The sequence below is a fragment of the Ammospiza nelsoni genome, chromosome 26 (genome assembly GCF_027579445.1).
Source record: "Ammospiza nelsoni isolate bAmmNel1 chromosome 26, bAmmNel1.pri, whole genome shotgun sequence".
Taxonomy (NCBI): Eukaryota; Metazoa; Chordata; class Aves; order Passeriformes; family Passerellidae; genus Ammospiza; species Ammospiza nelsoni.
In genome coordinates this window covers 2292983-2512875 of record NC_080658.1, presented here as the reverse complement: position 1 = coordinate 2512875, position 219893 = coordinate 2292983, and the positions used below count along the sequence as shown (strand labels likewise).

The following is a 219893-nucleotide window of genomic DNA, read 5'->3' as shown; positions in this document are numbered from 1 at the left end:
CCGGCCCCCTCCCCGCACACCGAGGCCCAGGCGCCGGCATGTGCTCAGCCCAGTGGAATGTGCCAAATCACTCCCAGATGTGCACGCCGGCCAGCCCGACCCCGCTGCGCTCCCACCGGGGCACCGGGGACCCCCCGAGCCCGGCCCGGCCCCGCCGCACCGAGCCCATCCCCGGCCGCACCCCGCCCGCTGCCGCTCCCGCGGCGTCGCCGCACCGAGGGCGGGCAGGCGGTGCCACCGGCCCCGTGTCACCGCGTCCCCCGCGTCCCCCGGGCCTCGGCCGCCGCGGGGTCGCGCGGGGTCCCGGCCCGCAGCCGCGGCCCCGGTGCCAGGCGGGAGCAGCCGGGCGGAACGGGGCTGTCAGATGGAATCTGGGTGCCGGCGGTGACGGCGCGGCGGGAGGCGGCCGTGCCCGCCACGTGGCCGCTTATGTAAGGAGAGTGCAAGGGAGGACAGCGGGGCACCGGGGACACCGGCGAGGGGACACCGAGCCCCCGCCGCGCCGAGCGCTCGGGCACGGCCCGGCCCGGCCCCGTGGGCACGGCACGTGTGTGCGTGCGGGGACAGGCGGCACGGCTGCCGGAGGAGCCCGGCGGTGCCCCGGGCTCCGCACGTCGCTGCCGGTGTCGCGGGTGTCCCCTCGCCACGCTGCTGCCACCGCGGTGACGAACGGCGCCGGCACCCACGCTCCCGCTTCCAGCTGCGCCATCGATTTTTCATCCACTGCGGCACAGCGGGGCTGGGGCTGGCACTGCCATGGCCGGCGGGGCTGTCCCCAACGCTGTCCCGCTCTCCCCATGGCCACGCACACGGCCAGGACACCCCAGGGACATTGCCAGGATTGGCAACACCCCGAGGTGCCGCTCAGATGTGGGGGTGTCCCTGTGCCACCATCACCGCGGGGGGACACGGGAGGATGGAGGGACCGGGGGACAGAGGGAGGAACTGGGGAGACACGGGGGAATGGAAGAATCGAGGGGACAGAGGGAGGAACAGGGGGGACACGGGGGAATGGAGGAACCGGGGGGACAAAGGGAGGAACAGGGGGGACAGAGGGAGGAACAGGGGGGACACGGGGGGATGGAGGAGCCGGGGGGACAGAGGGAGGAACCGAGGGGACAGAGGGGACAAGGATGCCTGCCAGCATCACCCGCGCGTCACCGCACGCTGCCAGGCGCTTCCTTCCTGGCACTGCCACCGTGTGCCGTGTCACCGTGTCCCTGGGGCAGGACGTGGCGAGCTGGGGACCCCCACGGGCAGGACGGTGCCGGTACCCGCTCAGCCCCAGCGCTGGTGACAGCGGCTGGCTCACGGTGAGGGGACAGGCAGGGACAGGGACAGGCAGGGACGTGCTGAGGGCACCGGGACACAGAGCCCGGAGCGGGCACAGCCCGGGCTGACCCCGGAGCCCGCCCGTGCCGCCGCACACGTCCGACACATGGCGGGGCCGGCTATAAATAGCGCCGGCAGCCCGGGCTGAGCCTGCTCGGGGCCCGCGGGGCTCCCCCCGTGCTCCCCCTGCCTCGGTTTCCCCACGGCCAGCAGGGACACGCGTGTCCCCAAGGTGTCCCCCAAGGTGTCCCCTAGCGCTGCACCCCGTTTGTGGCGGCATCCAGGGGGTCTCAGCAGGCTCCCCTTTGTGTCCTTGTCCTGGGGAGCCGGTGGAAATGTCCCCGTGTCCTGTGAGCTGCAGGGACGCCACAGAGGCAGAGCTGGGACATGGCAGGGCCCACAGGGAAACTGAGGCACGCTGGGGGCTCCAGTACCACATCCACCCCCACCAGCAGCGTCCCATCCCTGGGCAAGAGCTGCTGAGGGGCACCCAGGGGTGCTGGGGGACAGGGTGGGGTGGCAGAGGTGGGCTGAGATGGAGGGACATGGGGCACAAGCAGAGCCTCATCTCTTCCCGCTCCCCCCACCCCCATTTGGAGCTCCCAACACCCCTCCCATGATGAGGAAGCTGCAAAATTAGGTCAAAGCGTCCATTATTTAACAGGAACGGAGGAGCTGGGGCCAGCAGCTGAGGCTGGGGCCGCAGCCCAGGAGAGGGGATGGGGAGGACAGGGCTGGGTCCCACAGCTGGGGGGCAGGCAGGGATTGGGGGGACAGGGGTGAAACACGGGGCACAGGAGACAAAGCTGAACGAAAATGACTTTTATTTCATGGTAGAAGATAAAAGAAATCCCCCCTGTCCTCTCCCCCCCACCAAAGGGGTCCCTGCCCCTCCTGTGCCACTGCCAGCACTGGGACCCAGGGCATGGATGGCACTGGGAGGATCCTCCCTGCAGCCAGAGCGGGCAAGAAGGTTCCAGAGAACCCCAGAAGGCTCTGAAAGAGTTGGGAGCAAATATAGTCCAGGATTCATGGCAGGAGCAACATCAGACCTCCAGGGTGGCAAAGGCGACCAGGAGCACCCCACTCACCCTACAAAAAGGCTGAGGGGGACACAGAGGGGCTGGGGGCTGTCCCAGCCTCCCACCTAAGCTCCCATCATGCAGCAATTACAATAAAACATTAATAATATTATTATTACATTAAAATATTAATAAAAAGACCCCAGACTGACAGCCCCCAGGGCAGAACTTGACAAATGTCCAAAACCTTGGGAGCCACTTGTTGGCTCTTGCCACAGCAGCAAAATCCCCCTTGGGACCACGGGGAGGGGGTTGCTGGGGGGGTCAGTGCAGCCCCTGGGTGAGGATGCTGCCCACCAGCGCCGTGTCCTGCAGCCTGTGCTCCAGAGCTGCCTCCTCCAGCATCAGGGAAACCTGGGAGGGAGAAAAAGGGCGCTCAGCATTGAGATCCTGCCCTGCCCCACTGGGATACTGCATTGTATCCCAGTGCTGTCACCAGAACAGGGGTGCTCAGCACCAAGATTCTGCCCTGCCCCACCACTGGATCACATCCCAGCGCTGTCCCTGCCCCAGCACCCCACGGTACCTTGGCCAGCCGAGACTCCTTGGCCCTCTTGAGCTCGAGGACCCCGCGGGACTCCAGGAGGGTGACAAGGGACAAACACTCGGCCTGGTCCACGGCCGGGAGCTGCTGCCGCCGGCACACCTGGCTGTAGGTGTCGTGGAGCTGGGGAGGGCAGGGAGGGGGGGGGGGGGGGTTACACCACAGCAAAACCCCCGAGGGACACCCCAGGGACACCCCCCCACTGCCCTGAGAGGGTCCCAATGCCACTCACCTTCCCCAGGGTCACCTCCCGGGCGTGGGAGCGCCGGGCAAGCAGGAGCAGGGAGCAGAGCAGCACCTTCTGCTGCAGGGGAAAAGTGTCCTGGGCCCCCCGGGACGCCCCTGCCAGGCGGTCCCCAAACACCTCCGAGAGCACGCGGGAGATGTGCAGGAGCCCCACGCGCTTGGGGACAGGGGACACCGGGGAGTCACCTGTGGGACACACAAAGGATCCCAGGCAGGTGAGAACAGGGAGAGAGGTTCACAAAGGGAGCCCAATTCTCACTGAGGAGCTCCAGCAGGGTTTTGGCTCTGACTCACCCCTGGGCAGTGGCTTGAGCAGGGTCTGGCCTCGCACCTCCAGCTCCACAACCTCCACAGCGCGCCTGGGGAGAGACAGCCCTGAGTGCCAGGCATGGGCACCCCATGCATGGGCACCATGGAGACTCCCAGGGACCAGTCTGGCTGGGTTTTGGGGCACACACTGACCTACAGACATCCAGGGCCTTGCGAGCATCACCGGAGACTGCAGAGACCTTGCGGGCACAGAACTGGAGCGCAGCAGAGTCCAGGACGGGGTCACCTGCCACCTGCGGGGCACCAGGGCCATCAGTGCTGCCACCCCTGTGGGCAGAGCACCTCATGGCCCCCCCACTCTGTCCTCCCTGTGTCCCCACCTGTCCCAGCCTCTCCTGCAGGATGAGGGTGAGCTGCTCCTTGGTGTAGGGGGGGAAGTGCAGCAGCCGGGGTTTGGCAGACAGGTGGGCTCCCAGCCTGGCCAGGCTCCTGTCTGTCAGGTCCAGGGCATTGGCCAACCCTGCAGGGCGAGAGGAAGAGGAGGATGAAGGCTGTTCTCCAAGGAGGGAGCAGGAGGGAAGTCTCCATCAACGGCCTCTAAAGAGGAAGGGTGCCCAGGAGAGCAGTGCACCCTCCCACATATCCTGCACACTCACCCACGAGGACGAGCCTGGAGCTGGGCAGCTGGGGCCACTCAAAGAGGGTGTAGAGCACGTCCTGGCCTTTGCTCTCCAGCTGGTCCAGCTCATCCAGCACCAGGAGGCTGTGGGAGAGCCCAGATCAACCCCTGCTCTGTCCTGTTCCCCTCACAGCACCCCAAGCAGGGAGGGCAGAGCTGCTGCATCCAGGAGAATCCCACCCCACCCAGCAGAGACAGGGAACTCACACCATGGGCCCCTGGGCCGTCAGATGCTTCTCCAGGCTCCTGATCCGCTCCCGTCCCGTGGCCACGGGCAGCCCCAGCTGCTGTGCCAGGGCAGGGAAGACGCTCTGGGGGCTGCCCAGTGCCATGCAGTTCAGCACCACAGTCCTGCTGCCAGCCAGCTTGTCCTGCCAGGAATGGGAATGTTAGAATGTTACACCAGCCCCATCCCACTGCCCCAGAGCTGCCCCACAGCCTGGCATGGCACACACCTTGCAGTCGAGCAGGACACGGCTCAGACAGGCAGTTTTGCCAGTGCCAGGGGCTCCAGACACGTAGAGGCTGCCGGGCCGGCGCCCCAGGACGTGTTCCAGCAGGAACTGCCGCAGCTGCCCCGTCTCCTTCTCCCTGCCCTGCAGCCGCTCGGGCACGGCCGCGTGCAGCACCTGCTTGGCCTGCTGGTAGCAGCTACCTGCACGGGGAGCAGGGGGATCAGGGAGGGAGGTGGCACTGCAGGGAGCCCATCCCAGCTGGTCAGCATCCCCATCCTCATCCCTGCCTTCATGTCTATCCCTAGCTCCATAGACGCATCCCTATCCTCATAACCCCAACCCCATCCTTTGCTCCACACCTTCAACTTGACCCCTATCACCATCCCAGTCCATATTCCCAACCCCTATCCCATCCCTGCATCCTCATCCCATCCATAACCCCACAGCCAGCCCTACATCCCCATCCCATCCATAACCCCATACCCACCTTCCTGCACCCCCATCCCATCCATAACCCCACACCCACAATCCCATATCCACTTTCCTGCATCCCCACCCCACCCATCACCCCATACCCAGCCCGGCCCACACCCATCACCCCATTCCCACCTTCCTGCCTGAAGAGCTGTGTCCGTGGGTGCTGCCCCGAGCTCCGGGGTGTCTCTGGCCCCCCTCTCCGTGGGGATGGCCCCAAGCCCTTGGGCTGCTCGGGGGAGGCCGAGGGGTCCCCAAAGAGCAGGCGGCGCCCCTGGTTCTCCTTGCTGCGTTTGGCCGGGGAGCAAGATAAGGCATGGGGGACATTGCAGAGGTTGTCATCACCTGCGGGGACAACAGGCTGGTGGTGACACAGGGCCGCTCTCCCTGGGGGAGTTTATCCTTCAGCCCCCCCAAAACCCCGGGGGAGCAGCTCTTCCTCCTGAAATGAGGGTGAAGCCGCAAACGCAGCTGGACCAGAGCTGGATGAGGCTGGGTCCGTCTGTCTGTCCCAGCCCGCCCGGGATGAGAAGGGGGATGCACTCCCCACGGGGCTGGGTCCGTCTGTCTGTCCCAGCCCCCCCAGGATGAGAAGGGGGATGCACGCCCCGCCATTCCTGGGGGTGCCGGTGGAGGGACTCACCCAGGCGTTTGCGGGGGCTCAGGGGCTGCGTTTTGGGGCTCAGGGACTGCGCTGTGGCTCGGCCTGAGCGCGTGTCCGGGCTGGCCTGGCCGGAGGAGCCCGAGGCTTTGGGACGCGGCGAGGGGCGCAGAGCAGGGGCATCGGGGTCGCTCTTGGCCGAGGGGGCAGCGAGGCGTCGGGCGCTCCGCGTTCGGGGGAAGCTGATGGTGGGCTGGCTCTGCGGGCTGCTGCTGGCCATGGCGGGGCTACGGCTGGAGGAGAAAACAGCGGTCAGGTGAGAATAAACCGCCAGCCCCGCGGGTCCCGGCCACCCCCTGCCCCCTGAGTCCCGGCCCCCACCGCGCTGCCCCCCATTTATGACCCCCATGTCCCCCCAAACCCCCTTGGGTCCCCCCCGGCTCCGCGCCGCTGCCGCCCCGACCTTCTCGCGCCAAATCAGCCCCGGCTCCGCACTTCCCGCCACCAGGCCGAGCTGGCCCCGCCCCCTTCTCCCCATTGGCTGCGCCGCTGCCGCCGCCGCCAATCGCCGCGGCCGGAGGAAGGGCCGCAACAGAGCAGCCAATCAGCGAGTGCAGCCGAGGCAGGGAGGAAAGAGCCGAGCGCGGCGCGCGGAGCATGCTGGGAGCTGTAGTCCGCTTGCGGGTACCCCGCGCTCCCAGCTCCCCCAGTGCTGCCACGGCCCGCACCCCCCGACCCAGCCTTCCCCGTGCTCCCAGTGCCACCAGTTCCTCCTACATTGCTTTTCTGCTGCCGCCCAGTCTTGTCTCTCCACACTCCCAGTACTCCCCACCCTTCCTCCCAGTATTCCCCACGGCGCTTCTCCCATTGCTCCCAGTGCCCACGCGCGCCAATCCCCCTCCCCCTGCTCCCAGTACCCACAATCCTCCTTCCCAGTGGTCCCAGTGCCACCAGTAACCCCGATCCTGCCTTCCTGCTGTGCTCCCAGTACCCTCCACCCTGTCTGCCAAAGTGCCCTGCTCGCAGACCTTGGGGCATCACCTCCAAAAAAGAAAAGGGGTTCCTGGGAACCTCCCCCTTAGGCAGCGTCCTTGACATCATTACTTTATTACTTTTATTTAAATGTAATTTCCAGCTCCTCCAAATTCCTGTTCCCTTTTAAAAGGGCCCCTCACTCCAGGAGGGGCAGAACCGTATTGAACCTTTATTTAACCCAAAGGGCAGCACTGGGGGGGGCCTCATTCTCCAGAGAAACCCCCCACTCACCCCTCACCCACCTCGCTCCAGCCTCAACAGGGGAAGGTCCATCATCATAGAAAAAAAAAAATAATCCCCTGAATGAGCCCAAACCCGATTGCAGGGGTGGCCCCCTGCACCCCGTGCCCTTCCTGCTATGGTACAAAGAGATCAGTAACTACGTTAGTGTGACCCCCCCGTGGGACAGGGAGTGTAAGGCAAAACATCCCCGGCCCCCAGGGTCCCCCCACGTGCCCCCCGGTGTGCCAGACCCAGCACCAACGGCCCCCTCCCCATGTCATTAGTGTTTCCTCGTTAAAATGCTCAAGTTTGGGGGGAGTCAGCAGTGAGAGCCAGGGGAGCAGTGGTTTTGAGGGGGGCACATGGGGGTGTGCCCCCCTGTGGAGTCAGAGAAAGGGGGTCCCCACCAGCTCTTGGGGTGTCCCTGCATGGTCCCACTCATGTTCCCCCCTGCCTCCACTGGCTCCTGTGCAAAAAAGCAATGGGCTGTGCCGGGATGACAAGGTTCCACCAGGATCACGAGGCTCTGCCGGCCTGTCCCGCTCCCCCTCACTTTGGGGGGGTGTCACAGCGTGTCCATCCCCTGCCTGACCCCAGCCACCCCTCCATGAGCCCCCTGGTCCCCACAGCCAGCACACAGCTTGGCCTCAAGTCCTGTGCCTGGCTCCCAGGCAGATCCACGAGGAGCAATGAGGGATGGCCCCATCCAGGCTTGCCACGAGGTCACCGACTCCTGGGGGGTGCATAGATGAGGTGAGGCTGGCGGAGCACGCTGCGCTGGGGGGATCTGGTGTCCTGGGAGAACCAGAGAGGCTGGGAGTGTGTCATGCAGGATCCGGGGTGCTGGGAGCTGGGGGGGGTCCGGCTGAGGAAGGGGAAGGAGCTCCACGTCTCTGCTCTGGAACAATCCACCCGCACAGCCCGCTTTCACCTGGGGATGGGGGGCAGAGGGGGAGCCCCACGCGTGGCTGCAACACAAGGAAGCCTGTTGGAGCTGTGCAGAGCCGGATCCAGCACGGCTGCTCTTCCTCCCTCCCTCCTCCTCCTCCACACCCCCGCGCCAGCTGCCGCCCCCCTCCCCCGACCTCCCCGCGGAGATCTGGAGCCTGGGATTTGCGCCTGGCAGCAGCCGCTGCAGCCGCACCGAGCTCGGGGCTTTTCAAACCCGCATTAAACATTCATGGCTCTAAAAATAAACGAGCATCCCATTCTCCCCGGAGTCTCCGCCGGGATCCGCAGCGCTGACGTGCAGCACCAAGGGCACTTTGAGCTCTGCTGGGTCCGAGTGCCAGTGCTTGGGGTTTATCCTGAGGGTCTGCATCTCCCCCAGCCCCTGCCCAGCCCTGCCCTGGCTGTGGGGTCCTTTGAGATCCTCTCTGGTGGCAAAGGTGCTCAGCAAAGGCAGGAATGAGGTCTGCAGGCATACCAGGAGCAAGTGGGATAGAGCATCCATACAGCAGAAACTTCTGCCCTGCCCCACAGCACAGAGAGCTGCCTTTAAGGACCCCTAGGAATGGGGCTCAGGACCCCTGGAAATGGGGCTCAGGACCCCCAGAACCCCAGCAGGGCCGAGGGCACGGCCATTGCACCACCCACCACCCACCCTTCACAGCTTGGGCCCCCTGGGAATGCGGCTCAGGACCCCTGAGAATGGGGATCAGGATCCCCTGGGAATGGGGCTCAGCACCCCCAGAACACCAGCAGGGCCCAGGGCATGGTCACTGCACCACCCATCCCGTGCAGGGACAAACAGGACAGTGCCAGCCATGAGGGCACGAGGGAAGAGGGAATTTGGGACACCTCTTCCTCACCTCTGTTTGTTTTGCTGGGGTAGATTCTCTGGAAGTATTTATATTCCTCTGGGGCTGGGAAGTCTTCAACGGGATGAAAGGAGTATTTGGATTCAAAGTCATCTGTGAAGAAACGGCAAAAAGGAGCAGGTGAGGGAGGGGGGCTCTGGGGGAGCCTGGCCAAAGCCACCGGGCTCGGCCCTGAGGGGGATCCGTGCGGGGCGCCACTCACTCACCCAGGAATGCTCTGACGGCGGAGATGGAGTCGCGGTGCCCGTTGCGCACGGGCGGCGGCGGCGGCGGGGGGCCCGGCCGGGGTGCGGGTGGGTGGCGGCGGGGGCTTCCCCCGGCTGGGGGGCTCGGCGGGGCCGTGCAGTCTGTAGGGGGGTGGGGGCGGGGGGGCGTCGCGCCCCCCGTTCCGCAGCATCGGCGGCGGGGGCGGCGGAGCTGCGGGGACAGCGGGGTCAGCGCCGAGCGCGGCATTCCCGGGGCAAAGCCAGGGACATCCCCCGGAGCGTTCCAGGCCAGCTGCCGCGCCAGACCGCGGCCCGGGGATGCTCCTACGCGTGCCCGGAGATTTCCTGCTCGCTCCTGACATCTGCATTCCTCATCCCTCCACCAGCTGCGGTGCAGGGACCAGCCAGCCCAGCTGTCCCACGGCTCACCGTCCAGCCCCACAGTGAGCACAGTTCCCTCTGCACCAGAGGAGATCTCAGGAGCAGCTACAATCCAGAGAGTCCAAGGGCAGCAGCTCCACATGGAGCCAAGATGCTGCCTGCCAGCACTGGAAGCCACATCCGCAGTGTCACCGAGGCAGTGACAGCACCCACAGCCCCTCTGACCCACCTCTCACTCCTGCCCAGCCTCCCGCAAAGGCTCCATGGCAGTTCGTGCTCCTCATTAGCCTAATTACACTCGGGCTGACAGCGCAGATCCCCAGCTGTAGCTCTGAGGAGGGATTCTGGCAGGGCCAGAAGGACGGAGTGGCTTGGCAGGGGCCCAGGCAGGAGCTGCGGTCTGGACGGGGAGCCCAGGAGTGCACGGGGGGGCACCGGGGCACGGCCAACAGCAGTCCCAGCCACGGGGACACACTCCCAAGGGCTTCTCCCTGCTCTGCCATAGCTTTGTGCACCTTCCCAGTGACATTTAGGAAGCTCAGGGGACCTATGCTGTCCCGCATTCTCATCTCCCACCCCAGAAGAGTATGGGCAGGAGTTGCCCAGCCACAACCCAGCGCTAGCACCAGGCTTGGAAGGAGCTGGATTATCACGGGACATGACCAAGGACATGTGTTAAACATGGCACTGCTCAGTGCCCCAGCTCAGCCCATCACCACATGCAGAACACTCCCTGTGCCCAGAAGCCAACTCTTGCCACCCTGATCACCCCAGCTGCCCCCAGGCACCGTGGGTCGAGCAGCCCTTACCTGCTCCACGGCTCGGGGGGTCCCTGGCCGGCGGCGGGGGGCGGCTGCTCTGCAGGTTCGGGGAGGCAGCAGCGGGCGGCGGCGGCGCCAGACCCCGCAAGGGGCCCGGTGCCTTCCTGTGCAAGGAGTTGTGTCTCTGCGGCAGCTCCGGGGCCGACTCGCTGCCGGGGCTGGAGGGGCCGTTGGGGACACCGGGGGGCTGCCGGTACGGGGGCGGCGGGGGGGCGAGGGACTGGCCCTGAGCGCCCGAGCGGAGGCTGACGGGGGAAGGGGGGGGTTTGATGGGCGGCGGGGCGGGGGGCCCGTCCCTGCTGCCGGGCGGGCGCTGTCCCGGGGCGGGCGGCAGCGGCTTCTCCCGGTTGTAGGGCGAGGCCTTGGCGTGCGCTGCAGGGGGGGCCGGGGGGGCGGCGGCGCGGCGTCCAGGCGGCGGGGGCGGCGGGGCCGAGGAGCTGTGCTTCATGCCGGTGCCACCGGCGGCGCCGGGCCGCGACAGGTCAGGCAGGGAGGGTCTCTGCGTGCGCGGCAGTTCCGGCGGGGAGCCCCGGCTGCTGTCAGCATCGTCCTGAGGGCGGCTGTTGTTGGCCGGCACGGGGGGCCTGGGAGCAGCTGCTCGGGAGCCAGGGACTTGTAGTGTTTGTTTAGTGGAGCTGTCTGCGGGGAAGGAGAGCACGGTGAGGGGTTGGGGATGGCACGGGAGCAGTGCCCTGTCCATGCACAGAGCCACGGCCAAGGAGGGCAAGGAACGGTTTGTTGGCACACGCAGGGAGCTGGCACCGAGCACAGCCACACACGGCTCCTCTCTCACCACTCTACTCTGTGGTCATCACAGAGAACACACAGAGCTCAGCAATACACGAAACTCCTGCACCCTCCAAGAAGTCTGTGTGTGGGGCTGAGGCTCAGGGAGGGCACAGCTGGGATGTGATTTGGGGTCCTGCCTCTTAACAGCTAAAATCCCCAGGGATACACAGTGAGATCCTCAACCCCTTCCTGCTCAGGGCCCTCCCCAGGAACCCCCACGCAGACCACGGGCCGGTGGCCATTACCTGAGCTGTCCTTGACTCCCACAGGTCTGAGCTTGGGAACGCCACCTTGGAAGAGGCCGCCCTTGGGCTGGATGGCAGCTGAGCCGGAGCCGTAGCTGCTGCCGCCGCTGCCCTTGGGCTCTGAAAGGAGGGAGGCAAAGAGGTTAAGCCTGGAATTATCCGCTCCTCCAATGAGGAGCTGCTGGGAACCAGATGGGCAAGCGCCCTGCAGGGTACGGCTGTGCCCAGCGTGGGGCTGGGAGCCTCCTGGGGACTCACTTTCCAAGATGGGTGCACTCCTGTCATTGATTTGGGTCACTTTCCTGAGCTTGGTCCCTTTACAGATGTCCTGCAGGAGGGCCCCGCGGCCCCGTTGCTCCTCTCGGCTCAGCTTCGGCGGCTCCGTGTTCGCCTGGGGAGGAGCAGAGGCTCAGCACCTCCCCAGGATTCCCCCCCAGCACAGGAACAGCCCAGCTCGGCATCCCCACCTCCCAGAGCACCCCAGCCCTGCCACAGGCAGCCCTCTCCAGAGGGAAGTGGCCTCTATGGGCACAGGCGACCCCTACCTGGCTGAGGGTGGGGGGCGGCGGGGGGCCGGGGGGTGGTGGCGGGGGAGGAGGGATCGGCATCCTGGCGGCTCCGGGTCTCAGTGCTGGGGGCAGGCCTGGGCACTCATGCCTGCAGGAAGGGAGGAAACAATCAGGGAAAGCTGGAGGTGAAACACAGCCCCGGGGAATTGTGCAGAGCAGCAGCTGGAGCTGCTCTCCCAGGCTGTCCCAACACCTTGGAGCAGCAGGTGCCAGAGGTGGGAGCCAGCACATCCCCACCCCAAATCCCCAGCACATCCCCACCCCAAATCCCCAGCACATCCCCACCCCAAATCCCCAGGGCTCCCTGCAGTCAAAACCCAGGACATGTCTCACATAACCACCTTGCTCAGCAGACAAAACCTGGCCAAGCTGATCCTGCACCATCCATCAGCTCCTCCAGCTGCAGCCAGGGGCTCTGCTCACTTGGGAGGGTGACAGCAGCCCCCCAGCACTGGCATGTGGCCCCATGGCCTCTCCAGCCACTGCCAGGGCAAATTTGCCAGATGGCTCCAGCTCCAGAGCAGCAGGAAGCAGCACAGGACTGTCCTGTGGCTCCCTCCCATCCCTGAATTTCCCGACCTCTTGTCTCCTACATCAATAACCCCCCCCAGCACTGAAGGCTCTCTGCACCCCACAACTCCAAAGCCCCCTCAAAGCTGTCCAAGCAGAAACCAGCTTTTCCAGCACAGATCTGGCAATGCTCCAGCTCCTCAGAAGCCCAGAACAAACCTGTCTGGCACCACGGCTCACCTGGAACAGCTCGCGGGGCTCCGCGGGCCCGGCAGCTCCGGTCGGCACTGCAGACAGAACACAGAGGGACTGGGGACAGGAAGGGGAGCCTGAATCACTGGGAAGTCACAGGCCCTCGTGCCACTGACAGCAGTGCTCAGGTAGGGCCTTCCACAGCACCGGCTCAGGGAATAGGAATGTGGTGACTGCAGGCCTTGCTCACCACATAGAGAGTCCCAGCAGCTCAGGGCAGACCCTGAGGCAGGGGACAAATGTCCCTCTCTGGGCCACAGATGTCCTTCCCACAGGAAAACCTATTCCACAGTCACTAACGGGAAGCACACCACCAACAGGAGGGAAGGACAGGGCAGATTCACACCTGAAACTTCCCATTTCCGAGCCCTGACCTCCAGGGCAGGTGACAGAGGGCACAGTGGGAACAGCCACCACCGCAGGGAAAGTTCCTTTATGACTCAGGTTTGCACCAGGTATTAACAACCAGATCCCTTCTCCCACTCATCTCCTGCTAGATAAACTTCCTAATCCCACAGGACACAGGTCCATCCTCTGGCAGACATTCCCAGGGTGTGAGAATGGGAAGCAGGGAGCAATAGCAGCAGCTCCCCTGCCCTCGGGCAAACCACTGCCTCTGGGGTTCAGGGAAATAAATAAATACCCAAACTGCTTTTTAATTAAAATCAGCTCTTCTGCCCTGTGAGAAGTCCTCAGCTACAGCTTCATCAGGAAGACATTCTTCCCTCTATCTTATGGCATTTTCCAAGTCCCTGAGCATCCAGCTCCTCACAACGTGCTGCTCCTTCTCCCCAGCCCGAGCTCGAGGCCTCCCACCCAAGATCCAACATCCATCAACCCCTCTGGACACTCCAGTCAGGAACAACACCCAGCAAACCCATCCAGCCTCAGCCTTTCCCACTGGAGCAGGATCACAGACGGCTCTGAACGTGCTTGTCTGGGACGTGTTGGAACAGGAGCATTTTCCCTGTGCTCCTTCCCACCCGCGGTGGGATCACAGGGCCAGGGTGGCACGAGTGACTCCGGGCAGAGCCCTGCCGTGCTGGATCAGCTGCTGGAGGGAATTAGCAGGGATCCAGCTGAGGAACACACCAGGTAAGGAGACTCCTGACTGGGGCTCGTGTGTCACAGCCCTGAGCCAGCACAGGAGCGATGCCAGGGCCAGCACCTTCCGACCCACGGGAACGTCACGCGTTGTGTCCCCGCTCTGCTGCTGTGCCAGCAGGGTGACACTTCCCTCGGTGGCCCCTGTGACAGCAACTCATCTCACAGACAGACAAACAGGGATTTGTCAGCTGGCACAAACCAGCCAGTGCCACCCGTGCCAGGCCAGCACTGCTGGGGTCTCTCAGTGTGACCTGCTGACAGCCTGTGACAGGCTCCAGACAGCCCACAGGGGACAATCCACAGGGACAACCCACAGAAACCTGCAGGACAAGGGGGATATTTCTACAAACACATCACGAGTCACTATCTCCCCTCTAAGGTGCCCTTAAAGCAAAACCTGCGCTCGGATCCAGGCTCTGACCTAGAAGAGCGAGAGGAAAGGAGAGAAGAGTTTAAGCTAAAGCAGCTTGAGGATAAACTGGAGCTGAATTCCCAAGAAACAGGTCATTCCATTTCGGTGCACGGCCCCGTTCGGGCTGGGGATTAACAGCAAAGGTCACATTGAAAAACCAAAACCGAGAGGCCCCGAACTCAACTCGGCACACACGGCTGGGAAAAGCTGAGAGCTCCGGCTGGGAACGGTGCCTTTGAAATACAGCCTGGATCTTTCATGTGCAAGAAGACAGACCCAGCTGATACAGATTAGGGAGACAGCAGCTAAATCCTCCAGGAAAGGAAAAAAGGGGGGAGTTTTCCTCGCAGCACCCCTTCATGCCTGGTAGAAGTTATCCCTGTGAACAACGCTCTGACTTCTCTGCACTCTTTCTTTGTTCTTCCCTATCAGAACCCTTCCACCAAGACACATCAGAGCCTCTGAGGGCTCCGTAAGCTGTGTGGCAGCTCCCTGTGCTCGCAGGGAAAGTGGCTGGGAAGAGCTGAATCCAGAAACATCAGCGGATAAAAGCTGGGCTGAGGCAGGAGGGGCAGGTTTACACAGTGCCTTTGCTTTTCCAATCCAAACCAAACCTCAGGAAAGCTCTGAGCAAAGCAGGAGGAAAACAAGGTGTGAAAAGCTGTCCCTCGGGAGGAGGGAGACATCAGCAGATCGAGGTCACCCTGTGGAAAGCTGCTGTTGCACACGCTGGAGCCCACCATGGCCACAGACGCCTCGGCAGTGATTTGGATCAGCACTTCCCTGCCAACCCTGCAATCAAAACATTCCTAAACCCCAAGAACTTGACATTCAGCTGCCCCTCGTCCCCTAAAAGCAGCAGGATTGGGCAGATTCTGCCCAGCCTGGGAGACATGCCACGTTTTCCAGGCATTTTTCAAGTCCCTGTTTGCTGTGGAGGGAGCTGAAAGGCCCCATCCCGGGGGGGATTGCTGCTGGAGCAGGACAGGCAGCAGCAGTGACCTTCAGCCGCCTATTTCCTCGCTTTTCAGGGGGATTTGGGCTCCGGGCGGATTTGTATTTCACATTTGCAAGCCCGAGCTGCAGCGCCTCATCCTCAGGGAGGCTTTGAACTGCAGATCAAGAGGAATTTCCACCCTCTGATGTCGGTGCAGAAATGCGGCCGCACCGGTTTGGGAACGACTTCCAAGGCTGGACCTCTCCAGCACCCGCCCCCGCGCCTTTATCTTCCCTCTCTTCCCATCCAAAGCCGCAGTTCCTCGTTACCCCCTCCCAAATTCCAACCCTGGCCGTCCTCCCTCCGCAGCCCGACATTCCTGCCCGCTCCCGAGGAGCTGAGGATGCTCCATAAATAATTTATCCTGAGCGACAGCCATCGCAGGATTTAAGGTCATTCAAGCTTTTAAAATCCTATCAGCATGCTTCCCGAGCCGAGCTGCCAGCTCCATTTGGAGCATCCCGCGGAGCCGGCGCATCCCTGCGTGCAGACAGACAGACACGCTCCGGCCCCGCGGGATCCAGACGCTCCCCGTGAATTATTAACGACCCGCGGGCTCTGACGAGGCGTTTTTAACAAAAAACCCCGATCTGCGGAGTTTCTAATTCCTCAGGGATGAGCTCCACAGCCTCAGTTTCCCCATGCACCCACGGCTTCCACAACTTCAGTTTCCCTATCCATCCACAGCTTCCACATCCTCCTGTTTTCCTCTCCACAGCTCCCTTGGCCTCAGTTTCCCCATTCCCACTTCCCACAGCCTCAGTTTCCCCATTCCCACTTCCCACAGCCTCAGTTTCCCCATTCCCACTTCCCACAGCCTCAGTTTCCCATCCCCGACCACAGAACCCCCGGCTCAGTCTGTGCCTTGCCCCCATCTCAGGTCACTCAGCAGAGGAAACCTTTCATCAGGAGCAAGGCACCCCGTCCCGAAATCCCGCTGCAGCAAAAAGGAAAAGCAGGAAAAGCCCGTCCTGCCAGCCTTCCCCTGCCGCTCCCCCTTAGCCCAAGAGGCAAAAGGAAGCCGGGAAGGGAGGGAGAGGTGGCACACGAGGGGCTGGGCAGGAACCGAGGGGCTGGGCAGGAAGCGCTCAATGATTCCAGCGGGAGGAAGCGGCAGGAGACGCGGGGACTTCCCGGTTCCTTCGAGCCGGAGCTGGGAATTCCGGGTGATCCCGACACAGCGCGATCCCTCCCGGTGCACCGGGACCCTCCCTCCCATCCGTTGCACCGGGAGCAGGGAGCCCTGGATGTGTCTTGGAACATCCCAGCTTGGATGGGGCTTGCAACAGCCCCTTCCAGTGGAAAATGGGATTTTTCATCCCAGGATTCCACTGAATTCTGTGTCCATGGTCATCCCTAAGCCACCACAGGCTCCAAAAAGTCCGTCTGTCTTTCTGTAGCCCAAATAGCGTCCCCCCTATCAGGTCCCCCCTGTCACTGGGTGTCCCCCAGTGCACCCCCAGCCCTTTCTGGTTCTGGGCACCCACAGGGTGAGAGTCCAGAGGGGTCCCAGGGGTCATAGAGGGGGTCTTGGGAATCAGAGTGAGGGTCCCAGGAGTCATAGAGGGGGTCCAGGGGGGTCCTGGGAAGGATGAAGGGGTCCCAAGGGTCATGGGAAGGGTCCCAGGTAGACACAGGGGTCACATTGGGAGTCCCTGGACCCTGGTCCTGTTCTGGACAGCTCCAACGGGGTCATGGGGAGGGGACCCTGAGGTGACCCAGGAGTCAGGGGTCAATGGGGTCATGGTGGGGGTCTCAGCGGTCATGTCCCAGGGACACTCTGCGGTCAGAGTCTCCATGCTGGGGGTCCTGGGAGGGGTGGAAGGGTCAAGGGCATCAATATGGGGGTCTCAGAGGGGTGGCACTGGGGGTCCCAGGCTTCTGACAGCTCTGGAGAGCCTCAGGTTGGGGGTCCTGGGGAAGGATCCCTGAAGTGACCCAGGGGTCAGGGTGAAAGGGTCCAGGGGTCAGTGCAGGGATCTCAGGGCAGTCCCAGAGGGGTCAGGGTGGAGGTCTCAGACCCCTGGTTCCAGCCAACCCAAAGACAGGAGTCCAAGGAGGGGTAGAGAAGTCCAGGAGGTCAGTGTGGGGATCTCAGGGGTCACAGGGGGTCCCAGGCACAGCCAGGGTGGGGGCACAAGGAGGGTCATGGGGAGGGACCCCACACCAAACTCATGGGTCAGGGTGGAGGAGTCAAGGACAGCACGGGGGTCTCAGTGGAGATCCATGGGGGTCCTGGGGATGGCTCTCAGAGGAGACCTTGAGCTCAGAGTGGGGGTCTCCTTGGTGGTGGCCTCACAAGCCCCCAGACCCGCAGGTTCTGGGCACACCCCAATCTGGGGGTCCAGGGCAGTTCTGGGGAAGGGTCCCTGACGTGACCCATGAGTCGGGGAGGTGGGAGAGCTCCCTGGGGGCAGGGTGGGAGGGTGCAGGGGGTCCATGCGAGAACTCCAGCCCCCCGGCTCCTGTCACTCCACAGCCGGCCCCGCGGAGCCCTCAGCCGGGCCCGGGCACCCCCCAGACCCGCGCAGGCCTCAGCGCGCCCCCAGCCCCGCCGGTCCCGGGCTCCGCACAGGCCCCACGCGCCCACCCCAACCCACCACAGCCCACACCGGCGTCCCGCGGCCGCAGTCCCGGCCCCCCAAGCCCCGCGAGCCCCGGCCCGGCCCCGCCGATCCCCCCCGGCCCTCCCCCGCTCACCCGCGGCTCCTCCCGCCGCTCCCGGCCCCGGCCCCAGCCCCGCCGAACGAAATGGCGGTCCTGGCCCCTCTGCGCCTGCGCGGCACAGCCGGATGTGGGCGGGGCACGGCGGGGCAGCGCCGCCATGATGATGAGGTCGGGCGGCCATGAGGGACGCGCCCGTCACCGCCGTAGTGGGAAGGTCACGGCGGCTCCGTGAGCACGCAGCGCCGCCGTGTCCCGGTGACCGAAGGCAGAGCGGCACCACCGGGAAGAAATTCCCCGCTCTGTGCCGAAACGCTGCTGAAGGCCGCGACAGAGCACGGCTATACTGCCGGTCCCTCCCCGCTCCTTCCGCCATATTGAGAAGGTCAGCTGACCCCGGCAGTCGCCATATTGGGAGGGCTGACGGAAATCTTTGTCGTCGCCATGTTTGGAAGGTCAGAGATTGGCTCCGCGCTGCCACCATGTTGGGAAGGTCTTCTCCGCATACAGTGACGTCATCGACAGCGGGGCTGTGACGTCACTCCCACAATGACCTCAATCCCTAGCATGACATCACAGACAGGTGCTGGGACAGACTTTTATTGGGGCTCCCCGCCCCACCCCCAGCTTGATTTCTTTTTTTTTTTTTTTTTTTTTGCCTTTTTTTTTCCTCCTTTTTCTTAAAAAATAGATGTACAATTCCGGACAGCGGCGGTACAAAATATACACGTCTGGGGGGAGGGGAGGGGGGGGCAGGCCACACATACAAAAATAAAGGGGATGGGGGGGGGAGGAACATGACCCCTTCCCCCCCCAGGTACCCCTGTGCCCCAGCCAGGGGAGGGGGCAGGGGGAGAAGGGGATGGGCCGGGGGGTCCCCAAACCCACCCCCAAACCCCCCCCAAGGGTGGGGGCAGCACCCAAGGGCCGGGGCTGGGCAAAGTGCGTCAGTGCTGGGGGGCTCCGGGCCCCCCGGGGGGGTGCCGGGGTTTGGGGGTCCCGGGGGGGCCCCCCCTCACTGGCTGCCGGGCTCCAGCTTGTAGGAGAGCTCGAAGAGCAGGTTCTGGTTGTCGATGACGCGCAGCTGCCGCACGTAGGCCTTGGTCTGCAGCTGGGCCGGGGACGCCTCCAGCTCCAGGCCTGGGAACGGCCCCGGAACCCGGAACGGGGATGGAGGGATGGGGTGGGAGTGTGGGAATGGGATGGGAGATGGCAGTGTGGGAATGGTGATGGAGGGTTGGGGATGGAGGGATGGGAGATGGGAATGTGGGAATGGGATGGAGGGATGGGAGATGGCAGTGTGGGAATGGTGATGGAGGGTTGGGGATGGAGGGATGGGAGATGGGAATGTGGGAATGGGATGGAGGGATGGGAGATGGCAGTGTGGGAATGGTGATGGAGGGATGGGGATGGAGGGACGGGAATGGACGGACGGGGATGGGAATGTGGGAATGGGATGGAGGGATGGGAGATGGCAGTGTGGGAATGGTGATGGAGGGATGGGGATGGAGGGATGGGAGAGGGCAGTGTGGGGATGGGGAGGATGGGGATGAAGGGATGGGTTGGGAGTGTGGGAATGGGATGGAGGGATGGGGATGGAGGGATGGGAGATGGCAGTGTGGGAATGGTGATGGAGAGGATTGGGATGGAGGGATGAGGATGAGAGATGGCAGCGTGGGGATGGGGAGGATGGGGATGGAGGGATGTGTTGGGAGTGTGGGAATGGGATGGAGGGATGGGATGGCAGTGTGGGAATGGGGATGGAGGGACAGGGATGGGAATGTGGGAATGGGATGGAGGGATGGGAGATGGCAGTGTGGGGATGGGGAGGATGGGGATGGAGGGATGGGTTGGGAGTGTGGGAATGGGGATGGAGGGACGGGGATGGGAATGTGGGAATGGGATGGAAGGATGGGGATGGAGGGATGGGAGATGGCAGTGTGGGAATGGTGATGGAGAGGATTGGGATGGAGGGATGAGGATGAGAGATGGCAGCGTGGGGATGGGGAGGATGGGGATGGAGGGAAGGCAGGGATGGAAGTAGGTAGGTATGGCAAGGCAAGGGTGGGGATGTGGGGATGGAGGGATGGGGATGGGAAAATATAGTGTGGAAACGGGGTCAATGGGGATGGAAGGGATGGAGGGATGGCAGTGGGAAATGGCAGTGTGGAAATGGAGAGGATGGGGATGGAGGGATGGGGATGAGAGGTGGCAGTGTGGGAATGGGCGTGTGGTGATGGTGATGGAGAGATGGAGATGGGATGGTGATGGAAGGATGGAGGGAGAAGGATGGAAGTAGTCAGGCATGGCAAGGCAGTGGTGACAATGTGGGTATGGAGGGGTTGGAGGGGATGGAGGGGATGCAGGAAAGAAATGGGGATGGCAACATGAAAGTGGGGATTGAAGGATGGAAAAGATGCAAGGGATGCAGGTGAAGGGATGGAGATGGAATGGCCGTGTGGGAATGGGGACGTGGGGACAGGGATGAAGGGATGGGGATCCAGGGATGCAGAGTGAAGAGAGAAGGGGTGAGGATGCAGGGATTTAGGGATTTAGGGATGCAGAGACATGGACAAAGAGGTGTGAGGATGCTCTGGCCACATCCCCATCCCTCAGGGCCAGCACCACAGCTTCAGGGCCATGTGGGCATCCCCTGCAGTGCCCCCTCAGCCCCAACAGTGCCCCCTCAGCCCCAACAGTGCCTCCCCAGCTCCAGCAGTGACCCCCAGCCCCAGCAGGGCCCCCCTCAGCCCCAAGAGTGACCCCCAGCCCCAGCAGTGCCCCCCTCAGCCCCAACAGTGCCCCCAGCCCAGCTCCCCACTCACAGAGGGGGCGGCTCCGGTACTTCCTCACGGTTCTCACTTTCTCAGCGATGCAGTGCTGGGACACAGAGAGAGCCCAGAGTCAGCCCCAGCCCCCCGAGACCCCACCCCAGCCCCCCAGGGACCACTGACCCCTCCTGCGCCCCCCCAACCCTCAGGGACCCCCCTGGATCCTGTTCTGCGCCCAGGACACCCTGAATCCTCCCACCCTCCAGAGAGGGGAACCCCAAATCCTCGGGGAAGGGGGGGTTCTCCAGCTCCTCAGGGGGGTCCTCCAGCCCCTCAGGGGGTCCCCTCCCCCCTGCCCTCATCCTGGGGGTCCTTGTGCCCCATTCCCCCCTGGAACCCACCAGTTTCTCCACATTGACCAGCCCATCCACGAGGGTTTTGCTGCCTTCATGCAGGAAGGTCAGATCTGGGGGAGAGAGGGGGTGATGGGGGGGGGGGGGGGGGGTCCCATGTGGTGTCAGAGGGACCCCAACCCACCCAGGGGAAACCCCTGAGACCCCTCCTCACCTTTGAGGATGAGAGGCACGAAGGGGATGAGCGGGGGCTTCATCTTGGCCAGCACCTCCCTGTAGGTCTTGTGGTTCCTGCAGGGGTCCTGGGGGGAAATGGGGGGGTCAGGCTTTGGGGGGGCTCCCCAGGGGTGCCCTAGATCCCCCTCTCATGCTGGTGGCCATGGATATGGGGTTGGTGAGGGAGGAGAGAGGCAAGGACACCCCAGGACACCCTGGGACACCTTGGGAATGTCCCCTGCTCACCAGCACCCCAAAAACCCCCAGGAGAGACCTGGGGACCCCCCCCGCTAAACACCCACAGCAGCCCCCACACCTCTCACCCACCGTCAGGTTCTCAAACTTCCGAAAGAGATTCTTGAATTTCCCCGGGAGCTTCTGGAAGACAAAAAAAAGGGGAGAGGGTGGGCAGCATCCAGCAGGGCCAGGGAGCACCAAAGAGAGGGGCAGGAGCATCCAGGAGCTTCTGGGAGAGCCCAGGAAAGGGTCAGGGAGTGTCTGAGGGGGTCCAGAAAGGTCTGGAAGCATCCAGGGGTGGTCTGGGAGCACCCAGAGGAGTGTTGGCAGCACTGAGATGGGGGTGAGAGGTCCTGGAGGGTTCCAAGAGTGCTCAAAGTGGGGTCTGGAAAAACCCAGGAGGGGTCTGGGAGCAGCCAGATGTGGGCATGAGCATCCCAAGGGTCCTGGGAGCACCCAAGGGTGGTCTGGGAGCATCCAGGGGCAGTCCAGGAGCACCCAGAGAAGTTCCAGGAGTACTGAGAGGAAAGGGAGCTCCTGGGGGGAGTTCTGAGAACACACAAGGAAGGACTGAAAGAATCCAGGAGGGGCCTGGGAGCAGCCAGGGGTGGGCATGGGCACCCTGACGGTCCTGGGAGCACCCAGGGATGGTCTGGGAGCACCCAGGGATGGTCTGGGATCACCAAGGGATGGACAGGGAGCACCCAGGGATGGTCTGGGAGCACCCAGGGATGGTCTGGGATCACCTAGGGATGGTCAGGGATCACCCAGGGATGGTCTGGGAGCACCCAGGGATGGTCTGGGATCACCAAGGGATGGTCAGGGAGCACCCAGGGATGGTCTGGGATCACCAAGGGATGGACAGGGAGCACCCAGGGATGGTCTGGGACCACCTAGGGATGGTCAGGGATCACCCAGGGATGGTCTGGGAGCACCCAGGGATGGTCTGGGATCACCAAGGGATGGACAGGGAGCACCCAGGGATGGTCTGGGATCACCAAGGGATGGACAGGGAGCACCCAGGGATGGTCTGGTCCCAGGAAAGGGTCAGGGCATGAGGGGGGCACAAAGTTGGATGTGAAGCTGCAACCAGGAGGGCACCAGGGTGGGTGACCCCTCCAGCCCCTGGGCACCCCCCAAGGGCCACAACTCCTTGTCCTTCTTGGGAACTGACCCACAGGGACCGCCAGGGACCCCCAGGACCCAGAGGGAACCTCAGCATGAAGCAAACCTTGTCCCACAGAGACCCCAGACCCCACAGGACTCCCTTCCCTCCCCAGCACCCCCTGGGTGGGTGGGTGACCCCAGGGAAGGCTCAGGGAGCCCCTGGGGGTGCCCAGAAGGGCACAGGAGGATGTGGGAGCACGGTGGAAGTGGGGGCACCCCGTTGCTCACCTCCCAGGTGAGGCGCAGGCGGCTGATGGCGGCGTTGTTGAGGCCGATGACGATGGCGTAGAAGGAGAGCATGTCCTGGTTCTGCTTGCAGCTGGGGTGGGGACAGCGTGAGGGACACCCCAGGACCCCTGGCAGCCCCCCCTGTACCCCCCCATTGTAACCCAGGACATTGCTCTGGCTGCCACGGATGGCTCGTGCCAAGAGACACGAAGAAGAATAGTGAGAAACTATGTTGGAAATTCAGAGAGGGGCTAAATTTATGTATACAATAGAACAATATAAGTTTAATAATTAACATGAAAGTTATGTAACGATAGAGTATAAAACATGATCATTTCGGATGTATGGTCGGAGTGAGATTTGGGTTGAATATACCCCGATTCCCAGAGCTCTTAATAAAAAGCACCGCATATAATCTCCCGTGATTATGTGTTTTTGAACGCTAACAGATAAGAGAAAATAAACAACCTCGAGAACCAGAACAGAAGAGTCTTGGCTTCTTCTTCGGTTGTGGAGCTGGGAGAAAAGGACTTTAAAACACCTTTAAAGCCCCCGTGCCCCCCGGACTCACATGGCAGCGATCTTGATGAGCTTCTTGAGCAGGTGGGCACGCTTGCCCAGCGCCTCGCAGAGCAGCAGCTCCGTGCCCACCCAGTGCTGCACCTCGCTGCAGCGCTGCAGCAGCAGCTCCAGGTTCGCCGTCTCCCTGCGGCCCCGCTCCCCGTGGAACACGTAATCCACAAATTCCACCTGCCACGGGCACATATAGAGTAGCAAACGAATGATTTTAGTTATTTTTTTATTATTAAAAAATTATTTTTAATTTAAATTTATTTTTTATCTATTTTTTTAATCTAATCTCTTTTTTTTTTTTAATCGAAATTTTAATTATTTCTAAAATTGTTCTCTGATGGTGAATAGTTCTGTGACTGCAGAAGGTTGCGCAAACGTTTTATTAAGCTATACTATACTGCACTAATACTAATACTATTGCAAACTATACTAAAGAAAAATATATAAAACTATATATAAATAAATATATAAGTATATATAACTATAATATATATAACTATACTAAAATATAAAATTATAAAAAATAAATACTATATATAAAAATGTACTAAAGAAAAATAGAAAACTATATATAATATATATATAAATATGTAAATATATATATAACTATAATATATATAACTATACTAAAAATATAAAATTATAAATAAATAAATAACTACTTTAGTATATTTAGTATATAATTAGTATATACTAATTATATGTTAGTATATACTAATTATATATGTTTATATACTAAAGTACTAAATATATACTAAATATACTTTAGTATATTTAGTATATATTTAGTACTTTAGTATATAAACATACTAAAGAAAAATATAAAACTATATATAAACATATATATAAGACTATAATATATATAAAACTATACTAAAGGAAAAAATATAAAACTATATATAAATAATTAAATATATTTAAAACTATAATATATATATGAAACTATACTAAAAAATATATATATTATGATATATAATTAAATAAATATAAAACTATAATATATATAAAACCACACTAAAGAAAAATAAATACTAATAAATAAATAATATATAACTAAAATATATAAAAACTATACTAAAGAAAAAATATATAACTATATATAAATAAATGATTATATACAAAACTATAATATATATAAAAATATACTAAAGAAAAATACATATGTAAAACTACATATAAATAAACATAAAACTATAATATATATAAAACCATACTAAAGAAATAATATATATTACTATGTATAATTAAATAAATATAAAACTATAATATATATAAAACTACACTAAAGAAAAAAAATAAAATAAATATATAAAACTATAACATATTAAAAGCTATACTAAAGAAAAAATATATCAAATTATATAAAAATAAATAAATAAAAAACGATTATATATATATACACATATATATATGTATATATACACATATAAATATGTATATATATATGTGTATATATATGTATATGTATATATATGTGTGTGTGTGTGTGTGTGTATATATATATATACATATATATATATATATATATATATATATACATATATATATATATATATATATATATATATATATATATATATATATATATATATATATATATATATATAAAACTATACTAAGGAACGTCTAACATCTTTACCCAACACACACATGGCTCCAACTAGTCAAATGAAATAAAACCACCATCCCTAGAATCTAACCAACAAATCCCTTTCAGCAAACAACCTCCACAACACATTCCACACGCGCCAAACAACAAGGGCAGAAATTGAGACAAGAACTGTTTTCCATCTCTCTGTGAGCTTTCTCACAGGAAAATCCTGGGAGGGAAAATTTATTATTATTTTATTTATTATTTTTATACTCTGTTCAGAGGCTGTGTGAATCCCACACACACCCCCGCGGCCCCGCACCTCGTGGATGCAGCGGAACAGCTCCCAGTGGAACGCTGTCAGGTGGTTGGCCACATCCTCGGGCTCCGCTCGGTGGATCTCGGTGTCCCCCGGCACCACCTGGATCTCCTCGGGCAGTGGCACCTGTGAGGCGACACTCAGGGCTGGGTCCCCTCGCTCTGCGCAGGGGGTGATGGCAGTGCCAGCTGTTGGGGTGTGCCCACTCACCAGCGTGTCGAAAGTGTCCCTGGTGCAGGCGAAGAGGTGGCTGTTGATGCCCAGCGTGGTGAACACGCACTCCTCGCTGGGCTGCAGCACCGCTTTCTCTGCCGAGGGGCACAGAGAGAGGGTCAGCACCCCCTGGGACCCCCCAGCCCTGCCCGCAGCCCCCCCAGCCCCACGGGCACCTCCGGACGAGGCCATGGTGACGAGGATGAGGGCGTCCCCACGGGCGCTCTGCTCCTCCGAGTACTGCAGCTTCTCGGTGACCGAGGCCAGGATGTCCTGCACCGAGGCCGAGAGGCGGCTGCGGATGGTGACGTACGAGTGGTCGGGCATGTACACACGGCAGAAAACTGGGGAGAGGGCGGGGGGTCAGCGCCGGGCACCCCCACAGCACCCCGGCACTGCCCGCCGGGGAAACTGAGGCACGGAGAGGGCACGGAGCAGACCCGGTCCCATGGTGGGTCACAGAGGGGATCCTGGTGCCCCTCGGGCCCCCCCAAAGTCACTCACTCTCGTCAGAACCCCGGAACGCCACCCGGGTCTGCAGGCAGGAGTCGATGCGGCGGAAATGCCGGAACAGCGGCTTCACCTGCTTGTTCGGGGGGGGGGTCTCGTCCGCCACCCTGGGGGGCACAGACAGGGCTCAGACAGGACCCCCGACCCTGGGGTTGCACCCCGAGACCCCAGGGTGGGCACAGGAGGAGGGGTCCAAGGCTGTGCATGGTGAGGGCATGAGGAGGGCACAAAGTTGGATGTGAAGATGCAACCAGGAGGGCACCAGGGTGGGTGACCCCTCCAGCCCCCGGGCACCCCCCCAAGGGCCACAACTCCTTATCCTTTTTGGGAACTGACCCACAGGGACCCCCAGGACCCTCTGCCCTCCCCAGGGACCTCCTGATCCAGAGGGAACCTCAGGACCAAGCAAATCTTATCGCACAGAGACCCCAGACCCCAAAGGACTCCCTGCCCTCCTTGGGATCCCCTGACTGATGGTGATCCCTGATCCCCCCAGGACCCCCTGACCCTCTTCTCACTTGAGCTCCACAGTCTCCACGAGCTGGTGCAGCTTGATGATCTCGTCCTCCAGCTCGTGGTACAGGGACGTGTCCTTCATGATGAGCAGGTAAAGCTCCTGTGGGACAAGAGGGGTCAGGGCCGGGACTCCTGACACTGAGGGGAGGGGGACACGGGGAGGGGACACCCACCTTGATGACCTTCCCGGCGCTCTCCTCCTCCTGCAGCAGCCCCTTGTAGGTGTCGAGGAAGTGCAGCAGCACGGCCAGCACCGCCCGCTTGCGCCGCAGCCCCGAGCCCTCCTCCCAGCGCGCCGGGGGGCTGCCGGCCGCCAGCACGAAGGTGCCGCTGTCAAGGAGCCGCCACGGCAAGGAGGGACCCCCGGCCACCCCCCAGCACCGGCTGCACACTGAGGGTCGTTGTGCCCTCGCTGGTAGCACCACACTGCCCACCTCAGCCTCAAACCCCATACCCACCCTCGTGGCACCCCAATCCCCTTCTTGCTGCTCCTGTGAGCCCCCCCCATAGCACCCCGCTGCCTCCCCACATCCCCCTTCTCCCTGCAAGCCCCGTGCCCACCGTTTTGCCACCCTGGTGCCCATGTTGATGCCCTGCTGGTTGCACCTCGATGCCAACTCTTGTGCCACCACCGTGTCCCCTTCATGGCCCACCCTCCCTGCACCCCAATACCCTCCTGATGCCCAGGGCCGGACCCCTCCTCACCCAGCCCCGTGCCCCCCAGGATATTGCTGGTGCAGCTGCTGCAGGAAGCGCTCGGTGGGCAGGAACAGCGAGTGGGTGAGCACGATGTCATCCAGCAGCGACTCTGGGGGGACAGGGGGGACACACGTGGGCACACCCCCCTCCCAAATATCCCCCCGACACCCCCCATGCCCGGATGGGTGAGGGGCGCCCTGGTAATTCGCAGGGTGACACCGGGAGAGGCCGAGCCCCACGCGAACCCCCCCGCGCCGGCGCTGACTCAGGGCCCGCTCCCAGCCCCGGGGCAACCGGGCCCGGCCGAGCCGGTGTGGGGGCAGAGGCGCCGGCAGGGCGGCACCGGGGCCGCGACGCCCCGGCACACCCGGGAGAGAGCCGCGTGAGAGCCCGGCCGTGGGGCACGGCAGGACACGGCAAAGGGAAACTGAGGCACGCAGCTTGGGGACAGCGAGAGGGTGCCGCAGCCGGGATCTCTGGGCAGCGAGGGTGGCACCGCCCTGGGAAGGTGTTTTGGGTGAGCCAAGGGCTCTGTATCGCCGTCAGAGCTGGCATCAGTCACCGCCAGGACCTTTGGACGAGGCACCGCTCCCTCACTGGCACCAGCCCTGCCCTGGTGCCCCGGGGGTCCTGTGGTGGGACCCCAGAGCCCTTCCAAGGGCTGACCCACGGAGGGGCCATGCAGAACATTCACCCAGCCACTAACCCGGTCACGGAGCAGCGCCGAGCCAGGGCAGAGCATCCCCTGACGCTCCCGCGCCGGGCACAGCACCCAGGGGTCACCAGCTGCTGCCGAAAGCGGGACACGCAGTCTGGGGCACAGGGACGGCACGGGGCACTGCCAGCACGGGGGGCGCAGCTGCACGGCCCCCAGCTCCCCCAGCCCCCTCCCAGGTTCTGCCTGCGGGGCAGGAGCTGAACACTCCCCCCAGCCCTGCCTCAGTTTCCCTCTGCAGCACTCACGCTGTACCCCAGATTCACAGGGATGTTTTCCCCACGTCCGGACCCCCATGCTGGCTCCTGCCCTCTGCTCCCTGCCAGCCCGGGCACCACCAGGCCTGGCAGCGTGCTTGTGCAGGCAGCACCTGGCGCTGCCAGTCCCGGCTCGCCCCTACCCGAGGGCTCCTCTTGGTGGTTGCACCCAATCCCGGCCCTGGCATGGCTGGAGCAGGGGCTGGCACTGCCCTGGGCTCCCTGAGGGTCTCTGTTCCCGGCAGCCGAGGGGGATTGGCCGGGACAGGGATCCCCGCCGTGCGGGAAGGCTCCCACACCCACCTGCAGCCAGCCTGGCACCCGCCCAGCCCCGACATCGAAACCACCGCGACACCTGGGCACGGGCAGCCGCGGTGGGACAGCACGGGCAGGCCTGTGCCAGAGCAAAGGGGCATCCCACCGGCCCCCCCTCCACTGCAGCTCCCGTCGGGGCTAATTTTAGCACCAGGAGGATGTTAAGGACCATCCAAGCGGGAGGTGGATGCTGCAGTGACTGCCGGTGCCCGGCCACCCCCGACACTGCCACATCCCCTTGCCAGCCCCTCTGCCGAGCTGTCCTGCCCACCCCACCGATTCCTGCCCACCCCTCTGCCCCGGCGGGGACCCAGCTTTGACCTTGTCACCCCCGCCGGGCACCGCTGTGTCCTGTGCGGGGCCACCCGCCTCACCGGGCACGCGTGTCCCCGCACCCACCGCGCTGTCCCCAGCCCGGCATCCACCGGCGCATCCCCCCCGCCGGCAGCGGCCGCCCCCGGGCTCTCCCCGCTCCGCCGCATCCCCCGCGCTCCCCGCGCTCCCCACGCCGGTGCCGGCGCTCCCGCAGCCCCGTACCTGCCCCGCAGCCCCTCCCGTGCTCAGCCGCCGGCAGTCGGTCGAGGAGCGCGGCCAGGAGCCGCTCGGGGGGCGCGGGCGCGGCGGGGGGCGCAGCCGCAGCCGCAGCAGCACCGGGCGGCGGGCGGCGGCTCCGGGCTCGGCGGCTCCCGCTCCCGGTCCCGCTCGCGGTCGCAGCCCGGTGACGGGTCCTCAGGGGAGCGGAGCGGAGCCTCGGGCGGCCGTAGCTCCAGCCAGCGGCCCTCGCCCCCCGGTACCGGCCCCGCGGGCCCCGCCGGCTCCTCGGGGGAGGCGGGCGGGCGCGACAGGCTCTGCCGCCGCGGCGCCGGCACCGAGCCCGGCCCCGGCACCTGCCCCGGGGGGGCGGCGGGGCGGACGGGCAGGTGCGAGCCCGGCTTCTTCAGCAACTTCTCCAGCGGCTTCATGGCCGCCCGGGCGCGGCGGCGGCGGCGGCTCAGGGGCCCATCGGCGGCGGCGGCGGCTCCGTTCGGCTCCGCTCGGGCTCGGGCCGCGGCACCGCTCCCCGCCCGCCCCGCACCGGCTGCGCGCTGCGCCCGCCCCACACCGGCCCCGCCGCCAGCACCGCCCCGCCCTGTTACGGCCCCGCCGCCGCCGACCCCGGCACCTGCCCGCCCCTTTTCCCGCACCGCCGCCGCCCCCGGGCCCGCCAACGGCACCTGCCCGCCCCCTCCCCTCCCCGCAGCACCGCGCTCGGTACCGAACCCGCCCCGGGGCTGCGGTGGCACCGGCTCGCAGCAGGACGCGGTGCCCCCCCCGCTTCCCCGCAGCCCCGCACAGGTGATGCATTCCGCACCCCCGCACCCATCTCCCCGCATTCTCCTGCCGCATCCCCGGCTACCACCACGCTCCCCCCCGCCCCACACACCGCACAGCCTGGGGGACACAGCCTGTCACCCCTCACTGTCACACACCGTGACCGGCGGGCACAGCCCCACAGCCCCCGCTGCCTCACGCCCCCGGTTCCCCCATGCCAGCCCAGGGGCACACGGCGCCGCCCCTCCCCGGTGTCCCCTGCACGGTGGCACATCCCCAGCTGTGGGGTGACCACCCCCGGACCCCAGCCCAGCGCTCTGCACCCGCCGCAGCGTGGGAAAGGGCCGGGGGTGGGTGCGAGATCCCCCAGCCTGGCACCCCCCCGGGGCTGGGTTGCCCCGCGGGCAGGGTGGGCAGGTCGGGGTGGCTGCCAGACCCCCCCATTTCCGCCGCCTGCCAGGCTGGAACGGGCCCCGGCGTGCCGGGGCAGGTGCCGGGGCAGGTTCTGGGGCAGGGCAGGGCCAGATGTGGCGCTTGCCCGGGGCTGATCCTCCTGCCCCGCTCCTGCGGGGTGCTGAGCTCCCATCCTGCCCGTACCCACTGCCCCCAGCCCCACCGTGCACCCTCTGGGCAGGCCAGCAGGTGCCAGTCCCCTTCTCCCGGGTGCCAGTCCCCTTCTCCCGGGTGCCAGTCCCCTTCTCCCGGGTCCATCCCCCTGCAGAACCCCGGCCCTGCGGCAGCTCCGGGCTGGGATGGTGGCAGCGACTTGGGGGGACACAGCGAGTGACCCCACGGCCTTTGCTGGGCCCCACTGCCCAGGGGGCTCGGGGGGAGATGGAGGAAGGAGGGTCCCGGCAGTTCCCGCTTTGTTCCCGCCTCGCCTCCACCCGGCAGTTGCCTGGCAACTCCATCCATGCGGCTGCCGGAGAGCAGCAAAACACGGCCCCACATCCCCATCCCCGGCTGGATGGGGGGCTGTCGGGATGGCACAGCACGGCACGGCCCGGCACGTCCCTCCTCCAGTGGTCAGATCCCCCACAGCCCACCCAGCACCCCCAAAAAAATCCCACTCTGATGAGCTACTCCATCCCCTTTCCCCACTGCATCCAGACGAGTTCTCAATGTGGGTGTAAATGGTGCTGCTGGCCAGGGTCAGCCACGCAGAGAGAGGCTTCTCCTGACAGCAGGAGGGGAAACTGAGGCACAGAGAGACCCTGAGACACTGGTGGCAATGGGGATGCACTGGGCCACACGAGCAGGAGGAACCTGGAGCACTGTGCCATGCTGAGGGCAATGCTCCCCCTGGGAAAGGTGCTCCAGATCCAGCCTGTCCCATCCCCTCTCCCCGTGTCGGCAGGGATGGGGGCACTGCTGGCGCAGAGGGAACTATTGGCTTAATTAATTTGCTGTTATTTCTCCTAACGAGCTGGGATCTGGAGCGGGCGCTTCCCTGGCTTGGCAGCCAGCGCATTCCCCCGCCCCGGCAGCGAGCCGGGGGTGCGAAGCCTCCAGGCACTGCTCAAAACAGACCGTGTGTAGGAGGGAAAAATTACACCCCGGGAAAAATCCCTCCCCAAGCCAGCGCTTTAACCCACTTCCCAGCTGCAGCGCTGCGAGAAGGGACTCAGGCATTTGGGGAAGGGGAGAAGCACCACGAGATTGGAGCAGCTCCTCCATGAGGTTCCTGTGGAGGGCTGAGCCAAATCCTGGACTGTGCTCAGACTGTGCTGCCAGGGAGGGAAACTGAGGCAGTGGCACTGGGGAGGGACGGGGTAGTAAAGCAATGTGGGCAGACAGTGGGGAGACCTGAAGGGAAAAAGGGAGTAGGATACAAAGGGGGATGCTGGGGTCCCCCCTGCCCTTGCACCATGGCACAGGCAGGGCCCACCAGCATCCCTGGCTGCAGGAGGGCAGAACTCACAGTGATGCTCCATCCACAGGATCAGGGTGTAACAGGAGTGGGGTGTGAGCCCCCCAACTCTGCTTGGCGTGGGCAGGGGACTGGCAGGAGGCTGCGGAGGCAGCACGGCACCAACACGCGGGCGGCAGCTCCCACACCACCAACACAACAGTTGGTCCTTCCCCGTGAGCCAGGGAGGCTGGGGGAGAGGAGGGGGCTCACATTAGCCCCCAGACAGACAGGGAGCTCCCTCCAGCCCCCAGAGAGACAAGGGGCTCCCTCCAGCCCTGCTCCCAGGGCAGGGCTGGGCTGGGGATGGGTGGCAGCTGCTTTCAGGGATGTGGGAGTGAGGGTGGCTGGTGCCAGGCACAGCAGAGCTGCAATTTCAGTCCCACTGTGAGCTCCTGAGAAGGGCAGAGCTGTACCCAGGAAGAGCAGAGCGGCTCCTGGGAAGGGAGAATGGTGCCTAAGGAGGGAGCACTCCTGGGAGACAGCAGAGGTGGCACTGGTCCTGCCAGGGAAGCTCAGGTGGATGCTGTCCCTGTGAGTCTCAGCCCCAGGAAGGACACACAAGAGCTGTCTGCTTCCTACAACGCTGTTAAATGTGCATCCCACAGGATTAGAATCCAAATAACACCAAAACCTTGGGATGGAGGTATAAGATCCAGGATTTCAGTTGTGTAATCAATGACATCTATAAGATGAGGGGATTGGTGGCTGAAACAAGACACAAAAGGTCACGGAGTCACAACCATCACACAAAGAAGGAATTTCTGCTGGAGAGCCAGGCATGGATGAGGGACCCACACAGAGAATGAGCAGGTGGGTGCTGTCCCTTGTCCTGGCCACAGATGGGGACAGAGTGGCCGAGCCACCTCTCGCTCGGTGACGTCCCCTCAGCCGGCAGCTGGCGCGTCCCCACGGCGTCCCGGCACGTGCTCGGGAGAGCAGCAGGAACCGGCAGGAACGGGCAGGAATCAGCAGCCGGCCCTGCCAAGTTTCCTAATGCAATTTGCAAACGGCTGCGAGGACGTGGCCAAGCCCGAGCGGGGCCGGAGGGATGCAGGATGTGGGATGCGGAGCGGCAGCGCTGTGGCACACAGAGCCAGCCAGGACAGAGTGGCACAGCTGTCGTGGTGACAGTCACCCCATGGGGACAGCAATCCCACAGGGGACACAAGGCTGCTGTGGGGAAGCGAGGCAGGAGCTGGAGCAGGGCTGAGGTGCTTCCTTGTGAGGCCAAAGCCCAGCCCGGTGCGTTGGGGCGGGTTCCAACACCCTCCACAGCCCCAGCAGCAACACCCAAGTGCTGGGAGCAAACCTGGCCCTGCTGAGCTGGTTTGGGTGCTGGCTGGGCTGCTCGGGCAGCGTCGGGGTGCTGGGTGCCCACAAACCTCCCCCTCTCTCTGTGGATTTGGCAGAGGAAGGATGGAAACATCCCCTTGTGCTGCTGGGGGTGGCAGGGATGGGGGTCACCCTGTGGTCTCCCACCTGAGAGCTCACACACACCAGTTACCAACAGTTTTGTTGGGAAAAGAATCAGGAGGAGCTCCTAAGTTAAGTGGTTCTGCCCAGGCAGTGCATTCCTGACAGCTTCCCACGGCTCCATTGCCCTTCCCCTGCTCCAAAAGTGGCAGAAACCAACTTGCTAATTGAAGAGAATTGAAAAGAAGAATAAACTGAGGTAGGGGCGATGTCACTGCTGCTTACCCAAACAAATAAAAACGAGATACCCAAAAGAAACAAATCAGCTTTACTGAAGGAGCTGCTTCATTCCTTAAATAAAAACAGAGACCACGATCAAGCCAGCGGAGTTGGACATCCCAGGAGGGAGCGGGGAACATTTAGTAACGGGGAGAAGTTGGGAGAACTTGTGGCCAAGGACCGACTCAGGGGTTGGTTCTTTGGCGGCCCCAGCACGGGGGAGAAGGGGAGCGGGCAGCAGCAAGATGGATTTTGGGAAGGCACAGCTCAGGCCATGGGGGAAGTGCCTGGTCCTGAGCACAGTGCAGGTGGCTCATCCTGCTGCCTCACCTCCACGCAGGGAAGGAGCCATTCCAAGGAGCAGCTTTCCTCCTTGCCCAGGGGCTGAGTCTGGTGCTGGGATTCCTGGGGCTGTGTCCCTACGTGTTGCTCCTCTCCTTTGATTTTTCACCTTTGCTGTCCTGGGAAGGGGGAAAGAGGGAAGAGCAGCAGAGGTTTAGAGCCCCCCAAACCCCTACATGGGGGAGACAGTGCTATGGCTGGGTCTTGACAGCAACCCCCCCACCCACCTCTCTGGGCACAACCAGCCCCCCTGTGCCAACCTCTCCTCATGATTCCAGATTTTTCCATCACGAGGCCTTTCCAGGGCCTCTCCATCAGACAATTTGCTCCTTAGCCCTCCCCATGTACAGGAACCCACCAGCACATGCCTGCCCGGGTCTGGGCTTGCTTGACTGCCATACATGAAGGAGATATGGAAAGGGAAACCAAAAACACACATGGCATTCCAGCACGCTCACACATGCACAGCTCACAGCACTGGAGCAAGGAGATCATTCCCAGCACAGGGAAGCACTGGCATCCTGAAAAACTTTAAACTCTACTGCCTGAATTATCTGCTGAGTTCTCAGTGTTTATCCTTCCTGCCTCCTAGCTCCTCCAGCCAGGGCTGGATTTTTCCCTCTCAAAATCGTCCTGTTTTCTACCCTGAACAAATAAAATAAAAAAGAGTCAACTTCAGACTTACTTTTTACGTGGTTTTAGTTTTAAAGATTTAAGTAACTCAAATTAACTGGAGCCCTGCTTACCACCTGCAACGAGAAGCTGAGGTTTGGGACAGGTCAGAGATGAGACAGTTTAAGATTCCCCCTTACAAAAGAACAAGGTTATTTTTTTGGGGGGATGGGAGAGGAAACTGCAGCCCCACACACACACACACACACACCAGTGACATCTCACACACACACACAAGGAGCAAAGGTGAGGGGATGGTACCTCTGGAGGGGGTGGCTTGATGGTCACAGGCTGGGACGTCCGGCGGGGCGGGGAGGGCTTGGGCTGCACCTGCTGCTGGACAGTGTTGTAGTAGGTGACCCCCCCATAGACCTGGGACTGCGCCTGCAGGAGCAGCAGGGTCAGAGCTCCGGGCTGGGGGGCCCTGTGAGCCCCTCCTGGCACCCACTGGGGCTGGACAGCTGCCCCCAGCCAGAGCCAAGAGGGGCTGTGCCCCCCAGACATCAGCCTCCGAAGCCACTTGTGTGTGCCCACCCCTCACCAATGTCCCCCCCAACTCCAGCAGGGACAGGACCCCTGCGGTCCATGGAATCCCTGAACTTCCCAACAGCAGCTTTTCTGCCTGGACACAGCTGCCCTGCACATCCAGCCCTGCAGCCTCAGGGGAAAATGCCCTCAAAGCAAGGTGAGATCCTGCTGGGATGGGCTGGAGCAGTGGGAAGGGTAGGGATGGCTGGCAGCTCATGGAAGCATGCAGCTCTCCAGCCTTCCACAGCGTGTCAGCCCTGCTCCAGTCACAGCCTGTAGGCTCTGCTCCAACCACAGCACCAGGATCTGGTCTGCTCTGGCCTCATCTGCCTTTTCAAGGATCTGGTCTGATCTGTCTCCTGTGGGATTAGGTCCATCTGCCTCCTCAGGGATCTAATCTGCCTCCTCACAGGAATCTGACCCATGTCCCTACAGAATCTGGTCTGATCTGCCTCCTCAAGGACCCAATCCAATCTGACTCCTAAGGGATCTGATTTGATCTGCCTCCTCACAGAAACCTGATCCATGCTCCTACAGGATCTGCCTCCTCAGGGACCCAATCCAATCTGCCCCCTCACAGCCTAGCAGTGACCTTAGATACCAAGCTGGGCTATGGAGCATGAAAATCCATCCCCATGCTGCTCACACCAGCCAGTTCCCAGCCTCCATCTCCAACAGAACTGACCTCCAAAGCCATTCCCAAGGGATCCTTGGCTCAGCAGGGCCCTGGAGGGCCTGCTCCACACCCCCCAGGACAGGATTTCACCCAGTGCCTGCCACACTCAGGGAGCCATGAGAACAATCTTTTCTGGGATTCCAGCAGCCTTTGCACATCCTCTCCCAGGAACACCTCACATCCCACACCATCCCACCTGCTCCTGCCTGGGGAGGAGCCACAGCACACCCGGCTTACCTGAGTGTTGGAATAGAGATGAGGAGGGGGCGGAGGAGGCAGAGCTCCAGGGGGGTAGGGGTAGCCAGGATTGCCGAAATTCATCACTCCAGGGGCAGAGAAGTAAGTCGGAGTGAGCAGCTGCTGCGGCGGGGGCTGCCCCGGGGGCATGGACACTGCTGGGGGGTACAGGCCGGGGTTTGCCATGGCTGGGGGCGTCTGGTGGGGGTGTAAACCTGCAGGTGAGCCAAAAAAGAGCATCCCTGGGTAGCAGCAGGAAGGAGCACGCTCTGCTCCCTGCTGGGGAGGGACGCAGAGCAGCAGAGCACAGCCCCCTCCCCAGTTCCGGATTCAGCGGAACCAGAGGTGGCCCCACGGCAACTCCACTGCAGGAAACAATTTGTGTGGGCAAGCAGAGAACATGTTAGACAGCTCCCAGTTCTGCTTTTTCCTGAGCTACAGGGCCAGGGAGTGAGGAACCAGCCCAGTGCCCACGGAAGGGAGCGGCCCAGCCTGCTGAGGCCCCACAGAGACCTGCAAACATCCAGCTGGGAGCTGCCAAAGATTCAGCTCCCCTTGTCCTGCACTGCATGGAAGCTCCAGAAATATCTATTTTTTCTTTCATTAAAACTGATACTGGTTCAGCCTCACTGCAGGAGGGAGCAGGTCTCTTCCATGTTGTAGAAATTAAGGAAAATGGATTCCTCTCTGTGATGGAGGCTGTGGGAGAGCAGAGTTCTCTGTTGCCCAGGTCCAGGGGTGTCCCACTGGCTCCTCACCTGGATGAGGGAGGTGCATCTCCGGCTGCACAATCATCCCTTGGGGCGGCAGCGGGGCTGGGTTCTCACCGTGGGCGTAGATTGGTCCCTGGAATTGTACTGCAACAACACATGACAGGCTGTGAGGAAAAGCTCTGTGGAATTTCATTCCCCTGCAGCCGGGCACACACAGCCCAGCCTGCCCCGAGGGCTTCCACAGCACACAGAGGCTCCAGGGCTCACAGATGGGACATGGTCCCTGAAGAAAAGCCTCCTACTCCCTTTAGAAAGCAGGAAAATACTCGGGGAATTTCTTCTCTAACACTTTAAATGCTGGAGGGAATTCCTAATCCATCCCCAGTCCTGTTCTCCCCATGCTCAAATGTCAAAGACCTGATTTAAAGTTCAATTTTAATCCCAATTCTCAGGAAGAATTGGGACGTCCTAAGAGCCCTGGCACAGAGAGGGGGTAACACTGAGGATAATTCCATGGGTTTTAACACAACCAGGCAGGCTCCCAGCTGCCTCTGAGACACTGTATGAGAAGACACAACAAACAAAAGAGAAGATAAAGTCCCAGCCCTGAGAGAAATGGGGAGATCCTTCCTCCAATTGCTGACATGGAGCAGGGATCACAGGGAGCCACAGGAGCAGGAAGGAAACACTCACGTGGGTCATAGTAGTGCCCTTCCACGATGCTGATGTGCATGGGGGGCGCAGGCTCCGGCACGGGGGGTCTCTGTCTCTGCGATGAGTAGCGCTTCACACGCCCCCCTGGCACTGCCTGTGAGAGTGCAGGGATCAGGGGGGCTGTGGGGCACCCCTGACACCCAAACCTCCCCTGGGTCACCCCCAAACACCCCCAGAATGAGCCTGTAATTAGCACAGCCCCAAGGGAATGAGAGCCCGTGTGCAGTCACGCTCGGGGATCAGGCGTTACCATCTCCTCCATCCGGTTAAACTGCGGTGCTGGCCCAGCTCCCACGTGCACATGGTTGGGAATACCTGAGGAAGGAACACACTGCTCATTACTGGGGTTTGTGCTGGTTCCCAGGCTGGAGCTGCCTCACCCGGGGGCGTGGCTGCAGCTCAGATCCCTCTCCCATGACATGGAACCTTTGGACTTCATGGCCCCAGTGATTTGAAATATTCAGGGATAAATTAGAGGCTGTTTTGTCGCTGCACATTCATTCATTTCAGGCATTTAGCAATGTCTAAATCCTGTTTCAAAACTAAATCCACTGCTTGGAACTGCTCTGAGCTCAGTGTCTGCTGAGACACAGATCTCTTCCAGGTGGATCAAGGATCCATGTGGAATCTGAAGCTGCAGTTTAAACCTCTGCAGGGTGTAAACACTTTTATCCCAGGCTCCTTTGGATTCCAACAGCAAAATGAATCCACAGCAAAGTGAATTTGAAACCATGGCTTAAAACCACAGTGCCAAGGTGATCACAGGTGATTCCAAGGGAGGGAAAATGGATAAAACAAACACTGGAAGTGTTCATGGATCACTGACAGAGGGATATAGAATGGACAGATGGGGGCCAAATGATTCCCAGAATAACTCCTCCCTCCTCTGCAAGGGACAAAAAGGGACAGCAGAGTCATCATCCCTCTCACAGCAGAACATGATCATGTACCTGCAGCCAAGAGCTGGCCTGGGGGAAATTTGGGAAGATGCTTCATTTTTGTGCATTAAAAAAAAAATCCCTAAACCAGACAATCTCAGTACTTTTGAACTTTGGACATTTCCAGCCCATCCAGGGGTCTGTTCTCACAAACTTCACAGTGCCACCAGTACCAAATGACTTCTGGTTCCATGACCTCAACCTCACAGACATTTATGAAAGCAGCAAATCACTTCCCTCTCCTTGCTCCAGTTTTACTCCCTCGGGAAGCATTCTAACACTTCCCAGCACAGACTCTAATTCTGCAAAGGGATAATTATACCTGGATGACCTCTCTGTGGATGTGCAACTGGAACTGTCCTCAGCTGGCACCAGAGTTACTCTGTCCCATGTCTCTCCCTCCTCCCAGGCACAAAGGGATTTGCCAATCCTTGCCAGGCCTTGGCTGTTGGTAACCAAACCCCAGTGCCAGGAAATGAGCTGATAAACAGGAAGAAGTTCCTTTCTGCTCTGAGCAGGACACCACAGAGCCCAGTTATTGATCCTTATCTTGTGCTCCCCTGCAGCAGGGGTCAGTCTTGTGATTCACATCACAGTGAAAGGATCCCTTCTATCCTTCCCAGCCCTGATTCCATTCACCTACACGAAAATGTTTAATTTCCCTTTTTCTCTGCTGTTTTATCCATACTGCAGCACTTTCTCAGCAGAAACCACCACTCTGCACCCACCCTGGGACAGAGCTTGCACAGAAACAGCTCAGCTCTGACCAACTGCACAGATAGGAGGCCCTGGGCTGCTGGAAAAGCAGGAGGCTGCTCCCACTTACCCCTCAGCTCCCGGGGTGGGATGAACTGGGACTGCCCCGGGCTCCAGTTCTGCTCTGTCAGGTTCATCTGGGTCATCTCCTGCTCAAGTCCATCCACGCTGGATTCCACTGGTGACTCCCAGTTGCTCTTGGCTGCCGTGGGGGAGCTCTCAGCTGGCATGGCTTTTGGAATCACAGGAGCCAGCCCCTCAGAAGCAGGCACCTCCTCTGCCAGCTTCCCTGCCTCCCCAGCCTTGACTCTGGTCCTTCTTGCCCGGGAATAAGATTTCTTCTCCACTGGTCTGTCCGGTGGTGGCTGCACAGCGTCAGCACCCGTGGCTTGGTTTTCCAGAGCTCCCTCCTCCTTCCCAGGGCTGCCATGGACGTGTCCCACCTCCAGCTCAGGGGACGTGTCCCTCGATGGGCTCTGCTCTGCGTGCTTCCCACGGTAGCCACCCTCCTGCTTGGCTTGTTCCCCGTTCCTGTGCAGCACAGTGGCCTCTGAGGCTCGGTAGCCTGGACGTGTGTCCTTGTAGCCCCCCATCCTGGGGTAGTTCCTGGCATTGGGCATCCTGCCAGCGCTGCCAGAGCTGCGGCTGTTGTAGGAGCGTGGGGGAGCCGAGGGGCTCTTGGCACCCTGGTGCCTTGGGGGCTTGGGGGGCCTCTCATTGGACCAGTTGGGGTCTCGCTGAGGGGGACTGCCAAAGCTGAGGGAGAAAAACAGAACAACTCATTAGGAAGAAACCCCTGGGTGGGAAGAATCACTTGTGTTAGGGAACACCTTCCCAGTATGCACATCCAGAAACCCCAGGAATGTGGTTCCACGTGACAGAGCTTTCCCTCTTTGCATCCCCAGACCTGTTCCCTCTCCCCAGGACAACCCAGGCCCTGGTGTGACCCCGGGGCTCACCGTGGCTTGCGCATCCTGCGGGGTTTGATGTCATCAGGGTTGTGGGCTGAGCGGATGTCATACCCATACAGAGCAATCAGCTCCTGCCTGGTCTTGGGGGCCTGCTCATCCTCACGGAACTTGTCGTGTTCCCAGCGCCCCTCGTCCTTCCACAGCTTCCGCTGACGACCCTTGGGCCTGGAAAAGGGACACAGGGAGGAGCAAGGGGCTGTAAGGTCATGATGTGGTAGTTTTGAGCAGTTCCACACAGAGCCTGAGCATTCCTGGGGCAGGGAATGCACAGGAAGCAGCATCCCTCCTTCCTCCCACTCCTCCTGGCCAGCAGCTGCTGGTAACCCTCTGCTATTTGGGAAAAGCAGCTGCAAGAGTCACTGCTGCCTGCCACAAGGCTTTTTTGGTGGGTTTTGTGCATCTCTCCTTCAAAATAAAGATTTGAAGTGTCCTGGCAGGTAACAAGCACAGACCTTCCCAGTTCCTCCCACTCCTCCTGCCCAGCTGCTGCTGGTGACCCTCTGCTATTTGGGAAAAGCAGCTGCAAGTCACTGCTGCCTCCCACAAGGCTTTTTTTGTAGGTCTTGTGCATCTCTCCTTCAAAATAAAGATCTAAAGTGTCCTGGCAGGTAACAAGCACCGACCTTCCCACTGAAGGAAGGAGCCCTGCTGCCAAAGCTGGCCTGGAAGCTGGCCTGTCCCTCCCAGAGCCCCAGGGGGACACTCACATACCTGACCTCCTCCTCCTGCGTCTGCCCTCGGAGGTCGTGCTCAAAGAAGAGCCCCTTGCGCGGGATGTACGCCGGGTTCTTGCGATCCTCATCGTCATCCAGGTGCTTGGGAACCTTCTTCCCAACCTTCTTCTCCACAGGCTCGGTGCTCTCCTGTCAGAAGCAGGGAGCTCTCACCACTGCAGCAGTCCTGCTGCCAGCCCCCAGCCCGGAGCCGTGGGACACCCACCTGCCCGTCCCCGCTCTGCCGCTCGCCCGTCACCGCTCCCTTGGCATCCACCTTCTCACTGCCCTTCTCTCCTCTGGCTGCTGACTCGCAGGAATCGTTGCTGTCCTGCTTCAGCTCCACCTTGGAGCTTTCTTCCTCGCTGTAATCCTCTTCCTCTGCCTGGGAGACACCCAGTGACTCAAACGTGCTCCGTTACCAACAGATCTGCCAGGAATCTCCCCAAATCTGGAGTCAGATCCGGCAATAGATTGCCCAGAAATTCCCTCAGCTGTGGAGTTAGATCCCTGCTCCAGCTGTTAGACATGACTCTTCCAGAGCAGATGATTAGCTCCTAAAATTCTTCCTATCCCCATGTTTTTACAGGAAAAGCAAAGGTTAAACCCAACCTCTCTAAAGAGGGAGGATTCAAGAGGTTTACTGGAATGGAGCTGGGATCAGCTGCCCAACAAAGACGTGACATCCCACCACTACAAAAAGGCTCCTGCAGACTGGGAACACCGGTGATCTCAGGCCCTTCCCTCCACACTGAGGGCCCGGATCCAGCCAGGGCCACGTTTCCAAATTCCCTGGAGTTCCTCAGCTGACTCACTCTGCTCAGGAGCATGACCTGGTTTCACCCCCAGGAGCCTCCGGAGGCTGGAGCCCAACTAAAAATAGCTCGGGGTGATTAACCAAACCCTGCTCCATTTTCCTCTTTCAACACAGCCCTTGCACATCGCCTGCTCCCGGTGTTTACGCTGGGGAAGCCCAGGCTGGGCATTATTTTTAGGTACAGGAACAGAGTCATCCTGGCAAGGCAGTGATGCAACAACCCCGCTGCCACTGGGAGCCTCCACGCGGGATTCCAGGCTGGAAGAGCTCTGGGAGCTGCCCCAACACTTCTGCAGCATGCAGTGCTCCTTCTTTGTTAATGCCATAGATTAATTCCCAAATAAACAACTTGGATTTCCTCTGCCTGGTGGTTTGGATGGTCTCTAGCCACTGTTTCCCTCAAGATTCCCAAAACACAGATGGATTTTCCTTAGAAAGCCTTCACTGTAACTCTTAGACACCAGAACTTCTCTAAACTCCTTGTAAATCTCAAGAAAGCTTTCACTATAATTCTTAGACACCAGAACTTCTCTAAACTCCTTGTAAATCTCAAACTTTACAGAGTTCTGACCTAAAAATCCAGGGGAACCTGCAGCCCCCCAGGCACGGGTGGGATGGGATTCCTTCAGCACCCCCTAATTCCCAAAGTGCATTCCCCCTCCAGCTGCTCCCTCAGAACACAGGGAAGCCCCTGGGATGCTCCCAGCCACCACTTTGCTTTTGAATTCCAACTAATTAAAACCCAACAAGCATTCCACACTCCTCCCACGCCCTTCTTGGCCGTGGCAAATCCAGTTCCCAGTGTGAGAAGAGCCAGGAGAGTTTTTCCCTTGCACACACTGGCCCTGCACCCTCCCCAGCAGCACAGTGACACTGGTCCCAGTGCCAGGGGCTGGGAGTGGGGGAGGAAATTTCCTCAGGAGACAGAGGGAAGGGATCCAAGGGCACAAATGAAATTCCATGGGAATCAGGGGCTCAGCAGGACAGGGGTCAGCCTTACCTCCGAGTCCTCGGCGCTTTCGTAGTCAGAGAGCACGGCTGTGGGGAGGGAGAGGAGTGGGGTCAGGGCAGGGCTGGACATGGCTCCCCTGCCATGCGACCAAACCCTTCCCAAAGGGAATTTGGATGCCAGCAGCACCCTGGATCAATGCCACAGCCAGCTATGGGAGCAGGGAAGACTTTGGGACACTGTCCCTGTACCCCACACTTGCCTGCTGTTACAATATTGGGCATAGCAACAATCACAGGATTGTTTGAAAAGCTGTTTTTTGTCTGGTTTTTACTTTTTTTTGCACACAAACAACCCTGCCCAAGAGCTATCACTCACCATCTCCTTCGATGCCATCCTCACTTTCCTGCAGAGAGAGAAAAGTGAGGGGTGTTAAAGCAGGGGAGGGCAGCAGCCAGGTCCTAGCAACATGGAATCATGGATTCACAAAACCACAGAATAATGGAATTGTTTAGATTGGAAAAGATCTTTAAGACCAAGTCCAACCTTCAACAAACACCAGCCCCATGTCACCACTAAACCACATCCACACTTTTTGTACACTTCAGGGAATTGGGCAGCCTGGGCCAGTGCCTGACCACCTCTTCCATGAAGGAAAATTCCCTCAGAACATATTTTCTTAGTATCTACTACCCTAATACCTTTTCCTAACAGCTGTTCTTTTGTCCTAATGTCCATTTTTCCTAACACCCAGCATCCCATGATCCCACACATGATAACAGCAAGGTCTGACCCTGACCCTATTGCGTCCACCCATGGAAGTTCAGCTCCAGTGACCAAGAAGAAACAAACTGGAGTCTTTCTAAGGCTCCAAGAACTTTCTAGAGCAGCTACAGCAGGGAAGATGGAGAGCAAAGCACAGCCTGTTGGTGTTGGGGGTCTCCAGGGAACAGAGAGACAGTGACAGGGGAGCCAGGATCCCTCCCCTGGCAACCAAGAGCCAGGGAAAGGGCAAGAACAGGGAATAACAAACAGAGGCTCAGCTCAGGGAAGGGGCTGGAAGAAGCCAACAGGTCAGAGAAGGAAAAGTGATCAGTAAAACTGCTGCCCAGAGAAGCTGTGGCTGCCCCATCCTTGGAAGTGTCCAAGGGCAGGTTGGACAGGGCTTGGATTAAACTGGGATAGTGGAAATTGGTAGAAGGTGGAACTGGATGAGCTTTGAGGCTCCTTTCAAACCAAACCATTCCACGATTCCAGCATGAAGACAAAGATCAACCCAACTGTGCAGAAACGACAACCCCAGAGCACAAACAACCCGACCAAGGTGACAAGACAAACCCAAAACCACCAGAGAAAAACACCCAGGGAGTCAGGGGGAGCTGGAAATAACCAGCCCTGGAAGCTAAAACAGGAAAGAGCTGGAAATAACCAGCAGCAGAACCCAAACCAGGAGGGAATTGCACCTGGATGTGAACTGCAAAGCAGAACTGCACAGTGGGGGGAGAGAGCAGCACCCACCCCCCACCTGCCCTTGCTGCAGAGACCCCAAGAGCAGGGACAGCACCCCAAGAACAGGACAGGATCTCAGACTGAGGAGATCCAGCCACAGGGAGTCAGAGCAAAGTCTGCTCCTGGGGGGCTGCTCCAGCCCAGCTCTTCCCCACACATTTTGGGGGGGGGGTTCAGCCATTCCCCCAATTCCCCAGACTGGCGCTCCCCCAGCTCTCCACCCTTCACTTTGTCCCCACACCCTGCAGGTCCCAATATCAGTGCCCCCAACAGCAGAGCCCCCCAGGTCTCTCACTCCTCCCCAGGGACCTCCATGGAGACCAGAACCCCTCTCTCAGCCCCTCCCTGCACTCGGTCCTCAATGTCCCCAAACCCCCTGCCATCCCCAGGCTCCTCAATGTCCCCAAGTCCCCCGCCATCCCCAGGGTGCTCGGTGTCCCCAAGCCCCCCACCATCCCCAGGCTCCTCAATGTCCCCAAACCCCTCACCCTCCCCAGGGTGCTCGGTGTCCCCAAACCCCCAGCCATCCCCAGGCTCCTCAATGTCCCCAAACCCCCAGCCATCCCCAGGCTCCTCAATGTCCCCAAACCCCCCGCCATCCCCAGGCTCCTCAATGTCTCCAAACCCCCCGCCATCCCCAGGGTGCTCAGTGTCCCCAAGCCCCCCGCCATCTCCAAGATGCTCAGTGTCCCCAAACCCCCCACCATACCCAGGCTCCTCAGTGTCCCCAAGCCCCCCGACATCTCCAAGGTGCTCAGTGTCCCCAAGCTCCCCACTATACCCAGGCTCCTCAGTGTCCCCAAGCCCCCCGCCATCCCCCGGTCACACTCCGCCCCCCGAGCCCCCGTTCCCGAGCCCCCCCAGCCCCTCACTCACACACTCCGACTCGGCCGCGCTCTTCCCCCCGGCCCCACCGGCGCTCTCAGCCCCGCGGCCCCGCGGCCCAGCCCCGAGGGCCCCCGCGGCGCCGCGCGGCGGGCGGTGAGACAACCGGGGCGAGCCGGACCGGGAACGGGAGCGGGATCCGGATGCCGAGCGGGAGCGGGCGGAACGGGGGGAACCGGGAGCGGAGCCGGCGCTGTCGGAGGCCGCCGAGCCCTCGCTGTCCTCGCTGTCCTGCGAGGCGCGCTGCCGCCGCCGGTCCGCCATCTTGGCCGCGGGGCACCACGGGAACGGCGCGCGCGCGGCCTCCGCCGCCCCCCCCCCCCCCGCTCCGGTACCGCGCCCGCCAGGGGGCGCGCGCCGCGCGCGCCGGTGACGTCACCGGCCGCGCGGAAATGACGTCACACCCGAGGGCGGGTAAATCATCAGCACCCAGCGGCCTTTTCCTTGTTTATTGTAAAAAAAAAAAAAAAAGCCAACAAAAAAACCAACCAAAACAAAAAATATATAACCAACAACGAAAAGCAATAAAAAATAATAAAATAAAACCAGCGAGCGGGCGTGTCCGCGAGTGACCCCCACCCCCTCCCCGTAACGTTTGTTTAGAACTCGGCGGTTTTAGAACTTTATCGATTTTTTTTTTAACAATTTCCGGGTTGTTTTTTTTTTTTTTAAGTTTGTTTTTCTTGAAGTTTTTTTTTTTTGCTAATTTTTTTTTTTTCTTTTTGTAAACGAGTTTTCCGGCGTTCAACAAGCTCGGGGTTAATTATAGAGAGGGGGGCAAGGGGGGGATAAGACTGGGGGGGCACAGACTCAGTGTAGGGGGGAAAAAATGTGGAAAAAGGGAGGAAAAGTGAGGAAAAAGGGGGAGATAGGAGGAAAAAGGGGGAAATAGGAGGAAAAAGGGAGATAGGGAGAAAAAAAAGGAAAAGGGACACATGGAGCCTCCTCCCCACCCATCCAGCACCAAGAGGGTCCAGCAGCACCCAGGGGCTCGGACAGGCAATAATGGCCCCCCCTCACAGCAAACCCCTCACCCGCCTCAAAACATTTAAATTACATTTAAAAAAAAACATTAAAACCCCCCAAATTGTGCGCACAGGGTTTCTATTTCACAAAAAAAAAAAAAAAAAAAAAAAAAAAAAAAAAAAAAAAAGAAGAAGAAATTTTTGCTTTTTAACTCTCCCTTCTGCCCCCGCCAACCCCACTCCAGAGAGAGGAAAACCACCAAAGAGGGGGGAAAACCTCCCCAAAAGAGAATCCCAGGCGCTTCCCAGCTCCCAGCTGGCTCCAACACAATCCGCTGTTTATCCTGCTCTCTAACTAAACACAACATGAAGGCAGCAGCGGGTGAGTCCCGGGGGATGTGGCACCCCCAGACACGGGATCTGGTGCTGGTCATCCCCTTGTTCCCACCAGACACGGGACAGCCCCAGATCCCAAGGCCACGGGCTGTGGAGTGCAGGGGTGGCACACAGGGGACTCAAGGATGGGGCTGGGATCCACCCACTGCCCCCAGGAGAGGAGCTGCAGGCTGGTGGCACTGGGAAGGCGGTGCCAGTGCGGGGGATGAGTCCGGGAAACGTTCCAAAACCCAAACGAACAAAACTTGGGATTGCAGAAGAACGAAACCATCCGTCAGCAGCTGGTGGTGACCGCTGATGGCAGAGCTTCTGGTGCCTTAGAGGTGTTCAGAGCTCCTGAGGATGGAGCTCCTGGAGGTGGCTGGAGCTCCCAGCATCTCCCTTATTTCCGGCAGGTCCGGTGTGGTGTCTGCTTCTTCTGCACCTCCAGCCGGCAGCGGCTGCGCTCGTCCAGCCAGGGCAGCTCGAAGTTCCTGTGGGCACAGCTGGTGTCACCTCAGATCCCTCCCAACCCAAAATGGCCCCATCCAGACCCAAAATGGGCAGGGTGCTTTGTTAGGAGTGACATCAGCACTCACCAGCCCCATCCCCTCCTGTCCCCAGTACTCACTGTGGGGTCAGTTTGGGCAAGGGCCGGCCAAAGGCGACAACGGGCAGGTAAGGGGTGATGAGCAAACTTTCCACTGGGGAGAGACACCAGAGCATGTGAGACCCCCCTCACATTTACACCGCCATCCCCAACACCCCCTTCCCAAGCCTCACCATCATCTGGCTCAGGGAAAAATGAGGTAACTTCAGGTTCCGACTCCTGAATCCCTTTCCTTTTGTACATTCGGAGCTGCAGCCGCTGCAGGATTCTCTGTTCCCTGATCCGCTGGATGTCCCACCTGGAAAACAGGACGGTGGGAACGTGAGGAGCCGTGGGGCAGTGCCAGACTCCCCCAGAGACCAGAACCCCTCTCTCAGCAGAGAGGGTGATCACAGGACTGCACTGGCTGCCAGTGATGTGAGAGCATCCCTTCTCCTGCAGCATTCCTGGTGCCATCCCAGATGCACCCTGCTCCAGGTGACACCCCAGGACCCTCCCCTGTGAGACTGGAACTCCAGACCCTATTTGCTCCAACCTTTTCCTTCGTTTCTCATCCAGCTCCAGCTTTGCGTGCCGTTTGGAGAAGACGCTGTCGTCCAGGTTCTGCAATGACACCAGACAGGGATCAGTGCATCATCCCAGGGCCAGATCCCCCTCCTCAGCCTCCCAGCCACAGATGGGGGTTGTGCTGGATGAGGGGATGAGATGCCACCAGCTCTGGGAGTGGGGGACAGCCTGGAAAGCCCCTGTGGCAGCACTGATGGCTCACGTACCTCCAGGAGGTCCGAGGGGTTGGGGTCTCTCAGGGGCTCCACGACATGGTCCCTCCAAGACGGAACTGCAGGACAAGGAGAAGGGTGTTAGCCCCCAGCAGGATCCCCACAGCTCCATCCACCACCTCCACACTCCCTTCCTGCCCATCCTTCCCCTTGGAGCATGGCTCAGGACGGCCCAAACCCCCATCCTGAGCCAGCAGTGGACATCTGGCTGACAACCATGTGACAACCCCGCATCCCCAGCCAGCCACAGGGCAGCAGAGCTGATCTCCACCCCCTGAGCCACTCCCAGGGATGTGCCAGGCTCTGTCTGTGCCACAGTGCTGAGCCACCTGGCACAACCCAGTTCCCACTGCTGGCACCAACCTCGCTGGGCTCAAGGCACGACAAGCACCAGATTTGGGGACAGCAGGTGACCCTAGTGCTGTGTCACTGTGGCATGAGCCAGAGACAATTTCCCACCCACCCACAGGAAGCTGCTCCACCAGACCCCAGCCAGGAGCCCTGCCCAGAGCAGGGTGACCCCAGGATGAGATTTGGGACAGCCCAGAGCCAGCAGTGGAAGGAACCAGCAGCATGGAACCTTTCCACCACCACGGGCACTCCCTTTGGGAATATGGGAGCCCTTTCCCAGCTTCAGAATGAGGGTCCTGAGCCCTGTTCCCAGGCTGGAGCCCTTCTCTGCATCCTTACTTGCTACAGTCTCCTCCTTTTTGGGGGAAGGCTCCCGCAGCGGCGACGGCGGCGGCTGGTGCCAGCGGCACAGGTACATTTCTGTGGTGGACAGGTAGGGCAGGTCGTCGGCCTCACTGACAAAGCTTTTCTCCTTGGGGTGGGTGCCAGGACCCTTGGGTGGCGCTGATGCTCTCAGCGGGGTCTCCAGGAGCGAGCGGGTTTTTTCCGGAGTCTCTTGGCTCCGCAGTTCTCGTTTACAAACAGTTTCAGCCAAGGAGCCGCCCGACTCCTCCTTCCCCGGGGAGTGTTTCGGAGTTTTACTCTTCACTTTTGAGAATTCTGACACTAGTTTTTTCACAGGCGTCTTCCTCTCTGTGCTCCCAAATGTTGGCTTCCTGCAGGAGGAAGAAGAGCTGAGCCAGGCACATGGATCCTCACTCTGCATCAGGGATGCTGTGGGGGGCTGCTGGCACCCCCAAGCCAGGGCTGCTGCACCAGGGCCAGACTTTAGCAGTTTACAGAAGGGCTTCCTCAAGATTTTGGGACCCTGCACTCCCCTTCTTGAGGTTCTCCTTGACACAGGGATGTGTTCCTGGTGCTGGGTGGCCTCTCCAAACACCTCAAAAGTGAAGCCACAGGGAGTGTCCCCCCTCCTCCCCACACATCCCCCCATGCACTCTGTACCTTTTATGCCCCTTCCCGTTCCTGCCGTAGGGGAAGTGCTTGGGCTGCAGGCTCGGGGGAGGCTCCAGCAGCTCCTGGGGACACTCCAGAGGCAGCTTCTCACAGGCCTCTGCCTCGGGCTTCTCATCCACCTCAAAGCCCTGGAAGATGCGGTGCTTCTCCCGCTCGCTGTCCTTCTTCACCAGCTGCACCCGCCTTTCCATGCGCTCGATCCGCGCCAGGAGCTGCGAGGCAGGGGAGGGAGGGCTCACCTCGGGGTGGGGTCACCCCCTGGGCACCCCAGGGCAGCTGCCACTGGATGTCCAACAACACAAAATGGCCACTCTCTGCTTGTGCTGCTACAAGGACATCTTCCACCATCCCAGCTGTTCCAAACCCTGTCCAACCCAGCCTGGAATACTTCCAGAGATGGGGCAGCAGAAAGCAGAGGATTTGGGGGTCCCACCCTCTGTGTGTCCTCCCCAAGGATGGAGGGGGGGGGGGGTTGCAATTAGCTGTGGGTTTAAAGAGCACCTGGTGACCCCTGCCCATGGTCACTTGTCCCCAGCCATCCCCAGAACTGTTTGTGGACAGCAGAGTTGGGCACCCAGCACCTCCCAAAGGTGTGGCCCAGTTTTGGGGAGCAGAGCCCAGTGCACGCAGGGTGTGGCAGCCCCATGTCCCCAGCAGTGTCACCCCTGGGAGGCCGTGCCCCTCGAGTCCCATCACGGACTTGCCGCAGTGGCTCCTCCATGTTGGGGGACGCGGCATTGCCTGCGGTGACACCACGTGGGGGGGGTGGCCCCGTCCTTCCTGCCACCAACGGGGCCACCACTGCTGACACCGCCACTGCAGCCACCGCTGATGGTGGCACACGGCCACCGTGGGGCTGGCAGGGGGGCGACCCATGGCTGTGGGGGGGACACTCAGCATCTATGGGGTGACACAGCACCCATGGGGGGACAACGCAGGTGCGACAATGTGGGGGGGGGCACACATGGCATTTATGGGGTGACGCAGGACACACGTGGGGGGCGGGGGGAGAGCACAGCTGTGGGGACCCCACAGTGTCCCCCCCAAGCCTGGAAGCCTCTCATGGCTGTGACGGCCCCCAAATCCCCGAGCTGGCCCCAGCAGCGAGAGAGGCGACATCCCTTGTGGTGTGGCCTGGTGTGGCCGTGTCCCGCCCGGTGACGCGGCCCCTTTAAGGTTCCCCTCCCCCCCCCCCGCCCGGTCGCCACGGTAACAGGCGGCGGCCCGTTAACCCCCGCCCCGCCCCCGCCCTTTGTGCCCCCGCCGCTTTGTCGGGGGGGGGGGGGGGGGGGGGCTGCGACCCCCGGGGGCACCCGCGACTCCCGAGGGGGGGAACCCAGCCCTGCGGGTGGCAGAGACCCCCGGGGTGGGTGGGATGGGGGGGCAGAATTGTGTTTAACCCTTTGGGGAAGGGGGCATTAACCCCCCCCCCCCCCCCCCCCCCGGTACCAGATGCCCCCAATGAGGGAATTCTCAAAGAGGGGGGGATTAACCCCTGGAGTGCCATGGGGGAGAACACTAACACCCAAGGGGAAGGGGGGCATTAACCCCTGGGGTGCCATAGGGGGAGAACAGTAACACTCAAGTTGGGGGGGGGGGGGGGGCGATTAACCCCTGGGGTGCCAGGGGGGTGGTGAACCCCCACAGGGAGGCACATTAACCCCCGAGGGGCCTCCCCCACGAGGGGAGAACGTGAGGGGCATTATCAGTCAAGGCGGGGGGGGGGGGGGGATTAACCCCTGTGGTGCCATGGGGGGAGCAGGTTAACTGCCATGAGGGGCACATGAACCTCCAAGGGGGTTGGATGTTAACCCCTATGGGGGGACATTAACCCCCCCAAGAAAGGGCGGCATTAACCCTCGAGGGGAGCAGAGTTAACCCTCAAAGAGGGGGGCAATAATTGCGATGGGGTGCAGAATTAACCCCCAAAGAGAGGTGGAATTAACCCCCAAAAAGGGTTTGGGGGGGAGGCATTAACCCCAAACAGGGGCACAGAGTTAACCCTCAAAGGTGGGGGGCAATAACTGCGATGGGGTGCAGAATTAACCCCCAAAGAGGGGTGGACATTAACCCACAAGGGGATGGAATTAAGCCCCAAAGAGAGGTGGAATTAACCCCCAAAGAGGAGGGGGCATTCACCCCAAAGAATTAACCCTCAAAGGGTTAATTTGGGGGGCATTAACTCCCAATAAGGTGGTGGAATTAGCCCCCAAAGAAGGGGGCACATTAACCCCCAAAGAGGGCACTGAATTAACCCCCGTAAAAGAGGTGAAATCAAACCCCAAAAAGGGGGTATTGCCCCGGTAAGGGGGATATTAACCCAAACAAGGGGAGGGGGTAAATTAAGCATTGAGAGGACGGAATTTAAAAAAAAGAGAAGTGAAATCAACCGCCAAAGAGTGGGGTATTAACCCCTAAAGAGTGGGGTATTAATCCTCAAAAAGGGGGGTATTAACCCCCAAAAAGGGGGGCAGCATTAACCCCTTGGGTGTCAGGGGGAGTGAGAACTTTCCTGTTGGTGGGCAGAACTCCACCACAATCCCAGGGACCCCTGGGTGGTGTTGGGGAGCCATTAACCCTGTGGGGAGGGGGCATCATTCTACGGGAAGGGTGTTAAAGCCAGGGGGGGTTAAATCCAGTAGGGATCACCCCCATGGGGAGGGTTAACCCATAGGAGGGTGTTTAACCTAGGGAGGTTAACCCTAGGGTGGGGGTCACCCCATGGTGGGGGGGGTTAAACCTGAGGGAGGTTAAACCTTAGGGGGAATTAACCCTGAGGGGGCGGGGGGCTCACTCCACAGGGCAGTGGGTTCAATCTGGGGGGGGGGGGGTTGGTTAAACCCAAGGAGGAGTTAACCTTGGCGGGAGTTAACCCCTTCCACGCCGCATTCCCGCCCACCTCCCCGTTCCCCCCGGTGCCCCCCCCCCCACCCCGCTCCGTTTCCCCGCCGTACCGTGTCGCGCTCGGCCCGGAGCTCCTCGATCTGCCGCTCCTTGGCCTGCAGCTGCTGCTGCTGCTGCTCGATCAGGTCCAGCTGGAGCAGCAGGATCTGCCGCAGGCAGGCGGCCTGCCCGGGCGACCCTCCGCCGGCGCCCATCGCTGCGCGGGCCGCGGGCCGCCGCTTCCCCGGCTCCGCGGGCCCCGCTCCCGGCCCCGGCCCCGCTCCCGGCCCCGCCGCCGCCGCCTCCCCGGGCAGCCCGCCCGCATCCCCCGCCGCGGCCCTGCCCCCGCCGGCCGCCGGCCCCGCCGCGGCCCCGCTCCGCTCCCGCTCCGCCACCCCGCAGCCGCGGCCCGTGTGTGCCCCCAGCGGCGGCGGGGCCCGGGGCCGCCGGGCCGGCGGAGCGGGGCCTTCCTCCCCCTCCTCCCCCTCCTCCTCCTCCTCCTCCCCGCCCGCCCCCTCGGGCCGCCGCCGCCCGCCCCCCCGGAACGCCGTGGACCGCATGGCCGGGCCCCCTTTACCGCCCGCCGGCACCGCGGGGCGGCGGCGCGGGGGGCGCCGGGGGCATCGGCGCGGAGCGGCCCCTGGCCCGGGGATGACCCGCGCGGGGATGAGCCGCGCGGGGGGGCGGCGGGGCGGGGGTCGGTACCGGGCACGGGACCCCGGGTACCGGCGAACGGGGCTCGGCGCGCATGCGCCGGCGGCGGTGGGGGCGGTGGGATCCCCGGGGGTGAGGAGCGGGGCCGGTGCCCGCCCGGGGACCCCCGGGGCGGTGCCCACCCGCGCCGCTCCCCACGGGCCGCGCCGGGGGCCGGGGGTGGTCGCGACACGCGGACACGCGTGAGGCGGGGGTCCCGCGCCGCAGTACCGGGGGCGGCCGCTCGGGGGCCCCCGAGAGTGGCGGTAGCGGCTCCCCGCCCCACGGGGGGGGCTCGGGTCACGGGCCGGTCCCGCGGCGGGAGGGGACACGGAGGGGCGGGGGGGCCACACAAAGGGACCCCGAGCTGCGAGCCCCCCGTGCAGGGAGACCGGGCATGGGGGGGGGGGGCTGTGCTGTGATTCTGGGGCTCCGCACCTCCCCACTGGCGCGCACCCCCCCACGGGGACTGAACTGCACACACAGAGCTCTGCAGTTCCTGCTGGACGTGTGCAAGAGCGCGCGCGCGCGCACACACACACACACACACACACACACACACACACACACACACACACAGAGTCCGCAGCACCCTCTCTGCAGAGGCTGCAGCCCCAGCACACTCGTGCATGCACGGACACGCACACGCACACGCGTGTCCCCCTGCAGGGAGCGAGCGCAGCCCCCGCTGCAGCACAGGCGCAGCCCGCGGACACTGCAGCCCCTGCTCAGCAACCCCGACTGCAGTCCCGGAGCACACTCATGTATGCACACTCATGCACACGCACAGCCCGCACTGCAGGCACACGTAGGGACATGTATGTACACGTACACACACACACAAACGCACACGGAGGAGCGTTTCCCCCTCTCGCGGCTGAAACTCCGCCCCTCCCGCAGCACACGGGGCCGTGTCACCGGGGACACACAGGGGACACGCGTGGCACGTGCTGGGGACGCACAGGGGACACGTGGGGGACGTGGCTCCCTCTGCAGAGCCGCGCTCAGGGACACGCAAACACACGCGGGGGGAGATCCCCCTTCACCCAGCCCCTGGCAGCCTCAGGGTGCCCCTGCTCCTGGTGGCCGGGTCACGGCGGCGGTGCCACCCCCGCGGTGTGGCACTGGGGAAGCCCCTCCGAGGTTCCTGCTGTGCCATGGGTCACATCGAGCCCTGGCAGCAGCGTGTGCACATGGGTGGGTGCTGTTCAGACACGGCGGGCTGTGGTTGTCCCCCCCCCGTGTCACTGTGCACATGTGGCTGTGGTCACTCACAGGGGTGGCAGTGTTCAAACACCTGTGTGGGTGTGCTCAAAAACACACACACATCTGTGTTTACACACGTGTGTGGCCATTCTCATACACACACGGGGCCATGGTTGGCTGTGTTACACACATGTGTGGCTGCTCTTGTATTTATATCCTGGCTGTACACAAGTGTGGCTGTGCTGTGGTTGTACACACGTGTGGCTGTGCTCACACACACACAGATGTGGTTGTACACACGTGTGGCTGTGCTCACACACACACACTGTGCTCACACATGTACATGGCTGTGGTTGTACACCCGTGTGGCTGTGCTCACACACACACACAGATGTGGTTGTACACACGTGTGGCTGTGCTCACACACACACACTGTGCTCACACATGTACATGGCTGTGGTTGCACACACATGTCGCTGTGCTCACACAGACATGAGCGGGTTAGTACACATAGCCATGTTCACACACACAGAGCCGTGTTCACACACGTGTGACCATGCTGACACAAATACAGTCATGCTGGCATGCATGACAGTGCTCACACACACAGAGCCATGTTCACACACGTGACAGTGCTCAAACACACAGAAAGCCATGTTCACACACGTGTGACCATGCTGACACATACAGAGCCATGTTCACATGCATGACAGTGCTCAAACACACAGAACCACATTCACACACACACATGACCATGTTCAAACATATGAGAGTGCTCAAACACACAGAAAGCCATGTTCACACACACACAGAGCCATGTTCACACACACATGACCATGTTCACACACATGGCAGTGCTCAAACACACAAAGAGCCATGTTCACATACACAGTCATGTTCACACAGACACAGAGCCATGTTCACATAAAGAGCCATGTTCACACACACACACATGACCATGTTCACACACATGGCAGTGCTCAAACACACGGAGAGCCATGTTCACATAGAGAGCCATGTTCACATAGAGAGCCATGTTCACACACATGACAGTGCTCACACACACACATGACCATATTCACACACATGGCAGTGCTCAAACACACAAAGGGCCATGTTCACACACATGACAGTGCTCACACACACACAGAACCATGCTCACACACAGAGCCACGTTCACAGACATGACAGTGCTCACACACACACACAGAACCATGCTCACACACATGACAGTGCTCACACACACACACAGAACCATGCTCACACACGGAGCCACGTTCACACACATGACAGTGCTCACACACACACACAGAACCATGCTCACACACACACATGACCATGTTCACAGACATGACAGTGCTCAAACACACAAAGGGCCATGTTCACACACATGACAGTGCTCACACACACACAGAACCATGCTCACACACAGAGCCACGTTCACAGACATGACAGTGCTCACACAAATACAGAACCATGCTCACACACACACATGACCATGTTCACACACATGGCAGTGCTCAAACACACAAAGGGCCATGTTCACACACATGACAGTGCTCACACACACACAGAACCATGCTCACACACAGAGCCACGTTCACACACATGACAGTGCTCACACACATACAGAACCATGTTCACACACACACATGACCATGTTCACAGACATGACAGTGCTCACACACACAGAGCCATGTTCACACACATACAGAACCATGCTCACACACATGACAGTGCTCACACACACACACAGAACCATGCTCACACACAGAGCCACGTTCACAGACATGACAGTGCTCACACAAATACAGAACCATGCTCACACACACACATGACCATGTTCACAGACACGACAGTGCTCACACACACAGAGCCATGTTCACACACACACAGAACCATGCTCACACACACACACACACACACACACACAAATCGCTATCCGCACACACGGTGCCGTGTCCCCGCCGTGCCCGGGCCGGTGCCGGTGCCGGTGCCGGTGCCCGCTGCGGCAGGCCCACGTGCCGGCCGGCACCCGCCCGCACATGGCTCTGCAGCACGGAGGCTGCTGGGGCTAAAAATGGAGCAGGGCGCACATGCCAGCGCCACGTGACGCGCATGGAGAGGGCTCCCCGCGAGAGGAGGAGGAGGAGGAAGAGGAGGAGGAGGAGGAGGGAGCCCGCTCACATGGGCTGGCACAGATGCCAACCCGGCCGCTGGCCACGGCGCCGTGGCCTCTCTGTGACCTGTGGGTTTGGAGGGGGGGGGGGGCGTTAATGGGGTGGCCCCCTCCCCACTTGCTCACAGGTTTGACTCTTGGGAAGGTCAAACTTGGGGTGACGGCGGAAGGGGAAAGGGGAGGAGGGCTCGCAGGTGGTGGGTCTGAGGAGGGGGATGTGGAGGATGAAGGAGTTCCCGCTGCTGTCCCGCCCCCTGCCCGCCTTTGCCCCCCCTCCCGCGGGGTCCCAAGGCTGCAGAGGGAGCACAAACATCAGCACAAACATCGCTGAGATATTGGGGGGGGGGGTGGGGGCAGGTGCCAGGGCTCCTCCCCCTGGGGGTGCTCCCCAGAGCCCCCCACATGATGAACATATTGGGGTCCCCCCTACCCCCGGGGTCCCGCACCCCTTTTGCACCCCTATGTCACAGTGTCACCCCAATTTCTGGGGCCCCGAACCCTCCTGGGGTGCTGAGACCTCCAAACCATCCCAATGCACCTTTCCTGTGGCCCTGCACCCCTAAATCCTCATGGGGTCCCTACACCCCCTGATCCTGCATTCTTTGGGGTCCCTGCAACCTCCCGGGGTGCATCCATCCCTAAATCCCACACATCCACAAATCTGTGCACTCCTGCTCCCCGCAATCCTGCACTCCTGCCCCTCTTGGGGGTCGGTCCCTGTACCCCCAAACCCTGCACCCCAAATCCCTGCACTTCCTGGGGTCTCCCTGCACCCCAACCCCGCTCTGCCCCATTCCGCAGTGCCCGCACACCACGGGGTGTCCCCACCTGCCGCGGGGTGCCCCGCCCGGGGCCAGGAATGCCTTGTTTACCCGATTTTTCCCGTTCCCGGGGAGGGAGGACGAATCTGGCAGCGGGAGCTGTTGCCCCAGCCAAGAGCCAGGGGCCGAGCCAGGGCTGCTCCCTGCAGGAAAACACCCCAAAACCGCCCCAAAACACCCCAAAACCCGACCCTCCAAGCACTCTCCTGCCCCTACAGCACCACTGCGGGTCCTGCCCCACTCTTCCCCCCAATGGGGACACAAAGGGGGGGTCAGGGCTGCAGGACCCCCAAATTGGGTTGCACCCGCACCTCTGGTTGCCCCCCCCAAAGCTCAGTTACGAGTGGGGAAAGTGAGGCTCGATGAGTGTAGGGTGACACGGGGACACAGCAGGACCCGCTGTCCCCAAACCCACAGGGGAGCTGCAGCCCCACCGGTAGCTCTGGGGGTGTCCGAGTGGGGCTGGGGGTGCAGGACTGGGGGTCCTGTCCCGTGCCAGCCCCCGCTGTCCAACCCCGGGGGCCGAGGGGGGGGATAAGCAAGAACAAGCCCCCGGTGTCCCGGCGGAGACACCCCCTCCCCCTTTTCCTGGAAAAGGTTCAACAAGGTAAACAAGGCTCCAGCCCCGAGTAAAAATAAACCCTCGGCACGCAGGCGCCGGCCGGGAAGCGGGGCGAGCGTCACGCGGCACGGCCACGGCACCGGCACCGGCACCGGGCACCGGGCACCGGCACCGGGCACCGGCCCCACCGCTGCCTCCTGCCCCCGGGAGCAGTGGCGGGGAGGGAAATGCGGAGTGTTGAAATGGGGGGTGCACCTGGGGCACGGGAAGGGCAGGGGCACAGCCGGTGGCACGGACGGGGTGATGGGTGTGTGCCCCCCGACAGTCCGGGCACCCCACGGCGGGTGGGGGTACCCCGCGGCGTCCTGGCACGACCCCGGGAGGTGCAGGATGTGGGGGTGCAGGATACAGGGGGGCAGAATCTGGGCTTGCAGGATCCTCAGGAAAGTACCGGGATGCAGAGTTTAGGGGTGCAGGATGCGGGGATGCAGAGTTTGGGGGTGCAGGATGCAAGGGTGCAGAGTATGGGGGTGCAGAATGCAGTTTTGGGGTGCAGGATGCTGGGATGCAGGGTTTGGGGGTGCAGGATGCAGGAGTGCAGAGTTTGGGGGTGCAGAATGCAGGGGTGCAGGGTTAGGGGGTGCAGGATACAGGGGGTCAGGTTCTGGGCTTGCAGGATCCTCAGGAAAGTACAGAGATGCGGAGTTTGGGGGTGCAGGATGCAGAGTTTGGGGGTGCAGGATGCAGGGATGCAGGGTTTGGGGGTGCAGGATTCAGGGATGCAGAATTTATGGGTGCAGGATTCAGGGATGCAGAGTTTGGGGGTGGAGGATGCAGGGATGCAGAGTTTGGGATGCAGGGATGCAGGATTGGGGGTGCAGGATGCAGGGATGCAGGGTTTGGGGGTGCAGGATGCAGGGATGCAGAGTTTGGGATGCAGGAGTGCAGAGTTTGGGGTTTCAGGGATGCAGGATTTGGGGTGCAGGATGCAGGGATGCAGAGTTTATGGGTGCGGGATGCAGGGGTGCAGGGTTTGGGGGTGCAGGATGCAGGAATGCAGGGTTTGGGGGTGCAGGGCTGCACAGATCCGTGCAAGTGCAGGATTTAGGAGTGAATCTGGCATGTGGCGACCTCGAGGGGCGTTCAGGTGCCCCCTCCGTGCCCTGCACTGCTTGGCACGGGCGCTGCCATGTCGGGGTGCACAGGGAGTCCCCCGAGACACAGACCCGGCCTCTGGGGGCGTTCCCCGCTCACGTCAGCGGCAGAACCCCCCTGTCCCCATGGCTTTGGTGGCTCCTCTCCCTCAATCCGCTCCCCATGGGTGGTCCCAGAGGGGGGATATCCCGGAAATATCCCAGCTGTGCCCAGCGCGGGGTCCCTGCTCACAGCACCCCCACCAGGACTCCCCGTGCGGGGTTCCCACAGGGAGACCCCAAAAGATTTGTCCGGTCCCGGGGATTCCGGGGGGATCCGGGATTCAGGCGAGCATCCCCGGCGCCGTGTGCCGCAGCGCCGTGCGCGGGGATGTTTTCCCAACCCAGACGCGCGGCTGAGTCACGGATAATCCCCGGGAACGTGCCGGGAGGGGAGCGAGGAGCTGCGGGGGCCGGGGGCACTGCACGGTGCGGCCACGGGGGTCCCTTCACCCCAGGAACGGGGTGTCCCCCCCGGGTTCCCCGTTGCCGTTCCCGCCTGGCCCCACACATCCTTCCGCGGTTCTCCCGGCCGGAGGTGCCACGGCCCCGCGCACCCGCCCCGTGACTCAGGGCAAGGGCACGTCCTGTGGCGTGTCGGGGTGTTCCCCCTGCCCCAGTGCCTTGGGGAACCCCAAAATCCCGGAGCACCCCCAGCAAACCCCGGACACCGCCAGCTGAGGGGTTCCAGGGAGTGTTTGGGGTGCACAGCTCTGGTGTCCCCTCCCCGGGAACTCCGCAGGGACACCGGAGGCCTCCCCTCCTGCGGGATGAGCTCGGAGGATTTCCCGGCGCTGGCACATCCGTGTTCGGCTCCTTCTCCTCCTGGCTGGGTGCCAGGGCAGCGCCCGGCACACGGGCACCCCCAAAACCTTCCTGCAGGAGCACCCAGGGAGCCCCACGGTGCCACCGGGGCTGGGCTGGCCCCGGCCGGCTCCGCGACCCAGATCTGCCACCAATTGTGCCCTGGCACGGCGTTGCCGCAGCCCCCGCGGCAGCCAGGAGCGGGGCCAGGCTGGGATGTGGATGCCAGGCACGTGCCACAGCGGGCACCCGCGGGCACAGCGTGGGGACAGCGTGGGGACAGCGGGCAGGGGGCTGTGCCATGCACAGGCAACCTGCTGCTGCTGGAACAGGTGGGCACAGGAGACGGTGCCATGTGGGGTGACAGGGATAGCTGAGTGTCCCCAGTGCAGGGGACAGTGCCACGCGGGGTGCCTGGGTGTCCCTAGGACAACGGGCTGCGATTTGAGGGGTGACAGAGGCACCTGGGTGTCCCCAGTGTTGTGCGGGGTGGCATCGGTGCCCAGGTATCCCCAGGGGAAGGTGGCACGCAGAGTGACAGTGGATGTCCCCGCTGCAGGGGACAGCCAGCGCCGCGCTCAGGTGTTGCCAGCGCAGGTGACAGCGCTGTGCAAGGCGACAGCGCTGCCGGTGCCGTGACTGGGGGGATGGTGTCGCGCCAGGTGACAGATGTGTCAGGTGCTGCACCCAAGTGTCCGCAGTGCAGGGGACACTGCTGCGCCCGGGGGTCCCCAGCGCGCACGGGGACCGTGCTGCGCTGCCCGACGGGGCGCCCCGCGTCCCCCCGGTGCGGGTCCCGGTGCGGGTCCCGGTCCCCGCGGTCCGTCGGGCGGCCCCGGTGCGGGGGTCCCCGCCGAGCCCGGGCTCCCCAGCGGCGGCGCGGGGCCGAGGCCGCCGGCGGAAAGTGTGTCACTGGGGCACGAGGCTGTCCCCGGGAATCACATGGGGGAGGCGGCGGCGCCGCGTGCGGCCCAGTGCGCAGCCGCGGCCGGTGCGGGGGGCGGCGGGGCGGGCGGCGGGCGCACAACAGCCCGCACCGGGCGGCGGCGCGGCACGGCTCGGCGCGGCTCCGCTCCGGGAGGCTCACGGGGCCGGGACAGGATGGCGGCCCCCGAGGCCGGCAGCACAGGTCAGTGCCCCGCCGGAGCCCCCCATCCCCGGGACCACCGTGCGGGCACCGGCAGCGGCAGCGGTCCCCGGCACCGGAGCGGATCGGGGGGCAGCGCCCCGGGACCGCGGAGAGGGGCTGCGCGCTTGAGACGCGAGTTGGAGGGGTCCGGACACCGGGACCGAGGGGTCCCGCACGCCCGACCGGGCAGGATGCGCGCTGGGACCGCGTCCCGGAACGGGGCTCCGTCCTACCGGGACCGGGGGGTCCTGCGGAGCGGGGTAAGGCTCGGACAGCGGGGCCGGGGTGTCCCCGGGAGGAGGGTAGGGAGGGCTGCGCGCCGGTACCGGGCGTCTTGCACACCGGGGCGATGTCAACACCGGCACCGGGGTGCTCCGGTGATCGGGGCAGGAGGGATGGAGACCGGACTGGGCTGTCCCGAACGCCGGAGCGTGCGGGACGCGGGGGTAGGAAGGCTGAGAACGGGGAGCTGTGTTCCGGGAGGTCCCGGACAGCGGGATCGGAGGGGAGCGCGGCGGGACCCGGGTGTCCCGGAGACCGGGACCGAGGATTCCCGAACGCCGGAGAGTGCTGGACGTAGGGGTAGGAAGGGTGAGAGCGGGGATTGTTGTGTCCTGGGCAGCGGAACCGGAGGGGAGTGAAGCGGGTCCGGCTGTTGTCTCCTGGGGCAGCGGCACCGGACTGTCCAGGAACCGGGACACGGGGATCGGTGTGTACCGGGCGGCGGGACCGATCAGGGTGACCGGAGGAGACCGCGGCCACGGGACCGGGTTGTCGCTATCAGCGGCACCGCGGCCACGGGACCGGGCAGCCCGTGGACGGCCGAGGCGGCGCCGCGCGTGTCGGGGCTCCCTGCGCACCGGGAGGGGGGGACCGGAGGCGGTGCCCCCCCCTTCCCCCGTGTCCCCCCCCCGCACGTGTCCCCCTCCCCGCCGCTGCCACGTGCGGAGTTTGTTTTCCCCTCAGCCCCGCCCCGCCCCCTCCCATTGGTCGGTGCATGACATCAACGATGACGTCACGCGCGGAACTGGGGACGCCGCCGTTCATTGGAGGGGCGGCTCTGTCTCCGGGGCAACGAGAGGGGGCGGGGCGAAGTTTGGCCAATGAGAGGCGGGTGGGCGTGGTAAAGCGTGAAGGGGCGGGGTTTAGGGGGCCACGTGCGGCTGGAGCACGTGGGGCGGCGGCGTGAGGCCGCCTGAGCTCGGGGGGGGCTGCGGGGAGGCTGTTTGGGGGGGTTCCCTCTGTTTTGGGGTCAACAGAGTTTCCCTATCTCTAGGGCGAGCCTTCCTGGGGAATCCCCGCACCCTAAATCCTAAAATGGGTGTCCCGAGGCTTTTGGGGTGCGGGGATCCCCCCAATTATTTTGGTACCTTAGCAGCGGGGGGGGGGGGGGGGGGGGTCGCCAGGATCAGCTGGCCTGGAGGTGGGACCCACTGTCCCCAATTCGGTGACCCCCTTTGGAGATGGCTCAGTGAAGGGGGGATGGTGACAAGCTGGCTCTGGCGCGTGGCATCTGTGCCAGCGGCACCGTGTGCGGCGGGAGACACATGGCCCTGGTGATCCCGTGTGTCCCCGACATCACCATCCACGTGTCCCAGCCCGGAGTCGTGTCCCGGTGCTGCTGTCCCTGCCCCGTGAGTGGGGTGACAACGGCTGTGCCTTCAGCCAGGGGCCACGCGTGTGTCCCCCCTATCCTGCTCCCCATTTTCGGGGGTCTTCACACAGCTCCTCAGTCCTGCAGTGCGGACTTACCCCCCCAGTTTGGGGGGCTGCGCTGGTGCCATGGAGGGGCTGCACTGGGGGCACCCCAGTGCCGTGGGGGGCTCTGTACCGGGGGGGGCTGCGCCGTGGGACCGTCCCGGGAGCCGTGGGGCGGGAGCTGCAGGCACCGAGCCAGGAACGGCAGCAGCAACTCCGTGACCTCCTGATTTCACCTCTGCAGAGGGTTCCCAGCCCACATTCCTGCTGCAGGCAATTCCGGGGTGCCCTGCCCGTGTCCCCAGCCGGCACGTACCCGGATAAACCCGGCCGTCCCCGTCCCACGTGGGGCCGCGGCCCGTGGCTGCCGCTGGGTGCGGTGCCTGACTCAGGGTGGGCGGCACACGTGCGGCGCAGCGGGAGATCCGCGGATCCGGGATGCATCCGGGCCGCTTCCCTGGAGACCCCACCCCGCGTGGGGCTGCGATTCCCCTCTGGGGGGCTTCCCCCCCACCCCCGCGGTGCCTGGTGTAGCTCAGCGCATAATGGGCCCACAGGGATGCCCGTGGATCTGGGATGCTTCCCTATGGATCCCACCCCACCTGGGGCTGCAATCGCCCTCCGAGGGGTTTTCCCCTCCTCAGCTGGCAGAGGCTGAGCCTGGCACGGCTCAGCGCACGTGTGGCAGCGCGGGATGCCCACGGATCCTGATTGCTGATGGATTTGGGGTGCTTCCCTGGGCATCCCACCCACCTCCGTGAGGCGGGGGAGGCTGAGCCCGGCACGGCTCGGTGCATGAGTGGCTCCTTCTCTCTGCAGGTGGGGTGATCAGCTACGTGGGCTCCAGCGGCGCCTCTCCCACCCGCACCAGCCCCGTGTCCCTGTGCAGCGACAGCTCCAACGGGAGCTCCCAGTCGGGCTCGCAGCCCTTCCCCACCTATTTCCCACCATCGCCCACCGGCTCCCTCCAGGATTCCCGCGCCTATGGCGGAGCCACGCTGGCCCCTCATGAAGACGGCTCCCCTTCCTCCTCCTCGTCATCCTCTTCCTCCTCCTCCACCTCCTCTTCCTCGTTCAGCTCCTCGGTGAATTTCCCCGGGGTGCAGCCGGTCCCCGCGGACGAGCGGCGCCGCAGCTCGCCCAGCAAATCCGGCAGCACCGTCACCAGTGAGTGGGGCTCCCGGGGGGGTGGCAGGGGGCGTCTCCCCGCCCCTGGACCCCGCTGACCCCCGTCCCCCCGCAGAGCTCAACGGGATGGTGCTGCTCTGCAAAGTCTGCGGGGACGTCGCCTCCGGTTTCCACTACGGCGTGCACGCCTGCGAGGGCTGCAAGGTACCGGGATGGGGCCGGGGATGAGGCACGGAGCCCCTGTCACACTGCGGGGACCCCCAGTGATGCCCCCCGCTCGCCCCGCAGGGTTTCTTCCGCCGCAGCATCCAGCAGAACATCCAGTACAAGAAGTGCCTCAAGAACGAGAATTGCTCCATCGTCCGCATCAACCGCAACCGCTGCCAGCAATGCCGCTTCAAGAAGTGCCTGCTGGTCGGCATGTCCCGTGATGGTGAGCTCGGAGGGACCCTCGTGTGACGTCCCGAGCCGGGGATTCCCTTCGGGGGTGGGATTTCCCCGTCCCCAGCACGCTGGTCCCTTCCCGGGATGTCTCCAGGGCTGTGCCTCCCCTCTGGAGCCGCTCCCCGCCTGTGCTGGGTGCTGTGCCTGTCCCAAGGGATGTGTCCCCCTTTCCTGGCACCCCCCATACGTGGGGCTGCGTGTCTCCTCCAAGACTGAGTGCCCCTTGCCCAGAGCTGCATGTCCCCCCAATGGCCAGGGCTGACCCTCCCACACCGGGTCCCCCAACATCCAGGCTGTATTTCCCTCCCTTGGATGCATCCCCTTCTACTCAGATCTCTACATCCCCTCCTGGGATGGGTCCCCCTATGTTCAGGGCTCTGTGTCCCCTCCAGGACCGAGTGTTCCATTTCTAAAAGCTCCGTGTCCCCTCCCGGGATGGGTCCCCCTATGTTAGGTCCCCTCCAGGGCCGAGTATTCAATTTTTAAGGCTCCATGTCCCCTCCCAGGATGGGTCCCCCTATATTGGGTCCCCTCCAGGACCGAGTATTCAATTTTTAAGGCTGTGTGTCCCCTCCAAACCCAGGGCAGGGATGCAGCCCCGCTCCCATCACCCCCTCATGGTGCAGGTCTGGGGGGGCATGGGGGTGTCCCCGCCATCCGCTGATGTCCCCCTAACCCCGGTGTCCCCCCCAGCCGTGCGCTTCGGGCGCATCCCCAAGCGGGAGAAGCAGCGGATGCTGGCGGAGATGCAGAGCGCCATGGGCGGCATGGCCAGCGCCCCACCGCCGATGCCGGGGCCCGGCGAGGGTCCCGCCGCGGGCGGGGGGCACGCAGCGCCCCCCGGCCCCCCTCCGCTCGCTCCCCCCGCCTGCTTCTCGCAGTTCCCGCAGCAGCTGACGCCGCCCCGCTCGCCCAGCCCCGGCGGGGCCACCGAGGATGTGATCGCGCAGGTGGCCAAGGCGCACAAGGAGATCTTCATCTACGCGCACGACAAGCTGGGACCCCCTCCCGCCTGCGACAGCGGCCTCCTGCGCTGGGACGCGCCCCCCGCCTGGGCCCCCGGGCCCCCCGAGCCCCGGCTGTGCCCCGCCGCCTACCCCGAGCCCCCGGCCCCGCGAGGGTGCCCCTGGCCCCGCGGCCCCAAGGACGTCCTGCCGGTGAGCGCTCCCGCTCCCCTCCCCAGGCTGTTTTTAGCCGCTAATCACATCGACCCCCTCACCCGTGCCCCGCTCCCCGGTGGGGAGAGCCCGGGGGTGCCCCCGGTGCCCGCTGACCGCCGCTCCCCCGCAGGCGTGCCCCATGAACAGCCACGTGCCCGGGCGCAGCGGGCGCTCCGTGCAGGAGATCTGGGAGGATTTCTCCCTCAGCTTCACCCCCGCCGTCCGTGAGGTCGTGGAGTTCGCCAAGCACATTCCCGGCTTCCAGGCGCTCTCCCAGCACGACCAGGTCACCCTGCTCAAGGCTGGCACCTTTGAGGTACGTCCTGGGATAATGGTGAGGGCTCGATGGTGCCCCACAGACTGACAGGGTGCTCCATGGACTGGCACGGAGCCCCAAAGCATGGGAACAGTGGGCCAGAACACAGCAGGAGCCCCGTGGCATTGCAGTGCCCCACATTTGAGAGCCACGGCGCCCGTGGCATTGCCTGGTGCCTCACAGCACTGCAGTGCCCCACATTTGGGATCTGTGGCACAGAGCACGGTGTCCCTGTCATGGCACAGTGCCCTGAGGACTGGCATGGAGCCCTGCAGCACTGCAGTGCTTCACAATCAGGAGTTGTGGCATGCAGCACAGTGCTCCTGGCATTACACAGCACCCCGTGGCACTGCAGTGCCACTGTTTTGGGAGCTGTGGCACAGAGCACGATGCCCCAGGCATGGCATGGTACCCCACAACTGGGCACCACGGGCTAACATGAAGCCCCATTGTAATGCCCCACATTTGGGAGCCATGGCATTAAACACAGTGCCCATGGCATCACACAGTGCCCATGGCATGGTACCCCACATGTGGTGGTCACAATATGGATCACGGAGCCCATGGCATGGCGCAATGCCCCTGGCATTGCCTGGTGCCCCATGGCATGGCAGTGACCCACATTTGGGAGCTGTGGCATAAAACACAGTGCCCCTGGCATCACACAGTGCCCATGGCGTGGTACCCCACATTTGGTGGTCACAATATGGACCACAGAGCCCATGGCACGGCACAATGCCCCTGGCATTGCCTGGTGCCCCATGGCACGGCAGTGCCCCACATTTGGGAGCTGTAACATGGAGACCGATGTCCCTGGCATGAAGCACGGTGCCCGTAGCTCTGCCTGGTGCCCTGTCCCACATCCTGCCCCCTGCCCACAGGTGCTGATGGTTCGTTTTGCGTCGCTCTTCGACGTGAAGGAGCAGACGGTGACGTTCATGAGCCGCACGCGGTACGGGCTGGAGGAGCTGTGGGCCATGGGCATGGGAGACCTGCTGGGGGCCATGTTCGACTTCAGCGAGAAGCTCAGCGCCCTCGAGCTCAGTGACGAGGAGCTGGGGCTCTTCACTGCCGTTGTCCTGGTCTCAGCAGGTGGGCACGGGAGGATTTGGGGACATCGAGGAGGTTGGGGCTGCGATGGGAGGAGTTTGGAAAATAATCAAATTTGGGGCTGGGATTAGAGGAGTTTGGAAAAGAATCGAGGGGTTTGGTGCTGGGAGAAGAGGAGTTTGGAAAAGAATCAAGTTTGGAAAAGAATTGAGGGGTTTGGGGCTGGGATCAGAGCAGTTTGGAAAAGAATCAAGGGGTTTGGTGCTGGGAGAAGAGGAGTTTGGAAAAGAATCAAGTTTGGAAAAGAATGGAGGAGTTTGGGGCTGGGATCAGAGCAGTTTGGGAAAGAATCGAGGGGTTTGGAAAAGAATCGGGTTTGGTGCTGGGAGAAGAGGAGTTTGGAAAAGAATCAAGTTTGGAAAAGAATGGAGGAGTTTGGGGCTGGGATCAGAGCAGTTTGGGAAAGAATCGAGGGGTTTGGAAAAGAATCGAGGGGTTTGGGGCTGGGATCAGGGGGTTAGTCGAGTGTTCGGTGCATTCAGGGATGGGATTTGGGTGGCATTGAGGTGATACCGGGGGAATATCAGGGGATTCAGCGCTGGGATCAGGGTGATGCCGGGTGTGATCAGGAGGTTTTGGGGGTGGAACTGAGGTGTCCCCTCCCCTCCCCTGCCTCGTCAGACCGCTCGGGCATGGAGGACACGGCCTCGGTGGAGCAGCTGCAGGAGACGCTGCTGCGGGCCCTGCGCGCCCTCGTGCTGAAGACGCGCCCGGCCGAGACCTCGCGTTTCACCAAACTGCTGCTGAAGCTGCCGGACCTGCGCACCCTCAACAACCTCCACTCCGAGAAGCTGCTCTCCTTCCGCATCGACGCCCAGTAGTGCCCCCCCGGACCCCCCTCCCGCGCACCCCTGTACATACACCACAGCGTGGGGGGACGGACACACAGACTCCCACCCCCTCCCCCGGGGCAGCACCGACCCCGTCGGACTCGCAGGGATTCACCCCGAGGTGGGCGCCAGGATGCTGGGAACCCCCTCCCACCCCACCCCAAATCGGGCACCGCCCCCACGGCACCGCTGGCAGAGCCGGGGGGGTCCCCTCGCCCCGACACCCCCGTTCTGGCGGCCGGGGGGGGGACGCAGAGCCGTGCTGGGGAGGGTGAGGTGGGTCTAGAGAGGAGGGGAGGGGGTGGTCGGGGAGGGGGGGGGGGGGGTTTGGTTGGTTGGTTTTTTTTTTCATCATATATTTATTACATAAATATATAGTAAAATAGACCAGCAACAATTACCATAAAAATATCTTTCTTTAAAATCCTGACCAAAACACAAAAGGGTTTAAAATCGCACGTCACAGACTGTGATTGTCACGGGGGCTCCACGGCCCCCCCGGCCCGCGCCCCTACATTCAGCGACGCCGGCCGCGACCCCCCCCCCAACCCCACCCCCCCCCCCCCCTCCCCAGCACCCTGCATAGTGGGGGACCCCGCGTGGGGCGCGCCGAGCCGAGCCGGGCCGTGCTGGGCCAGGTGCTGGCCGGGCTCGACGCCCGCGGGCAGGGGCAGCTCTGGAGCCATGAGGTATGTGCTTGGGGGGGGGGACACACAGGGGGGCACGGGGACCGGGGGGGGGGACGCGGGGTGACCCGGGGGAGGTGGCGCAGGGGTGGGGGGCACCGCTGTGGCCCCCCGGGACCGAACGCTGGATGCTGGACGTGCGATGGCGACGCGAGACGGAGACGCGGGGACGGCCCGGGGGGGGCGTGGGGGGTGTAGAGGGTGGGTGGGGGGCGTGCGGGTGGGCAGCGGGTGGGGGGGGCCGGGCTGAGCCCCCCCCCCAGCCCGGGACAAGCTGCCCCAGGGCCCCGTGTGCGGGGATGGGGGGGTCACGGGGGCTGATTAAGACACGTCCCGTGTCGCGACGGGAGCGCGCGGTGTCGCGCGGAGTGTGCGCGGGAACGCGCGGGCAGCGCAGGGACACGGCAGCGGCACCGCAACGACATGGAACGGCCACGGTACCGGCACCGGAACGGCCACAGCATGGCCACGGTACCGGCACCGGAACGGCCACGGCACCGGCGTGGCATGGCCACGGTACCGGCACCGGAACGGCCACCGCCCTGGCATGGCACGGTCGTGGTGCCGGCACTGGCACAGCCACGGTACCAGTACTGGCCCGGCCACAGCTCTGGCGTGGCATGGCCACGGTACCGGCACAGCCATGGCACCGGCACCGTGCCCTCATTGCACCAACAGGAGTTGCCATGGCACTGACATGGCACGACACGCGTGGCCGCGGCACCGGCGTTGCGCCAACTGGCACCGACATGGCACAGCCACGGCACCATCACGGCCACCGCCAGGTGCGGGGGGCATCGCCCGGGTGCCGCGGCCCCGCCCGTGGCCCGAAGGCACGAGGTGGGACCGGTGCTGTGCCAAGGGTGGGGGGCGAACCCCCGAACCTGTGCCCCCCGCCCAGTGCGGGCGTTAGTGTTGGGCTCCTATTGCACCGCCCGCAGCCGGTGCTGCCGGGACCCCCAAACCGGGACCCCTCAAAGTGGGGACCCCCAAACTGGGACCCCTCAAAGTGGGGACCCCCAAAGTGGGGGTCCCAGCCAGGCCCCCGCCCGAGCCAGGCCCCTGGGTGGGGGTTTAAGACATTTTGCACCAAGGTCCAATCCGGCGCTGGTATTTGGGGCTGGGGGCAGGCGCCCCCTCACCCAGGGCACCCCACAGCCCCGCTGTGCCCCCCAACCCAGCTGCAAGGGGTCTGGCAGGGCCCCCCCAACACAACCCCAATGGCTGGGGGGGAGTCTGGGGTGTGGGGGGAGCCCAGCCCGGCCCCCTGTGCCTATGGGAGGAGGGGACGTGTCTGGTGTTGGGATTTTCTGCTTTTAAACGACCCGTAAAAAGATTTTTTTTTTAATTACAAAAATTATATATTTTATATATATTTATATATATATATATATATATATATATTAGCTTAGGTGGGCCCGGCCTGCCTTGCCGGCCCCCCCCCCGGCCCGCACCCCCCCCTCGGCCTCCGCCTGAGGTAAGAAAAAATTCACAAACCTAAATTTGGGGGGGGGGGGTGATAAAAAGGTGATAAAACCATTCCCGGGTGCCCCCTCGCAGCTGTGCCCCCCCCAACCCTCCTTAAGCCCCCTGTGGGATTCCCCCTGCCGGCCCCCGCCTCAGCCCGGCCCCCCCGGCAGCACTGGGGGGGCAGTTGGGGGGTGCAGCCCCCCCAAAGTGCTGCTGCCGGGGAGGGGGGGCCGTAGTGCAGTGGGGGGACACCCAAAGCCCCCCCAGCCGGCGCCTCCAGGGCCTTTGCAAACTCCTGACGGACACGACAAAACCCACGAGGACAAGGGGGGGAAAAACAACAACAAAAAAAAAAAGGACAACGGAAAATTGGGGGGGTTTGGGGGGGGGGGGAGTGGACCCCCCCCACCCCAGTGTCCTGCAGCGCCCACCATCCGCGGCGCTTGGCACAAAAATCGTTTCCTCTCAGCCCAAAAAAAAGACAAGAGAACCCCACCAAAACCCCAATTCTGGCCCCAAATTTGGGGATAAGGGGTGGGGGGACACAGGGGGGGGGTCACCCCAGCCGGGGCAGACCCAGTGGGCTGGGGTGGGGGGGGGTCCACCAGCCCTGCACCCCGATGGGCTGGGGTCCCCCTCGCCACTGCTGTGCCCCCCCTGTGCCCCCACCTTGCTATGGGGGGGTCCTGGCCCTCACCCCACTATAGGGGATGGGGGTCCCAGCCCCTGCCCTGCTAGGGGGGAGGGTCCTGGCCCCCACCCCAGCCCCCCAAATTGCTGCCCGGCCAAAAGTGCATATGGCCACGGCCCCCCAGCCGGGGCAGCCTCTCCCTGTGCAGCCCAGAGCCCCCTCCTCTCCTCCCTGCTCTTCCTCCTCCTCCTCCTCCTCCTCCTCCTTCCAAAGTGCAGTTAGTTTAATATTTTAGCCTCTCAGGGAGGGAAATAAATGCTTAAAAAATAATAATCTACGAAGAGAAGGACAATAAAGGGAACGCTCGACCGTCGGGGCCCTTCCCTGTGCAAACAAACAAAATTCGTCAAGTCCTGGGGCGGGGGGTGGGAGGGTGGGGGGTGGCTGTTGGGGGGCACAGCAGGACCCCCACCCTGGGCACAGCATCCCCTTGTCCTTACAGGGGGACACGAGAAAGATTTGGGGGGCAGGGGGCCAGAGTGGGGTTTGGGGGGGCACAGGGTGGGGGTGGTGTCGTCCCTACACCTCCTGGTCCTCGAAGACCTCGAGGAAGAGGGGGGGGAAGAGCTCGGTGGGACACTCCACCTTCATGTGCAGGAAGCGGCTGGCGTGGCAGGCGCCGATCATCCGCAGATCCGTCACCTTCATCAGCAGCTTGGGCCAGAAGTGGGGAATGTTGTGTTTGCGGTAGTTGATGTAGTGCTCAAAGGCCAGCAGGTAGGTCTCCTGGCACTTCTCGATCTTCTCCACGCAGATCAGCCCCGTCCGGTCTGCAGGAACCCAAGGAATCGTCAGGGGGTGGTGGAATCACGCAATGGTTTGGGTGGATGGCAGGGACACCTCCCACTGTCCACCTTCCACCCTGACCCAGGGTGCTCCAAGCCCCATCCAGCCTGGCCTTGGACACTTCGCTTTGTCAGGTCCTCACCACCCTCACAGAGAAGAATTTTTTCCCAATACCCCACCACAACCTCCCCTTTTTAGTTTAAATCTCTCCCTGCTGTCCTGGCATTCCCTGCCCATGGAGGAGTCCCTCTCATAGGGCTGAGTGTCCCAAACACCCCCTGGCTGTTGGGGTGCCCACCCCACAGACCCACCCCAGCCTGGCAGGGATGCCCAGGGGACCAAGAGGCTCAGCCTGTGCTCCTGGGTGCCCTCTTCATGCTCCTGGAGCTCTGGGAATTGGGGTGCCCACCCCAAATCCACCCAAAATCCAGGGGGGCATGATTTCCCACCCAATGCACTCTGAAGGTGTTGGGGGGCTCTGGTATCGGGGTGCCCATTCAACACCCCCCAGGACAGTGAGGATTTTGGGCATTGGGGTGCCCACCTAATGTACCTCCAAATGCTGGGGGTTGTAGGCAAAGAGGTGCCAACACAACAATCCCCATGGACACCCTCTGGGCATGGCAGTGCCCACACAATGCACCTCTAAATGCTGGGGGCTCTGGCATTGGGGTGCCCACCCAACACACACCCAGAACACTGAGGACTTTGGGCATTGGGGTGCCCACCTAATGCACCTCCAAATTCTGGGGGTTGTGGGTAAAGGGATGCCAGCACAACAGTCCCCATGGACACCTTCTGGGCATTGAGGTGCCCACCCAATGCACCTCCAAATGTTGGGGGTCGTGGGCAAAGAGATGCCAACACAACCATCCCCATGGACACCCTCTGAGCATTGGGGTGCCCACCCAATTCCCCCCAAACCTGCAGGGGACCTCTGGCATCAGGGTGCCCACCCAACCCCTCCTCAGGACAGCGAGAACTCTGAGCATTGGGGTGCCCACCCAACAAACCCTCTGACTCCCTGGGCACCGGGGCACCCATCACCCCCTTACCTGAGGACATGAGCAGCACAGCCTGGAGCAGGGCCACCTCGGTGTCATCCAGGTTGAAGGCAGAGAGGGACTTGCCCAGGTCGAAGATGGCATCGGAGACGACGCCGAGGCCGCCGTTCTTGAGCTGCTCCCGTTTCACCGCCATCTCCCCGCTCAGCGTCAGCGTCTCGCTCTCGGGGTCGTAGCGCACGGCCGCCCGCAGCGACATGATCTCCATGCAGCACCCCTTCAGCAGGATGATCTGGTCCTCACAAGGCAGCTGGGGGCAGTTTTGGGGGGGTTTGGTGTGATTTAGACACTGGGCAGAGCACCCCACGCCTCCCAAAGTCCCCAGCCTGCGTTACCTCTGAAAACATGGGCAGTTTTTTGGCAAAGTCGACCACGCGGGTGATGGCCGGGGTGATGATTTTTGTAAACTCGCTGAACGCCTCCAGGTCGACTTTGTCCCCGTCAGGCATGGAGGCCATAGGGGACTGGCCGATGTCCTCAGGCTGTGGGGGACACGGTGGTGTTGGGGGGTGTCACGTCACCATGTGTCCCCTGGGACCACCGTGGTGGCATTGGGGAGCGTGGTGTGACCGTGCCACCCTTGGGACCCCCACAGCATTGGGGGCATTGGGGGTGCAGTGTGACTGTGTCCCCCATGGTGGACATTGGGTTTGGGCATGCAGTGTGACTGTGTCACCCTCTGGGACCCCCATGGCGGGCAGTGGTGTTGGAAGTGTGGTGTGACCATATCCCACCCTGGGACACCCACAGTGGCACTGGGGGTGTGGGGTGACCATAGTGTGACCAACCTGTGGCCCCCACAGTGGTAGGGGGTGCAGAGTGACTCTTTCCCCTCCGTGACTCCCACAGTGGACAGTGGCATATGGGGGTGCAGTGTGACCGTGCCCCCCCTCTGGGACCCCCGTGGTGGGCAGTGGTGTTGGGGGTGCAGTGTGACCCTGCTCCCCCTCCCTGGGACCCCTCTGAGGCCATGATGTGACTCTGTCCCCTCTCTGGGGCCCTCATGTCACCGGGAACAGCCGTGGCAGGGCCGGTGCAGCAGCCAGGAGAGGGAGCTGCATGACAGGGACAGTGACAGGGCCAGCGGCAGGGCCAGCCCAGGGCCACCCGCGGGCACAGCTGTCCCCTTCGGTCACTGCTCACCCCTGAACCCTTTGGGGGTGACCAGCTCAAGGACGCCGAGCAATGTCCCAACCCCCCTCGAGTGCCCAAGGACACGGTGACATCCCAAACCTGGCACTGCCACCACGTGTGTGCCGCGCGCCCGAGGTGGTGACAGAGCCCCTCCACTGCATCCCCTCACCAGGAATTTCCGCTTCTGCTTCCAGTGGCTGCCCTGGGCATTGGTGCTGCGGTGGGCTTCTGTCACAACGTGGATCAGCTCCCACTCCTCGGCGCTGGGGTTGGGGCGGTGCTGCAGGGATTTGATCATCTCCTCCTTCCGCCGCCGCTCCCGGTTCTCCTCGATCAGCTTCCTCTTGGCTACCCGCTTGGAGTCATCCAGCACCACTGCCGGGACCCCCAGAATCAGCGGGGATCCCCTCACAATGCACCCCACAGCTGCACCCCCAGAATCAGCGGGGATCCCCTTACAATGCACCCCACAGCTGCACCCCCAGAATCGGCGAGGATCCCCTTACAATGCACCCCACAGCTGCACCCCCAGAATCGGTGAGGATCCCCTCAAAATGCACCCCACAGCTGCACCTCCAGAATCAGCGGGGATCCCCTTACAATGCACCCCACAGCTGCACCTCCAGAATCGGTGAGGATCCCCTTACAATGCACCCCACAGCTGCACCCCCAGAATCAGTGAGGATCCCCTTACAATGCACCCCACAGCTGCACCCCCAGAATCAGTGAGGATCCCCTTACAATGCACCCCACAGCTGCACCCACAGTGACCCCCCAGCCTCCTCCTGCTGCTCTGGGCATCCCAACTCACCCCATAGCACCACGACCCCAACCCACCTCCTCAAAGCCCCCCACTATCATCTGGGACCCCCACAATCAGCAAGGACTCCCCATTCGTGCATCCCATCCCACTGCAGCATCTGAAATGCCAGATTGCTCCTGCAGCTGATCTGGGCACCCCAAAATGCCCCACGGTGCTGGGACCCCAACCTGCTCTGGGGGGGGTCCTACGGCTGATCTGTGCACCCCAAAATGCCAGGGCCCCAACCTGCCCTGGGATCCTGCAGCTGATCAGCTGATCGGGGTACCCCAATGTGCCCCACAATGCCAGGACCCCAACCTGCCCTGGGGTCTTGTGGTAAAACTGGGTACCCCAAAGTGCTGGAACTCCAACCTGCCCTGGAGTTCTGCAGCTGATCTGGGTACCCCAAAGTGCCAGGACCCCAACCTGCCCTGGAGTTCTGCAGCTGATCTGGGCACCCCAAAGTGCCAGGACCCCAACGTGCCCTGGAGTTCTGCAGCTGATCTGAGTACCCCAAAGTGCCGGGACCCCAAGCTGCCCTAGGGGTCCTGCAGCTCAACTGGGTACCCCAAAGTGCTGGAACTCCAACCTGCCCTGAGGTCCTGCAGCTGATCTGGGCACCCCAAAGTGCCAGGACCCCAACCTGCCCTGGAGTTCTGCAGCTGATCTGGGCACCCCAAAGTGCCAGGACCCCAAGCTGCCCTAGGGTCCTGCAGCTCAACTGGGTACCCCAAAGTGCTGGAACTCCAACCTGCCCTGAGGTCCTGCAGCTGATCTGGGTACCCCAAAGTGCCAGGACCCCAACCTGCCCCACCAGCCAAGCCCCCCAGTGCCCCCCAACTCACAGTCCATGGCCATGCCCACGGAGATGCACTTCTTGAAGCGGCACAGCTGGCACTGGTTGCGGGTGATCTTGTCGATGACGCAGCACCCATCATATTTGCAGGAGTAGGTGGGGTGCAAGTTCTTCTGGATGGTCCGACGGAAAAATCCCTGGGGAGGGCGAAAGGGGGGGACACAGTGAGCCCTGCTGAGCCCCCCCTGAGCCCCCCAAACCCCCCCTGCCCCAGCTCACCTTGCAGCCCTCGCAGGTGATGCAGCGGTAGTGGTAGCCGGTGGCCTTGTCCCCGCACACCACGCACTGTTCATCTTTGTCCAGGTAACTAGGGATGTACCCTGGGGGGACCCCCGAGTCAGGGACCCCCAGGGCACCCCGGGGCAGGGTCCCCCACAGCAGGGACTCGTGGGGTGCTCCATGACAGAGACCCCCAGAGAATCCCATGATGGAAATTCCAATGACAGAGACCCCCAGAGCACCCCAAGTCAGTGGCCCCTGGAGTGCCCTATGACAGGGGAACCCCTGGAGCACGCTGTACCAGTGACCTTCTGCACACCCCACATCTGGATCCCCAGAAACCCCAAGTAAGGGACCCTGGAGCACCCTGTACCAGCGACCCTCCCACACACCCCACATCAGGGACCCCTGAGAAAACCCTGAATCAGGGACCCCCTGCACACCCCAAATCAGAGCCCCCCCAGGAGCCCTAAATCAGGGACTCTCTGCACACCCCACATCAGAGACCCCTGGCACAAGCAGCATCACCCCCCATGCCAGGGATGCCCAGTACACCCTCCCCTCTCTGTGCCTCAGTTTCCTCTCTTGTCTGCACCCAGCGCTGTCTGCCCTGCCACTGCCTCCACCCTGGCACGGGAAGGGTTAACTCTGGGGTGTGTGAGTGGGGGGTGCCCGAGCCCCCCGCAGCAATAAAGCCCCCATTATCCCATTAACCGGCAGCAGGGGGGGGTCCCTGTCCCCCTGGCACACAAAGACACACTGTCCCCGCTGCTGTCCGGGGAGCAGAGCCCCCCCAGCCTCCCCACCGCCAACCGCTCAGGGAAACTGAGGCACGGATCATCAGCAGGACCCCAGCACCCTCCTGTCCCCCCCTCGTGTTTTGGGGGGGCTGGAAGTGGCAATCCGCACGGGTTGGGGGATATGGGGAGGGGGCTGAACGCCTGGGTGCCCCCCACAATTCGGGGAAGTGTCCGGCATTGCTGCACCCCACAAACGCAGGCGTGAGGACCCCTGTGGCGCTCTGCGGGTGCCGCACGTGGGGCTCCCCGGGTGTTCCCCCCATTCAGGGAGCGGGGAAGGCGCAGGGGATGGGCGGGAGCCGCACGCCCGGTTCCCCCCGGTTTCCCCCCGGCAGCTCCCGCCGGCGCCGGCCGCTCCCCGCCGGGGAATGGGGCAGGGCGGGGGGCAGCGCCCGCGGGGCCCCCCTTATCGGACCCCCTTATCGCCCACCCCAGGGCGCTGCCGCCCCGATAGCGCCGCCCCGAGCTGAGGGCGGACGAGACCCAGGGGGACCCTGCAGGGATGTGGGGTGCAGGGAGGGATTTTGGGGTGCCTGGGATACAGGGGGTGTCCCTGCGAGCCTGGCAAGGATATGGGAGCTCCTGGGGTGCCCACAGGGGACACGGGGTGTCCGTGGGACTCCGGGGAACCCAGGGGTGTCCGTGGGACATTGGGATGCACAGATATGGGAATCTTGGGGTGCCCGCAGGAGACACGGGGTGTCCGTGGGACACCGGGGAGCCCAGCCGAGATCTGCGGTGCCCGTGGGACATTGGGGTGCGCAGACACAGCAATCTTGGGGTGCCCACAGGAGACACAGGGTGTCCGTGGGACTTTCTCACTCCGGGGAGCCCAGGGGTGTCCGTGGGACATTGGGATGCACAGATACGGGAATCTTGGGGTGCCCACAGGGGACACGGGGTGTCCGTGAGACTTTCTCACTCCGGGGAGCCCAGGGGTGTCCGTGGGACATTGGGGCGCGCAGACACAGCAATCTTGGGGTGCCCATCGTGGACGACGGGTGTGCACAGACTTTGGGGGACCCAGGTGACACATAGGGACCCTGGCAAGAATTCGGGGCCCCCAGGGTGACGCATGAGGTGCCCGGGTGAGCCGGGAGTGCCCAGCAGGGTTCATGGGGTGCCCGGGTGAGCCGGGGGTGCCCAGCAGGGCTCATGGGGTGCCCGGGTGAGCCGGGGGTGCCCGGGTGAGCCGGGGGTGCCCAGCAGGGTCAGGGGGTGCCCGGGGGGGTTCAGCGGGAGCCGCGGGTGCCCCCCCGTACCTGACATGCTGCTCTTCACCAAACATTGGCTGCTCTTTCTTTTGCGCTTCCCATCCAGCCACCTGCGGGAGCGGGGGGGGGGGGGTCACAGGCTGGGACGGCGCCCAGGGATTCCCGCTGCCCCCCCAAAAAATTCCAACAGCGCCCCAAAATCCCCCTCGGGCCCCCTTCCCTGCAGGCCCCGCCCGGGGGTCCCAACGCGGCGATGTCGCGGGTGGGTGCGGTTGGGGGGGGTGGAGAGGACCCTGGGGACCCCCCCCACCCAGAACAGCCCCCCCGGGACCGGGACCCCCCCCCGGGACACGGCACCGCCCCTGGGGGGGGGAAAGAGGGGAAGGGAAAGGGTGGCGGGTGGGGGAGGGGAAGGGTGGGGGGGTGGGGGAGGGGCGGGGGAAGGGTGGGGGGAGGGGCGGGTGGGGGGAGGGGCTCATTCACAGTCAAAGACAAAATGTCCTTTTGGCTGAGCGGGGAAGTGACGTCATCGGGGGCTCAGCCAATGGCGGGCGGCGGGGGTCCGCGCGCGCCCGGCCCCGCGGGGGGGGAGGGGCACCTGAGGGGGGGGGGGGCGACACGGGGACCTCTCACCCACCCCCCCCCCATCAGGGGGGGCTTCAGCCCAAGGTGACCCCGAAATAGCCCCGGGATGCGGGGGGGGGGGGGGGGGCGTGAGTGGCCCCCGCGGGGAGAGGCACGAGTGGGGGGGGGGACACCATGGGGACACCTGGGCATGGACACACCAGGTGACGCGTGGGGTGCAGGGGGACACGCAGGACACGTGGGGATGGTCCCCAGAACGGGAGGGGCGGTTGGGGACATGTGGGGTACAGGGTGGGGCTGGGGTGCACAGGACATGGGGGACACCCACGGAACGCGCGTGGGGACACGCGGGGGGGACGGGGACACGAGGGACACCCAGGACACAGGGACATATAAATGACCGTGCAGGGGGACACAGCGGGCGCGAGGACACAAGGGACACACCGGGCACGACAATACAAGGGACACGGTGGGCACAGGGCACACCGGGCACAATACAGGGGACATAGTGGGCACAGTGACACACCAGGCACGACAATACAAGGGACACGGTGGGCACGACAATACAAGGGACACGGTGGGCACAGGGGTGCAGCAGGTATGGGGACACTTGGGGACACACACGACATTCGGACACAGAGGGCGCAGGGACGCGCAGTGCCACCCCAAGCAGCGCCACACGTGTCCCCGCGCCGGGCTGGGCGCTCACCGGGTGTCCTCTGGCTCCGACAGCGGGTCCAGGGTGCTGGGCTTCTGTTCCATTCACCGCAATTCCATCAAGGAGCGCTCAGCACCGACCGGGGGGGGGGCTCCGGCGCCACGCGGGGGCCACGGCGGGGTGGCCACGGCCGTGGGGGGGGGGGGCCACGGCGGGGGGCTACGCCGCGCACCCCATGGCGCCCCTCAGTGCTCAGCACCGCGCAGCATCCCGGGCCGGACCCTGCGGGATGGCACAGTCAGCCCAAAGCGCCGGGAGAGGGGAGCGACCAGCCCCAAGGGACACGGAGGGGACCCCCAGGCAGGGGTGGGGTGTATGGGGCACCCCCAGGAGGTGTGGATGGTGATGGGGGTGGGTGTGAGCGTGCAAGGGTGTGTGGAGTGTGTAAGGGTGGTCAGGGCTGGGCAAGGGCATGAGGGACGTGTGAGAAGTCAAGGAGGGAGCGACGTGCAGGGTGTGACAGCAGCGGGGCTGGGCCAGAGGGCAGAGCGGGGTGAAACGCACACGGGGGGTTGAAATGCACGGGTGTGAGAAATGCACAGGTGTGCAAGGCTGTGGGAGCATTCAAGCAGGGGAAGAGTGTGCAGGGTTGGGGAAGAGCGTGCAGAGATGTATGAGAATGCGCACAAGTGTGTGAGCGTGTGCACGGGTGTGCCACGCCGTGGGAGAGCATGCAGGGCACATGTGAGAGCGTGCATGGGTGTGCAAGAACATGTGCAGGTGTGTGAGAGCGTGCATAGGTGTGCAGGGCACATGTGAGAGCGTGCATGGGTGTGCAAGAACATGTACAGATGTGTGAGAGCATGCACAGATGTGCAAGGACATGGACAGGAGTGTGAGAGCATGCACAGGTGTGCAGGGCACGTGTGAACGCGTGCATGGGTGTGCAAGAGCATGTACAGCTGTGTGAGGCTGTGGCAGCAGGGAAGGCGTGTGTGAGAGCGTGTGCAGGGCTGTGCAAGGCTCTGTGAGCGTGCACAGGCGTGGGTGGGCGTGCAAAAGCACACCCAGGGGTGCAAGGCTGTGCGAGGACGTGCCCAGGGCCGGGAGTGTGCAGCAAAGCACAAGCACGCACACATGGGAGCTCCCCCCACCTTTGGGGCAGGGCTGGGGGTCCCCAAGAGGAGGGGAGAGCGTTGGGGCAGGGGGTGCAAAGGGCAGCAATGTTCACCGCACGGCCGAACACCCCAAAATCCGGGGCTGGGGGTGAATTATGGGGCGATTTATGGGGCAGGCGGCCACTTACGGGATGGGGGGCGCCGGAGCTCCGGGCGATCCCTCCTCTGCGAGCTCTGCTGTGGCAAAGACACGATGGGTGGGGGGTCAGGGCACGGGCAGCACCGGGGGGCACCCCGGGACCCCCTCCTCAATGACGGCAGCAGCACCGCCGGCTCTCGGCGCCCACATCCCACGGGTGCGATGGGGGGGCCCTGCTCACACCCCCCCCCTCCCCGTGACCCCCCGGTGACCCTCCCGGTGCGAGGGGCGCGGGGGGCCCGGAGCCCGAGGCGGGGGGGGCGCGGGGGGGCGGCGGCGGGCGCGGTGCCCAGCCCCGGGCTCCTCCGCTCCGCGCGGGGACAGCAGAAAGTAGGTCACGTTTGTCTTGGCCGCCACAGAAATTCCTCCGGCGGATTTAAAACGCGGCGGACGGGCTGGGGGGCCCCCCCCGACACCCCCACGCCGGCCCCCATTGCTGTCGCCCCCCTCCTAGATGAGGGCAACCCCAACCAGCGAAGGATGAGGGAGAGGGATGCTGCACCCATGGGTGCACAGAGCACCCCGCGCCGCACATGGGGTTCGCATGAGGGGTCCCCCAGAATGAGGAGGGGGCGTCGCCTGCAGCAGCCTCTTCAGGGAAACTGAGGCACGCAGCGCACCCACCAGCCCGGGGGTGCACTCCCCACCTCGGGAGGGGCTTATGGGGATGGACGCCCCTCGCCCGCAGCCCAGGCCGGGTTTGGGGCCGGCGGTACCTATAGAGCCGGGGGCTGCAGCAGCAAATGTTTGTTCCATATGGGAACGGCGCGCCGAGAACTTCCAAGTATAGGCACTGGCAGGGATCCAGAGCTGCGCGGCCCCCGCCGGGCACCGGCCCCCCCGCCGCCCCCCGCCCTCTCCCCCGGGACCCGGCAGAGCCCCGACACGCTCGGGGCATGTGTGGGGCTCGGGGTGCAGCGACGTGGCGCTGGAAGCGCTCTGGGGTGGAATATGGGCTGTCCCCAAAGCGGCGTGCGCTGGGTGGGCTTGGCCGCCCCGCCTCAGTTCCCCGCCGAGGGTGGCCTGGGGTGCAGCCCCAAACGAGAGAGGTTTAGGATAAACGGGGCGGCGTTTTAGGACGGGGTTCTAAAACCCCAGCGAGACCCCAGCAGCCCCCTGACACCCTCGGCATCACCGGCACCCTGGGATCGCCCGGCGGAGCCTGCGGTGCCGCTCCAGGAACCGTCACTCGAGGAATCCCGGGCGCGCTGGGGCGCCAGACAGACAGACAGACAGACAGACACGGGAGGCGGCTCTTCTCGTCCTCCTCCTCCTCTTCCTCCTCCTCCTCCTCCAGCGGGACACGTGTGATGAGCGCACCAGGTCTCAGCCCACCCTGCGCCGCCGGCACCCAAACCCGCGCGTCCCACCTGCAGCACCAGGTGCTCTGGGTGGGTGCTGGGTGGGAGCGGGGTGGCAGCCGGCGGGAGCCCCCCCGGCGCCCCCCCAGCCCAGCCCCACGCCCAGGGGAGCGTTTCTGCTGAGTCGGGTGGTTGCAGGCGGCTGAAACAACCCTGGGGCAAAGTCCGGGGCTGGGCCCGACGGCGGGAGCCACCTCGCCCCAGCGGGGGCACCCAGCACCCCGCTCCCCACGGACCCCACCCCGGGGACCCCCCAGACAATGGGAGATCCCTCCACAAAGGCACTGACCGCCTCCGTGGGTGCCGGGGCTGCCCCATGGGGACATTGCCGTGTCCCTGCCCCCCAGCACAGATGGGCTCCGGGGTCCCAGCGCCCCCCAGCCCAGCTGCCAGCCGGGTCAGGGAGGTGAGGCCCTAAGCGCTTTAGCCACGGTGCCAATTAGCGTGATTAGCACGGGCTGGGGCAGGGCAAGCCCCGCGGCGCTGGCCAGGGATCCCCGGCCATGCGGGCACCGGGGCAGTGTCACCGCGGGCACTGCGGCGTCCACGGTGGGCACCAGGGCACTGTCACACTGGGCACTGGGGCAGTGTCACGGTGGGCACCAGGGCAGCGTCACGGTGGGCACCGGGGTGGCACAGATCTGCCTGACAAACCCTGGCTGCACCGGCTGGCACGGCCGTGCCATGGGAGTGTGGCCAGGCACGGGGCACCTGCCGTGCCACGGCTGGCGGCACCCGGCACGCGCCGATGCCCATGTGTGAGGCCGTGCCAAGTGCCACACGCGTGTCTGCGGCTGCTGCTGTCACACACCTGTGCCAGTGCCTGGCACACCATCACACCCAGTGCCACGCAGCGCTGCGGGCACGTGTGGCAGCGGGGACAGCGCACTGTGCCGTGCTGCGCTGTGTCAGGAGGCTGCAGGAATCCCAGGCATGCACAGCAGCTGGGCAACCCGAGCAAGGGGGATGCCACGGGCCTGACATCAGGGCAGCCCCCCCAGTGCCATGGGGGCGCTGCATGGTGCCCCCTTCCCACAAAGGATGGCTGAGCCCGGGTTTGTGTCCTCCCTGTGGCTCACGGCTCATTGAAGCCACCACTCGTAGGACAAGCTGGTGGCTGCAGGGCTGGTGACCTGTCCCGACACTGACAGGGCACCCAATGTTGTGGCCTTGAGCCTCTGACAGGTCCTGTGTCTGACACGTCCTGCATCACCACAGAGGGGACCTGCACCACGACCCAGCCCTGGCCCTGCAGCCCCCAGGATTCCCAGGAACTCTGCATCCAACCAAGGCCCCCAGGATTTCCAAAACTCTGCATCCAACCAAGGCCCCCAGGATTCCCAAAACTCTGCATCCAACCAAGGCCCCCAGGATTCCCAAAACTCTGCATCCAACCAAGGCCACTCCAGCCACTCCTTCCTGCCGTGTGTGAGCATTCAGCTGTGCCTCCTCTTCCCTATCCCACAGGAGCTGCCTGGCAGAGAAAGAGCCACACTCCCCTATCCCCAGCAGCGTGTCCCCTGTGCCAGCACACAGGATGTGCCTCATCCCGCTGTCACAGCTTGTCCAGGCTGCAGAGGTCACCCAAGAGGGTGACCCCCGAGCACCTGGTGTGTGCTGAGTGTGCCCAGGCTCAGCTCTTTGGGGTGGCTGCGGGCCCCGAGCCCCGCGGGGTGCCCCTGGCCCCAGGAGGTGTGCCGGGACGCCGGGAGCTATTCTCAGCCCTTGGCACGGCATGGGACGTTTCTAAATCGGGGGCTCTGGTTCACGTGCACGGGGACTGGGGGGAGCTCCTGGGTCCCCTCCCCCTGCTTGAAGGGGGGGAGGTGGCCGCCACGAGGTGCCCAGCGCGGGCACCCACGAGGGGACACAGGGACAGGCACCGGGACACGGCACCGGGACCGTGTCCCCCTTGAGAAGGGGACACACGGGACAGTCGTCGCAGTGTTCCTGCAGCCACCCGACCCTGTCCGAGGGTCTGCAGCGCGGGGGACACCCCGAACGGCACCGACCCCGCCGCGCCCCCTGCCCGCACCCAGCCTGAGCGGGGCCCTGGCAGCGCAGCCCGCGCCCGCCTTCGCCTACACCGCGCCCCCCTTTTCTCCTCCTCCTCTTCCCCCCCAGTTCGGAGGGGCACCCAGGCGTCCGGCCCCGCCCCCATGCACCGGCGGCTGCGCGGGGTCCGGCGGGGCCGGGGGTCCGCGGGATGAGACCCCCGGGGCGGCCCCGCCGCTGCCTCGGTGTCCGCTGAGCCGGGAACGCGCTGGCGGGGCGAGGAGCGGAGCCGGGGGATTGGGAGGGGGGGGTCCCGCTTCCTGCAGCCGCCGCCCGTCAGGAGGGGTCGGGGGATGCGCCCGCAGCCTCCCCGTGCCCGCTCCGCAGGGTGCGGGACACCGGGGACACCGGGGACACCGGGAGTGCGCGGCCCGCGCTCCCCGCTCCGCGAACCCGTGTGCGGGGCGACCCCGCGAAGGTCACGGCCGCGGGAGGGAAAGGGGTGCCCGTGGAGCCCCCACGCGAGGATCTCGCTCCCGGGGCCCGCACCATGGCGGGGGGCGCACGCATTTGCACCGAACTGCCCTGGGGAGGGGGGGACGCGCCTCGTCCCCACCCTGCGCCAAGACCCCCGGGCAGAGGAGCCCCCCCAAACCGGTTCCACCGGGGTTTGCCCGCGCCCCACGGCGGCCCCAGCCCCCTTAGCGCTGCAGCGGAGCCGCGGGGGTCCCCGGTGCCGTCGGAGGTCAGGCGGGGTGAGGCACAGCCCGGCCTCCCGGTGCGGCTCCGGTGTCGGTGCCGGTGGCAGTCCCGGGCGGGGGGGTCACGACTGAAGGTCGCGGTCCCGGGGTGACCTTGGCCGTGGCGCCCGCCCGCCCCTGCCTCAGTTTCCCCGCATCGCACAGTGGGGACGCACCAGAGTCCGGTTGGGACCGCATCCCTAACCCCGGCGGCGACACCGGACCGGGGCAGGATCCGCCCCCCCGGGGTTGGGGTGGGGGACACCCCGCGGGACCGCGGGGCGCCGTGCACAGGGGAGCCCCCGCCACGCCCCGCGCCCCGCTCAGGGCGAAGCCCGTGGTGCGGGACTCGAGCCCCCCCCTCCCACCCCGCCGCACCGGGGACGCCCCCCCCGCTGCCCCCGCCCTAACCGGGAGCGGCCGAACCGCCCCCCCCCCGCCCCCCCCGCGCTCCGCTCTCGGCGCAAAAAAAAATAATTAAAAAAACAATTTAAAATTTTCATAATAAAAAAAATCGCAGCATTCCTGCCGCCCTGCGGGGTGGGTGCGGGGGAGCGGACACAGCGGCCCCTAAAACCCTCACGGACACCCCACGGCGCCGTCACGGCCCGGCCGTCCACGGTTCCTCCCCCCCACCCCCCCCCCGCGCCGCGACAGGGCCACGGCCTGCCCACGGCCCGGCCCCGCGACCTGCCCACGGCGCGGCCCCGCGCCCAGCACCGCAGAGCCACGCCGCGGCCCGGACCCCGCCACGCCGCCACGCCACGGCCACGGGGGGGCCGCGGGGCCGGGGGGCCACGGCCGGGGGGGGGCTGCCCCCGTGGCGCGGCGTGGCGGGCGGGGGGCAGCGCCGTGCCCCGCATGCAGCAGCCGCGGGTGCGCTGGGGGTGGGGGGCGCGGTGCCCCCCCCCCCCCCACCCGCCCCCCACGGGGGAACGCGGCCCCCCCGCCCCACGCCAAACGCCCGGATTTTCCAAGAGAAAAAAAAAAAAAAAAAAAAATCTTTGCCCGTGTTTTTTCCTCGCGGTTCGCGGCCCCCGAGCCCTCCGCGGGTGCCGAGGCTCCCGAAGCGATCGCCGCCCGCCCCCCCATTCCACGCACCGAACTGCGCCCGTGCTCAGCCGGGGGGGCCCGGGGGGGGCGGCCGTAAACAACCGGGGGGCGGCGGGGCCGCTCGGGCCGGCGGGGCCGCTCGGGCCGTACCTGAGGTCGACGGCGGCGGGCGCAGAGCGGCGGTGCGGGGCGCGGAGCGGGGCTCGGAGCGGCGGTGCGGGGCGCGGAGCGGAGCGGGGCGCAGCGGCGGCGGCGGCGGCGGACGAACGGCGCTGGCTCCTCCCTCCCCCGGCCCCGCCGCCCGCCCGCTCCGCTCCGCCGCGGCCGCAGCCCCCTCCGCCGGCCGCAGCCGCTCCCTGCACCCGCCGCGCCCGGCCCCGCGTGGGGACCCACGGGGGTACCGCGGCTGGGTGACCCCGGGATGGCGGGGTGGGGACGGTGGCGGCGGCAGGGCGGCAGGGTGTGTGTGTGTGTGTGTGTGTGTGTGTGTGTGTGTGTGTGTGTGTGTGTGTGATGGGAGCCCTGGCGGTGCCCGCGGGAATGTGGTGACAGCGACAACGAGGACGGGGGGTGGTGAGGGCAGGGTGGGGGGCTGTGGGCAGGGGGGGCGAGGGGAAGTGCCCAGGGGGTTGGGGATGGCACCTCGGGGAGCTGGGCACTGTACCCACAGCGTCCCCGGCGTGGTGCCCGTGGCCACAGGAGTTTGGGACGGTGCTCGCGGGGATGTCGTGACAGTGACAACGGGGACGAGGGATGGCGACCACAGCGTGGCGGGCTGTGCCGGAGGGGGAGCGGAGACGGTGCCCAGGGAGGCCCAGGGGATGCCCGTGGCAGGGTGGGGATGGCGCCCACAGGGACTGGGAACGGCACCCACGGGGATGCTGTGACAGTGACAACCTGGTGTCCACGAGGGCAGGGCACGGCTGGGGACGGTGCCCACGGCCATGCTGTGATAGTGACACTGGGGACCGGAGAGGCTGCCCACAGGATTTGGGGACAGCACCCAGGAAGGGCTGGCACGGTGCCCTCGCTGGGTGGCGGTGGGGTGGAGACGATGCTCACGGAGATCTGGGACGGTCCCCACGGGGCTTGGTGACAGTGCCCACGAGGCAGGGGGCAGCTCCACACCCCGCGGTGCCCAGCCCGGCCCGGGGAGGGGCACACACCAGGCACGGGGGTCCCAATCAGACCCACACCACAGGATCCGCTCCCGCAGGACACCCGCACGTCGGGGGGCCCTGCCCCTGCGCCCCCCGGGGGATGTGTGGGGAGAACGGGGGTCGCACCCTGCTGTGGGGCCGCATCCGGAGCCGCTGTGGGGCCGGGGATGGCGGCGTGCACCGGGAACACGGGGGGATCACTGGGGAGGGCGCTGAGGGTCGCCCCCCGGAGCCCCCCGACCCGCCCGTGCCACCCCACCCCCGTTCCCAGCAGCCCCTGCTCCCAGCCCCCCCTCCCCTTTTCCTCCCCGGACTACACGTCCCGTCATGCCCGGGCTTAAAGCGGCTCTGCCGCCCCCCACCCCCGCCCCGAGCCCTGCAGCTCGGCCCTGGGACCCCCGGGGGGGTCGGTGTGGCCGCCCCCCACCCCCCAGCCCCGTGGGTACCCCCCTCCCTGGGCTGCACGGGCGGTGCGGTGACACCCCGGGGGATGGGGGTCCCCAAGGGATGAAGGCTTCTAGGAGAGGAGGGTCCCCAAGGGATGAAGGCTTCTAGGAGAGGAGGGTCCCCAAGGGATGAAGGCTTCCTTGGCACGGGTGTGCCCAGGGGATGCTTTCCCATACTCGGGGGGTGCAGGGAAGGGGGGTCCCCAGCGGCTCTCAGGGCACGGTGCTGCTCAGAACGGGGACAACAAGGGGACAGCGCTACCCTGGGAACGGGGATCTCCAGGGGATGGTGGTCCCCAGGTGATGGGGACACCCAGGGGATGGAGGAGAGTGACACCAGTGACACCTGGGACTGCCGGTGGCTGTCCCACAAACACCGAGGGACCCCCCAGGACCTCCTGCTCCGCTGCTCCCCACAGCCCCGTGTCCCCACAGCCCCCACGGATGGCCCCGCTCCCTGGGTCACCCTGGGGCCCTCCTGGCCTGCCCGGCGCTCCCAGCGTGGCGGGGCAGCGGCAGCGTGACGGCCCCCCCGGCCCTCCCCGCCTGTTCCGTACACTTTATCCTCAGCAAACACGGCACGGCCGCGGCCCCCCGCAGCCATCTGCCCGCGATAAGGCCGTGGCCGAGCTTGCCTGCCCCCAACCCCGTCTCAACACCACCTCATGACCCCAAATCCCCTGCCCGAGGCTGCCTGGCAGCCCCCATCGCAGTGGGGAAACTGAGGCAGGGCTGGAGCTTGCCTGTGGCCCCTCTGGAGCGCATGGACCTCTCGCATTCATCACCAGCTCTCTGTGCCCTGTGAGGTGCCCCCAGGGCCACCACAGGTCTCTCTGCGCTGTCCCAGCAGGGTGAGGACCCTGTGCCCTGTGGCTGACCCTGGTTTGGGGGGATTTGGGGGGGATTTGGGATTTAGAGGGGCTCTGCTGCTCTTGGGGTGCAGACACTCAGCCGAAACACGCTCAATTAAATTCGTCCTGCTGCTCTGCTGCAGAGACACTAAATATAGCCCCAAATCAGCAGTGGTGCCCCCCCAGGACCCCCAGGGAGGGGATGACACCCAACACCTCCATTCCCAGCATTGAACACCCCCATGGGGCAGCACCCACCACCAGCTTCGGGGGGTCTGGACGGCCCCATGGATCAAACCCTTCACACCCCACCAAACACCCGTCACCAGCCATGTGCCCCCCAGCAGGACGTGCCAGCAGTGCCCCCGTGGGAAGGGGGAGCCCCCCAAGCTGGCCCCCGCTCGCCCCTCGCCTGCCCCCGGCTCTGGGAACGGCCCCGGCCCCTTCCGGCCCCCCCCCCGGCCCCGGGCCGGAGGCAGCTGTGCCGGGGCGCCCTGCCAAGCACCGAAACCTCGACGCCTTCCCCCCAGCCCGGGGAGCTGCGACCCCCCAAGCACACCCTGCCACCCCCCACCACTCCCTCCCCCTGAATTTGGGGGTGCCGTGCCAAGGAGGGGGGGGGGGGGGGGTCCAGCACAGCCTGGAGACCCCCGTGTTGTGTTTTCCTCGGCCAGCTGTGGGAAGCCGCCCCCCCCTGCACAGGAAATCCCTCCTCACGTCCAGGGCTGCCCCCGGCGGGACCCCCCCTCTCTGCCGGGGCCCCTCGCCGGCTGGGCAGCGCTGCTCGCCCGCCTAATCCCGGCCCCGGCACGGGCGGATTTGCTGCGCCCCGGCCCCATGAATGATTAACCGGGGAATTAAGGGGCCGAGAAGCCCCCCCCCGCCCCACGATTACCCTCCTTGGAAAATGGGGGCAGCGGGTGACTGAGCCCCCACCTCAGCCCCATGAGGCTCTTCACCCTCCTTCTGAGCCTTGGGGTTCTCCTCTGGGGGTACTGACAGTGGTGGGGGTGCTGAGGGTTTTGGGGGGGGGGTTTTGGGGGTGCTGGAGGTGTTGGGGGGCTACTGGGGGCGTTCTGGGGGGGTTCATGAGCTGGGAATACCGAGGGGGGGGAGCTGGCAGTTCTGGGGGGCTGCCCCCCGGCCTTGCTCCCCATCCTCCCGTTGCCATGGCAACGGCTGGCACCATCCCTGGGGATATTTTTAGCGGCTGGTGCTGCAGGGAGGGGGTGGGGGGCAGCCCGGGCCCATGGCTGTGCCACGTGTGTGCACACACGTGTCTGTGTCTGCAGCACAGGGCCGTGCACACCCGCGTGTGCCCACCCCTGCACCGGGGCCTGCGTGTGCAACACCTTCCCGGGGCTGCTGGTGTCTGCACACGTGTGCAAGAACACACGCATGCACACACACACACTGCTGTGCATCCACATGTGTGAGCTCACCTGCTTGTGTGCGTGCACACATTTGCACACCTGCACACACGCACAGAGATGTGCTGGGAGACCTGTGCTGCCACCCCAGAGCCTTTGCACACTCACCCCTCATGTGCACCATGTTTGCACATCCCTTGTTTTTGCACTCACCTTTTATTTCTACATCCCCTGTTCTCACACTCACCCTGTTTTTGCACGACTCCTGCCTTTCGCATCCACACCATATTTGCACCTTCCCCCTGTGTTTGTAGCCCCCCACCTTCCCACACCCCTGCTATTTGCACACCATGCCCTGTTTGCAAAAATCCCGTGTTTGCAACCCATTTTCACCCCGTGTTTGCACACACACCCAATTTGCACACTCACCCCTGCTGTTTGCATAGTCAAGTCCTATTTCCACGCTCAGCCCCACATTTCAACACACACACGCACACATCCCGCGTCAGCCCTCTCTCCCCCGTTTGCTCACCCACACATTGTTTGCACTCTCCCCCCGCTGTTTGCACACTCGCCTCCCGTTCCCACCCACCCTTTGCACACACACTCCCGCCCCCGCCCGGCCTAGCCCTCCCGAACTACAACTCCCATCACCCCCCGCGCCCGCCCTGCCCCGCCGCCCAATCAGCGTGCGGCTTGTTGGCAGGTGCCGCAATGGCGGTGCCCAGGCCGTGAGGGCGGCGCCGGGCCGCGGTGAGGGGCGGCGGGACCCGGCAGGACCCGCGGGCACCGAACCTCGGGGGCTCCGGGGGGCTCCGGGGCGGCTCCGAGCTCCTCCACGCCCGGGGAGCGGGCACACCCCGAGGTGCAGCCCTACGAAACCGCTGGGCCGCTTCCCCGCGCTCCCCGGCCCGCTCTGGGGTCAGGGCCCCGTCCCCCTCGCCTTGAGCTGTCCGTCCGCAGGGTGACCATGAAGGTGGTGAACCTGAAGCAGGCCATCCTGCAGGCCTGGAAGGAGCGCTGGAGCGACTATCAATGGGCCATAAACATGAAGCGGTTCTTCCCCCGCGGAGCCACCTGGGACATCCTCAACTTGGCAGGTCTGGGGGGAGGCGAGGGGTTCCCCCTCCTTACTGGGCACACTGGGCTCTTTTGGGGGTCCCCACGCGTGTATTTGGGTGTTGCCCCAAGTGTTCCCCTTTTTGGGGTATTATGGGGGTGCCTGTTGCATTTGGACCCCTCCTTCCCTTCCCACACTGCTTTTCACCCCAGAATTCCCATTCCCAACCATGTCAGCCCATTCCCATCTGTTCCCACCGTTTTGGGGTCATTCCCTCTTTTTTCCCTATAGAAAAAGGTGTTCCCTTCTTTGGGGTATTATGGGGGTGCCTGTTGCATTTGGACCCTCCCTGCCCCCCTTCCCACACTGCTTTTCACCCCAAAATTCCCATTCCCAGCCATGTCAGCCCATTCCCAACTGTTGCCCCCGTTTTGGGGTCATTCCCTCCTTTTCCCCCATGGGAGGTTTCAGGAGTCAGCGCAGCGTGGCTTTTGGAACAAGAGAAGCAGCTTCAAGTTGAGCCAGGAGAGAATTAAGTTGGAAATGAGGAGAAATTTCTTCATTGAAAGGGTGTTGGAACAGGCTGTGGTGGAGCTACCACGTGGATGTGGCTCCAGGGGGTTTGGGTTATGGTGAGATGTTCCTGGAGGTCTTTCCAGCTTTAATGATTCCCTGATTTTCTGATTCTAGCACTGCACAGGAGCCAGGTGCTGCTCCCAAGGCTGCTTCCCAGCCCAATTCAAGGGCATTTCACAGAAATCCTGCCAAGGGCTAGGACTGGTTTAAAGATTTGCCAGGCTCTCCTGCTAATTATAGAAACTTGGTGCTGGGATTTTCCCTGTGCTGCAAGTCCCGGGATAAATAAACAGAGCTGCTGCTCCAGGGGGTTTAAAGGAACCAGCCCCACACAGGCAGCAGCTCTCACTCCTCTGAGTGTGGGGATCTTTCCCCTGTGCATGTTTTTCCCTTCTCCCCACCCTCCCATTGGGTTTTGTGTCAGTGCCTGTTTTTTGTCACACGCTGTCCCTGCTGCTGGGTTTGTCATCTCCGAGCTGTGGCCGTGGGGAGAGGGATTTGCTGTGGATGGATTTGCTGGGGATGGATTTGCTGGGGATGGGGGTGCTTGGCTCAAGGGCCAGCCCTGCTGCTGCCCAGCTGCTCCCTGGGGCTCCCAGGTGTCTGTGGCCACCCTGGTGCCACCAGCTCCTGCTCCTCTGGCCTGCGGGGTGCTTGGCTTGGCCTCATGTGTGTATCCCCCAAAACCAGCCACACAGAGAGGATAATTCCCTATTATTTCTGCTGGAATGGGTTTCTCCTGGCTCACATTTAGCCAGGGCTCAGTGGTTTCTTTGGGGCAGCCAGGAGGAGAAGGAGCCATGTCCCCTTTTCCTTTTGGGAGCCACACGGGCAGGATGCTGGCCCTGACTCTGAGCGTTGTTTGCACCCCATTCCCGAGGTCCTGATGGCTGGAACAGCAGCTCCCCTTCCTCACCACAGCCCCTAGAGCTGTCCTTTCCCAAGCTTAGCTTGGAAGTACAAAGGAGGGAGAGCTGGCACGAGGTGCCAGGATCACGGCAGGGCCTGGCAGATCGCTGCTGACACGTCTGCAGCAGGGAGCAGCATGTGGCTGGCTCGTGGTGACACTCTGCGATGGGCTGGGGAGGGGATGGCTGCCACCAGCCTTCTGTCCTCATCCCAGACCTTCCTGGCCAAGGATTCAGCCTCGGAGGGACACCCAGGGAGTCTCCTGCACTCAGGATCTGATGGTGCCTCCTCCTCCTCATCTTTGGGGTGACAACTTCCCACCGAGCTGCTGCTCCCCCTTTTACATCTGGGTGCTCTGACCTACTTGCAGGCTGCTCTGCAGCCCGGGGCCTGCTCAGGGAGGTGCTTCCTGCACTCTGCCATGGCTCAAATGGGCAATTAAAGGCTTGGCTGAGCAGATGGGACGGGCAGAGCCCCTCAGGCCACCGAGGGCCAGACGGGCAGGGCTGTGCCCAGCGCAGGGGACTGGTGGCCCCAAGCTCAGCCCCAGGTGCCTGGGTAAAAGACACTCGGTGGAGGCTGTAGGAGCCTCCTGGCAAGAAGTGGGAGGGAGGAGAATGTGGAGAGCAGCAGCAGCAGTTTCGGGGCTGGAGCAGGAGGCTGTGAGCTCTGCCTGAATTATTCAGGGATTAGAAAGTTGTGGGATTTGGTGAATTGAGGAGAAAACAGGTTTGGAGTCTCTGTGGTTGGTACAGTTGGACTTTGCCAGCTTCCCTGGGGGATGAGGGGAGAACAGAGTGTCTGTGTGTCCCCATGTGCTGACCTGGGACCCTCTTTCCTTGCAGAGGCTCTGCTGGAGCAGGCCATGATTGGGCCGTCCCCAAACCCACTCATCTTGTCCTACCTGAAATACGCCATCAGCTCCCAGGTAAGAACCTGCTGCTGCTGGGGGTCACCTTGCAGCCTCAGTGAGGTTGGGCAAAGCAACTGGGGTGTCCCCAAACCCCCATGTGAGCCTCTCCTGGGCTGGGGCAGACACCCCAAACCTCCATGTGAGCCTCTTTGGAGCTGGGGCAGACACCCCAAACCCCCATGTGAGCCTCTTTGGAGCTGGGGCAGACACCCCAAACCCCCATGTGAGCCTCTGTGGGGTTGGGCAGACACCCCAAACCCCCATGTGAGCCTCTCTGGGGCTGGGCAGACACCCCAAACCCCCATGTGAGCCTCTCTGGGGCTGGGCAGACACCCCAAACCCCCATGTGAGCCTCTTTGGAGCTGGGGCAGACACCCCAAACCCCCATGTGAGCCTCTCTGGGGCTGGGCAGACACCCCAAACCCCCATGTGAGCCTCTCTGGAGCTGGGGCAGACACCCCAAACCCCCATGTGAGCCTCTGTGGGGTTGGGCAGACACCCCAAACCCCCATGTGAGCCTCTCTGGGGCTGGGCAGACACCCCAAACCCCCATGTGAGCCTCTCTGGGGCTGGGCAGACACCCCAAACCCCCATGTGAGCCTCTTTGGAGCTGGGGCAGACACCCCAAACCCCCATGTGAGCCTCTCTGGGGCTGGGCAGACACCCCAAACCCCCATGTGAGCCTCTATGGGGCTGGGCAGACACCCCAAACCCCCATGTGAGCCTCTCTGGGGTGGGGCAGACACCCCAAACCCTCATGTGAGCCTCTGTGGGGCCGGGGCAGGCAGTGGAGGGCTCAGCCTGTGCCCTGGGCAGGGATGTTTCCATAAATAGCCTCTGCCATCGCCCAGGGTGGCAATTCTGCCCCTCAAGAGGCTCTGCACTCTCTCCGAGCTCCACAATTCCATATCCTGGCATTTAATATCGCCTAAAGTTTGTGTGAAACGCATCAGCCATCACCTAAAAATGTCTGTTTGGATTTGTGCCGGGTCAGTGCCCCAGCCCTGGCCCCGTCTGCGGTGACAGGCAGCGGGGCCGTGCCCTGACCTTGCCGTTCCTCAGCAACAGCCCCTGCGACACCGCGCTTGTTTTGGCTTTCTCTCTTGTAGATGGTGTCCTATTCCACGGTGCTGATGGCCATCAGCAAGGTAGGGCTCTGCCAGGTGCTCTCAGAGGTTTCACTCTTCACCCACAACCCCACAAATCCCTTTCCCTCCCCACAAACTCCCACCAAATATAGGTCAAGTGGAAAGCGACGTCCTGGGCTGAGTCAGCAGCGGGCAGCCGGCGCAGATTAACGCCCAAGCCTTTCTGTGTCCCCCTGGGGATGGGCTGCCGTGGGTCCCAGGGGGTTTTGGAGGTGTCAGTGCCTTGTCCCTCTGCCCTGGGGGGCCTGGCAGGCTCCTGCCTGTGTGTAACCTCATCCCAACTGCTGGAAACCACATCCTGCTGTGGCCGGCCGTGCTGGCAGCGCTGTGGGGATCAGAGCTGGCCATGGAGGAGCTGGGTTACAGCCACACACCATGCTCAGCTGGGCTCTGTGTCCCTCTGCTGCTTCCTTGGGGACACTGAGCACCCTCCATGGCTGCCTCTGTGTCCCTGTGCTCCTTCCATGGGGACACTGAGCACCCTCCATGGCTGCCTCTGTGTCCCTGTGCTCCTTCCATGGGGACACTGAGCACCCTCCATGGCTGCCTCTGTTTGGTGTTGGGACACTCCTCACAGGCTATGAAAGACCTCCCACTCTCCTCCTTGGCAGGGTCACCTCAGGCCCCCTACTCAGGGTGACCAAAGGAGGAATGACTTCAGGGAGAATGATTTCTGTTGTTATGGGGATGGAGGGGAGAACTTCGCTGGCAGTCAGTGTTGAAAATTTTGGGGAACTGGAGGCTGAGCTCGAAGCCCTGGCAAGGTGGGGACCCCTCCAGGGGTCCCAGCGCCCATCCTGGGGGGAGGGTAGAGCAGACCCCAGCCCAGCTCAGCTCCAAAGGGTTCGGGCTGTTTGCTGTTTGCCCGTGCCTCGTCTCTGCCCGTTCGGAGGGGCGGGCACAGCGCTGACCTTGACAGCCGAGCCTTCCTCCTTCAGCGCAGCGTGGGCCCAGCGCGGAGCTGCGGGCAAGCTCCGGCCCGGCGGGGCTCCCCATCTGCTCCGGGAGGAGGCGGGGGGGCCGCTCTTCTGCTGCCCCCCGCCCCCAGCCCCGCGGCCGGCCGGGCTGATGGCGCTGCCAGCCCCAGCGAGCCGGGGGTGGGCAGGGGGCTGGCGGCCGGCCCACCACAGCCCCGGCCTGAGGCTGCGGAGAAAACGCAGCCCCGGCCCTGCTGCCGCGGCCCCACCGCCTCTCACAACCCCGGGAGGGCACGACCTGGCCGACAGACAGCCCTGACCTACTTCTCATTCAAGTGGCTTCTGGGCAGCTGCCAGGGGGAGTGTCCTGTGGCCGCAGAGCTTGGCCCGGCCCTGGAGGAAGGGCTTGAGCTCGTGTGGAGCTGCCGGAGCAGTCCCCATGTGAAGCCTCTCTGTGTTCCCCTGCTCTAGTTCGATGACTTCTCCCGGGATTTGTGTGTCCAGTCGCTCTTGGAGATCATGGACATGTTCTGTGACCGCCTCAGGTACTGTGTGGTGTTCCAGCACTGCCAGCTCTGCCCTGGCTGTGCCATGGGCACAGCCAGGAACCAGCAGAGCCTGGGGGTCCTGTCTGATCCCAGAATACTCACCCTGGCAGAGGAAGGCAGGTTCCCCCTCCAGCTCTGTGTCCCTTACCAAGTTGCTGCCTCTTGAGGGCCAGCACAGGGGCAACAGAGGGAATCCAAACCCCTCCAGCTTTGTGGGAAACTGCCAGAAACCCCCCTATTCTGGATAAACCTCACTGTTTATCCTTCCCTGTTCAGCTGGATGGGGTGGGTGTAAGACTCATGGTCTGAGGGTCTCTATTTCCTTTCCCTCTGCACCTTCCCAGGCCCCAGCTGCATGTCCCACTCTGCTCCTGCCCTAGGCACTGCCTTGTTTTTTTCCTTTATGCTTTTCCGCTGGTGTTGCAGGACCCAGGGGAGTCCAGACAATTCAGGCCACAAAAACTTTTTTAGAAAGCTCAGAAATCTTCCTGTTAACCCCTGACAGCCTCTTCTGGGAGGCAGGAGCGTGTGGCAGGGACAGTGAGAGGAGAAGGAGGATGAGGAAGGCTCTTCAATGAGATGAAATGAAGCAGCAGCAATGAATATGCATCAGTGGCAGATGTTGACAAGGAGCTGTTGCTGGCCGACTGCAGAGCCAGCCCTTAATCCCCTCCTGGCTGCTCTGATCCTCTGCTTAATTTGATCAAAACTTCTGGCCCCGATGATTTGTGCATCAGGAGGGGAAAGCGTTCACCTCTCGCAGCGCTGATCAATGCTGAGCCTCCCTTAGCAAGATAATTTGATTAAAAGCTTGGAAAGTTTCCCTGTAGTGGAGAGGCCAGCGAGGAGGCTGCATGGTGGGGGCTGGGGATGTCTCCTTCCCCCTGGCACAGCAGGAATTCTGGTGGGATGAGCAGGTTGGGATCTGCAGCAGAGGAGTGGGCTGGGAGTGCAGGACCTTTTGGGTTCCTCAGCCTACCCAGTGTCTGTGCCTTAGTTTCCACATTCACAATGAGCATATTCCCACTTTTCCCTTGTCCCAGCTGCCATGGCAAGGCTGAGGAGTGCATCAGCCTGTGCAGGGCACTGCTCAGTGCCCTCACCTGGCTCCTGCGCTGCGCCACCTTCTACGCCGAGAAGGTGAAGGATCCTCTGGAGCAGGCAGCAGCAGAGAACCAGCTGAAGATGTGCCTGGAGAGGCTGGAGAAGGTGCTCAGCAGCACCAAGAACCGTGCCCTGATCCACATTGCCAAGCTGGAGGAGACCTGTACGTCCCTGTCCCTGCATGCTGGCCCTGGGGAGATGTCATTGGCACCTCTCCCTTCCCCCTGCCCGGCTCCTGCCGCATTGTCCCTGCGGCTCCAGGCCCATCCATCTTCCAGCCCTGTAGCTGGAACCGTCTCCTCCCTGGCTCTGTGCCACTCTCTGCCCCCTCCCCTGCGTGCCGCCTTTGGAAGAGGAGCAGAATTAATGTGAAGGCTGCAGGAGCTGTTCCTGGGTGTGCTGTGCTCACACAGCCTGGCACAGCCCCACACTTTGGTCTGTGTCTGGCCAGGAGGCTGTGCCAGGCTGGGCTTGGGGTGGGACCACACAGACCCCTGGGCTGGGCTTGCATCACCAGTGGGGACTCCCAGCCTCTTCAGCCTGCTGTGGGCCTTGGAGCTGGCCTGCCTGGTTTCCCCATTTCCCTTCACTGAATCCCTGCCTTCCCTCCCCAGCCTCCTGGAGCACCGTGGAGCAGTCCCTGGTCAAGCTGGGAGAGAACCTGAACAACCTTGGCAGCTCCCCGCTGCGGAGCCAGGCTGATGACTGCGTGTCCCTCATCAAGAGGTGGCTGTGTGCTGCTGCCCTGTGGGCTCAGGGGGTGAAATGGGTCTGAGCCTCACTCTGAGTCCCCCAAAATCCTGCTCTGAGGCTCCTCCCTCCCTGCACACTGGCTCTCTGCTTCCCCATCCCTTCCCTGCTCCAGCAGAGGAGAGAGGACAGAGCTAGTAGTGATTTATTGCAGAAGAGTCTTACCCAGGGGTTGCTCCTCTGGTGACCCTGAGACCTTTTACTGGCCCTCAGCTGCTCTGTCCCTGCTCTGGATCCCCCTGGAATTGCTCCCAGGGCTTGAGGGCTTGGCTGAGCCTTGGAGCTCCCAGGTGTTCCAGTGTCCTGCCCCGGGGGCGGCAAAGGTCAGGGGTTTGGCCAGGGAATGGGAGTGGGACAGGAGGAGCAGGAATCTGTCCCTGCAGGGCTCCAGTGACCCTGTGCTCTCCTCTTCCACCCAGCATCCCCACCATGCTCTCAGTCCACTCAGAGCAGCTGAACAAGACAGGCTTCCCCACCGTGCACGCCGTGGTGCTGCTGGAGGGCACCATGAACCTCACAGGAGAGACCCAGCCCCTGGTGGAGCAGCTGATGATGGTGAAGAGGATGCAGGTACAGAAGTGACAGTGTGTTCTGCTCAGGCAGCCTGGGGCTGTGGGGCCAGGCCATGTGTGTGCCTTCCCTGTGCTGGTCCTGGACCAGGGGAGCAGCAGGAGCCCATCAACACCTCAGCAGGGCTTTGGCTGGGCTGGGGGATGAGCTTTGCTGCCAGCCCAGCACTGGGAGGGTTTGTGTGTGTGCCCCACAGCGCATCCCCTCCCCTCTCTTCGTGCTGGAGATCTGGAAGGCCTGTTTTGTGGGCCTCATCGAGTGTCCTGAGGGCACAGAGGAGCTCAAGTGGACAGCCTTCACCTTCCTGAAGGTAGGGCCCAGCCCCAGCACCAAATCCCTGCCTGCTGCAGTCCTTTCCCTGCTCCTGCTGAGGTCTGAGCTTTGCCAGAGCAATCAATCCTTCTTCTTTGCAGTGTGCTCCTTGGGGTGCCCAGACCTCACAGTGTGCCCCTCACCCCACAGTGTGCTCCTCGAGGTGATTCCCACCCCACAGTGTGCCACTCACCCACCTTGTGTCTCTTGGGATGCCTTCCAACCCCACAGTGTGCCCCTCACCCACTCAGAATTCCCCTTGGGTTACCCCCACACCCCAAAATGTGCCCCTTAGGGTGTCCCACTCCTCGCAATGTTCTCCCGAGGGTGATCCCCACTCCCTACAATGTTCCCTTTGGGGTCCACCCCACCTGAGCCCTCCTGTCACCCCCTAGCATCAACTGTGCTGTCAGGGGCCTCCTTTCAGCCCAGCCTCATTTTGTTTGGCAGAGTTTTTTCCTGAGAGGTCATGGGGGAAATGTGGCTCCAGGTGATGGTGGAAGGACCCTGCAGAGGGGAACAGGGGCACAAAATCCCCTGGGTGCGCACCCTGCTCCAGAAATGCTGCTTTCCTGGGGCTGGGGGGTCCCAGCTGTGGAACAGGGTCTGCCCTCATGTCACTCTGTGCCCTCATGTCACTCTGTGCCCTGTGTCTTTCAGATGCCCCAAGTGCTGGTTAAACTCAAGAAGTATCCCCAAGGGGACAAGGTGAGACTGGTGGTGTTGTTACCTGCATGGGGAAATGTTCCCTGTCCCAAAACCCTTCCCTGATGGAGCAGGTGGGGACAGGGGGAGGTGGGCTGGTGAGCTGAGTGCCTGGCTTTGTGTTTGTCAGGATTTCACTGAGGATGTGAACTGTGCCTTTGAGTTCCTGCTGAAGCTGACCCCTCTGCTCGACAAAGCTGACCAGCGCTGCAAGTGAGTGAGTGCCCAGCATGGCCACAGCTGCCACAGCCACCCTGTCCTCAGTGTGGGGACAAACCAACCCAATTCCTGGCAGGGCTGGCTTGGTTTCTGATCCCATTTCTTCTTCCTGAGGAGCTGCTGCTGCTGCCACATGAGTGAGGCAGCTGAGTCACGTGTGTGACACCCAGAGCTGCTCTGGACCCTGCAGCACCCTCAGAGGGGTGGGACAGGGCCAGCAGGGCAGCTCATGATTCCCCTGCCCTGTGGCACTGTCTGGGGTGACAGGAATGCTGTCCTTGGGGCTACAGCTCTCCTCTCTCTCTCTCTTCCAGCTGCAACTGCATGAGCCTGCTCCTGCAGGAGTGCAGCAAGCAGGGGCTGCTCTCTGAGGCCAACATGAACAACCTCATTGACAAACGGTACAGCCACCCCAAAATCTGGGGAACCTCTCACAAAGGAGCACCTGGTTTGGGGGAGCATGAGGGAGCAGCTGTGCTGACACTGGGGGGCTGGAGCACCTGGTTTTGGGGGGAAGCAGCTGTGCTGACACTGGGGGACTGCAGCTGGGACATGCATGGTGGCCTGGGGGGACAGGATGCTGCTTTTGGGACAGGTTGGGTACAGGCAGAGTTTGTCCCCTCAGAGAGGCAGCTGGTGGTGGCCTGAGGCAGTGGCTGTCCCTTGAGGGTGCCATGGGTGGAGGGAGGGAGGCAGAGTGATGGATTCTTACAACTGGCCCTTCTTTGGGGTCCCCCAGGGCCGCAGACAAGGAAAACTCTCCGTCCCTGAAATCGGCCGAGAACGCCAACATCCAGCCCAACCCTGGGCTCATCCTGAGGGCTGAGCCCACTGTCACCAACATCCTGAAGGTCAGTGCCCTTCTGCAGCCCTGCTGGGCTGGCTGGGCTCAGGCCTGGAGCTCTTTGCCAGCAGCATCAGTCTAAGCAGGCAGCCAGGGTGCTTGGGAGGCGCCGGATTTCTCCCTGCCCTGGGGTGGAGTAGTGGAGGAATCACTGGAGCCTTGCTGCTCCATTGTGGAGATGAGGAGCTCCCCTCCTCCTCTCCTTCCCAGGAAGCTGGAGGAGCTGTCAGGTGGCATGTCATCAGTGCCAGCAGCCTGAGCCCAGCCAGCTCTGCCTGTATCAGCTGCTCTCTGTGTGTATCTCCCCTGCTCCCTGGGGACTCCCCCTGTCCCTGTCTCACTCTGCTTGTTTTGCTGCTACTGAGTGACAGGGGCTGTTTTCCTGCTGGTGGCAGGGGCTCAGAGGTCTCCATCCCACCTCTCCCAAATCCAGGAGTCCCTGTTCCTTAAGGTTTCAGGGACAGCTCTTGCAGCTGGTCAGCTCTGTACCCATAAAGCTGGAGTTTGCTGCTACTCTGTAGCACACATCCCCATGACTTCCATTTCCTCTTGCTTTTTTGCTTGTAGACCATGGATGCAGATCACTCCAAGTCCCCTGAGGGCCTGCTGGGGGTCCTGGGTCACATGCTGTCTGGGAAGAGCCTGGACTTGCTGCTGGCAGCAGCAGCAGCCACTGGGAAGCTGAAATCCTTCGCTCGGAAGTTTGTCAAGTGAGTGTCCACATGGGTGGCACTGTGAGTGGTGACCAGGGGGCTGGGGGGGACAGACACCCCTTAAACTGCCCCCTGAACAGGGCTGGATGTGCCTGTGACCCTGTGGAGCACTGGGGAGGGCTGAGATCTCAGGGATGCTGCACCCCACAGCCCCCCATCTTTGCATGAACAGGACAGAGAATTGGAGCCAGGCTGGTCTGGGGTGTTCAGAAAACTGAAGGCTGTGGCTGAGCCCTGGATCCAGGGCAGTGTGTCCCTGCCTTCTGCAGACACACATGTCCTGCTTAGTGCACACACACGTGGGGCTGTGTGATGGGCTCCTCCAAGGTGGCTTGGGGGGTCTGTGCTCTGAAATGCCCTCTCTGGGGAAAGCCCTTGGTGTGGGTGAGCAGCTTGGCTGGACCTGTGTGACCACAGGGAGCAGAGGCAGGGAGGAGGTGACGTCCCTGTGGTGCTGGAGGGTGTCTGCAGAGCTGGGCCTTGCATCTCCTGCCCCTCTGTGCTGGAGCTTGGGGGGGTTCTGCAGGCCAGTCCTGCTTGTGTCAGGGCTGGTAATTGTGTGGTTGGACTGATGATGCTTTGCTGCCACTCTGTGCCCCTGCAGGCTGAATGAATTCACCAAGCAAATCACCGGGGAAATCTGTGAGTGCGTGTTCGTCCGTGTGTCGGGTGATTGGAGCTGTGCCCCCCCTGCTGCCCCTGCTGGGGTGCTCTGGGGCCTGCCTGGGTTAAACTGGGGCTGGCTGTGGCACCAGAGCCAGCTGAGCTGTGCCAGGCCCAGCTGGGGGTGCTGGCAGGGTGGATGCTCTGTGCCACCAGGGATTTGGGGGCACGCTGTGTGTCCATCCCAAATCTATGGTGTTCCCGTGGGCTCCCTCTCCCCAGCTGAGCCAGGGGGCCCCTTGGCTCCCTCCCTGGAAGGGGTGATGTGTCAGCACAGCCCAGATAAGGACTCTGACTCTGTGTGATGAAACTTGCAGAGTGCTCTGACCTTCCATGGTGAGGGAGGCCCCACTTGGGCTGGGGCTGCCCAGAGGAGGCCAGAGCTGCTCTGGGAGAGATGAGGTGGGGGGAGGCACTTGGAACATCCACTGGGGGGGGTAGAAACTGTGTGGGGGAACAGTGGGGGAACTGTGCCCTGGCCCCCTTGTTTGTGGGGTTCTGCTTCCCTCCTCCTGCTGAGGCCCCAAGGTTTTTATTTCTCCTCCCTCAGCCAAGAGTGGCCCAGTCCGGGCTCTGCTCTTTGACATCTCTTTCCTCATGCTGTGCCATGTGGCCCAGACCTATGGCTCAGAGGTAAGGATCCTTTGGGGGGAGGGATGAGAGGGTGGGACTGGATCCTGTGAAGGAGGGGAAGGATGAGGCTGGATGCTAAGAGGAGCTCTCAGATCTGCCAGCTCAGGCCCTGCGCTGCTGCAGCCTATCAGCCTCCTCTAGTGGCCAGCCTGCCGCTGTCCTCACTGTCCCTGCAGCCACTTCATAGCCCAGGGCACAGCACCCAGTGCCTGTCACCTGGAAATGTGTCCCTGGGGCTCTCTGGGTGCCAGGTGATGGAGCAGGACTGGCTGTCACCTCCCTGAGGGCTTGGGCTGTGCTTCATTGGTGGGATCAATGGGAATGCTGCTTCCAATGGCCTTGCAGCTCACCAGACTGCTCCCAGTTTGCCCCTCCAGTTTGGCACTGGTTGGCATGGCCAGGCAGTGTCAGCCCTCCCTGTCTAAGGAGGAACTCTCAGCCCTGCCCAAGAAACCACTTTGGGTTGCACGAAAATTTTCCAGGTTTCGACATCTGTGTGTGCTGGGAGGCGAAACGATACCGAAACCTGGGGATGCAGAGAGGGGGAGAGCAGGGTCCTGCCCAGGCAGCCTGGGAGCAGGGAGGGGAAACCAGGCAGGGATGGATGTGCCCAGGGCTGTCCAATGAGATCTCATCCCCCCCCTCCCAGCCCAGCAGCTTTCCTGCCCAGCTGCTGCTGAACAGATGTGTGAAACTTCTTTGGACAAAAATAATGTCCCCTGGGTGACACGGGCTGAGGGGAGGAAGTGACGTGTGGGGTTCCCAGCTCATGGCCCCCACAGGGGTGACCCCAGCCCCAGGGACCTTATGGACAAAGGACTTGTTTGAGCTGGACACTGTGACCCCGTGGCCACACTCACAGCTGGCCTGGCATCTCTGCTCTGAGCTGGGCTGTGTTCTGCTGGGGAGCACCGTGGTGTTAGGGGAAACCACAACCCACAGAGGGGAAACCAGTGCCTCAGACAGCCTGACCAGTGCCCTGCTGGGGCCTGACCAGTGCCTGTCCCTCCCTCCGGGCCACAGGGCGGCGCTGTTCCCACGGGCATGAGCACCCTGGGGTGGGGGACAGACCCAGGGTGGGACAGACATACCCCAGGGTGGGGGTCCCCAGCAGGGTCCCCACCTGGGGATGAGGATGCAGACCCCGTGTTGGTTCCTTTCCAGGTGATCCTGTCAGATTCCAACCCTCCAGGGGAGGTGCCCTTCTTTGAGACCTGGATGCTGACCTGCATGCCCGAGGAGGGGAAGATCCTCAACCCCGACCACCCCTGCTTCCGCCCGGATTCCACCAAGGTGGAGTCCCTGGTTGCCCTCCTCAACAACTCCTCTGAGATGAAGCTGGTGTAAGAGCCCACCTGTGTGCCCACCCTGCCAGCTCTTGGGGGAGCCCCCAGCCCCACAGCTGGGTCTGAATCCCCATCTCTCTCCCTGACAGGCAGATGAAGTGGCACGAGGTGTGTCTGAGCATCTCAGCTGCCATTCTGGAGATCCTCAATGCCTGGGAGAATGGAGTCCTCAGCACGGAGTCAATCCAGGTGGGGCTGCTGGGGGACAGAGTGGAGCTGAGGAGGGGCCAAGTGTCCAGAAGCTCTGGGGTACCCTGTTCTCCTGCCCTGATCCCTCTGGCAGCTGCCTTGGAGCTCGGAAGTGGGAAATTGATGTGGCTCCAGCCCCTTGTTCCGGCTCCAAAGTGCCCTGTAGGTGGCATGGGACTGGCAGGGACAGTGTCACACCCATGGAGGACAGAAGGGGTTGAACCCTGCAGTCAGGACCCACAGCCCTGGGAGGTGATGGCTGCACACCCACCTGGCTGTGCTTCTCTCCTCTGCTAGAAAATCACAGAGAACATCAAGGGCAAGGTGTGCAGCATGGCAGTGTGTGCAGTGGCCTGGCTGGTGGCCCATGTCCGCATGCTGGGCCTGGATGAGCGCGAGAAATCTCTGCAGATGATCCGGCAGCTGGCGACGCCTCTGTACGGGGAGAACACGCTGCAGTTCTACAACGAGCGGTGAGCTGGGCCCAGGGGCTGCTCCTGCCCTGCAGCTGGGGCCAGGGGCTGCTCCTGCCCTGCAGCTGGGCCCAGGGGCTGCTCCTGCCCTGTAGCTGGGGCCCAGGGCCACAGTTCCTGCCCTGCTTCCCCTTCTCCACTTCCCAATCCTGTGCCATCTCCTGCCCGGCTTCTGCTGCCCAGCTCCACGCTGCCTCCTGCCCCCTTTCCACTTTCCAGTGCCATTGTCTCCTGCCCTTCTTCTTCCCAGTGCCATGCCATCTTCCCTGTTTCTGCTTCCCAGTGCCATGCCATCTTCCCTGTTTCTGCTTCCCAGTGCCATGGTATCTTCTCTGTTTCTGCTTCCTGGTGCCATGCCATCTTCCCTGTTTCTGCTTCCTGGTGCCATGCCATTCTCTGTGCCCTGCTGTCCCTTCCCAGTGCCATGCCATTCTCTGTCTCTGTGCCCTGCTGTCCCTTCCTGTGCTGTGCCATTCTCTATCTCTGTGCTATCCTGTCCCTTCCCAGTGCTCTGCCATTCTCCATGCCCTGCTGTTCCTCCCCAATGCCATGCCACTCTCTGTGCCCTGCTGTCCCTTCCCTGTGCCATGCCACTCTCTGTGCCCTGCTGTTCCTCCCCAATGCCATGCCACTCTCTGTGCCCTGCTGTCCCTTCCCTGTGCCATGCCACTCTCTGTGCCCTGCTGTCCTTTCCCTGTGCCCTGACCCCATCTCTCTGTCCCAGCGTGGTGATCATGAGCTCCATCCTGGAGCACATGTGTGCGGATGTCCTGCAGCAAACGGCCACACAGATCAAATTCCCCTCCACTGGCATGGACACCATTCCCTACTGGAACCTTCTGCCCCCCAAGAAGCCCATCAAGGAGGTTCTGACCAGCGTGTTCACCAAGGTGCTGGAGAAGGGCTGGGTGGACAGCCGCTCCATCCACATCTTCGACACCCTGCTGCACATGGGGGGGGTCTACTGGTTCTGCAACAACCTGGTCAAGGTATGAGGGGGCAGGAGGGACCCCCTAGTGCTGGGCAGGGTGTGAGGGCAGGAATGGTGGGTCTGGTTTGTGTTCCCAGTGTCCTGGGTTCTCAGGTAGCTGTTGTTAATTGCTGCCCTGAGATGTGCAGGATGTCCCTGTTTCACCTGCGTGGCAGAAGAACGAGTCTGGACTCTTCAGTTTTCTGTCTTGAGGTTGTTTATCAATTCTTATCTATAAAATTTTCTTTCTGCCCAGTCGAGGTGTGCTCAGCAGGGCAGCCACAGGCACTCTGACTGCCCCTCTACACCACAAACCAAGTACAACATATCTACACTTAATTCCCAATACCCATCACCTGTGTTAGACAGTGCACTTCTACTCTAAACCAATCCCAAAGTGCCAACATCACTGCAGAAAATGGAGAACAAGAAGAAGAAGGAGAAAGGCTGGACACGCCCAAGTTCCTCCATCTTTTCCCCATAACCCCCATACCAAAAATCCTAAAATCTACATTTCCACCTTGTGATAATTTTATTATTATACTATTCAAACCTCTGTGACTTTCAGGTCCTCATACAAAGCTGGCAACTTGCTCCAGGGGTCAAAATCAAATTCCCAGGGTCTCTGAGCCCCCTGGCGGGGTCCTGGCAATTCTGGACACCCAGAGGGATGCACTGAGTTCTGACACTGGGTGTCCCTGGGCTGGGTGCTGGGACAGTCCTGGCTCTGTTCTGGGCAGTGCCACCTCTCCCCTCCCCTCCTGCAGGAGCTGCTGAAGGAGACAAGGAAGGAGCACACGCTGAGGGCTGTGGAGCTGCTCTATGCCATCTTCTGCCTGGACATGCACCAGCTGACACTGACACTGCTGGGCCACATCCTGCCCAACCTGCTGACAGACTCCTCCAAGTGGCACACCCTCATGGACCCCCCTGGGAAGGCCCTGGCCAAGTAAGACCCCCCAAAGCAATGAAGACTGTCTCCTCAAGGCCTGTTTGGGGAGATGGGAGATGATCTGTGCTGGGATGAGGATCCCAGCTACCCAAATCCCACTCTGGCTTTGGCAGTGCCAGCAGTTCCCATTCCCTGCTGCCCCCTGAGGAGGAGGAGGAGGAGGAGGAGGAAGCTGCTGTGTGCCACACCCCATTGTCAGGTGGGCTGGCAGCACCTGCCTGTGTCCCTGTCTGTCCCCAGGCTCTCTGTTTGGTGTGCCCTGAGCTCCTACTCCTCCCACAGCAAGGTCCAGGCCTCAGCCCGGCAGAAGAAGAGGCACAGGGAGGACATTGAGGTGTGTCTGGGTGGGGCAGGGGCTGCCTGGGGGCTCTCTGTGCCCAAAAGCAGCAGTGGCTGGGGAAGGTGAGGGTGGCAGGAGTGGATGGGTAAATGCAGACTCCCTGCCCAGCTTTTCTGGGTTCTCTGAGGCCTTCCAACCTTAAAATTCAGGATTCTCCTTTCTCTTTTTCTGGGGAAGGGGCTGTAACGAGCTGCTCAGCATGAGTCCAGCTTAGACTGAGCAGAGATCAGATCCTGGGCTGTGGGGGATCAGATCCTGGGCTGTGGGGATCAGATCCTGGGCTGTGGGGCTGTGCAGAGCCCAGGGGGGGTGACCAGCCCTGTGCAGGGTGAGGGGCTGGTGGGGCTGACCCCCCTGTTCCCCCCAGGATTACATCAGCCTGTTCCCACTGGATGACACCCAGCCCTCCAAGCTCATGAGGCTGCTGAGCTCCAACGAGGAGGATTCCAACATCCTCTCCAGCCCCAGTAAGTGCAGGAGGGGAGGGGGGATGGCTGCCCTGCCTCCCTGTCCCTTTGGGAAATGTGTATTTGCACAAAACCCCTTCCCTTCCCAAACTGGCTGGGTGAGGGTTTAGAGCTCTCAAGTGCTTTTTGAATTGTCTTGGAGTTTTTGCTTTTGGGAAAAGCCAATTTATTTACTTTTCTGGTCAGAACAACTTGAAAGGATGACATTACCCTTTCCTTTCCTGCCAGCTCAGGGGGTCTTTGTGTCCCTCCAGCCACCCCTCATGGGACCACAGCTGGATGTGACATTCCTGGTGTCTGGGGCCAAATCCTGACATTCCAGTGCTGTTAACAAGGCTGAGGCAGAGCGGATGGGGCCCCGGTGACATCCCTGTCCCTGCAGTGTCACGGGTTACGACAGCTCCAGCGGGGGATTTGCTGGGGGGATCCATGTCACAGTTCCCACATACATTGTCCACACTCCTGGGCAGTGAGTCAGGACATTCTCAGGTCATTGTTTCTCCCTTTATCCCAAATTACTCTATATGTTAGTTTTCATCACATCTATTGACCTTCAGTTTCAGTTTGGTTTCATTACTGTTGAAATATGGGCTTTTCCCTTTAGTTCACTTATCTTCTTTTATCTCCTGAGGCAGTCCCACCTCTTCCCAGTGACATTCAGGACTTTTTTGGGCTATTTGCTGCAGTGATGTGGAAATGCTGCTTCCTGCAGCCACCATGGAACTCATGTGATTCCATGAGAAAAGTGTGGGAGGGCTTTTCTTTTTCTGGTGAGCATCCTCAGAGCAGCACAAGGTGGATGCTGCAGATTAGGGCTGTGGGATGTGCACAAGATCCTTCCCAAAGGGATTCCCATCCCTTTGGAGCACACCTGACCCAGTTCTTCCCACAGGAGTGCCCAGCAGTGCTTCACATCTGGGGGTCAGCTCAATCCTCCTGGTCTGTCCCAGGATTTGCTGCTAGATTTGGACGTGCTTCAGCTCTGATAGCTGCATTGCACCCTGACAGTGAGATGGGAGGGCTGCTGTGCAGCTGTTGAACATCTGGCTCACACACAGGATGTGTAACACGTGTGTGTGTTGCTGCTGGTCATGATCATGACACTCATGTCACCACGTGTCACACCCCAAAAGCAGCGTGGCAAACCTGCCTGGGCTCAGTGTGGGCTGGCAGAGGGGACAGGGATGGGGCAGAACCATCTGTGCTGTGTTTTTGGGGTGCCCCACTGGCACAGGGGGCCTAAACCTCTTCTGCTCCACTGTTGCCTCATGGCAAAGCCCCTCCCAGAGCTGGGTGACCTCGAGTGGCCAGAGCTGGGCACAGTGGCTCAGCCAAGGGGGGCACAAAGCTGTTCCTGACTCTGTTCCTGCCCACAGATCGTTCCATGAGCAGCTCACTCTCTGCCTCCCAGCTGCACACTGTCAGCATGAGGGACCCTCTGAACCGAGTGCTGGGTAAGGTGGGGATGCCTCTGTGGGGTCACATCCGACCACTGGGACACCCCCAAATGTCACCTGACTGTTGCTGTCTCTCTGTCCCCACAGCAAACCTCTTCCTGCTCATCTCTTCCATCCTGGGGGCCAAGACAGCTGGCACCCACACCCAGTTTGTGCAGTGGTTCATGGAGGAGTGTGTGGAGTGCCTGGAGCAGGGCAGCCGTGGCAGCATCCTCCAGTTCATGCCCTTCACCATGGTGGGTGCAGTGACACCCCTGTCCCTGCTTGGGGAGTGCCCCAGGATGTGGGACACACTCACCTGTGCTTCTCCTCTGTCCCTGGGCAGGTTTCAGAGCTGGTGAAGGTGTCCACCATGTCCAGTCCCAAAATTGTCCTGGCCATCACTGACCTCAGCCTGCCCCTGGGCCGCCGCGTGGCCGCCAAGGCCATCGCTGCCCTGTGAGCTGGGCTGCTCCAACAGGGGGGATCCCTGCTCTGGGGGGATCCCTGAGGAGCCCAGGGGTCTCCCTGGTGCTCTGCATGCCTGGGATCCTTGAGGAGGAGCCCAGAGATCTCTCCCTGGTGCTCTGCATGCCTGGGATCCTTGAGGAGGAGCCCAAGGGTCTCCCTGGTGCTCTGCATGCCTGGGATCCCTTGAGGAGGAGCCCAGGGATCTCCCTGGTGCTCTCAATGCCTGGGATCCCTTAAAGAGGAGCCCAGGGATCTCTCCCTGGTGCTCTGCATGCCTGGGATCCCTGAGGAGGAGCCCAGGCGTCTCTCCCTGGTTCTCTGCATGCCTGGGATGGCCCCTGTCACTGCTTGCTGGAGGGCTGCTGCCTCAGCACACAGAGCCATCTTCTTGCTCTGCCTCATGGCACTTTTGAGACTGAGACACCCCCTATTTTTTTTTTTTTTATTCTATAAATCAATCTTTTGTACAATCAGCTTTTGCCTCGTCTCATTTGGGCGTCTGGGACTGCCCAAAACCCCTCGGTCCTGGGGGTGATGGGGAGCCAGTGGCCAAGCCCTGTGCTGGGCAGGAGGGGAAATGTCCCTCACCCTGTCCTGGAGCTGAGAGTGGCTGCTGGGCTGCCTGTGCTGCTCTCACTGGGTGGGGCAGGGATGCTTCCCTGCTGTGCTGTCAGCCACAAGCGGGGTCTTGTTGGGAATTCTGCCACGTGAGCGTGAGGTCTGGTTGGAATTCCTCCCCATGAGTGTGAGTTTTTATTGGAATTCTCCCCATGAGTGTGAGTTTTTATTGGAATTCTCCCCATGAGTGTGAGTTTTTATTGGAATTCCTCCCCATGAGTGTGAGTTCTCATTGTGATTCCTCCCCATGAGTGTGAGTTTTTGTTGGAATTCCTCCCCATGAGTGTTTTTGTTGGAATTCCTCCTCATGAGTATGAGTTCTATTGGAATTCCTCCCCATGAGTGTGAGTTCTCATTGGAATTCCTCCCCATGAGTTTTTATTGGAATTCTCCCCATGAGTGTGAGATATTATTGGAATTCCTCTCCATGAGTGTGAGTTTTTGTTGGGATTCCTTTCCATGAGTGTGAGTTCTCATTGGAATTCCTTTCCATGAGTGTGAGTTTTTATTGGAATTCCTCCCCATGAGTGCGAGTTCTATTGGAATTCCTCTCCATGAGTGTGAGTTCTCATTGGAATTCCTTTCCATGAGTGTGAGTTTTTGTTGGAATTCCTCTCCATGAGTGTGAGTTCTCACTGTGATTCCTCCCTGTGAGTTCAGTCCGTGCTGGGCACGGGCAGTGGGTGAGTAACTGTGGCCTCAGCAGCACCACCCCAGCCCCGTGCTGGGACAGGCTGCCCTGGCACTGTGCCCACACCCTGCCAGCTGCTCCAGCAGTGAATCCTCCAGGAGCTGTCATGAGCTCTTGTCCCCGAGGCAGTGGCAGTGCCAGGGTGGCTGCACCTCTGCCCCTTCACTGGTGTTGACTCACAAGAGAGGGGAAAGTGGGGCCAGCCCTTCCAGCCCTTCCCCCAGGGCACTGTGACTCCAGTGGGGCTCCCAGCCCTGTTTTGGGGGGCTCTGAAGGGGGATGGGGCACAGAGGGATCCTGCAGGGGTTGTGTCAGTGCTGGCCAGGGACGAGGCAGTGGGATGGTGACTCAGGGCCAGGCTGGCCCCATCTGATCCCAGATGAGCTCAGCTCCTGGCAGCCCCCAGGCTTTGCTGGAAGGAGAGACCCCGATGCCCTCGGGGTAGCTGTGGGTGTTGCTGCTCCTTGGCCTTCACATACAGTGCATCCTCCCCTTCCCACTGCCCCTGGTGCCCATCGGGAGCAGCTGCGGGGCTGGGTGGGGCTAATGGAGCACCAGGATGGGCTGGGATGAGCCTCAGGCTGTTGAGAGTCCCACCCTGAGCTGGCACCCGTGCTGGCCCAGGGGCGGCTCTTTACCGTTAGCCCGGAGCAAAGAGCGGGACCTGGCGTGGCCTCGCCAGCTCTGTCAATATTTGCCGAGGCAGCTCCGTGCCTGGCGCTGGCACCGGCGCTTCCCCTTCCAGGAAGGGGCTGGAGCAGGAGAAGGGGGATTTCTGTAAGCGGGGCAGGAGGGAGGGAACTGCCCACCCCGAGGGTGAGGGCTTCCCCCTGGCAGTTCATGATCCAGGGCTGGAAGCTGGGGGGCAGGAACTGGGAGCCCTGGCACCCCCCAGCACTGTGTGGCTGGCATGAGTGTGGTGAGGGATGCTGGGGTGAGGGATGAGTGCATTGAGGGATGCTGGGGTGAGGGATGCTGGGGTGAGGGATGAGTGAGTGTGGTGAGGGATGCTGCTGGTCATGGGATGTCAGCGTGGGCCCAGTGGCAGGAAATGGGGCTGGTGAAGCTGGGACAGCCCAGGGTGGGCAAACACCCATTGGGAAGAGGCTGGGGGTGCCCTTAGGGGCTTTCTAGGGCAAGGGAGATACCCAGGGCTCTCTGACATTGCTCATTCACATTGGGGGTGCCCCTTTTGTCCATCCACTCTTCCTCACTGATGAAAGCCTGCTCCTACCACGTGGCACATCCGGGGGCTCTGGGAGGGCTCCTGGAGTATCCCTGGGTTCTGGAAGGGCTCCTGGCACATCCCTGGGCAGATTCTCTGTGTCACAGCAGCAGCACAAGGGTGGTTGGGGACTCCCAGTGCCATGGGAATGGGGCTGGTGAAGCTGGGACAGCCCAGGGTGGGCAAACACCCATTGGGGAGAGGCTGGGGGTGCCCTTAGGGGCTTTCTAGGGCAAGGGAGACACCCAGGGCTCTCTGACATTGCTCATTCACATTGTCCATCCACTCTGCCTTCCTCACTGCTGAAAGCCTCCTCCCACCATGGCACATCCCTGGGCACTGGGAGGGCTCCTGGCACATCCCTGGGCAGATTCCCTGTGTCACAGCAGCAGCACAAGGGTAGTTGGGGACCCCCAGTGCCACCAGCCCCGGGATGAGCCCACAAACCAGCTCTGGTGCCCTGGGCAGGCGTGGGTGGCTTCCAGAGCTTTCTAGGAATCGGCTCTTGCCCAAGCAGCCCTGTGGGTGTGGGAGGAAGTGGCCACCCCACAGCATCTCCGGACCCTCAGCGGGCTCAGGCTGTGGGGTGGGGGCACTGGGGGTCTGCATTTCATCTTTCTGAGCTGACACCAGCAGCCACAGCCCACCCCAATGTCCCATTCCCTCATCCCTCCTGTCTCTGTCCCTGTGTCCCCACAGCCTGGCCACTCTGCCTCCCTCCCACGCAAGCAGGAGACAGAGGAACAGAGAGAGAGAGAGAGAGTGCAAAAATAGAGTTTATTTCCATTTTTATCACGTAGAAAAAAAGCGGGTGTTTCTTGGGGCTCACCCAGCTGCAGCAATAAATACAGTACAAAACCCCCCACGCCCAGAGCTCCCACACAACCACGGGACTGGGGCTGCGTCAGGCTCAGGAGGATGGGAATGTGTCCAAGTGGCTCCTTCCGGCCAGAGATGGACACAAATAAGTTAAAACTGCAATAAGAACTCTGAGTTTAGCAGGGAAGGGGGACAGAGCAGAGATGCAGCTCCCCAAAGTGCTGGGGCTCCCCAGAAAAGTCTCATCCTGGTAGGCTGCTGCATCTTCCCTCCCCTCCCTCCTTAATGGCTAATAAATATTAATTACTAGAAATAACACCCATCAGATGTGTCCCTGCAGGCTGCAGCCCAGACAGGGAGATGCTGCTCTGGAGCATCCTCATCCTGGGATGTTTTCCCCTGGGATGATGCAGCAGCCCCAGCAGTGTGAGCCATGGGGAAACTGAGGCACGGGCAGTGCCAGCAGCAGCTGTGGGGGCTCAGCCCAGCTCCAGAACCTCGTAGCAGAGATACGCTTGTGTTTAAATATTAAACAAGGGTGATGCTGCACAGGGACCTGTGCACGGATCCACGGCGGGATCCCCTGGCAGGGGGAGCATCCCCAGACAGATAAATATTAAATAGCCATAAATATTAAATAAGCAGGAAATGGGGTGCTCCCGGGATGTCCCTCAGGTGGGACATCCACAGGCAGGGGTCAGAGGCTGGCGAGGTGCCGCAGTGCCCGGTACGCCGTCTCCAGGAACCGCTGGAAGTTGGCCAGGATGAAGAAGCCGCCGACTTGGTGGTGGAATTGGGAGGAGAAGGTGGGCACGGGGTCCTGGTTCTCTGTGGGGTACGTCACCGTGGCCAGGCCCAGGTCCTCCATCTGCAGCCAGGCAGAGGCAGAGGCATCAGCTCCAGGCTTGGAGATGCCCCCCTGCCACAGTGAGCCCTTCATGGGCATGTAAATCCCACCGTGCCCACCCATCCTTGTGAATACAACCCCTACCTACCATGCCCACCCATTTCTTGGGGTACAGCCCCCACCATGCCCACTCATCCTTGTGAATGCAGCTCCCACTGTGCCCACCCATCCCTGTGAATACAACCCCTGCCATGTGAATGCAGGCCCTGCCATGCCCACCCATCTCTTGGGATACAGCCCCCACCATTCCCACCCTTCCTTTGGGATGCAGCCCCCATTGTGCCCACCCCTCCTTTGGCATGCAGCCCCTGCTTTACCCACCCGTCCCCACTTTGCCCCCTCACCTGCTGCTGGATGTTGGAGGACAGGTTGGCCATGTCCAGCTGCAGGGTGTCCACCAGCCCAGCGTGCCCGGGCAGCAGGGCACGGATGGTGGCCAGAGAGCCGTGGTAGACGCGGAGGCCGGCACGGATCTGGCTGAAGCAGGTCTCCTGCGGTGGGCATGGCATGGTCAGTGGGGCTGGGCATGGCCTGGCCACCAAGACACGGAGGCTCTGGGGTGGCCTGAGCCGCGAGCAGCTCGTGGCAGGGGTGGGCTGCCCGCACTCACGGCCTGGAAGGTGCGTTTGTGACACTGCTCCAGCGGCGCCTGCGCGACGTCCAGGTCCTGCCGCACCAGCAGCAGCTCGTCCTCCTTGCACAGCTGGAGGGTGTCACACTGTGGACAAAGGGGACAAGGTGAGGATACCAGAGGACCCCGACACACCCAGCACCCCCAACATCCCATCCCAGAGCTGTGGGACCCTGGAGTGGAGCCGGTGCCGTGGGGACGGAGGTGTGGCTGTTGCGTACCCAGGAAGGTCACCACATGTCCCCGGTGGGTGCCCCAACACCCCGGGGCTGAGCCTTGGGCAGTGCAGGGGACACTGCTGGCTCCTGGCCCTGCGGTATTGATAAGGGCAGGGAGGGGGTCACCTTATCTGTGACCTCGCAGTGGCTGCCATCCCCCCTCGGCAGCGTGTGGGACTCACCACCAGGCGCTGCAGCGCAGCCACGTCCCCGCGGATCTTGCGGGTGAACTCGAGGTTCCTCTGCAGGAAGAGCTGGAAGTCCTGGTCCCCTGAGAGTTCGGTCAGCGGTGCCCCGTGCAGCGCCCACCACGGTGCCCACAGCAGCACAGCCAGCAGCAGTGCCAGCCCACCTGTGGGGACAGCAGCTCAGTGCCCACCCCATGGAGCCCCACAGCCAGGATGGGCTCAGCAACCAGGACCACCCTGGGGATGGTGGCAGCAGCAGTGTGGCCTGGGGACAGGGCAGAGACCCCAAAAGGGGAGAGACACCAGTGCTCCCAGTGCCAAGGGCAGCAGCAGGGGGCTCTGGATGTGTGGGTGCACCAGGTGCTACAGGTAGGGTGAGTTTAGGGGTGCTCTGGGGGCAGTGGATCCTATGGGCAAAGTGGGTTTCAGGGGTGGTTTGGGGGCAGTGGGAGCAGTGGATGCTGTGGTTGTGGGGGCAGTGGGTGCTGTGGGCAAAGTGGGTTTTAGGGGTGGTTTGGGTGTAACAGGAGCAGCAGGGGAAGCGGGTGCAATGGGAGCAGTGGGAGATGGGGGTGCTGCGTGGCTACTCACGGGTGAGGAAGCACATGGTGGGTGCCCGGCTCGGTGTCTCCTCCTCTGTGCAGCGCGGCCCTGCCCAGCCCGGCTCGGCTCCTCTCGCTCCTGCCTGGCTGTTCATTGATCGGGTGGCATTTATAGCGCACATGGGTCTCGGGGATTCTCACCGATGAGGCAACAGCGCGATTGCTTCACTGCCTTAATCACAGCATGCAAATCTCCCGGACCGGGTGCTCGGCCGCGGCCTCAGCCCGGGCTTTCCGGAGCCGGTGGGCAGTGGTGCCCCTCGGTGTGGCTGCAGCCCCCGGTGCTGCCCGGGCAGTGGGGCGGGTGCCGGGACGGGCAGGAGGTGCCTCGGTGACTCACTAACCTGCTCGCCGGGTTCCCACCACGCTGGCCAGGTGTGCCAGAGCTCAGCACAGCAGGGTCATGTGCGGGGTCACTCACAGGGTCACTCGCAGGCGATCGGCCAAGGGGATGGTGGCTTCTCGCTGCTGCTGTCGCTCTGGGGTTGTCCCCATCCCCGGCCAGGTGGGCAGCACCCCCTGGCAGCTGCCCCACACACCAGGGTGGGTGCTGGCGGTGTGACCTTCACGGCGGTGGCACCAACTGCAGTGAGACCCGGTCCAGGCAGGTGCCCAGGGCTGTGGCTCCCTGGGGCAGCACCACGGGGCCAGATCCTGCCCTGCTGGGCGCTGTGGGGCCGGGTTGTGCCCAGTGCAGCGCCAAGCACCGGCCCCATCGGGCTGACCCCAAACCCCCGCTGTGGCCCTGCGGGGAAGAGGCTTCCAGGGCAGCCCTTGGCACGGGCTGGCTGCTCCCGGCCCCGTTGCGTGTACGAGGAAATTTTGGCTCGTGCCGGTTCCCGCAAGTCCTTCCAGGATCTGCTGGCCGGGTGCCAGCTGGCCGGCTCGGGCTCGGCACGGGCTGCCCGGGGCACGGGAGGCGCCCGCTCCCCTCACAGCCCCGGCCAGGGTGAGCCCAGGGCAGGACTGGGCTGGGGAGGCTCATCCTGCACCCCTGACCCCCGGCTGGGTCCCATCGCTGCCCTCCTGGGGGCTGTGGGGACAGCGATGGGGATGGGAACAGCGATGGGGACAGAGAACCTGGTTTCTGCAAGTTGCAGATATTGTTGGGCACTGGGATGGGCCATGCACCCAGTGGGGTAATTTGTGGGGTACAGTTAGTGGGGTACAGCCACAGCACCACTCCCAGAAGCTGGAAGTCCTGGAAGTTTCTGCCTCCAGCTGGGAAATAAACCCCCATCAGTGCAGCCAATCCATGAGTACCAAGCAGAGCCTTCCTGGCACAGCCAGGTGTGAACTCTAAAAATTACTGCTGACCTCCCTTGGAACCTGGCAGCACTAAACGTTCTGCCCTCTGGGTGTGTGAGAGGACCTTGCCAGCACTCTGCAAATGGGATTTTTGGGAGAAACAGCCCCCCCAGCTCTGCCTGTCCCCACCTGGTGGCCATTGAGGGGCTCAGGGTGGTCCCCTCAATCTGAGCACCCACAGGACCAGCCCAGAGGGTGAGGATCTGCCCTCTCAGCAGGATGGTGCTTTCAGGAATTGTGCTGGCAGCGTGGGGGGGTTGAATCAGTGCCCAAAGGCCCTGTCAGCTTTCCAGGGAAGGAAGTGGTTTCAGATACGAAACTGGGGGTGTTGGGGGGAGGAGATGGCCCAGCAAACCCCCACCATGGGTCTGGAGCTGCTCGGTCCAGGGACTGTTCCAAGAACCCACCCTGTTCTGTTTCAGCCTCGTGGCCGCCCTTCCTCTTCCTGGGGCCCAACCTGGGCACCCTCAGCCCCTTCCTGGCATCTGCCAGCTGCCCAGTGCTCCTGGGATGCCCCTGCGTCCCCAGCCCCAGCCCCCCTGGCTGGGCTCTTGCCTTCACTGGTCTCCCCCAGAGATCCCCAGAGCGGGAATGGGCTGGGACAGCCCCGCTCTTGACCTGCAGCCCTGGCTGCCATCCCGGCATGGGCGGGGCTGGGAGATTCCCAGATTTTCTCAGAGAACTCATCCCAGATGCTGATGGGAGCCACCTGGAGTGGCTGCATGTCCCCTGTCCCCATCAACCCCCAGGGTTGGTGTTGTGGGGGGCTCTGTGCCTTTCCCAATTGAATCCTCCTGGGATACTATCCTGGAGCTGCTGAGGCCACCCCCAGCACCACTGAGACAAAGCTCCAGTCCCCCAGACTGGATCTGACCCAGATCCAGTCCCATCTCTGGTGCCCCAGAGAGAGAGAGCAGAGACGCCAAACCAGCCCCATGCCCCTTCCTCATCCCAACAAACCCACAGCAGGAGCCACCTGGGCTGGTGTTTTTCCATCTTTTATTTTAAAAGTCATAATTGAAGTTTAACAAAGTTTGACCCCGTTGTGGGAGCTGGGAGGGCACCAGTGGAGACCCCACTCCTGCTCCCTCCAGCCCCGCTCCCCTCGCTGCCCCCCGGCATCGGCTCCGATGTCACCACAGGGATCCTTTGAAGGATGTTTTATTGGGGAGGGGGTCCCACCACAAGTGCAGGTGGTCAGGGGGTGTGGGCCCAGGGAACCCCCTGTGTCCCCTCCCACAGTACAGACATGCAGGGATTTATAAAAGGGGGTCTGGGGGGGACGGAGGGCCCTGCTCAGCCACCATCTGTCCAAGGGACAAATAAAAAAGCACAGCCAGGGCCCAGGGTCACGGGAAGCCATCGTCATCGTCCTCTGCCATCTCCTTGGCAAACTCCAGGTCCTGCTGCTCACGCTCCCGGCGCTCCTGGAAAGCAAAGGCCGAGGTTGGTGGCAGCTGGGGACAGGAGCCACATCCTTCCCGTGGCCGTGGTGGCCGCAGAGATCTCACCTCTGCAGATTCCAAGTCCTTGTTGTACGATTTGGGTGGGAACCTCATGGCCTGGAGAAAAAGAAGAGGAGCAGCTCAGAGTGGAGCCAGCCCTGAGCCACGTCCTGCTGTCCCCACCAGGGAGCGGGGGAAAGGCTGTGCTCACCTTCACGGACATGTTGTGGATGTCGAGGCAGAAGGAGATGCGCTGGTGGAAGGCCAGCTGGGGCTCCCGTGTGGAGTAGATGTCGATCATCTCCTTGGACTGCACGTAGCCCTTCTCGTGGTTGATGCTGGCCTCGATCACGCCGTCCCGGATGGCCTGCGAGCCCGGGCACGGGGCAGGGCATGGGATGTCCCCAAGGGCTCACACAGAGTCCCCTGAGCGTCCCCCAGCTCTCCCTGGAGGAGCCTCAACCCAAACCCAGCGGTGCTGCAGGGAGGGCTGGGGGGGAATGGGGCAGGGTGGGGGCTGTGGGCACATCCCACAGGGATGGGATTCCCTGTGCTGGTACCTTGGCAACGATGAACTCGGCGTCCTCGGGGCTGTCCAGCTGCAGCTTCTGGGCGATGTCAGCCAGGGAGATGCGCGAGTAGGAGAGGCTGATCATGCGGACACCTGCAGGACAAGGGAAGGGGATGCAGCCCCCAGGCCTGCCCAGCCTGCTGGGGGTCCCCAAACACCCTCCCCTCCTACCTGTCTTGATGACGTTGTGCCTCAGCCGAATGATCAGGGTGTAGGTGCCATCAGCCTGGAACTTGTCCCCAAACTGGTCAAGGACTTGGTTGAACTTGGCCAGGTTTCCCGTCCTGACGGCTGGAGGGAAGAAGGTGGGAATGGGGGAAGGAGAAAGGGAATTCCCACTGAGGATATTCCATGATCCCCTGACCCTGCAGGAAGGACAGACGGACAGGGGTGGGCAGCCATACCCTGGGTCAGCAGGAAGTAGGGCATGAGCGAGCGCTTGAGCGAGGGCTGCCGGAACTGGAGCCTGTCCGGGATCTCCCCGAGGAGCAGCTCCACCACGATGAGCAGCTTGTGCACCTGGGGCACAGCAAGACTCTGAGTGAGTCCCCATGGGGCCTGAAACTGTCCCTGTGCACTCCAAGAGGTCTTGCACCCATCCCCATGGGGCACAAGACTCCAGGAGATCCCAAACTCATTCCTGTCCCTGTGGGGCCTGGAAGGTCACAGATTTGTCCCTGGGAAGTTCCAAACCTGGGAGGTCCTGCACTCATCATCCCTGCAGGGCCCAACAGCCTGGGAGGTCCCAAATCTGTCCCCATGGGGCCTGACCCTGGGAGATCCCACACCTGTCCCTGCAGAACCCAACCCTGGGGGCTCCCAGATCTCATCCTGAAAGGTGCCAAGCCTGGGAGATCCCAGAACCATCCCCGTGGAGCCCAACCCTGGGGAGCCCTGGACCTGATCCTAGGAAGTCCCAAATCCCAAGGGATCTGACATCCAAGGAGGTCCCAAACCTGGGAGATCCCAAATGAAACTCCATGGGGCCTGACATCTGAGAAGGTCCCAAACCTTGGAGTTCCCAACCCAAATTCCATGGGGTCTGACATCCCAGAAGGTCCCAAACTTGGGAGCTCCCAAACCAAATTCCATGGGGTCTGACATCCCAGGAGGTCCCAAACCTGGGAGATCCCAAACCAAATTCCATGGCCCCTGACAGCCCAGAAGGTCCCACATCCAAGCCCTGCGAGATCCCAAACCTGGTAGTTCCCAAACCAAATTCCATGGGTCTGACATCCCAGAAGGTCCCAAACCTGGGAGATCCCAAACCTGGGAGCTCCCAAACCAAATTCCACAGAGCCTGACATCCCAGAAGGTCCCACATCCAAGAACTGTGAGATCCCAACCCTGAGGAGTCCCAAACCTGGGAGATCCCAACCCAAATTCCATGGCCCCTGACAGCCCAGAAGGCCCCAAACCTTGGAGTTCACAACCATCTGTGAACACCGAAACGTTGGAGTTCCCAAACTAAATTCCATGGAGTCTGACATCCCAGAAGGTCCCAAACCTGGGAGCTCCCAAACCAAATTTCATGGGGTCTCACATCCCAGAAGGTCCCAAACCTTGGAGTTCCCAACCCAAATTCCACAGCGCCTGACATCCCAGAAGGTCCCACAACCAACCCCTGTGAGATCCCAACCCCAAGAGGTCTCAGCCCCAAGCCAGGGGGCTCCTGCCCCCTCCTCACTCACCGTCTGCTTGAAGCCCACGGCCGTGTGCTGCGGGGCCTTGCGCAGGGCGTTGGTCATGGTGCGCCGCGCCTCCGAGTACTCCAGCTGGATGGCCTTGATCCGCCCTGCGCCCACACGGGGCGGGTGGGGAAAGCCACCCAGTGAATCCAACCTGACCTACACGGATGGGGCTCCAAATCCTGCCTGGAAGCCCCACCTCCAGCTGATCAAAGGGGTTCTCTGAGGAACCGGAGGTGCCGGGAGGCAGGGCAGGCGCCGAGCCCCGCTCACCTGTGTAGTACAGGTACCGAGCCCACTCGTTGTTGTTGGCCTGCTCGGGGAACACGGATTTGGAGACGAGTTTTTCAGCCTGGTCGTAGAGGTTGTAGTGGAGGTAATTCCTCAGGAGCAGGTTCAGGAGCGTGGCCTGGCCGTCGGCGTCGTGGCGCAGCGTGGCCGTGCGGAGCCGGGCGTGCAGGAAGCTGTGGGGTGGGACAGGGAGTCGGGGAACAGGGAGGAAAACAGGGGGATCAAACTCAGGGACAGCCCTCCACAAAAAGAGGGAGGAAAACAGGGGGATCAAGCTCTTCCCACAGGAAGAGAGAGGAAAACAGGGGGATCAACCTCTTCCCACAGGAAGAGAGAGGAAAACAGGGGGGATCAAATCAGGGACAGCCCTCCATAAAAAGAGGGAGGAAAACAGGGGGATCAAACTCTTCCCACAAAAAGAGGGAGGAAAACAGGGGGATCAAGCTCAGGGATAGCCCTCCACAAAAAGAGCAAGGAAAACAGGGGGATCAAGCTCTTCCCACAAAAAGAGGGAGGAAAACAGGGGGATCAAGCTCTTCCCACAAAAAGAGGGAGGAAAACAGGGGGGATCAAGCTCTTCCCACAAAAAGAGGGAGGAAAACAAAAGGATAAAACTCAGGGACAGCCATCCACAAAAAAAGGGAGGAAAACACGGGGATCAAGCTCAGGGATAGCCCCCCACAAAAAGAGGGAGGAAAACAGGGGGATCAAGCTCAGGGACAGCCCCCCACAAAAAGAGGGAGGAAAACAGGGGGATCAAGCTCAGGGACAGCCATCCCACCTCCGGACCACGTCGAGTTTGTTGAGGAATTCGTAGATGCGGGAGTGGTAGTAGTAGCACTTGGCCACCACCAGGTCCAGGGCGCGGCGGTTCTGGGAGCTGATCTTCTGCATCAGGTCATCGGACACCTTCTGAGCCTGAGGGACAGCAAGGGAGGTCAGAGCAGGGGGATTGATCCCAGGAGGGGCAGAGACCACCCGGGCTGTGGGGAACAAGCAAACACTGCTGGGATGAGGGACAGCAAGGGGCAGAGGCAGGGGATGGCTGGGGGGCAGCTCAGGGTCTCACCTCGGGGTACCTCTTGCTGTTCATCAGGTAGATGACGAGCAGCAGCTGCAGGTAAGCCTCCACCTCTGGCAGGAGAGGGGCTGAGGCTGCTTTCCCTGTCCTTGGGCGGAATTGCAGCTCAGCTTCTGTGTCCATGGACTGAGGGGAGAGAGAAATTGGGGATCACCGTCCCTGTGTGGAGACAGCAGCCAGCCCAGGACTGCAAGGACCTGTCCCCGCTCACATCTGTGTCTGAGCAGAGGGGCTGCTCATCCCCAGTGTCCCCAGACCCCACTGCCCTACTCCAGAGGCTATTTGGAGAGGGAAAGAATCATGGAATTCCAGGCTTTTTGAGTTGGAGTGGCCTTCAATTCATCCCTACCCTGCCACCTTCCACTAAATGAGGTTTTTCCCAGCCTTGTCCAACCCAGCCATGGACACTTCCAGGCATGGGGCAGCCACAACTTTCCTGGGAAATCCATTCTGGTGCTTCACTGCCATCACAGGGAAGAATTTCTGACAAATATCCCTCTGTCAGTGGCAAGCCATTTCCCCTTGTCCTGTCACCCCAAGCCCTTGTAAATATTCCCTCTCCATCTTTCCTGTTGCTTCTTCAGATACTGGGAGGCCACAATAAGTTCACCCCTAAACCTTCTTTTCTTCAGGGTGAACAATCCCAATTCTCCTTGTCATTTCTCACAGTTGAGCTGCTCCATCCCTTTGAATAGCCTCTGGATTCACTCCTACACCTCCACAAGGCTGAAAAATCCCAATTCTCCCTGTCCTTCCTCACAGCTGAGCTGCTCCATCCCTTTGATTATCCTCTGGATTCACTCCTACACCTCCACATCCTTCCTGTGCTGGGGCAGTGTTGTTGCAGGCTCCCAGCTAGGTAATAATTAGCATTATTTATGATTGCAGAAGGCTGACCAATTGTTTTATTCTACTATATTAAACTATATTTATTAAGAAGCTCATCACCTTTACAGACAGTCTGATACAGCTTTGACTTAAGTGGTCATTCTCTTTAAATGATAATTCTGACCAGTTTTTAACTAAAACTTTAAACTAAACACCATCACCAGTGTCTAACCAAGAAATCCCCCTTTGGTAAACAACCTCCATAACACAACCCACACGTGCACAACAACAGGTGCAGCAAGTGCAGATAAGAATTGTTTCTCATTATTTTTCTCTGATTTTCCCACAGGAAAATGCCTGGGGAAGTCCTCGGTTGGTCTCTGCGGGCAGAGAGAATTCTACAGGGGTTAGGGGGGTGTCAGCAGAGCAGGGCAGAGGGGAGGGCAGCAGGTGTCCCTACCTCCTCCAGGAAGCCCAGCAGGAAGTCCCTGACAGTGCAGTTGGAGGTGAAGAAGCCGTGGATGGCCTTGTGCAGCACGTTGGGGTTGAGGCGGCGCGAGGTGGAGGGCAGAGCCCGCAGGGCCCTCAGGACGTAGCGCGGCTCCTTCCCCGACACCGCCTTCTCCAGCTGCTTCACGTGCTCCTTGATGTCTGTGGGGGCACAGAGGGACACCCCTGAGCCCAAACCCTCTGCCAGCACAGCCAGGGCTGTCCCCTTGCCCTGTTCTGCTGTTCCCACCTGCCCTTGGTGTCCCCAGTGTCCCACCTGCCCTGTTTGGAGCTTCACGTGCTCCTCGATGTCTGTGGGGGTACAGAGGGACACCCCTCAGCCCAAACCCTCTGCCAGCACAGCCAGGGCTGTCCCTTCGCCCTGTCCTGCTGCCCTGAGCTCCCTCTGCCCATGCCCTTGGTGTCCCCAGTGTCCCACCTGCCCTGTTTGGAGCTTCACGTGCTCCTTGATGTCTATGGGGGAAAAATCCTCTGCCAGCAGCACCCCTGAGCAAAGCCAGGGCTGTCCCCTTGCCCTGTTCTGCTGTTCTGAGCTGCCCTTGGTGTCCCCAGTGATCCCACCTGCCCTGTTTGGAGCTTCACGTGCTCCTCGATGTCTGTGGGGGCACACACGGACACCCCTCAGCCCAAATCCCAGGGCTGCCCCCTCGCCCTGTCCTGCTGTTCTGAGCTGCCCTTGGTGTCCCCAGTGATCCCACCTGCCCTGTTTGGAGCTTCACGTGCTCCTCGATGTCTGTGGGGGCACACACGGACACCCCTCAGCCCAAATCCCAGGGCTGCCCCCTCGCCCTGTTCTGCTGTTCTGAGCTGCTCTTGGTGTCCCCAGTGTCCCCCCTGCCCTGTTTGGAGCAGGGCGGTGGAAAGGCCCTTGCAGAGTTTTCTCCCTCTGCACCACCATGGGGTCCCAGCACAGCAGCCCCCCTGCCCCTCACAGTCTGTCCCCAAACGCCCTCACCCTCACAATTCCCTTCTACAGTGATGGCCCCAAAACACAATTCCATCCCCCATTCTTCAGTGACCCCAAAACCAACCTCCCCCTTCCTTTCCCTCACACACCGCCCCAAACACCCTTCTCCAGTGTCTCCCGCACAGAAAACACAGCTCCCGTCTCCATTTCCCTCCCTAAATCCCTTTCCCTATAGTGACACCCCCCAAACACACCTCCCCTCTCCCCTTCCCTTTCCCCAAAGTGTCCCCTACCCTAAACTCAGCTCTCAGTTCTCTTTCCCTCAGAGCCCCCAGCACTGATCTCACCATTCCCCTCCTCCATCACCTTTTCTCAGCCCCCCTCAGGTACCCCCACCCTGACCCCCTCAGGGCTTCCTGTACCTCCCCCCAATCCCCCCCTCCAACACCCCCAATCTGTGCCAGACCCCCTTCAACCCCCTCAGTCCCCCCTCATCCCCACAGCCACCCCCATTACAACAACACCCCCCCCTCACCCTCCAGCGTGATCGCGTCCAGCTCCCGCTGCGGCTGCCGCTCTCCGCCCGCCTCGGGGGCCACCGGCGCCGCCTCCTCGTGCATCTCGACGTCGGGGGGTGCGGGCGGGGGTCCCTCCGGGGGTGCCTTGGCCTTGTCGCCGCGGCGGCGGGACGCGCCGTCCTGCTTCATGGCGTGACACTGCACAACGGGCCGCCAGGCGCGACCAGCCGAGCGACGAGCGACACACGATCGTCTCCTTCCGCCTTTCGCTCGTCAGTTTCCGTCCTCGCTCGGGTTGTTCCGTCGCGCTTTCGGATGGCTCGGGCACCGCTCGGGGAGTTCCGTCGCGGCCGCTCGTCGAGTTTCGTGATGGTCTCGGGTATTTCCGTCTTCGCTCGTAGATTTTCGCCTGCATTTTCGGGCGTTATCGTCGAGCCCTCTCGGAAGGTTCCGGTATCAATCGGCTTCTTTCGCTGCTCTCCTTCGGGAATCTCCGTAGAGCTTTCGGGGGTTTCCGCCGGGTGCTGAGCTGTTCCCGCCTTTTGGGGGCGCGAGCGAGTCTTCGCTGAGGTCCCGTGAGGGGCTTGTCCGTGAGGGGAGATCCCGTGAAGGGACCCGCGAGGAGCTGGTCTGTGAGGGGCATCCCGTAAAGGTCACGTACATTGTCCATGAGGGGAGATCCCGTGAAGGGTCCCGTGAGGAGCTGGTCTGTGAGGGGCATCCCGTAAAGGTCCCGTGAGGGGCTTGTCCATGAGGGGAGATCCCGTGAAGGGTCCCGTGAGGAGCTGGTCTGTGAGGGGGCATCCCGTGAAAGGGGCTTGTCTGTGAGGGGGGATCCCGTGAAAGGGGCTTGTCTGTGAGGGGGATCCCGTGAAGAGTCCCGTGAGGGGCCGGGCTGGGATCGGGGATTCTGTGAGGGGCCGGGCTGGGGCCAGGTCGGGACTCCCGTGAAGGGTCCCGTGAGGGGCTGGGCTGGGACTGGAAATTCTGTGAGGGGTCCCGTGAGGGACCGCACTAGGACAAGGTCGGGGGTCCCATGAAGTGTCCCGTCGTGAGGGACTTGTCTGTGAGGGGGCACCCCGTGGAGGGTCTCTTGAGGGGCTTGTCTGTGAGGGGGCATCCCGTGAAGCGTCCCGTGAGGGGCCGGCCTGGGACCGGGGATTTTCTGAGAGCTCCCGTGAGGGGCTGGGCTGGGACAAGGTGGGGGAACCCGTGAGGGGTCCCGTGAGGGGCTGGGCTGGGACAAGGTGGGGGAACCCGTGAGGGGTCCCATGAGGGGCTGGGCTGGGATCGGGGATTCTCTGAGGGGTCCGTTGTGGTCCATGTGGGGTCGGTCTGGGACCGGGGACCCTGCAAAGGGTCCCGAACCCGTGAGGGGTCCCATGAGGGGCTGGGCTGGGATCGGGGATTCTCTGAGGGGTCCCTTGTGGTCCATGTGGGGTCGGTCTGGGACCGGGGACCCTGCAAAGGGTCCCTTGTGGGCTTGGGGACCCTGTGAGGGGCTGGGCTGGGATCGGGAATCCCGTGAGTGAGGAGGGAGCTGGGAGCAGGGATCCCATGAGGGGCCAGGTTGAAGCTGGGGGTTCTGTGAGGGGCCTGGTCTGGGACTGAGGCCAAAGGGTCTCATGGTGGCTCCAGGTTGGAGCTGGGCTTTCCTCGTAGCTGTTGCAAGGCAGAGCCTGGTTGCTGGCGCTCCCAGAGCCATCAGTCCCCACTCAGGTGAGCAGTGCTGCCCTTGCTGCAGGCACCCATGGCCTCCAGAGACCCTCCCAGGGTCTCACAGCCTGAGGGACTCCCCTGACTTCCCCTCAGGGCTAAGTGCCTGTATTTTCATATAGTATGCCAAGCTTGTCAGATGTGCTGTGGAACCAAAACCACACAAAATTAAGAAATTGACTTTGACAACACCCAATTATGTATCAAAAATCCTCTTTATTTATAGAGTGATAACGAGAGTATGATTGCTCCAAAGTGCTCCATGTGTCCATTGAACATCTCAGGGATGATGACAATGCTGGGACCAGGGAGGTGTCAGTAAAACAAATCCACTTTGACATCCAACCTTTAGTACCCATAATGAATTTTCCTGCCTTAAATTTCCTTTTGCCAGCCAAAGCAGCCTTGATTATTAACAAGGATGGTGTTGGGAGAGAAAACTGGCTTATTAGCAGAGATTTCACAAGACCTCACCGAGGGGTTCTGTGGGCTGGGCCAGGGACCTGGAACCACTCAGGAAGTTAAGGGCATACAGGGCCACAAACAGGGCAGCTATGGCCTCGAAGGGTTGATCCCTAGGGATAACTGATCCATTTTCCTGGAGCTGCAGTCCACTCAGCTCCACAAGGGCAATGGTTAACATCTGGTCCTCCTCCTGTGAGAAGAGCACGCTGGCATCCACAAGAAAAGTCTCCTTCTCCTTATCCAGGTCATGTTTCAGGAGATTTTCAACCTTCACAGCAACAACAAAAAAAGCAAAATCGGATTTTCAATCAATTGTCAACTTGTGTCATCATTATGGAAATGTTGCTAGAATTAAAATAGCCCATGCTTCCCCTTGAAGGGAGCCAAGTGTGATTTCTGTTCTCACCAGGTTCAGCTGTTGGGACACAATCTTCCTTTCCAAGGATTCCAGCAGCAGCAGCAGCTGATCCTCTGTTAACTCTGCAGAAATAAACTGGGTTTGGATCCAAAACCTCCCAGCAAGGTGATGGAGGTTGCTGGTGGGCTGGGACTGGTGAGCAGGATGGGAAAGAGTGAAGAGGATGGGAAGGGTGATCATTTCTTGTAGGAAATGCTTGTTTGTTCCAAGGTTCTTTGGATGTTTTAATAGAAATGATTTGTGCAGGCTCCCTGTGAGAGTGATCTGGCTGTTACCCACAATATCCCATATGGGATATGGAGTTGGAAGGGATCTAGAAGGATAACTGATGTGCAACTCCTGTCCCTGCACAGACACCCCAACAGCCCCACCCTGTGCTGAGGGTGTTGTCCAAGCCCTGCTGGAGCTGTGTCAGCCTTGGGGCTGTGACCATTGCCTGGGGAGTCTGTTCAGTGCCTGAGCCCCCTCAGGGATAAGAACTTTCCCAAAATCCAACCCAGCTGTCCCAGACACAGCTGCAGCCATTGGCCTGGGTCGTGTTGCTGGTCAGCAGAGCAGAGATGTGGGCTGGCCCTTGGGAGGAAGCTGTGGCCAGAATTGAGGGAGCAGGGAGCCCTGGGTGGGTGCAGAGGGGGTTTCTCTCCTCTCCTCTCCCCTCCATGGGCCTTGGATGTAGATTCCCCTTGAAGAGGAGGAGGAGTATGAGAGGAAGGCAAGAGGGAATGGCAGGAGTGGGAGTCATCCCTGCCTTGATTTCCTCCTTGAAGCCCCAAAGCCTCACCCTGCAAAGCATCAAGGACGTAGGTGATTCCTTCTGCCAGCTGAAGGAGATGATGTCTTTGGGATTGCTGCAAGGTGCTGAAGAGTTCTTTTAAATCTGGGCTCTCAGTTCTCAGCTCATAACCATCATTTTCCTCAAGAACTTCTTCCATCTGTGGGAAACAAGGAGAAGAAATATCAGGATTTGAGGGCAGAGGCTGCTGCCTGTCCTGAGCAGGGAGCTGTGCTGAGAGAGGGAATTTTGGATGGGCAGTTGTGGCCCAGGGCAGGTGACTTGTGGGACAGGAGGAGTGGTGTGGATGTGTCTGTGTTTATAAATTGTGTCAGTAAAAGCTTCACTTACTTTCTGGCTGAGCTCTTGAAGGAGGTTCTTGTCTCTCATCACAGCTTTGATGGTGTTTAAGATGATGAGCAGCAGGTCAGGAGACAACTCGGGGAAAATTCGGCAGGAATATCGAACTTCTGTCCTCACTTCTCCTAATTTTCCTGCTGAGGGACCTGCAACCCAGAATGAGTCCAAATCACTTGAGTTCTAGGAGCTAAGTGGGAGCTCTTAACCCAGAGTTTGAAACACTCATTTGATATCGAATTTGGGCAGTTGTGGTGTCTCGGGGAAGATGCAAATCCATCTCTCCTGGTTGTTTGCTTTATGCTGGGAGATTCCATCTTACCCAAAGCAGCCAAAAGTTGTGAGAGTGGAAGCAGTAAAATACATTCCTTACCATCAGCTATATAAGCTTGGCTTCTCACAGCTTCTGCTGGGAAGTAATCCAGATCTAAAAGAGGACAAAACAACACTTTTCTATACCAGCCTTCCCAGTGGTGGTCACCCCCTCAGCTTCCTCCCTGGCTCTTCTCTTCTGAGTAGGAAAGGAAAAGAAGCACGAAAACTCTGCTCTCTGTGCCATTTATCATAAGGAGCTCAGCACCTCCTGAAATGTGGATCTGAGCCTTCCTTCCTTCTTCCCTTTCTTTACTGTCCCCTCTCCAAAGAGCATCTTTGAACTTGTATGGTTTATCTGACCTCCCCCAGGTGATTTCCGTCTCTCACATTGCCTCCTCCTATCTGCAGACAAGCTGAAGGTAGCTCTGAGGGCAAGAGGTGCTTCATAAAATGTTCTTCCTCTTCTGGAATGGAGAACTTGATCATTTCTGGAAGTTGCTTACCCCATTTTCCATCTCTAATGTGCAGTGGGATGGTCCTGAAGGCCAGAGTGCATCCCTTGGGTATCACTATGCTTTGTTTGTCCTCCCTGTTGCTCTGCATAAAGAAAACAGCCTGTCAGAACAGCTGGGTGCAGGTGTTGGGGAAGCAAGGAGGGAGAAGCCAAACCTGTGCACAGAGTGAAGCATAAAATTTGGCCTTGAAGCCCCCGTCTGCCTTGGTGGATTCCTTGTACACGGCCTCCTCTGAGGCCTCAAGGGTTTCAGTGACCACGTACAGCCTGATGTCTGTTCTCTGGAGCTGTCGGATGAAGGAGTGATCCATGTTGATTTCCCTAAAAGAGGAAAAGGATGGGAAGGGTTTGGAGCACCAGGAGCAGCTGAGGCATCTGGGAGGGCTAAGCCTGTATGGGGGAACTTGTCACTCATTTCGTGTCTAACCTGGCCTAATTAGAGGAAGTTCATGTCCTAAGGTTTTAATCTTGGGTTTTGGCTGTGAAAACTGATTGTTGACCTGGTGTGAGCTGGAGGGAGATGACTGGAACATGTCTGATCCCTTTCTCATTCCTTACCTTTCTTTTCTCAATGCCTCCAGGGATTGCTGTGATATGCTCTTCTTCTGTGGCGTAATGGAAAACTCTTTGGACAAGGAGGCACCTCCTTTCAGCTCCACATTTGTAGGGTCAAATGAAATGCTGAGACCTCCATCAGCTTGGTCAGCACTGACTTTTGTGAGAGTGAATTGGCTGGACTCTTGATGGAGGGACTCTGAAACAATTCCATGGATTATCTTAAACAGCCCTACAAAGACTCAGCACTGTAAGTATCTAATACACAACAAAGCTGGAAATTGGTACAGTTCGGCCACAAAGAGTTCAAAAATAATTTCTGTGATATTTGATAAATTCATATTGATCAATTTGGGTTTTACCTATGCTTTTACCATCTTCTCCAGGCAGCAGCACATCATCCAGTGTGAAGCCTGTTCTCTGGTAGTAGGGAGCTCGATGGAATACAGTTTTTGGTTTGCTTTTTTTTTTCAGTAGATAGAGAGGCCTGAAGTGCTCATTGTCTGCGATGCTTTCAACAGGAACCAGTCCTTTGCACGGATCCATTTGATTTACAATGAATTTGGTGAGTTTTTTAAACATTCTGGCTGTGGCTGAGGTTTTGAAGCAAAAAATTGATTTGTGCCTTGGGAAAGAGGGAACACAAGCTAATCTGAATTACTTGAAATAATAGGAGGACATTGTAACAAAGTGTGACTTAATGATTGAGAAGATTTCAAAATAATGCCTCAAAATCCCCCTCACTGTCCAAGGACACAAGTTTCACAGGGTTGTTTCAGGGAGTCTTTTAAGAGGAAGCAGCACGAGATGTGGGTTGTTTGGCCTTGTCCTCCTTTGCTGTTGAGCCTCAGTGATTGTGCAGAGAGAGCATAGCTGGCAGACCCTCAAGACGCTGATTTTGGAGACAAATGTCCCCCAAAACAGAGAGACACCTACCCAGCCCATCCTCATTGGGCAGGCCCTGGTGGTCTGCAAGGGAGAGCTGGTGCTTGAGAGCCAGAAGGAAATCCCAGACAGCTTGATTTATCAAAAGGTTTCAGTTTCAACTTTCTGCTGTTTTATGGGAAGAAGGTGGGGAGGGGAAATTGGGCAATCAAGCCTGATATTGATGGGAAGGGACCTTAAGGGTCCTCCCATTCCCCCCCTGCCATGGCCAAGTACACATTCCACTCTCCCAGGCTGCTCGAAGCCGTGTCCAACCTGGTTGGAAACACTTCCATGGATGGGGCAGCCACAGCTTATCTGGGCATCCTGTTCTGGAGCCTCAGCATCCTCAGAGGGATTTCTTCCCAATATCCCATCTAATGCTACCCTGTTTCAATGTAAACCATTCCAAAGACAAATAGCCTTGTATGGTCAAGGTTAGTCGCCCTTGCAGGTGTCATTCCCTTGAAGGTCTCCAAGAAGAGAAGAAAAACTAAACAAGAGGACTTACCAGAGAGCTCCCACCAACCTTCTCCCCTTCCCAAAACTCTGGGATAACGCAGTTACCTGTTTGTGGGGTGGGGGGTGTGCAGAGCAGACCCTGGGGTGCTGAGGTGATGTGGCCTCTGGAGAGCAGCAGGACTGGGGAGAAAATCTCTGGTTTCCCTTCTGCTCAGAGGTGTGGAAGTGTTCTCTAAGTACGGGAGCCGTGAGTCGCACAGGAAGCTCGCACCACCACAACGCCAGAGCAAAGAGTAAACTGATTTCTCTTACCTTGCAAACAGGGGTTCCCTGAAGCAGCACCTGGGCAGGAGCAGTGTTAGACCCAATCTAACAGTGTTAGACCCAATCTGTGCTGGAAGAACCCTGGCATTCCCCAGCAGTTTATCAGGAGCTGTTCCCAGCTGTGATGTCACTTCAGCAATTTTACATCCTCACCACCCGTGTTCCGCTTCCACAAAGCGGCCGTTGCTTACGTAACGCTTCCTTTTTACTCATTGAGCACAGTCTGTTACAGGGTTACTGGAACTTCCACAGGTGTAGGAGATGTAAATCCAGTGCTGGAAGTGTCCCAGACTGGATTGGGCAGGAATGTGCCCTGTCCATGGCAGCAGGTGGGACTGGGTGGCTTTAAGGTCCCTTCAAACAAAACCATTCCATCCTTGTGTATTCAGCTTTATAGAGCCAGGTAACACTGCTGTTCTTTGACAGATGGAGAAATGAACTCAGGAGGGGATATTGACAAGAAATTCCTCTCTGTGAGGGTGATGTGACCCCAGAACAGGTTTCCCAGAGAAAATGAGGCTGCCCCATCCCTGGGAGTGTCCCAGGCCAGGTTGGATGTGGCTTGGAGCAGCCTGGGCTGGTGGAAGGTGTCCCTGCCCATGGCAGGGGTGGGAATGGCCCTGGAGCCTTAAGGTGCCTTCAAACCCGAGCCATTGCATTTCTGCTGGGTACATTGCTGTGCTTGTTTGAGAGCAACAGCCATCCATGTGATGATTCCACCACTCAAGCACAAGTTTTTACCTGAATACTTTATTTTTATTAGTGTCCGTTAGAACTGTGTTAGAAGGAGTAATAAAAATATTCACACTTTATTTTAGAAAGTTCTCTACATGAGACTGCTGTGTCCACATCCAGAGCCCTTGTTTCTGGTACAGCCTCAATCCTGAGGTGTGCCATGGGACAGAAAAGAGACCAAAGTAAAAAACAGCCTTTGAGACCACCAAATTGCTTAGCAAGAAGCTGCACTTTATTTATAAAGTGATAATGGGAATATTTGTGGCATCTCTCTGAAGTGTTGCCCAAGTCTCTTGAGCATCTTGGAGAGATGGGAACGGAGAGGTGTCAGTGAAGCCTTTGGGATTTTCCCACCTTCCTACAACCAGCAGTTAATGGAGTCCCCACTGAACCAGAGAGGGACCAGGGTGAATCACTGCTGATGTTTTCCTTTGGCTTTTGTTTTCTTTTCATTTCCTTCCTTTTCCTTTGCATTTCATTTTTGCCTTTGCATGTTCTTTCCCATCTGCCCTTCCCCTTCCCCTTTCCATCCTCTTTCCATTCCCTTTGCCCTTCCCTTTCCCATTTGCAGATTGCAGAAGCAGCAGCAGTAGCAGCATTCTGAGGGAAGCAGGATTACATGAATCATTGGTGCCAGGCCTGTGGTTGTTTGGGCTTTTGGATTTTCCTGTTTTCCCTCAGTATTTTTGGGGAGACAGACAGACAAATCCACTTTGATATCCTGCCTTTAGCATCCATATTGAATATTCTAGCTATGATTTGCTTTTGCCAGCCAAAGCAGCCTTGATTATTAACTAGGGTGATATTGGGAAGAAAATTTTCTTGTCAGCAGAGATTTCCCAACATCTTGTAGAAGAGTTCCCTGTGCAGGGCCAGGCACCGCCTACTTGGAACCACTCAGGAGTATGAGGGCATACAGGGCCACAAACAGGGCTGCCACAGCCTCGAAGGGTTCATCCCTAGGGATAGCTGATCCCTTTTCCTGGAGGAGCTGCACTCCACTCAGCTCCACCAGGGCAATGGTTAACATCTGGTCCTCCTCGTGTTGGAAAGAGAGCAGCCTGGCATTCACAGGGAAAGGCCTCATCACATATTCCAGGTCATGTTTCAGTAGGTTTTCAACCTTTAAATGACAATAAAAAAGCAAACTCATTATTTTAATCAGTAGTCAAGTTGTGACACTATGGAGATGTTGCTATAATTGCAATAGTCTGAGCTCCCTTGAAAGGGGCCAAATGTGATGTGTCTTCTCACCAGGTTCAGCTGTTGGGACACAATCTTCCTTTCCAAGGATTCCAGCAGCAGCAGCAGCTGATCCTCTGTTAACTCTGCAGAAATAAACTGGGTTTGGATCCAAAACCTCCCAGCAAGGTGATGGAGGTTGCTGGTGGGCTGGGACTGGTGAGCAGGATGGGAAAGAGTGAAGAGGATGGGAAGGGTGATCATTTCTTGTATGAAATGCTCCTTTGGTCAAAGTTCTTTGGATGTTTTAATAGAAATGACTTGTGCAGGCTCCCTGTGAGAGTGATCTGGCTGTTACCCACAATATCCCATATGGAATGTGGAGTTGGAAGTGATCTAGAAGGATAATTGATGTGCAACTCCTGTCCCTGCACAGACACCCCAACAACCCCACCCTGTGCTGAGGGTGTTGTCCAAGCCCTGCTGGAGCTGTGTCAGCCTTGGGGCTGTGACCATTGCCTGGGGAGTCTGTTCAGTGCCTGAGCCCCCTCAGGGATAAGAACTTTCCCAAAATCCAACCCAGCTGTCCCAGACACAGCTGCAGCCATTGGCCTGGGTCGTGTTGCTGGTCAGCAGAGCAGAGATGTGGGCTGGCCCTTGGGAGGAAGCTGTGGCCAGAATTGAGGGAGCAGGGAGCCCTGGGTGGGTGCAGAGGGGTTTCTCTCCTCTCCTCCTCCTCCGTGGCTCTTGGATGTAGATTCCCCTTGAAGAGGAGGAGGAGTATGAGAGGAAGGCAGGAGGGAATGGCAGGAGTGGGAGTCATCCCTGCCTTGATTTCCCCCTTGAAGCCCCAAAGCCTCACCCTGCAAAGCATCAAGGACGTAGGTGATTCCTTCTGCCAGCTGAAGGAGACGATGTCTTGGAGATTGCTGCAACGTGCTGAAGAGTTCTTTTAAATCTGGGCTCTCAGTTCTCAGCTCATAACCATAATTTTGCTCAGCAACTTCTTCCATCTGTGGGGAACAAGGAGAAGAAATGTCAGGATTTGAGGGCAGAGGCTGCTGCCTGTCCTGAGCAGGGAGCTGTGCTGAGAGAGGGAATTTTGGATGGGCAGTTGTGGCCCAGGGCAGGTGACTTGTGGGACAGGAGGAGTGGTGTGGATGTGTCTGTGTTTGTAAATTGTGTTAGTGAGAAAAGCTTCACTTACTTTCTGGCTGAGCTCTTGAAGGAGGTTCTCATCTCTCATCACAGCTTTGATGGTGTTTAAGATGATGAGCAGCAGGTCAGGAGACAACTCGGGGAAAATTCGGCAGGAATATTGAACTTCTGTCCTCACTTCTACTAATTTTCCTGCTGAGGGACCTGCAACCCAGAATGGGTCCAAATCTGTCACTTGAGTTCTAGGAGCTAAGTGGGAGCTCTTAACCCAGAGTTTGAAACACTCATTTGATATCGAATTTGGGCAGTTGTGGTGTCTCGGGGAAGATGCAAATCCATCTCTCCTGGTTGTTTGCTTTATGCTGGGAGATTCCATGTTACCCAAAGTAGCGAAATGTTGTGAGTGTGGATACAGGAAATCCCATTTGTCTCCATCAGCTATATAAGCTTGGCTTCTCACAGCTTCTGCTGGGAAGTAATCCAGATCTAAAAGAGGACAAAACAACACTTTTCTATACCAGCCTTCCCAGTGGTGGTCACCCCCTCAGCTTCCTCCCTGGCTCTTCTCTTCTGAGCAGGAAAGGAAAAGAAACACCAAAACTCTGCTCTCTGTGCCATTTATCATAAGGAGCTCTGCACCTCCTGAAACGTGAATCTGAGCCTTCCTTCCTTCTTTCCTTTCTTTACTGTCCCCTCTCCAAAGAGCATCTTTGAACTTGTATGGTTTATCTGACCTCCCTCAGGTGATTTCCGTCTCTCACATTGCCTCCTCCTGTCTGCAGACAAGCTGAAGGTAGCTCTGAGGGCAAGAGGTGCTTCATAAAATGTTCTTCCTCTTCTGGAATGGAGAACTTGATCATTTCTGGAAGTTGCTTACCCCATTTTCCATCTCTAATGTGCAGTGGGATGGTCCTGAAGGCCAGCGTGCATCCCTTGGGTATCACTATGCTTTGTTTGTCCTCCCTGTTGCTCTGCATAAAGAAAACAGCCTGTCAGAACAGCTGGGTGCAGGTGTTGGGGAAGCAAGGAGGGAGAAGCCAAACCTGTGCACAGAGTGAAGCATAAAATTTGGCCTTGAAGCCCCCGTCTGCCTTGGTGGATTCCTTGTACACGGCCTCCTCTGAGGCCTCGAGGGTTTCAGTGACCACGTACAGCCTGATGTCTGTTCTCTGGAGCTGTCGGATGAAGGAGTGATCCATGTTGATTTCCCTAAAAGAGGAAAAGGATGGGAAGGGTTTGGAGCACCAGGAGCAGCTGAGGCATCTGGGAGGGATAAACCTGTATAGGGGAACTTGTCACTCATTTCGTGTCTAACCTGGCCTAATTAGAGGAAGTTCATGTCCTAAGGTTTTAATCTTGGGTTTTGGCTGTGAAAACTGATTGTTGACCTGGTGTGAGCTGGAGGGAGATGACTGGAACATGTCTGATCCCTTTCTCATTCCTTACCTTTCTTTTCTCAGTGCCTCCAGGGATTGCTGTGATATGCTCTTCTTCTGTGGCGTAATGGAAAACTCTTTGGACAAGGAGGCACCTCCTTTCAGCTCCACATTTGTAGGGTCAAATGAAATGCTGAGACCTCCATCAGCTTGGTCAGCACTGACTTTTGTGAGAGTGAATTGGCTGGACTCTTGATGGAGGGACTCTGAAACAATTCCATGGATTATCTTAAACAGCCCTACAAAGACTCAGCACTGTAAGTATCTAATACACAACAAAGCTGGAAATTGGTACAGTTCGGCCACAAAGAGTTCAAAAATAATTTCTGTGATATTTGATAAATTCATATTGATCAATTTGGGTTTTACCTGTGCTTGTACCATCTTCTCCAGGCAGCAGCACATCATCCAGTGTGAAGCCTGTTCTCTGGTAGTAGGGAGCTCGGTGGAATATGCGGTTTGATTTTTTTTTTTTAATCAGTAGGCAGAAAGGCCTGAAGTGCTCATTGTGTACGATGCTCTCAACAGGATCCAATTCTTTGCACGGATCCATTTGATTTACAATGAATTTGGTGAGTTTTTTAAACATTCTGGCTGTGGCTGAGGTTTTGAAGCAAAAAATTGATTTGTGCCTTGGGAAAGAGGGAACACAAGCTAAGCTGAATTACTTGAAATAATAGGAGGACATTGTAACAAAGTGTGACTTAATGATTGAGAAGATTTCAAAATAATGCCTCAAAATCCCCCTCACTGTCCAAGGACACAAGTTTCACAGGGTTGTTTCAGGGAGTCTTTTAAGAGGAAGCAGCACGAGATGTGGGTTGTTTGGCCTTGTCCTCCTTTGCTGTTGAGCCTCAGTGATTGTGCAGAGAGAGCACAGCTGGCAGACCCTCAGGATGCTGATTTTGGAGACAAATGTCCCCCAAAACAGAGAGACACCTACCCAGCCCAGCCTCATTGGGCAGGCCCTGGTGGTCTGCAAGGGAGAGCTGGTGCTTGAGAGCCAGCAGGAAATCCCTGTTTGTTTTCTCAGACAGCTTGTTTTTATCAGTTTCAACTTTCTGCTGTTTTATGGGAAGAAGGTGGGGAGGGGAAATTGGGCAATCAAGCCTGATATTGATGGGAAGGGACCTTAAGGGTCCTCCCATTCCCCCCCTGCCATGGCCAAGTACACATTCCACTCTCCCAGGCTGCTCGAAGCCGTGTCCAACCTGGTTGGAAACACTTCCATGGATGGGGCAGCCACAGCTTATCTGGGCATCCTGTTCTGGAGCCTCAGCATCCTCAGAGGGATTTCTTCCCAATATCCCATCTAATGCTACCCTGTTTCAATGTAAACCATTCCAAAGACAAATAGCCTTGTATGGTCAAGGTTAGTCGCCCTTGCAGGTGTCATTCCCTTGAAGGTCTCCAAGAAGAGAAGAAAAACTAAACAAGAGCACTTACCAGAGAGCTCCCACCAACCTTCTCCCCTTCCCAAAACTCTGGGATAACGCAGTTACCTGTTTGTGGGGTGGGGGGTGTGCAGAGCAGACCCTGGGGTGCTGAGGTGATGTGGCCTCTGGAGAGCAGCAGGACTGGGGAGAAAATCTCTGGTTTCCCTTCTGCTCAGAGGTGTGGAAGTGTTCTCTAAGTACGGGAGCCGTGAGTCGCACAGGAAGCTCGCACCACCACAACGCCAGAGCAAAGAGTAAACTGATTTCTCTTACCTTGCAAACAGGGGTTCCCTGAAGCAGCACCTGGGCAGGAGCAGTGTTAGACCCAATCTAACAGTGTTAGACCCAATCTGTGCTGGAAGAACCCTGGCATTCCCCAGCAGTTTATCAGGAGCTGTTCCCAGCTGTGATGTCACTTCAGCAATTTTACATCCTCACCACCCGTGTTCCGCTTCCACAAAGCGGCCGTTGCTTACGTAACGCTTCCTTTTTACTCATTGAGCACAGTCTGTTACAGGGTTACTGGAACTTCCACAGGTGTAGGAGATGTAAATCCAGTGCTGGAAGTGTCCCAGACTGGATTGGGCAGGAATGTGCCCTGTCCATGGCAGCAGGTGGGACTGGGTGGCTTTAAGGTCCCTTCAAACAAAACCATTCCATCCTTGTGTATTCAGCTTTATAGAGCCAGGTAACACTGCTGTTCTTTGACAGATGGAGAAATGAACTCAGGAGGGGATATTGACAAGAAATTCCTCTCTGTGAGGGTGATGTGGCCCCAGAACAGGTTTCCCAGAGAAAATGAGGCTGCCCCATCCCTGGGAGTGTCCCAGGCCAGGTTGGATGTGGCTTGGAGCAGCCTGGGCTGGTGGAAGGTGTCCCTGCCCATGGCAGGGGTGGGAATGGCCCTGGAGCCTTAAGGTGCCTTCAAACCCGAGCCATTGCATTTCTGCTGGGTACATTGCTGTGCTTGTTTGAGAGCAACAGCCATCCATGTGATGATTCCACCACTCAAGCACAAGTTTTTACCTGAATACTTTATTTTTATTAGTGTCCGTTAGAACTGTGTTAGAAGGAGTAATAAAAATATTCACACTTTATTTTAGAAAGTTCTCTACATGAGACTGCTGTGTCCACATCCAGAGCCCTTGTTTCTGGTACAGCCTCAATCCTGAGGTGTGCCATGGGACAGAAAAGAGACCAAAGTAAAAAACAGCCTTTGAGACCACCAAATTGCTTAGCAAGAAGCTGCACTTTATTTATAAAGTGATAATGGGAATATTTGTGGCATCTCTCTGAAGTGTTGCCCAAGTCTCTTGAGCATCTTGGAGAGATGGGAACGGAGAGGTGTCAGTGAAGCCTTTGGGATTTTCCCACCTTCCTACAACCAGCAGTTAATGGAGTCCCCACTGAACCAGAGAGGGACCAGGGTGAATCACTGCTGATGTTTTCCTTTGGCTTTTGTTTTCTTTTCATTTCCTTCCTTTTCCTTTGCATTTCATTTTTGCCTTTGCATGTTCTTTCCCATCTGCCCTTCCCCTTCCCCTTTCCATCCTCTTTCCATTCCCTTTGCCCTTCCCTTTCCCATTTGCAGATTGCAGAAGCAGCAGCAGTAGCAGCATTCTGAGGGAAGCAGGATTACATGAATCATTGGTGCCAGGCCTGTGGTTGTTTGGGCTTTTGGATTTTCCTGTTTTCCCTCAGTATTTTTGGGGAGACAGACAGACAAATCCACTTTGATATCCTGCCTTTAGCATCCATATTGAATATTCTAGCTATGATTTGCTTTTGCCAGCCAAAGCAGCCTTGATTATTAACTAGGGTGATATTGGGAAGAAAATTTTCTTGTCAGCAGAGATTTCCCAACATCTTGTAGAAGAGTTCCCTGTGCAGGGCCAGGCACCGCCTACTTGGAACCACTCAGGAGTATGAGGGCATACAGGGCCACAAACAGGGCTGCCACAGCCTCGAAGGGTTCATCCCTAGGGATAGCTGATCCCTTTTCCTGGAGGAGCTGCACTCCACTCAGCTCCACCAGGGCAATGGTTAACATCTGGTCCTCCTCGTGTTGGAAAGAGAGCAGCCTGGCATTCACAGGGAAAGGCCTCATCACATATTCCAGGTCATGTTTCAGTAGGTTTTCAACCTTTAAATGACAATAAAAAAGCAAACTCATTATTTTAATCAGTAGTCAAGTTGTGACACTATGGAGATGTTGCTATAATTGCAATAGTCTGAGCTCCCTTGAAAGGGGCCAAATGTGATGTGTCTTCTCACCAGGTTCAGCTGTTGGGACACAATCTTCCTTTCCAAGGATTCCAGCAGCAGCAGCAGCTGATCCTCTGTTAACTCTGCAGAAATAAACTGGGTTTGGATCCAAAACCTCCCAGCAAGGTGATGGAGGTTGCTGGTGGGCTGGGACTGGTGAGCAGGATGGGAAAGAGTGAAGAGGATGGGAAGGGTGATCATTTCTTGTATGAAATGCTCCTTTGGTCAAAGTTCTTTGGATGTTTTAATAGAAATGACTTGTGCAGGCTCCCTGTGAGAATGATCTGGCTGTTACCCACAATATCCCATATGGGATATGGAGTTGGAAGGGATCTAAAAGGATAATTGATGTGCAACTCCTGTCCCTGCACAGACACCCCAACAATCCCACCCTGTGCTGAGGGTGTTGTCCAAGCCCTGCTGGAGCTGTGTCAGCCTTGGGGCTGTGACCATTGCCTGGGGAGTCTGTTCAGTGCCTGAGCCCCCTCTGGGATAAGAACCTTTCCCTGGTATCCAACCCAGCTGTCCCAGACACAGCTGCAGCCATTGGCCTGGGTCGTGTTGCTGGTCAGCAGAGCAGAGATGTGGGCTGCCCTTGGGAGGAAGCTGTGGCCAGACTTTGAGGGAGCAGGGAGCCCTGGCTGGGTGCAGAGGGGGTTTCTCTCCTCTCCCCTCTGTGGTATTTTGATGTTGATTCCACTTGAGGAGGAGGAGGAGTATGAGAGGAAGGAATGAGAGAATGGCAGGAGTGGGAGTCATCCCTGCCTTGATTTCCCTCCTGAAGCCCCAAAGCCTCACCCTGCAAAGCATCAAGGACGTAGGTGATTCCTTCTGCCAGCTGAAGGAGATGATGTCTTGGGGATTGCTGCAAGGTGCTGAACAGTTCTTTTAAATCTGGGCTTTCAGTTTTCAGCTCATAACCATCATTTTCCTCAAGAACTTCGTCCATCTGTGGGAAACAAGGAGAAGAAATGTCAGGATTTGAGGGCAGAGGCTGCTGCCTGTCCTGAGCAGGGAGCTGTGCTGAGAGAGGGAATTTTGGATGGGCAGTTGTGGCCCAGGGCAGGTGACTTGTGGGACAGGAGGAGTGGTGTGGATGTGTCTGTGTTTATAAATTGTGTCAGTAAAAGCTTCACTTACTTTCTGGCTGAGCTCTTGAAGGAGGTTCTCATCTGTCATCACAGCTTTGATGGTGTTTAAGATGATGAGCAGCCGGTCAGGAGACAACTCGGGGAAAATTCGGCAGGAATATCGAACTTCTGTCCTCACTTCTACTAATTTTCCTGCTGAGGGACCTGCAACCCAGAATGAGTCCAAATCTGTCACTTGAGTTCTAGGAGTGGACAGGCAGCTCTAAACCTGGTTTTGAAACACTTCTCTGAGTGTTTCTGAAGCAATATGGAATTTGGGCAGGTGTGGTATCTCAGGGAAGATACAAATCCATCTCTCCTGGTGGTTTGTTTTATGCTGGGAGATTCCATCTTACCCAAAGCAGCCAAATGTTGTGCATGTGAAAGCAGTAAAATACATTACTTACCATCATCTACATAACCTTGCCTGTCCTCAACTACATTATCTTCATCTTCGTCTTGGAAATAATCCATTTCTGTAGCAGGATAGAAAGGACATTTATGGTTTTCTAGACCAGCCTTCACAGTGGTGGTTCACCCACCCTGTTTTTTCCCTGGTTCTTTTCTTCCAAGCAGAAAATTTCAGACCCAAACTCTCTTCTCTGTGCCATTTATCACCAGGAGCTTTGCAGCTCCTCAAAAGTAGATCAGACACTTCCTTCTTTCCATTTTTTACTGACCCCTGCCCAAACAAGATCTTTCTTGTGTGGCTCTTTGACCTTGCATGGGCTGTCTGGCTGCCCTCAGGTGATTTCTGTCCATCACACTGCCTCCCTCTCCTTGCAAACAAGTCTAGGATGTATCTGGGGCCAGGTGATTCTTCATAAAATGTTCTTCCTCTTGTGCACCTTTTCTAGAAGGGAGAAACTGGTCATTTCTGGAAGTTGCTTACCCCATGTGCTCCATCTCTAATGTGCAGTGGGACGGTCCTGAAGGCCAGCGTGCAGCCCTTGGGTATCACTATAGCTTGGTTGTTCTCTCTGGTGCCCTGGTGAAGGGAAACAACCAGTTAGAACAGCTGGGTGCAGGTGTTGGGAAGCAAGGAGGGAGAAGCCAAACCTTTGCATGGAGTGTGGCATAAATTTTAGCCTTGAAGCCCCTGTCTGCCTTGGTGGATTCCTCGTACACGGCCTCCTCTGAGGCCTCGAGGATTTCAGTGACCACGTACAGCCTGATGTCTGTTCTCTGGAGCTGTTGGATGAAGGAGTGATCCATGTTGATTTTCCTAAAAGAGGAAAAGGATGGGAAGGGTTTGGAGCACTAGGAGCAGCTGACACAACTGGGGGGATGTGCTGGTTTTCCATGGCCTGGATTTTGGTTTTTGGCTATTGAAAAACCGTTCTTAACGTGGTATAGGCAGGAGGGAGATGACTGGAGTGTGTGTGCTCCCTTTGTCATTCCTTACCTTTCTCTTCTCAGTGCCTCCAGGTATTGCTGTGATATGCCGTTCTTCTTTGACTTGACAGAGAACCCTTTGAACAAGGAGGCACCTCCTTTCAGCTCTACACTTGCAGGATCAAATGAAATGCTGAGACCTCCATCAACTTCATCAGCTCTGACTTTTGTGAGAGTGAATTGGTTGGAATCTTGATGGAGGGACTCTGAAACAATTCCATGGATTATCTTAATCAGGATTACAGACTCAGCACTGTCAGTATATCACATACAGAAGAAAGCTGGAACTTACTAGAGTTCAGCCACAAAGAGTTCAAAAATAATTTCTGTGATATTTGATAAATTCATATTGATAAATTTGGGTTTTACCTGTGCTTTTACCATCTTCTCCAGGCAGCAGCACATCATCCAGTGTGAAGCCTGTTCTCTGGTAGTAGGGAGCTCGATGGAATATGCGGTTTGATTTTTTTTTTTTAATCAGTAGGCAGAAAGGCCTGAAGTGCTCCTGGTCTGCAATGCTCTTGACAGGATCCAATTCTTTGCACGGATCCATTTGATTTACAATGATTTTGGTGAGTTTTTTAAACATTCTGGCTGTGGCTGAGGTTTTGAAGCAAAGCCAAAGGGATTTGTGCCTTGGGAAAGAGGGAACACAAGTTAAGCCAAATGACTTTAAATAATAGCACAGAATCACAGAATCAGCTAGGTGGGAAAAGATCTTTGAGATCATCTAGTCCAACCCATGACCTAACATTTCCTCATCAACTAAATCATGGTGCTGAGTGCCATGTCCAGTCTTTTTTAAAATACGTCCAGGGATGATTACTCCACCACATCTCTGGGCAGATGATTCCAGTGGCCTATCACTCTTTCAGTGAAGAATTTTTTCGTGATGTCTAAGCAAAACTTCCCCTGGTGCAGCTTAAGCGGGATGTTGTAACAAAGTGTTTCTTTAATTAGTAAAAAATTTCAAAATAATGACTGGTATTACCCAAGACACGAGTTTCACAGGGTTGTTACAGGGAGCTTTTGGAGAGGAAGCAGCAGGAGCTGTGGGTTGTTTGACCTTGTCCCCCTTTGCTGTTGAGCCTCAGTGATTGTGTAGAGAGAGCAGAGCAGGCACACTCTGAGGATGCTGATATTAGGGGCAAATGTCCCTGAAAATAAAGAGAAATCAGCCCAGCCTTATTGGGCAGGCCCTGGTGGTCTACAGGGGAGAGCTGGTGTTTGAGGGCCGAAAGAAATCCCAGTTTCCTTTCTGACACAGCTTCTTTTTATGAAAAAGTTTCAGTTTCACTTTTCTGGTGTTTTACACGAAAGAGCTGGAGAGGAGAAATTGAACAATCCAGAATGGTTTGGATGGGAAGGGACCTTAAAGCTCATCCCGTTCCTTTCCCTAAGATGGTCAGGGACACCTTCCACTATCCCAGGTTGCTCCAAGCCCTGGCCTTGGACACTTCCAGGGCAGTGTGCCGGTGTGGCTGTGTGCCGGTGTGGCTGTGTGCCGGTGTCTGACCATACAGAAATTCCTTCCCAATACCCGATCTAACCCTGCTCTCTTGGAGTTTAAACCATTCCAAAGACAAATAGCTGCCAGTGCTCAATGTTATTAGCCCTTCTGAGCTCTTTCCCTTGAAGGTCTCCAAGAAGAGAAGAAAAACTAAACAAGACCACTTAACAGAGAGCTCCCACCAACCTTCTCTACCCAAGAGCTCTACCCAAGCTCTGGGATGATGCACTTACCTGTTTGTGGGGTGGTGGGCGTGCAGAGCAGACCCTGAGGCTGCCAAGGTGGTGTGGCCTCTGGAGAGCAGCAGGACTGGGGACAAGTTCTCTGGCTCTCTGCCAAAGGTGGGGAAGTGTTTGCTAAGTACGGGAGCCGTGAGTTGCCACGATGGGAAGCTTGCCCCATCGCACGAACACAGAGCAAAGAGTAAATTGATTTTTCTTGCTGAAGTAGGTTCCTGGAAGCAACACCTGGGCAGGGGCAGTGTTAGATCTGATCCATGCTGGTGGTTCCCTGGCTGTTCACACCTGAGTTCTTATTCCCCAGAGTTATTCTCAGTTGGAGCAATTCACCATCCTCCTCCCCAGTGTTCCATTTCCTCAGAATGGCCATTGCTTGTGTGAGTCTTCCTTGAGCAGATTTTGTGATAGGGGCTGTGGAAAACTTGAAATTCTACAGATGTAGGAGATGTAAGCCCATGCCTGGAGCTGTCCAACATCAGACTGAACAGGAAGGTATCCCTGCCCCTGGCAGCAGGTGGGACTGGATGCCTTTAAGGTCCCTTCAAACAAAACCATTCCATCCTTCAATACTGCAACGTTATCAAGCCATGTAATGCTGCTGTTCTTTGACAGATGGAGAAATGGACTCAGGAGGGAATATTGACAAGAAATTCCTCTCTGTGAGGGTGGGGAGGCCCTGGCAGTGGTTTCCCAGAGAAGCTGTGGCTGCCCCATCCCTTGGAGTGTCCAAGGCCAGGCTGGATGTGGCTTGGAGCAGCCTGGGCTGGTGGAAGGTGTCCCTGCCCATGGCAGGAAGCAGGAATGGATGAGGCTTAAGATGCCTTCCAACCTGAGTCATTCTATGTTTGCCATAGTCATTGTCATGCTTGTGTAAGAGCAAAAGCCATCCATGTGATGATTCCAGGACTCAAGTGCAAGTTTTTACCTGAATAATTAATTTTTATTAGTGTCTCTTAGAATACTGTACAAAGGAGTAATAAAAATATTCACACTTTATTTTAGAAAGTTTTCTACATGAGACTGCTGTGTCCACATCAAGGGCCCTTATTTCTGGTACAGCCTCAATCCTGAGGTTGTCAGGTGTGCCATGGGACAGAAAAGACACAAAATTAAGAAACAGCCTTTGAGACCACAAAGTTGCTTAGCAAGAAGCTGCTCTTTATTGATAAAGTGATAATGAGAGTATTGTAGTATTGCTCTGAAGTGCTACCTGTGTCCCTCAAGCATCTCAGGGAGATGGCACCAGGGAGGTGTCAGTGAAACCTCTGGGATTTCCCCACCTTCCTGACACCAGCAGTTCATGGATCCCATGCTGAAACACAGAGGGACCAGAGTAAGTGAACCACTGCTGATGTTCCTTTTGGCTTTTGTTTCCTTTTCATTTCCTCCCTTTTCCTTTGCATTTTCCTTTCCATTCCCTTTGCCCTTCCCTTTCCCATTTACTGATTGCAGCAGCAGCAGCAGCAGCAGCAGCAGCAGCAGCATTTTGAGGGAAGCAGGATTACATGAAGCACTGGTGCCAGGCCTGTGATTCTTTAGGCTTTTGGATTTTCCTGTTGTCTTTCTGCATTCATGGGGAGACAGACAGACAAATCCACTTTGATATCCAGCCTTTAGCAACCATATTGAGTTTTCTTGCCTTAAATTTTTTTTACCGCACAAAGCCTTCCAACATCTTGAGGAAGGGATCCCTGGGCAGGGCCATGTGTATCTGCAAGCCACTCAGGAGGTTGAGGGCGTACAGGGCCACTAACAGGGCAGCCATGGCCTCAAAGGGTTTATCCCTAGGGATAATTGATCCATCTTCCTGGAGCTGCACTCCACTCAGCTCCACCAGGGCAATGGTTAACATCTGGTCCTCCTCGTGTGGCAAGAGCTGCCTGGCATCCACAAGAAAAGTCCCCTTCCTCTTCACCTTGTCATGTTCCAGGAGATTTGCAACCTTCACAGGAACAACAAAAAACCAAAATCAGAATTTCAATCAGTTGCCAGCTTGTGTCATCATTATGGGAATGTTGCTAGAATTAAAATAGTCTGTGCCCCCTTGAAAGGAGCCAAGTGTGATTTCTGTTCTCACCAGGCTCAGCTGTTGGGACACAATCTTCCTTTCCAAGGATTCCAGCAGCAGCAGCAGCTGATCCTCTGTTAACTCTGCAGAAATAAACTGGGTTTGGATCCAAAACCTCCCAGCAAGGTGATGGAGGTTGCTGGTGGGCTGGGACTGGTGAGCAGGATGGGAAAGAGTGAAGAGGATGGGAAGGGTGATCATTTCCTGTAGGAAATGCTGCTTTGGTCAAAGTTCTTTGGATGTTTTAATAGAAATGATTTGTGCAGGCTCCCTGTGAGAGTGATCTGGCTGTTACCCACAATATCCCATATGGAATGTGGAGTTGGAAGGCACCCAGAAGGATAACTGATGTGCAACTCCTGTCCCTGCACAGACACCCCAACAATCCCACCCTGTGCTGAGGGTGTTGTCCAAGCCCTGCTGGAGCTGTGTCAGCCTTGGGGCTGTGACCATTGCCTGGGGAGTCTGTTCAGTGCCTGAGCCCCCTCAGGGATAAGAACCTTTCCCTGGTATCCAACCCAGCTGTCCCAGACACAGCTGCAGCCATTGGCCTGGGTCGTGTTGCTGGTCAGCAGAGCAGAGATGTGGGCTGCCCTTGGGAGGAAGCTGTGGCCAGACTTTGAGGGAGCAGGGAGCCCTGGGTGGGTGCAGAGGGGGTTTCTCTCCTCTCCCCTCTGTGGTATTTTGATGTTGATTCCACTTGAGGAGGAGGAGGAGTATGAGAGGAAGGAATGAGAGAATGGCAGGAGTGGGAGTCATCCCTGCCTTGATTTCCCTCCTGAAGCCCCAAAGCCTCACCCTGCAAAGCATCAAGGACGTAGGTGATTCCTTCTGCCAGCTGAAGGAGATGATGTCTTGGGGATTGCTGCAAGGTGCTGAAGAGTTCTTTTAAATCTGGGCTTTCAGTTTTCAGCTCATAACCATAATTTTGCTCAGCAACTTCTTCCATCTGTGGGGAAGAAGGAAAAGAAATGTCAGGATTTGAGGGCAGAGGCTGCTGCTTCTCCTTAGCAGGGAGCTGTGCTGAGAGAGGGAATTTTGGATGGCTAATTGTTGTACAGGGCAGGTGACTTGTGCGACAAGAGGTGTGGTTGTGGCTGTGTCTGTATTTATAAATTGTGTCAGTGAGAAAAGCTTCACTTACTTTCTGGCTGAGCTCTTGAAGGAGGTTCTTGTCTCTCATCACAGCTTTGATGGTGTTTAAGATGATGAGCAGCAGGTCAGGAGACAACCCAGAGAAGATTCGACAGCAGATTTCAACTTCTTCCAGCCCTGGTCCTAATTCTACTCTCCGTGACAGGGGAACTGCAAACCAGAATGAATCCAAATCTGTCACTTCTGAACATGGAGTGCACATGCAGCTCTAAACCCAGAGTATGAAACCCTTCTCTGAGTGTTTTTGAAGCAATATGGAATTTGGGCAGTCGTGATGTCTCAGAGAAGCGGCAAATGCATCTCTCCTGTTGTTTAATACTGGGAGATTCCATCTTACCCAAAGCAGACAAAAGTTGTGCAAGTGGAAGCTGTGAAAGTATATTACTTACCAAATCTGGCATATGCTTCAATTTCAAAATGCTTCATATCTGCAGAAGAATATAAAGGACATTTATGGTGTTCTAAACCAGTCTTCCCACTGTTGGTTACCCACCCAGTTTTGTCCTTGGCTCTTTTCTTCTCAGGAAGGGAAGAGAAGGGACACCCAAACTCTGTTCTCCATGCCATTTATCAACAGGAGCTCTGCAGCTCCTGAAATATAGATCAGAGACTTCCTTCTTTCTTTACTAATTGCTCCCCAAACAGCATTTTTCCTGTGTAGTTCTTTGACCTAGCATGGGCAGTCTGACCTCCCCCAGCTGATTTCAGTCCCTCACACTGCCTCCATGTCCTTGCAGACAATATGAGGCTGTATCTGGGGCACAGTGATACTTCCTAAGATCTTCTTCTTCTGCACTATTTCCAGAAGGGAGAAGTCTGTCATTTCTGGAAGTTGCTTACTCCATTTTCCATCTCTAATGTATAGCGGGACGGTCCTGAAGGCCAGCGTGCAGCCCTTGGGTATGACTATGCTTTGTTTGTTCTCTCTGGTGCCCTGGTGAAGGAAAACAACCAGTTAGAACAGCTGGGTGCAGCTGTTGGGGAACAAAGGAGAGGAAAAGCCAAACCTGTGCACCAAGTGTGATGTGACATTGGACATTAAAGACCCCATCTGCCATGATGGATGCTGTGTAGACAGTCTCCTCTGAGGCTTCGAGGATTTCCGTGACCATGTACAGATTGATGTTTGTTCTCTGGAGTTGTTGGATGAGGGAATGATTCATGTTGATTTGTCTAAAAGAGGAAAAGTATGGAAAGGGTTTGGAGCACCAGGAGTGGCAGATGCAGCTGGGGGTGCTCAGGCTGTAGAAGAGGAGGTTCAGGGGTGAACTTGTAGCTCCAGTTGAGGCATTCACATTCTCTGAACAGAGAGACATAATTCTCTATCTCAGGGTTTTTCCTGAAGAAGCACAGAGAGAACAAGAGAAAGTAGTTTTTTCTCATTCACTGCCTGTGTTTGTGCCCACGTGGAATGTGGTATGGAGATTGTTTACCCAAGGTGATTGCTTGATTGCATTCTGGTGATGGTTGTTTGGATTCATGGTCCAGTTGGATCCACAGCTGTGTCGGGACTCTGGGCAGAGAGTCACGGGTTTTTCTAGTTAGTTAGTTAGTTAGTTAGTTAGTTAGTTAGTATTATATAGTAAGTAAGTATGTAGTATAGTATAGTATAGTATAGTATCTCTTTAAAATAGTATATAATGTAATATAGTATAGTTTTAATAAGGCAATTGTTCAGCACTTCTGAATCAATGGAGTCAGATGCCAATCATTTTCCCTGTGTTAGGATACCATGCACCGATATCCAGTCTTTGGCCTAGTGAGGGGAAATAATTGCCCAAAGTTCTTAATCTTTGCTTTTGGCTGTTGAAAGCCCATTATTGAGCTGGTGTGTGCTGGAGGGGGATGATTGGAGTGTGTGTGCTCCCTTTGTCATGCCTTACCTTTTTTTTCTCAGTGCCTCCAGTGATTGCAGTGGGATGCTCTTCTTTTGTAGCTTAATGGAAAAGACATTCAAGGAGGAGGCACCTATTTCCACTTCTGCATTTACAGGGCCCAAAGGAGCACTGGCATGCCCCTCAACCTGGTCAGCACTGGTTTTTGTGATAGTAAATTGGTTGGAATCTTGATGGAGAGACTCTGAAATAATTCCATGCATTATCGTAAGCAGGATTACACAGACTCAACACTATAATTATATCACACACACACATGAAAGGTGGAACATGGTACAGTTCAGCCACAAATGACCCAAACACATTATCTATAGAATTGGTGGTCTTTAGATTGAAAAATATGAGTTTTACCTATGCTTTTACCATCTTTTCCAGGCAGCAGCACATCATCCAGTGTGAACCCTGTCCACTGATAGTAGGGAGCTGAGTGGAATATGCGTTTTGATTTTCTCTTTTGTATCAGTAGACAGAGAGGCCTGAAGTGCTCATGGTCTGCAATGCTCTCGACAGGGTCCAATTCTTTGCTCGGATCCATTTGATTTGCGATGAATTTGGTGAGTTTTTTAAACATTCTGTGGCTGAAGTTTTGAAGGAAAACCAAGTAGATTTATGCCTTGGGAAAGAGGGAACACAAGCTAAGCTGAATTACTTCAAATATTAGCAGAATGTTGTAACAAAGCCTGACTTTATCTATTAAGAAGATTTCAAAGTAATGACTCACATTATCCGAGGACACAATTTTCACAGGATTGTTTCAGGGCATATTTGGAGAAAAAGCAGCAGGAGCCAGGGCTTGTTTGGACTTGTTCTGCTCTGTTAGGGAATCCCAGTCATTTTGCAGAGAGATTGCAATTGGCAGACTCTGAGGGTGCTGATTTTGGAGACAAATGTCCCCCAAAAGAGAGAGACATCAGCCCAGCCCAGCCTTGTTGGGCAGGCACTGGTGGTCTGCAGGGGAGAGCTGGTGTTTGAGAGCCAGAAAGAAATCCCTGTATGTTTTTTGACACAGCTTTTTTTTATCAAAATGTTTCAGTTTCACCTTTCTGGTGTTTTCCAGGATGGAGCTGGGGAGGGGGAATTGGGTAAACCAGACTGGTTTTGGTCAGAAGGGACATTAATGCTCATCCCATTCCTCTCTCTAACATGGGCAGGGACACCTTCCACTCTCCCAGGTTGGTCCAAGCCTCAGCCAACCTGGCTTTGGACATTTCCACGAATGGGGCAACCACAGCTTCTCTGGGCAACTTGTGCCATGGCCTGATCAGCCTCACAGGGAGGAGTTTCTTCCCAACATCCCATCTAATGCTACCCTGTTTCAATTTAAACCATTCCAAAGACAAACAGCCTTGTGCGCTCAATGTTAGTACCATTTCCACAACACATTGTTTTGGAAGTCCTCAAGAAAAGAGGAAAACTAAACAAGAGCACTTAACAGAGAGCTCCCACCAACCCTCTCCCTTACCAAAGCTCTGGGATATTGCACTTACCTGTTTGTGGGGTGGATGCCTCCTGTGGCTGGAGGGTGTCTGAAGCAGACTGCAGGACTGCTGTGGCTTCTGGTGATACCGAAATCGCCCAGAATAAACTTTCTAACACAATTTGAAGGGTTAGAAAGCAGGCATTCTTCATCTGCAGAAGACACACAGCAGATCTCTCCTTATCCTGTGTGTGTGCTGAGACTGTACAGCCAGGTGTTTATGTACCATGCTTATACATGTTCATTACAATGAGCTACTGATCTAACACATAAACGTCACTTTCCTAGGAACAAATTTGCCTGCACCCACCTCTTGCTGAAAGCCCTTTTATGGTCCTGGACGTTCAAGAAAAGGGTTCTCTGGTACTCATATTCACTGAATGCTTTGATATTAAAGGTGACTTTTCCTTGAGCTTTCTCTTACCTGACAAAACAGGGGGCTCCCTGAAGCAACTCCTGGGTAAGGCAGCATTAGACCTGATCCATGCTGGAGGACCCCTGGATGTTCACAGCAGCTTATCCAGTCTGTTACAGGGACTGTGGGTTACTGGAACTTCTACAGATGTAGGAGATGGTGTGTCTCAGACCAGACTGGACAGGAAGGTGTCCCTGCCCCTGGCAGCAGGTGGGACTGGGTGGCTTTAAGGTCCCTTCAAGCCAAACCATTCCATCATTGTGGATTCAGCTTTATAGAGCCACGTAACATTGCTGTTCTTTGACAGATGGAGAAATGAACTCAGGAGGGGATAGTGACAAGAAATTCCTCTCTGTGAGGGTGATGTGGCCCCAGAACAGGTTTCCCAGAGAAGCTGAGGCTGCCCCATCCCTTGGAGTGTCCCAGGCCAGGTTGGATGTGGCTTGGAGCAGCCTGGGCTGGTGGAAGGTGTCCCTGCCCATGGCAGGGGTGGGATTGGCCCATGACCCTTAAGGTGCCTTCCTACATGAGCCATTCCATGTCTGCTGGGTACATTGTTGTGCTTGTTTGAGAGCAAAAGCCATCCATGTGATGATTCCACGACTCAAGCACAAGTTTTTACCTGAATACTTCACTTTTATTAGTCTCTCTTAGAATACTGTACAAAGGAGTAATAAAAATATTCACACTTTATTTTAGAAAGTTCTCTACATGAGACTCCTGTATCCACAGCAAAAAGAAGGCTATGGGGAAAAAAACCCTAAAACTTTGTACAGAACATTCCTTTAAAAACCCTCCCAACGAATTCAGCTGATTTAACTGATCCAAGGAGGGTATGGACACACCAACACTCACATGCTTAAAAAGATATTCTAGGCAATGATAAAGCAACATAAGTCACAAGAAGGAATATTAATGTGTTAACCCACTGCTGTCCCCTCCTTGAGGGCCAGTACCGAGCTTCTAAAAACAACCCAAAATTGAACAGTGATTCAAACATAAAAGAGAATAAGTAGCCCTCCATTTAGTTTAATTTATAGGCTTTTTCCTGCAAAGGTTTGGACTGTTTGCCAGCCTGGTAGCTCTGTGAAAGGACTCCCAGGTGAGGATCCCTGATTCAGGAGCAGCAGGCTGGGAGGACTTGCTGGTTTTCTGAGTGTCCTGGAGCAGGGGCTGCTGTGCCCCATGGAAACGTGCGTGGTGCTGACAGTGGCTCAGGGGGCTTGGCCAAGTACAGGACGGGACAGGCTGCTGCCAGTTCCTGAGGAGGATTCCAGCCATTCACAAGTTTTTCTCTTTAATTGCAGACCAAAATAGAAAAGCTTAAAATAACTTACCAGGAGTTGTTTTTCCATCACAGGAGATTTGATCTCTCCAGGTAGGAACTTGTCCTGATTATGATACAGGACCAGTGTGAGAGGGAATCTGTCAAGTATGATGTGATTGGAATCCCATTTAAATCAGTAACAATCAGTCATCTCCTCCCTGCAGCACCACGTCTGTTCATGGTTCATTTCTCCACCCACAATGTGGCTTCACACCTGATCTGCCCCCTTCCAGGTCTGACCACCCTTCAGCCTGCTCGTGGTGTCCTTTCACTTCAGACTGCCTCAGGTACACCCAAAAATGGTGGTTTAATTACAATTGACTTCCTGCTTTTTATTTTTGATTGATCCTGACACCAGCCTTAAGTTGGGATCTTAAGGAAGATGCTACCCAATCTGTAATTGTTCAAATACTTATTAACCATATATAGGTACTTAATTCACCACAAGAGAACATGAAATCTTTCTCCAACTTGTTTCTTTTCATATTACTCATGTTTCCATTTATGTTTCCCTTGACTGGATTGACTGAATCCAAATTAATGTAAGTTATTCCATGGAAAAATGCCACACCTGTGTTGTGAAGAGTGGCATGTCATGACTCTGCCATTGGCTGGTTTGATCATTTGTGTGAAGGAGAGAAATCAAAAAATATTTACTTTTGTTGCTAGGCAGAGTCTTAATTACAAATTTGGGGGTTTACACTTTAGAACCTACTTGTTTGAGAAGTTTATAATTCCATTCCCAGCTGAGTCCCAGCTGATATTTAATTTAAGGAAACAGGGTCAGATGGTGTCAGTGACCACACAAGTGTTCAAACCCACAGCTGTGTTATTGCTGTATCTCATTTAAAAAAAAAAAAAAAAAAAAAGCTGATCCTTTCAATTGATAATTATTCTAAAATTACAAATCTGTGATGTGCATATGCTTAGAAATACCCAGCATATGTCTGTCTGTGAGGAGTCATGTTTGAGAGCATCTAGAGGCTGTTTCTGTTGCAAAATGATGGTTTTCCCCATGTTTTCTATGAGAATAATTAGTTTCCTTTAATTTCCCCTGGAGATGGAAGTGGTGTCTGGGCAGACACTCAGGTCTGTTCAGCACCAAATCAACATTTCAAGTTCAGCCTCAGGCACCCTGCCAGGACCTGTCCCTCCTGCAGGAATACTGCTCATGTCTGTGTCATTTCCCAGCTGATTGATGAAATATCTCTATTTTTATCACAATTATCATTGTCTAGTAGCTTAAAGAGCCGATTAGGGTAGAGAGTACCTCAGCTAAAGCAGCAGCTCTTCTATCCTAGGTTGGAAGGTTTAAACTGCCCATCAAGGAAATTGCACATCTGTCAATACCTTGGGGTCTCCAGCCAGATTCTCTTCTCCTTCTACCTGCTTGAAAACTTCCTTTCCACTTGGGTTTCCACTTTCCAAACACATGAGGGAATGATTCTCCCTGCATTCCAGCAGCCCTTTGAGGTACACTCCATATTTTCCCTTCCCTGTAGCAATCCCAAAGGAAGTCTGAGAGAGAAGTGAAGCAACTTGTCTAAAATTATGCATGGAGTAGTAACAGATCTAAAAATTCTCCCTTCCACATCCTATGCTCAGACCATCCAAAACCTCAACATTCTCCCTCATGGCCTCTAAAGCTGGATTTGCTACTGCAAGGACAAAAAAAAAAGCAGATTTAAAAGATTTATACCATTGTCAAAAAAAGGTGAGACAATATAAGCACTAAGACAACAAAAAGATAGGTTTTCATGGGGTTACAGGGGAAGAGTGAGGGAAAACCCATTCCATCTGGGACACAACCCAAAGGGAAATCAGGTCATTCTGATTTTCAGTAAAACAGTAAAAGCTGTCTCAGCCAGGAAACCTAAGCCTGCTTTATTTAGGTGGTAATTTTAGAGGAAAAAGGCTTGATTTTGTTCCTCTGTGACAGGATCTACTGTCAGTGACAAATCGACTCCTTTGCTGGTCAATTCATCTGCTGCTGGTGCTGCTGCTCACACAGCCCTTGGGCATGGAGCTGAGGGACAGATTTCCAGGTAAGCCAGAAATCCAGCCCTGGAGTCCATGGAGAACTGGCAAATCCCAGTCACATGCACTTAAGCAACCAAGGAGCTGAAGTGAGGAGAACAATTCCAAGTCAAGGATGGCTGCCTGCTTGATTAGAGCAATCAGCCTTCCTCCTGTACCTGCCCACTGGCTGCCTCTCCCACACCTGTCCATGTTCCAAGGAGCTCCATGGCATTTGGTGTCAGTCATTAAATCACCTGCCCTCAGCCCTTGATCCAAATGCCCACTGAGCTCCTGTGCACTTAAAAACAGCAGTTTGGGGTGGGGAGAGGAGTTATCTGGGCAGATTTGGGTATAAACTGAAAGTAACAAGCATGATTTTGGATCTATCCACCTTTTCCCTGGATCACACACATGGTGATGTAGGAAATCAAACTGCAGGTTACTTCTTCCTGTGCTGTTTTTAGGAAAAGAATTTCCCTTCTAAGTGTCAACAATTGCAAAATAAAAATCTTTCATTCACTTCCCCCTCCCACTTCCCACCTAAAACTGGAGATCAGACCCCAAAACAATCCAGTCCTGGGAAAGTCTGGCTGTATCCCTTTGGATTTCCCTCACGTTCTGCTCAAAGCACCCAGCTTCAGGAAGGGAAATGTATTTTAAAGTGCATTTACCACAGCAATAGTACCAGCACTAAAAGCTTTTCCCCTCATCCCTATCCTTGTCATTCCATGTCTGGAATAGATGAGACTCTTCCCAGAATTCATCCTTGTTGTACCTCAACGTCTCAGTGGTTTTGCATCTATTGATGACCCTGGGGGAAGAGAAATCCGCTGTCGCACGTCCTGCTCCGCACTAAACTCTACTCTGGAGCTGGTTTGGATTTATTGGGCACGAGGATCCAGCATGCGGAATGTGTCTGTTGGGATCTGCTTTAAACAGCCAAACCACATCCCAGTCTGTGTGGAGGGAGGAAATGGGGCTGGAGAGAGGAATCCCCCTCAGCCCTGCTCCTCCTCCGTCCGCTCCGGCCACGCCGCTCAGTACTTGTTGATGCCGAAGATCCTCACGCCGTGGAACTGAGGCAGTTTGGGGATCAGCACGCTCATGAGGGAGATGGTGTTGATGATGAAGTGCACCCGGTCGTACTTGGTGTAAAAACTGGTTAGAAAATAACTGCAGAGGGAAGGCGGGAACAGAGAGAGAGGCAAACTGAGCTGTGGCATTCCACGTGTTTATCTCCCAGAACACTGCTGGGTGCTGGGACACGAGGTGGCTCAGCCAGCCCAGAATACTCACAGGACGATGGGCATGATGGTGAGGAACTTGCGGGACGCCGTGAACTGGACTCCGTAATCCATCTGCTCCCAGTGCGTGAGCAGCCGGGCCTTGCCCTGGTCCGGGGTCTCGAAGGGGGTTCCCTTCACGGTGTGCAGGAAGATGTACATGCTCTGCAGGACACACAGCGTCAGGCTGACCCCAAAAACCCCAGCTCCAGAGCAGGGGATCCGGGCGCTTGCACCCCCGCGCCGTTCCACTAGAGGGATGTGGCGCTGCTGGAAAACCCGGAGCGGTCAGGAAAGCGGGGAAAGAAAGGAGAGTTGGGAAAGGCCGGGCCAGCTCGGCTGATCCACGTCAGAACTCTCGCTCGGCTCCTGGGTGTGAGCCAAGGAGGCGGTGGCAAGATTACAGCCCTGGGATCTCTGCGATCGGGAGATTAGCGCCTGCCTGCTGCCTGAGGGCTCCCCGAAAATGACTGGGAGAAGATCTGTCACCCCCTGATTACCAGGGGAACACAAGTCACACACAAACATTCTGGCTACAGCACAGCTCCCAAGTACAGCCACTCCTGGCCTTTAAATTCCTTTTTGTCCCCAGAAGTTAAAGCTGCCAGGGAAGATGGGTGAGAAGGCAGCAGCTCGTGAACTGAGTGCTGAGCAGTTCCAGTTTGGGGCTTTGTGGTTGTTTTTATCTCCTGAGCAGCTCCAGTTTGAGGGTTTGTGGAGGTTTTTATCTCCTGAGCAGCTCCAGTTTGAGGGTTTGTGGAGGTTTTTATCTCCTGAGCAGCTCCAGTTTGGGCGTTTGTGGAGGTTTTTATCCCCCACTAGTAATAGCTTATCATGAGGGTCCTCAATCCCTGTAATTTTTATCACTGGAATATTCCCAGGCTGAGATATTATTTAAAATAAAAGACACGTAATCAGCTGCTCCATCCCAGAAGTTTTTTGTCCCCTGTGCCCAAGGGGACCTATGTGGGGACTTGATCTTCAGCGAGAAGAATCAGTTCCTGGACTAATCTTTTACTTTAGGCAGAACAAAATCAGTGGGTTAATCTTGTTTTTTCTTAACTCTCATGAGGCCAATTCAGGTTTTACCAACCCCAGTGATGGGGTCTGTCACAGAATCCTTTGGGAAGGGGACACAATGAAGGATTTGCCCTACAGGAAATGAATCCACGTCCCCTCTGAGCAACCTCACCAGGCGTTGCTGCCTCACCTGTACCTGGGCTGGATTTAAATCCATAACCCAGAGGCACCAGTACAGGCCGAGGGTGGAGGTTGAGCAACTCACCCGACATCTTTGGAAACACAAAGGAATTGTTTCAACAGGAATCTCAGCAGATTGCTCAGAGCAACAGCTGTGCCCAGGCTCCCCGTGCCGCTCCCTTACCAGGTTGTGGATGATGTTGGTGAGGGTCCAGACCACGGGGACGCTGAAGAAGGGGATGCTGAGGAGCACGACGTGCAGCAGCCCGATGCCCAGCACGTAGGACAGCCAGATGCCACGGCTGTTCATCACCCTGGTGTTGGGGTTCACCTCGCTGTGCGCCGTTCCCACGTTCATCCTGCCTCTCCTGGCTGGCAGGAGCCCCTGGAACACAAACACTGAGGTCAGAGCCCGGATCCAAACTGCTCAGTGGGGCTGAGCACAGGCTGGTTGTCAAGCAAACCCAAAATCTGCTGTTTGCTATAAAAATCCCCAGTCAGTTCCCTCCTCTGCCCCTCGGTATTGCCATTCTTAGAGCTGACGTCGCTGACTCCGGGAGTGGTTGAGATTTGGGAATTATGTGTGGGAAGCTTGTCTGTGACAGAAGCTTCTTGTGATTTGAGATGTTTTCCTGGAGCTGAGGTGTTGAGGTTCAATCCCACGATTGCCTGACAAAACTCAAACCAATACTTTTAAGCACTTTTAAATCCTCATCACAGTGTTAATCATGGAAACACACAGCACAGGAAGCTCCTGCGTGCTTATGGAGTCAGCATGACTTAAACTTGGGAAGGGACCAGAGCATTTGCAGAGGAAAGGCTCTGTATCAACAGGTCTCCTGATTAATTTAACTAAATTAACACAGTTCTGCATGACTTGGGAGGTTTGCTTGTCTCCTACTCTGGCTCATGTGTTTTGCCTTCAGATTTAAGACTTGCAGAGGGGTAAAAAAAGAGGAACAAAAAAAATTTCCCCCCAGGCAAGGAATGAGATTCTTGTTGAGGAACGTAAAAAGGGAGAGATAACAGCACAAAGTGCCTTGGGAGGATGTTCCAGGAGGAAGAGCTGGGGAGGAGTTAGCCCTTCCCCTACCTGGAAAGAACAACTGGCATGTAGGAGGAGCACAAAGATGGTTTTCTGGACAGTGCCAGGAGGAGAGGAAGCAAGAGAGTATCACCCTGTTAGAGCAAGTCCTTGGAGTGGTGCCTCTGAGACAGTGAAGGTATCAAGTGGCTTTCTGGTCTGACACAGTGCCAGTGGCAGCAGGAGAGCTCTGGCTCACTGGTATCCAGGAATTACAGAAAACAGCACAAACTAAACCCACTGCAAAGCTGCATGTCTTCACACCAACATCAGGGAAATGTAAAATCTTCTTTGTGTCCCAGAGAACAGGAGCTTGAGGAGATGATCCAGTTCATCCTCCTTGGCTGCAGCACCCCACAGTGAAGGCTGTTTCCTCATGTCTGGCCTTGTGGCTCTGCTGCTGCTTCCCACAGCTGGAAGCTGTGCTGCTGTTCCCTCCAGCTCTCCAGAGGCAAGCCTGAGCCAGATCCAACATCACACTCTCCTCACTGCCAGCTGTTCCCAGCTCCCTCATGCAGTGCTGAGCCTGCCTTGTCTCAGGAGCTGGCACCATCCCCACTCCTGCCCAGGGCTGGGACTCACAGCCAGCTCCGCTCCACAGCTCCTGGAATGCTCCAAGTAACTCCCAAACCTCCTCCATGCACACAGGCAGCTGTTGCTGCACATCCTCACCTCACTGTGTCAGGGGGCTCATATCTGGAGGAGGATTTTGTTCCCAGGAAAGTGGCTGCAGGTCTGTGGGGTGCTCACTCCCTTGTTGCTCACCTCCCAGGTCACGAACTTACGGATATTTCAGAGAAAAGCCCAAAGTTTGATTTGGAAACAAGACTAAAGGCCAGAGTTCAGCACTTCACCCCTGGCAGAGGGAGCAGCTCTGTCCTAAACCTGCTGCAATTCCCAAAGGCTCTCAGAAGGTTGGGGCAAAGGATAAATGAGTCAAAAAGAGTCAGATTGTTACAACAACAAAAAGAAAAGCACCCCATGGAATGTGTAAACAAGAGTGCTGAGTGCCAGACTTGGGAAATAGATCTCCTGGATGTTGGGTGAACGCTGTCCAGTCCTGGGAGGAGCTGGAGAAAATGAGCAGAGGTGTAGGAAAAACATGACCTGCAAGGACAGCTGGAAGGAAATGGGTTTGTTTAGTCTGGAGGATGCAGGAGACAGCAGTGAGGAACAGCTGGATGCTCCACAGAGAGCTGTGTCTGTGGGATTCCAGCTGTGCAGCAGGAGGAACCACATGTCTGGGGATAGGAGCAACAAAAGGGTGCGGGAAGAGGGATTGGAGAGGGGCTGCCCACAGAAAGGGATCTGTGCTCTCACTGGAGGCCTTAAAATCGACTTTCATCAACAGTTAAAAGCCTTCTCTCCATGAGTCCTGTGGAAGCTCCCTGCAGCCAGAGGTGCCCAGGGCTGGTGATGTGGAATTTCCAACCATAATTTCCAAAAACTAAGGAGCAGCTTGGATTTGGCCTCCTCTGCAAACGAGGGCAGTTGCAGACCCACAACTGGGTGGTAAAAGGCTTAACTTGGGAGCTGTATGTGAAGCAATTCTCCTTCCCGTGCCTCAGTTTCCCTTCCTTGTGAAATTAAGGATTAGAGGGGTGGGATGCTGGAACATATGAGAGGTTGGTTAATTCATTCTTGCAGGACATACAGACACACCAAGCACTCACAGCTGCAATGAGGGTTATTCCACATCTCCAACTCTGTCCTTCCCCACCTTAAATATTTCACCAGCTCTGCAGCCCTTGGCCCAGCTCTCCCAAATTTTGGATTGCACAAGCTTGGCTGAGGGCACACAAACTCCCAGAGCTCTGTCCCTACCCCCATCCCACATCCCATGTTTGATTTCCAATTCCACACCAGGATTTGTTCACCTGCAGGACAACAAGACACAGCCCATCATGGGAAGGACTCCAGCCCCCCTTCCCAGGGCAGCTGCTGCCAGGCTCTGCTTTCCCACTTTTTTTTGGAACAGAAAAGCCTGAATGTTGCACCAGGCTCAGGGTGAAGGTCAGGGCTGTGCTGACATTGGACAGTGGCCATCCAAGGAGGGGAAAAGTCGGAGCTGTGGCCAGTGGCAAAGGGCACAGCGAGGCGCTGGAGCTGAGCCCTCCCTCTGCCTCATCCTGCCTGTCCTGCTCCCTGTCCAGGGGCAGCTCCTTCCTCACCTCTGTCCCCAGAGGAGTGTGACCACCATCTGCTCCTGTTCCTTTGTTTAACACTTGGACTTGATGATCTTGAAGTCCTTTTCCTTCCTAAATCAACGCTCCTATGATTTGGCAGTGCTGTCACCCCTCCCCAGGGATTTCAGCATCACGCTCTGATCCTGGCACCCTGCTGCAGGATCTTCACTGGGCTGGGAGGGAAGGAGGGCTCGGGTGCTTATCTTGATCTTGAGTGTTCCCAGACTGCAGGTGCCGATGATCCCACGGATCACAGATCCCAATCTCTAGCAGCAACAGCTGCCACCTCCCAAACAAATCCTTTAAACCCTTCTGGCGATGGATGAACCAGAGCACGGAGGACATGGGGGACGCTGGTGAAATGGGCTGTGCTGGGTGAGAGGTGACACCGGGAACACAGCGTCCCGTGTCCCTCCAGCCCGGGGCTGTGTTGGACGTGTCTGAGCCCCAGCGCTGCCCGGTTCCTCCTCGGGGGCCCGGGGCTGCCGGAGCCCGGGGGGGAACCCGGGGAACACGGGGGACACGGGGACGAGGACACGCGTGAACCGGCTGAGGGCGGGGATCCTGCCCCCTCGGCCTTTCCTGGTGGATTTAACGGGAGATCTTGGGCACCAAGACAAGGCCGAGGTTGGGCTCCTCTGAGCTCACATGGGGTCCCAGACCCCACTTTCCTCCCCGTTTTCCCGGGACGGGACGGTGCCCCGTGAGGCCGGGGCAGGACCCGCTCCCGGCCGGGCTCTGCACAGCGCGACCGCACCGTGTGGACCCGCACTACCTACCCGGGACCCCCCGCTCCCACCCCGCCGCTCCCCAGCTCCATCCCAGCACCCGCTTCTCTCTTTTGGGGTGTTTTCCTTTCGGGCCGGGCCCATGCGAGGCACCTTCCCCCGGCCCCGCCGCGGGGCTCGGCCGCCGCCGCCCCCGGGAGAGCAGAGCCCCCCGGTGCTGCCCCGCGCCCCCGGCCCGCACTCACCGCTCCCGCCCGCTCCGCTCCGGCCCGGCCCGGCTCGCCTCGGCTCGGCGGGGCCGGCGCTCGCTGCGCCGCGCTCCCGGTGCTCTCCCGGTGCGCTCCCGGCGGCCCCTCGGCCCGCCCCGCCGCGGCACGCCGGGAGCTGTAGTCCGGCAGCAGCGGGAGAGGCGGGGCCGCCATGGGAACCGGCGGGAGCGGCTCCGGGAAGGGCATCGGGGGTTGCACCGAGCCCCGCTCCGCTCACAGCGGACCCCAGACCCCGCTGGGTGCCTCCGGCGTGCCCGGGGAGGGTGGGCTGCCCCCTCTGCCCCTTCTCCCAGGGGAAATCCGAGGGTGGGGGAACGCTGGGGCTGCTTCCAGCCGGAGCTGTGGCTGCTCCATCCCTGGAGGCGTGCGAGGCCGGGTTGGACAGGGCTTGGAGCGATCTGGGGGGCTGGAATGTGTCCCTGCCCATGGCATGGGATGGGACTGGGTGGTTTTTAAAGTCCCTTCCCACCCAAACTACTCTGATGCCGTGATAGCGTGAAAATCCCAGCGGCAGCATTGTGCAGACAGCCCGGACAGGCCGGCAGCGCTGCAGGACACCAGCCAAGGTCGGCGCTGGGAGCGAGCGCAGGATTCCAGCGCTGGAGCGCGGGGGAGACCATCTGGCTCCGCTTTTGTTTGCACAACCATCAAAGCTCATCGCGTGGGGCTGGCACGGCCCACGGGTGCCGCAGCCATCTGTGCAGGGCTCTGTGAGTGCCGCTGCCGGCTCTTCCAGCAGCATAGGGGCAGCATCGGAGCCGCTTTGGGCTGCAAACCCCCTGCCCAGAGCCCCTGGCAGTGTGTGAAGCCCGAGTGAAGTGCTCCCGGCTGCCCGCGGCTCTGCCGGTGCCACTCTGTGCCCCCCGAGCTGGCACAGACACTGTGCTCGGCACAGCCCACTCTGGGTTTTGGTGTTGGCCCAGGTGGAGTCACAGCGATGTCGAGATTCCCTGAGTGTCCCTGTGCCTCCACACTGAGCTGTGTGTCCTGACCCTGTCTGCATCCATCCTGACAGGGCACGGCCAGAGCGCGGAGCCCCCGCGGGCTGCCAGGGTGTCACACTCTGGCACCGTGCTGCTAGCAGGGCACGGGGTCACTGCCGGAGCCAGAGCTCAGCAGTGTCTGCCTCCAGAGGGCTTTGGGCACGGAGAGACGCAGATTCGGGATAAAGCAGACGATAGGCCGCTGACTGCCACCCGCCAGAACCGCGGTGTCCCCGCCCGGCTCCTCTGCGGTGCCCTCTTGGCAGGGCGCGGTGCGGGGATGCCGGTGCGGAGGCGGGGGATCCCACGGGATCCGCTCCTGCTTTGCAGGAGATCCACGCACGCACAGCAGGCTCTATTTTTATCCTGCTCCTGCCCGACTGAGCAGCTCTCTGCGCGGTGACATCTAATTTAGCAGCTTCCCCGCACCCCGCTGGCTCCGCACGTGAGGGGGAAGCACAATGCAGCAGCTATTTTTAAACGCCCATAAATATTCATCGCTCTCCGTGATGCAGCAGCCGCCGCTGCCGGTGGAGCGCGGGGGGGACCCGACCCCACTCCTCGGGCTCCCCACGCCGCGTTCACCCGCCCAGGGAACACCGGCACCGGGGGCGGGGAGTTCCCTGGGGGGGTCCGGCCCCATCCGCTCACCGGCAGCTGCAGCCGCGTTCCCCCCGTGCTCAGGGGCTGTTCCCGTGTGCGTTCCTAGGCCTCGTTCGCTCGCAGCCCTGCCGGTGCCGGGCCGCGCTCAGCTCCCGCTCTGCCGCTGCCGGTCCCGCTGCCCGGTCGATGCCGGTTATATTTAGCTCCGTAGTGCCGGCTACTTTTAGCCATCCTGCGGTGGGAAGGGTCCGCGTGGGTCGTGCTGCACTGCAGGTTTTGTGCTGTGGGTGCCGCGTGGGACCCCCGTGGGGTGCAGCCCCGGGGCTGCTCCCGCTGCCGGGATCACCCACGGCCTCTCCGGTCCCAGCTCGGTTCCCCCACGCACCTGCGTGTCACCCTGGCCCCGTCCCGCGGCGTGGGGCTGTGTCACGGGAGCCTCCACATCCCAACACGCCCATCCCTGCTCTCGGCAGCGCTGGGAACGGGGATGGGCAGCACGGGGCTGCTCCGCTCCCCGGGCGAACCGGGAGATGCCAGAGGAGCGCTCAAGAGCACCGAGTGTGGCTGCCCGCTGCTGCCTGCCGGTGTCCCGGGACAGCCCTGCCCGGTGAGCCCGACATCGGGCTTGGCTACGGGCATGGAAACATCAAAAAGACCTCTAAGATCATCGACTCCAACCAACAACCAAGCATTGCCACCTTCACCACTAAACCATGTTCCCAAATACGCATCCCCAGGTTCTTTGAACACTTCCAGACCCAGCAATGGCCGGGCCCCGGGGAGCGCGGGGGTCTCTGGGGAGGATCTGTCCGCGGCCATGCCTGGCTGCCGTCAGGTTCCCTTTTCCTAATTGAAGCGAGATCCAGGCCAGGCGCCTCCTAAACGTTTTATCCCCCCACAGCAGCGGGAGAACGTCAGTGCCCGGGGCCGGGCTCTCCCGCCGCGGAGATCCGGGACCGGGGCAGCGGGAGCCGCGTCCCTCCCGGCGGGCCCGGTAACGGCGGCCGCTCTCCATGGTCCTGAGCCAGACTCGCCGGTGCCCCGGGGCGGCGGGACCCCGAGCCGCAGCCCAGCCCGGCGGCCCCCGGCCCGGAAAGCCGGGGCTGGGCTGGGGACCCACTCCGGTTCCCCCGCATCCCGCCCCGCCCGGTGCCACCGCCGCGGGTCGGGTTTCCCCGAGTAAGCGATGCCGGTGCGGGGCGGGAGGGGCACCGTGACCCCCTCGGAGTGGGAGTAGGGGGGGTCCTGCTCCCCACGAAGGGATGAGGGGATTCCTGAGGGGTTGCGAGGGCAGCACCGGGGGGCACCGAGGGCCCGGGGGCCCGAGTTCGGCGGGGGCCCGGGGGGGCGGCGGCCATGGAGCGTCCCGGGACGCCCCGGTCCCAGCTGCCCCCGGCTCGGGGGGGTCTCGGCAGCTCCTCACTGGGTCTCTCCGGTCTTCCCGCGCTTGCCGGTGTGAGGACCCAGGGCAGCGCTTCTGCCGCGGGGCTCGGAGCTGGGAAGGCTTCGGGCGCGGGGCCGAGGGTGCTCGGCGCTGCACGGCCCCCCCGCGGGGCGGGTCGGGGGCGGGGAGCCCCGGGGAGGCCCGGGCGGAGGATCCCGCCCACCGGCCCCGCCGCCGCCGCCGGCTCCGGGGCCGCCGCGCTGCGCGGGGCGCGGCCGCTCCGGCCCGGGGCGCGGGGCCGCTCCGCCGCCGGGGGCTGCACAGGCAGGTGAGTCCGCAACGGGACCTCCGGTGGGGCGGGAGGCGGGGAGGGGAGGGCCGGCAGCGCCGCGCAGATCGGAGCTTTCCCCGGGGAAGCACCGGGGCTTCCCTCGCCTGCGACGCCCCCGCTGTCAAGCGGGGCCGGGGGGATTCCCGGGCATCCCCGGGCTCACGGAGAATCCTGGCGTCCGCATTGCCCCCGGCTCCTCAACAGCATCTCCTGGCGCTGGTTCGCGCTGGAGATCCCTCGCCCTGTTGCGGGCTGGGAAACCCGCGCTGGGGCAAGGGCTGGCTCGTTGTCGTCGCTGCCGTTTCTGGTCCGCGTCCCACCCGCAGGGGAGTCCCGGTTCCGTGGATGAAGCAGCCCCCTCCCGGGACACCGGGTCCCGGCTCATGCCGGTGGTTTCCCGGGCAGCGGGTACCCCGGGGCTGTGTTTGTCCCAGGTTACCTCTGTCACACCCGGGGGGCTGGTGCAGTGGGCTCCGGGGTCCCGGTGCCCTTGGTGTGCCCTGAGCTTTGCTTCCCTCTCAGACCCTCCTGGATCGCGGGGCTCCGGCAGCGCAGGCTGAGCTGTGCACAGGTGTGACCTTGGGGTGTGTCGGCGTGGCAGGGCTGTGTGACAGTGCCCAGCACCCGGCTGCTCTCCTACCTGTGCTTGGGGACCACCCTCTGGTGGCCGCCTCTGCAGCACACCGAGGAGCCCCGCTCAGCACCCCGAGGCGGCTTTGCCGGTATTGGGGTGCTCCGGGGAGCAGAGGGGCCAGAGGCAGCTTCGCTGGTGGAATAGCGGGGCTCCCGCAGCTGCACTGAGCTCTGCCCGGCCGGCTGACACAGGTGCCTGTTGGCGCCAGTGGCTTCGATTTTGGGAAGCTGGGAGAGCACCTGGATCCTGCCCCCAGGGCTGCTCTGCCACGGCCGGCACAGGGACGGGCTGGGACCCCTGGACGTGCTGGGAGCCAGGGCTGGGAGAGCCGGGCAGCGCTCGGAGCGCTCAGACACGGCCCTTATCTGCTGCCACCACCCTGGGAACTCGTTGCACGCTCAGCTCCAGTGAATTTCCTTTTTCTGTTTTTGTTTCTTTCCTGCTGACGCTTTTCCCCTCCGGAATCAAGGGCTGGATGGGGCCCATGGTTACGGGGTGGTGTAAGCAGCCCGACTCCACGGTGGGGTGGCAGCGGGCAGAGCACAGCAGCACCCACCTGTGCCGGTCCCCTCGGAAGGAGAAAACCCGCGTGTGCCCCGGGCGCTCCCGGGAGCAGGAACCTGCTGAGCCGCTGCCTGCACTTGTTTTCCGTGGCATTCCCCGGGGGCCGCCTGCAGCGGCCGCTCGCCCGGAGCCGGGGCTCGCTCTGGTGCGTCCTCCGGCCGCCGCAGGATGCATCGGCCTCCTGCGAGCAGCGATCGCGGCGCCGTGACCTTGGCAGGGCTGGAGCTCACCCCGCCTCTGGCTCAGCCCGAGCGCCTCCGGTTGTTAGAGCCCAGCTGCCGGCGCAGGAGACGTGCCCAGCCCCTGGGGCCTGATCCTGCCACGCAGGAGCCTAGAGCGAGGTGATGGCCGGGCATGGGGGAAAGTGTGAGCCATGACAGCTGTCCTGGTCGCCATTCTTGTCCCTGCTTCATGGCCAGGGTCAGATGTGGTGTCCACAGCCAGCTCAGTGACAGTTCTGCCCCTGTCTAAGCCTGACACTGTCCCCTTGTTGTCCCTGTCTCAGATGTGCCAAGTCCAGCTGAAGCACTGTGGGTGTGAGGAAGGCAGTGCAGCACCATGACTGCGGCACAAGGGGTTCTCCTCCGCCCCATCACCATGGGACTGCTTCTGCAGAGCCTCTTCCTCCTCTTCCTCCTCCTTCTGGGCTCCTGCCTCCACCCAGCCGCTGCCTTCCCCAAGGGCTGTTACCCCTCAGAAGAGGAGGGGCTGAAGATCTTTCGCTGCAGCAACGCTCAGCTGACCGAGGTCCCCAGGGACATCCCCAACGACACCAACAAACTCTACCTGGACTTCAACCAAATTCCCTTCCTGCCTCGCGATGCCTTCCGGGACCTGCCGCTCCTGCTGGAGCTGGATCTGTCCCACAATGCCATCGCCAGAATTGAGACTGGGGCTTTCCAGGGCCTGGCAGAGCACCTGCACTCTCTGGACTTGTCTTCCAACAGGCTGGTGTCGGTCAGCAAAGACACTTTTAGCAACCTGAAAGCCAAGGTGAACCTGTCCCACAACCCCTGGCTGTGTGACTGCCGGCTGCAGGAGCTGATCCGTGCTGTGGAACTGGTGGCTGAATCCTCGGGGAGCATCGTGTGCGACTCCTCCACACAGGAGGAGCACGTGGGCAAAGCTTTCCTGCAGGTCATTGCAGACACAGATCTCTGTAACGTGTACAAGAAGACCACGGACATCGCCATGCTGGTCACCATGTTCGGCTGGTTCGCCATGGTGATTTCCTACCTGGTTTATTACGTCAGGCAGAACCAGGAGGACGCCCGGCGGCACCTGGAGTATCTCAAGTCACTGCCCAGCAAACAGCGGCGGTCGGAGGAGTCGTCCACCATCAGCACTGTGGTGTGAGCACAGCATCCTGCAGGACATGGGGACGTGTGGAGCTGGGCACCAGCCACTGGCATTGCACAGAGATACTCCTGGGTTTGTTCTGTTCTCCTCCTGGAAGCAGCAGCCACGGCTGATGAGTCCCTGGCTCTGTGGCTGAGGTCAGGGATAGGTATCAGATGTGAGCATGGAGGATCTGCAGCATCCTCCCAAGTTATGGAGGACTGGAGCAACCCAGAGCATCCCCCTGGCATGTGGCCATTGCTCTGACTGACTTGGACATTTGGACTTCATCTAAAACATTTTATATTTCCTTTGCAGAGATCCCTTGGGGCATTATGAAATCGGTGTTTTCATCTCTCCCCGGTTCCCCCTTGGCTGCCCAAGAGATGGTACAGCAGCCCAGGGCAGCCTGGGCCTGGATCCCTGCTGGGAGGGCACTGGGGAGGAGCAGTATGGGTGCAAGGCCAGTGTCCTGCCAGGTCACTGGCCCTGGAGGGTCAGCGGGACCAAGAGGTGGGGCAGGGGGTGGGGGCACACCGGTTGGTGCCGCCCCATCTTCCGTTTCATCTCCCTGCCCCTTTCCGGGCACTCAGGCCAGGTGGGGCAAGGGGCGTGGGTGTCACCACTCGGACATGGAGTCACTAATGGACAAACCCAGGACCTTTCCCCTTGGAGTGTGGGGAACAAGAACCAAACGGGGAATGAGCTCCTTTGGGGCTGCCAGGGATGTGGGTGCTGATGGAGGGGCAGCTGGGGGTCCTGGCAGTGGCTCCAGCCCTGCCGAGACATTTGGGGAGTGGGGGTCCCCTCGGTGCTCTTGGGGGCCATGAGGGAGGGTGCTGGCAGCATCCTTGGCCATCTGCTGGTATCCCTGCCAGAGGGGAGCTCCCACCTCACAAGCTGCTGACCGGTCACTGTGATGGGAAGCAGGATGGAGGGAGCTGCCATGGCTCCTCTGTCCTCTCCCCACCCCTGCACTGCTGTCAGGAGCCTGAATCTCCCCTAAAATATCCCAAAGTCCCTTCTTGACACTTCCAGTATTGGGCTGCAGGTTCCTGGTGGCAGTGGTGGAGGCGATGCTGAGCACAGGGCTGGCACAGGCAGGGGTCAGTGCCCACTTTGGGCATGCAGGGCCCAAATGGCAACTCAGAGCAAAACCAGAGCAACCCCAGACTCTTCCACCTGCCTGTCTGGCCTCTGGGACATCTAGTTTTGCTGGTTTTGGCCTTTTTTTAAACCAACCAATGCTAAATTGCCTTAACTCACCAAGAGCACCAACCAAAGCTGCTGGAAGCTCCTCTGTAGCGGGCCAGAGCTGCCTTGTGGGCAGGCCCAGCCTCAGCCCCTGGTGTGGGCAGCTCCAGCCCTGCCTGTGCCACCCTCATGCCCCGGTGCTGGTGGGAGCAGGAGCAGGGCCCACGCCCTTCCACAAGTGCCTGATTCCAGCACAGAGCAGGAGCTCTGCAACGCACAAACACCTCAGCCCCAGCTCCCATCGGGCGTCCCCGCAGCCCCACGGCAGCTCCTCCCCTCTCTGCAACCGGCTGAGGAGAAAAGGGGCTGGGGGGGACCCCACTGAACCCCCCCAGGCTGCTCCCCCCAGGCCACCGCTTGTGCCGGGGCCACCCGACCCATCTGTGTTTGGGTTAAGGGACATTTTAGTTCTTTATACGACAATAAAGTTGGCTTTTACTTTGGAGCCGGTGGCCGGCGTGTGCTGCTGTGTGTGTCTGTGGGTCACCGGGCCCTGGTGACGTTGTGTGGCAGCAAAGGAAGGACGGAGGTGCCCGCGACAGGCGGTGGCGGTGGCAGAAACAGGACACCCGTCCCTCCGGTAACCCTGCCCCAGCCTTCAATAATGAACAGCCGGGCTCGGCTCAGGTCGCTGGCACGGTGCCGGTCCCCGCGGCACCCAGGACACCGTGGGGCGCTTTCCCAGGGCTCTGCTCCGCTGCCTGCCCTGCCGTGCCCATCGCGGGGTACCCGGGCAGGGAGGGACAAGCCCTTCCAACCCCACGGTCCCCACAAGAGGCCTCTCCGGTCACAGCTCCGTCCCCGTTTGCCGGCGCCTCTCCCCGCGCGATCCGTGCTGGAGTCTTGCGCCATGGAAGGTGAAAGCCGGGCTCTAACGCAGAGTGACAGCTCCCGCTCGTGGGACATTAACCTTGTTTGTCACTCGGCTGTCTCCAGACGCAGACCCCGGGCTCTGGAGCAGATGGCTGCTGTCCCCGCTCCGGTCACTCTCTGGGGATGCTCCTCCCGCGGCTCCCGGAGCAGCTGGGGAGGGCTGGGGGACACGCAGGACACGTGCCCGCAGCTGCCACCCTGCCCGTGGCTCCCTGGAGTCCTGCAGGTGTCCCCTCTCACGGGGCTGGATGATGCCGAGCGCCCCGAGGTCAGCCCTGCTCTGGATCCTGTCTCTGGAATTGCTTGGATGGAAACCATCAGGCTCATTCCAGCCCACACTGATGAGCACGGGGGAAAGGAAGTGGATTCCAGGGGTTTGTCTGGCTGTGGAACAGCCTGTGTGGGTGTAAAGGGGGATAAAACACACAAGGAGTGTAACAAAAAATCTGCAGTAAGATTTGGGAAGGTGACTTGGTGTGGGATGGAATCGTGCTGGATTTAGGCTATCAGTACTGTCAGATATTTAATCACGTGTGACAGGGAATGGGGAAGAACAGAAAAATGACTTTATGGAGATGTTTCCTGGGGGTGCTGTCACCAACCTGGGGTCTCAGGAGCAGAGGACACAGCCTGCCAGATGCCTTCAGTCTCAAGGAGAGATTTTTCTCATCCCACTCTTTCCAGTTGTGAGGTGCTGTGGGGCCAGACCCTGCTGAGAATGGGAGCTGGCACTCGGCACGGTGGGCACGAGGGGCTCAGCATTAAAGGCAGAACTTCTCCTTCAGAAAATAATTAGAATCATCCCTTTTAATACCCCTCTCTGGGTAATTCGTTTCCTGATGTAGATTTATCCACAGGGATCAGCAGCAGGAGAATTAACAGCGTGACCTCCTTCTGTGCATTCCAGCATGCCGGTAAATCTCTGTTATTAACTTCCAAGGAGCTCTGCCTGCCCAGGCTGCTCTCCTCTCCTCTCCAGGATGGAGGGAAACGTGTCACTGGGGCAGGAGCTGTGACCTGAATCCTCTTGGCAGGGATGACTCTTTCCCAGGAATCCCCTGGGATCACAGGGATGAGGAGTGTTCCTAGGAAACCCCCAGGATGTGCCAGGTGGCAAGAGGGGGGCTTTGGGAGAAAGTTTTGGGAGGAAGTTTTGGGAGAAATCTTGTTTTCCCCTGCCTACAAGTGGAGCGTGTTCCCAGACTGCATCCTGAACTTTGAACTGATTCGATTTCCAAGAGGGAAGGAAGGATGTCTAATTGTTTAATTTCCACAATTAGAAAAATATTTATCGATAATTAGGAGTGATGGCAGCAATTATACTGGGATTAAAGCCAGGCTACACTTCATCACCCGCCTTTCACTCAGGGACCTTATTTATTTCTTTCACCCCTCAAAAAATCCATGTACAGCTACATTGCTGCCAATAATGAATCATCCTTGTTCACTGCCTGCACAGGACTCATTAATCCAATGATGCCAGTGGTTCTAGGGAGGCTGCTGGGCACATCGTGTGGTCACTGGGCATGGGCAGGAGAAAATTTAATTTCAGTGGGTAGGAAAATGAAGCAGAGCTAAAAATCACAATAGCACTTCCTGTGCCTGTGGTTGAGAGCTCAGCAGTTCAGCCAGCCACACGCTCCCCTCCAGACTCCCTGGTGATTTTCCCTCTCATCACTCGTCCAAGACAGGCATGGCTGAGTCCAGGGAGCATTTTCCAACAGCTGTTCTTTTAGGATGAAGTTGTACCAATTAATAAAATTGTGTGACCCTCAAAGTTTTCACTCTCAGAAGGAAATGTTGCATTTCCAGGTATTTTTCCTGTCTTAGAAGACCCAGGACCATCAGCATCCATGGTCTGGAGCTCAGCTTCATCCTCCTGTGGAAGCATCAGGGATCTGTGTCGGTGGCACTTTCAGTGTCACCTGGGCACTCTTGGAACATCCTCGACTCTTGGTCAAGCTTTGTTTTCAAGCATCTTTCCACCAAAATGGCTCCTGGTTGTGTCCTGCACCACATCCATGCCAGGTGTGAGGAGTACCTGGGATGTGCCAATCCCTCCTGCTCTGCCTGCTTCCCACTGTGGCACCTTCAACTCTTTTTGGCTTAAATTTAGAGTAATTTGTGGGTTAATGAAGCTGCTGCAGGGAGTTACAAGAAAACTTTCCCACCGGAGCCAAAGTGTCACTGTCACCGATGGATGAGTCCCATCAGTGCCTGCAGCTCTGCAGTGAATGTTTGAACACGTGTTCCTTAAGTGTTTCTCAAGTGGGTTGTTCCAGGCAGCTCTGATGGGAAAACAATGGGCTGCAGCTTCCAGCTGGCAGATTATTCCTGTTATTTTTGCCATTTTTGGATGTTTCAAAGCTCTCGTGTGCTGTCAGTACGTGCTGAGATCCAGGAGGTCTGTGTGGAGAAGAGGACAGGAAGTTTGAAGTTCTAAATTTATTTTTTGGGAGGACTCCTCAGTGTTCTCAAGGTGTTGTGATGGTCCTTGGCACAGAGTGAGGTTGGAGCTGTGGGACCAGGGCAGGTTAAAGTGGGGGTTCAAAGGGCTGAGCCTCACAGGGGTGATGGAGCTGTCCCACCTCACCAACAGCATCAGGCATGGCCCAGATTTCTGATTCCTCCTGTAAAGCCAGGGCCAAGCAGAAGAGGAGGATTTGAGGAGGGTTTAAAGCAGCGAGGAAAGATCTTGCAGAGCTGTTGCAGCTGTGGGAGGTAGAGAGGGATGGGAACAGTTGAGGTGAGAGCTGCTCACAGGGATTTGTACATCCCAAGGTGTGAGAGGGAAGAGAGAGGTGTGAGGGATGCTGTCAGCCATGAAAAGCTCAGCTCCAGCTGGATGCAGAGGACTTTCACACAGGAAAGGTCAGAGAGAAGCCACTTCCTGTCAGGTTTTTATGAGTCTCCACAGAATTGCTGACATAAACTCCTTTGCAATGTGATACTTAAATATTTGAGCTATTTTTCCTGCTTTTAGAATCATAGAATTCCACGATGGTTTGGGTTGGAAGGGATATTAAAACTCATCAGCTGCACCCCCTGGCAGGCCAGGGACACCTTCCACCATCCCAGGCTGCTCCAAGCTCTGCCCTACCCGGCTTTGGACACTTCCAGGGATCCAGGGGCAGCCACAGCTCCCCTGGGCACTCCCACAGGAAAAAACTTCCTCTGTGGTATCCAACTTAAATTTTCCCACTCAGTTTGAGGCCCACTGAAGAAGTGAAGGTGCTGTAAGAGCTTTCAGGAAGGACTACAATTCATTTGTAACTCTCCATGGCACTTAGTAGGTACTTACAGCTTTTTTTCCCCTCATAATTGATGCATGTGGCATTTCCTCCTGCTGAAATAGGCCAAGAGAAGCAGGCAGCACCGCTGAGCCCGGCTGCTTCATCTGTCTCAGCCTGAGCTGTGCACAGTGTCCAGTTGGCAGGCAGGATAATCAGCCCAAGGGCAGTGGAAATGCTCATTACAGCACACTTTATTCCTTAGTATTTAATAAGTAATGACTCTGAAAAGCTCGGAGCGGGGTCTGTGCCCGTGCTGTCTCCTGCTGTGTTCCTGTCACTATGGATAAGTTAAACTGGGTTGAATCTGGTCGATTTTTGGATGAATACTCACCAAGGAATTTCAAAATGTTGTAAGAAGTTAGGGTGGTTGAGTGGGAGATGCTTCTTTTGCTTGAGTTAGTTTTGCTTTGTGAAAAAAGGAGGGAAGCTGGGCACTGCTTTCAAGAAACTGAGTTCTCTGATGTCCCTCAATAAAGTGAGTCTGGAAGGGAGGAACTCCCACAGGGAACAGCTCAGAAAGCAGCTCTGAAAGCCAATGTTCCAGGAGCTGAGGCTCAGCTGGGGCTGGGGAACAGTTGGAGTTCCACATGAAGTTCTTGATAGCGCTCAAATAATCTTTACTCACTCTGTGAGCAGGGTGATGGATCACTGCAGATCCAGCAGCTAACCTTCCAAAGCAGCTTGGGGTGAGGTTTCTCTGGGAAGAAAACGTTCCCATTAGCTCAGAGCTTTGGCAATTTGTATCATCCGGTGAACTGGTCAGGAATTCACAGCTGGTGTAAGAGGATCGGCTGTTCCTGCAGCACCTGGGGCCAGCCAGGCCCTGCACGAGGCTTTGGTGCAGCAGGAGGAGGAGGAAGAAGCTCTGCAGATTCTCTGCTTCCCTCTGGAATATTCCATCTTTATTCTGGGGACAAGAAGAGAACCATAACCTGTGTTCTTAATCCTCCTGAACGCTGGGCTGTGTAATCTGTTACTCACCCTCTCTTTTGTCTTAGAGATCTGATTTTCCTTTCTCCTCATGTTCAGGCTGGAACATTTCAGAAACAGTGAAAGAAATGTGGGGGGAAAAAAAAGAGCAGGGGGGAACATAATGCTTTTAAATATCAAAGATCAAATACTTCTGTTAATATCTGTTAGAAATTCCTCACAGAGATTTTGGCATATGCCAGTCTGGCACATAACTCCACCACAGCCACCTGCCATCCTGCCTGGAATTGTTTGCAGCTCCTTTGTGTTCTCTGAGCAGCACAAAGCTGTGGCGTGTCTGGTGTCACCACCAAGTAACAGACTCTGCACTAAGCCACGTGACAAACTTCCTTTTTTTCCCATTTAATTAGTTTTCCTTGCATGAACACTGTGTTTTAAGCAGTGCTTTTTCCAGTCTAAGGGGTCCCTGAACACCGGAAAACCTAGGGGTGTATGAATGAGGATGTTTTGTTCCAAAGGGAATGGAGGATTCCAGGATTGGCAGCTAAAATAAAAAGAACACCACAACACCAAGAATTCTTTCACAGCTGCTCTTTGGCTTTCCAGTCTGTGCCAGTTTAATGACAGGATTTTGCTCCATACGTACTGGCTTCAGGCCTGGCACAGGTCTGACACGTCACCTCATTGTTGGGACTGTAAGTTCCAGGAGCACAAACCACTGTGAAGAGAACAGAGTTGGGGTTCCAGCCACTTTCCCCCCATTTTAGGGGGACCACCAGACATCCCTGTGAGCCTTCCCAGTGCCCTGTGGGAGCTCCAACCTTTCCAGAGCTCCCTGAGCCTCTGGCTAAATCCTCCCCCAACTCCACATCCTGCAGCAGGTGCTACAAAAGAACTTGAAAAATCAGCAGAGAATTTTCTAGCAGAACTTCCATGAGGGGAATTGTTTCTTATGGGCTCTGGATCCTGAGGATTGTCACTCACCAGTGACACCTGGAAGGAAAAAACCCACTGCACTACTTCTACTTTGCTTGGAAATGCAATTACACCTGTGAATGCACTGACATGCTCCACTGGCTCATTTCCTATCATTACTTTATAACTATAATGTGAATATCCTCCCAAAGGATGAACAGAAATATCCCTGCTTTTGACCCCAATATTTCCCTAATCCTCCCCAGAGCTCTGTGCCCAGCTCTAATCAGCTATATTTAAATCAATGAGCTATATTTAAAAGGATGGATTTGATATTTACCACAGCAGCTGGCACAGTTCTGGTGGGTGTGGTAGTTTCTCCCAAAACCTGGCCGACAGCTGTCGATGGGAGTCATGGAGAAGCTGTTGTCCACATACTGGATTGTAGGAACAGCCTGAAACTCAGACTTCAAAACGTGCTTTATCTGATGGAAAAACTTCCCAATCAGCTCTGCTGCCTAAAATGTAAAAATATTGGGGGAATAAAAGCATAGTTAGTTGATTTTTGTTGATTTAAAAATAAAAGGAGATATTTTCTAGTCCTGATTTCCACACACTGACTTGTCACCTTAACTGGGAGTGTTCCTTGGCTTCAAAGGGGCCTGGATTCAGACCTAGCATGTGAGCTGATCCCAGGATTTAATATTTAGAAGGCAGAGAGAACAGATTTTAGAAATTGCTACAGTAGACTTACTTTAAATTGCATTCCATTGACCAAATCATAAATCAAAAATTTCATTTAGAGGACTGGAGGCTCAATATAAATAATAATGTTTATCCTTCTTTATTATTAGAAGCAAATACAAAGCAAGTAATGAGCCTGATGTTTTAACTGTTTTTTTTAAAGCTATTTGTATCAATTTGACTTCTAAACCCATTTTTCTTCCTGAATGGAATTATTTTAAATCCATGAATCATCAGCTACAATATTAATCCCACAAAATCTGGGTAAAGATGGATTACTAGCAGCCATAACTGCAGGAGCTAAGACAGAGAGGGGTGTTAAAGAGGCAGAGAGGACAAGAGGTGACTGACACAGAACCTGTCGGACTCTCTTGTTTGTCACATCTTCACAATCATAAGGAAACTCCTGGCAAACTTCTTCCCATCCTGGTGCAAATGGATTGACTGTGGATGGAGGAAAAAAGATCCATGAAAAAGGGGAAAAATGGTAGATTAGGTCCTTGTGGTTTCTATCCAGTTCCTTGCTTTGTTTAGTAGGAGTCAGAGGTCAATCAATATAAAATTGGGGGGAAATACACTGAGCTGAGAGAATGGAATGAATGTCTCACACAGCAACATCAGTGTCCTAAAAGGGCTGAAGTTTTATGTAAAATTAAAAATCTTTGGCTCATGAAAGTTTCTTTACTTCACATAGGAAAAAATATCCACAAAACTGTTCCATAACCTGTTGGATGGTTTCTCTTAGTGTGTGGAGAGAACAGATACAGGAGTGAACGTGGTCAGAGAATTGAAGAATAATTTCCTTCTCTCAGTGATAAACCACCTCTAACTCAAGGCAGCATCAGCTGATTTAACTTTCTGTGAAGTGAAACCACCTCAGTATTGCCATGAGGGAGCTGTGAGGCTCTTGCTTTAGCTCTGTGCAGTTTCCTAAAATCAAGCAAAAAATTCAAGGCTGGGCTGGATGGGACTTTCCAGCTGGTCCAGTGGAAGGTGCCTTGTCTATGGCAGGGAGGATCTGAATGAGCTTCAAGGTCCCTTCCTACCCAAATCATTTTGTGATCCTAAAACCAGAGTGCTCCCAGACTTAATAAAAATCAAATCCTGAAAATCTAAATATGACAGTGACATTAGAACATATTATGGGCTGTCTCCTTCTGACAATCCTCTCTAACTTAGATAATCACTGCTCTCGCTAGGATTGCAAAAAGTTGAACGCGAAATTTAACATTAAAACTGCGTTTTAGCTCCATCTGTGGGCAACAACAAAAAATACAGGGACTCCAAAAAAAAAAAAAAAATCAAACCCGGAACAACTTTCAGAGGTGCCTTTTGACTTTGCTGTTTTTCAGACATTGTTTGTGGCACTCACAAGTTGCTCACAACAATAAACAATCCCTTCCAAACAAGCCCTGAAATTACCTAGAAAATTAACAAACAGCTCATACTGGAGGCCGTCCTTTGGTGTCCTGATAGAGTGGCACTTGTAGGATGACCCTGTGATGTGGCAGGTCAGGTGGGAGATGCTGCTGTTGAGGATTTTTTTTAATATGTTGATGAACAAGTCGTTGTTTTTCAGCCCGCAGCTCGTTGTGCTGAAGCGAACAGACACCTGATAGGCATGGTCAGCTTCCCTGTAGGCTGGTAGGAAATGGCTTGGGTGTGAATCTGGGGTGTAATCACAGATTGAATCTTAGATTATCACTTTTAGTATCTGAAATATGGGCTTTTATTCAATAGTAAATAAATAAATAAAGCATTGTCATTAATTGTGTCATAACATGTTTGTCCTTGACAGAGCTGACTCAATAGTAAGAGATATTTTAGTTTGAAGTATACAGGAATTTGTGTACTTAATAGAGACTCTGTACCCAATAATAAAAACAAACAAAAAAAAGGAGGTAAAATGGCACAGAACCAGCCTGCCAGCAAAGCTGTGTGTCTGAAACAGATTGGTGCCAATTCTATGCAATTATGGTGTAGGAGTAATTTTATTATTATTTTTAAATTAGTGTTTCTCAAGCATTTTTTGGGTTGTTGTGTTGTAAGTGGGAAGTGATGTTGGTGAAGAGTGGTTACAAGAGACAGGAGGGGCTGGAGTGCAGATCTCAGATAACTCTGGAATTCTTGCAGTTAATTCCATACCTAAGGGTAGAGATTATTTTATTGCCATATATCCTTGGGAACATGAATATTAAACTTTTTCCCAAAATCATGAAAAGGTGCATATATGTCTATAAATTAAAAAAAAAATTCTATTCTGGGATAAAATTTTAATTATTTTGGTATTTTTTTAAATCAAGCCTTGCAATAAACACAGAGCTCACAAACCCACCAATGTGCTTACTCCTAACTTAGCAATCTTACCATAAACCATGAATTTATAGGCCTCAACCATTTCTGTTTCTTCCTGTGTTGTGGTTTCGATGACTTTGTGGGAGAGAGTGCAAGTGTAGGCACCAGACATTGGCACCATGAAACCCATCACCATCAGCTTCCCTGTCTCTGTCAGATTCACATAGCTTTGCCCTAAAATAGAAATGTTGCATTACCAGAAATGTCCAATTTTTGATGCATTTAGAATATTTGAAGATGAAATCTTGCTCCTGTGCATAGTGATGCTGGTTCAAGTTAGCTTGAAATGATCTAAAATTTATGAGTTTTAGGATTTACTACAAATTTCCTTTTTAGCAAAAGTATTTGTAACTTTTAGAGGGAGAAGGGAAATGGAATTTAATGTCAGAACTTGTGGAAATATTTGGCAAAGGGCTAAGAAACCACTGGGGGGTGTGAATAGAAAGAAGATGAATATGTGATATTTTTAGTCTGAGCTAACCTTGTAAAACTCTTCCATCTGGACCCGTCCACAAATAGTTGGGATCTATTATTCTTTCTTGAGAAAGAGCCAAATCCATACAGACCAGGAATGGGCTGTTTGCAAACACCTTAACATACACATTCACTGCAACAAAGAATCAGGTAAATTATGTAAAATGCTGACATTTAATGAATCACAAAAAAAAAATCTAATTGAAAATTGTGTCTAAAGTGTATTTTTCAGTTTTGGACTTGCAAAGTGTGATATTAAAGATTAATCTCCATTTGTTCTTAATTAATATCCTGGAACTGTCCACAGTGTGGCTGGTGCTGACTGTTAGAGGGAGACACTTGTGTCCCACACACAAACTGTGGTACAGGCATTTAAAAAGCACCAGATTTTCAGTGAAACCCTCTTTTAGATGTTAAATTTTCATCAGTGCTTCCAGCAGCACTATAGGACAAAATATATTTCCATCCTCATCACCCTTTCTCTTGTTCCTACACATAAAATGTTCCATGTATCCTGGTGCTACATAATGATCCCTGTGCTTGAAACTACAAATTCTAGTAAAAATTAAATCTAGATAGGAAAAAATGACAAGTTTACCTTCATGCCTGATGTCACCATAAACTTCATTCTTTCCAATTAAATCAATAGATTGCTCTTCCTTCAGTTCTGCTCTCACTGCAGGGAAAAGGAATTGGAATATTGGGGATCAATCTAAATGTGTGATTGTTAATCCTTTATTGCACCCTGGCTTTTGGCACATTTTGTTATGAAGGTTTTTGTGACAAGAATCCCCAGAAGAGGTGGAAATTATTGAAAATAAGGTTTTTTTTTTTCAGGCCATGGACACACTGGGGTGGTCCTGCTTGACTGTTGTGTCCCAGGGTTGAGCCTGGGGGACAGTGGGGTGTCTGGAACCTATGGCAACCCCTTTTAAGGGGCTTCATCTCCCACTCTGAGGGAAGGTTTTTGGGGGACATTTGATCCTCAGAGGGAAGGGTTTTGGGGACTTTTGTCCCTCAGAGGGAAGGTTTTTTAGGGACATTTGTCCCCTCACAGTGGAGAGGCACCCACCAATGGGGTGATGCTGGAGCTCACTCTGTCCCCTCCTGAGGGGCTTCATTTCCCGCTCTGAGGGAAGGTTTTGGAGGGACATTTGTCCCTCAGAGGGAAGGTTTTTGGGGACATTTGTCCCTCACAGTGGAGCAGTATCCACCAATGGGATGTTAATGGAGCCCACCTCTCCCCTCCTGATGGGCTTCATCTCCCACTCTGAGGGAAGGTTTTTTGGGGATATTTGTCCCTCAGAGGGAAGGTGTTTTGGGGACATTTGTCCCTCACAGTGGAGAGGCACCCACCAATGGGATGTCGCTGGAGCTGCTCACTCTGTTGCCTCTTGAGGGGCCTCAATCTGCCCCTCTGAGGGAATATTCTAGGGGGATCCCCCCAGCTCACCTGACGCGCTCCCACCCCCTCTTCCACCCCCTGAGCGGACCAGCCTCACACCAACACATCCCCACAGCTTCTTCCCCGCCCCTAGTCCCTCTCACCCCATCCTGCCGCCACCACCACGGCCGCCACGCCGAGGAGAACGCCCGGGGGGCAGCGGGGCCGCCCGCCGCCCCCCGCCATCCTCCCGCCGCCCCTCACAACGGCCGCGCCGGGCGCGAGGGGGCGCTAACGGCCCCCCCTCCCCCCGCCTCCAGCCCCGCGCGCGCTCGGCGCTTCCCGCCCTTTTTCCTCCCCTCAGGGCTGAGGGCGGGAAGGGTGGGGTGTCCCCGCCGGGGTCCCTCGCTCCTTCTCCGCTCCCTCGCCCACGCCCCGTGCTTTTGATACGGTTTAAAAAACATCCTCGCCAGCACTTCACTGAGATTTTTAAAGATTATTTAGTTTTGGGGAGGTTTTTTTTGATGTTTTCTCGCTTTCAGGCCCCTGAGGCGCTTGGCAGCGAAGGACGGCCCCGGCCAACCCCTCCCGCGTCCGTTGTCACCCTTCAGCCCCACATCGCTCCTCCACAGTGCGCAGTGAGCTGTGTTTTTGACTCTAAAGTGTTTTTTCCTGCTGTGGGACAAGGAGAGGGAAGTACAGAGGGACAAGGGGGGGAAGAGGCTCCATCATGGCTTGGTCTGTCAGCGCTCAACCTGCCCTGGGCTGTGGAAGGTGTCCCTGCCCATGGAGGAGGAGAGGGGGGGACTGGATGGGCTTTAAGTCCCTTTCAACCAAAACCACTCTGTGTTTCTGTCACTTGCTGTGAGAAAGACTGAAAGTAAGAGCTGGGCACATCCTGTGGCTTTTCCTCCTGAGGGGCTGTGAGTACTGGGTGTTCTCCAGCTGCAGGTTTCTGTAGAAAGTCATTACAGGACACATATTTTTCCACTGAAAAGTAAAAAAAAAACAACATCCCTTTCAGCACCCAAAAGGGCTCCAAGAGAGCTGGAAAGGGATTTTGGACAAGGGTCTGAAGAGATAGGACAAGGGGAACGGCTTCAACTAAAATGGGGAGATTCAAATTGGATATTGTGAAGAAAATCTGCTCTGTGAGGGTGGTGAGACCCTGGAATGGATTTACCAGGGAAGTTGTCCTTGGAAATGTCCAAGGCCAGGTTGGAAAGGGCTTGGAGTAACCTGGGATAGTGGTAGGTATCCCTGCCATGGCAGGGTGGAGCTGGGTGATTTTTAAATTTTAAAATCCCTTCCAACCCAAACTCCTTTAGGATTCCATGATTCTGCCCCTTGTGACTGAAAGTAAGCGCTGGGCGAATAGTGTTGGCTTAAAAATGAACCCAAATGCCACAGTATCGCTGCAAGTGACTTTCAACTCAGTTACATGTTTTGGAAAACTTGCAATGTCTTTGAAACTTTTAAACATGTAACTATTTTGTTTCTAGAGCGGGTGATACAAAAACACTCCAGAATCCGCTGACAGGGCACGGAGGGTCCTCGCATTTGACTGTCCTGCTCACTCCGAGACACTCAAACGGTGGCCAAGCCTCTGGAAATTAGCAAAATAGTATTTATTCTACCTACCTAGGTCATATTTATCACTCCAGACTATGCTAGTGTCCAAAAATGATGTCACAGCATTTGCATAACAAATATGGAACAACCAACATGGGAATAAGAGTTATTTTTACAGAGAGCTGTGAAAGTTTTGATGCTTCTATGTAAAAACAGCACCTAAGTTATGAGTTTCCTTTAATAAAGAAAAGAAAAAAATTGGTAAAAATGCAAAAATAAAAGCGTGAAAAAGGAGGTATCAAGTTATTGATGGAAAACAGTTCTACTCAAGTTTCTTCTTCCTTAGACCAACACATTAACTCAAGTGGTCAGTTAAAGTCTAAGAACTGTGTCAGGGTTTTCATTTTTAATGTCCTTGAGCTGCTGAGCAGGTCAGAACTGGGACCACCTCAGACAATCCACGTTCCCATGTGCTGAATGTTTTCAGTTTTAGTCAAAGTGAACATTTCATGCTGACACTGTGCAGGCAGAATGATTCAGTTTGTAACGTGTCTGCTACAAACGAGTCATATTTCAGCAGCCTCAGCTCCTAAGGATGTTTATAGCTCCTTTCAGGTCCTGCACAGCCCATCAGTCCCCAGATTGCTAATTATTATGAAATAGTAGCTCTACTATAAAGCTTTGGCTGCAGTTTTGGTTCTTTATAAACTCACAGTCAGTGTCTTTAGCCAAATGAACCATTTATTTTCAAAACTATAATATTTCTAACTCCTAGACTGGTAAATTTTCATTATAGATTTGTAAGCTTTTAAAAAAAATTTTGGTGGGGGGGAGAAGGAGAATGGGTTATTTTTAAGAACAGGAAGTGTTGCAGGGAGGATTTAATAGGACAAAACGTGAATTCAGGTATTTATATTTGTGTTTAAAACCTGGATTACCGGGGTTTGATTTGGGTTATTTTTTGGTTTTGTTTTGTTTTGGTGGGGGTTTTTCTGGTCAATAGAGTATCAGTAGGAAATGATAGAAGAGGACAAAAATCTGCAGTTGTAAACTTGATCATGGAGTGAGTAGACATTAAAAAGCTGAATATTTTATCCTAGGAAATATGTAGAGATTTCCAGGAGTGCAGAGTCAGGTAAAGGAGCTGTTGCAGGGCTCTGGAGAGCCTGCAGACCACAATTTTTGTCTCTGATCTTTCAGGTGAGTGATCCAAAGGTGGGATCACACTAAGGAGGGTCACAATTAGCACAAGGATGTTTTTATTGGCTGGGAAAACCAGGCTTGTTTGATTTGTGCACTTAAAATAAAAACAGAATGAAGATACAATTGTTTCTCTGAGGGCAAACATGAGGGAAAGTAAGGATTTAAATCAGAGAACAAATCTGGCAGTAAGAGAAAATGGCTGTGGATAATTCTGGGATGGAAACCAGAGGTTTCTGATTGCTGCACAGCAGTCCGTAAAATTTGTAGAACCAGGAAACCTGCCTAATTAACAAATTATTCTGGAAAGGGGCTACAGAGATTAGGAATAGCCAAGAATTGCTTGATTATCCCACTTTTTTTTTTTTTTATTTTAACATTTTATTTCTAGAATCTTTTTCCAAGCAATGGAAAAGCACGAGTGTAAGAAGCAGCCGTTGGCACCACACAGGAAGTGAGTAGGAGAATCATGTTTCCATGTTGTTATCCTGCTCCTGATCTATGATAATTTCTGCTTGCTGCCTTTGGGTTTAGATCCAAGTGATGAGCTCAGATCCCGATTTCACTGCTCACTTCATTAACTGCTTTTGGGCCTGGAGTGACCCCTGAATGTCACCTGCTGCTACCCCCTATACTCAAAGCCCTGTTCAGGCCCAGTGTGGAATGAACTTCATTTTTGGAGTCTGTACTAGATGACTTCGAAATTCATATTTGTTCCATTTTATTGAAGAACTATCTACTTTGTTTTTCTGCTAAATAGCAACGCTGTTTTCTTTCTCAACCTAAGTTCTCTTTACTATTATCTCAGCCATAACTTTAACACACAATCCGAGGTGTGCCCATTCTGGGGATGAAAGTGAGGGGGGGTTCCCCCAATCTCCAACCCCCTCGCCCTTCCTGAGGGGCGAGGGTCCCCTGCGAGCGGCACCAGCAGCGCCTCGGAGGCAGGCGGGACCGGAGCCGGCACCGGGACCGGGTGCGCTCCTCTCGCCGCCGCCCGGCGCCGCTCTCCGCCCGCCGAGCGCCCCGCCGGATGTCACGGTGACGGGCGGGAGGCGAGGCCGGTGCGCTCCGCTGGCAGTCCCGAGCCCGGGCGGGCAGGTGGAGCAGGGAGCCGCGAACGGAGCATGGAAGGTGAGAAACGACCCCGCTCTTCCCCCTGGACCCTCTGTCCCGCCGGGGCTCGCAGCGGCTCCATCGCTCCAGGGCTTTCAGCCGCTTCTTGCTGCAAACAATTCGCAGGCTCTGGAAAAGAAATTGAGTCGCGTGTAGCAATTAAACGGGAAACGAACGGGGCTTTTTGCCCCCTCTCTGTTTAATTTCGGAGATATCACAAAGCGCGTGATAAAGCCAGGGTTTAGAGCGTGCTTTATCTGCTGTTCTTATTCTGAGGTTTAACGAATTCAAGGATGTCTTCTTTCTTCTCACCTGTAAAACATGCCCATAATATTCAGGGTCGGCCAAAACCGATCTGGGAGTTAATATTGGGCTCTGGAATAATTACCTGTCATTGAAAAGCAGTGTTTCTGGTGTTTTTAACAATCCTGGCAAAGAAGCTTTGCAAAGCATCACTTGGTTTCTTGTTTCAAAGGTGGAGATTCTTACTTCAGTACTTTAAGGTCTTCAGTTTAAATTCTGTCCTGTCTCAAAGACTCGAGGCTTTTGGTTATTTTAAGTTAGCTGCAGATGCCTATTTAAAAATGCATTTTCCTTTGCTGAAGGCTTTTAAACTATTTTCCTGTAAATAGTCAATCATTGAATCTGACTGAATTGAGAATGTTGCTGTTGGAGAGAAGTAACTAATGATTTGAAAGAATGGGTTTGGGGGCACTTTGCCACCTAAAAATGCAGCTTCATTTTCTTGATCGAGTTGGGATCGCTGTCTTTTTGGGAGGAAAACTTTGTGAGGTGTGTTGGAATAGTCTGCAATTAGAAAATAACAGGGTTTCACTATATCTGAGGTTATCTAAGAAATCCTTTCTTTGGTATTCTTATTTCTTGTGCGCTCAAAGTGAACATGGAAATGTTCCTTCAGGTTTTGGGTGTGTACTTGAGGATGATGAGGATCCATAAATGTGCCTGAGAGTGCTGGACTGGAGATGAAGTTAGTGTTGTAATGTGTTATCCTTGGGTACAGTAACTTTCAGGGGTGTTTCCGTGGGTCTTTGACAAATCTCCGTGCCCTGAGGACAGAGGGACAGCACGGCTGACTTGAATTTTCCACACCCAGTGTGTGGAGGTTTGGTAGGGTCTCAGAGCAGCAGACAGGCCCTGGCCAGGGTGGGTGTTTGAACCAAAATTTGTCTTTAACTTGATTATATTTCTCCATGAATGATTTGGTTTTGTGATTACCAAAAGAACTGTCCAGCTGGAGCTGTCACCTCCAGGCTCTGGGCTTGGATCAACAGGTCGGATCTTGATATCTTAGTGGGACTTTTCCAACTCAGGACATTCTATGATTCAGAAAATCCTATATTGAATCACTGAATTATTCTGCTGGGTTTAGAAGGTCGTATGCACCAACATGAGAAAAATATCCCTAATTATACACTGCTGATCAGTGTATAATACCAGTGCTGATCAGGATTTTTTCCCAAATGACATGTGCACTTAAAATACCTGTGACATTTCACAAACTGCATGGTGCTTAAGAGCAGCAAAGTATCAGAGACCCCACAAAGAGTTTTCTTGGCCCAAGTGCCTTCTTCAGAAAGCCATGGGGGCTGTGGATGATGAAGAAGTACATTCAGTGGAGACATCAGCTAGAATTTCTCTCCTTAATGGCCCAGTGTGGATTGAAGGTGAAAAACTTGTTGAAGTGGAAGAGGTTGAGGGGTGTACATAGCAAAAGTACTGACTTCAGACAAGGAAACTCTGTTTCTGCTCCATCTACTGTGATGGAAGGACTAAGAGCAGATGGGACTTTCAAAGGTGTCTCCTTCCCTGTGCTGTTGAGCTGAAAAGTGCAGCCTGCAGGAAAAAGACAGCATTCTGGTTTCATTTTGGGGACAAACAGATGAAATTGTAATAATCCAAAATATACCTCCCATTCTGCATTAAGGACAGAAAGGAATCAGGGTCATCAGTGATTTGAAAAATATCCATTTTAGGGGGGTTAAATTTCTGGTTGGCTGTTCTGGTCAAATACCAGGATAAAATATGAATAGTGATGCATACTAAAATACCACAGCACTTTTTTAGCAAGCTATTTGAATATTTTGGCTCCCTTTGCCTATGGGTGTAGAACACAGGATGGCCAAGGATTGGTTTCGAAAGCACACGAATTTTACTTCTGCTTTGTAAATGCACATTGTGCCTCAGCTGCAGCACACAGAGAACAGCGTCCTCTTCCCATGCACCCCAGCCCCTGGAGCTCTTTGAAGCTTGGGAAGACAAACGTGTTCTGTAAGTGATTTCCTGCCTTGTGTTTTTCTGAACATTTGGTAGAAAAATAACTTTATTGGTGCAGAATCAGGGGTGGAATTTACCCACATGTTGTCCTGTCACCATGAAGGATTTGGCTTAGGATAGGAAAGAGACTTGAGGTTAAATATGAAGGGACCACTAAGGCTTTAAGAAGCTGCTGGAAACCAATGCTGTAAAGAAACCAGGTGCTGGTGAGGGGAGGTTGAAGGCTTGAAAGTGAGACAAAGACCAGGATGTTTCTCAAGCAAGAAGAGAAACATTCTATGGTGTGTCATTGCTCTTATCTCTTCTGAAGGGTTATCCTGCCCGGCAGCCATTATGGGCATGAAAACCTTGTGTTCAACAAAATATGAATGAATTCACAGACTCCATCTCAGCAGGGAGGAGATGAGGGTTTGAGGAGGCTGAGCAGGTCCTGCTTGGCTCTCGTGGGCTTCAGGCAATGCTGTTCTCCAGAAAGTTGTCCTGCACTTCCAGGGAAACCTGAGGAATCCAATAATATATAAAAATATAGAGTTACCCTGGAATATATGTAGAATTATTGGAATTCAAGCAGTAATGTGGAGGTTCTAGATCTTTCTTCCATGACCACCTTGGAGCTCAGGGAAATGCAGAATTGCTGCCAAGGTTTCAACAGCACCTTGGGGCTTCATCCTGGGGCTTTGGCCCGAATGGAGCAACTGTGCAGGGATTCTGAATGCAATTAAAACTAAAATCAAATGTTGCAGAATAAGGGAGATTTCATTAATTAAGTGCAGAATTACAAGGGTTTGTGCAATTTATGTATCTCTATTCATGGAATCACAGTTTTGGGATGGAAGAACATTAAAGTTCATCCAGTTCCACCCTCTGCCATGGGCAGGGACACTTTCCACTCTCCCAGGCTGCTCCAAGTCCCATCCAGCCTGGCACTGAGCACTTCCAGGGATGGGGCAGCCACAGCTTCTCTGAGCAACTTATTGCAATGTAAAGTTATAATCAATATTAAAAAAAATTTTGTTCATTTTCCCAGAATTTACTGATGTTTTCTCACCATTATTTGCTGTATAAATTAGTCCATCTGCTTCTTTGTACCTCAATTTTCCTGGCATTATAGAATGAAAATGAGAAATTAAGGGCTATAACCACACAGTTCCTTGATCTGTCTTACTTACTGCAAAATATCAATTCAATAAATAGCTGAACTTCTTGTCATTTAATTCTGTGACTATCTTTATGATGCAAGGCCTCTATTTTGTTGCACACATTATCCCCCCCCTCTATTCATGCAGTTTTTTTGGGGTCCCTCTTCTGATACCATGCTGCCTTGCTGGAGAGTTACCAGAGCTTTATATTTTAACGTTGCAGAGACCACAAAAAAGTTCCATGTGCAGAGGAGGTAAAGACAGATAATTATGGGGTAAATGTCACCCGTGGTTAACACCTCATGCCCGCTGCCTGGGTGTTTCTGTTATGTAACTGCCAGGAAGAAATTTTCCTGGTCCAGAAACTATTATTTTTTAAGGTTCAAAGCTGATAAAAGATGTTATGGCATGTAAAAAAATAAAGAGGGGGAAAAAGCTACAGGAAAGAAAGGAGGAAGGAAGCAGGTAACTGTGTCTGTGTTAAAAATTCAACATCCAAGCAATGAAATCTCAAGGCAGGGAGGACTGGAGTTAAGAAATAATGGGACAGTTCAGGTCTGTGCCTCCAATTTAAATCAAGAACTGAATTTTGGACACTGGGCAATGGGAATACCTGCAGCTTGTGCTGGCTCAGAGCTCTCTTGAGCCCCCAGCACGCTGGGAAACCAGGCTGCACGGGTATTCATTTGGCTGAAAAATGTTTAAAATTCCTAGCATTTGATCCCTTTTGGAATTTCTCAGTGGGAATTAGACTCGCATTCCCATGAAAACCAAGTAGATCTGGTGAAGATAATGGGGGTTTCCCTTTGTGTTGGAAAAAGAATGTAAAAATATCTTTGTGCTTTAGAGAATTTAACTTGCCACAGAGTTACTATGGCTGCACTGTGTTCACAGGGTACTCAATGAGTAAATTGAAAGCTTAAGGTACTCTGTTCTGTAATTTTTGAAGTTAGAAAATCATACTTAATCCCTTTTCTGTGCACAGGCCAGTGCTCAGGATATAAAGAAGTGAAGCATGATACTAATTTGTTTTTTATTTCTTTGAAAGGTTTTCTTTTTCAATTTTACTTTCAGCCGAGAAAACGGGAATTTATAAGATTGTAACAAGTGTGTTGTGAACTGTTTTAAATATTAGACAGCTCAGGCTGCTTTTCTGTCTTTTGCAGATTCACAGCCCGGGATGGACCTCAGTAACCCTCAGGAACAGCCTGTAGCTGCAGGTATTGTGCTGTTCAGTTGTGTTCTTCCACTCTCTCTTGACAATTTTATATTTAAATTGAGAAAAATACATGAATTGTAGCTGCTTTAGGGTCCCAGGACACTGTATAACAGTCAAAAGCATAAAGAGGGGCATTAAAGGCAAAAAAAGTAAATTTTAGAGATGAAATAAAACCATGGAAGTTCAATATAATACTGGAAAATTATAGTGAAATGGGAAAAAAGGACTGTATATGAAGAAAGGAAATATTTTCAGGAGAAAGCTGGAAGTTTTGATTAGGCAAGCAAGAATAATACAATTCTCTTGGTTGACTGCATTTCTAAAAATATGAAAACAAACCTCCTGAGTGAGTTTGACAAGTGTTTCACTTTCTTGTTAATCAAAAAGTCGAGCCTCTTTTCAGCTCCAATGTAATATTTAGCTTGAGAAGGATCAGAGGTGTTACCATCCAGCTGTCAGTAGGTTAAAGAATTTACCAGCAATTTCACAGTGTTACTGTAAATTTTTAAAATTCCCATAATGTTTGAAAAAAAATACTGTCTGTTTTTTAATGAAATATTGATTTGAAATTTACAGAAATACACATAATATGGAGCTAGTTTGCACTGTGAGGTTAATGAAAGAGGCTTTATTTGAAACACTTTACATGAATAAATTTCACTACAGTTAAAAATGTGTCTTTATTTCCAAGTAGAGAGGCTGGGATCTCTGGGATGCTGGTCTGCATGATAATGTTGATATTTAAAAATACACACGTGGAATAAGCAGAGAAGTGCAAGTGGGTTCAAAGAGGCCTTGATTACATCTGCTTGAGCAGTTTTCTGGCCCAAGGCCAGAATGATTAAAATTTTGCCCAAAAGAACAAAGTGGAGCTGTGATTCCTTTGCCTTGCTCCAAGGAGCTCCATCCCTGCTCACAGCAGTTGTCAGAGCACCTATGATAGAGTTAGATACACTGGATTTTATTCCTGCTGCCATTTAGAATAAAGTCCAGAATATTTGGATCTGATCAAAAGCTGAGAATGTGTTCCAGGTGTGTGTGAGAGTTCGTGTAGGATTTTGGAAAGTGAAATCATTCCCCAAAGTGCATCTGTAGAAATAACATTGTGGGTACTGTCAGCAGTGCTGGGAGTGTGCAGGTGCTTTCTTTGAGGGAATCACCTGGAAATATTCTTGGAGAATAAATAGTTAATTATTTTTTGCCCTTTTTTTTTTTTTTTTTTTCCAGAGGAACAAGAGGATTTGACAGACTGTAATCTGAACAAATCCCAGGAAATGGAAAGCATGGATAATGTGGAAGATGTGAAGGAACACAATCAGTCTAATGAAGAAGCAGGAGGTAAAGTAGAGTTGGAATTCTGATAAATAATAATTGTATTTTGTCTTTTTATTCATCTGATTATGCTATGAAAACATGCCTTTAAGAGGAATAGCAATACAATTCATTTGGAGCATTTCAACACATTTTAAAGAGGAGCAACACTTTTCCATCAAGGAACCTTAACGTGCATTTTAGCAAGGTCAGTTTTACAGGATCTGTGAAATATGGATGGGAAGATAAAAGAGCAAGTGCATCTGGTGAGCCTCTAATGTGTGTGCTAACAAATTCCTAACAGCAGTTTGCATAGGCAAATCCTGTGTTAGGACTGCAATTTTTATTTATGCTAAGTACTTTCATACCTAAAAAAATAACTTGATAATTTATTCCTTTTTTTTTTGAAAGAAAGAACAAGTTATCTCAAATTCACAGGACCACTCAGACCTGTAAAATTTAAAACTGTAACAGCAATGCTGTATTTTAAACTGGGGGTGAAAGGGAGGTTGGTCAGTTTTCCATGTTTATTGATGAAGAAAATATCCTTCTTATAGGTCTGAGAGAAAACATAGGGATTAATTAAAATAGTAAATTAATATGTGCTGTCTTTAAAAACCATCAGGTCCTCTTCATTAATAGATAGAAGATAACAGCAGCTGCTGAAACTTGGCAATTGCACAGAGCTCAGGGTTTACATGTGTCCATGACACATATGTTGAGTTTCTTCTGTGCTGTAGAATCTCCTAAACTGAAATCTCAGCATGAACAGCAGTTCCTGCCCATGACCTGAGAGTGTTGATCCGTGCCAGGGGCCTCAGCCACAGCCAGTGAGGAGTGTGCCTGGTGCAGGATGTGGGGCACGTGTCCTGGGCACAGCACACATGGTGTCACCAGTGTCACAGGGCCTTTCTGTGACACAAGCCCATGGCAGGGAAGCAGCCAAGGGAAATTACGGCTGTGGCTTTGGGTGGGAGTTTGAGGTAGAGTTTGTATCACATGAATCAAGTAAATCACTAAAGAATTCTGTGTTTTGGCTGTGTAAGTAGCTTTGGTTGTTCCCTCTAATGTTAATGTGATTATTTTGCAGAGGTTATACTTTTGCATTATTAAAGACCAAATGTTTTTATTGGTTAACAAATTGCAAGCAAACATAAAACACTCAAGGGAGTGGTGAGATGAATCTCCCTCAAGGATCTACAGTGCCAGTATCTGTTACTGCTGGTGTCTGGCCTTTCTGGGCATTTTATGGACAGACATCACACAGGATTTCTGACCAGATTTGGGTGTCTGGATTAGGATGAAAAGCTTCATGTCCCCAGAGCAGCTGCTGCTTAGCAGGACTCTACAATTGAGATTAGCTCATTATAGATATCTGCAATGTAGAGCCTGCCTTGGGCAGGTGAGTTCTGCTCTGCTTACCCTAAATGCAGAAGTTTAATAGAATAGATAGAATATGGAAGACTTGAGCATTTCCTACAACCAAGGCAGCTGATCTCTCAGATCCCACAGGACATCAAATATTCACAGCCATGCTCCAGCTGTTTGTCCACCCCTTGCACCAATTCCACTCTCACTGGCTCACTTCTCCCTGTGCTTTCCCAGTGTCCCAGCCCTTCACTCCTCCTGCTCACTGAGCTGTGGGTGCAGGAAGCCAGGACAGGGTTTCTTTCCCATATCTCCCAGTACTGACCACCTGAGAGGAGTTGCTGTAGCTTCTTCCCACCTTCCCTTTCCAGGAGCCATGTCCATATTGCTCACATGCAGTGCCCAGGCATGAATTTGTTTTTGTTGTCTTTTCCTGTTCTCTGGCTGCCCTGTGCCTACAGAACCATTTCTCACCCTCTTCTCCATACATTTAAGTCAGGAACAACTTGGACACGTGAGAGACTGTGTCAGTACAGCTTTTACCATTCATTTTTTATATTGCTGCTGATCTCTTAAATTAAGTCTCTTTGCCATTTGTTCTGGAATGCAAACACTGAAAATTTACATCTCAAAGACAATGCTATAAATATCAATAAAACATCATTTCCCTCCAGCAGCCTCCCTTACCATTAGAGCTCATTCATTATAAAGTGAGTATGAACCTTCACTGCCACAGTGCCCCATTCCTTACTGCTCACTGTAGGAATAAATCCATGACTGCAAGGAGAAAGCTGCTTCAAATGCACAAAAAAGGTACCTCCAGCATCTCCATGTGAAATGGCACAAAATAAAATATACATAGTGTTTGCTTCAGTGCTTCACACACTGTTCTCTGCAGTCATTCTGATACCGGAAGCACAATAAATCTTAAATATTTAAGCATGCTGTGTTAGTACTCCAGGCCCTGCAACGATCAGTAGGTGCACTTAAATTTCCTCCCAACAACACCAGTTCAGTTGCTGTTAGAGACTGAAATTCACAAATAATCTCAGTTTTCATGTCATGCCCTCTATAAAATAGCAGCAGCTCTGTTAGTCCCTGAGCAGTCCTCGTGGGTCACTAACTACTGTCTGATTTCTATAAATGAAACCACATTTTGACAGTGCTGTCCTGGTGGGAGGATTATCTTTTGGGGATCACTAACCCTGGTAAAATGAATATATAATATACTCCAGGATCACAGAATAGAAATATCATCAGTATTGGTGATGGCTTTTGGGAAAGGGATTATGTCCTGCCTACACCTGAAAAACCTATTGGTTAATAAAAACCAAAAAACCCCTTTTCTTTATTTGGCACATTGATACGATCAGTAATCCCCTCATTTTCTATAAAATTTAAACAGAAATAATGAAAAAATGTTTATGTGGTTCTCATAAATGTTAATCATGTTTGTGAGTGAGCAATTCCACCTTCCCAATTCATGGCTGATGACAGCCTGCAATAGAAACCTCTCCTTTTTCTCTCCTGAACCCCCACACGATCCGTGCCCCCGGGGTTTGTTCCATCTGCTGAAGGCCATCATGGGAACAAGAGGCCACTGACTCATGGAGACAGATCAGGCCTTTGATAACCTGCTTTCCACTGCCTTGCTATGTCTGTAACATGTTTTTCTCCAGCACAATTATGGCTGGTTTTTCCATGTCTTGTCAGCCATCCGTAGTGAGTAGGAATCTCCCAGTTTCTTGGACTGTGTTTTTTTGTGATTCTTGCATTATTCATGGGTGACACTGTGAGTATGATGTGGGGAATTATTCTGAGGCTTTGAGCAGAAGCTGGACCTGTTTAAGTCTAGATATTGTCTGATTTGGTTTGATGGAGCTTTTTATATTAAAAGTGATGCTGGGATCCTTTCAAAATCTTACAGACAGTTAATAAAACCACTAAATTAATGCATAGGGCTGAAACACCATAGCTGGAGCTCATTTGGTACGAAAAAAATCCACTTTTCCAGCAACCAGTTTTGTATTTGTACTTCTCTGAGCCTGTGCAAACACACCAGCTTCTGGTGTTTTTTCTGTGAGTCCTGACACAGGTGAGATGCCATTCCATGGAAACAACACAACTTGTCCTGCTCCACCCCCCTGTTAAACAGGCTGCCATGATGATCAGTGCTAACTATCAGGCAAACAATTAGGCAGCAGGCTATAGTAAAATGGTAATTAAAAGCTTGATGGGGAAGAAGGAAAAAAAAAAAAAGAAACAAAACCCCCTTTTCTTGCCTCAAGGGACTGGAAGCTGCACGCTGTGGTGCACATGGTGTATGCTTGCCTGCAACCATAAAAATACACCGTTCCCATGGTGCTTCCTGTGTCTAGTCTGAAAAGAGACAAGCAATGAGAGAGGGGGGGGGAAGCTCTTGATTTCCCCTGTTCCTTTATGTGCCCCCAACACTGTTACCTTCAGTGGCCAAAGTTGGCACATCTTTAATTTAAAAATTAAATTTAAAAAGCCACTTTCCTTCCTCTGGGAGTCGCAGTCAAGCACGAATGTTTAATTATGTCTTAATTCTCTCAGCTGTTGAGGCAGACAACTTTTGGGGTGTTATGAATGTCAGCGAGCTTTCATGGTTGTGAGCTAAAAAGAGATAAAAGGCACATTTGTGGTTTATGGATGTTAATTGCTGCTGCACTGAGGTGTGTGAGGGGGGCGGTTGAAAGGCTGGAGAGAGGCAGGAGAGGTGACAGAGCCTCACTGGGGCGCTCAGCGAGGTTCCAGCGGTGCTGCAAGAACATGCACTTATCTGCCTGGAAAGGAAGTGCCGTTTTTTATCAGAATATTTCATCTCCCAAGCCCAGCTCGAGCCCCGGCGCTCATGGGACTTGGGGTTATCTCACAACATCAGCAGAAGTTCACTGCAAGGGGATTTCTGTAGTGTTAAACCCAACAAGGAGCCTGTGCTGAACGGGTCAGGCTTCTCTAGGGGCTCTACTGGGACTGAAAGCCGCGTTTTCCTTATCAACAAACGATCCTCTTGACTTTGTTTGAACTCTTCAGACTGTGCCGTCAGCGGCAGGAATGCTGCCAGGCACGCTCGGTGACATCAACGGGGCGGTGGTGTCACCCAGCCTGTAAATGATTGACATCAGCTGGACTATCCTGAGCACTCAGCACTGACACAGACACTCGGATACTCTGATTGCCTGCAGATAATCAGGAAGTGCAGCAATTTCTCGTTCTAATTAACCCATTATAGTGATTAGAAAATAGAATTTACTTTTGAGATATCCTGACTCCCAGTGGAAGCTTTGAGACAGAACAAGGGCTGGAAAGAGAATGGGTGCACAGTTAATCAAGAGACGATCGCCTGCATTCCATAACTTTTTAAATTCCATTTTTTCCCACTTGTTCTACAACGTGTATCTTGGATCCATACAAAATAATTCCCTGAAATTAAAGGTGAGAGAAATATTCATTCCTTTGGCATTGCAATAAAATCTAGTCCAAGACTGATGAGTTGTGATCCCTCCCCACTCCCCCCAGCAGAAAATAAGTGAAGATGCGGAAAATGGCTCTGGGAACTCAAATGACATGTTATTGTAGGAAATAATCTATTTTTGGAAATACAGATTAGTGAAAAGGAAATCAGTTAATGGGGATGAGTCACATTTTGCCCCCAAACCAGGCTGTTCACTTGGCACAAAATGAGTTGAAGGGACAGGTTCACTGTTTGTGCTACTGAAAAAGTTTCGAGAAAGGGAAACAGATCCACAAGAGCCAAAACTTTACTAAAATACACAAATAGTTCCCTGAGCATTGGAATTGATGGTTCTTTTAACTGAACTGCGCAGAGTTTGCAGCGGGTGCTCAGTGCCTGTTTCACGTGGGGATTTGCCGTGTCCTCAGCGCTGCATCTCTCCACTTCTTGTTCCGGCTTTATTTCCTTCTGCTCTGCAGGAGCTTTGGGAATTCATAAACTGGGAGCTGGGCTGGTTGTACTCCCGAGGAGCAGCGTGTGGCTGCGCTCACCTGCCGTGCGTGCAGCTCCTCTCCTGCTCTCCTGGTGCAGGAGCTCCACCTCAGGATCGGCTCCGGGAGCTGCAGGTGCTCCAGAGTCTCTGCTGCTCACAGTGACCACGAGAAATCTTAAAAAGTCTCTTTTCCCAGCCCAGCACTCGAAGAAGGAGTCAAAATTCCTCATTTCTCTGTCTCAAGGTTGTTTATTGTTTCTTATGTATAAAATTCTTTCTCCTGTCCAGCCGAGATTCGCTCAGCAAGACAGTCCCAGGCACTCTGCCTGCCCCAGGGCGGTGTTATCTTTTTATACTAAAAACTATGTATACAGTATTTACAATAACTTCCCAATACCTATCACCTATGTTAGACAGTGAGCTTCTACTCTAAACCAATCTAAAAGTGCCAACATCACAGCAGAAGATGGAGGCCAAGAAGAAGAAGGAGAAAGGCTGGACATGCCCAGATTCCTCCATCTTGCCCCCTGAACCCCCGTTCTAAAAACCCCAAAAAATCTTTTTTTCACCTGGTGATAAATTCACTATCATTCTACTTAAACTGTCATGGCTTGTAGATCTTCATGTAAGGTTGGTAATTTTTTCCATGGGTCACAATTAAGACCACAGGGATCTGTGCCAGGGTCTCTGAGCCCCCTGGCAGGGGTTTGGACAATCCAGGACAGCCAGAGGAATGTCCTGAATTTCAACACCCAACCAGCATTTTGAGCAATCCTGCTCTTCCAGGGAGGCCTGGATTTGTTGTGCAGACTCTTGGGAACGTTTAGGATGGGAAAAAGCTGTAAGTTCTTGCAGCTGTAAGAGCTGTAAGATCAGTGTTACTAAGGGAACACAAAGCGGATGCATTCGTCTCTCTACAAGGCTGTGCTTAAAGTAAACTACAAATATTTGATTAAAGAACCTCAAATAGGAGACAACACAGGTGTAATCTAAAATTCAAGTCAAGATTATTTGCTACTGGAATTTTTTTATAGTTCAATCAAATCAGTTCAAGGTGTTCAAGACCATCTGAACCAAGCTCCTGCCTTCAGCCTCTATGTGTTAAAATTCCTCAGGTATTTATCACAGATTTCCCTGTTCTTCATGATATTTTATCTTATTTTCTCTCCATATTTAATTTTTATCACAAGAATATATTGCATTGTCAGGAAGGCTCCTGGGAGATGAATTCACAAAGATTAAATGAAATGATACATTGAATTTCTCAGGTTTGAAGTTCATTTGAAGCACAGTTGACCAGAGCCGACCGTGCCTGAGTGGTCGCATTAGTGATTGGTCCCTTGATATAAGTAATGTCAGTGATTATCTGAATTTAACATGTGGCCTTTCTCAGTCTGACTGTTGGGTCCAGATGTTCTCTGATTAACTGTCTCATTGAAGTCTGATTTAACGGTTGTGATTGTATCAGCCTTGCTGGACTTCAGGAATTGTCATTTTAGAAATGTTTTCTCTGGTTGATGGTATCTTAACGGCAAAGGAAGGGAAGAGCTTGTGCAGTTTCATCTTTTTCTGTGTGTTTTTTTTTTGTAAGAGGGAGACTTAAAAGATATTCAAATCTGAAAGGATAACGTTAACAGGTGTCAAAATTAAAATAAATTTCATCTGGGACAGGTGTTGGAAAACCTGGGCCCTGCAGGCCTGAGGATGTGGGATGGCATTCCCTCTGTGCTCCCCTCCAGCACTGGGGGTGTAGAAAGTTGAGTAAAAATGGCAAATTATTGCCACTTTTAAAATTAAACAACCAAAATACAACCCCACAGTAGTTTCAGCATACACTAGCTATGGTTTTCCAGTCCCTAGTCCAATTTGTCCCAGGGAAGGTCATTCTGCCTCCCCAAATTCTGTTTGTAGTTTCAGTTAAGAGCATTTAAATGCAGTTAAATGAAGTTAAATTCCATTTCCTTCTCTAAACTCAGCACTGCACAGTGTTGCTATGCAGTTTGTCCTGTTTTACTCCAGCTTTGGGAACACTCAGTTTTGGGGACTATTTCTCCTTTACCCTTATTTCTGTTAGTATAACTTCAACATAATTTGGAAACCTTTTGAATGAAAATCCTAGAAAACACTGGAGTATGATTAGGCAGAAATTACAATAGAAGGGAAATACTGTGTGTGAAATCATAGATTTCCACAGGAATATTAATCTTTACAAGAAAAATCCTTGTTTTAAGTAAGATGCTTGAAGAATCAGTTACATAATTCAAGTTTCCTGATTCACATGAGCTTGGAAACAATGTGTGTTGTTTGGTGGCTGTTATTTTGCAATTAATTGTACAACTAGATAAATTACACTATGCTTTAATGATAAAGAGGCACTGATATTAATGAAGTAGAAAATACACATCTGAGCACTTGGAAAATGATGCCTGGCTGATTTTTTTTATTTTCTCTCCAATTCTCAGTGCTGCATTTCAATTTGATTTGTTTCTATTTTTGTTTCAAGTCACAATAAAACCAAGGAGACTCATTACCATTGAGCCTGCACTCCACAAAGGGGAATGATGAAAGTTTCTCTCCTATATTTAGAAGTGAAATTTCCACCAGGTGCATTCTGCACTGGGTCATTTAGGAATTACCCCTCACATCTGCCTTATAAAGCATCTAAACAAAATAAGTACTATTTTTTTTTTTTTTTGTATTGAAGTGACTACTGAACAACAGTACCAAGAAAATACTAAAAGGCACAAAGATAAAATAAACCCAAAGCCAATATTTCCTAGTAATAAATACAATATTTGGGACTTTTAGTGCAGAAGTCTTGCTTTGGCCTGTAGTAACACAAAAAAGGAGCTGAGGAATGGGACAGGCCCAGAGTCTGCACCCTGCAAGGGCATTTCTTGTCACCATGTCCTGGTTGGGGTGGTTCTCTCTGCTGTCTGGCTGCAAGTTAATTCTGCTCTGAGGTGATTGCTCTTTCTTTTTTGGCAAACAATGATCTCATAGCAGCTGTTGGGAAAAAGGGAGCCCAGGCTGGAATAAGAGGCAAAACAAACCAGGGTGGGCCAAAAAGGCTTGAAATCTTTTCCCTTCCCTAGATGGATATCTGCAATGGGGTAGAAGAAAAACATGGAGAAAAATTGTCTTAACTCAAATAGTGTTGCCTCATTAAAAAACAAAAACAAAAACAAACTCATGTTGCTATTGTGTCATTTCACATTTTATAATTTCCCATTAGTTACAATCTCCAAATTCTCAGTATATACATGTAATTGTTTCCTTCTTGTTTGAGGAAAAAAAACTTAGGCATAGCATAGTTTATTTTAATTATTTACCCCTGGTTTATAATTTTTATGGGATGCACTACTCTCTTTATTCAACAAGGATAATGGAAATTTTTTATTCATGACTTATCTTTGCCGCCAGTGTGTTGATTCCACTGCTGAGGTGTTTCTCACAAACATGCAGGATTCTGCCTTGAATCTGGAAACTCCACTCACTTTTTCAGTTCACCACTGTCTGAATCTCTCATTCTGGGAGGGGAGCAGCTCTGGCATGTGTCTGTAGGGTTTTGTGGGGATAACAGTGATGAATCATCAGTTAATACCTGTCAAACCCAGGTAGTCACAAGAACCCTCCAATATCGACTCCCTTCTTGTTCCTCAGCATCTGAATCCCATTAACAGCTGTCAAAACCTGGTAAACTATTTATATGCTTTCACAATTTGTTTAATTGGATAGTTAGGAAATGGCATACAAGAAAAGCTTTCCTTTTTCCTTTTTTTTTTTTTTCCTTTAGTCTGGCTGAACATCTGTAGCATTAGGGGCTCATTATCTCTGAATTGGCACAGCAAATCAGCAGCATCATTAAAATGCCACATTAAGATGATTAAGTTTCTTTGTTACCCAGTTGACTTTTTGCATGTGCTGAGGATTTCACGATTATGACCCCACTCCTTGTAAAACACTTGAGCTACATCACCCTTTCCTGCCGTTGTCTTTAATGGCTTCTGGGTTTTATTCCTTGCACTTTTCCCATTGCTCCTGGTAAACTTTGCTTAACAACAGGACAAAACTTAGGTTTTCTCCCTGTATTTGATGCCAGAGTCTCAGATTAAATGGAGAATTTGGGGGGTTTTTCTACTGAAACGTCCTCCTAGAGAAAACAGCTAAGATTCAGAAGCCCTCCAACTTGCCCTCATTATTTGGCTCTCTTGACTTTTTTATTTCTGCGTTTTCAACCTGGAGAAGAAGAATTGCATGGAGATGTCAGAGCAGCCATCCATTATCTGAAGGAACCTAAAAGAAAGCAGAGAGGGGCTCTGCTTCAGAAACAGGAGTGACAGGACAGGGAGGAATGGCTTTAAGCTAAAAAAGGGAAAATTTGTGTTGGATATTTGGGAGAAACCCCTCCCTGTGAGGGTGGGGAGGCCCTGGCACAGAGCAGCTGTGGCTGCCCCATCCCTGGGAGTGTCCAAGGCCAGGCTGGATGGGGCTTGGACCAACCTGGGAGAGTGGAAAGTGTCCCTGCCCAAGGCAGGGGGTGGGACTGGATGAGCTTTAATGTCCTTCCAACACAAACCCTTTGTGATTCTATCATTTTATAGAGCACACACAAGCACTGTTTGGGTGGTGACTCAGTCTGAAGTTGCCACCGCAGCTTTATTTTGGATTTTTTCCAGAACCCATTGTTTTTACAATGTTTCAGGTGAAACAAAAATATTACTCTGGAGTATGTCTTTCATCTTGTAATCATCTCCCCAGGAAATGAAACCATGTGCATCAGCCTTAACACATCACACCAGCACTTTGTTCTGTAAAAGCTGCAGCTTTTTTTTTTTCCTCAGTGTATATTAACTCCATTAACTGCCTCAAGAAAAATAGTTCCCTGGCTTGGACTCTATGAATGCTTTTTTATTCTCTTACAACCTCCATACTTGCCTAATAGAAGAGATGATAGCACTTATTTTTTCCACTGTGGGAACTTTGTTAGTGTTTTTAGGGATAATTGTGTTTTTCCTCAGTTAAATTTCCCTATTCTACATGAAGTCACAGCTTCCTTCCTCTTGATTAAGGCAGACCAGTCTGGAAACTCCCTGATCTAATAAAATATGTTGATATGATTTTTAAGTGACAGATACAAACCTTCCACACATCTGCCAGTCTCCTGATCACATGGTATTCCCTGTGCATGCCAGTGCAGAGAAAAGTCTGGGCTGAAAAAGTAATCTGGTGACTCCAGACTCTGCAATCTCTTGGTTAATTTTAGTACAGCCTATACCAAGCCATCTTTTCCTCAGACTGCTTTGTACTTAAGCTGTCTCCTGTCTGGCTGTCAGCAGGTGAAGCAGCCTCTAAACCATCACAGGTGAAAAAATCCCAACTCTTCTAATTCATATTTGGGTTAAAAAAGTCCATTCTCTTGTGTCTTTTCTTTGTGCCAATCATCAGAAGGTGAATTTTCCCGTGGAAATCCTTCAAATATCTACAGGAAAACTCTTGAACTTTGGATGCCATGAACAGCTGAAACAGCCCCTGTTTTTAGCAGAGGCAGTGATGGAAAAGCCTTGATCAAAACTCAGGTGCATCCTCCTCTGTTACTACAAGGAAACACAAGCCTTATGTGCAGTGTGGAAACTGCAGGGGTGATTATTTTCCACGGTGGAATCATAAGAAGATTTGCCCAGTTTGCACCAGTCCCCAAGGATGTGCCATGGGGGGCTCAAACCAGTGCCCACACTGTGCCACACAGGCCCTGGCACAGCTCTGGAGCTGTGAGCCAAGCACTGTGGTGAGAAAGAGAAGCAAACAGCACAGAAGCCTCTGCTGGAGGTCACAGCTTGGCCTCCACTGCTGAAAACTGCGTGAGATGCAGACGAAAGGTGAGACGTTGAGTAGAAAGTGGGAATTGAAATTGTTTCTGAAAGCACCAACAAGGTGCAGCTGCACTGGGTACTTCCTTTTACCATGCTGGGCAGGATGTAGCAAATTATTTTGGAACAGCCTCCTTTTGAGAGGGAAAAAAAAAACAACCAACCAACCAACCAAAAAATCTTCTTTTGTTTCCTTTTTGCCTCCTGGGAAAGGGATGGGTGTTGAAATATCCTTTCAGCAACTGACAATCATTTTTCCTTGGAAAATGGAAATGGTTGTATAAACTAATTTTGAAAGAATCTTGATAGCAAGATCACCCTCACACCCTTGGACATGGAGTTGGCAGCAGAAGGCACCTGCAGAGGAAGTTCTGTTTTTGTGGAAGCAGGAATCTGTGGCATGTGAAGCAGAGCTGGGACTGAAGGATCCACAAAGAAAACCTGCCCATTTTTGGGTGAATCTGGAGCTCCCTGTGACCCACTGAGAAAACTCCTGAACCCATCTGAGCTCATCCAGGACTGGGGCAGCAAATCCCACCAGCAAAATCCAAATATTTTCCAGGATAGGGGATAAAACCACACAGAATGGGAGAAAACCCTTCTTCCATCAATATCCCCATCCAAGGAGAGCATGAGAGGGATCTCAGAGTTTTCCACAATAGTGTGAGTTCTTGTTTAGGAGAAAGAAACCATCACCCACCTATTTCCCCCAGCTCAGCCCAAAGTCAGACAGACTGGCAGAGCTTAATACAATCAATTAGGACAGAGGAGTGATTTTCTCCCTAAAATGTAGCTGAAAATGTTGATTTCATGAAATTCTAGGTTGCCAGATCTTTGTTTTTCAGCGTTGCTTTTATGTCATCACCTCATTTTCACTGCCACCCATTGTTTGTTCTCGGCATTTGATGTGGTTTATTACTCAGAACCAGAGCTAATACATATTCAGCAGTTCATGTTCTGTACTTTGGAGAAGGGACAAGTGATTCAGTGCCAGATTGAACTGTCTAATCCTGGGCTGGAGGGAGGAGCAGGTGGCCAGAGAACAAGGCTCAAACAGGAAGCCATGTGCTGCGTCTCGTGGTGCTCCTCTTCACTCGGTAGCTTGAGGCACAACTTGAGTTCCAACCTTCGTCTGTCTCTTGTCAGAGAACCATGGAATGGTTTGTGTTGGAAGGACCTTAAAGCTCATCCAGTCCCACCCCCTGCCTTGGGCAGGGACATTTTCCACTCTCCCAGGTTGGTCCAAGCCCCATCCAACCTGGTCTTGGACACTGCCAGGGGTGGGGCAGCCACATCTTCTCTGTGCCAGGGCCTCCTCACCCTCACAGGGAGGGGTTTCTCCCAAATATCCAACGCAATATTCCCCTTTTTCAGCCTAAAGCCATTCCCTCTGTCACTCCAGCTCATGATGAATTGTCCCTCTCTGTCTCTCTTGTGACCCCTTCAGACACTGGAAGGTGCTTTGAGGTCTCCACACAACTCTTCTCCAGGCTGCCCCAACTTTCTCAGCCAGCTTTAAGCAGAAAAAAGCTGTCCTGGCAGTTATTAATGATTTTAATGGAAGTGCTGGTATTGTTGGAGTTAATTATGGAAAGGAAATTCAGCACCCTAAGCTGGGAGTCATCAGTTGTTTATACAGTGTGACCAATTTGCTTGCATTTTCACTCTTTAGTAAATCATTAGCTGCCTGTTGCATCCACCCTTGTCATGGAGCTGCATTCATTTAGGCCATGCCTTTGGATTCCTCTGGACTAGCTACAGGTCCAGGAACCTGTTTGAAAGCCATGGATGCTGATCTTCAGGACTTGTCAGGTTCTTTGCCACATCCTCACAAAATCAGGAAAATCTTTTGGCATTTCTGGGATACATTTATTTATCAGGAAACCCTTAACCTCTCTCTGCTAGTTTTACTCACATTGTAAATCAAGATTATCAACTGCTCCTCACACATCTGAGAGCTATGGATAAAAACTGTGATTTGCAAGTGAAAATTTGGATTACTGGTTAGGCTTAACTAGTGAGAATCTATCCCATGGGAGAGCTGGGAGTCCTGCACTAATCAGACATATTTCCTAGGCTTGTTCTAAGCACCAGAGGTTCCACAAGAAGGTATAAGTTTTAAGATATAATTACTTATTGAATTTGTGTCTTCCTGTGTTACCAATTTACAGAAGCAACCTGAAATGCTGATTTCTATAAAAATAATACTTGTGAGTGGTGTGAAAAAGTGTTTTCTTTTGAATCCTGGCTAGTAATTTCAGGATATGTTTGTACTGTCTTATATATTCATAATCTGTAGAAGGAAATTCTCAAAGATAATTACCAAGCAGGTTAATTGCTTTCAAGGGTTATCTCACTCTAAGTGTCCATGACCAGTGAAGTTCCACATTTCAACTTCATTTCTTCATCTGCATATTTCAATAAAACTTTTAGGAAGACTGATACTGTTGTTTTCTATAATCTTTAGTGCATTTTTTTCCTAAGGTGGATAAGATTAGCCTTTTTTCACTCCTGTGCTTTGTTTTACCTGCAGATGATGTGATTAAAGTGAAAGGTGAATACAGTGAAAGAGAGGAGAGTGCTTTAAATTCCGAGCCAATGGAAAACCTGGAAGAATCTGAACTGCCTTACACATATCCCAGAGAATATAACGAATATGAGAGCATTAAACTGGAAAGGCACTCGGGTTCATATGACAACGTCAGGCCAGCTAGTGGAAAGATGAATTGTGATATCTGTGGATTAGCCTGCATTAGCCTCAATGTCTTGATGGTTCATAAGCGTAGCCACACTGGTAAATATCCCTCTGTTGTTCTTGTAAGAGCTGGAGTACTAAAAATAAGATAATTTATAATCTAGATTGGTTATTTTTAAAAAGAATACCAAAATCAGGGTTTCCTTGTTCCGTCCTTGACGCCACATGTGATCTTTATCAAGTTACTCACTGTTCTGTGCCTCACTTTACCCACCTTTCTTCTTATCAGGATTGAATAGTATTAAAAGCAAGTTGGTGAGGCATTTTAAGAATTTTGGATGAAAGGCACTATGTAATGCAGTATTTCTGGCACAAAGCAAAAGTTAATTTGGTTTTGTGCTGCCATTTTCAGTCTGTATATAAATTTCTCTCTGTGCCATACTTTGGCAACAAACCAATGAGCATCTTAAGTTTCAGCCTGCAGTAAGATAAGACTTTTTTTTTCCTTCTAAAAATTGCTGGCTTGTTGGAATCAGCCTCCTCCAGAGCGGTTCTTTCCATGGAAGAACTGTGCAGTGCTTTCCGTAGTCCTACATATGCTACGAGCAGCTCTGACACCAGAGCTGCACCTCCCTCCCACTGAAGCCACACTCTGTGTGTTTCTATAGAAAGCAATCAATCCAATATCTCATTCTTTCCTCTTCCAAAATGGCAGAGGACAGCATGATACCCACGTAACCAATAAATGTCCTTTTCTGTATGTCATTTTAAGGTGAACGGCCATTCCAGTGTAATCAGTGCGGAGCTTCCTTTACTCAGAAGGGAAACCTCCTCCGCCACATTAAACTACACACAGGGGAAAAACCTTTTAAGTGTCACCTGTGCAGTTATGCCTGCCAGAGGAGGGATGCGCTTACGGGTCACTTAAGGACACATTCTGGTAAGTGACTTCACAGGCACTCCATGTGGTTTGGATGTGTGTCACTGGGACACTCGGTGTGGAAAAGACAGACAGCAAGGTTTGCTCAGCCTGTGAGAGGCTCAACGCAGAGCACTGACCACTCACTGGTGTTTCTGGAACTGGCTCTGCTCTTGGTGCAGAGAGAGGGGCCACGGGAGCCGTGTCACAGCCCACAAACCTGCTTGCACAAATAACTCCATGGTGTTTCCACAGAATTGTTTTGGTTGGAAAAGACCTCCAAGATCATCAAGTCCAACCTTTAATCCATCACCACCTTGTCAGCTCATTTTCATATGAGTGCAGCTGGCTGTGCCAGCAAGCTCTGAACTTGAGGAGAGTGTGAGATGTGCTTTGCTGGGATTTCCTCCTATCCCATTCTGAGCTGCGAGGAAAATCCCAGGAGCATAATTGCAGGCAGATGACTGTTGCCACCTCACTGTGGTGTAGTGCCTTTCATCTGAATCTCTTAAAATGCTCAAGATGTTTCTTCTTAAGCTTGGTAGGGTGTTCTGTCCATATTACAAATGGGGAAATGGAGGCACAGAGCTGAGGTGACTTGGATTTCAAGTCAGGTATAACTCGATCTTAGCTAGTTCGAGTTCTTAGCTAGTTCAAGTCAGGTATAACTCGATCCCAGTTCTGCAGGAGCCAGGCTGTGTTTGCCCTTGAATTTGTCTTTATCCTCTGTTCTACATGGGCTCACAAAGAAAACATTGATTCTAAATTATAGGTGTTATCTCTGCACTGCACTGTACAGAAAAAAGTTCAACCTCACAAAGAATCAAAGTTTAAAATTATCTTATCTGCCAAGGATAAATGAGATTCTGATTTAATCAAGACCAGCAGTGTAGTGCTGTCCCCCATCAGCACCATGCTTCAAGCAAGACAGTGTTTTAGTGGTCTCTTGTGGTTATTTTAATTCTTTTATTGTTCCTTTTTCTAGTGGAGAAGCCATATAAATGTGAGTTTTGTGGAAGGAGCTACAAGCAGAGGAGCTCGTTGGAGGAGCACAAGGAGCGGTGCCGGACTTACCTGCAGAACGCTGGCATGTGTGAGGCTGGTGAGTTTATCACATTGCAGTGGTTTTGGGGTTTCAGTGCATTACAGGGCTTATAAAAGATCATCTGGTGAGCTGTTAACCCACAGCCTGAGAACAGCTTTTCCTACACTCCTTTTCAGTAACCTGAGGGGCTGTAATGTTCTAAAGGGGCGGGTTCATCGTAGCCCTCAGGCGCTTTTACTTTAATCACTTTTTTCTTTAAGTGTTAATTTGTGTAAAACATCTAAAATACTTTGTACCCAGCATTTCTGGAGGTGTTGCTCAGTGAGTTAAATTATTCCTACATTAATGTTGTTATGTGGCTCATTTTACAGGATGAGTTGTTGACAACCACGTGTTTGACGGTTCCTTTTCTGTTAGAATTTGCAGCAGTTTTAGTGACTTGGATCTAGGGCATACAAAGAGACTGGTATCCCAAAAATCACTGACAGATCAGCTTAGGAGAGAGTGAGAGGCTGCTTTGAATATAGAGCTGCCTTTGGAAAAGCTGAAATGTATCAAAACATGTTTTTTTCCTATTTTCCATTTTGCAGTCTCAGTGCTGCAGTTCCAAAATACTTTGGTGAAAAGTAATCACCATAATCTTTGTCCTTGCTTCACCTGAACTGCTCAAATCCTAAAATGAACTGTGTGATTTGGATCTCACAGCACACCAGTAAGTCAGGAAAAAATTGCTCTTCCATTCAGAGTCAAGGAGTGGCTGTGACCTCCCAGAAAAATTCGTGACTGATCTAAGAAGAGCTGACGTCACAGTTTCAGAACTCAGGCTCCCATCTTTTGCTATACAGCCTTGAAAAAAACACCAAATAATGGAAACATGGAATCACAGAGGGTTTGAAAGGACCTTGAAGATCATCCAGTGCCATAGGGAGAGACACCATCCACTAACCCAGGTTGCTCCAAGCCATGTCCAACCTGGCCTTGGACACTTCCTGGGCAGCCACAGCTTCTCTGGGCAACCTGTGCCAGGGCCTCACCACCCTCACAGGGAGGAATTTCCTCCTAATAACTCTATCAACCACAGAAAGGACAAAATTCTGCAGGAATCATCACAAGCTAGGCCTGAAAATCAGTGTGAAGAGCCACTGGTATGTGATAAAAATCTTGGGTACAGGAATCCCTACACTGTGCAGAGAGTGTAGGTTGGTGTTTCAGACTTTGTGACACATGCAGGAAACCTCCCAGAGAACCATGATTTACCCAAGTGTTTCATAGAGGTTTTTAAGAGTTTCATAGTTTTGAGGGGGCTCTCTTCTTGTCAGCAAGTGACATATTTCTTAGAGTATTTGTAAAAGTTACTGGTAATCAGCTCATCAGCAAGCTCTGGGTTTGGTGAGAACCCTTACACGTTGTAACAGTGGTTTGTGTTACAGTACACTCATCATGGCCATCATCCAAAGTGTCCAGCTGTGAAAATGGAAAACATGAGAGCTGCTGCAGGTTGAGATGCATTTCAGAATAGCAACATTCCCCCCTTACCCCAAGCCTGTGGTGCAGTTCTTGCTGCAACACTGCAGGGAGCCTGAACTGATCACAGGGAATGGAAATTCCCAGAGTGCCAAGAGGGGGCTGCTCCCCTGCCTTGGAGACTTCACACCCTTACACATACTGCAGTGATCTTAGGAAATTTTATGAAAAATGAGAACTCCATCTAATTCTCTGGTATCAACAGGATGTTGGGTGGCAGAACCAGGGAGAGGGAAAGCTGGAAAGACTCTCAGGAGGTCATTTGCTGTGTTTCATTGTTTTTTCCCCCTAAGTTTAGCATTTTGCATTTGTTTTCAGTAAACATCCTCTTTCCATTACTGATCCTTTCCTTACTTCTCTGCATCACTTTGAATTTTGGTGTTTTTCTGAATTCCCCTCAAGCTTCTCAACCAGGTCTGGTGGAAGGTGTCCCTCTTCATGGCAGGAGGGTAGAACTGGATGACCTTTAAGGTCTCTTCCAATTCAAACCATTCCACAACTCTATAATTCTCACATGGAGCCATCTTTAGACACAAAAGTGCTCTACATGCCACCATTCCTAATTATTAAAATATTTTAAAACATCAGGATGGTTTTCAGTGCCATGCTTGCATGTTCTAAATGTGGAAATATTTCTGAAAGAGAAGTTTCATGTAATATAGTTGGAGCATTGTCCCTGATAACATCTCTGTCACATTTTTCTCATTGCACAATCACCCAACTCCGTTCCACTCTCCCTTCTTGAGTGACCACACAGAGATGCTACAGGAAACAATGCCTCTAATTTCAGCTTTGTGCTTGAGGCCTTTGCTAACATTAGCTGCACATTCTAAAAATTCTGCTCACATTGGTTGGTGTGGCAGAAACCACACTATGGGAACAGCTCAGTGCAGGGTGAGTGCTGGTGTGAGCTTGGGGCTGGGACAGCAGCTGCTCTCTCTCCAGCTGCAGGGTGACATGGTGGCCCAGAGATGGATGTCCCATCTCTGGAAGTGTTCAAAGCCAGGTTGGACGAGGCTTGGAACAACCTGGGCTAGAGGAAAGTGTCCCTGTCCATGGCAGGGAGGTGGTACAAGGTGATCCTTAAGGTTCCTCCCAACCCAAAGCACTCAGTGAACTCATGATGGCCAAGGGACAGCACCTTTGGAGAGGTGGCTCCTCACCCAGCACCCACAGGACAGCCTGAAGAGTCCTTCCTCATGGATAATTCACAGTGGCAGGAAAATCATCCTCTGGAAGTGCAGGATTACACCTGAAATGTACACTGAGGCAGGCAGCAGCACTGGGAGCAGCGTGGAGACCTCTCAGGGGGGTCAGGGATAAAAATCAAACATCCTCAGCCCTGGTGCTGGCTGAGCAGGAGAGGAGCACTCAGCTGTCAAAGTGGTGAGATCAACCCCATCTTTACACCATAGAAAATTCCATGCTTAGGAGCTCAACTTGCCATGTAATTCCAGAGCCACTGATCAGATCTGACCAAGAAAGGGATTTATTTCAGCTGCAGAGTTCCTTTCAGCATCCTCAGAGACTTTTTATTTTGCTTTCTGGCCCTGCAGTTGAGCCATCAGAGCCCTGATCTTGCAGGATAACCCAAGATTCCAGGCTGCTCTTCAGTGTTTTGGAAGTCTGGATTTTCTCTATTTGTTTTTTTCTCACTGTGATTTTGAGCAAAGCACTTGACCATTTCTGTAGTCCAGCCTGAATTTTATTTTTAGATCCATGTTACAGTGAGATAATTACTTATTTAAATCACCATGTGCATGGAATCATCCAGAGGGAGGAGAATTGAAGAGGGACGCAGGGTGTGATTACTTCTCTATATTTGAGAAGCCTTTAGAGAATCTGGAGTGATTAAAAAACTTTTTCCTAAATGCTAAATATTATTCTTGGATTGTTTAAGATGTGATCCAGAAGAAAAAGTTGGATGAGATAATTTTCTGGGTAGAGAGAGCAGTGTTGTGGATGAGAACCTGTATAACCACCTTCATCTTACTGGGAGCAGACATTGTTTCCCTAAGGCCAGATTGTGGAAATGTCATCAAAGACCTTTTGTGGCCCATAAATAAAGATTATTTTTTCTTTAGGAAAAAATAGCTAGTAGCAAGGAGTCAAAAATCCTAATGTGAAGGCAAAGACCCTCAGCATTAAAATAAAAGAGCAGAGAACCATGAACCTGCAAGATTGATTCTACAGAAGTCCCAGAGCATGTTATGTAGGTCAATAGTTGCTGTCTCTGCAGATCTCCTCTGAGGAAAAGCTCTGTTATTCCTGCAGGAAGCCCTCATCTGCCCTCCTGACATTAATTTAACAATTAAAGTTCCCTTGGTGGCACATAAATAATGTTGACAAGTCACCCCTGATGTGCTATGTGCAGCTTCCAGAGTGCTCCTGGGGCTGGGAAGGCTGAGAGCAGCTCTGAGGATGAGGAAAAACACCCTGAAAATGTGGAATTAAAGCTTTACTACAGCAGCACATGGGTCCTCAGAGTGCAGCTCCTGGAGGTAAAGAGTGAGGAAAAGAGGAGCTAGAACAATAAAATCATAAAACCAAAGAAGGGATCAGGGAGCTGCTTTTATGATATGGGTGAATTGTGTTTTCTTTCTTTTTTCTTTGCAAAGAAAAAAATACATTTTTGAGTACACCATTTGTTGGGGTTTTTAAAATTTAGATTACTGCTGTTATGACTTGTGCAATGATCCAGCCAAGATTATGAGGCTTTGGGTTTGAGGGTAGTTCAAACCTTGGACTACAGTCATCTAAAGTTAATATAAAGCCGCATATTCCAGGCTTTGGAGCATGAGAATTAAACTGAAGTCCTGAAATTAAAAACCTTATAATTTTCAAGACCAAACCCAAGCAGGTGATTACACTCTACCTCTCTTCCTTCCCCTCAGAGTGTCACCTTAACCTGGTGTTTTGTCTCACTTTGTGCATTTGGGTATTTTATGCTGGGAGCAGGGATGAATACATTTATGAGAACCTCCAAAGACAGTGGATTAATTTAGAATAAAACTGAGACTAGAAGAGCAGTGTGTTATTACCTCCAAGGCACTCCATGCCCTGCTCAGGCCTGGCTGTCACGTACATCCCAAGGTTCCAGGACTGTGACCAAGCAGAGCCAGGCCCTGTTATCCCATCCTCCCTGACTCATATTTGCAGCACCAAGCACCTCTGAAACACTTGATGTTTTCAAACTGCTGAACAAACATGAACAAATAGTTCTGGCTGAGGTTTGGTGAGTCATGGTTTGTGCTGACTGAAACTCCTGTTATCAGGAGCAGCACTGACAAACAGGTACAGAGGACAGACTGAAACGCTCAGGGAAAGGCTGCACAGGCCTGGGAAGGATGAAGCTGCACTTTCAGCACTTGGGCAAACAGAAATTTAAGTCAATACTCAATAAATCTGTGTTTAGCAGGACTGAAATATCAAAGTGTTCCTATCACTTTCCTCTGGCACTGCTTGTCTCTTACTTAGGTTATGCTTCATGTATTCAGGGAGGCCTCATTTTGGCCTACCAGTGCCTTAAGGGGGTTATAAAAAGGAGGCAGAAGGATTTTATAACAGTCAGAGAGTGACAGGAGAAGGGACAATGGTTTTAGATGGCCAGAGGGCAGGGTTGGATGGGATGTGAGGAAGAAATTCTTCCTGGGAGGATGGTGAGGCCCTGGCACAGGTTGCCCAGAGAAGCTGTGACTGTCCGTGGAAATATCCAGCACCAGGTTGGACAAGGCTTAGAAGAACCTGGGATAATGGAGGGTCCCCATGACCATGCCATGATCTTCAAGGCCCTTCCCAACTAAAATCATTCCATGTTTCCATGATTCTATATCTAGATTTGTTGGTGTATGTATGGTAACACAGCAACCAGGACTCTTTCACAGTGAGATCCAGCATTTTATAGCACCTTGGGAAAGTCAATCACCCCTCACTGGGTGCTGTGGAAAATGGGAAGAGCCTTAATTGGCCTGATCCCAAAGGAGTCATCACAGGGCACTGGGACTTTTCCAAAAATCAGAAATTTGGGAGGTTGTAACAAGCTTTAAAACACAGAATAATCATGTCCTCACCTTGCAGATCCCACCTCCTACAGACTTGGACAATCCTTTAAGATGTGTCCAGTTCTCACCACAGTTATTCCTGCCAAGGATACTTTTAGCAATGAATTTACTCTTCATTATAATTTTTAACATAAAAGCAGCAGTCCAGATGGGTGTTGTTGAGGTTTGAGCAGGGTTTGGGGGGGAAGCCACAGCAGTTACGATCAGTATTAGTGTGGTAGTAGCGATATGAGGTGGCAGCTCTCCAGCTCAAGGCCTCTGCAGCCTCCAGGAGCTGAGAGCAAGCACAGCCTCTCTGCAGTGCTGGGCACTGCTTAGCACAGCTGAGGAGAGCTCTGGAAAATGGGAAGAGCCTTAATTGGCCTAATCTCAAGGGAGTCATCACAGGGCACGGGTACTTATCCAAAAATTAGAAATTGGAAGTTGTAACAAGCTTTAAAACACAGAGGAAACATTCACAGTTAATTTTAGCTGTTGCATTTAGGAAAAAAATATTAAGTGACAGAAACACCTGGGGGAAAAAGAGTTAGAAATTTTGAATTTTCAAAGGCTTTATTGCTTTTATTTTACTGGAACACTGATACATATCATACAAGTTTCTTAGTGATTCGTTAAGACATCTCTGACTGATATCTGAAAAGTTAAGCAAGAACACTGAGTGTCTCCTCCTGCAGCTCGAAGCACTGAGTGTGCAGGTGTCACCCAGCCTTACTCAGAATAAAAAAGAAAGGCCAGCAGAGCTTCTGTCTCCATCTGCAATTTAACCAACCTTCCAGCCAGTTCATGCACTTCCTCTCGCTGACGACAGTTCTGGTTTGTGCTCCCCCCTGAGTCAGCTCGGGGCTGTGCTGCCACTGACCACAGCGGGTGCCCAGAGAGCAGGAATGACAGAAAAAGCAAAACCAGCTTTGCATTTCATCTCCAAACTGTTTCCTCCAGTTATGTGGCCGATTGGAGATTAAACCAGTCAGCTCTTCCTTTTTTTTTTTATCTTTCTTTTTTTTCCTTTTCACCTACGTGTTTGTTTGTTTTTTTTTTCTCTTTTTTTCCCCTTCTTTTTCACATTTTCCAACCTAGCCAGCGTGGAGGCAAGGCACATCAAGGCAGAGATGGGGACTGAAAGAGCCCTTGTGCTGGACAGGCTAGCGAGCAACGTGGCAAAGAGAAAAAGCTCAATGCCTCAGAAATTTATTGGTAAGAACAAAACCCCTTTTCATCTGCAACAGTTAAATACATGTGGGTTGGTAACAAACAGTACAATGCCTCTGCTTCTTTTAAATACCCTGCTCAAGCTTAGCATCTAATACAAAAAAATTAAGCAACGCTGATTTTTGTGATGGGGTTTTAGCAATTTGTTGTAAGGGGTTGATTAAAATAAAAAAGAATTTATTCTGTTGGCTGCTTAAACTGGGTGGAAGCTACTGTTGTGCCTTGTGTCTTTATATAGATTTATAAATATGTTTTATGAGCTTCCATGTGCCATTTTTGTACCTATGTATTTGAAATGTTTTCTTCAAGGATCTAGAACAAGCAAAGAATAGGAAGGTTAATGTTTTCTCAGCAGGAGCTGAAGATTCCTGCAGTATTCATGTGTGAAATAAGGCCTAAAGGCAGAAATGTATTGGATTTCTCTTAGTCATTCTACTAAATTTGTGTATGATTAAAAAATATCAAATCCTTTCTTGTGGTAATTTAAGCAAGCAGATGTTTCCATGGTATTTTCTTTGCATTTAATTGAACATGATCAGAGTTTTGCATTTGGGAATTTTAAATACTAGTTGGGCAGGTTCTGGGTTTCAGCAAACACCTGACCCCCTTGGCCAGTCTTATTTCATCAACCTGCCTTTAAAGAAAATAAAATCCAGCCCTGTGTCCTAAGGAAAACCCTTAGTCAGCAGTTATATAATATTGGTGCTGATGAAGCCTTATTTGTGCTCTTTGAAGGGTTACATAAGGTAAAAAGTGTTTGGTTTTTTTTCTTTTTATGGCCCAATATAAAGTTCACCCTCTGAGTGGGGCTCATGTGGGAGAGGTGTGGGCTGGGAGGGCAGGCAGGGCTGCTGCAGCCAAACCCCCAGCACAGGGGCAGCACCTCCAGAGCAAGGTAGAGGTGAGCAGCTGGATGCATCCAGGGAAAGGTGAGCAGCTGGATGCATCCAGGGAAAGGTGAGCAGATGGATCTGTCCAGGGAAATGTGAGCAGATGGATCCAAAACTGCACAGATGGATCCATGCAGGTAAAGCTGTGCAGATGGATCCATCCAGGTAAAGCTGAGCAGATGGATCCATCCAGGTAAAGCTGTGCAGATGGATCCAAAACTGCACAGATGTATCCATGCAGGGAAAGGTGAGCAGATGGATCCACCCAGGTAAAGCTGAGCAGATGGATCCATCCAGGTAAAGATGAGCAGATGGATCCATCCAGGTAAAGCTGCGCAGATGGATCCATCCAGGTAAAGATGAGCAGATGGATCCACCCAGGTAAAGCTGAGCAGATGGATCCACCCAGGTAAAGCTGAGCAGATGGATCCATCCAGGTAAAGATGAGCAGATGGATCCATCCAGGTAAAGCTGAGCAGATGGATCCACCCAGGTAAAGCTGAGCAGATGGATCCATCCAGGTAAAGGTGTGCAGATGGATCCACCCAGGTAAAGCTGAGCAGATGGATCCATCCAGGTAAAGATGAGCAGATGGATCCATCCAGGTAAAGCTGAGCAGCTGGATCCATCCAGGTAAAGATGAGCAGATGGATCCATCCAGGTAAAGCTGAGCAGCTGGATCCATCCAGGCAAAGCTGAGCAGATGGATCCATCCAGGTAAAGCTGCACAGCTGGATGCATCCATGTAAATCTGCACAGCTGGATCCATCCAGGTAGAGCTGTGCAGATGGATCTATCCAGCCAAAGCTGTGTAGATAGATGCATCCAGGTAAAGCTGCACAGCTGGATTTATCCAGGTAAAGCTGCACAGCTGGATCTATCCAGCCAAAGCTGTCCAGATGGATGCATCCACACAGGAAACCAACTCAGTTTTTGAAGGTAATGGAGCTCTTAGTGGGTTTGGTGGGTAGCACTGGGCTTTCATCTCTGAAAACTGGTCTCATTTATTTATTTATTTTACATTAGTGTGGCTTTCTAAAGGTCACCTCACTGCACAGCCAGACCAGCACACTCCATGTGAGTGTCTTTGGTGCTCAGGATTGAAACTGGACCTTTGGGGCTTGGCCCTTACATGTCTTGCTATGGTTCGAAAAGCAATATTAATGCAAATGGGTTTGTCATCCTTTAGCTTCCTCTATTTTAGCATTTTTCAGCTCTCTCATTGCGCAATCACCAGCAGTTTGACCTTTATGTATTTTATTAAACACGTATGCAGCAGGATGCACCCCCTCAGCATAAGCCTCACGTGAAGAACAAGTGGGTTTGGGGTTTCCTCTGTGAGCCAAAGAGTTCCTGTATGGCCCAGATCCTCTGGGATTTGTGCTAATGCTGGGTGGCATGAACTGGCACTGCACACACAGGTGATTGTGTGGAGAAGCTGAGAACCCATCACAGATCACCTAAAAGCACACAATAACCCATTTTTGGAACTTGCTGTTTTTCTAGGACTTGGGTGATTTTTCTTGTTAAATTACATGTGCAAACATTCCCCCCTGGGAAGGATGTTTCCAGGAGCAGGCTGCCCAACCTTGCTCTGACTCCTGTGCCTTTCTGCCCTGTCCCTGTCACAGCTCAGATCTGCCAGGCCAGTGCAGGGATCCTTTGGGAAATCTGGGAATGAGTGCTGATGTCTCATTTAGTCAGGAAGCAGGGACAGGGATTTACACTAACAAGGCATCTTTGTTTGCCTCGTTTCTCTGAATGAAGTCTATTGATTGGAAGAAAAACCCCTTTATTATAATTGGAGGGCTCTGCAGAGATTCAGACAAGCACCAGGAGTCTCTCCCACTTTATTTTTCACATTTCCATCCCCACAGCTGCCTCGTTTGCACCACTACAAGTCCCACACAAGGGCAGGGACCACCAGACCCTGCATTTGACTTTTCACCTCTGCACCAGGTCCTGCTTCAGAGCCTTTTTCTAGGGGACTTTAAAATCCACCAGAACAGTGGAATCACTGTGAGACCCTCAGTGATCATTCAGGAGTTGGACTCAATCGTATGATCCTATGATCATACATCAAGTTTCTTTATTTTACTTCACAACAGTGACTCTTAACACCAAAATTTTTAGGGAGTTTTGCCTCTTTTTGCCTTTATTGTTATTTTTTTTCTACTGAAATCCCAATTTATTCACATCTTTCACTTGCCTGGAGCTGGTTTTATGAGTCACCCAAAAATACTGCAGCATTTTTTTCCCTCCATGTGAAGCTGGACGGCGAGTGGTGCTGCGGGCTGGGAGCAGTTGCACTCTTGTGGTTCTTTAACCTTTTGGAGTGTTTTAGAAAAGAAACGTGAGCTCCTGGTTTTCTGCCTCTGCAGTGAAACCCCAGAGTTTCATACACATTGAGTCAGGGTGTTGACAGGTGACTGATAAACATCTGCACCACTCGAGTTACCGTAACCAAGAGATTCGTGGATTTAATGTTTGCGAGTCACTTGCATGTGAAACCTTTCATCTGCTCTTTCTTTTTTTTTTGTATTTTTTTTAAGCTATTAACAAGTTTATGCTTTTATTAACCACAGAATTCAGTTACTTATTTCTAGACATTCACCTCCAAAATGTCTTTAGTGTTTTTGGGGTGCAGTTTGTTTCCTCCTTGCAGCTGGCACAGAGAACAGGAGTTCTGTGCTGCTCAGAGAGATGTGAGCAGAATTTCAGGTGCACTCTCCTCCATTTCTGTCCAGTCCAGAACTTTCCAAGCCCCAGCACATCCAGAGGAAAAAAAGTTTTTCCCCCACTAACCCTGACCCTAACTGCAGGATGTTTATATCTATATTTTTATCTGCCAGTATTGGATTACCTGAATACCTGTGTAGAGATCCAAGAAGCCAGGTGTGGTGCAGAGGAAGCTGTAGTTGTCAAAGGACAGTGGGGAAAACTGACTTCAGTGTCCAAGGACTTGTCAAAGATGAATCTCAGAAAGTGCCCTCACCACCTCCTCTATTAGACTGGTTTGCTTCTAAGCCTGAGATTTAAAAAAATATGAAAAAACCAAATACCCCACCCAAAAGCTGCTTGTGTCTAAGAACAGCCTCTTTCAGCAGAGAACATATCATGCCCCATTCCCAGAGATTTCTGCCCTTTAGAAAAGTCATCACAGGGTTTAAACAGCTCTTTACCTCTCGGGACTTCTGCTGCTCAGAGCGACCCCAAGATGTGTTAGAAAGTCTCTTTTCCCAGCCTGGCTGTCAAAGAAGGAGTCAGAGCTCTTCAGTTCTTGTTCTCAAGGTTGTTTATTGTTTCTTATCTATAAAATTCTTTCTCTTAACTTGCTGACGTCCATTCAGAGGTGAGACAGAGGCACACTGGCGTTATCTTTTTATACTAAAAACTATGTGTACATTATTTATAATTACTTCCCAATACCTATCACCTATGTTAGACAGTGAGCTTCTACTCTAAACCAATCCAAAAGTGCCAACATCACAGCAGAAGATGGAGGTCAAGAAGGAGGAGAAAGGCTGGACACGCCCAGATTCCTCCATCTTGCCCCCTGAACCCCTGTTCTAAAAACTCCAAAAAATCAATTTTTTCACCCCGTGACAAACTAATTATTATTCTACTTAGACTTTCATGGCTTGCAGATCCTCATATAAGGTTGGTAATTTTTCCATGGGTCATAATCAAAGTCACAGGTATCTTGGACTCTGTGACGAGATCTTTGAGCCCCCTGGCAGGGGTTTGGGCAATCCAGGACAGCCATAGGGATGTCCTGAATTCCAAAATTTCCCCACTCAGGTAATTATCCCCTCTCATCTCTTGCAGGTGAGAAACGCCCCAGCTTCGACGTCAACTACAACTCCAGTTTCCTGTACGAGAAGGAGAGCGAGATGATGCACGGGCGCATGATGGACCAGGCCATCAACAACGCCATCACCTACCTGGGGGCCGAGGCCCTGCGCCCGCTTGTGCAGACCCCGCCAGCACCCACGGCCGAGATGGTGCCCGTCATCAGCAGCCTGTACCCGCTGCCGCTGCCCCGCGCCGCCGACGTCCCCAGCGTCCCCAACGGCACCGAACCCGACAAGAGCCACCTCAGGGACAAGAGCCTGTCATCCGACAGGGGCCTCTCCCCCAACAACAGCGGCCACGACTCCACAGACACTGACAGCAACCACGAGGAGAGGCCCAACCCCGCCTTCCACCAGAGCCAGGTGATGGCGGCGGCTCCGGCCCGCAACGGCCTCCAGGCCCTGAAGGATTTCCCGAGGCCCTACGAGATCATCAAGCCTCCGGCCATCTGTCCCCGCGACGCCTTCAAGGTCATCAACAAGGAAGGGGAGGCCATCGGGGTGTACAGGTGTGACCACTGCCGCGTGCTCTTCCTGGATTACGTGATGTTCACCATCCACATGGGCTGCCACGGCTTCCGCGACCCCTTCGAGTGCAACGTCTGCGGCTACCGCAGCCACGACCGCTATGAGTTCTCCTCACACATAGCCCGGGGAGAGCACAGAGTGGTGCTCAAGTGAAAGGACCTGCTCTTCCAAGGTCAAAGGATGTGTTTGCTGTCAAAGGGGAGGCTTGGTTGGTTAGGGGTTTAATTAGTGTAATGAAATTTTCTTGAGTATTTTTTTAGGCCAGTTTGAAGTGTGTCGCAAGGTGACGCATTTTTTAAATTTGTTTTTCTCGATAATTCAGTGCTGTGTAGCATCTCTGCCTGGCTGCTGTGGTGAGTGGGACTGTGGGAAACACCAGGAGCAGAGACTGGTTTTGATATGAACTTTATTTTTGTGAAACTTCAGAGCCATTTACGATGATTTCAATTTTTAACTTGTGTTTGTTTTTATAGAGTTTGCTTTAAGTGAGCACGAAAGGTTTTCATGCCAATTCCCCTGCTCATTCAGGTGAATAGTCAGAGTGTGTTGGAGGAGCTTTTCCTAGTTATAATCCCAGTGGCTCATCCCCAAAACAAGGAAAACCAGGGCAGGAAAATGGAGGAATTATTAATTCCTCTTTAAAGCTTTTCCCCTAAGCCTTAACAAAAGTGTAGCACACTTTCATTTTTCTTACCCCACTGCTGACTTTCCTTAAAGTTATTCAGTAAGAGGAAAATGAGAAATGAGACCTATTTGGCGTTGGGATTTTTTAACAGTACATATTTTTGGGATACCCAGTGAGGTCACTGCTTGACTCATCCATGTGGCCTGGAGGAAATCCCAATTTTCATTGCTGGAAACTCCTCCTTTCTGATGGCTGCCAAGAACGAGGATGAAGCTGTGCTGGGTGTTGTGCCTCTGTCCCACAGCAGGACGTGTGGCTGTGCCATCATGGGTTGGTCCTGGCTTGTTGTGGACAGATGAGACCCCAGGCAGGGCTGTGAGAGCCACACCCACACCAGGACAGCCCTTGGAGGTGCAGCTCCACACCCTGAGCAGGTGCCATCCCTTTGAAGTTGGTTTTTACAACAATTCCCTGTGGCCCCACAGCTGTGTTGGTGTCCCTGGGCTGGAGAGGGGTTTGGTAACGGCTTTGCTGAGTGAAGGTTTAATATTTTCAAAATATTTTTGTATCCTGTAGTTAGGAGTGTTCTGACGGACTTTCTGCATCCCTCGTGTGGTTTGAGAGCTGTGTTGCTTTTGTGTTATTCCCTGGTGATCCAATCACTTCCCTGAGGGAAGGTTGAAGAGCTGAGGGTCAAGAAATACTGAAATTCATCCCTCCCTCTGAATTTTTTTGGCTCAATTATTTCCTCTCTGAATTTTAAGGTACAAAATAAGAAATTTCTATTCATGTTTTCCACTAAAGGTGGATTTGGAGAGGGATAAATCAGCCTGCAGTGTGTCTGAGCATCCAGAGTGCTGTGGAAGAGCAAATCCAGGATCCTGCTATCCCTGGGGTTGAGGAGAGCTCTTCTGCTGTTGTGTGTGGAGCTGTAAAGCAGGTTCAGGATGTTTCCCAGAGCTCCATCATGACAAAGGTGATGTTGGCCCTCCCCAAGTGACCCCCTGTGTCACAATGTGACCAATGCTCCTCCTGCGAGGGAGGCTGCACTTCCACCAAGGGTCAGCCCCAAGGGCCAAGCTTTGGGTCCAGAAAAGAGAGGGAAAGGGAGTGAGAGTTTCCCAGAGAATTCCAGAGGTTCCACTGCTGCCCTGGCATTTCTAAGTCCGACATTTTTAGGACATTGTGGTTGTCTTTTATCAATTTCTAATTTTGTGAAGCTTACTTTTCAATGGCTTAGCTTTCAAAACCAAAGAGTTGTCAATAAATGAATAAAATATTTAAATAATGATGATGTCCTGACTTGAGGGCAGGCAAGGGCAGGTTCTTAAAGGAATCCACGCAGAGAGACCTCCTGGAGCCATCCAAAAATCTCATTCTCCATAAGTGGATTGGGTAATGGGTTCATTTAAAAATATTAATTTTTCCTTCACACCCCACCATTCACCCCTGTCCCACAGGGCTGCTCTGACCTGGGAGATGGGAATCCCATTGGGCCATGTCTGGATGTTGAGGGGATGTGTTGGTCCAGGGCAGGTCCCTGAGCTTGGAGAAGCTCTGGAAACCACCTTGTTTGAGAAAACAGATGGGAAAACCGGTTCAGAGCCTGATTTATTCTGCTCCTGGCTTGGTTATTTTGGTCTGGAACAGGTTTGGAGCAGTCTCCAGTGCCTTGGTGTGTCCAACTCGCTTGGTTCTTCATTTACTTATGAATTACACCCCAAGAGTGGACAGGGAGGCTCAGGGAAGGAGCTTTTAGCACCAAGAAATGAACCTCTGGCGCTTAAACTGTATTTTTAAGTTTTAAAATGTCAGTAAATAAATATCCACTCTGCCAGCCCTGAAAACAGATCTAGGAGTGACCAGAGCTGGCTGAGGAGTGGGAATGAGCACTGGGGCTGCCTGTAAACCCCACAGGTGTGATGGAATCTGCGTCCCCACAGGGTGCTGTGCCATGGTGGAGGGTGCTACTCAGTAGAGTAACTGACACAGCCAGAGGTGTAAAATAACATCACCAGCTCCTCTGAGTGCTGGAAAATGGTGCTGGAGCCGGTTCTGGTGAGCAGAGGAACGGTTTAACCCGAGAGCTGTGGGCTGGGGGCAGCTCAGCCCCACGCTGGGGCTCTGGGGTGGGTTCGTGGTTCCCGGGCTGGGTCGGGCAGAAGGAAACATCCCGGCAGGGAGGGAGGGTGGAGGCTCTCACCAACCCCCGGCCCTTTTAGCACCTGTGGTACCAGGCTGACGTTGTTCGCGTTTCCTTCATCCCCCCCCGACACCTCCTGCCACAAAGAGCTGGACACGCTTGAGAAACAGAAACGAAAAAAAGCTGAGAAGAAAGAAAGAGAGAAAGAGAGAAAGAGAGAAAGAGAGAAAGAAAAGAAAGGAAGGAAGGAAGGAAGGAAGGAAGGAAGGAAGGAAGGAAGGAAGGAAGGAAGGAAGGAAGGAAGGAAGGAAGGAAGGAAGGAAGGAAGGAAGGAAGGAAGGAAGGAAGGAAGGAAGGAAGGAAGGAAGGAAGGAAGGAAGGAAGGAAGGAAGGAAGGAAGGAAGGAAGGAAGGAAGGAAGGAAGGAAGGAAGGAAGGAAGGAAGGAAGGAAGGAAGGAAGGAAGGAAGGAAGGAAGGAAGGAAGGAAGGAAGGAAGGAAGGAAGGAAGGAAGGAAGGAAGGAAGGAAGGAAGGAAGGAAGGAAGGAAGGAAGGAAGGAAGGAAGGAAGGAAGGAAGGAAGGAAGGAAGGAAGGAAGGAAGGAAGGAAGGAAGGAAGGAAGGAAGGAAGGAAGGAAGGAAGGAAGGAAGGAAGGAAGGAAGGAAGGAAGGAAGGAAGGAAGGAAGGAAGAAAGAAAGAAAGAAAGAAAGAAAGAAAGAAAGAAAGAAAGAAAGAAAGAAAGAAAGAAAGAAAGAAAGAAAGAAAGAAAGAAAGAAAGAAAGAAAGAAAGAAAGAAAGAAAAAGAAAGAAAAAGTCAGTCAGAGGATCCTTTTTTTCTTTTCCCTTCACTTCCTTCCAGCCCGGGTGCTGCACAAACACTGAGGGGTCTCTCTCCCTGCTGCTGTCGGCACATTCTGAGGGTTGGGTGAGACAGAGTGTGCTCGGGGCTTCCCATCCTGCTTTGTCCCTGAATAAGAATTTATTTCATCCAAACCCCCTCAACCTTCTCCTGCCTTGAGCCAAACCCCTTTAAAGTCTTACAGAAACCTTCAGTTGGTGTTGTGACAGCGAGATCCTTATCTGCTGATAGCTGTAATCGTGATAGAGCACAGAGGAACTCGTTTCTCCTGTCCTCGTGTTGAAACACGCTTCGTAATCCACAAGAAAATCCCAGAAAAACTTCCGGCTGCTGCTCTGCATCCTTGGAGCATCCCGGCCGACTCCTGCACCCAAAACCCGACGGTGCCGGGGAGGGGACGGGGAGCACTGAGTCACTGCCACCACCTCTGGGTGTCCCAATTCCCCAGCCCTGCTCTGAGTCACCCTCCCCGCGGCGTTTCCCACCCTCGGCGTGGGTCGGGTTCCTAAATCCGGGGGGCAGGGGGCGAGCAGAGCCAATGTCGGGAAGGGACATTGGAAATGTCCCCAGCTCTGGCTCCCAGCGGGACACGGGGCTGTGAGTGTCACCGGGCCGCCAGCACGGGGACAGCAGCTTTGTGTCACGCCTGGTGCCCCCCTCGTTGAGCCGGGAGGGAAGTGAAGCCCCCGGGGAGCCGCCGAACCAGCCCCTCCAGCCGGGTTAAATGTGGCGCCGCATTTGCATGGCAGCGAGTCGGCACCTGGCAGCGAAATCCTCGGGGGATCGAGGACACGGGGAGAGGCTGGCGATTGTCACACGCCGGCGACAGGAAAGTCCCAGCGGACGATTGTTTTTAGAAGAATTTACTTCCAACCCGCGCGGCTCCGGCCCCGGGGACAGCGCCTCCACCCCGGCACCCGCGGGGATGGAGGGGACAGCCCTGGGCTCGAAGCGGCGCTCCGTGGGCATGGAGGATGCTCCAGGGAGGTGAGAGGTGATGCTCCTCAGCCTCAACCATCACCAGGTGTTCCCCACCTCACCCACAGCAGCTCCTGTCCCCCCTCTCTCTGCCGTGAGCAAGGCTGGGAGCGGGGCTGGGGCTCCTCCCAGTTCCCCCAGTTCCAGCCCCATTGCTGCTCCTCTGGGCACTGGGGGACACCGTGGGGCTGGGGGTGTATAAGGGAGGTCCTGTCCCCTCCTGTCCTCCCTCAGACCCGTTTCCCACCGCTGTGGCTTTGCGCCGGGGGCCCCCCTTGCTGCTCCCCGGGGTCGGGCAGAGTCACGCCCGCCTCCTCCCCATCCTGCCCCCCAAGCGGAGAAAGTTAGTCAAATCTGCAGAAACCGCAGAGGGGGGAGGCAGCGACACTGTCACCGCTTTGATGTCACCCCTGCACGTCCCACAGGTGCTGCCATCACCCCCGGCGCCACGGTCCCACCGCCGCTGTGCCATTAACTCGTGCGAGAAGAGGGGAGGATAATGCAAAAATGTTTCCTTC

General features: G+C 55.9%; 19 protein-coding genes across 28 annotated transcripts; 4 read left to right on the top strand and 15 right to left on the bottom strand.

Moving 5' to 3' along the window:
• Positions 1–2220: 2220 nt before the first annotated feature.
• Positions 2221–7091, bottom strand: CDC6 (cell division cycle 6). Of its 2 annotated transcripts, none has more exons than XM_059489415.1 (12): positions 6961–7091; positions 5726–5976; positions 5218–5427; positions 4609–4808; positions 4361–4524; positions 4131–4237; positions 3855–3994; positions 3667–3767; positions 3499–3563; positions 3191–3390; positions 2941–3081; positions 2221–2768 (listed from the first exon to the last, which is right to left on the bottom strand). In XM_059489415.1, the coding sequence occupies exons 2-12, from the start codon at positions 5961–5963 to the stop codon at positions 2679–2681; spliced, it is 1656 nt and encodes a 551-aa protein (XP_059345398.1). In that variant the 5' UTR covers positions 5964–5976; positions 6961–7091; the 3' UTR covers positions 2221–2678. The 2 variants fall into 2 exon arrangements, with proteins under 2 accessions (XP_059345398.1, XP_059345399.1); XM_059489416.1 differs by lacking the exon at positions 6961–7091 and adding an exon at positions 6147–6185.
• On the bottom strand, positions 6762–17803 carry WIPF2 (WAS/WASL interacting protein family member 2). Its single transcript, XM_059489417.1, is given in 10 exon segments — positions 6762–7908; positions 8752–8853; positions 8967–9037; positions 9039–9177; positions 10157–10807; positions 11203–11322; positions 11461–11593; positions 11748–11859; positions 12522–12590; positions 17750–17803. Coding segments are annotated over 8 exon segments (1320 nt in total). The 5' UTR covers positions 11811–11859; positions 12522–12590; positions 17750–17803; the 3' UTR covers positions 6762–7867.
• A 645-nt stretch (positions 17804–18448) lies between these two features.
• RAPGEFL1 (Rap guanine nucleotide exchange factor like 1) lies at positions 18449–29367 on the bottom strand. Its single transcript, XM_059489418.1, is given in 16 exon segments — positions 18449–18853; positions 20539–20593; positions 20886–20950; positions 21052–21139; positions 21381–21431; positions 22686–22776; positions 23257–23435; positions 25172–25294; positions 25379–25476; positions 25558–25725; positions 25886–25998; positions 26410–26507; positions 26581–26731; positions 27137–27215; positions 28931–29018; positions 29020–29367. Coding segments are annotated over 16 exon segments (1908 nt in total). The 5' UTR covers positions 29356–29367; the 3' UTR covers positions 18449–18728.
• A 3967-nt stretch (positions 29368–33334) lies between these two features.
• Positions 33335–44992, bottom strand: CASC3 (CASC3 exon junction complex subunit). Of its 4 annotated transcripts, none has more exons than XM_059489321.1 (14): positions 44720–44992; positions 42713–42740; positions 42386–42423; positions 40795–40953; positions 40567–40718; positions 39844–40020; positions 38955–39640; positions 37441–37505; positions 37170–37284; positions 36522–36620; positions 35764–35978; positions 34584–34706; positions 34336–34412; positions 33335–33769 (listed from the first exon to the last, which is right to left on the bottom strand). In XM_059489321.1, exons 1-13 carry the CDS (start codon positions 44990–44992, stop codon positions 34377–34379), a joined length of 2166 nt encoding a protein of 721 aa, XP_059345304.1. In that variant the 3' UTR covers positions 33335–33769; positions 34336–34376. The 4 variants fall into 4 exon arrangements, with proteins under 4 accessions (XP_059345304.1, XP_059345302.1, XP_059345303.1 ...); XM_059489319.1 differs by having other exon boundaries at positions 34336–34399; XM_059489320.1 differs by lacking the exon at positions 34336–34412.
• A 174-nt stretch (positions 44993–45166) lies between these two features.
• Positions 45167–52002, bottom strand: MSL1 (MSL complex subunit 1). Its single transcript, XM_059489350.1, has 8 exons — positions 51780–52002; positions 48814–49037; positions 48148–48524; positions 47452–47516; positions 47214–47281; positions 46852–46976; positions 46700–46772; positions 45167–46562 (listed from the first exon to the last, which is right to left on the bottom strand). Exons 1-8 carry the CDS (start codon positions 51921–51923, stop codon positions 46472–46474), a joined length of 1167 nt encoding a protein of 388 aa, XP_059345333.1. The 5' UTR covers positions 51924–52002; the 3' UTR covers positions 45167–46471.
• A 279-nt stretch (positions 52003–52281) lies between these two features.
• Positions 52282–59521, bottom strand: LOC132084019 (basic proline-rich protein-like). Its single transcript, XM_059489014.1, has 8 exons — positions 59265–59521; positions 57042–57607; positions 56659–56750; positions 55905–56078; positions 55540–55681; positions 53248–53351; positions 53047–53142; positions 52282–52644 (listed from the first exon to the last, which is right to left on the bottom strand). Exons 1-8 carry the CDS (start codon positions 59519–59521, stop codon positions 52282–52284), a joined length of 1794 nt encoding a protein of 597 aa, XP_059344997.1.
• Positions 59522–60259: 738 nt separating this feature from the next.
• NR1D1 (nuclear receptor subfamily 1 group D member 1) lies at positions 60260–67207 on the top strand. Its single transcript, XM_059489348.1, has 8 exons — positions 60260–60295; positions 62813–63160; positions 63237–63325; positions 63410–63554; positions 64259–64722; positions 64856–65041; positions 65923–66133; positions 66773–67207. The coding sequence occupies exons 1-8, from the start codon at positions 60268–60270 to the stop codon at positions 66970–66972; spliced, it is 1671 nt and encodes a 556-aa protein (XP_059345331.1). The 5' UTR covers positions 60260–60267; the 3' UTR covers positions 66973–67207.
• Positions 67208–70037: 2830 nt separating this feature from the next.
• THRA (thyroid hormone receptor alpha) lies at positions 70038–84702 on the bottom strand. Its single transcript, XM_059489349.1, has 10 exons — positions 84563–84702; positions 79253–79298; positions 77998–78228; positions 76752–76813; positions 74690–74790; positions 74460–74607; positions 72982–73187; positions 72014–72160; positions 71670–71928; positions 70038–70598 (listed from the first exon to the last, which is right to left on the bottom strand). Exons 3-10 carry the CDS (start codon positions 78048–78050, stop codon positions 70348–70350), a joined length of 1227 nt encoding a protein of 408 aa, XP_059345332.1. The 5' UTR covers positions 78051–78228; positions 79253–79298; positions 84563–84702; the 3' UTR covers positions 70038–70347.
• A 4307-nt stretch (positions 84703–89009) lies between these two features.
• Positions 89010–107928, top strand: MED24 (mediator complex subunit 24). 2 transcript variants are annotated; one of them, XM_059489370.1, is made up of 25 exons: positions 89010–89339; positions 91630–91712; positions 92807–92845; positions 94234–94307; positions 95354–95577; positions 96029–96140; positions 96584–96734; positions 96931–97044; positions 97707–97754; positions 97882–97964; positions 98285–98371; positions 98710–98821; positions 99382–99524; positions 100132–100169; positions 100741–100823; positions 101988–102166; positions 102259–102358; positions 102656–102795; positions 103556–103820; positions 104569–104750; positions 104994–105087; positions 105461–105560; positions 106937–107014; positions 107105–107253; positions 107343–107928. In XM_059489370.1, the coding sequence occupies exons 1-25, from the start codon at positions 89210–89212 to the stop codon at positions 107457–107459; spliced, it is 2925 nt and encodes a 974-aa protein (XP_059345353.1). In that variant the 5' UTR covers positions 89010–89209; the 3' UTR covers positions 107460–107928. The 2 variants fall into 2 exon arrangements, with proteins under 2 accessions (XP_059345353.1, XP_059345352.1); XM_059489369.1 differs by having other exon boundaries at positions 102656–102831.
• A 3546-nt stretch (positions 107929–111474) lies between these two features.
• CSF3 (colony stimulating factor 3) lies at positions 111475–113371 on the bottom strand. The gene is made up of 5 exons (XM_059489352.1): positions 113356–113371; positions 112759–112928; positions 112338–112445; positions 112072–112218; positions 111475–111688 (listed from the first exon to the last, which is right to left on the bottom strand). The coding sequence occupies exons 1-5, from the start codon at positions 113369–113371 to the stop codon at positions 111518–111520; spliced, it is 612 nt and encodes a 203-aa protein (XP_059345335.1). The 3' UTR covers positions 111475–111517.
• Positions 113372–115653: 2282 nt separating this feature from the next.
• PSMD3 (proteasome 26S subunit, non-ATPase 3) lies at positions 115654–122808 on the bottom strand. The gene is made up of 12 exons (XM_059489351.1): positions 122531–122808; positions 121039–121229; positions 119739–119876; positions 119451–119587; positions 118652–118842; positions 118382–118485; positions 117095–117209; positions 116862–116981; positions 116680–116783; positions 116331–116486; positions 116186–116236; positions 115654–116101 (listed from the first exon to the last, which is right to left on the bottom strand). Exons 1-12 carry the CDS (start codon positions 122700–122702, stop codon positions 116024–116026), a joined length of 1557 nt encoding a protein of 518 aa, XP_059345334.1. The 5' UTR covers positions 122703–122808; the 3' UTR covers positions 115654–116023.
• A 1670-nt stretch (positions 122809–124478) lies between these two features.
• LOC132084374 (gasdermin-A3-like) lies at positions 124479–129460 on the bottom strand. Its single transcript, XM_059489449.1, has 10 exons — positions 129324–129460; positions 127988–128250; positions 127629–127824; positions 127226–127391; positions 127060–127153; positions 126615–126668; positions 126236–126390; positions 125894–126044; positions 125101–125174; positions 124479–124962 (listed from the first exon to the last, which is right to left on the bottom strand). Exons 2-10 carry the CDS (start codon positions 128205–128207, stop codon positions 124690–124692), a joined length of 1383 nt encoding a protein of 460 aa, XP_059345432.1. The 5' UTR covers positions 128208–128250; positions 129324–129460; the 3' UTR covers positions 124479–124689.
• A 929-nt stretch (positions 129461–130389) lies between these two features.
• Positions 130390–141867, bottom strand: LOC132084018 (gasdermin-A3-like). Its single transcript, XM_059489013.1, has 11 exons — positions 141816–141867; positions 140442–140707; positions 140083–140278; positions 139737–139902; positions 139554–139665; positions 139085–139153; positions 138688–138842; positions 138346–138496; positions 137557–137630; positions 136668–137425; positions 130390–130586 (listed from the first exon to the last, which is right to left on the bottom strand). Exons 2-10 carry the CDS (start codon positions 140659–140661, stop codon positions 137186–137188), a joined length of 1383 nt encoding a protein of 460 aa, XP_059344996.1. The 5' UTR covers positions 140662–140707; positions 141816–141867; the 3' UTR covers positions 130390–130586; positions 136668–137185.
• On the bottom strand, positions 130707–134435 carry LOC132084381 (gasdermin-A3-like). Its single transcript, XM_059489455.1, has 9 exons — positions 134216–134435; positions 133857–134052; positions 133454–133619; positions 133288–133381; positions 132844–132896; positions 132460–132615; positions 132115–132265; positions 131325–131398; positions 130707–131193 (listed from the first exon to the last, which is right to left on the bottom strand). Exons 1-9 carry the CDS (start codon positions 134433–134435, stop codon positions 130954–130956), a joined length of 1350 nt encoding a protein of 449 aa, XP_059345438.1. The 3' UTR covers positions 130707–130953.
• Positions 141868–142958: 1091 nt separating the features above from the next.
• On the bottom strand, positions 142959–148489 carry LOC132084340 (gasdermin-A3-like). Its single transcript, XM_059489409.1, has 9 exons — positions 148427–148489; positions 147291–147552; positions 146928–147123; positions 146052–146217; positions 145885–145978; positions 145034–145218; positions 144688–144838; positions 143899–143972; positions 142959–143763 (listed from the first exon to the last, which is right to left on the bottom strand). Exons 2-9 carry the CDS (start codon positions 147508–147510, stop codon positions 143473–143475), a joined length of 1377 nt encoding a protein of 458 aa, XP_059345392.1. The 5' UTR covers positions 147511–147552; positions 148427–148489; the 3' UTR covers positions 142959–143472.
• A 957-nt stretch (positions 148490–149446) lies between these two features.
• On the bottom strand, positions 149447–159020 carry ORMDL3 (ORMDL sphingolipid biosynthesis regulator 3). 2 transcript variants are annotated; one of them, XM_059489469.1, is made up of 4 exons: positions 158904–159020; positions 154845–155045; positions 153474–153625; positions 149447–153391 (listed from the first exon to the last, which is right to left on the bottom strand). In XM_059489469.1, exons 2-4 carry the CDS (start codon positions 155016–155018, stop codon positions 153340–153342), a joined length of 378 nt encoding a protein of 125 aa, XP_059345452.1. In that variant the 5' UTR covers positions 155019–155045; positions 158904–159020; the 3' UTR covers positions 149447–153339. The 2 variants fall into 2 exon arrangements, with proteins under 2 accessions (XP_059345452.1, XP_059345451.1); XM_059489468.1 differs by having other exon boundaries at positions 149447–153350.
• Positions 159021–162151: 3131 nt separating this feature from the next.
• LRRC3C (leucine rich repeat containing 3C) lies at positions 162152–166463 on the top strand. The gene is made up of 2 exons (XM_059489380.1): positions 162152–162225; positions 163932–166463. Exon 2 carries the CDS (start codon positions 163985–163987, stop codon positions 164780–164782), a length of 798 nt encoding a protein of 265 aa, XP_059345363.1. The 5' UTR covers positions 162152–162225; positions 163932–163984; the 3' UTR covers positions 164783–166463.
• A 5268-nt stretch (positions 166464–171731) lies between these two features.
• On the bottom strand, positions 171732–177232 carry ZPBP2 (zona pellucida binding protein 2). Its single transcript, XM_059489011.1, has 8 exons — positions 177151–177232; positions 176201–176278; positions 175610–175735; positions 175141–175302; positions 174196–174414; positions 173132–173217; positions 172370–172547; positions 171732–171832 (listed from the first exon to the last, which is right to left on the bottom strand). Exons 1-8 carry the CDS (start codon positions 177230–177232, stop codon positions 171732–171734), a joined length of 1032 nt encoding a protein of 343 aa, XP_059344994.1.
• Positions 177233–180844: 3612 nt separating this feature from the next.
• IKZF3 (IKAROS family zinc finger 3) lies at positions 180845–216663 on the top strand. 4 transcript variants are annotated; one of them, XM_059489310.1, is made up of 8 exons: positions 180845–180892; positions 185475–185528; positions 186755–186865; positions 200581–200841; positions 201515–201682; positions 202647–202763; positions 209369–209485; positions 214219–216663. In XM_059489310.1, exons 1-8 carry the CDS (start codon positions 180886–180888, stop codon positions 214923–214925), a joined length of 1542 nt encoding a protein of 513 aa, XP_059345293.1. In that variant the 5' UTR covers positions 180845–180885; the 3' UTR covers positions 214926–216663. The 4 variants fall into 4 exon arrangements, with proteins under 4 accessions (XP_059345293.1, XP_059345296.1, XP_059345294.1 ...); XM_059489313.1 differs by lacking the exon at positions 200581–200841; XM_059489311.1 differs by lacking the exon at positions 201515–201682.
• The last annotated feature ends 3230 nt before the right edge of the window (positions 216664–219893 follow it).

Excerpts from the sequence above, each read along its gene's own strand:
- CDC6 (XM_059489415.1), bottom strand. The coding sequence starts at position 5,963 with ATGGCCAGCAGCAGCCCGCAGAGCCAGCCCACCATCAGCTTCCCCCGA. Across the intron at positions 4,525-4,608 it reads GTGTCCTGCTCGACTGCAAG|GACAAGCTGGCTGGCAGCAG; the intron begins GTGTGTGCCATG and ends CATTCCTGGCAG. Across the intron at positions 3,082-3,190 it reads GGGAGGTGACCCTGGGGAAG|CTCCACGACACCTACAGCCA; the intron begins GTGAGTGGCATT and ends TGCCCTCCCCAG.
- CASC3 (XM_059489319.1), bottom strand. The coding sequence starts at position 44,992 with ATGGCGGACCGGCGGCGGCAGCGCGCCTCGCAGGACAGCGAGGACAGC. Across the intron at positions 40,021-40,566 it reads ACGCAGGAGGAGGAGGTCAG|GCCCAAGGGTCGTCAGCGGA; the intron begins GTATGTGAGTGT and ends TCCCTTTTCCAG. Across the intron at positions 34,707-35,763 it reads ATCTCTATTCCAACACTCAG|GCGCAGTCCCAGGTCTATGG; the intron begins GTAAGCCGGGTG and ends CTGCTCCTGCAG.
- MSL1 (XM_059489350.1), bottom strand. The coding sequence starts at position 51,923 with ATGGGCGCCGGCGGAGGGTCGCCCGGGCAGGCCGCCTGCCTGCGGCAG. Across the intron at positions 47,282-47,451 it reads ACCCCTCGGACCTCCTGGAG|AACCTGGACGACAGCGTCTT; the intron begins GTACGTGAGCCA and ends GTGTCATTGCAG. Across the intron at positions 46,563-46,699 it reads TTGCCCAAACTGACCCCACA|GAACTTCGAGCTGCCCTGGC; the intron begins GTGAGTACTGGG and ends CTGTGCCCACAG.
- LOC132084019 (XM_059489014.1), bottom strand. The coding sequence starts at position 59,521 with ATGGCACCGTCTCCTGTGCCCACCTGTTCCAGCAGCAGCAGGTTGCCT. Across the intron at positions 55,682-55,904 it reads AGAGTCAAACCTGTGAGCAA|CCCCAGCAGCCTCCGTGCTG; the intron begins GTGGGGAGGGGG and ends CTCCATTTTTAG. Across the intron at positions 53,143-53,247 it reads GGAAACGCTCCTCCGTGTGC|TCGGGGTTGCTGAGCAGGGG; the intron begins GTTTGTGTGTGT and ends CCGGGACTGCAG.
- NR1D1 (XM_059489348.1), top strand. The coding sequence starts at position 60,268 with ATGGCGGCCCCCGAGGCCGGCAGCACAG. Across the intron at positions 63,555-64,258 it reads GGTCGGCATGTCCCGTGATG|CCGTGCGCTTCGGGCGCATC; the intron begins GTGAGCTCGGAG and ends TGTCCCCCCCAG. Across the intron at positions 64,723-64,855 it reads GCCCCAAGGACGTCCTGCCG|GCGTGCCCCATGAACAGCCA; the intron begins GTGAGCGCTCCC and ends GCTCCCCCGCAG.
- THRA (XM_059489349.1), bottom strand. The coding sequence starts at position 78,050 with ATGGAACAGAAGCCCAGCACCCTGGACCCGCTGTCGGAGCCAGAGGAC. Across the intron at positions 76,814-77,997 it reads TCGGAGCCAGAGGACACCCG|GTGGCTGGATGGGAAGCGCA; the intron begins GTGAGCGCCCAG and ends CCGCTCCCGCAG. Across the intron at positions 70,599-71,669 it reads TGTGCTGCTCATGTCCTCAG|ACCGGACGGGGCTGATCTGC; the intron begins GTAAGGGGGTGA and ends GGGTTCCTGCAG.
- MED24 (XM_059489369.1), top strand. The coding sequence starts at position 89,210 with ATGAAGGTGGTGAACCTGAAGCAGGCCATCCTGCAGGCCTGGAAGGAG. Across the intron at positions 94,308-95,353 it reads ATGTTCTGTGACCGCCTCAG|CTGCCATGGCAAGGCTGAGG; the intron begins GTACTGTGTGGT and ends CCCTTGTCCCAG. Across the intron at positions 97,965-98,284 it reads AAAGCTGACCAGCGCTGCAA|CTGCAACTGCATGAGCCTGC; the intron begins GTGAGTGAGTGC and ends TCTCTCTTCCAG.
- CSF3 (XM_059489352.1), bottom strand. Across the intron at positions 112,446-112,758 it reads CTGCGCTGCAGCGCCTGGTG|TGTGACACCCTCCAGCTGTG; the intron begins GTGAGTCCCACA and ends CTTTGTCCACAG. Across the intron at positions 112,219-112,337 it reads ACAAACGCACCTTCCAGGCC|GAGACCTGCTTCAGCCAGAT; the intron begins GTGAGTGCGGGC and ends TGCCCACCGCAG.
- PSMD3 (XM_059489351.1), bottom strand. The coding sequence starts at position 122,702 with ATGAAGCAGGACGGCGCGTCCCGCCGCCGCGGCGACAAGGCCAAGGCA. Across the intron at positions 121,230-122,530 it reads GGACGCGATCACGCTGGAGG|ACATCAAGGAGCACGTGAAG; the intron begins GTGAGGGGGGGG and ends GTGCCCCCACAG. Across the intron at positions 119,877-121,038 it reads TGCTGGGCTTCCTGGAGGAG|TCCATGGACACAGAAGCTGA; the intron begins GTAGGGACACCT and ends CTCTCCCCTCAG.
- LOC132084374 (XM_059489449.1), bottom strand. The coding sequence starts at position 128,207 with ATGTTTAAAAAACTCACCAAATTCATTGTAAATCAAATGGATCCGTGC. Across the intron at positions 127,825-127,987 it reads AGAAGATGGTAAAAGCATAG|AGTCCCTCCATCAAGAGTCC; the intron begins GTAAAACCCAAA and ends GAATTGTTTCAG. Across the intron at positions 126,669-127,059 it reads CATTAGAGATGGAAAATGGG|ATCTGGATTACTTCCCAGCA; the intron begins GTAAGCAACTTC and ends GTCCTCTTTTAG.
- LOC132084381 (XM_059489455.1), bottom strand. The coding sequence starts at position 134,435 with ATGTTTAAAAAACTCACCAAATTCATTGTAAATCAAATGGATCCGTGC. Across the intron at positions 134,053-134,215 it reads AGAAGATGGTACAAGCACAG|AGTCCCTCCATCAAGAGTCC; the intron begins GTAAAACCCAAA and ends GAATTGTTTCAG. Across the intron at positions 133,382-133,453 it reads ATGCTTCACTCTGTGCACAG|AGCAACAGGGAGGACAAACA; the intron begins GTTTGGCTTCTC and ends TTCTTTATGCAG.
- LOC132084018 (XM_059489013.1), bottom strand. The coding sequence starts at position 140,661 with ATGTTTAAAAAACTCACCAAAATCATTGTAAATCAAATGGATCCGTGC. Across the intron at positions 139,903-140,082 it reads GAGGCACTGAGAAGAGAAAG|GAAAATCAACATGGATCACT; the intron begins GTAAGGAATGAC and ends TTCCTCTTTTAG. Across the intron at positions 139,154-139,553 it reads TGGGGTAAGCAACTTCCAGA|AAATGGATTATTTCCAAGAC; the intron begins AATGACCAGTTT and ends ATCCTGCTACAG.
- LOC132084340 (XM_059489409.1), bottom strand. The coding sequence starts at position 147,510 with ATGTTTAAAAAACTCACCAAATTCATCGCAAATCAAATGGATCCGAGC. Across the intron at positions 147,124-147,290 it reads AAAAGATGGTAAAAGCATAG|AGTCTCTCCATCAAGATTCC; the intron begins GTAAAACTCATA and ends GAATTATTTCAG. Across the intron at positions 143,764-143,898 it reads TGTCCCAACAGCTGAGCCTG|GTTGCAAATCTCCTGGAACA; the intron begins GTGAGAACAGAA and ends GTTCCTGTGAAG.
- ORMDL3 (XM_059489468.1), bottom strand. The coding sequence starts at position 155,018 with ATGAACGTGGGAACGGCGCACAGCGAGGTGAACCCCAACACCAGGGTG. Across the intron at positions 153,626-154,844 it reads CCAACATCATCCACAACCTG|AGCATGTACATCTTCCTGCA; the intron begins GTAAGGGAGCGG and ends TGTGTCCTGCAG. Across the intron at positions 153,351-153,473 it reads ACCATCATGCCCATCGTCCT|TTATTTTCTAACCAGTTTTT; the intron begins GTGAGTATTCTG and ends TTCCCTCTGCAG.
- LRRC3C (XM_059489380.1), top strand. The coding sequence starts at position 163,985 with ATGACTGCGGCACAAGGGGTTCTCCTCCGCCCCATCACCATGGGACTG.
- ZPBP2 (XM_059489011.1), bottom strand. The coding sequence starts at position 177,232 with ATGGCGGGGGGCGGCGGGCGGCCCCGCTGCCCCCCGGGCGTTCTCCTC. Across the intron at positions 175,303-175,609 it reads AGATGGAAGAGTTTTACAAG|GGCAAAGCTATGTGAATCTG; the intron begins GTTAGCTCAGAC and ends TTTCTATTTTAG. Across the intron at positions 172,548-173,131 it reads CAAACAAGAGAGTCCGACAG|GCAGCAGAGCTGATTGGGAA; the intron begins GTTCTGTGTCAG and ends TTTACATTTTAG.
- IKZF3 (XM_059489310.1), top strand. Across the intron at positions 200,842-201,514 it reads TCATAAGCGTAGCCACACTG|GTGAACGGCCATTCCAGTGT; the intron begins GTAAATATCCCT and ends TGTCATTTTAAG. Across the intron at positions 201,683-202,646 it reads TCACTTAAGGACACATTCTG|TGGAGAAGCCATATAAATGT; the intron begins GTAAGTGACTTC and ends TCCTTTTTCTAG.